The sequence below is a fragment of the Ranitomeya variabilis genome, chromosome 7 (assembly GCF_051348905.1).
Source record: "Ranitomeya variabilis isolate aRanVar5 chromosome 7, aRanVar5.hap1, whole genome shotgun sequence".
NCBI lineage: Eukaryota > Metazoa > Chordata > Amphibia > Anura > Dendrobatidae > Ranitomeya > Ranitomeya variabilis.
This window is the reverse complement of record NC_135238.1, coordinates 63478779-63720390: the sequence shown is the minus strand read 5'-3', so window position 1 is coordinate 63720390 and position 241612 is coordinate 63478779. Positions and strand designations below refer to the sequence as shown.

Genomic DNA, 241612 nt, shown 5'->3' with positions numbered 1-241612 from the left:
CTGCCAATTTTCACTACTTAATTGATTTATATTGCCTAAGTCTAGTAGTGTGTTTTCATTTTAGATACGTGTATAAATCATCACGTGGAGTTGATGATTTCTTTACCCCAGGCGGTGACAAGTAAATAAATCCAATCAATCTACAGTATTGTCTCTTCTTCATCCAGTTGTTCTGCCTGACGCTCCCAGTAGCTGGCATTGATAAAAGTGTGCTCAGTACACCACTGAGTGCAAGAATAAAACTGGTTGAAGATATTTCTATAAACCAATCTGTCTGTCTCTCTATGTCTATCTATCTATCTATACAGAAAAAATCTGATCAGCATCTCCTAAGTGTGAACATGTGCAAGCTGCGAGACTGCATTATATAGAAAAAGATAACACAGCAGCACTATGTATAAGTTTAGGCCATGAGAAAAACATTGAAAAACATTGAATCCAGATTTTACTACTCAAATAATGTACTTACAAAAATGAATAAAAATGAAGGTTCTTAGCGAATAAATTGGCCAATTCATGTGTGCCCATCCACCACAGCAATGTGACCTCCCTCTGATGGGTCCCTGTTCTACTGTATATGCCACTCTCGGGCTATCAACCTACAGTTAAATGAACACTCATGTCTCTCCAGGGTTTAGCCTACAATTTATGGGCATCTATCTATCTGTCTGTCTATCTATCTATCTATCTATCTATCTATCTATCTATCAATCTAGTAGTGCTGCTACTGTGGGGGCAAAGGAGATGGTTGCCCCAGGCCATGAGCTCAGAGGGACCCACCTGGAGCTACAGCTACCCTTAACTGTAACGGCATGCGAGTTAAGCTGTGCCATAGAGTGGAGAGATGTGATGGAGCGACCCCAGTAGGGCAGTGGGGTACTCGGTAAAGGGTCCTTCGGTTCTCAGGGGGGATGTCACTGTGGCTGACCCGGTCCGTGGCCCTAGGGACATCCGTGTAAATGGGGAAAGGTCTTTAAAGGGAAAGTGTTCGTGACGCCACCTGTGGTATTCGGTCAGGGTGACCGACGCTGCTTTAAGGGGTCCGCTGGGGTGATGTTATGGCAGCTAGATGGTATACCTTCCCACAGGTGAAGTGTATCCCCAGGGCTTCCCAGTGTGTAGATGGTGGATGGTGAAAGGCGCAGTGAAGAACGAGGACACAAAGTTGCAGCCTCTTTACCTTTTTACTGAAGGCTTCAGCGTCCACAGTCCAGAGCACCAGATCACAGGGCAGGCAGAGTCCGGCCGGTTTGGAGGCAAATCCAGAGTCCCCTTATCCAGGTGGAAATCAGTAGCCTTCCTCTAGCGCCTTGGTGTTGTAGTACCTTATTGCTGAGCCTCTCATAAGGTCCTCACAGATGTTGTAGATTCTCTAGATGTTATGTCTCTCTCTCTGTCCCCCAGATGGATAGGACAACCCGTATGACCAGTGGCTTGAGGCTTTTTACAGGGACTCTATCATGCCCCGGCCTCTCGTGGGTGCCACCTTGCCTCCTGGGTATAGGGCGGATAAGTAACGTGAAATTAGCTGTCCTGCCGGTCTCTGGAGCAAGGCATAAAGAACTGTTGCTCCCTCGGTGTTCCGGCTACCGGATCCTGCGCCTGAGAAGGAGGCAGCCTGTGCAGGGCATAACTCCTTCTGGTATCCACTCCTTTTGCTATGACTTCTTTTCTCACCCTCTCCACAATACAGTTTGCTTTCGTGTCCTTTCTTAGGAACTGCCGCACGTTGGGCAGGCGCAGCTCCGTGACCTTCCGTCTGGGCCACTGACAGGCTCCCACCCCTGTCAGGGACCAACTACCTAAGCAAAGCTCAGAAAGCATCTGCCAGGCCACCAGTCCTACCTAAGTGTGAAGAGTGCCCTAATAAATAGGAGCATAGCTCCCCCTGGTGGACTGGAGTATGAAATGTGTTGTATGTTTGTGATACCTGGTAAAGAGATCTCCTTTATTGCCTTCAAACATAACATCACTCCCCCCTAGAGGAGAATGATATTACTGCAATGACCAGGATCCTGGGGCGCTGTACTCCCACCGTTAAATCCAGCACTCCGGGACTGGGAAAAGAAAACAACAAGTTACAGGTTAGCAAAAAGACATACAAATTTTGAAAGGCTATAGAACAAGTTAATTTAACTGATGCTTCCCTTTATGGGAGGTGAGGACTCTTGAACGTTGCAAACAAAAACATATTTACATTGTAGGAACAATTTAGTAAAACAGTACTTTAGCTAACTATGAAAGGCAATTACCCCTAAAGGTATACTAGCTATTAAGTGCAAAGGCAAACATTTTATTATTGTCATTCTTCTCTAAGTGCAAACTGTTAACCAACCCCCACGGGTCTACTTTATTTAACTGCAGAACAGTCTATCAATCCCCCACGGGCTTACTGCATTTTTCCTTAATTTTATTTAGTTTATTCAAAGTACATTAACTCTCTAGCTGCTTATATAGAATGACAGTTTTAACTAAATTCAAATTTCTTAACCTTATCTGCTATATTAACTCTGTAATATATTAACTCTCTGGCAAAAGTGCAGCAATTCAACATTCCCTTTAAGGGGTAACTCAAACCTCTTTTGAGGTAGTACAAAGTATCAATCACATCAACTCTCAAGTCAGTTTAGCAGCAAAAGTGACGTGATACGAGGGACCCATTACGAACCCCCAACGTTGGTTTGGGCGGGCTACAAGACGTGTATCCTGACCCGGAATTCTGCCACACCAACGGGTTTTTCTTCAGGTCTGAAAAACAAAGCAATTCTTACAACAAGATTAATAGCAGTCTCTGTTGGAGGCAGTCGCTGTAAAAGCCTCCATTGTAAAACCAGTAGAAAGCACTTTTAACCCCTTCAAGTCGCGGCCCTTTTTCGTTTTTGTGTTTTCGTTTTTCGCTCCCCTCCTTCCCAGAGCCATAACTTTTTTATTTTTCTGTCAATATGGCCATGTGAGGGCTTATTTTTTGCGGGACGAGTTGTACTTTTGAACGACATCATTGGTTTTAGCATGTCGTGTACTAGAAAACGGGAAAAAAATTCCAAGTGCGGTGAAATTGCAAAAAAAGTGCAATCCCACACTGGTTTTTTGCTTGGCTATTTTGCTAGGTTCACTAAATGCTAAAACTGACCTGCCATTATGATTCTCTAGGTCATTACGAGTTCATAGACACCTAACATGACCAGGTTATTTTTTATCCAAGTGGTGAAAAAAAATTCCAAACTTTGCTTAAAAAAAAAAAAAAAAAAAAGTGCCATTTTCCAATACCCGTAACGTCTCCATTTTTCGTGATCTGGGGTCGGGTGAGGGCTTATTTTTTGCGTGCTGAGCTGGCGTTTTTAATGATACCATTTTGGCGCAGATATGTTCTTTTGATCGCCCGTTATTGCATTTTAACGCAATGTCGCGGCGACCAAAAAAACGTAATTCTGGCGTTTCGGATTTTTTTCTCGCTACGCTGTTTAGCGATCAGGTTAATGCTTTTTTTTAATTGATAGATCGGGCGATTCTGAACGCGGCTATACCAAATATGTGTAGGTTTTGTTTTTTTTTTATTGTTTTATTTAGGATGGGGCGAAAGGGGGGTGATTTAAACTTTTATATTTTTAATATTTTTTTCACATTTTTAAAAACTTTTTTTTCCCACTTTTGCCATGCTTCTATAGCCTCCATGGGAGGCTAGAAGCAGGCACAGCCCGATCGGCTCTGCTACATAACAGCGATCATCAGATCGCTGTTATGTAGCTCAAATGCAGGTGTGCTGTGAGCGCCGACCACAGGGGGGCGCTCACAGCCACCGGCGATCAGTAACCATAGAGGTCTCAAGGACCTCTATGGTTACCTTCCTGACTCATCGCCGACCCCCGATCATGTGACGGGGGTCGGCGATGACGTCATATCCGGCCGCCCGGCCGGATGCGGTAGTTAAATGCCGCTGTCTGAGTTTGACAGCGGCATTTAACAGGTTAATAGCGGCGGGTGAATAGCGATTTCACCCGCCGCTATTGCGCGCACATGTCAGCTGTTCAAAACAGCTGACATGTCGCGACTTTGATGTGCGCTCACCGCCGGAGCGCACATCAAAGCAGGGGATGCGACATGCGCAGTACATGTACGGCGCATGTCGCGAAGGGGTTAAGAAGGTGCAAACTATTTACAAACAAGTCTTTGATCATGCGCAGTTCATGATTCTGCAGTTCTTTAAGGCAACAATGAACTTGTGCAAATTGAGGATCCCTTTAACATGGGACCCCTTTAAAAAAATAACCCTGGATGGGTTTAAAGCAAAAGAAAGTTTAAGAACTATTTGCAATCAGTGTTCCTGTTTGCGGTAGGTTCAATTGCAGTTCTGGAGGTAGCACTGGTGGAGGTAGTCCTTTTGGGTACCGGCAGCTACCAGGTGCTACATATGGGGCTCCTTCGCTCCAGACAAGGGTCTGAGTGCCCACTGAGTTTTGCTCCACTACAATGGCTTTGGTGCATATGGCTGTTGGTTCTTTAGCCACAACAGTTTCTGTGGTAGTAACAGTGCATACGTTGGTCCTTGTAAGGGTGCAGGTAGGGGTCACTGTATGCGTAGTAAGAGTGGCCACAGTTTTGGCACAAGGTGGCGCTGTTGTGACAGGAGAAGGCATAGGTGGTGCTTTAGAGCTGGATGTCATGGGATCTCTGCGCTTGTGAACATTTAGAGCAAACCATCCCTTTTCTCACCAAAGTGCCTAGTGTAGGTGACACAGTCTCCTGGATACAGGTCCCTTTCCGGGTGTCCTTCCCAGAGATGAGATTCCACATCCCTCCTGTTAACAAAGATCTCCGCATAGAGTCCCGGTTCTTTTAAAAAGCCCCAGCCTCCTTGTAGCTTGAAGGTGACCACTGTGCCCTGCTTACGCGGGGCCTGGTTGACGGTGCGGTCCTTGCGGGCCTGCACTTTAACCTGTAGATCCCGCTTGTCAAAGGCTTGGCGCTGGGCCTGGTGTTTGTCCTCCTTCTCTTCCCACTTGCGGGCAAGCTGGGCCTGGTAGTCCTCCCAACTTAGAACTTCTGCAGTCTCTCCTTTCTGTTTAGTGGTCCCAGGGAACCCCATAAAGTCTGGTCCGGGATTCACCCAGTGGTAAACAACTTTCTCCGCATGGATCTCGCTGGGCAGGCTGGCTGGCTGGATAGGGGCCTTTAGAAACTGCTCCATCCCCGTGGCCTGGTCCCAGGGCGTGAAGTGTTGAAGCCGGCTGGATCCGCGGGGGGGTGGGGCTGCTACCGGGCCTATCACTAGCTCTTCAGTCACCGGGGCAGGGTTGACGTCCTTACCTGCCGCAGCGGCGTCTTCAGTGCTGGTAGGTTCCACTGGCGGTGGCGTCTGCAGCAGTGTTGGCAGCGGCTCTGGAAGTGAAGCAGGGAGCGGTGCTGGAGGCAATGTTGGTGGATCCTCCGCGGGCGTCGTCCGGCATGTGGCCTTGGTGCTCAGTCGCATCTGCAGGAGCTGGTCTATTAACAACTCCACGCCGGCCTGCAGGAAGTCAGGGCCAACAGGTGATGCTTGGCAACGGCGTCCCTCCAGGTGGCTGGGGGAGTCCTCGGCCTCTACCCCACGGTCTGGATCCGGACGGCTGGCCATGGCGTCTTCCACGTGGCTTGCTCCTTCCTCATCCTTTTCCCGCTCTCTCCTCCGGGGGCGGTTTCTTTTTCTTTGTCCCCTCCCTCCATTGAGGATCAGGAGGCGGATCTCTGCTGCTGATGGACACGTCCTCAAGGTACAGAGGTATTTGGACTGGGCGGTCATTATTTTTCGCGCTCTCAGGTAGTTCACGCCCACGATCGCACGCCCTTCTTCTCCAGCGCTCCTCGTGGCGCTGTAATGGCGGCGGTTTTGGTGGGAATTTTGGTGGCAAATGGCAATACACAGTCTTTCAGCAAATCACAGTTCAAGCACAATTCTGGCACAGTTCTTAGGCGCACATGACCCAATTTTTCAGGCTTAATTAGATCCTGTTCGTGATGCCAAAAGATGGAGCGCCCCCAGTAGGGCAGTGGGGTACTCGGTAAAGGGTCCTTTGGTTCTCAGGGGGATGTCACGGTGGCTGACCCGGTCCATGGCCCTAGGGATATCCGTGTAAATGGGGGAAAGGTCCTTAAAGGGAAAGTGTTCGTGATGCCACCTGTGGTATTCGGTCAGGGTGACCGATGCTGCTTTAAGGAGTCCGCTGGGGTGATGTTATGGCAGCTAGATGGTATACCTTCCCACAGGTGAAGTGTATCCCCAGGGCTTCCCAGTGTGTAGATGGTGGATGGTGAAAGGCGCAGTGAAGAACGAGGACACAAAGTTGCAGTCTCTTTACCTTTTTTACTGAAGGCTTCAGCGTCCACAGTCCAGAGCACCAGATCACAGGGCAGGCAGAGTCCGGCCGGTTTGGAGGCAAATCCAGAGTCCCCTTTTCCAGGTGGAAATCAGTAGCCTTCCTCTAGCGCCTTGGTGTTGTAGTACCTTATTGCTGAGCCTCTCATAAGGTCCTCACAGATGTTGTAGATGCTCTAGATGTTATGTCTCTCTCTTTGTCCCCCAGATGGATAGGACAACCCGTATGACCAGTGGCTTGAGGCTTTTTACAGGGACTCTATCATGCCCCGGCCTCTTGTTGGTGCCACTTTGCCTCCTGGGTGTGTGGCGGATCAGTAACGTGAAATTAGCTGTCCTGCCGGTCTCTGGAGCAAGGCATAAAGGACTGTTGCTCCCTCGGTGTTCCGGCTACCGGATCCTGCGCCTGAGAAGGAGGCAGCCTGTGCAGGGCAGAACTCCTTCTGGTATCCACTCCTTTTGCTATGACTTCTTTTCTCACCCTCTCTACAATACAGTTTGCTTTCGTGTCGTTTCTTAGGAACTGCCGCACGTAGGGGAGGCGCAGTTCTGTGACCTTCCATCTGGACCACTGACAGGCTTCCACCCCTGTCAGGGACCAACTACCTAAGCAAAGCTCAGACAGCGTCTGCTTAGCTTCCTCTCCAGGACACCAGTCTTACCTAAGTGTGAAGAGTGCCCTAATAAATAGGAGCATAGCTCCCCCTGGTGGACTGGAGTATGAAATGTGTTGTATGTTTGTGATACCTGGTAAAGAGATCTCCTTTATTGCCTTCAAATGTAACATCACTCCCCCTAGAGGAGAATGATATTACTGCAACTACCAGGACCCTGGGGCGCTGCAGTGATCTCGCTGTACTTCCGCTCTCCGTTCTGTAGATCTTTGATCTACAAAATGGCAGGGTGATGCAGTGGCCGAGGTGCCGATGCAGGCAGAGATCATCAGAGTCCCAGTGGGGACGTAATCACGACGTGTTGAGACTCTGACGTCTTGTGCGTGCATCAGCGCTTTGTAGGTGGATGAGTCAGGATCCTGGATTAGGTACTATGGAAGAGAGAAAAGCGCCATAGGGTCTTATCCAATTAAAATGGTGATTGCTACTTGTAACACATTAATTTATAACACTACTGCAAATAATATATTGAATTCCCACGAGAAAAAATTTCTATCAGTAAAAATCCCAACACCCCCTTTTTTCTACTATCTACCTAAGATACACAAAAGCCTGATAGATCCACCCGGGAGACCTATAATTCCCGGTATAGCATCTCTCATATAATCTCTCAGCATATACAGTATAGATATATGATTATGCCGTTTCACGTTCCCAACCTCACAAGTTATCTTAGGAATTCCACCCATTTAATTTGTCTGCAGGAAACCTTCTTGTATTTTTGTAACCCTCGATGTGGCCTCTTTATATTCAAATATCATGCATGACATTGGTCTCCTATGCTTCGTAAAATATTTTGAGAATGACACTAGACTCCCTTCAGATCGAAAATGGTTCATATATGATGGTCTTTCTTTTATTCTTAGTAACAATTTCTTCACATTCCAAGGTTTAACATACCATCAAGTATGGGGTACTGTGATGAGGTCTAAAGTTGCATCCACATACTCAAATCGCTTAATGGGCTATCTTGAGGAATTATATATATAAACTAGATGGTAGCCCGATTCTAACGCAACAGGTATTCTAGAATATGTATGTAGTTTATTTATGAAGATTTTAGAATAATACATTGAATACACAGGATTCGGCCGACTGGGAGCGACCAATTAGCAAAGCGTGGTTCAAATCCCGCGCCAATTCGCGGCCGGCCTGCGCCTGTTGCTGATTGTTCATGGCCGGCCACGTAGTATATAGCACAGCCACATAGTATATTGCACAGCCCACTGGGTATATAGCTCAGCCACGTAGTATATAGCACAGCCCACGGAGTGTACAACAGCCCACATAGCATATAACACAGCCACGTAGTTTATAACAGCCCACGTAGCATATAACACAACTCACGTAGTATATAACAGCCCACACACGCAGTATATAACACAGCCCACGTAGTGTATAACACAGCCCACGTAGTGTATAAAACAGCCCACATAGTATATAGCACAGCCACATAGTATATTGCACAGCCACGTAGTATATAACACAGCCCACATAGTATATAACACAGCCACGTAGTATATTGCACAGCCACGTAGTATATTGCACAGCCACATAGTGTATTGCACAGCCACATAGTGTATTGCACAGCCCACGTAGTATATTGCACAGCCCACGTAGTATATTGCACAGCCCACGTAGTACATTACACAGCCACGTAGTATATTGCACAGCCCACGTAGTATATTGCACAGCCACGTAGTTTGTTGCACAGCCACGTAGTATATTGCACAGTCCACGTAGTATATAGCACAGCCACGCAGTATATAGCACAGCCCACGTAGTATATAGCAATTTGGGGATCATATCCCTGTTAAAAAAAAGAATTAAAATAAGAAATAGTTATATACTCACCCTCCGTCTGCCCCTCAGATCCAGGCGAGGCGTTTACCGATGCTCCTCGCGATGCTCCGGTCCCAAGAGTGCATTGCGGTCTCGTGAGATGATGACTTAGCGGTCTCGCGAGACCGCTACGTCATCATCTTGCGAGATTGCAATGCATGGAGCGGTCACCGGAGCGTCGCGAGGAGCGGGAAAGGCCTGTTCTGGATCCGGGGGGCCGACGGACGGTGAGTATATAACTATTTTTTTATTATTATTATTATTTTTAACATTAGATCTTTTTACTATTGATTCTCCATAGGCAGCATCAATAGTAAAAAGTTGGTCACACAGAGTTAATAGCAGCGTTAATGGACTGCATTACACCGTGGCATAACGCGGTAAGTTAACGCTGCCATTAACCCTGTGTGAGCGCTGACTGGAGGGGAGTATGGAGCGGGCACTGACGGCTGGGGAGTAGGGAGGGACTAATTCTGGGCCGGACTGTGCCGTCGCTGATTGGTCGCGGCCGCCAGGCCAATCAGCGATGCGGGATTTCCGGGACAGACAGATAGACGGAAGTGACCCTTAGACAATTATATAGTAGAAATAAAAGCAACCTTAAGGACAATATCATCATGTACAAAAGATATCTTGATGAGCTCTTCATTATTTGGGATGTTTCTAAAACAGGCATCCATTTTTTTCTCCATGAAATTAATAGCAACAATTGAGGTCTCTCGTTTTCTCCCACCATCAACGCACAATGTATAGATTTCTTGGACATTACACTCTTTATATCAATTGACTGCATTCAAACCAAAACCTTCTTCAAAAAGTCCATTCTAAAAGTCACATCCATTACAATAGTGGTCACTATTAGTGTTGAGCGATACCGTCCGATACTGGAAAGTATCGGTATCGGATAGTATCGGCCGATACCCGAAAAGTATCGGATATCGCCGATACCGATACCCGATACCAATACAAGTCAATGGGACACCAAGTATCGGAAGGTATCCTGATGGTTCCCAGGGTCTGAAGGCCTCCTTCAGGCCCTGGGATCCATATTAATGTGTAAAATAAAGAATTAAAATAAAAAATATTGATATACTCACCTCTCCGGAGGCCCCTGCACCTTACCGCTGTTAACCGGCAGCCTTCTTTGCTTAAAATGAGCGCGTTTAGGGCCTTCCATGACGTCACGGCTTCTGATTGGTCACGTGCCGCTCATGTGACCGCCACGCGACCAATCACAAGCCGTAACGTCATTCTCAGGTCCTAAATTCCTAGAATTAGGAATTTAGGACCTGAGAATGACGTCACGGCTTGTGATTGGTCGCGTGGCGGTCACATGAGCGGCACGCGACCAATCAGAAGCCGTGACGTCATGGAAGGCCCTAAACGGGCTCATTTTAAGCAAAGAAGGCTGCCGGTTAACAGCGGTAAGGTGCAGGGGCCTCCGGAGAGGTGAGTATATCAATATTTTTATTTTAATTCTTTATTTTACACATTAATATGGATCCGATACCGATTCCCGATACCACAAAAGTATCGGAACTCGGTATCGGAATTCCGATACCGCAAGTATCGGCCGATACCCGATACTTGCGGTATCGGAATGCTCAACACTAGTCACTATAATAAATGGCTGGACAATATTCCACAAATTCAGTTTAGAAGGATTAGAAAGAATTGTTCACTAAATTTTGACTTTAATGTAGAAGCCCTGATTTTAAAAGAAAGATTTGAGCAATAAAAATATCATAATAAACTAATTTAACAGGCTTTCCTCAACAGCAAGAAATATGATCAAAAACTCTAATTGAAGCTCGTAAGAATGATTCTTAGCAGAATAATTATTATGAACTCAATTTCTTCACAACCTATAGAACGCACCACAAATAAATAAGGAAGATTTTGAGTGACCATTGGCACATTTTGCTGAATGACCCAGGAGCGCCCCCACTGCCGCAGGGCAGAGGGGCACCCGGTACCGGGCCTCTGCGTCTCAGTTCTGGGGTTGTCACGGTGGCTAGGCCTGGTCCGTGACCCTGCTGAGGGGCATCCAGTGAAAGTTGAGAATGTGATGATGTTGTGGTGCGGTGTAGGTCGCGGTGAATAAAGAGGACACCAGGTTGCAGTCTCTTTACCTCTTTACTGAAGGCTTCAGGATCCTCAGTCCGGAATACGGTTAACCGGGCTACCTGAGTCCGGCCGGTCCAATGGCACCTCCAGAGTTCCCTTTGCAGGTGGAAAGCTGTGCCTACCTTCTAGCGCTTGTGTGTTGTAGTCCTTCCCTGCTGTACTTACGGGATAGTCCTCACAACTGTTGTGTCTGTTTCTGAAGTTCCCTCACAACTCGATTATGATGTTCTTCTTCGTCCCCCCAGATGATATGGCTAGGACGCACCCGTATGACGGGTGGGCTTGGAGTTCTTCCGGGACCCTAGAGTCGCCCCTCTCCCGATGTTGCCCCCTGTGTCTGCTTAGGTGATTTGGGGTGAGACAGCCCGCCTAGAACTGACTGTCCTGCCGTAGGTTTGAAGTAAGGCCTGGAGCTCAATACTTCCTCGGCGTTTCCGGCCACCGGCTACGCGCCTCAGTAGGATGTTGCCTCGTCTTACAGCACGACTCCTACTGGTGTTTCTCCTTGTTGCGTTGATCTCGTTTCTCACTCAGCACAATAAACCTCGCTTCTTGTCCTTTCTTGGGGTCCCGCCGCGATGAAGTGCAGGCGCGGTCCTGTAACGTTCTTTCTGTTCGCTAGGCCTCTGTCAGGTTCCCACCCCTGACAGGGACCCCCCTGAATCTTCCCCTGCAACACCCTCTGCCACAGGATGTTGCCTGGTTCCAACCCAGTCAGCTTCTCCCTAACTTCCTATCTAACCCCCAGTTTTACCAGATTGTGAGGAGTGGCCTAATACATAGCACCCTTAGCTCCCCCTGGAGGCCAGACTGTGAAGTGTATTGGTGTCTGTGATACCTGGTCAGGTGAACTCCTTCAGTGCCATCAGACGTACCATAGCCCCCTTAGCGGCGGAGCATCAGTACTGCAACGACCAGGACTCTGGGGCGCTGCACTCCCCCCCGGTTAAATCCAGTACTCCTGGACTGGGAAGAAAACAACAATACATGTCAGCAAAAAGACATACAATTTTTGAAATGCAATAACAAGTAAATTTGAACAGAGCTTCCCTTTATGGGAGGTGAGGACACTTGAACGTTACAAACATGGTTAAATATTTTAAATAACATACTATAAATAACTTCTCTTACCCAACCGGGTATTCTACTTAGTGCAATTTCTGAACAATAATTTAACATTGCCTTTAAGGATGTATGAGCTGAATCCACTAAAGACCTTCTTATAAAACACTATAAGGGTAATCAACTTTTTTTCATTTTCCACCTTTACATCTGCAGGACCGCCTGTCTATCTGCCCCAGGCCTACTGCCTCTCGCTCTGTTGCAGGACCGCCCCATTCCTCATCCGGGCCTACTGCCTTTCTGCTACTATACACAGTATAGAACTTATCAACCTTCTCTCAGTTTAGGATCACGGAGCCATCTCTGTACGGCTCCTAGGAGGACTCACCGACTAACCCCGTACGGGTTCACTTCCTGTCCTCATTCTCTAACACATTATTAAACATTTCTTACAATTAACTAGCTAACTACATATAACTTCGACATGTAAGCATTATTCGACTTTAAGTGCTATTGGTGAACGTCCCCTTTAAGAGGGGACCAAGTCTCTCGGAGGTAGTGCAACTTCTCAAGCTGCAAGTTCGTATACAGCAAGGACTCCGGTGCTGTTTCCAAGAACAGTTTCTTCGCAAAGAGTCCTTTTCTTTGTAAAACCAGTAGAGGGCACCTTTAAGAAGGTGCGAACTATTTACAATAAGTTTGTAATCATGCAGTGTTCATGATCCAGCAGTTCTTTTCAACAATGATGAACAAGAAACAAAAACAAAAGCAAAAGTAGGGATCCCGGGTAAACTAAGGAATCCCTTTAAGAGTTAACCCTAGTCAGGTTGTAGCAGCAGAACAAAAAGATAAACAATCAACTATATACATTTCCGTGGTATCGAGGTTTATCCCTCTAAGCCTGGGGGTGGCTTCCGTGGGTACTGCCCACCACCGGCTACCACATAGAGTGCATCCGCACCCTTAACGAGGGTCTGTGTACTCACGGTTCTCCTCGGGGTGATGGTCTGCAGGCATTTGGCACACAAGGAGATTGGAGCAATGACCGCCGGTCCCAGGGAATCATAGGAAGGTGGCACAGTCACTTCTGGCTTGTACTTGCGCACGTGCAAAGCATGCCACCCTTTGTCTCCCCAGTGGCGGGTGTACCGAACGAGGTCCCCCGGGTAAAGATCCCGGCCTGGGTGTCCCTCGATGAGGTGCGCCTCCACATCCCGCCGGTTCACGAATACCTCCAAGGCGAGACCGGGCTCTTTGATGAAGCCCCATCCTCCCTGCATCCGGAAAGTGCTGATGACTCCATAGCGCTGCGGGCCCCAGGCCTCCTCAGCCGCCCGCCTAACCTGGATTTTGGCCTGGAGGTCCTTTTCCCGCTCGGCCCGTCGGCGGAGTTCCTTCTTACGGGCCCACTCTTCCTCCTGTCGGCATAGCTGCTGGCGATATTCCCGTTGGTGGATAACCTCGATGCTCTCCCCTCGGGCTGAGCCTCTCCAGGGAACCCGATCAAGTTGGTGGTAGCGCGGGTCCACTTGAAGGTCATCCACTCACCCTGGAGGTTCACGGGCTGTGCAGTGGGCCGTAAGGGGACATCGGCGGTCTTTAGCGTCTCCCACAGCCGCTCGCATTCAAGGCGGCTACACACCCGTCCGTGTGGTCTGGGTGGGGGGGAGTCTATGTCCACAAGCAGGGGCTCTTCGGCCGCCCGGGCCGGGTTAATGGCGCCATCCGCCTCCGCGGTATCCCCGACGTCAGCCCTCTTCTCCTCAGCTTGCGGTGCCAGCGCTTGGGGGTGGCGCGGCTCCTCACTGGTAGCGGCTTTTCGCCGACACAGACTCCGAAGCTGACGGCATAGCTCCTCCACTTCCGCCCCGAGAATTTCCCGGTCCTCGCAGCCTGGTGAAAGTTTGCTCAGCTCCCATTGGCTGGGACTGGTGCGGGCCTTCTCCCCCTCTTCTGGGCTACCTTCGCTCGTCATCTTGCCAATCTGGCTCTGCGCCACGTCGTCCAGGGCTTCCGGCCTTCCCTCATCTGGAGGGCGATTCCTCTTCCCACCGCCGTCCCAGACTAGGAGGCGGACCTCCCTCGTTGAAGGGCATATCTCCCGAACATAGTAGTACTTGTGGGGGGCTGGCTCAACTTTCGCGCCATTCTTCCAAGCTACTCCCACGACGACACGCCCCGCTCTTCCAGCACACCACATGGTGCCGCAATGGCGGCGGTTTTGGCGGGAACTTTTGGCGGCAAGTGGCAATGCGCAGTCTTTGCAATAAGTCACAGTCCAAGCACAAAAAATCACAGTTCCAAGGCACACATGACCTGATTGTTCAGGCTTACGTAGATCCTGTTCGTGACGCCAAGTTGGAGCGCCCCCACTGCCGCAGGGCTGAGGGCCACCCGGTACCGGGCCTCTGCGTCTCAGTTCTGGGGTTGTCACGGTGGCTAGGCCCGGTCCGTGACCCTGCTGAGGGGCGTCCAGTGAAAGTTGAGAATGTGATGATGTTGTGGTGCGGTGTAGGTCGCGGTGAATAACGAGGACACCAGGTTGCAGTCTCTTTACCTCTTTACTGAAGGCTTCAGGATCCTCAGTCCAGAATACGGTTAACCGGGCTACCTGAGTCCGGCCGGTCCGATGGCACCTCCAGAGTTCCCTTTGCAGGTGGAAATCTGTGCCTACCTTCTAGCGCTTGTGTGTTGTAGTCCTTCCCTGCTGTGCTTACGGGATAGTCCTCACATCTGTTGTGTCTGTTTCTGAAGTTCCCTCACAACTCGATTATGATGTTCTTCTTCGTCCCCCCAGATGATATGGCTAGGACGCACCCGTATGACGGGTGGGCATGGAGTTCTTCCGGGACCCTAGAGTCGCCCCTCTCCCGATGTTGCCCCCTGTGTCTGCTTAGGTGATTTTGGGTGAGACAGCCCACCTAGAACTGACTGTCCTGCCGTAGGTTTGAAGTAAGGCCTGGAGCTCAATACTTCCTCGGCGTTTCCGGCCACCGACTACGCGCCTCAGTAGGATGTTGCCTCGTCTTACAGCACGACTCCTACTGGTGTTTCTCCTTGTTGCGTTGATCTCGTTTCTCACTCAGCACAATAAACCTCGCTTCTTGTCCTTTCTTGGGGTACCGCCGCGATGAAGTGCAGGCGCGGTCCCGTAACGTTCTTTCTGTTCGCTAGGCCTCTGTCAGGATCCCACCCCTGACAGGGACCCCCCTGAATCTTCCCCTGCAACACCCTCTGCCACAGGATGTTGCCTGGTTCCAACCCAGTCAGCTTCTCCCTAACTTCCTATCTAACCCCCAGTTTTACCAGATTGTGAGGAGTGGCCTAATACATAGCACCCTTAGCTCCCCCTAGAGGCCAGACTGTGAAGTGTATTGGTGTCTGTGATACCTGGTCAGGTGAACTCCTTCAGTGCCATCAGACGTACCATAGCCCCCTTAGTGGCGGAGCATCAGTACTGCAACGACCAGGACTCTGGGGCGCTGCAACCCCATTCTTAGTGAATAAATATAAAAAAAATCTAGCTCTCATGTTTAGAAGTCCCAAGACCCAAGTAGGTTACAATCTTTCACCAGCAATACTTTGGATCCTAATTCCTTAACATGTGGGATTTTCAAGTGCAGCACTAAAAACTGTCTGTACTGCTCATCTATCTGCCATGGATCTTCATTGATTACTTCCAATAGTCTGAGCTAGAGTTGAGCGACTTTTACTTTTTTCGGATCGAGTCGGGTTTCGCGAAACCCGACTTTGTCAAAAGTCGGGTCGGGTCAAATCGGCCGATTATCGCGAAAAGTCGGGGGCCGACTGAAACACGAAACCCAATGCAAGTCAATGGGGAATCAAAGTTGGCAGTGAGTGGAGGACAGGAAAACACCTACAGTGCCCATTTTAATGCCAAAAACATCAATTATTATTACTTAAGCTTGTCAATCTTAATTTACTTTATAATAATAGTTAGGCATTGAAAACTGGGGGTCATTTGGCTAAAGTTGTGGGGGGGTAGGGCTGGCTCAAGATTTTCGTGGGCCCAGGAAACGCGGAATACGTCACGGCGGTGGAGCAGGGAGAGGTAAGTATTTCAACTTTGCAAGTGCTGTGATCCTGAGCAAGCGGGGGGCCCACTCGTTGGCACTGGCACAGGGCCCCTCATAGTACGGCGGTGTGTTTGATGGCGGGTGGCGCCTCCCACTGGCAGAGACACTTTTGCGTACTATGAGGGGCCCTGTGCCAGTGATGTCACCAATGAGTATGCCCCCCCACCTGATGAAGGAACCTGCACTTTCATCTGCATCTTCCTCTTTGTCCCCGTGTAAGATGGTATAGTATGCGGGAAGGGGAACCTGACTTTCAGCAGGGTCAGATTCTGGCTGTGTAGAGTGCAAGGGGAATGTAGTGGTCTGGGTCAATGTACCAGCAGACTCATCTAGCAGTGGGCTGGGCAATGGGCAGGATGAGGAGGAAACACAGATATAGGCCCAAATAATAAAGTAGGCTAAATGCAGTTCAAAATTGGTAACAGGACTAAACAGGTGGCATTGCTTTGTTCAGTGGAGGAAAACTGTAATGAGTGGCAGACACAGTTAGCAGGCCCAAATAATAAAGTAGGCTAAATGCAGTTCAAATGTGGTAACAGGACTAAACAGGCGGCATTGCTTTGTTCAGTGGAGGAAAACTGTAATGAGTGGTAGACACAGTTAGTAGGCCCAAATAATAAAGTAGGCTAAATGCAGTTCAAAATTGGTAACAGGACTAAACAGGCGGCATTGCTTTGTTCAGTGGAGGAAAACTATAATGAGTGGTAAACACAGTTAGTAGGCCCAAATAATATAGTAGGCTAAATGCAGTTCAAAATTGGTAACAGGACTAAACAGGCAGCATTGCTTTGTTCAGTGGAGGAAAACTGTAATGAGCGGCAGACACAGTTAGTAGGCCCAAAAAATAAAGTAGGCTAAATGCAGTTCAAATGTGGTAACAGGACTAAACAGGCGGCATTGCTTTGTTCAGTGGAGGAAAACTGTAATGAGCGGCAGACACAGTTAGTAGGCCTAAATAATAAAGTGGGCTAAATGTCTGCCAAAAAATTGTTCATAAATAAAGAGGTGGCATAGCTAGGTACAGGGGTGGGCTCCTCTGCTGAGTAGCAGACAGTGGCAGTAGGCGCAAAGTATTAACTGGTCTAAATGGAGGCCAGGGCCCCTGTATATTTTAACTATCATCTATCATTTCAACAAATTTGTATTGGCAGTGCCATTGAAGGATTTAACAGCACAGATATCCCCCCTTTTTCAAATTTAACTCTTTATTTAGTCTTAATAAAATTAATATCTAATTCAACTTAGGGCAGTTTTCATCACAGCCTTTGTTAGTATTTTCAGAGTATTCGTTTAGGCAACAAGCTAAAGAGAACTGTTCCAGCTGCCTTTACAAAAGTTAGATCTATAATACTGCACACACACCCCTCCTCTTTCTCACCTACCTATTCACCATCTTCCTCACTCCCTGCCACTATAGGGCCCGGCAGGGTGAGCAGGGAGAGCCATCGAGGAGCGGGGGCGCCACTGCGCAGGTTTAGGGTGCCAACCTCCGCTGACAGGTAGGTCGAGATAGGCCAGTTTAGGGTAAGGCACCCCCCTGGTTGTTTTCTTCTTGTGATGTTGGTATGATGTCAATTATTTATCAAGGTTTTTATTAAGACTAAATAAAGAGTTAAATTTTTTTTAAAAAGGGGGGATATCTGTGAGTTAAGTACGAGTAATCCCTCTGATATATTTACGTATAAGCTGTGAAAAAATTTAACAGCACAGACTACACAGTGGTGGAGCAGGGAGAGGTAAGTATTGCAAGTGGTAGAGCACTGTTCGAGCTGGGGGGGAACACTCTCTCGTGAGCAGTGGTACTGGCACAGGACCCCTCATATTACGATGGTGTGTCTGACGTTGGTTGTGCATCACCACCGTCAGAGACACTTCATTGTACTATGAGGGACCCTGTGCCAGTGCCCAAGAGTGGGGGCCCACCCACCTGTCCAGGCAAACGGCACTCGCACAGGTGCTTGCGCCAGGTGGTGACCACGGCCCTGTGGGGGGAGTCAGCCCATTTAGGGAGGTATAAAAATGGCCTATGGTGGACATTCAGCAGCTGCAAATGGACGAATTGGAGAAGTCAGTAAGAGGAGGCCAAAAGCAAGACATTTTTCAGGCAAGCTACGTGTTAGCAGGGGAAGGTGGGGCAAAATAATTTGAAATCTGTCTCAACACCTCCAGCCTTAGGTGCTATTGTGCTTTTGCCACTACTACCAGATGCACCACCACCACCATCAGTACCAGCTGGCAACCACCGCCCACGGGCTCTTCCACCAGACTTCCTCATTTTTTGGAAAATCTAACCAAAATAATAACCGTTATATGGTACTGTAAAACAAGGTAGAAGGTGTATATAAACTTGTTGAGAATTTAAATCTCCCTTTTTTTGGGGAGACTGAACCAAAACTCAGGCCCAGTGTATAAAACAACACAATGTACGTGGCAGAAAGTGGCTGGCTGATATACGACAAACTAACAGGACTGAAGTATATCCACTTTGTGAGAATTTGAATCTCCCTTTTTTTTTGGAGACTGAACCAAAACTCAGGCCCAGTGTATAAAACAACACAATGTACGTGGCAGAAAGTGGCTGGCTGATATACGACAAACTAACAGGACTGAAGTATATCCACTTTGTGAGAATTTGAATCTCCCTTTTTTTTTTGGAGACTGAACCAAAACTCAGGCCCAGTGTATAAAACAACACAATGTAAGTGGCAGAAAGTGGCTGGAAGATATATGACACACTAACAGGACTGAAGTATATCCATTTTGTTGTAATTTAAATCTCCCTTTTTTTGGGAGACTAAACCAAAACTCAGGCCCAGTGTATAAAACAACACAATGTACGTGGCAGAAAGTGGCTGGCTGATATACAACAAACTAACAGGACTGAAGTATATCCACTTTGTGAGAATTTGAATCTCCCTTTTTTTGGGGGGAGACTGAACCAAAACTCAGGCCCAGTGTATAAAACAACACAATGTACGTGGCAGAAAGTGGCTGGCTGATATATGACAAACTAACAGGACTGAAGTATATCCACTTTGTGAGAATTTGAATCTCTTTTTTGGGGGGAGACTGAACCAAAACTCAGGCCCAGTGTATAAAACAACACAATGTACGTGGCAGAAAGTGGCTGGCTGATATATGACAAACTAACAGGACTGAAGTATATCCACTTTGTGAGAATTTGAATCTCACTTTTTTTGGGGGGAGACTGAACCAAAACTCAGGCCCAGTGTATAAAACAACACAATGTACGTGGCAGAAAGTGGCTGGCTGATATATGACAAACTAACAGGACTGAAGTATATCCACTTTGTGAGAATTTGAATCTCACTTTTTTGGGGGGGAGACTGAACCAAAACTCAGGCCCAGTGTATAAAACAACACAATGTACGTGGCAGAAAGTGGCTGGCTGATATATGACAAACTAACAGGACTGAAGTATATCCACTTTGTGAGAATTTGAATCTCTTTTTTGGGGGGAGACTGAACCAAAACTCAGGCCCAGTGTATAAAACAACACAATGTACGTGGCAGAAAGTGGCTGGCTGATATATGACAAACTAACAGGACTGAAGTATATCCACTTTGTGAGAATTTGAATCTCACTATTTTTGGGGGGAGACTGAACCAAAACTCAGGCCCAGTGTATAAAACAACACAATGTACGTGGCAGAAAGTGGCTGGCTGATATATGACAAACTAACAGGACTGAAGTATATCCACTTTGTGAAAATTTGAATCTCACTTTTTTTGGGGGGAGACTGAACCAAAACTCAGGCCCAGTGTATAAAACAACACAATGTACGTGGCAGAAAGTGGCTGGCTGATATATGACAAACTAACAGGACTGAAGTATATCCACTTTGTGAGAATTTGAATCTCACTTTTTTTTTGGAGACTGAACCAAAACTCAGGCCCAGTGTATAAAACAACACAATGTACGTGGCAGAAAGTGGCTGGAAGATATACGAAAAAATACAAGGACTGTAGTACAATTTCAATATCCCTACAGTGATCTCAGGACAAGTATGGCATCAATAAAAAGGACTGCTGCACACAAAAGTGTGGACAAATAAACAAGATAACTGTGCAGAAAGGAGCAACATGATTTTTGCTTTTAAAAAAGCAGTTGGTTTGCACAGCAGCGGTGCAAACAGCAATGCAGCTATCAGGGAGCCTTATAAGGCAGCCTAATAAGCTACAGAGCTGATGCACAAAGATATAGCCTCCACTGTCCCTGCAAAAAAAAGGTGGTGTTGGACAGTGGAAATCGCTACAGCACAAGCAGTTTGGGGGTTAATCTTCCCTCCCTAACTATATCCCTTCTTCTGATAAAGCTGCAGCAACCTCTCCCTATGCTAAGATCGGCAGAAGTAAGATGACGGTCGGCATGCACACCTCTTTATAGCCCCTGTGACGCCGCAGAAAGCAAGCCAATCACTGTCATGCCCTTCTCTAAGATGGTGGGGACCGAGACCTATGTCATCACGCTGCCCACACTCTGCGTCCTCCTTCATTGGCTGAAAAATGGTGCTGAAAGCGTCATACGAAATGCAACTTTTGCGCGCAGATCGCCGACCTCATGGCCGATCCCACACTAGGATTGGGTCTGGTTTCATGAAACCCGACTTTGCCGAAAGTCGGCGATTTTTTAATTTGTCCGATCCGTTTCGCTCAACCCTAGTCTGAACTCTACCTTCCTGATCAAATAACATCTGACCTGTCTAACTAATTTTGTCATCTATATAATTGAATGTCCATGTGGCCGCCCTGCTTGTGATTCCCAGCCCCGCAGTGACTTATGATTTATTCACATTGCGGGGCTGGGATTCACAGGCAGGGCAGTCAGCTGGGCTGCATATGAGGAAAGACGGCCAGCGTTCACTGCGCCTGCACCAGGCAGGGGATAAGAGCGCAGGCGCCGGCTACTCTTGAAAACAGCGGTGAGGAGGAGGCGGCGCCCGGCGCCGAGAAGATTTGAGTGACGGCTGTGTGCTGTATGAAGCAGGGGGGAAACGCCGGCCCACTTGACTGAGGAGCAGGTTTTTCGGACAAATAATAAAACTGATTATTTCGGTAGTTACAGCTCCCAGAACTAAAAGTGCCACCTTGTCAGAATGCAGCATTACTGCTGCACAAGGTGGCTCTTTTAGTTTGAAACGACTGGGGGGGGGTGACAGGTTCCCTTTAAGGCTGTGTGCACACGTAGCAGATTTTTTGCGTTTTTTTCGCGGTTTTTCGCTATAAAAACGCTATAAAACCGCGAAAAAAACGCTAACATTAAACATCCTATGTAACAGAATGCAATCCGCATTTTTTGTGCACATGCTGCATTTTTTTCCTGAGCGGAATCGCAATCCAGAAAAAAACGCAGCATGTTCATTAAAATTGCGGAATCGCGGCGATTCTGCACACATAGGAGTGCATTGATCTGCTTACTTCCCGCACGGGGCTGTGCCCACCATGCGGGAAGTAAGCAGATCAAGTGCGGTTGGTACCCAGGGTGGAGGAGAGGAGACTCTCCTCCACGGACTGGGCACCATATAAGTGGTAAAAAAAAAAGAATTAAAATAAAAAATAGCAATATACTCACCCTCAGGCGGCCCGACCTTCTCAGCGGCTTCCGAGGTGTGTGTGAAGGACCTGCGATGACGTCACGGTCACATGACCGCGGGTCACGTGACCGCTACGTCAATGGAAGGTCCTGAACACACAGCTATAGGAACGGACGCCGCTGAGGTCTGCAGGTGAGTATAACCATGTTTTTTATTTTTTTTATTATTTTTAAACATTCTACCTTTTACTATAGATAGGCTGCATCTATAGTAAAAAGTTGGTCACACTTGTCAAACACTATGTTTGACAAGTGTCACCAACCTGTCAGTCAGTTTTCCAAGCGATGCTACAGATCGCTTGGGAAACGCTAGCATTCTGCAAGCTAATTATGCTTGCAAAACGCTAGTTTTCTGCGGGTATATGCATGCAAATTCTGCATGCGATATACCCGCGGCAGGAGGCGCAGAATTGCCGCGGAAATTTCCGCGGCAATTCTGCTACGTGTGCACTTAGCCTAAAACAAACATTTTGGGCTTCTCAACTTTTGTCATTCAACATCTGAACAGAAAATAAATCTTCTGGATCTACAAGCTAAACACTCTAAAACCCAATGGCCATTGAGACCACCTTTTGATTAGCAGGTTATTACCTATCACTTGGATAGGTGATAACATTTAAACTTTGTACAAACCCTTTGAAGCTTTGGGTTTATTTTCTTAGAGAAGGTAACACAGCTACAGTACTTCTCCATGTCTTGAGTTTGCAGGACCCACTATTTTATCACCATAGTTTAAGCAATTAACCTCTCTTCACACTTGCATCATGGTTTCTATAATGGTTCATGCAAAGTAAACCATAATACATATTTATCACACAATGGAATGAAATAGACCCTTGTTGACTAACAATGGAATTATTGTGGTTTCCATAGTTTTAACAGGGAGAATAATTAACTGTCAAACCTGATGGAAACTGCAGTGGAGACTGATTACTAGGGTTGAGCGAAACGGGTCGGCCATTTTCAGAAGTCGCCGACTTTTGGCAAAGTCGGGTTTCATGAAACCCGACCCGACCCCTGTGTGGGGTCGGCCATGAGGTCGGCGATCTTCTGAATCTGGTATCGGAATTCCGATACCGAGTTCCGATATGTTTGCGATATCGGAAATCGGTATCGGAATCCACATTTAAGTGTAAAATAAAGAATTAAAATAAAAAATATTGATATACTCACCTCTCCGACGCAGCCTGGACATCGCCGCTGGTAACCGGCATCTTCCGTTCCTAAGAATGGCACTTGAAAGACCTTTCGATGACGTCACGGCTTGTGATTGGTCGTGGCGGCCCACGTGACCGCTCAGCGACCAATCACAAGCCGTGACGTAATTCTCAGGTCCTTAAATTCCTCATTCTAGGAATTTAGGACATGAGAATTACGTCACGGCTTGTGATTGGTCGCTGAGTGGTCACGTGGGCCGCCGCGACCAATCACAAGCCGTGACATCATCGAAAGGTCTTTCAAGCGCCATTCTTAGGAACGGAAGATGCCAATTACTACCAGGGCGCGTCAGAGGCTGAGTATATCAATATTTTTTATTTTAATTCTTTATTTTACACTTAAATATGGATCACAGGGCCAGAAGGAGAGTTTCCTCTCCTTCAGACCCTGGGAACCATAGCATCCCATTGCACTGCATTGGGTTTCGTGTTTCGGCCGACCCCGACCCCGACTTTTTTATAGGATCGGCCGATTTCACTCGACCCGACTTTTGAGAAAGTCGGGTTTCGTGAAACCCGACCCGATCCTATAAAAATAAAAGTCGCTCAACCCTACTGATTACATCTTCTGACAGATGTGTACAGAGCCTAAGCCTAAATATTTTTCACAATGGTAGTAACAAAGTTTCTTACCTTGAGTGCAATAAATGTCCTTCATGTCCTATATCACTAAATATCAATGTCATAGAGTGCGTATAGTATCTGTACTAGTGTACTGGTTCTGTCTCCAAGGTATTTTATGATGCCTAAATCACTGAAAGATCATTTTACACTGGTTTCCTTTGTAAATCTGGGAAAAATAACTTGATACATGAAATATGGAGACAAACTGTCAATGTGTTGAAGTGATATAACTTCAATGTCAAAATAAGCTTTGTCCATGGCTACATGCACAACTGCTTCCATTGTAAGTGTTGCATTATTGATGTAAATGTTTGCTGACTCCAAACAATAAGGAATGAATAGAAGAAGAAATAGAGACGCCCCCAAGTACAGTATGGATTGAGTGTTTGGCTATAGCTGGACTGGCCGTCAACTAACAGAATAGAAGGGGAAGGTACAGTATGGACGATACCTGATAATGGTACAAATGATGTATGAGATTATGCTGGTGATACAGCAAAGGAGATTAACAGTATATTGTATATTTATTAAATATGAATTACAAATTTGACAGATCTATGTATTGTGGCAACATGTTGGCTCAGTGGTCAGCACTGTTGCTTTGCAGCACTGGGGTCCTGGGTTCAAATCCCAAAAAAGGACAACATCTGCAAGGAGTTTGTATGTTCTCCCCGTGTTTGCGTGGGTTTCCTCCTACACTCCAAAGACATATTGATAGGGAATTTAAATTGTGAGCCCCAATGGGGACAGTAATGATAATGTATGTAAAGAGCTATGGGATTAATGGAAAAGTAAAAAACTTAAAATAGTAGTATTTAGCAATACCGTATCATGCTATGATACACTCAACATTGAAATTGCAACACCAGGAAGGAAAAGTTGTGGAGGTAAGGAAATCACAGTATCGACAGACATGTTACTCATATGAAAATTCCTAAAAATTTATATACCTAAAAAATGTAATCAAGCCAAAAAGTTATTTGGTGATGACACGTTTTCTTTATCATTTCCTTAAAGGATTTGTTCCCTTTCAGAAAAATGTTCCCTATACATACAGTTTGTTGCTAAAAAAAACAAACTGTGTATTAGAATCATAGAATCATAGAATAATAGAGTTGGAAGGGACCTCCTGGGTCATCTGGTCCAGCCCCCTGCTCAAAGCAGGATTCACTAAATTATCGCAGACAGATGTCTGTCCAGCCTCTGTTTGAAAACTTCCATGGAAGGAGAACTCACCACCCCTCGTGGCAGCCTGCTCCACTCATTGATCACCCTCACTGTCAAAAAGTTTTTTCTAATATCTAATCTATGTCTCTTCCCATTCAGTTTCATCCCATTGCTTCTAGTCTTTCCTTGTGCAAATGAGAATAAAGATGATCCTTCTACAGTGTGACAGCCTTTGAGATATTTGTAGACAGCTATTAAGTCTCCTCTCAGTCTTCTTTTCTGCAAGCTAAACATTTCCAAATCCTGCAACCATTCCTCATAGGACATGGTTTGCAGACATGTCACCATTCTGGTCGCTCTTCTGTGAACTTGCTCCAGTTTGTTGATGTCTTTTTTAAAATGTGGTGCCCAAAACTGGACACAGTATTCCAGGTGAGGTCTGACCCAAGAGGAGTAGAGGGCAATAATGACTTCGCGTGATCTAGACTGTATGCTACTGTTAATACATCCCAAAATTGCATTTGCCTTTCTTGCTGCTGCATCACACTGTTGACTCATGTTCAGTTTATGATCTATTAATGTACCCAAGTCTTTTTCACATGTGCTGTTGCTTAGCCCTATGCCTCCCAGTCTGTAAATGCTTTTTTCATTTTTATTGCCCAGATGTAGTACTTAGCATTTTTCCTTGTTAAAAACCATTCTGTTAGTTGCTGCCCACTGCTCCAGTTTATTTATATCTTTTTGAATCCTCGCTCTCTTCTGTAGTATTAGCTATCCCTCCTAGCTTTGTGTCATCAGCAAATTTAAATAGTGTACCCTCAATTTCTTCATCTAAATCATTGATAAAGATGTTGAACAATACAGGGCCCAGGACAGAAGCCTGTGGTAGCCCACTTGAGACATTCTTCCAACTGGATGTGCAGCCATTTACGACCACTCTTTGGGTCCGATCACTAAGCCAGTTATGAATCCACCTAACAGTTGCCTTGTCCATTCCATACTTAGTCATTTTTTCAATAAGGATGGTATGAGATACTTTGTCAACTGCTTTGCTGAAGTCAAGATATACTATATCTACAGTATTTCCCTGATCCAACCAGTCAGTGATTCTGTCATAGAAGGAAATTAAGTTAGTCTGACATGACTTATTAGTTACAAACCCATGCTGACTCTGGTTAATCACTTCATTCTTATCCAGGTACTTACGTATATGTTGTTTAATAATTTGTTCAAAGATCTTTCCTGGTATGGAAGTCAGACTCAGCGGCCTATAGTTCCCTGGGTCCACCTTCTTCCCTTTTTTGAACATAGGAATGACATTTGCTCTTCTCCAGTCTTCTGGGACTTCTCCTGTTCTCCAAGAATTTTCAAAGATTATGGAGAGTGGTTCAAAAATTTCTTCTGCTATATCCTTCAGTATTCTGGGGTGTAATTCATCTGGACCTGGAGACTTGAATTCATTTATGTTAGCTAAATGTTTCCTCTCTATAGTTCTGTTTATAGATATCCTGGATTCTTCTACTCCTTTAATAAGACAGTGGAGATCAGTTGATGCTACATTTCCTTTCTGAGAGAAAACAGATGCAAAATAGGAATTTAAAAGTTCGGCCTTCTCAACATCCTTTGTTACCATTTCATCATTTTCATCCTGTAAAAATCCTGTAGCATCTTTGACTTTTCTTTTACTTTTGACATATACCCCAAATCCTTTTTTACTGCTTTTGACGTCTCTTGCAAGCCTTAATTCATTGTCAGCTATAGTAATCTGATTCATGCCCTGCAGGTTCTGCAGACAGCATTATATTCTTCTTTAGATATGCCTCCCTCTTTCTATTTAATAAACATTTTTTTCTTCCTTTTTAGCATGTGTTTAAGTTCTGTGTTCATCAATCCTGGCTTCCTTAAATGCTTTGCATTCTTCCCTCTTTTTGAAATTGTTAACGATTGTACTTTGAGAATCTCATTTTTCAAGATTTCCCAACCTTCCTGGACATTTTTGTCCTTAAGGATATCCAGCCATTGGATCCCTCCAATTCTCTTTCTGAGTCCCTTAAAATTTGCCTTTCTGAAATCTAACCTTTAAAGGGAACCTGTCACCCCGTTTTTTCAAGATGAGATAAAAATAGCGTTAAATAGGGGCAGAGCTGTGCTTTACATTAGTGTATTTTTTGTACCTTTATTCCCCACCTATGCTGCCGAAATACCTTTGTAAAGTTGCCATTTTGGGCTGTCACTCACGCTGGTCTGGTCATATGGGCGTGGTGACATCGCTGTTTCTCCCCCAGATCTTGCTCAGCTTTCTGTTGCTGGCGTAGTGGTGTGCGCATGCCCAACAGGCGAATCCACTGCGCAGCTGAAGGAAAAGAGCGCGATCTGCGCTATTCAGCGGTTTATCAGTGGGCGCGGCCATCTTCCTGAGGCTGCGCGTGCGCAGATGGTAGTGCTCGGCTTCCCGGGGCTTCAGGAAAATGGCCGCGGGATGCCGCACGTGCGCAGATGGAGATCGCGGCGGCCATTTTTCTGAAGCCCCGGGAAGCCGAGCACTACCATCTGCGCACGCGCGGCCTCAGGAAGATGGCCGCGCCCACCAATAAACCGCTGAATAGCGCAGATCGCGCTCTTTTCCTTCAGCTGCGCAGTGGATTCGCCTGTTGGGCATGCGCACACCACTACGCCACCAACGGAAAGCTGAGCAAGATCTGGGGGAGAAACAGCGATGTCACCACGCCCATATGACCAGACCAGCGTGAGTGACAGCCCAAAATGGCGACTTTACAAAGGTATTTTGGCAGCATAGGTGGGGAATAAAGGCACAAAAAATACACTAATGTAAAGCACAGCTCTGCCCCTGTTTAACGCTATTTTTATCTCATCTTGAAAAAACGGGGTGACAGGTTCCCTTTAAGTCTGAGTCTTCACAGGTCTTCCTCCTCTAGTTATCCAAAATTCTAAAATAGCATGGTCACTACCCCCTAGGGTCCCAGCAACTCTTACCTCCTCAACCATTTCCTCCCTGTTTATAAGGATTAGATCCAAGGTAGCAGATCCCCTTGTTTTTTGTTTTCTCCTCTACCTTTTGGAAGATAAAGTTGTCAGCAAGAGAGGATAAGAATTTGCTTGACCTGTTAGTTTTACCTGAGAGAGATTCCCAACAAATGCCTGGATAATTGAAATCTCCCATGACCACTATATCATATTTTTTGGAGAACTTGGCCATTTGATGCATAACGAGTTCATCCATATCTTCAGCTTGCACAGGCGGCCTGTAGTAAATGCCTACAATGGTGTCCTTTCCGTTGTTCTCTCATTGTATTCTTACCCAAACAGTTTCCACAGAACTCCCAGTCTCTTAAGCTTCAATCTCTGTACAGATATACGCTTTTCTAACATAGAATGCGACACCTCCTCCTCGTTTATCAAGTCTGTTTCTTGCAAATAAGTTGTATCCTCCTAGTCTTGTATTCCAATCATGTGTATCGTCCCACCAAGTTTCAGTGATTCCAATGACATCATATTTCTTCTCCTGTGTTAGTAGTTCCAATTCTCCTTGTTTGTTGCCCATGCTTTGTGCATTTGCATAGAAACATTTTAGTTTGTTATTGGTTTCTCTTCCTCCAATATTTTTATTATTTAGTTTTTTTTGTCTTTGTTCTTCCTTTCCACTTCTAATAGCAGAGTTCTCAATAGTATTTGTCAGGTGTATGGCTTTTTCTGGCCTTTTGCTTCCCTTCCCACATTGTTCTAGTTTAAAGCCCTCCTGATGAGTGTAGCAAGGTGACTTCCAAATACGTTTTCCAGTCTTCGTAAGGTGCACCCCATCTCTAGCAAGCAGTCCATCGTATAGGTAATTCACTCAGTGATCTAGAAATCCAAATCCTTGCTGATGGCACCATCGACGTAGCCAGTTGTTCACCTGCAGAATCTTATTCCACCTCCTTGCTCCATGGCCATCCACTGGGAGGATGGAAGAGAAGACCACCTGCGCTCCCAGTTCTTTCACTTTCTTACCTAAGTTTTCAAAGTCACTGCAGATGGTTTCCAGGACCTTTCTTGTGGTGTAATTTGTCCCCATATGCATTAGCAGGAATGGCTGGTCGTCCTGATATCCTGTCAGACACATCTTTAATTTTTGCACCTGGGAGACAGCACATTTCTCTTGAGGTTATATCCGGTCTGCAGATAGCGGCCTCTGTTCCTCTCAACAGGGAATCCCCCATGGCAACAACTCTCCGTTTCTTCTTCACAACATTTTTCTTTCTCTATCCAGGAGGCCTCTGAGGGCGTACAAGGTTGTTCTTTGTGGGTAAAGTCTTATCTTGATGTATATCTTCATTGTTCTCCTGCGTGAGAGCCTGGTACTGGTTCCTGAGCAGTATGGGTGCTGACTGCCTCCCGATCCTCCTTCTCTGGGTCACACGCTTCCATTTCTCTGTTTCTTCAGGTGCACTTCGAATTTCTTCTCTTTCTGTAACATGAAGAGATAATTCTGCTCTGTCTGAGAACGCTTCACCTTCCTTAATGGTTTTCAATATACTAATCTCTCTTCTAGATTTTGCAACTTTTTCTCCAAGAGGGACACAAGCTTGCATTTCTGTCATGTGAAGTTTGGCTTTTCCACTGGTACGTCTGTGAACATGTAGCAAGAATTGCAGCTCACCAAATGGCTCCTGGCCTCTTCCATCTTCTTACTGTTAAAGAGATATTAAAGCGGTGAAAAACGTTTCAAAATTACCGATGTCCTCCTTTCAACTGCAATGGCCAAAATCCAGTGTTCTTTGAGTTCGCGGAGACTATTCACTTATCCCAGAATGGACTGGGAATATGCAAATTCTCTCCTCAGGACTCCTCCCCTGAAGTCTACTAAGGGTCCAGTGCTGTGTCGCCGTTAGAGACCCGTTTCCATTATTTGGCTGTAGCAGTGATGTCATTTTGACATTGCATTAAACTCAGCGGTTATATGCTTGAAGACAACATGAGCCGCTGAGCACAGTGACTGGTTACAGCGCTGTTGACATGATGTTCCAACTGAAGCCAAAAGATGGAAACCAAGGCAGCAGTAGAAACACAATGTCGGACCCTGGAAGAGTAAGTAAAGCAGTTTGTTATTTTACAATAAATTGCTTGTAAAGAAAAGTTTTCTTAAAGGGGAAAGCCCATTTAACACTTTGCATAAAAGTATTTTGTTCTCAAGCAACATATAGTCTAGTAACAGCAGTTGTACACATGGCTGCTCATCCTTTCTTCAGTTAAGTTATGTTTTAGTTTGATTTAATACACAGGGGGGAATAATATGTAACGTCTCACATCTTCTCATCAAAGTATGCTTGACAGTAGGGTCAGCAATACAACATGTGGGAAAGAGGTAACAGGCTGGATGACTTACATTGCTACATGGCGTTACACTTGTGTTTTGATTTATCTGCAGTAATAAAATTATATTGTGCAACATTGTGTATTGCAGAGAACTTTTTGAGCTCGCTCTATGAAATCTCTGCTTCCAATTTGCAAGTCGAATAATACATTTACATGGTTAGTCCCTTTCTCTGTTACTGAGAAATCAGTGTTTGAACTTATATACAAGTGAGGCTGTAGATGTAAAGCATCTGTCATTCCAGCTCTTTTCCTCAAGCAGCATCACCTCCTATTGCTTAACTGGTGGCTCCTTTGCCTAAAATCACACAGCATAGAGGCTCTCAGTCAAGCAGGAGGAGGCGGCGCTATTCAGGGACTAGAGCTGAAGTGAAAGAGGCTTCAGATCTACCATAGCTATTCAGCCTCATTTGCATATCGATTAAAACACTCATTTCTCAGCAATGGAGGATGGCCATGTTAAGGTATTGCTTTTATTGGAGTTGCTATTTACATATAGCAAATAATTAGCTTGAGGGGTGAAATCCTGCTGAAAATCCATTTAATGGGTGTCAGGTTAAGAAAACCTATTTTTAAATAACATTTAATGAAATCTAAATGAATAAAAATGTGTTTCATTTACAAGAATTTAAAAGGGTTACCCAGACTTTTGCTGTAACACAGGATCCACCATCATCTAAATATAAAAGTAAAATTAATACTCACCTACAGATCTGCTGCTGCTCCTCTGTAGCACTGCTTGGGATCCCCCAGGTCACGCTTCCTTTTGTAGCAAGAAAAAGCAGTTAACTTACTGAAACTGATTAGCTATTGTACAAAGGTATACTCAGTTGCATTGTTGATGAAAAGATGAGCTTCTATTTTTATTCCAATCACCATCCCAGCAATGGCATTGCCAGGGTTGATGATTTTAAAACACAGCCATGACCCAAAGAAAGATCGCAAGGTTGCACCTTGACAGTCCCCATTTGGTGTTGTGATATATGTGATGCAGTAACCCCTGTAACAGATAGGGGGCGCTGCATGGTCTCCCCGGGATCTGCACGGAGTTGTATTGAGGCCGTGAGAATTGACCTGCAGTGATGTCAGGATCACGTGACCAGTCCATGTGATCCATTACTGTGGGTGTGGTTACAGGTACATAACGTGACCAGAGTGTGGGTCACATGTTCCTGTGTGGTTCCAGTGTTTGGACCTGAAGGGTCCAAGTGCAAAATCCCTGAGGGAGTTCCTGAGGGCTCGGTGTGTTCCTGTGTTGGAAGCCTGGGAGGAGGCTTCCTGGAAAGCACCTGCTGGCGTGGGAGGTCCTAGGAGGAGGACCGGATCCCGGAGCAGTGCACAGTGGAACTGGGGAAGCTACAATCCTTCGGTGAGGTCTGGACTGACTACTGTATGCCGGACAGGCAAGTCGGGGATCCCTGTTAGGCAGCTTACCCAGAAGAGTGTTAACGGAGTCTGGGGAAGCTGGAGTCCTTCGGTGAGGTCTGGACTGACTAGTGCGTGCCGGCCAGGCAAGTTGGTGATCCCTGTAAGGCAGCTTACCCGGAGGTGGACTGGCGAGGAGTCAGCAGGTGGCGCCGGAGCTCCCGTCAGGTATCGTACAGGCCGGTAGTGCTTGTGAAGTTCTATGAACTGTGTGGTCTCCCTTGGGAACTGGTTAAGGGAGGACCAGCGTGTTAGTGTCCGTGAGGCAAAGCCGTACACTGAAGTGTTTGAAGCTGCAAGTAAATATCACCAGTTGGTGCCTGTTGTGTTTCATGTTATGAACTGTGCATAACCCGGTTTATGAGGCTTAATAAACCGCATGGACTGCTTTGTTTTATAAACCCGTGCCCGTGTGCTTGAATATCGCGGTCAAGTGAGTGTCCCCCAACACTCTCAGTAAGAGAAACCTTACAGTGTGCCAATTGTTGCCAAAAAGTGGTTTGTGGGCTAGCTCTACTAAGAGTTCATGCAATAAAAATATTTTTGTGCTATCCATGTGTGCAACAGACAGCACACTGACTCTATTGTGAAGTCTGACAAATTAAGGATTACTATATATACATTACTAAGGATCAGAACCACCATCAGTACATGAATACATCACGTGAATGACGATCATAAAAAGAATATAACCTCAGAATCATCATCAGTACATGCAAAAAGCATGAGAACCACAATCAGTACAGGAAGACAGCACCAGAACCATCATCAGTACATAGATACAGCATCGGAATCACCATCAGTACAGGAATAAATCACCAAACTTGGTATCTGCCCCTAATTTGAGCTGTTTTGGCAAATTTTGCCCCCCCCTCACACACCCTGAAGGTGTTGTCTATGCGTTTTGGTTTTGTCTCCCATTGAACTGAATGATGTTTGGCCATGTTTGTGAACTATCCAGCAAACATGTTTGGGAACACCGTGAAGTTTGGCAAACATAGCTAAATCGAACCTTGAAAAGTTCACTCTACTCTAATTATAAATTCTACTTTGATCTAAATAGTTTTGCGCAAGCCCAGCCCAAGTATTGTACAATTGTACCTCAGTATGTAAATGTTTCAGAGCTGATTCTCCTGATACATAAAACGTTCTCTCTTTCCTTGCTCATATATCCTTACACTATGGTAAAAGTTCTTCACAAATGACAAAGTAACTTCAGACAAGGAATTCCTTCCTTTGTGTTATTTCAGTCTGTTTGCTCATAAAGCCACATCCACACAATCCTGTCTGCATGCAATATAATTTGTTCCTTGGCTTGCACTCAATACAGATGCCAGATGACATTTGCATAGATAAAGGAGCAGTATTCCTTATTTGTTTTTATGTGGTCTATGTACGACACCTTATGCCTCAATTTTAAGGTCAGGAAAATAAACATATCTGATCTACCTAAGGATATAAAAATGATAATTGTGGTCTTGAAAACCGAGTCAGAGTTGAAGTACAGTTGAGTCTATAGGATTAAATGTAAATCCTTGCTTCCTATAGGTAAAATTAACTAGCCATATAGTTTCTTCATTGTTGGTCATGTTTACCAGTACTGGGACAAGGGGTAGGCAGGGTAGTCACATGCCTAGGGCGCTACCGTATGCCTACCTATGGGGGGAACACTTTTGGAAAAAAATTGCTGAATGTTCATGGTTGCCGGATATCTTTGTGACGGCTAGGCCACAGGCATGGAAAAGAGCGACATTAGTCACTGACACCGCTCAAACCTCTTTCTACCTGCATCCTGGCCATCGTTCCCTCCCTGCTTTCAATTGCATTCGCATCTACTAGATGCAAATGACATGGATACAATTGCTGTGTGCGTCGCCCAGGACAGAAGCATAGGAGCAGTCATCTCTGCTGTGTTAACGCTATAGCATACATGCCATCGAGTTATGCTATACCACTAGCGCAGATGATTCATCTGTGCTAGCGGTGACGGAGCCTCAGATGCTTCAGCCCGCGTCCGAGGCTCCGTCACTGAATGACAGCACATCGCTAACGCATGCCGATTATGGCATGCATTGGCGATGCGCCCAATAATAGGGGTTAATGGCAGCATTAAAGGACTGCGTTACACCGTGTTATGCCACAGTGTAACGCAGTTTGTCTAACGGACTGCATTAACGCAATGTGAACCCAGCCTAACGCTGCTGTGCTGTAATACCATAATTTCCTTTGGGATCAATAAAGTGGATCGGCATGGGATCGGCCACGTGGTCGGCGATCTTGGCGCCAAAGTCGCGTTTTGTATGACGCCTTCCCCGCCATTTTTTCAGCCAATTAAGGAGTGTGGGCAGCGTGATGACATAGGTTCCGGTCTGGTTTCTGCGGCGTCATAGAGCCATATTACCGTTTGGGCTGCAGTGATTTCCGCAGTCAAACACAACATATGCTTTGCACGGAGGGGAGAGGGAGAGAGAGAGCGAGAGAGAGAGAGAGAGAGAGAGAGAAAAAAATATAATCCACATTGACTTGCATTGGGTTTCGTGTTCCGGTCCGGAACCCGACTTTACAGTAGAATCGGCCGATTTCACGCGATCCGACTTTCGAGAAGGTCGGGTTTCACAAAACCCAACTCGATCCTAAAAAAGCAAAAGTCGCTCAACCCTAGTGACCATCATACTGTGTAGGAGGACAGTGTGCGGAGTGGTTACAGTTTGAAGAGGTCAGCGTGGTGGGCAGTATGAGGGCATAGTGTGAAAAGGGGCATGGATTGGATATGGAGAGGGTACATCAAGAAATGGAGGCACTATGGAGAAAGGTTACATGGCAGGGGGACAGTGTGGAGATATAGAAAGAGTAATGGATAATTAGAGATGTGACACCTATGGTGTAGGTCGTGGTTCATAAGGGCGGATAGTGTGGTGGTTATAGGTGATAATGGTAGAGAGTCTGGAGGTCATGTACAATTATAGGCTTATTTAGTGGCATAATATGGACAGATATGTTTATGCAGAGGGCATTTTAATAACACTCTTATTTTTAAGGGCTCTGTGTGGGGATGTGCTGCAAAAGACCGGAGAAGAGGGAGTTTTGCAGAAAGCAGCTGTGGATGTGAAAAGTCATCATGGCATCTAGACAAGATTGAGATAAAAAGAAAGAGATGACTCCAAAGATGATGTAATATATAAGGTACCTGGATATAAATACTTATTTGTAGTACTGACTAATTCTCATAATTGATTACTAACAGTCATCATTGATTGATGTACTAAGCTTGGTTCTTTTATTCAAGCATTGTTGGTTCTGGTCATGAATTCTTGTACCTATTGTTGTTCAGGTGATGTATTTGTGGCACCCCAGGAGTTCAGGTACCACAGTGGTATTGCCTTCCTCTCGGGGAGGGTAATGCCATGCTTGGAAACGAGGATGATCCCTTTGACAGGTAATTTTACTTGCAACACTTTCTGACTTTCTGGCCAGAAGGGGGAGCTCTGAACCTGGTTTCTGGGGAGCTTCCCTATATACATTCTGGTCTGGAGGAGGAGTTAGTTAGTCTGGTGCAGACAAAGAACAGAGGAGCACAGGAGAAGTCAAGAGCTAGAGGAGAGCTGCGAGAGGGCTCCCTCTAAGCTAGAGCGCAGAAACCGGGCATCGGGAGCCCGAGGCTGTGTAGAACTACAAGTCCCAAGGCAGAACAGGATGTCAGGAAATTGGAAGTGACTTGTCCACATTGCACCTGAGGTACAGCAACATCCAGAGCCCGGAGTCACTGTGGAAAGAGACCCCAAGGAAACTGCCCGAGTTGCCATGCATGTACTATCCCAGGACAGGAGAGAAAGAGGACCTTGTCGGGAAGCCGCAGGCAACAAGGGACATAGTGGAAGGCTCCCAATCAGACCTGACAAAGGGGGTTCAATTAGTTTCCAGGCTGCCTGGACTGTCATGAATCCCAATGGCTAGGGATAGCACAGGACAAGCAAAGTACAAATATATTACGGACGAGCTCTAGGGTGATGGAACCTGGGCTGACCGCTGCCCTACGCCTGACAAACGCAACTAGAGATAGCCAGGGAGCGTGCCTACGTTGGTTCTAGACGCCACGCACCAGCCTAAGAGCTAACTAGCACTGCAGAGAAAATAAAGACCTCACTTGCCTCCAGCGGAATGAACCCCAAAAGATATAGTTGCCCCCTACATGTATTGACGGTGAAATGAGAGGAAGGCACACACATAGAGATGATATATATAGTTTTAGCAAATTGAGGCCCACTGTAAACTAGAAAGCAGAACGATACAAAAGGGGACTGAGCGGTCAGCAAAAAACCCTAATCAAAAAAACCATCCTGAGATTACAAGAACCCATGTGCCAACTCATGGCACATGGGGAGAACCTCAGTCCACTAGAGCTACCAGCTAGCATAGAGACATAATAAGCAAGCTGGACAAAAAACCAAACAACTGAAAATCAGCACTTAGCTTATCCTGAAAGATCTGGGAGCAGGTAGGCAGGAACCAAACAGAGCACATCTGAATACATTGATAGCCGGCAAGGGAAATGACAGAAAGGCCAGGTAAAATAGGAAACACCCAGCCACTGATGGACAGGTGGAAACCAAAGGCCGCAACCCACCAAAGTCACCCAGTACCAGCAGTAACCACCAGAGGGAGCCCACAAACAGAATCCACAACAGTACCCCCCCCTTGAGGAGGGGTCACCGAACCCTCACGAGAACCCCCAGGGCGATCAGGGTGAGCTCTATGGAAGGCGCGGACCAAATCAGTCGCATGAACATCGGAGGCGACCACGCAGGAATTATCCTCCTGACCATAACCCTTCCACTTAACCAAATACTGGAGTTTGCGTCTGGAAACACGAGAATCCAAGATCTTCTCAACAACATACTCCAATTCTCCCTCCACCAGCACCGGAGCAGGAGGCTCAACCGAAGGAACAACGGGCACCTCATACCTCCGCAACAACGACCGATGGAACACATTATGAATAGCAAACGATGCTGGGAGATCCAAACGAAAAGATACAGGGTTAAGAATCTCCGAGATCCTATAAGGACCGATGAACCGAGGCTTGAAATTAGGAGAAGAGACCTTCATAGGGACAAAACGAGAAGACAACCACACCAAATCCCCAACAAGAAGTCGGGGACCCACGCGGCGATTAGCAAACTGCTGAGTCTTCTCCTGAGATAACTTCAAATTGTCCACCACCTGATTCCAAATCTGATGTAGCCTGTCCACCACCACGTCCACTCCAGGACAATCCGAAGGCTCCACCTGACCAGAGGAAAAACGAGGATGAAACCCCGAATTACAAAAAAAAGGAGAGACCAACGTGGCCGAACTAGCCCGATTATTAAGAGCAAATTCGGCCAGTGGCAAAAAAGCAACCCAGTCATCTTGATCAGCAGAAACAAAACACCTCAAATAAGTTTCCAAGGTCTGATTAGTTCGCTCCGTCTGGCCATTCGTCTGAGGATGGAATGCAGACGAGAAAGACAAATCAATGCCCATCTTGGCACAAAACGTCCGCCAAAATCTAGACACAAACTGGGATCCCCTGTCAGAAACGATATTCTCCGGAATCCCATGCAAACGAACCACGTTCTGAAAAAATAAAGGGACCAACTCAGAGGAGGAAGGCAACTTAGGCAAGGGCACCAAATGAACCATCTTAGAAAAGCGGTCACACACAACCCAGATAACGGACATTTTCTGTGAAACCGGGAGATCAGAAATAAAATCCATGGAAATGTGCGTCCAAGGCCTCTTCGGGATGGGCAAGGATAACAACAACCCACTGGCCCGAGAACAGCAAGGCTTAGCTCGAGCACACACTTCACAAGACTGCACAAAGGTACGCACATCCCTAGACAAGGAAGGCCACCAAAAAGACCTGGCCACCAAGTCTCTAGTACCAAATATTCCAGGATGACCAGCCAACACAGAAGAATGGACCTCGGAGATGACTCTACTGGTCCAATCATCCGGAACAAACAGTCTTTCTGGTGGACAACGATCCGGTTTATCCACCTGAAACTCCTGCAATGCACGTCGCAAGTCTGGGGATACGGCGGACAATATTACCCCATCCCTAAGGATACCAGTAGGCCCAGAGTCTCCAGGAGAGTCAGGCACAAAACTCCTGGAAAGAGCATCTGCCTTCACATTCTTTGAACCTGGCAGGTATGAAACCACGAAATTGAAACGAGAAAAAAATAACGACCAACGAGCCTGTCTAGGATTCAAACGCCTGGCAGACTCAAGGTAAATGAGATTCTTGTGATCAGTCAAGACCACCACACGATGTTTAGCACCCTCAAGCCAATGACGCCACTCCTCAAATGCCCACTTCATGGCCAAAAGCTCCCGATTACCCACATCATAATTGCGCTCGGCGGGCGAGAATTTTCTAGAGAAGAATGCACATGGCTTCATCACCAAGCCATTAGAACTTCTCTGTGACAAAACCGCCCCCGCTCCAATCTCGGAAGCATCAACCTCAACCTGAAAAGGAAGTGAAACATCTGGTTGACACAACACAGGAGCAGAAGAAAACCGGCGCTTAAGTTCCTGAAAGGCCTCCACGGCCGCAGGAGACCAATCAGCAACATCAGCACCCTTTTTAGTCAAATCAGTCAAAGGTTTGACAATACTGGAAAAATTAGCAATGAACCGACGATAAAAATTAGCAAACCCCAAGAACTTCTGAAGGCTCTTAACAGATGTAGGTTGTGTCCAGTCACAAATCGCCTGAACCTTGACGGGATCCATCTCAATAGTAGAAGGAGAAAAAATGTACCCCAAAAAGAAATCTTCTGGACTCCGAAGAGACACTTTGAGCCCTTCACAAACAGAGAATTGGCCCGCAGAACCTGAAACACCTTCCTGACCTGTAGAACATGAGACTCCCAGTCATCAGAAAACACCAAAATATCATCCAAATACACAATCATAAACTTATCCAGATATTCACGGAAAATATTGTGCATAAAGGACTGAAAGACTGACGGAGCATTGGAGAGTCCAAAAGGCATTACCAAATACTCAAAATGGCCCTCAGGCGTATTAAATGCGGTTTTCCACTCATCACCCTGTTTTATCCACACCAGATTATACGCACCGCGAAGATCTATCTTAGTGAACCACCTAGCCCCCTTAATGCGAGCAAACAAATCAGTCAATAATGGCAATGGATACTGATACTTGACTGTAATCTTATTCAGAAGGCGATAATCTATACAAGGCCTCAGGGAACCATCTTTTTTTGCAACAAAAAAAAACCCTGCTCCCAGAGGGGACGAAGATGGACGAATATGTCCCTTTTCCAAGGACTCCTTAATATAATTCCGCATAGCAGTATGCTCTGGCAGTGACAGATTAAATAAACGACCCTTAGGGAACTTACTGCCAGGAATCAATTCTATAGCACAGTCACAATCTCTATGCGGAGGGAGCGAATTGAGCTTAGGCTCCTCAAAAACATCCCTATAGTCAGACAAAAACGCAGGGATCTCAGAAGGAGTAGATGAAGCGATTGAAATCGGAGGTGCATCATCATGAACCCCCTGACATCCCCAGCTTAACACAGACATTGTTTTCCAGTCCAGGACAGGATTATGAGTTTGTAACCATGGCAGACCAAGCACTAGTACATCATGTAAATTATAAAGTACAAGGAAGCGAATCACCTCCTGATGAACGGGAGTCATGCGCATGGTCACTTGTGTCCAATACTGCGGTTTATTCATAGCCAATGGTGTAGAGTCAATTCCCTTCAGAGGAATAGGAACTTCCAGAGGTTCCAGACTAAAACCGCAGCGTTTAGCAAATGACCAATCCATAAGACTCAGGGCAGCGCCCGAATCCACATAGGCATCGACGGAAATGGAAGACAGTGAAAAAATCAGAGTCACAGACAAAATGAACTTAGGCTGCAGAGTACCAATGGCAAAAGATTTATCAACCCTTTTTGTGCGTTTAGAGCATGCTGATATAACATGAGCTGAATCACCACAATAGAAACACAATCCATTTTTCCGCCTATAATTTTGCCGTTCACTTCTGGACTGAATTCTATCACATTGCATAGTCTCAGGTGCCTGTTCAGAAGACACCGTCAACTGGTGCACGGGTTTGCGCTCCCGTAAACGCCGATCAATCTGAATGGCCATAGCCATAGACTCATTCAGACCTGTAGGCGTAGGGAACCCCACCATAACATCCTTAATGGCCTCAGAAAGACCATTTCTGAAGTTTGCAGCCAGGGCGCACTCATTCCACTGAGTAAGCACCGACCATTTCCGAAACTTCTGACAATATATCTCCGCTTCATCATGCCCCTGAGAGAGGGCTAATAAAGCCTTTTCAGCCTGAATCTCCAGGTTAGGTTCCTCATAGAGCAATCCCAATGCCAGAAAAAACGCATCCACACTGAGCAATGCAGGATCCCCTGGTGCCAATGCAAATGCCCTATTCTGAGGGTCGCCCCGCAGGAAAGATATTACAATCTTGACCTGTTGAGCAGGGTCTCCAGAGGAGCGAGATTTCAAAGAAAGAAACAATTTACAATTGTTCCTGAAATTCAGGAAGGTAGATCTATCTCCAGAAAAGAACTCTGGAATAGGAATTCTAGGTTCAGACATGGGAGTGTGAACAACAAAATCCTGTATGTTTTGAACTTTTGCCGCGAGATTACTCAGGCTGGAAGCCAAACTCTGGACATCCATGTTAAACAGCTAAGATCAGAGCCATTCAAGGGTTAAGAGGAGGTAAGAAGCAGCTAGACAGCAATTAAGGGCTAGGCAGCAAAACTCTGAAGGGAAAAAAAAAAAAAAAAAAATTTCCCTTAAACACTTCTCTTTCTCCTGCTTCAGCCCAAACAATTAACACTTTGTGGGCCGGCTATACTGTCATGAATCCCAATGGCTAGGGATAGCACAGGACAAGCAAAGTACAAATACAGGTCCTTCTCAAAAAATTAGCATATAGTGTTAAATTTCATTATTTACCATAATGTAATGATTACAATTAAACTTTCATATATTATAGATTCATTATCCACCAACTGAAATTTATCAGGTCTTTTATTGTTTTAATACTGATGATTTTGGCATACAACTCCTGATAACCAAAAAAACCTGTCTCAATAAATTAGCATATCAAGAAAAGGTTCTCTAAACGACCTATGACCCTAATCTTCTGAATCAACTAATTAACTCTAAACACATGCAAAAGATACCTGAGGCTTTTAAAAACTCCCTGCCTGGTTCATTACTCAAAACCCCCATCATGGGTAAGACTAGCGACCTGACAGATGTCAAGAAGGCCATCATTGACACCCTCAAACAAGAGGGTAAGACCCAGAAAGAAATTTCTCAACAAATAGGCTGTTCCCAGAGTGCTGTATCAAGGCACCTCAATGGTAAGTCTGTTGGAAGGAAACAATGTGGCAGAAAACGCTGTACAACGAGAAGAGGTGACTGGACCCTGAGGAAGATTGTGGAGAAGGACCGATTCCAGACCTTGGGGAACCTGAGGAAGCAGTGGACTGAGTCTGGTGTGGAAACATCCAGAGCCACCGTGCACAGGCGTGTGCAGGAAATGGGCTACAGGTGCCGCATTCCCCAGGTAAAGCCACTTTTGAACCATAAACAGCGGCAGAAGCGCCTGACCTGGGCTACAGAGAAGCAGCACTGGACTGTTGCTAAGTGGTCCCAAGTACTTTTTTCTGATGAAAGCAAATTTTGCATGTCATTCGGAAATCAAGGTGCCAGAGTCTGGAGGAAGACTGGGGAGAAGGAAATGCCAAAATGCCTGAAGTCCAGTGTCAAGTACCCAGTCAGTGATGGTGTGGGGTGCCATGTCAGCTGCTGGTGTTGGTCCACTGTGTTTCATCAAGGGCAGGGTCAATGCAGCTAGCTATCAGGAGATTTTGGAGCACTTCATGCTTCCTGGCACCTGCTCACAGTGCCGAAACCACTGGTAAATGGTTTACTGACCATGGTATTACTGTGCTCAATTGGCCTGCCAACTCTCCTGACCTGAACCCCATAGAGAATCTGTGGGATATTGTGAAGAGAAAGTTGAGAGACGCAAGACCCAACACTCTGGATGAGCTTAAGGCCGCTATTGAAGCATCCTGGGCCTCCATAACATCTCAGCAGTGTCACAGGCTGATTGCCTCCATGCCACGCCGCATTGAAGCAGTCATTTCTGCCAAAGGATTCCCGACCAAGTATTGAGTACATAACTGAACATTATTATTTGATGTTTTTTTTGTTTGTTATTAAAAAACACTTTTATTTGATTGGACGGTTGAAATATGCTAATTTATTGAGACAGGTTTTTTGGGTTATCAGGAGTTGTAGGCCAAAATCATCAGTATTAAAACAATAAAAGACCTGACAAATTTCAGTTGGTGGATAATGAATCTATAATATATGAAAGTTTAATTGTAATCATTACATTATGGTAAATAATGAAATTTAACACTATATGCTAATTTTTTGAGAAGGACCTGTATATTACGGACGAGCTCTAGGGTGATGGAACCTGGGCTGACCGCTGCCCTACGCCTGACAAACGCAACTAGAGATAGCCAGGGAGCGTGCCTACGTTGGTTCTAGACGCCACGCACCAGCCTAAGAGCTAACTAGCACTGCAGAGAAAATAAAGACCTCACTTGCCTCCAGCGGAATGAACCCCAAAAGATATAGTTGCCCCCCACATGTATTGACGGTGAAATGAGAGGAAGGCACACACATAGAGATGATATATATAGTTTTAGCAAATTGAGGCCCGCTGTAAACTAGAAAGCAGAACGATACAAAAGGGGACTGAGCGGTCAGCAAAAAACCCTAATCAAAAAAACCATCCTGAGATTACAAGAACCCATGTGCCAACTCATGGCACATGGGGAGAACCTCAGTCCACTAGAGCTACCAGCTAGCATAGAGACATAATAAGCAAGCTGGACAAAAAACCAAACAACTGAAAATCAGCACTTAGCTTATCCTGAAAGATCTGGGAGCAGGTAGGCAGGAACCAAACAGAGCACATCTGAATACATTGATAGCCGGCAAGGGAAATGACAGAAAGGCCAGGTAAAATAGGAAACACCCAGCCACTGATGGACAGGTGGAAACCAAAGGCCGCAACCCACCAAAGTCACCCAGTACCAGCAGTAACCACCAGAGGGAGCCCACAAACAGAATCCACAACACTGGACTCCACCGTCACCTGTTGCCGTTACCCTGGACTGAGACTGCCTACCAACAGCAAACAAGATAAAGAGACCCTGTGCAGCCCTGTGTCCTCCATTTATTTCAGGCACCACACCATCTTTGCCCAAACACACCAGGAGCCCTGGGGACCCAGCTTCACCTGTGGGAATTTATACCATCTTTGCTGCAGTACTATCACCCCCAGAGGACCCCTTTAAGCAGCGTCGGTCACTCCTGACCGAGTACCACAGATGGCGTCACAAACATTTCCTATTTCTTTATTCAAATCCCTTTAAGACCGTCCCTTTCACTTGGGTGCCCAGGGCCACGGACCGGGTCACCGCCACCATGACACATCCACATGACACATGCCGAGTCCCCCACGGCCCTGGCAGGCGTTCCATATTTATGTACTGATGGATGTTCTGGTGACGTACTTTACTGATGATGTTTCTTGTAACATAGTCAAGTACTGATGGTGGCCTGTTGATGTAAATGTGGCACCCCAGGAGTTCAGGTACCACAGTGGTATTGCCTTCCTCTCGGGGAGGGTAATGCCATGCCTAGAGACAGGAGGGATCCCTTTGGCAGGTAACCTTACATGCAACACATTCTGACTCCAGGCCAGAAGGGGAGCTCTATACCCGACTTGAGGGGAGCTGCTCTCTCTGGTCGGGAGGATGAGTCAGTTGCTAGGCAGTTGCTAGGCAGGCAAACAGACAGTTGACAGTTGGTAGCAGACAATGAAGGAGCACAGAGGTACTTAGGAGCTAGAGAAAAACTGCTACTGGGCCTCTCTAAGCTGAGCGCAGAAACCGGGTACCGAGAGCCCGAGGCTGAAGGGGACTGCAAGCCCCACGGCAGAACCGGAGGGCAGGAAACTAAAAGGGTCTTGCCCACATAATACCTGAGGTACAGCAGCAATCAGAGTCCAGAGTCACCATGAACAGAGACCCAAAAGAGACTGCTCAAGATGCCTACCTTGCAGGTACTGTCCCTGGACAGGGAAGAAAGAGGGCCTTGTTAGAGAGCTACAGGCAGCAAGGGACCACAAACCAGCGCATAGTTGAAGGCTCCCAAACTGACCTGTCAAGGGGATTTCCATCTGTCTTCAGGCTGCCTGGACTCCAGCTACACCTGTTACCGGTACCCTGGACTGAGGCTGAATACCATCTCAGTAAACCAGTGTAATAATTATAGGGGATAATTCAGGAGACTCTTTGCGTGGAACAAGACAACTACAGGACACAGTTTTATAAGTGGTAAAGTCTATATTATCACACAGTGATTCAAACAGGTGCAGAGAGAAACTCAAGTCCACAACACTTGGTGTAAATGTTAAACGCAGCTTAGCAGTCTATAGGAAACTTCAGAGGAAAATGCAATCAAGGAGAAAGTCTATGAAGCACAGTTATTCTTGAGGAGACTTGACAAGAATAAATCCTTGTCTTAGTCCAAACACAGATAGATAAGCTTATAAGGCAGTTCAAATCATATCTTAGCTCAACCAGGGAGGCCTGGTTAATAATCTCAGGTTTTTGCAGAGCAGAAACAGCTTACATGTCCAGCAAATGCAGATGGAAGTAAACACGAGCAGCAGATGAAGGAGGATTACTGGAAACTGGTGTATGCAGCAGGAACTCAAAGCAGAGTAGCAGGATCACCACACAGGTTCACAGGAGCAGGTATATAGCCAGGGAGTAATCAGAGGTCAGGAGCTGGATGCAAGGCAGAATACTGTAGCACAGACTGAAGGCTGGGGTGGAGTTTTATAGCAGGAAGACACAGTGCACAAGAGACCAAAGACGCCATCTTGGAAAAGGGCAGTAATGCACAAAAGGTAAAAAATGTTCAGAGTCCTGACAACCAGGTAAAGACTGCAACCCTGTGTCCTCCAATTATTTGCGGCATTCACCATCCCTGCCAAATACATCTTGAGCCCTGAGGACCTACTTCACCTGTGGGAAGTTATACCATCCGGCTGCATAACATCACCCCAGAGTGTTGTGAATTCTGCTCTTGGGCCCCCTCCGGTGGTTGTTGGTGGTAGTGCAGTTGTCTTGGGGTTGTAATCCGGGCAGGTGTTTCTGCTGATTGCAGCTCTATTAGGTATTTAGGTGTGCAGGATCCATGAGTCCATGCCAGTTGTCCATTGTACTTGGAGGGATTGCTTCTCTCTCTGGCTCCTTATGCCCTGCTCCCAATTCAGCTAAGATAAGTGTCTGGTTTTTTGTCTCTGTGCACACATGCAGTGTGCTTTGCAATTCAGTGCAATTCATTGTGTTTTTGTCCAGCTTAGAATTTGTTTGGATTTTTCAGTCATGCTGGATTCTCAGGAGATGCAGATATACTTTCTATGTCTTTAGTTAGATGTAGTATATTTGTATTATCTGCTGTGGATATTTTTAGGATTTTAATACTGACCGCTTAGAATTCTGTCCTATCCTTTTCTATTTAGCTAGAAGTGCCTCTTTTGCTAAATCCTGTTTTTCTGCCTGCGTGTGTCTTTCCTCTTATACTCACAGTCAATATTTGTGGGGAGCAGCCTATCCTTTGGGGTTCTGCTCTGAGGCAAGATAGAATTCCAATTTCCATCTGTAGGGGTATTTAGTCTTCCGGCTGTGTCGAGATGTCTAGGACGTGTTAGGTACATCCCACGGCTACTTCTAGTTGCGGTGTTAGTTTAGGGTTTGCGGTCAGTACAGGTACCACCTACTCCTGAGAAAGTCTCTCATGCGGCTCCAAGGTTACCAGATCATAACAGTACAACTGGCCAACAATGAGTTAAATGCATCTCAGAAGAAGGGAAGAAAGAGCCTTTTTTTTCTGTAGTCTGCTTTGTCTTTTCTTCCCTCTTTTCCTCTGGGTGACTGAGGAGTCTTGTGCTAGCATGGATGTTCAGGGATTAGTTTTTCGTGTAGACCAGCTTGCTGCTAGGGTACAGGGTATTTCTGATTATATTGCTCAGACTCCGCTTTTAGAGCCTAGGATTCCTACTCCTGATTTGTTTTTTGGGGACAGGTCCAAATTTTTGAGTTTTAAAAACAACTGTAAACTGTTTTTTGCTCTGAAGCCTCCTCTGGTGATCCCATTCAGCAGATTAAAATTGTCATCTCCCTGCTGCGTGGCGACCCTTAGGATTGGGCATTTTCCCTGGAATCTGGGAATCCGGCCTTGCTTAATGTAGATGCCTTTTTTCAGGCTCTAGGATTATTATATGATGAACCAAATTCTGTGGATCAAGCGGAGAAGACCTTGTTGGCCCTGTCTCAGGGTCAAGAAGCGGCAGAATTGTATTGTCAGAAATTTAGAAAATGGTCTGTGCTGACTAAATGGAATGAGGATGCTTTGGCGGCAATTTTCAGAAAGGGTCTTTCTGAATCTGTTAAAGATGTTATGGTGGGGTTTCCCACGCCTGTTGGTCTGAGTGATTCTATGTCTCTGGCCATTCAGATCGATCGGCGCTTGCGGGAGCGCAGAACTGTGCGCCCTGTGGCGTTGTCCTCAGAGCAGATGCCTGAGCCTATGCAGTGTGATAGGATTCTGTCTAGAACGGAACAACAAGGATTCAGACGTCAGAATAGGTTGTGTTTTTATTGTGGTGATGCTTCTCATGTCATTTCAGTCTGACCAAAGCGTACAAAGAGAATCGCTAGTTCAGTTACCATCGGAACTGTACAACCTAAATTTCTGTTATCTGTGACCTTGATCTGCTCATTGTTGTCATTTTCTGTCATGGCGTTTGTGGATTCAGGCGCCGCTTTGAACTTAATGGACTTTGAATTTGCCAGGCGTTGTGGTTTCCCCTTGCAGTCTTTGCAGAACCCTATTCCTTTAAGGGGCATTGATGCTACACCTTTGGCTAAAAATAAACCCCAGTTTTGGACACAGGTGACCATGTGCATGGCGCCAGCCCATCAGGAAGATTGTCGTTTTCTGGTGTTGCATAATTTGCATGATGCTATTGTGCTGGGTTTTCCATGGTTGCAGATACATAATCCTGTGTTGGATTGGAAGTCTATGTCTGTGACTAGTTGGGGTTGTCAGGGGGTTCATAATGACGTTCCTGTGATGTCAATCTCCTCTTCCTCCTCTTCTGAAGTTCCAGAGTTTTTGTCTGATTTTCAGGATGTATTCGATGAGCCCAAGTCCAGTTCCCTTCCACCGCATAGGGACTGTGATTGTGCTATTGACTTGATTCCAGGCTGTAAGTTTTCTAAGGGCCGACTTTTTAACCTGTCTGTGCCGGAACATACCGCCATGCGGAGTTATGTTAAGGAGTCTTTGGAGAAAGGGCATATTCGGCCATCTTCTTCACCATTGGGAGCGGGATTTTTTTTTGTTGCTAAGAAGGATGGCTCCTTGAGACCCTGTATTGATTATGGCCTCTTGAATAAGATCACGGTCAAGTTTCAATACCCTTTACCTTTGCTTTCCGATTTGTTTGCCAGGATTAAGGGGGCTAGTTGGTTTACTAAAATTGACCTTCGGAGGGCATATAATCTTGTTCGTATTAAGCAGGGTGACGAATGGAAAACTGTGTTTAATACGCCCGAAGGCCATTTTGAATACCTTGTGATGCCATTCGGGCTCTCTAATGCTCCATCTGTTTTTCAGTCCTTCATGCATGATATCTTCCGGAATTATCTTGATAAATTCATGATTGTATATTTGGATGACATCTTAATTTTTTCCGATGATTGGGAGTCTCATGTGAAACAGGTCAGGATGGTATTTCAGATCCTTCGTGATAATGCTTTGTTTGTGAAGGGGTCTAAGAGTCTCTTTGGAGTGCAGAAGGTTTCTTTTTTGGGCTTCATTTTTTCTCCCTCATCTATAGAGATGGATCCGGTTAAGGTTCAGGCCATTCATGATTGGATTCAGCCCACATTCATGAAGAGCCTTCAGAAATTTTTGGGCTTTGCTAATTTTTATCGCCGTTTCATTGCTAACTTCTCCAGTGTGGTTAAACCCCTGACCGATTTGACAAAGAAAGGCGCTGATGTAACGAACTGGTCCTCTGTGGCTGTCTCTGCCTTTCAGGAGCTTAAACGCCGATTTACTTCTGCCCCGGTGTTGCGTCAGCCAGATGTTTCTCTTCCGTTTCAGGTTGAGGTTGACACTTCTGAGATTGGGGCAGGGGCCGTTTTGTCTCAGAGGAATTCTGATGGTTCCTTGATGAAACCGTGTGCCTTCTTTTCCCGTAAGTTTTCGCCTGCTGAACGCAATTATGATGTCGGCAATCGGGAGTTGTTGGCTATGAAGTGGGCGTTTGAGGAATGGTGACATTGGCTTGAGGGAGCCAAGCACCGTATTGTGGTCTTGACCGATCATAAAAATCTGATTTACCTCGAATCTGCCAAACGGCTGAATCCTAGACAGGCTCGATGGTCCCTGTTTTTCTCCTGTTTTGATTTCGTGGTTTCGTATCTTCCGGGTTCTAAGAATATTAAGGCTGATGCCCTCTCTAGGAGTTTTTTGCCTGATTCTCCTGAGGTACTTGAACCGGTCGGTATTCTGAAGGAAGGGGTGGTCCTTTCTGCCATTTCCCCTGATTTGCGACGGGTTCTGCAGGAATTTCAGGCTGACAAACCTGCCCGCTGTCGAGTGGGGAAACTGTTTGTTCCTGATAGATGGACTAGTAGAGTGATTTCTGAGGTTCATTGTTCTGTGTTGGCTGGCCATCCTGGTATTTTTGGTACCAGAGATTTGGTTGGTAGGTCCTTTTGGTGGCCTTCTTTGTCGCGTGATGTGCGTTCTTTTGTGCAGTCCTGTGGGACTTGTGCATGGGCCAAGCCTTGTTGTTCCCGTGCTAGTGGGTTGCTTTTGCCTTTGCCGGTCCCTGAGAGGCCCTGGACGCATATTTCTATGGATTTTATTTCAGATCTTCCGGTTTCCCAGAGGATGTTGGTTATCTGGGTGGTTTGTGACCGGTTTTCTAAGATGGTTCATTTGGTGCCTTTGCCTAAATTGCCTTCCTCTTCTGATTTGGTTCCGTTGTTTTTTCAGCATGTGGTTCGTTTGCATGGTATTCCGGAGAATATTGTGTCTGACAGAGGTTCCCAGTTTGTTTCTAGGTTTTGGCGGGCCTTTTGTGCTAGGCTGGGCATTGATTTGTCTTTTTCTTCCGCATTTCATCCTCAGACAAATGGCCAGACCGAGCGACCTAATCAGACTTTGGAAACTTATTTGAGATGCTTTGTGTCTGCTGATCAGGATGATTGGGTGGCTTTCTTGCCATTGGCTGAGTTTGCCCTTAATAATCGGGCTAGTTCGGCTACCTTGGTTTCGCCCTTTTTTGTAATTTTGGTTTTCATCCTCGTTTTTCTTCAGGGCAAGTTGAACCTTCTGATTGTCCTGGTGTGGATTCTGTGGTTCACAGGTTGCAGCAGATTTGGGCTCATGTGGTGGACAATTTGGTGTTGTCTCAGGAGGAGGCTCAGCGTTTTGCTAACCGTCGTCGGTGTGTTGGTTCCCGGCTTCGGGTTGGGGATTTGGTCTGGTTGTCTTCCCGTCATGTTCCTATGAAGGTTTCTTCCCCTAAGTTTAAGCCTCGGTTTATTGGTCCTTATAGGATTTCTGGAATTATCAATCCGGTGTCTTTTCGTTTGGCCCTTCCGGCCTCTTTTGCCATCCATAATGTTTTCCATAGATCTTTATTGCAGAAATATGTGGTGCCCGTTGTTCCCTCTGTTGATCCTCCTGCTCCTGTGTTGGTTGATGGGGAGTTGGAGTATGTGGTTGAGAAGATTTTGGATTCTCGCTTTTCGAGGCGGAGGCTTCAGTACCTTGTCAAATGGAAGGGTTATGGCCAGGAGGATAATTCTTGGGTTTTTGCCTCTGATGTCCATGCTGCTGATTTGGTTCATGCCTTTCATCTGGCTCGTCCTGATCGGCCTGGGGGCTCTGGTGAGGGTTCGGTGACCCCTCTTCAAGGGGGGTACTGTTGTGAATTCTGCTCTTGGGCTCCCTCCGGTGGTTGTTGGTGGTAGTGCAGTTATCTTGGGGTTGTAATCCGGGCAGGTGTTTCTGCTGATTGCAGCTCTATTAGGTATTTAGGTGTGCAGGATCCATGAGTCCGTGCCAGTTGTCCATTGTACTTGGAGGGATTGCTTCTCTCTCTGGCTCCTCATGCCCTGCTCCCAATTCAGCTAAGATAAGTGTCTGTTTTTTTGTCTCTGTGCACACATGCAGTGTGCTTTGCAATTCAGTGCAATTTATTGTGTTTTTGTCCAGCTTAGACTTTGTTTGGATTTTTCAGTCATGCTGGATTCTCAGGAGATGCAGATATACTTTCTATGTCTTTAGTTAGATGTGAATATTTGTATTATCTGCTGTGGATATTTTTAGGATTTTAATACTGACCGCTTAGAATTCTGTCCTATCCTTTTGTATTTAGCTAGAAGTGCCTCTTTTGCTAAATCCTGTTTTTCTGCCTGCGTGTGTCTTTCCTCTTATACTCACAGTCAATATTTGTGGGGGGCTGCCTATCCTTTGGGGTTCTGCTCTGAGGCAAGATAGAATTCCCATTTCCATCTGTAGGGGTATGTAGTCCATCCGGCTGTGTCGAGATGTCTAGGACGTGTTAGGTACATCCCACGGCTACTTCTAGTTGCGGTGTTAGTTTAGGGTTTGCGGTCAGTACAGGTACCACCTACTCCTGAGAAAGTCTCTCATGCGGCTCCAAGGTTACCAGATCATAACACCAGAGGACCCCTTTAAGCAGCATCGGTCACCACTGACCGAATACCACAGGTGGTGTCACGAACTTTCCTAATTTCAAAAACCCCTTTAAAGACTATCCCTTTAACATGGGCGCCCAAAGCCACGGACCGGGTTGCCGCCACCGTGACACGTCCCTTTATGTACCGGACCCGGTACCGAGTATCCCACGGCCCTGGCGGGCGACCCATTTTGGCATCACGAACAGGATGGACTGACCCTTTGATGTGGGTCTTGTGCACCTAAGCGACTGTACTTAAAAGAGAGACTTTAATAAGTTGTATGCCAGAGACTTTAATGGGTTTCTAAAACATCCCCATCATAACTGCCGCCATCACTGTGTCACACGGTGAGCGCACTTTGTTTTAAAAATAGCCGCCAACAACTACCAGAAGGAGCGCCATGAGGAGTGCAGGAAAAGAGGGGTGTGCCATTGAGGGCGGAGCCGGAAGTGAAGACGCCGTACAGCGAAGCCAGAAGTGAGGGCGCCGCAAAGTGCTGGACGGAGCACCGGAGGAACCACTGCAGACTCCGGAGAGGAGACCCCGACTGTTACTAGGTTAGCAAGGGGGAAGAGCCATGTCTGACCCGGGAGGAGAATTGGCAGCGGTCGCAGCCGCAGGTCCCATAATGCCACCGGACCCCACTGCAGTAACTGCTCCCATAATGCCGCTATCCATACCGAGTATCCCACGGCCCTGGCAGGCGACCCATATTCATGTACTGATGGTGGATCTAGTGATGTAGTCATGTACTAATGGTGGCTCTGATGACATATTCATGTACTATGGTAGTTTTCGTGACATTCATATGCTAATGGTTCTATTGATGTATTTATTGATGCTCTGGTGCTCTAATTATATACTGATGATGATTTTGACTTCATATTCATGTACTGATGATGGTTCTGGTGATGAATATATCACCAGAATCATCATCACTACATGAATACAGCAACACCAGAACAACCATCACTACATCAATATGTCGCCAGAACAGGAATACATCACCAGAACCACAATCAGTTTTGTGCAAGGTGTGTTTGTCGCATGATGGACGCAAAACCATCAGATGCATCCCTTTATTTATAATGGGGGTCTACCTTATTTATTTTCCATTAGGGTATTTGCCAAATTCTGGGCACCTTAATTGAAACCAAACAGCCCTGATTACAGTTACAGTGGGTAAGGAAAGTATTCAGACCCCTTTTTTTTCATTCTTTGTTTCATTGCAGCCATTTGATAAATTCTAAAAAGTTCATTTTTTTTCACATTAATGTATACTCTGCACCCCATCTTCACTGGTAAAAAAGCAGAAATGTAGACTTTTTTTGCTAATTTCATAAAAAAGAAAAACTGAAATATCACATGGTCATAAGTATTCAGACCCTTTGCTCAGAGACTCAAATATAAGTCTCATGCTGTTCATTTCCTTGTGTTCCTCCTTGAGATGATTCTACTCCGTCATTGGAGTCCAGCTGTTTTTAATTAAACTGATAGGACTTGGTTGGGAAAGGCACACACATGTCTATATAAGAACTCACAGCTCACAGTGCATGTAAGACCAGATGAGAATCATGAGGTCAAAGGAACTGGCCAAGGAGCTCAGAGACAGAATTGTAGCAAGGCACTGATCTGGCCAAAGATACAGCAGAATTTCTGCAATACTCAAGGTTCTGAACTTTTTTGAATTTGCTAAATGGCTGCAATGAAACAAAGAGTGACAAATTTAAAGGGGTCTGCATACTTTCCGTACCCACAGTACACTGGGTACCTTGGGTTCTACATTTAAAGTATAGGACGTGAGGGATTAATATTTTTCCCCCTGTATTGTGTAAATGGTCTGCAAAAAATTATTGATTCCGCATCTAACTTTGAAATTGCATTCCCTGCTAAGTCACATTCCTAAAATACACAACTTTTTTAGTTTTTTGTTAACTTATTTGTTAAAAAAGGTAACAATTCTAGTTGAAGTGGTCATCAGAGTTGGCTTCCTAACCCATCGGAAGGGGAGAGCGCATGTGCATTAGGGGTCTTGTTACTTTAGTCTCTGAGCCATGGCTTTGCTTTGGGATTGCTATTGCTGGGCACGGGCACGGGCACAGGATTCCGGGGCCACCACTACACGTCACAGGGCACTGTGATGCTGATGGTACGCTAGTGAAGACCGGAGGCAGAGTTTTCTTCCAGACACAGCATGCCCCAGAGCCGGGAAGAACTTATTACCATGACAAAATAAAAGAGGATTTCTTCACAAGAATGCTGCTGATATGAGGCATACAGTTATAACTGTTTTTTACCATTGTATCACCTGTATGCCCAGATTAATAGGTAATAAACATCCCAGGGGGTGACAGACTCCCTTTAACTGGAACAACTTCTCCAGGGAGGTCAGCATAGAAAACATATAACTTGTAGGAGAGAGCTAGGAGTGAATTTAAATAATAGAAGGGAGTGGCAGCAAGATGCAGGAGCTGAGATTAAAGCCATATGTAATCTCAGCAGGATCAAAAAGGAACTCTTAACCCCTTCACCACTAAGTGAAAATTAATCCACTCCACTCAAGTTAATCGCTGAGCAGATTCCAAGGAAGACCAATGATCTGCCAATTGCGGTGAGCGTAGTGCAAATAGAATGGATGCACAGCCATTATATCATAGTACGGTGCCCCATTATGTATCAGCATTAGATACCAAACAAAAACAGCAATACTCTAGTAATGTGCACACCTGAATAATACAAAATAATTTTAATTCAGCAAAGACTGTAAGTGATATAAAAATACCGTAAAAGTAATACGACAGACTCTATCCACACTAAATAAAGTGCACAATGGGCAATTCTCAGTTATACAGTACAGGTGATCAAATAGTATAATGCACAAAACCCGATAATACATGAAACCATAAATGAATACGAATCTGATGATCATACTCCATATGAAAATGCAATAGGCCCAGCTGGGCTAATAATTATCTATGAGATCTAATAAAGACATATAACAAATATCAGTGCTAGAATAGTCAAGTAGCAACCATAATAGATGCAGTTATTCAGAATGCCTAGTATATGGCACTGCAACATCTAATAGTATGTTACAATATGCCCCTTGGTCATGATAAACCCCTGTGTATGCTGATGGATCAGGTCACCCCTCACAGATAAGTAAAAAACGGTATTAGTGAGTCCCTCAGCATAACTAAGTTGAAGAAATCAAATGCAGTCATAGAAGAGCCCTAAATAGCAGACTTGGGGGAGGGGGGGATGAAGGGGTTAAAACAAAATAGTATATTATTCTCACTTTTTATGCTCTATACTATCAGTTAGTCTCTCATTGCTTTTGCTTTCTAGCTGCAGGGAAAGCAGTCAATGTCACAAGCCAGTCAGCTGAAAAATCAATGCATTATCCTTGTGGTGAATTTCTTTAGCCAAAGAAAGCAGAAATGAGAATATTTGTTGACTATATACATAAAAAGGAGCCTGAACAAAATACATAATATCCTGACCTTCATCCTTTATAGAGCCATGCCCTAGGACGGTTAGTCAGTAATTTGTTCAGATATTCATGATTTTTTTTGTATATTAGCTCCACTCTGTTATTTCTTCTTTTGGTCTTATCATCAGGGAGAACATTTGTGCTGTCAATCAGTTGGTTAAGCAACACCTTGGCCTTCTCCAGCTAAAATATGGGATATAAACGATTCATAAAATACGGTTATAGACAAAGTTGTTGTTAACCTTCTGATAAAGTAAGAACACCCCACGATAGTCACTTAAATAACTTGAAACTGACAAAAATAATTTTCAATTTAAATTTACTGAATATCAACTAATGAAAATCAGACATTGCTTTTGAATATTGGTTCAACAGAAAAATTAAAATAAAATAATAAACTAATGGAAATGGCCTGGATAAAAATGACAGTACCCTTATCTTAACACTTCCCGACCGCCCACTGTAGATAAATGTCGGCGCTTTCTGGGCTCTGTGCAGCGCCGACATTTCTCTATGGTCGGCGGTCTTGCAGGGCTCAGGACTCCCAGGGTCCAGCAAGAGCGGTAGCTCTGACAGGTTATATCACTGGGACCTGATTGGATCAGGTCCTAATGATGTTAACCCTTTGCTATCTTCTAGGTGACCCGATCGCGGAATTTAGAAGATAGTGGGAGGGAGAGCGTTGCTTCACTCACCTCTCTGACCCGCTTCCATGATGAGATATGATCACATCATGGGGACAGTAACCTAATTTGGACAGTTAAAGCAATTTGAAGTCAAGCTATGAGGTATGGTATGGGACAAAAAAGGTGTGGGGGGGGGGTCATGCACAATTTGAAAACAAAAATCATACAGGAAAAGAAGTCCAGATAAGACCATATGTAAGAAAATACAAACATTTATTTAACAATAATAATGACAGAGTGATTAAAAATAAAAGTTAATCAGCTGAACCAATGTGGTGGTGCACAACAGAGTCATAATGCTTAGGGTACAGTACAGAATATATATACCTCTTTACCAGGGGTCGGGAATCTTTTTTCTGCCAAGGGCCATTTGGATTTTTATACCATCCTTCGGGGCAGTACAAACTCCACCCACAAAGTACTGTACATCCTGACTCTGGCACTGGTTTCATGATGTAATCTTTCATTGCATGCCCTTCAGTGTTCAGTAGTGAACACTGTGTGTGTGAGCTATCAGAGCAAGAAGAAATTAATGAGCCTGTGGCACTCAAAATACACCTCCCTGCCAAAGAATGTAGTCCCTGAAAATCTGTTTGGGGGCCTGATAAAAGGTCATCGAGGGCCGTAAATGGCCCTGGGGCCTGAGGTTCCCCACCCCTGCTCTATACTATGATGCAGCGCGGATGGCAAAATAACAGGAATAGGGTACAAGTATGGGAAAGTATCACAATGAATGTATACGAGTACAATAAAATAGCTAGTCTAAATGAGAAACCTAAATGTAAGGTGTAATTACTAAGCCACAAATGTGCTAAATAAGTACATATAGTAAGGTGCAAGTGCAAATAGAGGTAGGTATAGATTGTAGAGTGGTAATTACCTAAGCATAGTTGTGCAACCGAGTCCCCTACGCGTGCTTCAGCACTTGCCTTCTTCTGAAACGCACCTAGGGGACCTGCTTGCACACCTATGCTTAGGTAATTACCACTTACCAAAATGGGGTCATTTGTGGGGGGTTTCCAATGGTTAGACACATCAGGTGCTCTGCAAACACGACATGATATACGCTGTCCATTCCAGACACTTTTTCACTTCAACAGTCAATTGACATTCCTTCCCTGCAGAGCCCTGCTGTGTGCCCAAACAGTAGTTTTCCTCCACATATGTGGTATCGGCGTACTCATGAGAAATTGGCCAACATAAACATATTTTGGGGTCCATTTTTTCTTGCTACCCTTGTGAAAAAAAAATTGGGGGCTAAAATAACATTTTTGTGGGAAAAATGTGTCTTTTAATTTTCACAGCTCAACATTATAAAATTATGTGATGCCACTCAGTGTTCAAGATGCTCACCACACATCTATATAAATTCCTTGAGGGGTGTAGTTTTCAAAATGGCATCATTTGTGGGGGGTTTCCACTGTTTAGGCACCTCAGGGGCTTGCCAAATGTGACATGGCGTCCACTATCGATTCCAGACAATTTTTATTCCAAAAGTCAAATGGCGCTCCTTCCCTTCCGAGCCTTGCCGTGCACCCAGACAGTAGTTTTTCTCCACAAATGTGTTCTCAGGAGAAATTGCCCAACAAATTTTTTCTTGATACACTTGTGAAAATTTAAAAAATTGGGTCTAAAATTACATTTATGTGGTAAAAATTTAAATATTCATTTTTTCCTTCCACATTACATTAATTTCTGTGAAGCACCTGAAGGGTTAAAAAACTTATTGAATGTGGTTTTGCGCACCTTGAGTGATGCAGTTTTTAGAATGCTTTCACGTTTGGTTATTTTCAGTCATGTAGGCCCTTTAAAGTCATTTCAAGTGTAAAAAAAATTGTTTTATAAATTTTATGGAAAAATTAGAAATTGCTGATCAATTTTTAAGCCTTCTAACTTCCTAACAAAAAAAATTATGCTTCAAAAATTGTGCTGATGTAAAGTAAACATGTGAGAAATGGTATTTATGAACTATTTTGTGACATACCTCTGGTTTAAGGGCTTAAAAATTAAAAGTTTGACAATTGCAAAATTTCTAAATTTTTGCCACATTTCTGATATTTTTAGAAATAATTGCCAGTTATATTGAACGAGTTTTACCACTATCATAAAGTAGAAGATGTCATGCAAAAACACTCTCAGAATCAGTTGGATCTGTTGAAGCGTTCCAGAGTTATTACTTCATAAAGTGACACTGGACAGAATTGAAAAAATTGGCCTTATCATGAAGGTGAAAACAGGCTCTGGCGCGAAAGGGTTAAAGGGGGTACCCTGGACTTTTTGGGAGTATAAAAACTTACATTGCTAATTACCTGCCTGGCACTGATTTTGACTCAGAGTGGTCACAACTTCCAGTGGCATCACTGTTAACAGGTACGCGGATGCAACAGCGGAATGAGGAAACAGTGGTACTTAAACCAACAACTATTTATTCGATGAACAAAATTAAAGAGTGGCTTTGGTATAATATCAGGAAATAATGCAAATGGTAAAAAATGAAACACGCTCAGTTCCACGATGCCCCTCTTGGTTTATCTCTTTGGAAACTCTGTGGCCTTCTGGCACTCCTCCAGTGGGTTCAGCTTCTGACCTATTCTCTGGATCAACCTGGAATGGTAGTGTCACTTCCCCTTACACTGCAGGTACTACCCACCATTCATCCTTATTATCCGGAGACCTCCTTGATGCAGTATTCCTCTGTTCTTTCGGGGGGGTTCAGCCACTCTCTCCCCTTCAGACAGAGACAGATCATGTTGCAGTGCAGCACTCATCCTGGTCCCTCATCTTCTCCCTCGGGTCTTACTTAGTGTTCAGCGAGCATATTCGGCATTGCGCGATACTCAGTCGGGCATTTTGGTGCTTGAATGAGTACCGTACCAAGCAGTGCTGAGCATCGTGTAGTGCTTGAGTGCTCAGGTCCCTGTAATAAGTTGATTTAAATCTGAGCTGCACAGTACTGAAGCTGGGAATTGCCTTGCTGGGAATACAGGGACTCCTATGTCAGCTGGACTCTTTGGGAGCTTGCTTTCCCTTTTATCTCACTCTGTACCATCTACATCAACCAATCATATGTACACAGCCCCCTCCAGAGACCCTGTCACATCAGCACAGAGGATGTCAGGAGAGCCTGCCACAGCAGCACAGAGGATGTCAGGAGAGGCATTTTCAGAGCATAAGGGATTAGGCCTTAATTGGACCCATAAAAAGCAAATCTTTCCTTACGGGTAACTGCTACCTAAGCCGCGGAGGTTATTACCTATGCCTCCAATCCAAAACATATGCAAAAAATTAGTGCAACTAATGGTATACCCCATGTGTAGGGTCAACAAAAGGGTATGGTATAGTGTGTGATTAAATAATCTGGATCATCATACTATAAACAGCAGAACCTTCTTGGAAGTCAGGAAAAACTCCTATATATTAACATAGAAAACATAGAACAAACGTCCTATAGATAAATCAAGTCCACATGTCTAAATAACAATCCTTGTTCCTTCAACAAATTCACAAAGCATGAGTCAAAAGTAACTTAGCTGTCCACATGGTGTGCCTCAATGGGTTTCCCTTTTATGGTATTAGGTTTATCAGGAGGCCATTCACTCTTTTTTTCGTGTCATTTTGCATGTATTGGTGGCATTGGTTATAATTCTAAGCTTAGGGCTCATAGGGGTCAGTCGTTGAAGAGAGGGGGCGCCACTGACATGATCTGAGGGTGTCAACCTCCACCGCTAAGGTAAGACTTGCCCTTAGGGAAAGCTTTGTTTGATTTTATAGCGCCTTATATATATTTTTGTTTTATTCAGGTATTTGTAATATTTGTACAATAAAATGTGTTTTAAATGGAATCGTTTTTTGACTTTCTCTCCTTTCATATTGTAATTGTAAAAACTCTGTAGCTGCCCCGCGATCTCTCACATTTCCTGCTGTCACTCACGGGCCCAGTCTGGTTTGATAGTAGGCGTCCCCAAAACAGTCACTTCATGGCTTTGAGCCATACCCATCCACAGTCAGTGCCTCGCCTCTTGTTCTTGGACTCTAGTGAGTCGCCCGCCAGGGCCTGAGGATAATCGGTCCGGTCGCAATTAAAGGGGTGGTCACAGTGGCAGCGACCTGGTCCGTGGCCCTGGGCACCCAAGTAAAAGGGGAAAGGTCTTTTAAGGGATTTGTAATAAAGTTTGTGTTTGTGACGCCACCTGTGGTTCTCAGTCAGAGGGGGCCGACGCTGCGTAAAGGGGTCCTCTGGGGTGATGTTACTGCAGCAAAGATGGTGACGCTTCCAACAGGTGAAGCTGGGTCCCCAGGGCTCCCACTGTGCTGGGCAGGGATGGTGTATGCCGGCAAATAAGTGGAGGACACAGGTTTGTAACGTTTTTACCTGGTTTACTGGTTGAATCTGGCCACAGTCCAGGGTACCAGCAACAGGTGGTGATGTGGTCCGGCCGGCCTGGAGGCAACGGTTGATCCCTCTCCCAGGTGAGGTCCGTAAACCTTCCTGCTCGCACTCGTATGCGAGGTCCTTGCTGCCTGTGGCTTCCTCTCTCCTGTCCTGGGACAGTTACCCATATGGTAGGCAGTGCGAGCCTTTTTATAGGGTCTCTATTACGACCCGGGCTCTTCATGTACTGCTTCACCTTCAGGTGTGGGTGCGTGCAAACTACATAAAGTCCTTTGCCCTCCGGTTCTGCTGTGCGACCTGGAGTTCAACACAACCTCGAGCTCCCGATGCCCGGTTCCTGCGCTTCAGCTGAGAGGGTGCCCGGTCACAGTTCCCCTCTAAGCCCTTTCCTTCTCCTTTGCTCCTTCCCTCAGATGCTCACTAACACTCCAACCCTTCAGGTTATCTTCCATTCCTGGAGCTGCAGCTCACACATGGCTGCATGGCCCCACTCTCTGCTCTCAGTCCTCCCACATAAAACTGGGGAAGCTCCCCTGAATCCGGGTTCAGAGCTCCCCCTTCTGGCCTGGATTCAGAATGTGTTGCATGTAGGTGCTTTACCTGGTAAAGGGAATCCTCCTTGCCTCCAAGCATGATATCACCCTCCCCGAAAGGAAGGCAACATCACTGTAACAACTGGTTACCTCGGGTGTTGCTCTAGCTTCTGCTCCGAAATCGAGGAAGCTCATGTTTGGATTGCAGCATAGATATTCTTTCAAGGCCTGCCTCAGGTAGGTGTCTCTTATGCCCGCAACTAGCTAGTCCCTTAATACTTCATCCAGGGTATCCTAGTCCCCTATAATGACCTTTGTTTTTTATAGTGATGTGAGTCGTTAATTCTTTCAGAGCATTCATGTAATGGGCAACCATTTTTTCTTCTTTCTGAGCCCGAGTTTCTATCTTAGGTTTTGTCTATTTAATGGCCAGTGTAAACATGCTCATACAAGTCGCATGTATTTTTTAATAACCCAACCCTGCTTTACTCTCTTCCGAAAATGTATCCCTGACCTGTCCGTTTTGTTCCTTGGTTTTCATGAGGTTAGTTGATCTCTAATGTTCTCAAACAAACCTCTGAAGCATTCACAGAACAGATGTAGTTATACTGAGAATAAATTACACACAGGTTGTTCTTTTATTCTAAAAAATTCTGACAACATGTCTCCAAATTTCCAAGCAATAATTTTTTTTTGTTTTTTTCTGAAGGAGAAATGGTCAAAATAAAAACAAAACAAAACAGTGCTTTCAGACCTCAAATTTTGCAAAGAAAACAAGTTCATAATCATTTAAAAACAACAATAATAATGTTTTAACTCAGGAAGAGTTCAGAAATCAATATTTTGTGGAATAACCATGATTTTTAATCACAGCTTTCATGCATCTTGGCATGCTTTCCTCTAGTCTTTCACACTGTTTCTGGCGCAAAAATTTAAGCATTTAAGCAAAAATTCTATCAATTTAATTTTTACTAGTAGGAATTGTATTGCGTTTTTTAGGTAACCTGAAGAAGGATATATACTGTATCTAAAACGCGTTGTATCTTCAAATATCAATTAATAAAAAAGAAAAAAATCAAAATATCATCTTTGGATGTGAGTCCTGGGAAGCGCTGCCGTTCATGGGCTGGATGTGTTCGTTTTGATTTACTTGTCCTGTATGAGCCTATGTTTGGCTCTTTCACTTGGATCCACCCGATGCAAGCTGCAAGTCCTGTCCATTGAAAAGTATCCCAGAGGAATTTTTTGAGGATATACGATCTAAAGCCATATCAGTCTTCCACCAAGTAAGTGCATGAAGTTGTTCACCCATCAAAGACTATTATATATTGTACTAGCTGAAGAGCCCAGCGTTGCCTGGGCATAGTAAATATCTGTGGTTAGTTATAGGACCTCACTTCTCTTATTTTCCCATCACGCCTCTCATTCCCCCTAACCTGTTGTGAATTTGCTTTTTGCTCCCTCTAGTGGTTACTAGTTTTTTGACTCTGGTTTTTCTGTCATTCCTTTTATCCGCACCTGGGTCGTTAGTTAGGGGTGTTGCTATATAAGCTCCCTGGACCTTCAGTTCAATGCCTGGCAACGTAGTTATCAGAGCTAGTCTGCTGTGCTCTTGTCTACTGATCCTGGTTCCAGTTATATCAGCTAAGTCTGCCTTTTGCTTTTTGCTATTTGTTTTGGTTTTGTATTTTTGTCCAGCTTGTTCCAAATCTATATCCTGACCTTTGCTGGAAGCTCTAGGGGGCTGGTGTTCTCCCCCCGGACCGTTAGACGGTTCGGGGGTTCTTGAATTTCCAGTGTGGATTTTGATAGGGTTTTTGTTGACCATATAAGTTACCTTTCTTTATTCTGCTATCAGTAAGCGGGCCTCTCTGTGCTAAACCTGGTTCATTTCTGTGTTTGTCATTTCCTCTTACCTCACCGTCATTATTTGTGGGGGGCTTCTATCCAGCTTTGGGGTCCCCTTCTCTGGAGGCAAGAAAGGTCTTTGTTTTCCTCTACTAGGGGTAGCTAGATTCTCCGGCTGGCGCGTGTCATCTAGAATCAACGTAGGAATGATTCCCGGCTACTTCTAGTGTTGGCGTTAGGAGTAGATATATGGTCAACCCAGTTACCACTGCCCTATGAGCTGGATTTTTGTATTCTGCAGACTTCCACGTTCCTCTGAGACCCTCGCCATTGGGGTCATAACAGTTTGCCAGGCCAGTATTAAATGTTTAATGCATTGCAGAAGAGGGATTATAAGAAAGAAGATTCTGAGTTTTTTTTTTCTCCTTCCCCTTTACCTCAGAGTGGCTATGCTTGCTGCAGACATGAATGTCCAGACCTTGATTACAAGTGTGGACCAGCTGGCTACTCGTGTGCAGGGCATACAAGACTATGTTATCAGAAATCCTAGGTCAGAACCTAAAATACCGATTCCTGAACTGTTTTCCGGAGACAGGTTTAAGTTTAGGAATTTCGTGAATAATTGTAAATTGTTTTTGTCCCTGAGACCCTGTTCATCAGGAGATTCTGCTCAGCAAGTAAAAATTGTTATTTCGTTCTTACGGGGCGACCCTCAGGATTGGGCTTTTTCGCTGGCGCCAGGAGATCCGGCATTGGCTGATCTTGATGCGTTTTTTCTGGCGCTCGGTTTACTTTATGAGGAACCCAATCTTGAGATTCAGGCAGAAAAGGCCTTGCTGTCTATGTCTCAGGGGCAGGACGAGGCTGAAGTGTATTGCCAAAAATTTCGGAAATGGTCCGTGCTGACACATTGGAACGAGTGTGCACTGGCCGCTAATTTTAGAAATGGCCTTTCTGAAGCCATTAAGAATGTTATGGTGGGTTTTCCCATTCCCACAGGTCTGAATGATACTATGGCACTGGCTATTCAAATTGACCGGCGGTTGCGGGAGCGCAAAACCGCAAATTCCCTCATGGTGTTGTCTGAACAGACACCTAATTCGGTGCAATGTGATAGAAAAACCGCAAATTCCCTCATGGTGTTGTCTGAACAGACACCTGATTTAATGCAATGTGATAGAATCCTGACTAGAAATGAGCGGAAAATTCATAGACGCCGGAATGGCTTGTGCTACTACTGTGGTGATTCTACACATGTTATCTCAGCATGCTCTAAACGTATAGCTAAGGTTGTTAGTCCTGTCACCGTTGGTAATTTGCAACCTAAATTTATTCTGTCTGTAACTTTGATTTGCTCACTGTCATCTTATCCTGTCATGGCGTTTGTAGATTCAGGTGCTGCCCTGAGTCTCATGGATCTCTCATTTGCTAAGCGCTGTGGATTTACTCTTGAACCATTAGAAAATCCTATTCCTCTTAGGGGTATTGATGCTACGCCATTGGCAGCAAATAAACCGCAGTATTGGACACAGGTTATCATGTGCATGACTTCTGAACACCGCGAGGTGATACGTTTCCTGGTTTTACATAAAATGCATGATTTGGTTGTTTTAGGGCTGCCATGGTTACAGACCCATAATCCAGTCCTGGACTGGAAGGCTATGTCAGTCTCAAGTTGGGGCTGTCATGGTATTCATGGGGATTCCCTGCCTGTGTCTATTGCTTCTTCTACGCCTTCGGAAGTTCCGGAGTATTTGTCTGATTATCAGGATGTCTTCAGTGAGTCTGAGTCCAGTGCACTGCCTCCTCATAGGGACTGTGACTGTGCTATAGATTTGATCCCAGGCAGTAAGTTTCCTAAGGGAAGACTGTTTAATCTGTCGGTACCTGAACATACCGCTATGCGTTCATATATCAAGGAGTCTCTGGAGAAAGGACATATTCGTCCGTCTTCTTCCCCCCTTGGTGCGGGATTCTTTTTTGTGGCAAAAAAGGACGGATCTTTGAGACCTTGTATTGATTATCGGCTTTTAAATAAGATCACTGTCAAATTTCAGTATCCTTTACCGCTGTTGTCTGACTTGTTTGCCCGGATTAAAGGTGCCAAGTGGTTCACCAAGATAGACCTTCGTGGTGCGTACAACCTTGTGCGCATTAAGCAAGGTGATGAATGGAAAACCGCATTCAATACGCCCGAAGGTCATTTTGAGTACTTGGTGATGCCTTTTGGGCTCTCCAATGCGCCTTCAGTTTTTCAGTCCTTTATGCATGACATTTTCCGGAAGTATCTGGATAAATTTTTGATTGTTTATCTGGATGATATTTTGGTTTTTTCTGATGATTGGGATTCGCATGTGGAGCAGGTCAGGTTGGTCTTTAAAATTTTGCGTGAAAATTCTTTGTTTGTCAAGGGCTCAAAGTGTCTCTTTGGTGTACAGAAGGTTCCCTTTTTGGGGTTCATTTTTTCCCCTTCTGCTGTGGAGATGGACCCAGTCAAGGTCCGAGCTATTCTTGATTGGACTCAGCCCTCGTCGGTTAAGAGTCTTCAGAAGTTCTTGGGTTTCGCTAACTTCTACCGTCGTTTTATCGCTAATTTTTCTAGCATTGTGAAACCGTTGACGGATATGACCAAGAAGGGCTCCGATGTAGCTAACTGGGCTCCTGCTGCCGTGGAGGCTTTCCAGGAGTTGAAGCGCCGGTTTACTTCGGCGCCTGTTTTGTGCCAGCCCGATGTCTCACTTCCCTTTCAGGTTGAGGTGGATGCTTCAGAGATTGGAGCAGGGGCCGTTTTGTCGCAGAGAGGCCCTGGTTGCTCTGTTATGAAACCTTGTGCCTTTTTCTCCAGGAAGTTTTCGCCTGCCGAGCGAAATTATGATGTGGGCAATCGGGAGTTGTTGGCCATGAAATGGGCATTTGAGGAGTGGCGTCATTGGCTCGAGGGTGCTAAGCATCGTGTGGTGGTCTTGACTGATCACAAAAATCTGATGTATCTCGAGTCTGCTAAACGCCTTAATCCGAGACAGGCCCGCTGGTCATTGTTTTTCTCCCGCTTTGATTTTGTTGTCTCGTATTTACCAGGTTCAAAGAATGTGAAGGCCGATGCTCTTTCTAGGAGCTTTGTGCCTGATGCTCCTGGAGTCGCTGATCCTGTTGGTATTCTTAAAGATGGAGTTATCTTGTCAGCTATTTCTCCGGATCTGCGACGTGTGTTGCAGAGATTTCAGGCTGATAGGCCTGAGTCTTGTCCACCTGACAGACTGTTTGTCCCGGATAAATGGACCAGCAGAGTCATTTCCGAGGTTCATTCCTCGGTGTTGGCAGGTCACCCGGGAATTTTTGGCACCAGAGATCTGGTGGCCAGGTCCTTTTGGTGGCCTTCCTTGTCAAGAGATGTGCGGTCATTTGTGCAGTCCTGTGGGACTTGTGCTCGAGCTAAGCCTTGCTGTTCTCGTGCCAGCGGTTTGCTCTTGCCCTTGCCTGTCTCGAAGAGACCTTGGACACATATCTCCATGGATTTCTTTTCTGATCTTCCGCTATCTCAGGGCATGTCCGTTATCTGGGTGATATGTGATCGCTTCTCCAAGATGGTCCATTTGGTTCCTTTGCCTAAGCTGCCTTCCTCTTCCGATCTGGTTCCTGTGTTTTTCCAGAACGTGGTTCGTTTGCACGGCATCCCTGAGAATATTGTGTCAGACAGAGGATCCCAGTTCGTTTCTAGGTTCTGGCGATCCTTTTGTAGTAGGATGGGCATTGATTTGTCGTTTTCGTCTGCTTTCCATCCTCAGACTAATGGACAGACGGAGCGAACCAATCAGACTTTGGAGGCTTATTTGAGGTGTTTTGTCTCTGCTGATCAGGACGATTGGGTGACATTCTTGCCGTTGGCTGAGTTTGCCCTTAATAATCGGGCTAGTTCCGCCACCTTGGTTTCGCCTTTTTTCTGCAACTCTGGTTTCCATCCTCGCTTTTCTTCGGGTCATGTGGAGCCTTCTGACTGTCCTGGGGTGGATTCTGTGGTAGATAGGTTGCAGCGGATCTGGAATCATGTGGTGGACAACTTGAAGTTGTCACAGGAGAGGGCTCAGCGCTTTGCCAACCGCCGCCGCGGTGTGGGTCCCCGACTACGCGTTGGGGATTTGGTATGGCTTTCTTCCCGCTTTGTTCCTATGAAGGTCTCCTCTCCCAAATTTAAACCTCGTTTTATTGGGCCTTACAAGATATTGGAAATCCTTAATCCTGTATCTTTTCGTCTGGATCTTCCTGTGTCGTTTGCTATTCACAATGTATTTCATAGGTCCTTGTTGCGGCGGTACATTGTGCCTGTAGTTCCTTCTGCTGAGCCTCCTGCTCCGGTGTTGGTTGAGGGCGAGTTGGAGTACGTGGTGGAGAAGATCTTGGATTCTCGCCTCTCCAGGCGGAGGCTTCAGTACCTGGTCAAGTGGAAGGGCTATGGTCAGGAGGATAATTCCTGGGTGGTCGCCTCTGATGTTCATGCGGCCGATTTAGTTCGTGCCTTTCATGCCGCTCATCCTGATCGCCCTGGTGGTCGTGGTGAGGGTTCGGTGACCCCTCACTAAGGGGGGGGTACTGTTGTGAATTTGCTTTTTGCTCCCTCTAGTGGTTACTAGTTTTTTGACTCTGGTTTTTCTGTCATTCCTTTTATCCGCACCTGGGTCGTTAGTTAGGGGTGTTGCTATATAAGCTCCCTAGACCTTCAGTTCAATGCCTGGCAACGTTGTTATCAGAGCTAGTCTGCTGTGCTCTTGTCTACTGATCCTGGTTCCAGTTATATCAGCTAAGTCTGCCTTTTGCTTTTTGCTATTTGTTTTGGTTTTGTATTTTTGTCCAGCTTGTTCCAAATCTATATCCTGACCTTTGCTGGAAGCTCTAGGGGGCTGGTGTTCTCCCCCCGGACCGTTAGACGGTTCGGGGGTTCTTGAATTTCCAGTGTGGATTTTGATAGGGTTTTTGTTGACCATATAAGTTACCTTTCTTTATTCTGCTATCAGTAAGCGGGCCTCTCTGTGCTAAACCTGGTTCATTTCTGTGTTTGTCATTTCCTCTTACCTCACCGTTATTATTTGTGGGGGGCTTCTATCCAGCTTTGGGGTCCCCTTCTCTGGAGGCAAGAAAGGTCTTTTGTTTTCCTCTACTAGGGGTAGCTAGATTCTCCGGCTGGAGCGTGTCATCTAGAATCAACGTAGGAATGATCCCCGGCTACTTCTAGTGTTGGCGTTAGGAGTAGATATATGGTCAACCCAGTTACCACTGCCCTATGAGCTGGATTTTTGTATTCTGCAGACTTCCACGTACCTCTGAGACCCTCGCCATTGGGGTCATAATATTGTTCCAAATCTATATCCTGACCTTTGCTGGAAGCTCTAGGGGGCTGGTGTTCTCCCCCCGGACCGTTAGACGGTTCGGGGGTTCTTGAATTTCCAGTGTGGATTTTGATAGGGTTTTTGTTGACCATATAAGTTACCTTTCTTTATTCTGCTATCAGTAAGCGGGCCTCTCTGTGCTAAACCTGGTTCATTTCTGTGTTTGTCATTTCCTCTTACCTCACCGTCATTATTTGTGGGGGGCTTCTATCCAGCTTTGGGGTCCCCTTCTCTGGAGGCAAGAAAGGTCTTTGTTTTCCTCTACTAGGGGTAGCTAGATTCTCCGGCTGGCGCGTGTCATCTAGAATCAACGTAGGAATGATCCCCGGCTACTTCTAGTGTTGGCGTTAGGAGTAGATATATGGTCAACCCAGTTACCACTGCCCTATGAGCTGGATTTTTGTATTCTGCAGACTTCCACGTTCCTCTGAGACCCTCGCCATTGGGGTCATAACACTAACCCTTGTCATTTCGACCTCACATCTGTCATTTTCCGATCACTCCACTATTTTCCCTCACTCCTCTCATTTTGCACTCACACCTTTTCATTTTCACCTCACACCCCTCATTTTCACCTCACACCTCTCATTTTCCCCTCAGTATATACATGTTTGTCATCTCCCTTATATATAGTATACACCTGTATGTCATCTCCTGTATATAGTATATACCTGTATGTCATCTCCCCTGTAAATAGTATATACCTGCTGTATGTCATCTCCTCCTGTATATTGTATATACCTATGTGTCATCTCCTCCTGTATATAGTATATACCTGCTGCATGTCATCTCCTCCTGTATATTGTATATACCTATGTGTTATCTCCTCCTGTATATAGTATATACCTGTATGTCATCTCTTCTGTATATACTATATACCTGTACGTCATCTCCTCCTATATATATAGTATACACCTGTATGTCAACTCCTGTATATAGTATATACCTGTATGTCATCTCCCCTGTATATAGTATATACCTGCTGTATGTCATCTCCTCCTCTATATACCTCTATAGTATATACCTGTGTGTCATCTGCTCCTGTATATAGTATATATATGTGTGTCATCTCATCCTGTATATAGTATATATGTGTGTCATCTCCCCTTTATATAGTATATACCTGTGTGTCATCTCCTCCTGTATATAGTATATATCTGTGTGCCATCTCCTCCTGTATATAGTATGTACCTGTATGTCATCTCCTCCTGTATATAGTATATACCTGTGTGTCATCTCCTCCTGTATATAGTATATACCTGCGTGTCATCTCCCCTGTATATTGTGTATACCTTTGTGTCATCTCCCCTGTATTTAGTATATACCTGTGTGTCATCTCCCCTGTATATAGTATGTACCTGTATGTCATCTCCCTTGTATATAGTATATACCAGTGTGTCATCTACTCCTGTATATAGTATATACCTGTATGTCATCTCCCCTGTATATAGTATATACCTGTGTGTCATCTCTCCTGTATATAGTATATATCTGTGTGTCATCTCCCCTGTATATAGTATATATCTGTATGTCATCTCCTCCTGTATTAGACCTCGTTCACACGTTATTTGCTCAGTATTTTTACCTCAGTATTTGTAAGCTTAATTGGCAGCCTGATAAATCCCCAGCCAACAGGAAGCCCTCCCCTCAGGCAGTATATATTAGCTCACACATACACATAATAGACTTTTTGGAAGTGCATCTGAACAGCAAGGTGGATTGCTGTTGAGGGGAGATAGAGAGAAAAAAAAATCTATAAATCTTCAGCTCAGCGAGGGTGAGCGAGCTGAGTGTGACCTGAGCGTAAGTGTGAACGGCGGTAAGTGTGTGACTTGTGATTCAGTGACTTTGGAATCAGGGAGTTTCCAAGGGAGGAATTGCTTCTGTTTTTTTTTTTTTTTTTAATTAATACTTTGTATTTATTTTTAATTAACGTTTCTGTGTGGTGCAATCCCCATTAAGAAATGTGCTCCACAATTGTTAATGCCATCCAGTGCACATCTTGCCACATGTATGCAGTCCTTGACCAGCTGGTCGAGGGTGCATACTGCTGTGCGAGATGTGAGCACATTGTGCATTTGGAAACCCAGATACTGGATCTAAATGTGCAGCTGGCAACACTGAGATCCATTGACAATATGGAGAGGAGTCTTCTGCTCACAGAGCAGACGCTCAATGGGATAGATGAGGAGGGGGATGGTAGGATGGAGCTGCAGGACAGTGTGGCAGTTAGCTGGGTGACAGATAGAAGGCGGGGTAGAGAGAAGAGTGCCAGGGAGGCTAGTCCTGATCTGGCACACCCCAATAAGTTTGCTAAGTTGGCAGATGAGGGGGGTGCCAGTACAGGGGTAGCACTGCTGCAGCCAGGCATGTCCTCTGAAAGCCGGAGTAGTGACTGCTCCAGTAAGGAGGGAAATAGGAGAGCAGGGCAGGCCAGACAGGTGCTGGTAGTGGGGGACTCAATTATTAGGGGAACAGATAGGGCAATCTGTCACAAAGACAGGGATCGTCGGACGGTGTGCTGCCTACCTGGCGCTCGAGTCCGACACATCGCTGATCGGGTGGACAAATTACTGGGAGGGGCTGGTGAGGACCCAGCGGTCATGGTGCACATTGGCACAAATGACAAAGTTAGAGGTAGGTGGAAGGTCCTTAAAGATGATTTCAGGGAATTAGGCTGCAAGCTGAAAGCAAGGACCTCCAACGTGGTATTTTCCGAAATACTGCCTGTACCACGTGCCACGCCAGAGAGGCAACGGGAGATTAGGGAGGTTAATAAGTGGCTCAAGAATTGGTGTAGGAAGGAGGGGTTTGGGTTCCTGAAGAACTGGGCCGACTTCTCAGTTGGCTACAGGCTCTACGCTAGGGACGGGCTGCACCTCAATGGGGAAGGGGCAGCTGTGCTGGGGGAGAAAATGGTTAGAAGGTTGGAGGAGTGTTTAAACTAGGGATTGGGGGGGAGGGTATTCATTTTATAGGAGGGGAAGATAGTGCAGATAGAGACCTGGGCACAAATAAGGAAGTTGGGGGTGGCGGTGGCATGGGGGTTGGGGTTAGAACAGTTAGTAATTTAAGAAAGAATAGAGGTACAGAGAGTAACATCAAGTGCATGTATACTAATGCCAGAAGCCTCGCCAACAAAATGGATGAATTAGAACTAATGTTGTTGGAGCATAATTATGACATGGTGGGGATATCTGAGACGTGGCTGGATGAGAGCCATGACTGGGCTGTTAACTTGCAGGGCTATAGCCTGTTCAGAAATGACCGTACAGATAAGCGAGGGGGAGGGGTGTGTCTATATGTAAAATCTTCCTTAAAACCCATCCTGCGTGATAATATAGGTGAATTTAATGAAAATGTAGAGTCCCTGTGGGTGGAGATAAGGGGAGGGGGAAAAAATAATAAATTACTGATAGGGATTTGTTATAAATCTCCAAAAATAATGGAAGCAATGGAGAATATCCTCGTAAAGCAAATAGATGAAGCTGCGACTCAAGGAGAAGTCATTACTATGGGGGACTTCAACTACCCTGAAATAGATTGGGGAACAGAAACCTGCAGTTCCAGCAAAGGTAATCGGTTTTTGACAACTATGAGAGACAATTACCTTTCACAACTGGTTCAGGACCCAACAAGGAGGGGGGCACTGCTAGACCTAATATTAACCAACAGGCCAGACCGCATATCAAATATAAGGGTTGGGGGTCACTTGGGGAATAGTGATCACAAAATAATAAGTTTTCATGTAACCTTTAATAAGATGGGTAGTAGGGGGGTGACAAGGACACTAAACTTCAGGAGGGCAAATTTCCAACGGATGAGAGAGGATCTTGGTGCAATTAACTGGGACGATATCCTGAGACACAAAAATACACAAAGAAAATGGGAGACGTTTATTAGCATCCTGGATAGGACCTGTGCACAGTATATACCGTATGGGAATAAACATACTAGAAACAGGAGGAAACCAATATGGCTAAATAGAGCTGTAAGGGGCGCAATAAGGGACAAAAAGAAAGCATTTAGAGAATTAAAGGAAGTAGGTAGTGAGGAGGCATTAAATAAATACAGAAAATTAAATAAATTCTGTAAAAAGCAAATCAAGGCAGCAAAGATTGAGACAGAGAGACTCATTGCCAGAGAGAGCAAAAATAATCCCCAAATATTCTTTAACTACATAAATAGTAAGAAACTAAAAAATGATAGTGTTGGCCCCCTTAAAAATAATCTGGGGGAAATGGTGGATGAGGATGAGGAAAAAGCCAATATGCTAAATAACTTTTTTTCATCAGTATTTACAAAAGAAAATCCCATGGCAGACAAAATGACTAGTGATAAAAATTCCCCATTAAATGTCACCTGCTTAACCCATCAGGAAGTACAGCGGCGTCTAAAAATAACTAAAATTGACAAATCTCCGGGCCCGGATGGGATACACCCCCGAGTACTGATGGAATTAAGTACAGTCATTGATAGACCATTATTTTTAATCTTTAAAGAGTCCATAATAACAGGGTCTGTACCACAGGACTGGCGTATAGCAAATGTGGTGCCAATATTCAAAAAAGGGGCAAAAACTGAACTCGGTAATTATAGGCCAGTAAGCTTAACCTCTTCTGTGGGTAAAATCCTGGAGGGCATTCTAAGGGATGCTATACTGGAGTATCTGAAGAGGAATAACCTCATGACCCAGTATCAGCACGGGTTTACTAGGGACCGTTCATGTCAGACTAATTTGATCAGCTTCTATGAAGAGGTAAGTTCCGGACTGGACCAAGGGAACCCAGTGGACGTAGTATATATGGACTTTTCCAAAGCTTTTGATACGGTGCCACACAAAAGGTTGTTACATAAAATGAGAGTAATGGGGATAGGGGAAAATATGTGTAAGTGGGTTGAGAGCTGGCTCAGGGATAGGAAACAAAGGGTGGTTATTAATGGAGCACACTCGGACTGGGTTGCGGTTAGCAGTGGAGTACCACAGGGGTCAGTATTGGGCCCTCTTCTTTTCAACATATTTATTAATGACCTTGTAGGGGGCATTCAGAGTAGAATTTCAATATTTGCAGATGACACTAAACTCTGCAGGGTAATCAATACAGGGGAGGACAATTTTATATTACAGGATGATTTATGTAAACTAGAAGCTTGGGCTGATAAATGGCAAATGAGCTTTAATGGGGATAAATGTAAGGTCATGCACTTGGGTAGAAGTAATAAGATGTATAACTATGTGCTTAATTCTAAAACTCTGGGCAAAACCGACAATGAAAAAGACCTGGGTATATGGGTGGATGACAAACTCATATTCAGTGGCCAGTGTCAGGCAGCTGCTACAAAGGCAAATAAAATAATGGGATGTATTAAAAGAGGCATAGATGCTCATGAGGAGAACATAATTTTACCTCTATACAAGTCACTAGTTCGACCACACTTAGAATACTGTGCACAGTTCTGGTCTCCGGTGTATAAGAAAGACATAGCTGAACTGGAGCGGGTGCAGAGAAGAGCGACCAAGGTTATTAGAGGACTGGGGGGTCTGCAATACCAAGATAGGTTATTACACTTGGGGCTATTTAGTTTGGAAAAACGAAGACTAAGGGGTGATCTTATGTTAATGTATAAATATATGAGGGGACAGTACCTTTCTGATGATCTTTTTAATCATAGACCTGAGACAGGGACAAGGGGGCATCCTCTACGTCTGGAGGAAAGAAGGTTTAAGCATAATAACAGACGCGGATTCTTTACTGTAAGAGCAGTGAGACTATGGAACTCTCTGCCGTATGATGTTGTAATGAGTGATTCATTAATTAAATTTAAGATGGGACTGGATACCTTTCTGGAAAAGTATAATGTTACAGGGTATATACACTAGATTCCTTGATAAGGCGTTGATCCAGGGAACTAGTCTGATTGCCGTATGTGGAGTCGGGAAGGAATTTTTTTCCCCATGGTGGAGTTACTCTTTGCCACATGGGTTTTTTTTGCCTTCCTCTGGATCAACATGTTAGGGCATGTTAGGTTAGGCTATGGGTTGAACTAGATGGACTTACAGTCTTCCTTCAACCTTAATAACTATGTAACTATGTAACTATGTAAGGTCATGTGACTGACAGCTGCCGTATTTCCTATATGGTTCATTTGTTGCTCTTGTAGTTTGTCTGCTTATTAATCAGATTTTTATTTTTGAAGGATAATACCAGACTTGTGTGTGTTTTAGGGCGAGTTTCATGTGTCAAGTTGTGTGTTGAGTTTTGTGTGGCGACATGCGTGTAGCAACTTTTTGTGTGTCGAGTTGCATGTGACAGGTTAGTGTAGCAAGTTGTGTGCAGCAAGTTTTGCGCATGGTGAGTTTTGCGCGTGGCGAGTTTTATGTGTGGTGCGTTTTGAGTATGTGCAAGTTTTGTGTGAGGCAACTTTTGCATGTGTTGCAACTTTTGTGCATGTGGCAATTTTTCCGCGTGTGCAAGTTTTGCGTGTGGCGAGTTTTCCATGAGGCGAGTTTTGCACATGTGGCGAGTTTTGCGTGAGCCTAGTTTTGCATGTGGTGAGTTTTGCATGTGGCGAATTTTGCACGTGGCGAGTTTTGAGCGGCGACTTTTGTGTTTCAAATTTTATGTGGCGAGGTTGGTGTATGTGTGGTGAGGGTCGTATATGTGTTCAAGCACGTGGTAGTGTGTGGCGCATTTTGTGTTTGTGTTCATATCCCCTTGTATGGTGAGTATCCCATGTCGGGGCCCCACCTTAGCAGCTGTACGGTATATACTCTTTGGCGCCATCGCTCTCATTCTTTAAGTCCCCCTTGTTCACATCTGGCAGCTGTCAATTTACCTCCAACACTTTTCCTTTCACTTTTTCCCCATTATGTAGATAGGGGCAAAATTGTTTGGTGAATTGGAACGCGCAGGGTTAAAATTTCGCCTCACAACATAGCCTATGACGCTCTCGGGGTCCAGACGTGTGACTGTGCAAAATTTTGTAGCTGTAGCTGCGACGGTGCAGATGCCAATCCCGGACATACACACACATTCAGCTTTATATATTAGATTTACGCACTTAGGGAGCCGCGTTTTGTCTGTTCTTCTCTCCCACACAGGTTTTTTTTTTGTTTATTCCTATGTCCACATTTGACTGCGGCGCTGACATCGACCGCATGGCTGTCAATCAGTGAACTCAGCGTCTCTGAGAGGGACATTTGGTCTACAGCTCACTGGTTGGAGGCTGCACTGTGGACGAAACACATCTTAAGGTTGGCTTGATAGCAACTTTCTGTGTACATTGTAAATTGACTTTAAGCTGCTAATCAGTGCTGGGGGTGTGGTTGGACCAGGAAGCACAGGAGCAGCTAGTCCAGCAGTGATAATCTCCTGCTGATAAAACACTGAAAGTATTGAAACAACAGTACACCGCCTAATAAGTGATACATCGCTGAAATCAGTGTCTTAGCCCCTAACATTATGATATTGTCAGATTACATGGCATATACCTGCTGACAGATTCCCTTTAATGCTTACAAAAAAAAACTAGACTAGAACGAGTAGAAACTAAGCTAAATCTGTCAGTGTAGTGCAAGCTGTTTGTTAGACAAGCTTCTTTTCCCTATGCCAGCTCTTACCTGGCATGCTTTACACTAATATTCTGCACCACTCAGAAATTTGTTGAAACTTTAACTGTCTGGTAGGATTTTAAGCCATATAAGATAATAATAATAATAATAATAATAATAATAATAATAATAATAATAAAAAATGTCATTATATTACACACAAATGAAAGCATTACATCATGCTTCTAGAAACTTTTGTGTATACTGTATGTAGGATATGCTGTCAGCAATTTCCGGCAAGCTTCCATTAGTGAAACACTCACATATTCAGGAAAAGAGCGTACATGTATCCAAGTGAGAAACTCCGGTATTGTTCTTCCATAAAGGAAATAGTTGGTTCCGGGCTGTAAAAAGTCTTTTTTTTTTTTTTTAAAAATTACTATGAAGGCATCATGGAAGTATATCTAAAATGTGACCTTCTTTAGAACTGGCTGAGAATAAAAGCAAGATCATAATTTAAAGGGAACCTGTTAGCTTAGAAATCCAGTTCTATCCAGGCCCAAACTGGTGATTTGCCCATCCATTCAGATTCCCAGTTGGCTGGTCAGTGAGTGGATCTGCACTGATAATGCCAGTCCAGTTTCCTCGGCTAGAAGTGGAGAAGGATCTATATTGACATTCCACTTGGGTGTTGTTACTTAAGAACTCTTCCGTTCATCCCCTATATCCGCATCCCTCTGTGCTAGTCTGCCTCGGATTAGTGTGGTAACTTGGCATACTCCTCTGATGTCTTGATTCAAGTTCTTTTAAAAGGTATCTGTCACCAGGGTTTTGCTTCCCAAATTGAGGCCACCATTCGAGCAATGTTGTTGGGTTGTTTTTTTGATAAAATCATGTTTTATCTTATGTAGATCTACCAGTACCAGTTCTCTGAATGATGAGCTCTGTATACAGTAACTCCATGCCATAGATTGGTGGCTTCCTGCTTATGCACAGTGTACACAGAAAGATGTCAATCATGAATCATGAGGACTACATGGAAGGTTTACTATTGCTCTAACGAAAACATACCCTCACATGTAATGGAGACTGAACTTATTCTTGCTTCTATATCTCCATCTGCTAATTCGCTGTCACAAATTCTTTAGTGATTTGTGGCAGCTGTGGGTCTGCTAGAATTTAAATGTTGTTTTCTTTCCTTTGGTCCAGCAAGAGTTAATGACGTCTCTTGCTGGGAGTTTCTTCTAGGCTGGTCAGCTGATGTTTGTTGGTAACCACTCCAACCTCAATTTAACTAGTTACATCACACATCAGCTGATCGTCAGTTAAAGAGTTTTCTTCTATGCAGACCAGCTAGGTGTGAAGAGTAGAGTTGAGCGACTTTCATTTTTTTAAGATCGAGTCGGGTTTTGTGAAACCCGATTTTGCCCAGAGTCGAGTCGAGTGCAGTCGGCCGATTATCGCTAAAAGTCGGGGATCGACCGAAACACGAAACCCAATGCAAGTCAATGGGGAAGCATAGTCGGCAGTGAGTGAAGGCCAGGAAAACACCTACAGTGCCCATTTTAATGCCAAAAACATCCATTCTTGTTTCTGAAGCTTGTCAATCTTAATTAACTTTATAATAATAGTTGGGCATAGGGAATTGGGGGTCATTTGGCAAAAGTTGTGGGGGGAGTAGGGCTGGCTCAAGTTTTTCGTGGGCCCAGGAAATGCGGACTACGTCACGGCGGTGTTGCAGGGAAAGGTAAGTATTTCAACGTTGCAAGTGCTGTGATCCTGAGCAAGCAGGGGGGGCCCACTCGTTCGCATTGGCACTGGCACAGGGCCCCTCAAAGTACGGCGGTGTGTTTGCATGGCGGGGGCGCCTCCCACCAGCAGCGACACTTTTGCGTACTCTGAGGGGCCCTGTGCCAGTGACGTCGCCAACGAGTATGCCCGCCCACCTGATGAAGGAACCTGCACTTTCATCTGCACCTTCCTCTCTGTCCCTGTGTAAGGTGGTATAACATGCGGGAAGGGGAACCTTACTTTCAGCAGGGTCAGATTCTAGCTGTGTAGAGTATAAGGGGAATGTAGTGGTCTAGGTCAATGTACCAGCAGACTCATCTAGCAGTGGCTGGGCAATGGGCAGGATGAGGAGGAAACAGATATAGGGCCAAAGAATAAAGTAGGCTAAATGCAGTTCAAAATTGGTAACAGGACTAAACATTGCTTTGTTCAGTGGAGTAGCAAACCCAAGAGCAGCAGACACTGTTTCAAGGGCCTAACCACACTAGTAGGCCAAATGCAGTTTAATATCTGATAGTATAGGGCGAAAGCCAGAATGTGGAAGCTCAGCTTTGTTCAGTTGAGGACAACACCAGGCAGGGGCAGACAGACACCTTTAGTAGGCCGGAACAGCCAATTTTTTTAAAAAACAGCAGTTAATAAGAGGCAGAAGGTAGAAGCTCAGCTTTATTCAGTTGAGGACAACACCAGGCAGGGGCAGACAGACACCTTTAGTAGGCCGGAACAGCCAATTGCATTTTTAAAAATGGTAATTTGGAACAGAAGGTTGAAGCACAGCTTTATTCAGTTGCAGCTTCTTGGCAATAATATAAAGAAGACGAGACAGGACAACACTCGTTGGATGCCATATCTGTGTTTTCACTGGAAAAAAAACTGTCAGTTAACTACTTGTAGGAGAAAGTTTTTGTAGCTGGAGGCCACTTTTTGTATTGTACCAGTTTTTTGTTGTATGTTTGGAACTGAAGGTTGAAGCACAGCTTTATTCAGTTGAGGACAACACCAGGCAGGGGCAGACAGACACCTTTAGTAGGCCAGAACAGCCAATTGCATTTTTAAAAATGGTAATTTGGAACTGAAGGTTGAAGCTCAGCTTTATTCAGTTGAGGACAACACCAGGCAGGGGCAGACAGACACCTTTATTAGGCCGGAACAGCCAATTGCATTTTTAAAAATGGTAATTTGGAACAGAAGGTTGAAGCACAGCTTTATTCAGTTGCAGCTTCTTGGCAATAATATAAAGAAGACGAGACAGGACAACACTCGTTGGATGCCATATCTGTGTTTTCACTGGAAAAAAAACTGTCAGTTAACTACTTGTAGGAGAAAGTTTTTGTAGCTGGAGGCCACTTTTTGTATTGTACCAGTTTTTTGTTGTATGTTTGGAACTGAAGGTTGAAGCTCAGCTTTATTCAGTTGAGGACAACACCAGGCAGGGGCAGACCCCTTTAGTAGGCCGGAACAGCCAATTGCATTTTTAAAAATGGTAATTTGGAACAGAAGGTTGAAGCACAGCTTTATTCAGTTGAGGACAACTCCAGGCAGGGGCAGACAGACACCTTTAGTAGGCCGGAACAGCCAATTGCATTTTTAAAAATGGTAATTTGGAACTGAAGGTTGAAGCTCAGCTTTATTCAGTTGAGGACAACACCAGTCAGGGGCAGACAGACACCTTTAGTAGGCCGGAACAGCCAATTGCATTTTTAAAAATGGTAATTTGGAACAGAAGGTTGAAGCACAGCTTTATTCAGTTGCAGCTTCTTGGCAATAATATAAAGAAGACGAGACAGGACAACACTCGTTGGATGCCATATCTGTGTTTTCACTGGAAAAAAAACTGTCAGTTAACTACTTGTAGGAGAAAGTTTTTGTAGCTGGAGGCCACTTTTTGTATTGTACCAGTTTTTTGTTGTATGTTTGGAACTGAAGGTTGAAGCACAGCTTTATTCAGTTGAGGACAACACCAGGCAGGGGCAGACAGACACCTTTAGTAGGCCGGAACAGCCAATTGCATTTTTAAAAATGGTAATTTGGAACTGAAGGTTGAAGCTCAGCTTTATTCAGTTGAGGACAACACCAGGCAGGGGCAGACAGACACCTTTAGTAGGCCGGAACAGCCAATTGCATTTTTAAAAATGGTAATTTGGAACAGAAGGTTGAAGCACAGCTTTATTCAGTTGCAGCTTCTTGGCAATAATATAAAGAAGACGAGACAGGACAACACTCGTTGGATGCCATATCTGTGTTTTCACTGGAAAAAAAACTGTCAGTTAACTACTTGTAGGAGAAAGTTTTTGTAGCTGGAGGCCACTTTTTGTATTGTACCAGTTTTTTGTTGTATGTTTGGAACTGAAGGTTGAAGCTCAGCTTTATTCAGTTGAGGACAACACCAGGCAGGGGCAGACAGACATCTTTAGTAGGCCGGAACAGCCAATTGCATTTTTAAAAATGGTAATTTGGAACAGAAGGTTGAAGCACAGCTTTATTCAGTTGCAGCTTCTTGGCAATAATATAAAGAAGACAAGACAGGACAACACTCGTTGGATGCCATATCTGTGTTTTCACTGGAAAAAAAACTGTCAGTTAACTACTTGTAGGAGAAAGTTTTTGTAGCTGGAGGCCACTTTTTGTATTGTACCAGTTTTTTGTTGTATGTTTGGAACTGAAGGTTGAAGCTCAGCTTTATTCAGTTGAGGACAACACCAGGCAGGGGCAGACAGACATCTTTAGTAGGCCGGAACAGCCAATTGCATTTTTAAAAATGGTAATTTGGAACAGAAGGTTGAAGCACAGCTTTATTCAGTTGCAGCTTCTTGGCAATAATATAAAGAAGACGAGACAGGACAACACTCGTTGGATGCCATATCTGTGTTTTCACTGGAAAAAAAACTGTCAGTTAACTACTTGTAGGAGAAAGTTTTTGTAGCTGGAGGCCACTTTTTGTATTGTACCAGTTTTTTGTTGTATGTTTGGAACTGAAGGTTGAAGCTCAGCTTTATTCAGTTGAGGACAACACCAGGCAGGGGCAGACACCTTTAGAAGGACGGAAAAGCCAATTTTTTTAAAAACAGCAGTTAATCAGAGCCAGAAGGTAGAAGCTCAGCTTTATTCAGTTGAGGCCAACTTGAATTAGGGACTGCAGACAGACTTTGCAGGCTGTCCCCTGTGTGGACCATGCATCCAATACATTAACCCATTGAGCCACAAAGGACACGTAACCTTTCGTGGCCAGGCCTACAGGTCCATGTGTCTGTTGTCAGGTATACCTTTGGACTGACAAATTGACAGAATGCAAGGACAATGCGGTCTTTAACATGCAGGTGGAGGGGTGGGATGGCTTTTCTCGCAAAAGAATTGTCAACTGGGTAGCTCATAGCGTGGTATATCGTAGTTCATCCTGGCTTTATTAATATTAAATTAAATTAAAAAATAGGCTCTATGCACTTTGTAATTGGTTCCAGGGGTACACGGGCAGCAGTGGTCTGGTCAGTGGAGGCCTAGTGGAAGGAGGGAGCGCAGAAAGGCTTCGAAGGCCTAACATAATTAAATTGGGCTGGCTGTAGGCACTTTATTATTAGTTACAGGGGTACACGGGCAGCAGTGGTCTGGTCAGTGGAGGCCTAGTGGAAGGAGGGAGCGCAGAAAGGCTTCGAAGGCCTAACATAATTAAATTGGGCTGGCTGTAGGCACTTTATTATTAGTTACAGGGGTACACGGGCAGCAGTGGTCTGGTCAGTGGAGGCCTAGTTGAAGGAGGGACCGCGGACAGGCTTCGAAGGCCTAATATAATTAAATTGGGCTGGCTGTAGGCACTTTATTATTAGTTACAGGGGTACACGGGCAGCAGTGGTCTGGTCAGTGGAGGCCTAGTGGAAGGAGGGACCGCAGACAGGCTTCGAAGGCCTAACATAATTAAATTGGGCTGGCTGTAGGCACTTTATTATTAGTTACAGGGGTACACGGGCAGCAGTGGTCTGGTCAGTGGAGGCCTAGTGGAAGGAGGGACCGCAGACAGGCTTCGAAGGCCTAACATAATTAAATTGGGCTGGCTGTAGGCACTTTATTATTAGTTACAGGGGTACACGGGCAGCAGTGGTCTGGTCAGTGGAGGCCTAGTGGAAGGAGGGAGCGCAGAAAGGCTTCGAAGGCCTAACATAATTAAATTGGGCTGGCTGTAGGCACTTTATTATTAGTTACAGGGGTACACGGGCAGCAGTGGTCTGGTCAGTGGAGGCCTAGTGGAAGGAGGGACCGCAGACAGGCTTCGAAGGCCTAATATAATTAAATTGGGCTGGCTGTAGGCACTTTATTATTAGTTACAGGGGTACACGGGCAGCAGTGGTCTGGTCAGTGGAGGCCTAGTGGAAGGAGGGACCGCAGACAGGCTTCGAAGGCCTAACATAATTAAATTGGGCTGGCTGTAGGCACTTTATTATTAGTTACAGGGGTACACGGGCAGCAGTGGTCTGGTCAGTGGAGGCCTAGTGGAAGGAGGGACCGCAGACAGGCTTCGAAGGCCTAATATAATTAAATTGGGCTGGCTGTAGGCACTTTATTATTAGTTACAGGGGTACACGGGCAGCAGTGGTCTGGTCAGTGGAGGCCTAGTGGAAGGAGGGACCGCAGACAGGCTTCGAAGGCCTAACATAATTAAATTGGGCTGGCTGTAGGCACTTTATTATTAGTTACAGGGGTACACGGGCAGCAGTGGTCTGGTCAGTGGAGGCCTAGTGGAAGGAGGGACCGCAGACAGGCTTCGAAGGCCTAACATAATTAAATTGGGCTGGCTGTAGGCACTTTATTATTAGTTACAGGGGTACACGGGCAGCAGTGGTCTGGTCAGTGGAGGCCTAGTGGAAGGAGGGAGCGCAGAAAGGCTTCGAAGGCCTAACATAATTAAATTGGGCTGGCTGTAGGCACTTTATTATTAGTTACAGGGGTACACGGGCAGCAGTGGTCTGGTCAGTGGAGGCCTAGTGGAAGGAGGGACCGCAGACAGGCTTCGAAGGCCTAATATAATTAAATTGGGCTGGCTGTAGGCACTTTATTATTAGTTACAGGGGTACACGGGCAGCAGTGGTCTGGTCAGTGGAGGCCTAGTGCAAGGAGGGACCGCAGACAGGCTTCGAAGGCCTAACATAATTAAATTGGGCTGGCTGTAGGCACTTTATTATTAGTTACAGGGGTACACGGGCAGCAGTGGTCTGGTCAGTGGAGGCCTAGTGGAAGGAGGGACCGCAGACAGGCTTCGAAGGCCTAATATAATTAAATTGGGCTGGCTGTAGGCACTTTATTATTAGTTACAGGGGCACACGGGCAGCAGTGGTCTGGTCAGTGGAGGCCTAGTGGAAGGAGGGACCGCAGACAGGCTTCGAAGGCCTAACATAATTAAATTGGGCTGGCTGTAGGCACTTTATTATTAGTTACAGGGGTACACGGGCAGCAGTGGTCTGGTCAGTGGAGGCCTAGTGGAAGGAGGGACCGCAGACAGGCTTCGAAGGCCTAACATAATTAAATTGGGCTGGCTGTAGGCACTTTATTATTAGTTACAGGGGTACACGGGCAGCAGTGGTCTGGTCAGTGGAGGCCTAGTGGAAGGAGGGACCGCAGACAGGCTTCGAAGGCCTAATATAATTAAATTGGGCTGGCTGTAGGCACTTTATTATTAGTTACAGGGGTACACGGGCAGCAGTGGTCTGGTCAGTGGAGGCCTAGTGGAAGGAGGGAGCGCAGAAAGGCTTCGAAGGCCTAACATAATTAAATTGGGCTGGCTGTAGGCACTTTATTATTAGCTACAGGGGTACACGGGCAGCAGTGGTCTGGTCAGTGGAGGCCTAGTGGAAGGAGGGAGCGCAGAAAGGCTTCGAAGGCCTAATATAATTAAATTGGGCTGGCTGTAGGCACTTTATTATTAGTTACAGGGGTACACGGGCAGCAGTGGTCTGGTCAACGGAGGCCGATTGTAATGAGTGTCTGCCAGTTAGTAGTCCAAAACAACAACTAAATGTGAATGTCTTGCATTAAAACAAAACAAAAACACTAAAGGGTGCAATCATTAGGTTCAGGGGTGGGATCCTCTGCGTTGTTTCAGACCTACTAATTTTGCGCAAAGTATTTACTGTGGTAAATAGAGGACACTGCCCCTGACTATGTTAAGTACCATCATACATGTCAACACAATGGTATTGTCAGTGGCAGGTATGGAAGGATGTCAGCGCATAGACTTAACATTGGTGGAAGTGTGAGAGATAACTGTGGAAGTGGTAGAGCAATGTTTGACCTGGGGGTGGGTGAACTCTCTTGTGGCCGGCGTTACAGGCCCAAGGCCCCTCATGTTACAACAGTGTGTCTGACGTTGGGTGCGCACCACCACCGCCAGAGACACTTTATTGTACTATGAGGAACCCAGTAGCAATGCCGTCGACCAAAAGCGAGTACACCCACCTCTTCAGACAAACAGCAGTCTCACGGGTGCTTGCGCCAAGTCGCGATACCACGGCCCCGTGTGGGGAGTTTGGCCATTTAGGGAGGTGTAAACATGTCGTATGCTGGACAATCAGCTGCAGCAAATTAGACATTAGAAAAGTAATTCACAGTAGTCCACAGGCAAGAGCTTTTCATAGGAAAGCTAGGTGTCGGCCGGGCAAGGTGGGGCAAAAGATTTCGAAATCCAGTTGTGGTTCATTTTAATGAATGTTAGATCGTCAACATTTTGGGTAGCCAGACGAGTCCTTTTTTCGGTTAATATTGAACCTGCAGCACTGAATACTCTTTCTGATAGGACACTTGCTGCCGGGCAAGCAAGCTCCTGCAATGCATATTCTGCCAATTCTGGCCAGGTGTCTAATTTTGATGCCCAGTAATCAAATGGGAATGACGGTTGAGGGAGAACATCGATAAGGGATGAAAAATAGTTAGTAACCATACTGGACAAATGTTGTCTCCTGTCACTTTCAATTGATGCAGCAGTACCTGTCCTGTCTGCGGTCATAGCAAAATCACTCCACAACCTGGTCAGAAAACCCCTCTGTCCAACGCCACTTCTGATGTGTGCACCCCTAACACTCCTAGTCTGTTGCCCCCTTGAGCTCGTGTGAGAACGATCACGTGCGCTGTGTGCTGGGAATGCCTGAAGCAAACGGTCAACAAGAGTTGATTGTTTGGTTGCTAATATTAGTTCCAAGTTCTCATGTGGCATAATATTTTGCAATTTGCCTTTATAGCGTGGATCAAGGAGGCAGGCCAACCAGTAATCGTCATCGTTCATCATTTTCGTAATGCGTGTGTCCCTTTTTAGGATACGTAAGGCATAATCCGCCATGTGGGCCAAAGTTCCAGTTGTCAAATCTCCGGTTGTGATTGGGTGAGGGGCAGTTGCAGGCAAATCTACGTCACTTGTGTCCCTCAAAAAAACAGAACCCGGCCTTGACACGCAACCAATTTCCAGTGCCCCCGGGAAAGGTTCCGCATTAAAAATATACTCATCCCCATCATCCTCCTCGTCCTCCACCTCCTCTTCGCCCGCTACCTCGTCCTGTACACTGCCCTGACCAGACAATGGCTGACTGTCATCAAGGCTTTCCTCTTCCTCTGGTGCAGACGCCTGCTCCTTTATGTGCGTCAAACTTTGCATCAGCAGACGCATTAGGGGGATGCTCATGCTTATTACGGCGTTGTCTGCACTAACCAGCCGTGTGCATTCCTCAAAACACTGAAGGACTTGACACATGTCTTGTATCTTCGACCACTGCACACCTGACAACTCCATGTCTGCCATCCTACTGCCTGCCCGTGTATGTGTATCCTCCCACAAAAACATAACAGCCCCCCTCTGTTGGCACAGTCTCTGAAGCATGTGCAGTGTTGAGTTCCACCTTGTTGCAACGTCTATGATTAGGCGATGCTGGGGAAGGTTCAAAGACCGCTGATAGGTCTGCATACGGCTGGCGTGTACAGGCGAACGTCGGATATGTGAGCAAAGTCCACGCACTTTGAGGAGCAGGTCAGAGAACCCAGGATAAGTTTTCAATAAGCACTGCACCACCAGGTTTAAGGTGTGAGCCAGGCAAGGAATGTGTTTCAGTTGGGAAAGGGAGATGGCAGCCATGAAATTCCTTCCGTTATCACTAACTACCTTGCCTGCCTCAAGATCTACTGTGCCCAGCCACGACTGCGTTTCTTGTTGCAAGAACTCGGACAGAACTTCCGCGGTGTGTCTGTTGTCGCCCAAACACTTCATAGCCAATACAGCCTGCTGACGCTTGCCAGTAGCTGGCCCATAATGGGACAACTGGTGTGCAACAGTGTCATCTGCCGATGGAGTGGTTGGCCGACTGCGGTCTGTGGAAGAGCTGTAGCTTCTGCAGGAGGACGAGGAGGAGGAGGGGGTGCGAACGCCTACAGCCAACTGTTTCCTAGACCGTGGGCTAGGCACAACTGTCCCTAAATTGATGTCCCCTGTGGACCCTGCATCCACCACATTCACCCAGTGTGCCGTGATGGACACATAACGTCCCTGGCCATGCCTACTGGTCCATGCATCTGTAGTCAGGTGCACCTTTGTACTCACAGATTGCCTGAGTGCATGGACGATGCGCTGTTTAACATGCTGGTGCAGGGCTGGGATGGCTTTTCTGGAAAAAAAGTGTCGACTGGGTAGCTCGTATCGTGGTTCAGCGTACTCCATCAGGGCTTTGAAAGCTTTGCTTTCAACTAACCGGTAGGGCATCATCTCTAACGAGATTAGTCTAGCTATGTGGGCGTTAAAACCCTGTGTACGCGGATGCGAGGATAAGTACTTCCTTTTTCTAACCAGAGTCTCATGTAGTGTGAGCTGAACTGGAGAGATGGAGATCGTGGAACTTGCGGGTGTGCCGGTGGACATGGCAGACTGAGAGACGGTTGGAGACGGTATTGTTTCCGCCGGTGCCCTAGATGCAATATTTCCGCCTACAAAACTGGTGATTCCCTGACCCTGACTGCTTTTGGCTGGCAAAAAAACCTGCACAGATACTGCCGGTGGTGCGGAAAATGGTGGCCTTACAGTGACGGAAGGGATGTTGCGTTGATGACTAGCTTCATTGGCCGAGGGTGCTACAACCTTAAGGGACGTTTGGTAGTTAGTCCAGGCTTGAAAATGCATGGTGGTTAAGTGTCTATGCATGCAACTAGTATTGAGACTTTTCGGATTCTGACCTCTGCTTAAGCTAGTAGAACATTTTTGACTGATGACTTTGCGCTGATCAATTGGATGTTGTTTAAAAAAATGCCAGACTGCACTCTTCCTAGCATCGGATCCCTTTTCAGGGATTGCAGACTGAGCTTTAACCGGATGGCAACGCTGTGCTCCAACAGGTTTTGGCTTTGACACGCGTTTTGGGCCAGATAGGGGCCCGGCAGATGGAACCTGTTGCGATGTTGATGCCTGCTGCGGCCCCTCCTCCACCTCCGCTTCTGAACTACTGCTGCCTGCACCCTGTTCCCCCAATGGCTGCCAATCGGGGTCAACAACCGGGTCATCTATTACCTCCTCTTCGAGCTCGTGTGCAACTTCGTCTGTGTCACTGTGTCGGTCTGTGGTACAGCGTTCGTGGCGGGGCAACATAGTCTCATCAGGGTCTGATTGTGGATCTGTACCCTGAGAGGGCAATGTGGTGGTCTGAGTCAAAGGAGCAGCATAGTACTCTGGCTGTGGCTGTGCATCAGTGCACTCCATGTCAGAATCTACTTGTAATGGGCATGGCCTGTTAAGTGTTTCACTTTCTAAGCCAGGGACGGTATGTGTAAAGAGCTCCATGGAGTGACCCGTTGTGTCGCCTGCTGCATCCTTCTCTCTTGTTGTAGTTTTTGCTGAGGAGGACAAGGAAGCGACTTGTCCCTGACCGTGAACATCCACAAGCGACGCGCTGCTTTTACATTTACCAGTTTCAGAAGAGGAGGCAAAAGAGCTGGAGGCTGAGTCTGCAATGTAAGCCAAAACTTGCTGTTGCTGCTCCTGCTTTAAAAGCGTTTTTCCTACTCCCAGAAAAGAGAGCGTTCGAGGCCTTGTGTAGCCAGACGACGAAACTGGCACCACAGCTCCAGACTTAGGTGGAATATTTTTATCCCCACGACCACCTGATGCTCCACTACAACTACCATCATTACCAGCTGACAATGAACGCCCACGGCCACGACCTCTTGCACCAGACTTCCTCATTGTTTTAAAAAATTAACCAAAGTAACTTTATTTGTTGCTGTCAAACAACTTACACGGTGAGCTATAACTTCAGTATGATTTCTATATCCCTTAACAGGTTGGTGAGACCACAAGGAAAATCAGGCACAATGTTACACACTCTGTTTTCTGTGGCACAAAATCACAGAGATGACACACACGCAGGACTGTCACTCAAGCACTAATGTCAATATTATTCTCCCACCTAATTTTTTTTTTTTTTTTCTCAGGGAGACTTTAGAAACCAAATAAGATAAAATGTTTTTTTCAGGGACAATTTAGAAAAAAAATACTAATAAAAAAAAAAATAAAAAAAATAAAAATAGCCTTTCTATGGCCCACAATTAGAGAGAGAGAGGTGGCACACCCAGGAGTCAAGACTGGCACAAAAGCTGAAAGGGCAATATTACTCTCCCACTGTTTTTTTATGTTTTTTTTTTTTTTCACGGAGACTTTAGAAACCCAATAATATTAAAAAAAACAAAAAAATAAATAGGCTTTCTATGGCCCACAATTAGAGAGAGAGAGGTGGCACACCCAGGAGTCAAGACTGGCACACAAGCTGAAAGGGCAATATTACTCTCCCACTGTTTTTTTATGTATTTTTTTTTTTCAGGGAGACTTTAGAAACCCAATAATATTAAAAAAAACAAAAAAATAAATAGGCTTTGTATAGCCCACTGAATGAGAGATGGCACACACAGGAGTGGCACACAAGCCCTGACTGAGGCCAATATTTTTCTCCCACTGATTGATGTAGTGTTTTTGTGTTGAGGTAGATTTTAGAACACAAATCTAGGAAAAAAATAAATAGGCTTTCTATGGCCCACAATTAGAGAGAGAGAGGTGGCACACCCAGGAGTCAAGACTGGCACACAAGCTGAAAGGGCAATATTACTCTCCCACTGTTTTTTTATGTTTTTTTTTTTTTTCAGGGAGACTTTAGAAACCAAATAATATTAAAAAAAACAAAAAAATAAATAGGCTTTGTATGGCCCACTGAATGAGAGATGGCACACACAGGAGTGGCACACAAGCCCTGACTGAGGCCAATATTTTTCTCCCACTGATTGATGTAGTGTTTTTGTGTTGAGGTAGATTTTAGAACACAAATCTAGGAAAAAAATAAATAGGCTTTCTATGGCCCACAATTAGAGAGAGAGAGGTGGCACACCCAGGAGTCAAGACTGGCACACAAGCTGAAAGGGCAATATTACTCTCCCACTGTTTTTTTATGTATTTTTTTTTTTTCAGGGAGACTTTAGAAACCCAATAATATTAAAAAAAGCAAAAAAATAAATAGGCTTTCTATGGCCCACAATTAGAGAGAGAGAGGTGGCACACCCAGGAGTCAAGACTGGCACACAAGCTGAAAGGGCAATATTACTCTCCCACTGTTTTTTTATGTTTTTTTTTTTTTTTTTCACGGAGACTTTAGAAACCCAATAATATTAAAAAAAACAAAAAAATAAATAGGCTTTCTATGGCCCACAATTAGAGAGAGAGAGGTGGCACACCCAGGAGTCAAGACTGGCACACAAGCTGAAAGGGCAATATTACTCTCCCACTGTTTTTTTATGTATTTTTTTTTTTCAGGGAGACTTTAGAAACCCAATAATATTAAAAAAACAAAAAAATAAATGGGCTTTGTATGGGCCACTGAATGAGAGATGGCACACACAGGAGTGGCACACAAGCCCTGACTGAGGCCAATATTTTTCTCCCACTGATTGATGTAGTGTTTTTGTGTTGAGGTAGATTTTAGAACACAAATCTAGGAAAAAAATAAATAGGCTTTCTATGGCCCACAATTAGAGAGAGAGAGGTGGCACACCCAGGAGTCAAGACTGGCACACAAGCTGAAAGGGCAATATTACTCTCCCACTGTTTTTTTATGTATTTTTTTTTTCAGGGAGACTTTAGAAACCAAATAATATTAAAAAAAGCAAAAAAATAAATAGGCTTTCTATGGCCCACAATTAGAGAGAGAGAGGTGGCACACCCAGGAGTCAAGACTGGCACACAAGCTGAAAGGGCAATATTACTCTCCCACTGTTTTTTTATGTATTTTTTTTTTTTCAGGGAGACTTTAGAAACCCAATAATATTAAAAAAAACAAAAAAATAAATAGGCTTTGTATGGCCCACTGAATGAGAGATGGCACACACAGGAGTGGCACACAAGCCCTGACTGAGACCAATATTTTTCTCCCACTGATTGATGTAGTGTTTTTGTGTTGAGGTAGATTTTAGAACACAAATCTAGGAAAAAAATAAATAGGCTTTCTATGGCCCACAATTAGAGAGAGAGATGGCACACCCAGGAGTCAAGACTGGCACACAAGCTGAAAGGGCAATATTACTCTCCCACTGTTTTTTTATGTTTTGGTTTTTTTTTCAGGGAGACTTTAGAAACCATATAATATTAAAAAAAGCAAAAAAATAAATAGGCTTTCTATGGCCCACAATTAGAGAGAGAGAGGTGGCACACCCAGGAGTCAAGACTGGCACACAAGCTGAAAGGGCAATATTACTCTCCCACTGTTTTTTTATGTATTTTTTTTTTTCACAGAGACTTTAGAAACCCAATAATATTAAAAAAAACAAAAAAATAAATAGGCTTTCTATGGCCCACAATTAGAGAGAGAGAGGTGGCACACCCAGGAGTCAAGACTGGCACACAAGCTGAAAGGGCAATATTACTCTCCCACTGTTTTTTATGTTTTTTTTGTTTTTTTCAGGGAGACTTTAGAAACCCAATAATATTAAAAAAACAAAAAAATAAATAGGCTTTGTATGGCCCACTGAATGAGAGATGGCACACACAGGAGTGGCACACAAGCCCTGACTGAGGCCAATATTTTTCTCCCACTGATTGATGTAGTGTTTTTGTGTTGAGGTAGATTTTAGAACACAAATCTAGGAAAAAAATAAATAGGCTTTCTATGGCCCACAATTAGAGAGAGAGAGGTGGCACACCCAGGAGTCAAGACTGGCACACAAGCTGAAAGGGCAATATTACTCTCCCACTATTTTTTTATGTATTTTTTTTTTTCAGGGAGACTTTAGAAACCAAATAATATTAAAAAAAGCAAAAAAATAAATAGGCTTTCTATGGCCCACAATTAGAGAGAGAGAGGTGGCACACCCAGGAGTCAAGACTGGCACACAAGCTGAAAGGGCAATATTACTCTCCCACTGTTTTTTTATGTATTTTTTTTTTTTTCACGGAGACTTTAGAAACCCAATAATATTAAAAAAAACAAAAAAATAAATAGGCTTTCTATGGCCCACAATTAGAGAGAGAGAGGTGGCACACCCAGGAGTCAAGACTGGCACACAAGCTGAAAGGCAATATTACTCTCCCACTGTTTTTTATGTTTTTTTTTTTTTTCAGGGAGACTTTAGAAACCCAATAATATTAAAAAAAAGCAAAAAAATAAATAGGCTTTCTATGGCCCACAATTAGAGAGAAAGAGGTGGCACACCCAGGAGTCAAGACTGGCACACAAGCTGAAAGGGCAATATTACTCTCCCACTGTTTTTTTATGTATTTTTTTTTTTTTCAGGGAGACTTTAAAAACCCAATAATATTAAAAAAACAAAAAAATAAATAGGCTTTGTATGGGCCACTGAATGAGAGATGGCACACACAGGAGTGGCACACAAGCCCTGACTGAGGCCAATATTTTTCTCCCACTGATTGATGTAGTGTTTTTGTGTTGAGGTAGATTTTAGAACACAAATCTAGGAAAAAATTAAATAGGCTTTCTATGGCCCACAATTAGAGAGAGAGAGGTGGCACACCCAGGAGTCAAGACTGGCACACAAGCTGAAAGGGCAATATTACTCTCCCACTGTTTTTTTATGTATTTTTTTTTTTTCAGGGAGACTTTAGAAACCAAATAATATTAAAAAAAGCAAAAAAATAAATAGGCTTTCTATGGCCCACAATTAGAGAGAGAGAGGTGGCACACCCAGGAGTCAAGACTGGCACACAAGCTGAATGGGCAATATTACTCTCCCACTGTTTTTTTATGTATTTTTTTTTTTTCAGGGAGACTTTAGAAACCCAATAATATTAAAAAAAACAAAAAAATAAATAGGCTTTGTATGGCCCACTGAATGAGAGATGGCACACACAGGAGTGGCACACAAGCCCTGACTGAGACCAATATTTTTCTCCCACTGATTGATGTAGTGTTTTTGTGTTGAGGTAGATTTTAGAACACAAATCTAGGAAAAAATAAATAGGCTTTCTATGGCCCACAATTAGGCCGGCGTCACACTCGGCGTAAGACAATACGGTCCGTTTTTTACGTCCGTACTACGGCCGTAATACGGAGAAATGTTCCCAAAATATTGATCCGTAGGCAGGGTGTGTCAGCGTATTTTGCGCATGGCATCCTCCGTATGTAATCCGTATGGCATCCGTACTGCGAGATTTTCACGCAGGCTTGCAAAACCGACATCTAATGGATTTATGTGCTCAAATGTTCGGGAAAACATATATACAGTATATATATATATATGTCATTGAGACACATATATATATATTCTGTATTTAGATTTCATTCAGCGCGATATCTGTGAACAGCCGGTAATTCAATTACCGGCTTTTCATTTCTCCTGCACAAACCCGACAGGATATGAGACATGGTTTTCATACAGTAAACCATCTCATATCCCCTTTTTTTTGCATATTCCACACTACTAATGTTAGTAGTGTGTATGTGCAAAATTTCAGCGCTGTAGCTGCTGAAATAAAGGGTTAAATGGCGGAAAAAATTGGCGTGGGCTCCCGCGCAATTTTCTCCGCCAGAATGGTAAAGCCAGTGACTGAGGGCAGATATTAATAGCCAGGAGAGGGTCCATGGTTATTGGCCCCCCCGTGGCTAAAAACATCTGCCCCCAGCCACCCCAGAAAAGGCACATCTGGAAGATGCGCCTATTCTGGCACTTGGCCACTCTCTTCCCACTCCCTGTAGCGGTGGGATATGGGGTAATGAAGGGTTAATGCCACCTTGCTATTGGAAGGTGACATTAAGCCAGATTAATAATGGAGAGGCGTCAATTATGACACCTATCCATTATTAATCCAATTGTTGGGAAGGGTTAAAAAAGACACACACACATGATTTAAAAGTATTTTAATAAAATAAACACAGCGGTTGTTGTAATAATTTATTGTTCTCTCAATCCATCAGGAACACCCTCGCTTGGAAAAATAATAAACGCACAAGATACATACCTTCTGGTGAACCGTCTCGTCCCACGAAGTAATCCATCTGAAGGGGTTAACTAATATTACAGGCAGGAGCCCTGCTAAATGCAGCTGTGCTCCGTGCCTGTAATCCCCGGGTGCTGAAAGGAAAGCAGTGATCTGTACTTACATTGAGTCGCGGTGATGCGCCCCTGCTGGATGTTCTCATGAACTGCAGCCTGGGAACTTTTTCCCACGCTCCAGGTCATATGAGGACATCCACCAGGGGGCGCATCACCGCGACTGAAGGAAATGTAGGTCAATGACCTACATTTCATTCATTCGCCGGGGATTACAGGCATGAGCACCGCTGCATTTAGCAGGGCTCCTGCCTGTAATATTAGTTAACCCCTTCAGATGGATTACATCGTGGGACGAGACGGTTCACCAGAAGGTATGTATCTTGTGCGTTTATTATTTTTCCAAGCGAGGGTGTTCCTGATGGATTGAGAGAGCAATAAATTATTACAACAACCGCTGTGTTTATTTCATTAAAATACTTTTAAATCATGTGTGTGTGTGTTTTTTAACCCCTTCCAACAATTGGATTAATAATGGATAGGTGTCATAATTGACACCTCTCCATTATTAATCTGGCTTAATGTCACCTTCCAATAGCAAGGTGGCATTAACCCTTCATTACCCCATATCCCACCGCTACAGGGAGTGGGAAGAGAGTGGCCAAGTGCCAGAATAGGCGCATCTTCCAGATGTGCCTTTTCTGGGGTGGCTGGGGGCAGATGTTTTTAGCCACGGGGGGGCCAATAACCATGGACCCTCTCCTGGCTATTAATATCTGCCCTCAGTCACTGGCTTTACCATTCTGGCGGAGAAAATTGCGCGGGAGCCGACGCCAATTTTTTCCGCCATTTAACCCTTTATTTCAGCAGCTACAGCGCTGAAATTTTGCACATACACACTATTAACATTAGTAGTGTGGAATATGCAAAAAAAAAGGGGATATGAGATGGTTTACTGTATGTAAACCATGTCTCATATCCTGTCGGGTTTGTGCAGGAGAAATGAAAAGCCTGCAATTGAATTACCGACTTTTCACTAACACCGCTGCGTATTTCTCGCAAGTCACACTGCAGGTCCATGTGGAATCCGTATTTTTCTCGCCCCCATAGACTTTCATTAGCGATTTTTTTGCGCAATACGCTGACAAACGCAGCATGCTGCGATTTTGTACGGCCGTAGAAAGCCGTATAATACTGAACCGTAATATACGGCTAATAGGAGCAGCCCCATTGAGAATAATTGTGCCGTATGTAATGCGAGTTTTACGGACGTAGTTTCTGCGCTCTTACGTCCGTAAAACTCGCCAGTGTGACGCCGGCCTTAGAGAGAGAGAGGTGGCACACCCAGGAGTCAAGACTGGCACACAAGCTGAAAGGGCAATATTACTCTCCCACTGTTTTTTTATGTTTTTTTTTTTTTTTCAGGGAGACTTTAGAAACCAAATAATATTAAAAAAAGCAAAAAAATAAATAGGCTTTCTATGGCCCACAATTAGAGAGAGAGAGGTGGCACACCCAGGAGTCAAGACTGGCACACAAGCTGAAAGGGCAATATTACTCTCCCACTGTTTTTTATGTATTTTTTTTTTCAGGGAGACTTTAGAAACCCAATAATATTAAAAAAAACAAAAAAAAAAATAGGCTTTGTATGGCCCACTGAATGAGAGATGGCACACACAGGAGTGGCACACAAGCCCTGACTGAGGCCAATATTTTTCTCCCACTGATTGATGTAGTGTTTTTGTGTTGAGGTAGATTTTAGAACACAAATCTAGGAAAAAAATAAATAGGCTTTCTATGGCCCACAATTAGAGAGAGAGAGGTGGCACACCCAGGAGTCAAGACTGGCACACAAGCTGAAAGGGCAATATTACTCTCCCACTGTTTTTTTATGTATTTTTTTTTTTTCACGGAGACTTTAGAAACCAAATAATATTAAAAAAAGCAAAAAAATAAATAGGCTTTCTATGGCCCACAATTAGAGAGAGAGAGGTGGCACACCCAGGAGTCAAGACTGGCACACAAGCTGAAAGGGCAATATTACTCTCCCACTGTTTTTTTATGTATTTTTTTTTTTTCAGGGAGACTTTAGAAACCCAATAATATTAAAAAAAACAAAAAAATAAATAGGCTTTGTATGGCCCACTGAATGAGAGATGGCACACACAGGAGTGGCACACAAGCCCTGACTGAGGCCAATATTTTTCTCCCACTGATTGATGTAGTGTTTTTGTGTTGAGGTAGATTTTAGAACACAAATCTAGGAAAAAAATAAATAGGCTTTCTATGGCCCACAATTAGAGAGAGAGAGGTGGCACACCCAGGAGTCAAGACTGGCACACAAGCTGAAAGGGCAATATTACTCTCCCACTGTTTTTTTATGTATTTTTTTTTTTTCAGGGAGACTTTAGAAACCAAATAATATTAAAAAAAGCAAAAAAATAAATAGGCTTTCTATGGCCCACAATTAGAGAGAGAGAGGTGGCACACCCAGGAGTCAAGACTGGCACACAAGCTGAAAGGGCAATATTACTCTCCCACTGTTTTTTTATGTTTTTTTTTTTTTCAGGGAGACTTTAGAAACCCAATAATATTAAAAAAAACAAAAAAATAAATAGGCTTTGTATAGCCCACTGAATGAGAGATGGCACACACAGGAGTGGCACACAAGCCCTGACTGAGGCCAATATTTTTCTCCCACTGATTGATGTAGTGTTTTTGTGTTGAGGTAGATTTTAGAACACAAATCTAGGAAAAAAATAAATAGGCTTTCTATGGCCCACAATTAGAGAGAGAGAGGTGGCACACCCAGGAGTCAAGACTGGCACACAAGCTGAAAGGGCAATATTACTCTCCCACTGTTTTTTTATGTTTTTTTTTTTTTCAGGGAGACTTTAGAAACCAAATAATATTAAAAAAAACAAAAAAATAAATAGGCTTTGTATGGCCCACTGAATGAGAGATGGCACACACAGGAGTGGCACACAAGCCCTGACTGAGGCCAATATTTTTCTCCCACTGATTGATGTAGTGTTTTTGTGTTGAGGTAGATTTTAGAACACAAATCTAGGAAAAAAATAAATAGGCTTTCTATGGCCCACAATTAGAGAGAGAGAGGTGGCACACCCAGGAGTCAAGACTGGCACACAAGCTGAAAGGGCAATATTACTCTCCCACTGTTTTTTTATGTATTTTTTTTTTTTCAGGGAGACTTTAGAAACCCAATAATATTAAAAAAAGCAAAAAAATAAATAGGCTTTCTATGGCCCACAATTAGAGAGAGAGAGGTGGCACACCCAGGAGTCAAGACTGGCACACAAGCTGAAAGGGCAATATTACTCTCCCACTGTTTTTTTATGTTTTTTTTTTTTTTTTTCACGGAGACTTTAGAAACCCAATAATATTAAAAAAAACAAAAAAATAAATAGGCTTTCTATGGCCCACAATTAGAGAGAGAGAGGTGGCACACCCAGGAGTCAAGACTGGCACACAAGCTGAAAGGGCAATATTACTCTCCCACTGTTTTTTTATGTATTTTTTTTTTTCAGGGAGACTTTAGAAACCCAATAATATTAAAAAAACAAAAAAATAAATGGGCTTTGTATGGGCCACTGAATGAGAGATGGCACACACAGGAGTGGCACACAAGCCCTGACTGAGGCCAATATTTTTCTCCCACTGATTGATGTAGTGTTTTTGTGTTGAGGTAGATTTTAGAACACAAATCTAGGAAAAAAATAAATAGGCTTTCTATGGCCCACAATTAGAGAGAGAGAGAGGTGGCACACCCAGGAGTCAAGACTGGCACACAAGCTGAAAGGGCAATATTACTCTCCCACTGTTTTTTTATGTATTTTTTTTTTTCAGGGAGACTTTAGAAACCCAATAATATTAAAAAAAACAAAAAAATAAATAGGCTTTGTATAGCCCACTGAATGAGAGATGGCACACACAGGAGTGGCACACAAGCCCTGACTGAGGCCAATATTTTTCTCCCACTGATTGATGTAGTGTTTTTGTGTTGAGGTAGATTTTAGAACACAAATCTAGGAAAAAAATAAATAGGCTTTCTATGGCCCACAATTAGAGAGAGAGAGGTGGCACACCCAGGAGTCAAGACTGGCACACAAGCTGAAAGGGCAATATTACTCTCCCACTGTTTTTTTATGTTTTTTTTTTTTTCAGGGAGACTTTAGAAACCAAATAATATTAAAAAAAACAAAAAAATAAATAGGCTTTGTATGGCCCACTGAATGAGAGATGGCACACACAGGAGTGGCACACAAGCCCTGACTGAGGCCAATATTTTTCTCCCACTGATTGATGTAGTGTTTTTGTGTTGAGGTAGATTTTAGAACACAAATCTAGGAAAAAAATAAATAGGCTTTCTATGGCCCACAATTAGAGAGAGAGAGGTGGCACACCCAGGAGTCAAGACTGGCACACAAGCTGAAAGGGCAATATTACTCTCCCACTGTTTTTTTATGTATTTTTTTTTTTTCAGGGAGACTTTAGAAACCCAATAATATTAAAAAAAGCAAAAAAATAAATAGGCTTTCTATGGCCCACAATTAGAGAGAGAGAGGTGGCACACCCAGGAGTCAAGACTGGCACACAAGCTGAAAGGGCAATATTACTCTCCCACTGTTTTTTTATGTTTTTTTTTTTTTTTTTCACGGAGACTTTAGAAACCCAATAATATTAAAAAAAACAAAAAAATAAATAGGCTTTCTATGGCCCACAATTAGAGAGAGAGAGGTGGCACACCCAGGAGTCAAGACTGGCACACAAGCTGAAAGGGCAATATTACTCTCCCACTGTTTTTTTATGTATTTTTTTTTTTCAGGGAGACTTTAGAAACCCAATAATATTAAAAAAACAAAAAAATAAATGGGCTTTGTATGGGCCACTGAATGAGAGATGGCACACACAGGAGTGGCACACAAGCCCTGACTGAGGCCAATATTTTTCTCCCACTGATTGATGTAGTGTTTTTGTGTTGAGGTAGATTTTAGAACACAAATCTAGGAAAAAATTAAATAGGCTTTCTATGGCCCACAATTAGAGAGAGAGAGGTGGCACACCCAGGAGTCAAGACTGGCACACAAGCTGAAAGGGCAATATTACTCTCCCACTGTTTTTTTATGTATTTTTTTTTTCAGGGAGACTTTAGAAACCAAATAATATTAAAAAAAGCAAAAAAATAAATAGGCTTTCTATGGCCCACAATTAGAGAGAGAGAGGTGGCACACCCAGGAGTCAAGACTGGCACACAAGCTGAAAGGGCAATATTACTCTCCCACTGTTTTTTTATGTATTTTTTTTTTTTCAGGGAGACTTTAGAAACCCAATAATATTAAAAAAAACAAAAAAATAAATAGGCTTTGTATGGCCCACTGAATGAGAGATGGCACACACAGGAGTGGCACACAAGCCCTGACTGAGACCAATATTTTTCTCCCACTGATTGATGTAGTGTTTTTGTGTTGAGGTAGATTTTAGAACACAAATCTAGGAAAAAAATAAATAGGCTTTCTATGGCCCACAATTAGAGAGAGAGATGGCACACCCAGGAGTCAAGACTGGCACACAAGCTGAAAGGGCAATATTACTCTCCCACTGTTTTTTTATGTTTTGGTTTTTTTTTCAGGGAGACTTTAGAAACCATATAATATTAAAAAAAGCAAAAAAATAAATAGGCTTTCTATGGCCCACAATTAGAGAGAGAGAGGTGGCACACCCAGGAGTCAAGACTGGCACACAAGCTGAAAGGGCAATATTACTCTCCCACTGTTTTTTTATGTATTTTTTTTTTTCACAGAGACTTTAGAAACCCAATAATATTAAAAAAAACAAAAAAATAAATAGGCTTTCTATGGCCCACAATTAGAGAGAGAGAGGTGGCACACCCAGGAGTCAAGACTGGCACACAAGCTGAAAGGGCAATATTACTCTCCCACTGTTTTTTATGTTTTTTTTGTTTTTTTCAGGGAGACTTTAGAAACCCAATAATATTAAAAAAACAAAAAAATAAATAGGCTTTGTATGGCCCACTGAATGAGAGATGGCACACACAGGAGTGGCACACAAGCCCTGACTGAGGCCAATATTTTTCTCCCACTGATTGATGTAGTGTTTTTGTGTTGAGGTAGATTTTAGAACACAAATCTAGGAAAAAAATAAATAGGCTTTCTATGGCCCACAATTAGAGAGAGAGAGGTGGCACACCCAGGAGTCAAGACTGGCACACAAGCTGAAAGGGCAATATTACTCTCCCACTATTTTTTTATGTATTTTTTTTTTTCAGGGAGACTTTAGAAACCAAATAATATTAAAAAAAGCAAAAAAATAAATAGACTTTCTATGGCCCACAATTAGAGAGAGAGAGGTGGCACACCCAGGAGTCAAGACTGGCACACAAGCTGAAAGGGCAATATTACTCTCCCACTGTTTTTTTATGTATTTTTTTTTTTTTCACGGAGACTTTAGAAACCCAATAATATTAAAAAAAACAAAAAAATAAATAGGCTTTCTATGGCCCACAATTAGAGAGAGAGAGGTGGCACACCCAGGAGTCAAGACTGGCACACAAGCTGAAAGGCAATATTACTCTCCCACTGTTTTTTATGTTTTGTTTTTTTTTCAGGGAGACTTTAGAAACCCAATAATATTAAAAAAAGCAAAAAAATAAATAGGCTTTCTATGGCCCACAATTAGAGAGAAAGAGGTGGCACACCCAGGAGTCAAGACTGGCACACAAGCTGAAAGGGCAATATTACTCTCCCACTGTTTTTTTATGTATTTTTTTTTTTTCAGGGAGACTTTAAAAACCCAATAATATTAAAAAAACAAAAAAATAAATAGGCTTTGTATGGGCCACTGAATGAGAGATGGCACACACAGGAGTGGCACACAAGCCCTGACTGAGGCCAATATTTTTCTCCCACTGATTGATGTAGTGTTTTTGTGTTGAGGTAGATTTTAGAACACAAATCTAGGAAAAAATTAAATAGGCTTTCTATGGCCCACAATTAGAGAGAGAGAGGTGGCACACCCAGGAGTCAAGACTGGCACACAAGCTGAAAGGGCAATATTACTCTCCCACTGTTTTTTTATGTATTTTTTTTTTTTCAGGGAGACTTTAGAAACCAAATAATATTAAAAAAAGCAAAAAAATAAATAGGCTTTCTATGGCCCACAATTAGAGAGAGAGAGGTGGCACACCCAGGAGTCAAGACTGGCACACAAGCTGAATGGGCAATATTACTCTCCCACTGTTTTTTTATGTATTTTTTTTTTTTCAGGGAGACTTTAGAAACCCAATAATATTAAAAAAAACAAAAAAATAAATAGGCTTTGTATGGCCCACTGAATGAGAGATGGCACACACAGGAGTGGCACACAAGCCCTGACTGAGACCAATATTTTTCTCCCACTGATTGATGTAGTGTTTTTGTGTTGAGGTAGATTTTAGAACACAAATCTAGGAAAAAATAAATAGGCTTTCTATGGCCCACAATTAGGCCGGCGTCACACTCGGCGTAAGACAATACGGTCCGTTTTTTACGTCCGTACTACGGCCGTAATACGGAGAAATGTTCCCAAAATATTGATCCGTAGGCAGGGTGTGTCAGCGTATTTTGCGCATGGCATCCTCCGTATGTAATCCGTATGGCATCCGTACTGCGAGATTTTCACGCAGGCTTGCAAAACCGACATCTAATGGATTTATGTGCTCAAATGTTCGGGAAAACATATATACAGTATATATATATATATGTCATTGAGACACATATATATATATTCTGTATTTAGATTTCATTCAGCGCGATATCTGTGAACAGCCGGTAATTCAATTACCGGCTTTTCATTTCTCCTGCACAAACCCGACAGGATATGAGACATGGTTTTCATACAGTAAACCATCTCATATCCCCTTTTTTTTGCATATTCCACACTACTAATGTTAGTAGTGTGTATGTGCAAAATTTCAGCGCTGTAGCTGCTGAAATAAAGGGTTAAATGGCGGAAAAAATTGGCGTGGGCTCCCGCGCAATTTTCTCCGCCAGAATGGTAAAGCCAGTGACTGAGGGCAGATATTAATAGCCAGGAGAGGGTCCATGGTTATTGGCCCCCCCGTGGCTAAAAACATCTGCCCCCAGCCACCCCAGAAAAGGCACATCTGGAAGATGCGCCTATTCTGGCACTTGGCCACTCTCTTCCCACTCCCTGTAGCGGTGGGATATGGGGTAATGAAGGGTTAATGCCACCTTGCTATTGGAAGGTGACATTAAGCCAGATTAATAATGGAGAGGCGTCAATTATGACACCTATCCATTATTAATCCAATTGTTGGGAAGGGTTAAAAAAGACACACACACATGATTTAAAAGTATTTTAATAAAATAAACACAGCGGTTGTTGTAATAATTTATTGTTCTCTCAATCCATCAGGAACACCCTCGCTTGGAAAAATAATAAACGCACAAGATACATACCTTCTGGTGAACCGTCTCGTCCCACGAAGTAATCCATCTGAAGGGGTTAACTAATATTACAGGCAGGAGCCCTGCTAAATGCAGCTGTGCTCCGTGCCTGTAATCCCCGGGTGCTGAAAGGAAAGCAGTGATCTGTACTTACATTGAGTCGCGGTGATGCGCCCCTGCTGGATGTTCTCATGAACTGCAGCCTGGGAACTTTTTCCCACGCTCCAGGTCATATGAGGACATCCACCAGGGGGCGCATCACCGCGACTGAAGGAAATGTAGGTCAATGACCTACATTTCATTCATTCGCCGGGGATTACAGGCATGAGCACCGCTGCATTTAGCAGGGCTCCTGCCTGTAATATTAGTTAACCCCTTCAGATGGATTACATCGTGGGACGAGACGGTTCACCAGAAGGTATGTATCTTGTGCGTTTATTATTTTTCCAAGCGAGGGTGTTCCTGATGGATTGAGAGAGCAATAAATTATTACAACAACCGCTGTGTTTATTTCATTAAAATACTTTTAAATCATGTGTGTGTGTGTTTTTTAACCCCTTCCAACAATTGGATTAATAATGGATAGGTGTCATAATTGACACCTCTCCATTATTAATCTGGCTTAATGTCACCTTCCAATAGCAAGGTGGCATTAACCCTTCATTACCCCATATCCCACCGCTACAGGGAGTGGGAAGAGAGTGGCCAAGTGCCAGAATAGGCGCATCTTCCAGATGTGCCTTTTCTGGGGTGGCTGGGGGCAGATGTTTTTAGCCACGGGGGGGCCAATAACCATGGACCCTCTCCTGGCTATTAATATCTGCCCTCAGTCACTGGCTTTACCATTCTGGCGGAGAAAATTGCGCGGGAGCCGACGCCAATTTTTTCCGCCATTTAACCCTTTATTTCAGCAGCTACAGCGCTGAAATTTTGCACATACACACTATTAACATTAGTAGTGTGGAATATGCAAAAAAAAAGGGGATATGAGATGGTTTACTGTATGTAAACCATGTCTCATATCCTGTCGGGTTTGTGCAGGAGAAATGAAAAGCCTGCAATTGAATTACCGACTTTTCACTAACACCGCTGCGTATTTCTCGCAAGTCACACTGCAGGTCCATGTGGAATCCGTATTTTTCTCGCCCCCATAGACTTTCATTAGCGATTTTTTTGCGCAATACGCTGACAAACGCAGCATGCTGCGATTTTGTACGGCCGTAGAAAGCCGTATAATACTGAACCGTAATATACGGCTAATAGGAGCAGCCCCATTGAGAATAATTGTGCCGTATGTAATGCGAGTTTTACGGACGTAGTTTCTGCGCTCTTACGTCCGTAAAACTCGCCAGTGTGACGCCGGCCTTAGAGAGAGAGAGGTGGCACACCCAGGAGTCAAGACTGGCACACAAGCTGAAAGGGCAATATTACTCTCCCACTGTTTTTTTATGTTTTTTTTTTTTTTTCAGGGAGACTTTAGAAACCAAATAATATTAAAAAAAGCAAAAAAATAAATAGGCTTTCTATGGCCCACAATTAGAGAGAGAGAGGTGGCACACCCAGGAGTCAAGACTGGCACACAAGCTGAAAGGGCAATATTACTCTCCCACTGTTTTTTATGTATTTTTTTTTTCAGGGAGACTTTAGAAACCCAATAATATTAAAAAAAACAAAAAAAAAAATAGGCTTTGTATGGCCCACTGAATGAGAGATGGCACACACAGGAGTGGCACACAAGCCCTGACTGAGGCCAATATTTTTCTCCCACTGATTGATGTAGTGTTTTTGTGTTGAGGTAGATTTTAGAACACAAACCTAGGAAAAAAATAAATAGGCTTTCTATGGCCCACAATTAGAGAGAGAGAGGTGGCACACCCAGGAGTCAAGACTGGCACACAAGCTGAAAGGGCAATATTACTCTCCCACTGTTTTTTTATGTATTTTTTTTTTTTTCACGGAGACTTTAGAAACCAAATAATATTAAAAAAAGCAAAAAAATAAATAGGCTTTCTATGGCCCACAATTAGAGAGAGAGAGGTGGCACACCCAGGAGTCAAGACTGGCACACAAGCTGAAAGGGCAATATTACTCTCCCACTGTTTTTTTATGTATTTTTTTTTTTTTCAGGGAGACTTTAGAAACCCAATAATATTAAAAAAAACAAAAAAATAAATAGGCTTTGTATGGCCCACTGAATGAGAGATGGCACACACAGGAGTGGCACACAAGCCCTGACTGAGGCCAATATTTTTCTCCCACTGATTGATGTAGTGTTTTTGTGTTGAGGTAGATTTTAGAACACAAATCTAGGAAAAAAATAAATAGGCTTTCTATGGCCCACAATTAGAGAGAGAGAGGTGGCACACCCAGGAGTCAAGATTGGCACACAAGCTGAAAGGGCAATATTACTCTCCCACTGTTTTTTTATGTATTTTTTTTTTTTCAGGGAGACTTTAGAAACCAAATAATATTAAAAAAAGCAAAAAAATAAATAGGCTTTCTATGGCCCACAATTAGAGAGAGAGAGGTGGCACACCCAGGAGTCAAGACTGGCACACAAGCTGAAAGGGCAATATTACTCTCCCACTGTTTTTTTATGTATTTTTTTTTTTTTTCACGGAGACTTTAGAAACCCAATAATATTTAAAAAAAACAAAAAAATAAATAGGCTTTGTATGGCCCACTGAATGAGAGATGGCACACACAGGAGTGGCACACAAGCCCTGACTGAGGCCAATATTTTTCTCCCACTGATTGATGTAGTGTTTTTGTGTTGAGGTAGTGGAGCGCCCCCACACCACCGCAGGGCCGAGGGGATACCCGGAGCCGGGCCTCTAGTTCTCAGTCTCGGGGTTGTCACGGTGGCTAGACCCGGTCCGTGGCCCTGTCCGTCAGTGGGGGACGTCCGGTGTAATAAGTGGTAGTAATGGTAGCGTTGGAGCGGTACGGTTGTGGGGTGTAAGTCGCGGTAAATAACGAGGACACCAGGTTGCAGTCTCTTTACCTCTTTACTGGAGATCTCTGAGTCCTCAGTCCAGAATACGGTTCACCAGGCTACGCAAGTCCGGCCGGTCCAATGGCACCTCCAGAGTTCTCCTCTCAGGTGGAAATCTGTGCCTTCCTTCTAGCGCTATGTGTTGTAGTCCTTCCCTGCTGTGCTCACGGAAAGTAACCCCACAACGGTTGTGTCTGTTTCTTAAGTTCCCTCACAACTCGATTTGATGTTCCTCTATAATCCACCCCTTCCCAGTATTCAGGTTGGAATGGCACCCGTTTGTCAGGTAGGCCTGGAGTTCTTCCGGGACCCTAGAGTCGCCCCTCTCCCGCAATTGCCCCCCAAGACTTCATAGGTGATATGTGGTAGACAGCCCGCCTGAGACCGACTGTCCTGCCGCTGTTTGGAGTATGGCTTGAAGCTGTATTCTAATCCACTCCCTCGGCGTTCCGGCCACCGGTATTGCGCCTCAGCAGGGTGCTGCCTCTTTCAGCACAACCCCTGCTGGTATTCTCCTTCTGCTTGATCTCGTTTCTCACTCAGCACAATCTATCTCGCTTCTAGTCCTTTCTTGAGTCCCGCCGCTTCCAGGAGCCTGCGCGGACCCGTTACGTTCTTTCAATGCCAAGCCTCTGCCAGGATCCCACCCCTGGCAGAGACCCTACAGTCTCTCCCTTCACAACACCCCCTGCCACAGGGTGTTGCTCCGTTCAATCCCGTCAGCGTTCTCTTCTAACTTCCTGCCTGACCCCCAGTTTACCCACTATGGTGGGGAGTGGCCTAATGAATAGCACCCTTAGCTCCCCCCGGAGGCCCAGCTGTGAAACATATTGGTGTCTGTGATACCTGATTGGAGGAACTCCTTCAGTGCCATCGAACGTACCATGGCTCCCCTTAGCGGCGAAGCCACAGTACTGCAACGACCAGAACTCTGGGGCGCTGCACTCCCCCCTGGTTAAACACAGTACTCCGGGACTGGGAAGAAAAACAACAATACAGATTAGTAAACAGACATACAATTTTGTTGAGTGCAAAACAATAAGTATACTTGAACAGGCTTCCCTTTATGGGAGGTGAGGACACTTTTAACGTTACAAACATGGTCAACATTATAAATTACAGGCTATGCATAACTCCTGTTACCCAACCGGGTATTCTACTTAGTGCAAATTCTGGAACAATAAATTAACATTGCCTTTAAGAAACATACACTCTTAGTTTATCAAAGGCCTTCCTATAATCACATTACAGGGCAAGGTAACTTCACATTCTCCTACTTTGAACCTGCAGGACCGCCTGTCCCTATGGCACCAGACCTACTGCCTCTCCTTTCTTTTACAGGACCGCCCCGTTCAGCCAGGGCCTACTGCCTTTCGCTACTATACATAGTATAGACATAACATTCCTTTCATTTAAAGAACTCTGAGCCCGCTCTACTCGGCTCCTTTAAGGACTCACTCTCTAACCCCTACGGGTTCGCCTTCTGTCCTTAGTAACAAAGTAACTTTCTTATGGGGACGCAGGGTTGACCTTCTATCCTCACCTTCATCATTACTTCCTTACTTTCAGCTATGCAGATCTCTATCTCTACCCCTACGGGCTCTCTGCATCTTTTCTTTCTGCACAACATTATTTAGGTTTCACATTTTAACAAATTCAACACATATAACTTAGCACGTAAAACAGTTACATTTCTTTTTCAAGCTTCATTATCACATTACTGTTCTGCAACAGTATCTTTCTCAAGTTCAATTTCACACATCCCCTTTAAGAGGGGACCAAGTCTTTCTGAGGTAGCTCGTCTTCTCAGCCTACCAGCCCACGCAAAGGTTCCGGTATGGTATCTTCGCAAAGTGTCTTTAACTAGAACCGGTAGGAAAGGTATCTTCACAAAGTGTCTTTGGCTCAAACCAGTAGGGCAAATATCTTCGCAAAGTGTCTTTGGCTAAAACCAGTAGGGAGCACCTTTAAGAAGGTGCAAACTATTTACAAAAGAAAGTTCGAATCATGCACAGTCCATGATTTCTGCAGTTCTTTAAACTTGTGCAAAATTTTAGAAAAACTCAGAACAAACACAGGGATCCCGGGTCAACAAAGGGATCCATTAACCCTGGACAGGTTTAGCAGCAACTTAAAAGAACAAACAGTAACTATTTACATTTTCACAGAGCGAAATCTTACTCTTCTTTCAGAAGTTTCCATGAGGCGCCACCTGGCGGGCGGACCCCTGCAATTCAGGTTTCAGGTCCACTCCCGCTGCCAGATACACCCCATGGGTTCGGGTCTGTTGCACGACCAGGTCGTGCGCGGCGATCAAGGTCTGTGTCCCCACTTCTCTCTGTGCTGGTACATCCGGAACATCGGTCACCCGAAGAGGTACCTCCTTAGGCACGACGGTGGTGGCGGCGATCGGGTGGCAGATCGCAAGTTCTGTGGTCAGGCAGGTGGGGCCGACCAGGGTGGTTACAGATCGGTCACACGGCGGCACTTTGGCCACAGGGGCTGGTTTCTCTTTCTTGTAGACGTTCAGAGCGAACCACCCCTTTTCCCCAAGATGCCGGGTGTAGGTAACACTGTCTCCCGGATAGAGGTCTCGATCGGGGTGACCCTCTCTAAGGTGTGACTCGACATCCCGTCGGTTAACAAAGACCTCCGCGTATAGCCCCGGTTCTTTAATGAAGCCCCAGCCCCCTTGGAGTTTAAAGACGGTGATGATGCCCTGCCTGCGCGGGGCCTGGTGAGTGGTGGGGTCCTTACGGGCCCGGTCCTTGACCGCCAAATCTTTTTGATGGTAGGCCTCCCGTTTAGCCTGATGTGTTTCCTCTTCCTCTCGCCACCGCTGTTCTAGCTGGATCTGGTATTCTTCCCAGCTTAGGGCCTGTACCATTTCTCCCTTCTGGGTCTCCACCTCGGGGAACCCCATGAGATTGGATCCAGGGTTCACCCAGCGGCACACCGTGCGCTCCGCGCTGACCTCACACGGCAAGGGAGTAGGGGTGATTGGGGCTCGCATACGGTGTTCCATGCCCGTGGCTTCCTCCCATGGTAACAGGTGCTGAAGTCTATGGGTCCCCGGGAGAGGTGGTGCTGCTACGGGACCCACTAACACACCCTCTGCTGGTGGGGCAGGATCGGCGGACTCACCCACTGGTACGATTCCACTTTCCGCAACAGGTCCCGCTGGTTCTTCCGATGTCCGGGAATCCACTGCCGGTCCCACCTGATGCGGGGCCTGGACGCTTACGTGCAGTTGGAGGAGCTGGTTATATAAATCCTCCATCTCGGCTCTCAGGAATTTGGTGTTATCCACGGAGGACAGGCTGCTGGGCTCAGCCGGGTAGTCAGGGGAGACTTCCACTTCAACCCCGCTGTCGGGTTCGGAGCTGCTGGCCATAGCGTCCTCCACGTGGGTCACTTCCTGGTCTTTTTCCCGCTCTCTCCTGCGTGAGCAGTTTCGTTTTCTCTGCCTCCGCCCCCCATTAAGGATTAGGAGGCGGATCTCTGCTGCTGACGGACACGTCCTCACTGCACAGAAATATTTAGACTGGGCGGCCATTATTCTTCGCGCTCTCCAGCTCGTCTACGCCCACTCCACGCCCCTCTTCTCTTCCTGCGCTTTCCTCAGCGCTGCAATGGCGGCGGATTTTGGCGGCAACTGGCGCAGCACAGTCTTTGTAATAAAGTACAGTCCAAGCACAACAAATCACAGTCTCTAGGCACACATGACCTGATTCTTCAGGCTTAAGTAGATCCTGTTCGTGACGCCAAGTTGGAGCGCCCCCACACCACCGCAGGGCCGAGGGGATACCCGGAGCCGGGCCTCTAGTTCTCAGTCTCGGGGTTGTCACGGTGGCTAGACCCGGTCCGTGGCCCTGTCCGTCAGTGGGGGACGTCCGGTGTAATAAGTGGTAGTAATGGTAGCGTTGGAGCGGTACGGTTGTGGGGTGTAAGTCGCGGTAAATAACGAGGACACCAGGTTGCAGTCTCTTTACCTCTTTACTGGAGATCTCTGAGTCCTCAGTCCAGAATACGGTTCACCAGGCTACGCAAGTCCGGCCGGTCCAATGGCACCTCCAGAGTTCTCCTCTCAGGTGGAAATCTGTGCCTTCCTTCTAGCGCTATGTGTTGTAGTCCTTCCCTGCTGTGCTCACGGAAAGTAACCCCACAACGGTTGTGTCTGTTTCTTAAGTTCCCTCACAACTCGATTTGATGTTCCTCTATAATCCACCCCTTCCCTGTATTCAGGTTGGAATGGCACCCGTTTGTCAGGTAGGCCTGGAGTTCTTCCGGGACCCTAGAGTCGCCCCTCTCCCGCAATTGCCCCCCAAGACTTCATAGGTGATATGTGGTAGACAGCCCGCCTGAGACCGACTGTCCTGCCGCTGTTTGGAGTATGGCTTGAAGCTGTATTCTAATCCACTCCCTCGGCGTTCCGGCCACCGGTATTGCGCCTCAGCAGGGTGCTGCCTCTTTCAGCACAACCCCTGCTGGTATTCTCCTTCTGCTTGATCTCGTTTCTCACTCAGCACAATCTATCTCGCTTCTAGTCCTTTCTTGAGTCCCGCCGCTTCCAGGAGCCTGCGCGGACCCGTTACGTTCTTTCAATGCCAAGCCTCTGCCAGGATCCCACCCCTGGCAGAGACCCTACAGTCTCTCCCTTCACAACACCCCCTGCCACAGGGTGTTGCTCCGTTCAATCCCGTCAGCGTTCTCTTCTAACTTCCTGCCTGACCCCCAGTTTACCCACTATGGTGGGGAGTGGCCTAATGAATAGCACCCTTAGCTCCCCCCGGAGGCCCAGCTGTGAAACATATTGGTGTCTGTGATACCTGATTGGAGGAACTCCTTCAGTGCCATCGAACGTACCATGGCTCCCCTTAGCGGCGAAGCCACAGTACTGCAACGACCAGAACTCTGGGGCGCTGCAGTAGATTTTAGAACAGAAATCAAGGAAAAAAATAAATAGGCTTTCTATGGCCCACTCAGTGAGAGATGGCACACACAGGGATGGCACTGTAGCAGAAATGCCAATCTTAATCTTCCACAAAAAAAAAAAAAACAGGGACTGTCCTACAATTACTATCTCCCTGCAGTAATGTAAGCCAGGTATGGCAGGCAGCAATAGGAGTGGACTGATGCACAAATTAAATAAAAAGTGTGGACAAACAAAAAAGATAGCTGTGCAGAAAGGAAGGAACAAGAGGATATGTGCTTTGAAAAAAGCAGTTGGTTTCCACAGTGGCGTACACACAGCAATACAGCTATCACGGAGCCTTCTAGGGCAGCCCAATGAGCTACAGCGCTGAGGGAAAAAAAAAAAAAAAATAGCTTCCACTGTCCCTGCACACCGAAGGTGGTGTTGGACAGTGGAAATCGCTACAGCACAAGCGGTTTGGTGGTTAGTGGACCCTGCCTAACGCTATCCCTGCTTCTGACGAAGCGGCAGCAACCTCTCCCTAAGCTCAGATCAGCAGCAGTAAGATGGCGGTCGGCGGGAACGCCCCTTTATAGCCCCTGTGACGCCGCAGACAGCAAGCCAATCACTGCAATGCCCTTCTCTAAGATGGTGGGGACCAGGACCTATGTCATCACGCTGCCCACACTCTGCGTTCACCTTCATTGGCTGAGAAATGGCGCTTTTCGCGTCATTGAAACGCGACTTTGGCGCGAAAGTCGCGTACCGCATGGCCGACAAGCACAGGGGTCGGATCGGGTTTCATGAGACGCCGACTTAGCCAAAAGTCGGCGACTTTTGAAAATGAACGACCCGTTTCGCTCAACCCTAGTGAAGAGTAGAGTTGAGCGACTTTCATTTTTTTAAGATCGAGTCGGGTTTTGTGAAACCCGATTTTGTCCAGAGTCGAGTCGAGTGCAGTCGGCCGATTATCGATAAAAGTCGGGGATCGACCGAAACACGAAACCCAATGCAAGTCAATGGGGAAGCATAGTCGGCAGTGAGTGGAGGCCAGGAAAACACCTACAGTGCCCATTTTAATTGCCAAAAACATCCATTCTTGTTTCTGAAGCTTGTCAATCTTAATTAACTTTAAAATAATAGTTGGGCATAGGGAATTGGGGGTCATTTGGAAAAAGTTGTGGGGGGAGTAGGGCTGGCTCAAGTTTTTCGTGGGCCCAGGAAATGCGGACTACGTCACGGCGGTGTTGCAGGGAAAGGTAAGTATTTCAACGTTGCAAGTGCTGTGATCCTGAGCAAGCAGGGGGGGCCCACTCGTTCGCATTGGCACTGGCACAGGGCCCCTCAAAGTACGGCGGTGTGTTTGCATGGTGGGGGCGCCTCCCACCAGCAGCGACACTTTTGCGTACTCTGAGGGGCCCTGTGCCAGTGACGTCGCCAATGAGTATGCCCCCCCACCTGATGAAGGAACCTGCACTTTCATCTGCACCTTCCTCTCTGTCCCTGTGTAAGGTGGTATAACATGCGGGAAGGGGAACCTTACTTTCAGCAGGGTCAGATTCTGGCTGTGTAGAGTATAAGGGGAATGTAGTGGTCTAGGTCAATGTACCAGCAGACTCATCTAGCAGTGGCTGGGCAATGGGCAGGATGAGGAGGAAACAGATATAGGGCCAAAGAATAAAGTAGGCTAAATGCAGTTCAAAATTGGTAACAGGACTAAACAGGCGGCATTGCTTTGTTCAGTGGAGTAGCAAACCCAAGAGCAGCAGACACTGTTTCAAGGGCCTAACCACACTAGTAGGCCAAATGCAGTTTAATGTCTGATAGTATAGGGCGAAAGCCAGAATGTGGAAGCTCAGCTTTGTTCAGTTGAGGACAACACCAGGCAGGGGCAGACAGACACCTTTAGTAGGCCGGAACAGCCAATTTTTTAAAAAAACAGCAGTTAATAAGAGGCAGAAGGTAGAAGCTCAGCTTTATTCAGTTGAGGACAACACCAGGCAGGGGCAGACCCCTTTAGTAGGCCGGAACAGCCAATTGCATTTTTAAAAATGGTAATTTGGAACTGAAGGTTGAAGCTCAGCTTTATTCAGTTGAGGACAACACCAGGCAGGGGCAGACAGACACCTTTAGTAGGCCGGAACAGCCAATTGCATTTTTAAAAATGGTAATTTGGAACTGAAGGTTGAAGCTCAGCTTTATTCAGTTGAGGACAACACCAGGCAGGGGCAGACAGACACCTTTAGTAGGCCGGAACAGCCAATTGCATTTTTAAAAATGGTAATTTGGAACTGAAGGTTGAAGCTCAGCTTTATTCAGTTGAGGACAACACCAGGCAGGGGCAGACAGACACCTTTAGTAGGCCGGAACAGCCAATTGCATTTTTAAAAATGGTAATTTGGAACAGAAGGTTGAAGCACAGCTTTATTCAGTTGCAGCTTCTTGGCAATAATATAAAGAAGACGAGACAGGACAACACTCGTTGGATGCCATATCTGTGTTTTCACTGGAAAAAAAACTGTCAGTTAACTACTTGTAGGAGAAAGTTTTTGTAGCTGGAGGCCACTTTTTGTATTGTACCAGTTTTTTGTTGTATGTTTGGAACTGAAGGTTGAAGCACAGCTTTATTCAGTTGAGGACAACACCAGGCAGGGGCAGACAGACACCTTTAGTAGGCCGGAACAGCCAATTGCATTTTTAAAAATGGTAATTTGGAACTGAAGGTTGAAGCTCAGCTTTATTCAGTTGAGGACAACACCAGGCAGGGGCAGACAGACACCTTTAGTAGGCCGGAACAGCCAATTGCATTTTTAAAAATGGTAATTTGGAACAGAAGGTTGAAGCACAGCTTTATTCAGTTGCAGCTTCTTGGCAATAATATAAAGAAGACGAGACAGGACAACACTCGTTGGATGCCATATCTGTGTTTTCACTGGAAAAAAAACTGTCAGTTAACTACTTGTAGGAGAAAGCTTTTGTAGCTGGAGGCCACTTTTTGTATTGTACCAGTTTTTTGTTGTATGTTTGGAACTGAAGGTTGAAGCTCAGCTTTATTCAGTTGAGGACAACACCAGGCAGGGGCAGACAGACATCTTTAGTAGGCCGGAACAGCCAATTGCATTTTTAAAAATGGTCATTTGGAACAGAAGGTTGAAGCACAGCTTTATTCAGTTGCAGCTTCTTGGCAATAATATAAAGAAGACGAGACAGGACAACACTCGTTGGATGCCATATCTGTGTTTTCACTGGAAAAAAAACTGTCAGTTAACTACTTGTAGGAGAAAGTTTTTGTAGCTGGAGGACACGTTTTGTATTGTACCAGTTTTTTGTTGTATGTTTGGAACTGAAGGTTGAAGCTCAGCTTTATTCAGTTGAGGACAACACCAGGCAGGGGCAGACAGACATCTTTAGTAGGCCGGAACAGCCAATTGCATTTTTAAAAATGGTAATTTGGAACAGAAGGTTGAAGCACAGCTTTATTCAGTTGCAGCTTCTTGGCAATAATATAAAGAAGACGAGACAGGACAACACTCGTTGGATGCCATATCTGTGTTTTCACTGGAAAAAAAACTGTCAGTTAACTACTTGTAGGAGAAAGTTTTTGTAGCTGGAGGCCACTTTTTGTATTGTACCAGTTTTTTGTTGTATGTTTGGAACTGAAGGTTGAAGCTCAGCTTTATTCAGTTGAGGACAACACCAGGCAGGGGCAGACACCTTTAGAAGGACGGAAAAGCCAATTTTTTTAAAAACAGCAGTTAATCAGAGCCAGAAGGTAGAAGCTCAGCTTTATTCAGTTGAGGCCAACTTGAATTAGGGACTGCAGACAGACTTTGCAGGCTGTCCCCTGTGTGGACCATGCATCCAATACATTAACCCATTGAGCCACAAAGGACACGTAACCTTCCGTGGCCAGGCCTACAGGTCCATGTGTCTGTTGTCAGGTATACCTTTGGACTGACAAATTGACAGAATGCAAGGACAATGCGGTCTTTAACATGCAGGTGGAGGGGTGGGATGGCTTTTCTCGCAAAAGAATTGTCAACTGGGTAGCTCATAGCGTGGTATATCGTAGTTCATCCTGGCTTTATTAATATTAAATTAAATTAAAAAATAGGCTCTATGCACTTTATAATTGGTTCCAGGGGTACACGGGCAGCAGTGGTCTGGTCAGTGGAGGCCTAGTGGAAGGAGGGAGCGCAGAAAGGCTTCGAAGGCCTAACATAATTAAATTGGGCTGGCTGTAGGCACTTTATTATTAGTTACAGGGGTACACGGGCAGCAGTGGTCTGGTCAGTGGAGGCCTAGTGGAAGGAGGGAGCGCAGAAAGGCTTCGAAGGCCTAACATAATTAAATTGGGCTGGCTGTAGGCACTTTATTATTAGTTACAGGGGTACACGGGCAGCAGTGGTCTGGTCAGTGGAGGCCTAGTGGAAGGAGGGACCGCAGACAGGCTTCGAAGGCCTAACATAATTAAATTGGGCTGGCTGTAGGCACTTTATTATTAGTTACAGGGGTACACGGGCAGCAGTGGTCTGGTCAGTGGAGGCCTAGTGGAAGGAGGGAGCGCAGAAAGGCTTCGAAGGCCTAACATAATTAAATTGGGCTGGCTGTAGGCACTTTATTATTAGTTACAGGGGTACACGGGCAGCAGTGGTCTGGTCAGTGGAGGCCTAGTGGAAGGAGGGACCGCAGACAGGCTTCGAAGGCCTAATATAATTAAATTGGGCTGGCTGTAGGCACTTTATTATTAGTTACAGGGGTACACGGGCAGCAGTGGTCTGGTCAGTGGAGGCCTAGTGGAAGGAGGGACCGCAGACAGGCTTCGAAGGCCTAACATAATTAAATTGGGCTGGCTGTAGGCACTTTATTATTAGTTACAGGGGTACACGGGCAGCAGTGGTCTGGTCAGTGGAGGCCTAGTGGAAGGAGGGACCGCAGACAGGCTTCGAAGGCCTAATATAATTAAATTGGGCTGGCTGTAGGCACTTTATTATTAGTTACAGGGGTACAAGGGCAGCAGTGGTCTGGTCAGTGGAGGCCTAGTGGAAGGAGGGACCGCAGACAGGCTTCGAAGGCCTAACATAATTAAATTGGGCTGGCTGTAGGCACTTTATTATTAGTTACAGGGGTACACGGGCAGCAGTGGTCTGGTTAGTGGAGGCCTAGTGGAAGGAGGGGCCGCAGACAGGCTTCAAAGGCCTAACATAATTAAATTGGGCTGGCTGTAGGCACTTTATTATTAGTTACAGGGGTACACGGGCAGCAGTGGTCTGGTCAGTGGAGGCCTAGTGGAAGGAGGGAGCGCAGAAAGGCTTCGAAGGCCTAACATAATTAAATTGGGCTGGCTGTAGGCACTTTATTATTAGCTACAGGGGTACACGGGCAGCAGTGGTCTGGTCAGTGGAGGCCTAGTGGAAGGAGGGACCGCAGACAGGCTTCGAAGGCCTAATATAATTAAATTGGGCTGGCTGTAGGCACTTTATTATTAGTTACAGGGGTACACGGGCAGCAGTGGTCTGGTCAACGGAGGCCGATTGTAATGAGTGTCTGCCAGTTAGTAGTCCAAAACAACAACTAAATGTGAATGTCTCGCATTAAAACAAAACAAAAACACTAAAGGGTGCAATCATTAGGTTCAGGGGTGGGATCCTCTGCGTTGTTTCAGACCTACTAATTTGGCGCAAAGTATTTACTGTGGTAAATAGAGGACACTGCCCCTGACTATGTTAAGTACCATCATACATGTCAACACAATGGTATTGTCAGTGGCAGGTATGGAAGGATGTCAGCGCATAGACTTAACATTGGTGGAAGTGTGAGAGATAACTGTGGAAGTGGTAGAGCAATGTTTGACCTGGGGGTGGGTGAACTCTCTTGTGGCCGGCGTTACAGGCCCAAGGCCCCTCATGTTACAACAGTGTGTCTGACGTTGGGTGCGCACCACCACCGCCAGAGACACTTTATTGTACTATGAGGAACCCAGTAGCAATGCCGTCGACCAAAAGCGAGTACACCCACCTCTTCAGACAAACAGCAGTCTCACGGGTGCTTGCGCCAAGTCGCGATACCACGGCCCCGTGTGGGGAGTTTGGCCATTTAGGGAGGTGTAAACATGTCGTATGCTGGACAATCAGCTGCAGCAAATTAGACATTAGAAAAGTAATTCACAGTAGTCCACAGGCAAGAGCTTTTCATAGGAAAGCTAGGTGTCGGCCGGGCAAGGTGGGGCAAAAGATTTCGAAATCCAGTTGTGGTTCATTTTAATGAATGTTAGATCGTCAACATTTTGGGTAGCCAGACGAGTCCTTTTTTCGGTTAATATTGAACCTGCAGCACTGAATACTCTTTCTGATAGGACACTTGCTGCCGGGCAAGCAAGCTCCTGCAATGCATATTCTGCCAATTCTGGCCAGGTGTCTAATTTTGATGCCCAGTAATCAATTGGGAATGACGGTTGAGGGAGAACATCGATAAGGGATGAAAAATAGTTAGTAACCATACTGGACAAATGTTGTCTCCTGTCACTTTCAATTGATGCAGCAGTACCTGTCCTGTCTGCGGTCATAGCAAAATCACTCCACAACCTGGTCAGAAAACCCCTCTGTCCAACGCCACTTCTGATGTGTGCACCCCTAACACTCCTAGTCTGTTGCCCCCTTGAGCTCGTGTGAGAACGACCACGTGCGCTGTGTGCTGGGAATGCCTGAAGCAAACGGTCAACAAGAGTTGATTGTTTGGTTGCTAATATTAGTTCCAAGTTCTCATGTGGCATAATATTTTGCAATTTGCCTTTATAGCGTGGATCAAGGAGGCAGGCCAACCAGTAATCGTCATCGTTCATCATTTTCGTAATGCGTGTGTCCCTTTTTAGGATACGTAATGCATAATCCGCCATGTGGGCCAAAGTTCCAGTTGTCACATCTCCGGTTGTGATTGGGTGAGGGGCAGTTGCAGGCAAATCTACGTCACTTGTGTCCCTCAAAAAAACAGAACCCGGCCTTGACACGCAACCAATTTCCAGTGCCCCCGGGAAAGGTTCCGCATTAAAAATATACTCATCCCCATCATCCTCCTCGTCCTCCACCTCCTCTTCGCCCGCTACCTCGTCCTGTACACTGCCCTGACCAGACAATGGCTGACTGTCATCAAGGCTTTCCTCTTCCTCTGGTGCAGACGCCTGCTCCTTTATGTGCGTCAAACTTTGCATCAGCAGACGCATTAGGGGGATGCTCATGCTTATTACGGCGTTGTCTGCACTAACCAGCCGTGTGCATTCCTCAAAACACTGAAGGACTTGACACATGTCTTGTATCTTCGACCACTGCACACCTGACAACTCCATGTCTGCCATCCTACTGCCTGCCCGTGTATGTGTATCCTCCCACAAAAACATAACAGCCCGCCTCTGTTGGCACAGTCTCTGAAGCATGTGCAGTGTTGAGTTCCACCTTGTTGCAACGTCTATGATTAGGCGATGCTGGGGAAGGTTCAAAGACCGCTGATAGGTCTGCATACGGCTGGCGTGTACAGGCGAACGTCGGATATGTGAGCAAAGTCCACGCACTTTGAGGAGCAGGTCGGAGAACCCAGGATAAGTTTTCAATAAGCACTGCACCACCAGGTTTAAGGTGTGAGCCAGGCAAGGAATGTGTTTCAGTTGGGAAAGGGAGATGGCAGCCATGAAATTCCTTCCGTTATCACTAACTACCTTGCCTGCCTCAAGATCTACTGTGCCCAGCCACGACTGCGTTTCTTGTTGCAAGAACTCGGACAGAACTTCCGCGGTGTGTCTGTTGTCGCCCAAACACTTCATAGCCAATACAGCCTGCTGACGCTTGCCAGTAGCTGGCCCATAATGGGACAACTGGTGTGCAACAGTGTCATCTGCCGATGGAGTGGTTGGCCGACTGCGGTCTGTGGAAGAGCTGTAGCTTCTGCAGGAGGACGAGGAGGAGGAGGAGGAGGGGGTGCGAACGCCTACAGCCAACTGTTTCCTAGACCGTGGGCTAGGCACAACTGTCCCTAAATTGATGTCCCCTGTGGACCCTGCATCCACCACATTCACCCAGTGTGCCGTGATGGACACATAACGTCCCTGGCCATGCCTACTGGTCCATGCATCTGTAGTCAGGTGCACCTTTGTACTCACAGATTGCCTGAGTGCATGGACGATGCGCTGTTTAACATGCTGGTGCAGGGCTGGGATGGCTTTTCTGGAAAAAAAGTGTCGACTGGGTAGCTCGTATCGTGGTTCAGCGTACTCCATCAGGGCTTTGAAAGCTTCGCTTTCAACTAACCGGTAGGGCATCATCTCTAACGAGATTAGTCTAACTATGTGGGCGTTAAAACCCTGTGTACGCGGATGCGAGGATAAGTACTTCCTTTTTCTAACCAGAGTCTCATGTAGTGTGAGCTGAACTGGAGAGATGGAGATCGTGGAACTTGCGGGTGTGCCGGTGGACATGGCAGACTGAGAGACGGTTGGAGACGGTATTGTTTCCGCCGGTGCCCTAGATGCAATATTTCCGCCTACAAAACTGGTGATTCCCTGACCCTGACTGCTTTTGGCTGGCAAAAAAACCTGCACAGATACTGCCGGTGGTGCGGAAAATGGTGGCCTTACAGTGACGGAAGGGATGTTGCGTTGATGACTAGCTTCATTGGCCGAGGGTGCTACAACCTTAAGGGACGTTTGGTAGTTAGTCCAGGCTTGAAAATGCATGGTGGTTAAGTGTCTATGCATGCAACTAGTATTGAGACTTTTCAGATTCTGACCTCTGCTTAAGCTAGTAGAACATTTTTGACAGATGACTTTGCGCTGATCAATTGGATGTTGTTTAAAAAAATGCCAGACTGCACTCTTCCTAGCATCGGATCCCTTTTCAGGGATTGCAGACTGAGCTTTAGCCGGATGGCAACGCTGTGCTCCAACAGGTTTTGGCTTTGACACGCGTTTTGGGCCAGATAGGGGCCCGGCAGATGGAACCTGTTGCGATGTTGATGCCTGCTGCGGCCCCTCCTCCACCTCTGCTTCTGAACTACTGCTGCCTGCACCCTGTTCCCCCAATGGCTGCCAATCGGGGTCAACAACCGGGTCATCTATTACCTCCTCTTCGAGCTCGTGTGCAACTTCGTCTGTGTCACTGTGTCGGTCTGTGGTATAGCGTTCGTGGCGGGGCAACATAGTCTCATCAGGGTCTGATTGTGGATCTGTACCCTGAGAGGGCAATGTGGTGGTCTGAGTCAAAGGAGCAGCATAGTACTCTGGCTGTGGCTGTGCATCAGTGCACTGCATGTCAGAATCTACTTGTAATGGGCATGGCCTGTTAAGTGTTTCACTTTCTAAGCCAGGGACGGTATGTGTAAAGAGCTCCATGGAGTGACCCATTGTGTCGCCTGCTGCATCCTTCTCTCTTGTTGTAGTTTTTGCTGAGGAGGACAAGGAAGCGACTTGTCCCTGACCGTGAACATCCACAAGCGACGCGCTGCTTTTACATTTACCAGTTTCAGAAGAGGAGGCAGAAGAGCTAGAGGCTGAGTCTGCAATGTAAGCCAAAACTTGCTGTTGCTGCTCCGGCTTTAAAAGCGTTTTTCCTACTCCCAGAAAAGAGAGCGTTCGAGGCCTTGTGTAGCCAGACGACGAAACTGGCTCCACAGCTCCAGACTTAGGTGGAATATTTTTATCCCCACGACCAGCTGATGCTCCACTACCACTACCATCATTACCAGCTGACAATGAACGCCCACGGCCACGACCTCTTGCACCAGACTTCCTCATTGTTTTAAAAAATTAACCAAAGTAACTTTATTTGTTGCTGTCAAACAACTTACACGGTGAGCTATAACTTCAGTATGATTTCTATATCCCTTAACAGGTTGGTGAGACCACAAGGAAAATCAGGCACAATGTTACACACTCTGTTTTCTGTGGCACAAAATCACAGAGATGACACACACGCAGGACTGTCACTCAAGCACTAATGTCAATATTATTCTCCCACCTAATTTTTTTTTTTTTTTTTCTCAGGGAGACTTTAGAAACCAAATAAGATAAAATGTTTTTTTCAGGGACAATTTAGAAACCAAATACTAATAAAAAAAAAAAAAAAAAATAGCCTTTCTATGGCCCACAATTAGAGAGAGAGAGGTGGCACACCCAGGAGTCAAGACTGGCACACAAGCTGAAAGGGCAATATTACTCTCCCACTGTTTTTTTATGTATTTTTTTTTTTTTTTCACAGAGACTTTAGAAACCCAATAATATTAAAAAAAACAAAAAAATAAATAGGCTTTCTATGGCCCACAATTAGAGAGAGAGAGGTGGCACACCCAGGAGTCAAGACTGGCACACAAGCTGAAAGGGCAATATTACTCTCCCACTGTTTTTTTATGTTTTTTTTTTTTTTTCACGGAGACTTTAGAAACCCAATAATATTAAAAAAAACAAAAAAATAAATAGGCTTTGTATGGCCCATTGAATGAGAGATGGCACACACAGGAGTGGCACACAAGCCCTGACTGAGGCCAATATTTTTCTCCCACTGATTGATGTAGTGTTTTTGTGTTGAGGTAGATTTTAGAACACAAATCTAGGAAAAAAATAAATAGGCTTTCTATGGCCCACAATTAGAGAGAGAGAGGTGGCACACCCAGGAGTCAAGACTGGCACACAAGCTGAAAGGGCAATATTACTCTCCCACTGTTTTTTTATGTTTTTTTTTTTTCAGGGAGACTTTAGAAACCCAATAATATTAAAAAAAACAAAAAAATAAATAGGCTTTGTATGGCCCACTGAATGAGAGATGGCACACACAGGAGTGGCACACAAGCCCTGACTGAGGCCAATATTTTTCTCCCACTGATTGATGTAGTGTTTTTGTGTTGAGGTAGATTTTAGAACACAAATCTAGGAAAAAAATAAATAGGCTTTCTATGGCCCACAATTAGAGAGAGAGAGGTGGCACACCCAGGAGTCAAGACTGGCACACAAGCTGAAAGGGCAATATTACTCTCCCACTGTTTTTTTTATGTATTTTTTTTTTTCAGGGAGACTTTAGAAACCAAATAATATTAAAAAAAGCAAAAAAAATAAATAGGCTTTCTATGGCCCACAATTAGAGAGAGAGAGGTGGCACACCCAGGAGTCAAGACTGGCACACAAGCTGAAAGGGCAATATTACTCTCCCACTGTTTTTTTATGTTTTTTTTTTTTTCACGGAGACTTTAGAAACCCAATAATATTAAAAAAAACAAAAAAATAAATAGGCTTTCTATGGCCCACAATTAGAGAGAGAGAGGTGGCACACCCAGGAGTCAAGACTGGCACACAAGCTGAAAGGGCAATATTACTCTCCCACTGTTTTTTTATGTTTTTTTTTTTTGTTCACGGAGACTTTAGATACCCAATAATATTAAAAAAAGCAAAAAATAAATAGGCTTTCTATGGCCCACAATTAGAGAGAGAGAGGTGGCACACCCAGGAGTCAAGACTGGCACACAAGCTGAAAGGGCAATATTACTCTCCCACTGTTTTTTTATGTATTTTTTTTTTCACGGAGACTTTAGAAACCCAATAATATTTAAAAAAACAAAAAAATAAATAGGCTTTCTATGGCCCACAATTAGAGAGAGAGAGGTGGCACACCCAGGAGTCAAGACTGGCACACAAGCTGAAAGGGCAATATTACTCTCCCACTGTTTTTTTATGTATTTTTTTTTTCAGGGAGACTTTAGAAACCCAATAATATTAAAAAAAGCAAAAAAATAAATAGGCTTTCTATGGCCCACAATTAGAGAGAGAGAGGTGGCACACCCAGGAGTCAAGACTGGCACACAAGCTGAAAGGGCAATATTACTCTCCCACTGTTTTTTTATGTTTTTTTTTTTTTTCAGGGAGACTTTAGAAACCCAATAATATTAAAAAAAACAAAAAAATAAATAGGCTTTGTATGGCCCACTGAATGAGAGATGGCACACACAGGAGTGGCACACAAGCCCTGACTGAGGCCAATATTTTTCTCCCACTGATTGATGTAGTGTTTTTGTGTTGAGGTAGATTTTAGAACACAAATCTAGGAAAAAAATAAATAGGCTTTCTATGGCCCACAATTAGAGAGAGAGAGGTGGCACACCCAGGAGTCAAGACTGGCACACAAGCTGAAAGGGCAATATTACTCTCCCACTGTTTTTTTATGTATTTTTTTTTTTCAGGGAGACTTTAGAAACCAAATAATATTAAAAAAAGCAAAAAAATAAATAGGCTTTCTATGGCCCACAATTAGAGAGAGAGAGGTGGCACACCCAGGAGTCAAGACTGGCACACAAGCTGAAAGGGCAATATTACTCTCCCACTGTTTTTTTATGTATTTTTTTTTTTCAGGGAGACTTTAGAAACCCAATAATATTAAAAAAAACAAAAAAATAAATAGGCTTTGTATGGCCCACTGAATGAGAGATGGCACACACAGGAGTGGCACACAAGCCCTGACTGAGGCCAATATTTTTCTCCCACTGATTGATGTAGTGTTTTTGTGTTGAGGTAGATTTTAGAACACAAATCAAGGAAAAAAATAAATAGGCTTTCTATGGCCCACTCAGTGAGAGATGGCACACACAGGGATGGCACTGTAGCAGAAATGCCAATCTTAATCTTCCACAAAAAAAAAAAAAAAAAAAACAGGGACTGTCCTACAATTACTATCTCCCTGCAGTAATGTAAGCCAGGTATGGCAGGCAGCAATAGGAGTGGACTGATGCACAAATTAAATAAAAAGTGTGGACAAACAAAAAAGATAGCTGTGCAGAAAGGAAGGAACAAGAGGATATGTGCTTTGAAAAAAGCAGTTGGTTTCCACAGTGGCGTACACACAGCAATACAGCTATCACGGAGCCTTCTAGGGCAGCCCAATGAGCTACAGCGCTGAGGGGAAAAAAAAAAAAAATAGCTTCCACTGTCCCTGCACACCGAAGGTGGTGTTGGACAGTGGAAATCGCTACAGCACAAGCGGTTTGGTGGTTAGTGGACCCTGCCTAACGCTATCCCTGCTTCTGACGAAGCGGCAGCAACCTCTCCCTAAGCTCAGATCAGCAGCAGTAAGATGGCGGTCGGCGGGAACGCCCCTTTATAGCCCTTGTGACGCCGCAGACAGCAAGCCAATCACTGCAATGCCCTTCTCTAAGATGGTGGGGACCAGGACCTATGTCATCACGCTGCCCACACTCTGCGTTCACCTTCATTGGCAGAGAAATGGCGCTTTTCGCATCATTGAAACGCGACTTTGGCGCGAAAGTCGCGTACCGCATGGCCGACAAGCACAGGGGTCGGATCAGGTTTCATGAGACGCCGACTTAGCCAAAAGTCGGCGACTTTTGAAAATGAACGACCCGTTTCGCTCAACCCTAGTGAAGAGCTCTCCTGTGTTGGTGACATTGCTGCTGTTGGAGTTCTAAATATCCTGGTGCGGTTTACTCTGCTGCTGTGGAGCTTAGCAGCAGATTCTGAGCTGAGTAGTATCCTTTTTGTCTGTTCCTTGTTTGTCTCTCCCCCTGTGTTATAACATCTGCAGTGGTGAGGCTAGCATCTTTACCAGCCAGTGCACTAGCCAGGGTTAGTAGAGGTGACAGTCAGGGACTAGGCACATGATGGAGGCGGGGGGAAGGACCCTCATAGGGCATTAGGAATGCTTATGTACAACAGGCACAGGTTGGTGTCAGGAGGTGTCCCATCCCCGCTTCCGACCGATAGGGCCTTCCTCTCCTTTTATCCATCCCATTGTACTTATATGCTGTGTTGTCCGCCGGACATACCCATGTTTGAGCGTGACTTTCGCTACCTAAAGGACATGCCTTTGCAGCGCCCCAGAGTCATTGTCGTTGCAGTACTGTTGCTCCGCCACTAAGGGGGGCTATGGTACGTCTGATGGCACTGAAGGAGTTCATCTGACCAGGTATCACAGACACCAATACATTTCACAGTCTGGCCTCCAGGGGGAGCTAAGGGCACTATGCATTAGGCCACTCCTCACAGTCTGGTAAAACTGGGGGTTGGATAGGAAGTTAGATCAGAAAGCTGACTGGGTTGGAACCAGGCAACACCTTGTGGCAGAGGGTGTTGTAGGGGAAGATTCGGAGGGGTCCCTGTCAGGGGTGGGATCCTGACAGAGGCCTAGCAACCAGAGAGAACGCTATGGGACCGCGCCTGCATGATAAAGCGGCGGTACCCCAAGAAAGGACAAGAAGCGAGGTTTATTGTGCTGAGTGAGAAACGAGATCAACGCAACAAGGAGAATACCAGTAGGAGTCGTGCTGTAAGACGAGGCAACATCCTACTGAGGTGCGTAACCGGTGGCCGGAACGCCGAGGAAGTATAGAGCTCCAGGCCAAACTTCAAACCTACGGCAGGACAGTCAGTTATAGGCGGGCTGTCTCACCCAATTGACCTAGGAAGACACGGGGGGTAACAACAGGAGTGGGGTGACGCTAGAGTCCCGGAAGAGCTCCGAGCCTCCCCGTCATACGGGTGCGTCCTAACCATAAGATCTGGGGGACGTGGAAGAACATCAGAATCGAGTTGTGAGGGAACACGAGAAACAGACACAACAGTTGTGGGGACTATCCCGTAAGCACAGCAGGGGAGGACCACAACACACAAGCGCTAGAAGGTAGGCACAGATTTCCACCTGCAAAGGGAGCTCTGGATGTGCCATCGGACCGGCTAGGCTTGCGCGGCCCGGTTAACCGTATTCCGGATTGAGGATCCTGAAGCCTTCAGTAAAGAGGTAAAGAGACTGCAACCTGGTGTCCTCGTTATTTACCGCGACCGGCACTTCACCGCACCATAACGACATCCCATACCTCCACCTTCATTGTACGCCCCTCAGCAGGGTCACGGACCGGGTCTAGCCACCGTGACAACCCCAGAGCAGACACTCAGAGGCACGGTACCGGGTACCCCTCGGCCCTGCGGCAGTGGGGGCGCTACAACTTGGCCTCACGAACAGGATCTACTTAAGCCTGAAGAATCAGGTCATGTGTGCCTTGGAACTGTGATTTATTATACTTGGACTGTGACTTATTGCAAAGACTGTGTATTGCCATTTGCCGCCAAAACCAGCCGCCATTACAGCGCTAGGGAGAGCGCGGGAGAGGAAGAAGGGCGTGGAGTAGGCATGGACCAGCTGAAGAGCGCGAAAGACAATGGCCGCCCAGTCTAAATATTTCTGCACTGTGAGGACGTGTCCGTCAGCAGCCGAGATCCGCCTCCTGATTCTTAATGGTGGGCGGAGACAGAGAAAACGAAACCGCCCACAAAGGAGAGAGCGGGAAAAAGACCAGGAAGCGACCCATGCGGAGGACGCCATGACGAGTCGCTCAGACCAGGAATGCAGGGTTGAAGCCGAAGACTTCCCCAGCCACCCGGACGTGCACAGAGCACAGTGGCCAGCTCTCCGTGATCGGGACCGGTCTCCTGCAAATGGAGATGGAGGGCCTGATTGAACAACTCCTCCAGCTACGGACGGAGACGCCAGAGGAGGACCTTCTAACGCCAGACCCTACGTTGCTGCCGGAACCCCAGCCGACGCTTCCATTGACCATACCACCAGCGGAGCTGACCGAGGAGGAAGGGCACACACCAACTGGTGAGTCCGCCGACCCTGTCCCGCTGGCTGAGGGTCTGTTGATAGGCCCCGTCGCGGCACCCCCTCTCCCTGGGACCCATAGACTCCAGCGCTTGTTGCCTTAGGAGGAGGCAACGGGTATGGAACACCTCTTGAAAGCCCCGATTCCACCAATTACCCCGCTGAGTGAGGTCCATGCGGAGCGCACAGTATGCCGCTTGGTGAACCTAGGACCCAACCTCATGGGGTTCCCCGGGGTGAAGACACAGGAAGGGGAGATGGTACAGGCCCTGAGCTGGGAGGAGTACCAGGTCCAGCTGGAACAGCAGTGGGAGGAGAGAGAAAGGGCGTACCAGGTTGGGCTAGAGGCATACCACAAAACGGACTTGGCGGTCAAGGACCGGGCCGCAAGGACCCCATCGCTCACCAGGCCCTGCGCAGGCAGGGCACCGTTGTTGCCTTCAAGCTCCGCGGAGGCTGGGGCTTTATCAAGGAGCCGGGCCTGTATGCCGAAGTCTTTGTTAACCGACGGGATGTGGAGTCTCATCTCAGAGAGGGCCACACAGACCGGGATCTCTACCCGGGGGACGAAGTTATTTACACCAGGCACTTTGGGGAAAAGGGGTGGTTCGCCCTGAATGTTCACAAGAAGCAGAGCCCCGTGACACCCCCGACTAAGGTGCCAGTGAAGCTGACCCCCATAGCAAAGGTGCCCCCTCGTGGTCAGCCCATGATCGTCACCAAGACCACCGAGGTCACTCCGACGTACACCGTCATTAAAACCACGACCCGCAACATTGTCACCTCAACCACTGTCGTGGCCAAGGGGGCGTCCTCCCAGGTGGTCGGTGCTCCAGCTGCCCCAGAACGGAAGACAGTGGGTACGCAGACCCCCAGATGGGACAGTACTCCCGCTTACGCAGTACCAGGCGGCGGGCAATATCCAAAGGGGTTGCCTCCGCCGGTGCTGCCCCCTGACTGGTTCAAGTAAATGTCCTGATCTTCTGAACATGTATATAGTTAACTGTTTGTCCTTCTGATGTTTTGCTGCTACAACCCGATCAGGGTTAACTCTTAAAGGGATCCCTTTGTTTACCCGGGATCCCTTCTTCTGCTTTTTGTTTTGTTTCCTGTTTATTCATCATTGAAAGAACTGCTGAATCATGAACAATGCATGATTACAAACTTTTTGTACATAGTTTGCACCTTCTTAAAGGTGCTCTCTACTGGTTTTACACAAGGAAAGGACTCTTTGCGAAGACACTGGTCTTGGAACCAGCACCGGAGTCCTTACTGCAAACAGACTTGCAGCTTGAGAAGTTGCACTACCTCATAGAGACTTGGTCCCCTCTTAAAGGGGATGTTCACATATTGCACTTATGAACAGTGTTGCCTTAAGATGGTTAAATGGCAATAATGTCTTGAAAGAAGAAGTTAAATGTAGCTAACTAGTTGATTGTGAGAAATGTTTAATGATGTTGATAGAAGAATGAGGACAGAAAGTGAACCCGTACGGGGTTAGTCAGTGAGTCCTCCTAGGAGCCATACAGAGATGGCTCAGTAATCCTGAACTGAAAGATGGATGATAAGTTCTATACCGTGTATAGTAGTAGAAAGGCAGTAGGCCCAGGCAGAAAGGGGCGGTCCTGTAACAGAAAGGAGAGGCAGTAGGCCTGGAGCAGATAGGACAGGCGGTCCTGCAGATGTAAAGAAGGAGAATGCAGAAAAGTCGATTAGCCTTATAATGTTTTGTAAGAAGGTCTTTAGTGGATTCAGCGAGTACGTCCTTAAAGGCAAAGTTAAATTATTGTTCAAAAATTTGCACTTAGTAGAATACCCGGTTGGGTAAAAGAAGTTATTTATAGTATGTTACTTAAATACTTAACCATGTTTGTAACGTTCAAGTGTCCTCACCTCCCATAAAGGGAAGCTCTGTTAAAGTTTATTTGTTATTGCATTTCAAAAATTGTATGTCTTTTTGCTGACATGTATTGTTGGTTTCTTCCCAGTCCAGGAGTACTGGATTTAACCGGGGGGAGTGCAGCGCCCCAGAGTCCTGGTCGTTGCAGTACTGTTGCTCCGCCACTAAGGGGGGCTATGGTACGTCTGATGGCACTGAAGGAGTTCATCTGACCAGGTATCACAGACACCAATACATTTCACAGTCTGGCCTCCAGGGGGAGCTAAGGGCACTATGCATTAGGCCACTCCTCACAGTCTGGTAAAACTGGGGGTTGGATAGGAAGTTAGATCAGAAAGCTGACTGGGTTGGAACCAGGCAACACCTTGTGGCAGAGGGTGTTGTAGGGGAAGATTCGGAGGGGTCCCTGTCAGGGGTGGGATCCTGACAGAGGCCTAGCAACCAGAGAGAACGCTATGGGACCGCGCCTGCACGATAAAGCGGCGGTACCCCAAGAAAGGACAAGAAGCGAGGTTTATTGTGCTGAGTGAGAAACGAGATCAACGCAACAAGGAGAATACCAGTAGGAGTCGTGCTGTAAGACGAGGCAACATCCTACTGAGGCGCGTAACCGGTGGCCGGAACGCCGAGGAAGTATAGAGCTCCAGGCCAAACTTCAAACCTACGGCAGGACAGTCAGTTATAGGCGGGCTGTCTCACCCAATTGACCTAGGAAGACACGGGGGGTAACAACAGGAGTGGGGTGATGCTAGAGTCCCGGAAGAGCTCCGAGCCTCCCCGTCATACGGGTGCGTCCTAACCATAAGATCTGGGGGACGTGGAAGAACATCAGAATCGAGTTGTGAGGGAACACGAGAAACAGACACAACAGTTGTGGGGACTATCCCGTAAGCACAGCAGGGGAGGACCACAACACACAAGCGCTAGAAGGTAGGCACAGATTTCCACCTGCAAAGGGAGCTCTGGATGTGCCATCGGACCGGCCAGGCTTGCGCGGCCCGGTTAACCGTATTCCGGATTGAGGATCCTGAAGCCTTCAGTAAAGAGGTAAAGAGACTGCAACCTGGTGTCCTCGTTATTTACCGCGACCGGCACTTCACCGCACCATAACGACATCCCATACCTCCACCTTCATTGTACGCCCCTCAGCAGGGTAACGGACCGGGTCTAGCCACCGTGACAACCCCAGAGCAGAGACTCAGAGGCACGGTACCGGGTACCCCTCGGCCCTGCGGTAGTGGGGGCGCTACACCTTCATCTGTATAGGTCTTCACAGGTAGATCTTAACTTTAGCTTATTCTTTTCTACTCTCCAGCCATCCTGGAAAAAAACAGCCTGCTGAACTCCTTTCCAATTTCTATTAATGTCCTAAATTCAAACAAGAGATCGAATAGTTTGTGACATCTTGTCCTCTGTGGCTCTGTTCAAATCTTCACATCAAACACCCCTTGATTCTCTTCAGCCTCTAACTATTCCACAAAAACTGGTCTAAGATTCCTATGGACTTTGTTACAGATCTTCCTAAGGCACAATGCTTTTTTACAATCTGGGTGGAGGTGGATCGTTTTTTAAAAATGTCTTGTTTCTTCCATTATATGACTTCCATCTGCTCCACAACTGGAGCAAGAAATGTTCTGGTTCCACAGTCTTCCAGCTCATAGTTTCAGAACCTGGAGAGTAATTTGTTTCCACGTTCCTGAAAGACACTCTGCAAAAATCTAAAACTTTTCTTACATATCTCCTCTATCACCTGAAAATTAGTGGGAAAATTAGTGGGCTGAGAGGATTAATCAGTCTATGTAGGTATCAACCACTGAGGACTCTCAATTCTAAATATTTTTCAGTCTATGTATATAATCCATTATGTTTGGATTTTCTCTCATTCCCATTGAGATAAATGTCTATATTTGTTTCCTTGGACTGTATTCGCTCAGAACTATTCAGTTTCATTGTCTTCTACAAAAATATCCCTTTGCGGCACTCTGTGGTCATGAACATTATCTTCATCTGATAATTTCATCAGAGTGTGCTCCCTGATCTGAAAAGTGTCTCTCAGGGCATTTGTGATATTTAGACTAAGGTACAATCCAATTTAGCAGCAGCCTTGGCAAGAGCAGAGAAGTGTAGATAGACACTGTCGGCCTGTTTCAATCATCGCTTCTGGTAATAAGGTTTGGCTTTCCACCAAAAACATCCAATTAAACACTTGTTGCAAGAAACTGGCTTCTAAATTCATCCGTCCATTTCAAATCATTGAGAAAATTTGTTTTGTCACTTTCTGTTTAAAAGTTCCTTCCACTTTAAAGATCCCCATTGCTTTTCATAGCTCTTTATTTGGTCCTTTGGTCCTCAACAAAATTTATATTTCTGTCAAGGCAGCTCCTGTTTCTGCCACTGATATTGACATGGAGTGTGAGGTTAACCAAATTCTGTAAAGAAAGTTCATGTTAATATTTTTTTACTTGATAGACTTGAAAGGATTTGATCCCGAAGACAGATGTGAAAAGGATATGAATACTCTAGCTTTCCTCAAAACATTTCATGCCAAGCATCCTCTTTATTCCTTGATGAACTTTACTCTTCTGAAAAGGCCATAAAATAGGGTGATTGTTACTCACCTGTACCAGCTCTAGCCCTTGGCTCTGTTTCTTTCCTGACCTACAACTGACTCAGTCTGTGCTAGTCCATGCCAGTGGAGCGCCAGCTAGGACTCAGTACCAGGTCAGCACAACTCTTAAAGGAGTGGTCATGGCGACAGTGGCCCTGGGCGTCCAATGAAAGAGAATAAAGTGTAGTGGCAAATAAAGTCTAATGTAGTAATGTTCGTGACGCCACCTGTGGTACTCAGCCATTGATGGCCAACGCTGCTTAAAGGGATCTGATGGGGCCAATGGTAATGCAGCTTAGATGGTTTTGCTCCCCACAGGTGGAGTGGAGGCCCCAGGGCTACCAGGACAGTCTATGAGTCTATGAGTCTGTTGGGGTGCAGGAAATAATTGGAGGACACAGGATTTGCAGTCTCTTTACCTTTTCCTAATGAACTTGCAGTCCAGAGCACAGATTACAAGTGATCTTTGAAATCCGGGCAGCCTGGAAACAGTTTGGAATCCCCCTACTAACTGTTCTTTTTCCCCACTAACTGTTCTTTTTCCAGGGTAGGTCCTCAGGCATGCATCCTCCTGGACTGGAGGCCAGCTGGATCTTCTCCTCTGGAGACACTTGCATGGACTGCACGGTTTTGGCTAGTACAGCCATACTTTTGATCAGTTCCTGGAGCTGGAGACGCAGTCCTGCAGCAGGGTCATTAACCAGGGTCTGCGCGTTGGCCTCAATAGGGGCCAGAGGAAAAGATGCCACCTCCTGGTGGTATGTAATTGCCGGGTGCCTAGGGGGCGCTGTGCGGTTGGAATTTGGCTCATGCAGCATCTGGATAGCCCTATCTTTAAAGTGTGCAAAGTCCATTTCAGGATTTTGTAGGATTATAATGCGTAGCTGTTTCATTTCGGTGTTAGACAGGAGTCCCTCTATAAAACTGTTCCGTTAGCAACTTATCTTCATTTTGCACGCTGTCAGGGTCAACCTGCTGTACAGCCCGTAGTGCCTCCTGGAGGTTAAGAGCATAGTCCCGTATACTGTCCTGCACACTTTGTTTGCACCCAAAGAATCTCATTTTTATTTCTGCTGCAGTGCGGGTATCAAAGGTGTCCTTTAGCCTGGCCAAGATTTGTTTGACAGTCCCTTTATCAGTGTCTGGCCAGAACTTGACTTCCCTCTGAGCCGCACATGGATCGCCCCCCAAGGGCCGTGGGGTACACGGTCCTGAGTCCTTCGGTTCACAGGGGGATGTCGCGGTGGCTGATCCGGTCCGTGGCTCGGGGACGTCCGTATAAAAGGGGAAGGTCTTTAAAGGGATAAAGTTTATGTTCATGACGCCACCTGTGGTATTCGGTCAGTGTGACCAATACTGTTTTAAGGGGTCCGCTGGGGTGATGTTATGGCAGCTAGATGGTGTACCTTCCCACAGGTGAAGTATGTCCCCAGGGCTTCCCGGTGTGTAGATGGTGGTATGGTGAATGGCGCAGTGAAGAACGAGGACACAAGGTTGCAGTCTCTTTACCTTTACTGAAGACTTCAGCATTCACAGTCCAGAGCACCAGACCACAGGGTAGGCAGAGTCCAGCCGGTTTGGAGGCAAGTCCAGAGTTCCCTTGTCCAGGCGGAAATCAGTAGCCTTCCCTTGTGCTGCAGTGGTGTAGTCCCTTACTGCCTATGGCTTCACATAAGGGTCTCACAGATGCGATGTTTCGCTCTCTCTGTCCCCCGTATAGGATAGGACAATACCCGTATGACTGGTGACTTGAGCCTGTTTATGGGGTCTCTTAGATAACCCGGCTCTGTGGGTGTCACCGTGCCTCCTGGGTGTAGGTGCGGACAGGTAACCTGCAATTAGCTGTCCTGATGGTCTCTGAAATAAGGCGTAGAGGTTCTTACTCCCTCGGTGTTCCGGCTACCGGGATTTTGCGCCTCAGAAGGAGGCAGCCTGAGCGGGTCCCATTCTGGTATCCTCTCCTTTGCTTCGACTTCCTTCATGCGCGCTGCAATACAATTTTGCCTTTCATTGTCTCTTTCTGGGAGCTGCAGCTCTGAAGGCATGCACAGCTCCATTAACCTTCTGTCCTCCTCAGACTCTGGTCTGGAACTCACTTCTACAGAACTCCTGTCTGGAGCTCTGTCAGGAACCAACTCCTGTCTGGAACTGACTAACTTTCCCTACAGACTACCAGTTATATATATATATATATATATATATATATATATGTATATATATATATATATATATATAGGGAGTGTCCTAAAAAATAGGAGCAGAAGCTCCCCCTGGTGGCATGGAGTATGAAATGCGTTGCATGTTTGTGATACCTGGATGCAGTTATCCTTCTTTGACTTCAAATGTAGCATCACTCTCCCCGAGAGGAAAGCAATACCACTGCGACGACCAGGACCCTGGGGCGCCGCACACCGGTTAACTGACCAGTGAGGATGTTGATTTTTTGCTCCTCAGACAGGGGGTACACTTCAAACAAACTGCAGAGTCTCTCCTTAAAATCGCTCAGGGTATGTGACTCCCCTGAGTACTGCGGTAACCAGGCTTCTCCTGGTATGTACGGCATCGATAGCGGCATTATGGAGGCTGTAACTGCGGCTGCCGCTGGATCTGGCTGCATCATGGGGGCTGCGGCTGTGGCCACTACTGGGTCTGGCGGGATTATGGGGGCTACGGCTGCCGCTTGGTCTGGCTGTATCATGAGGGTGCGGCTGTGGCTGCGTCCGCTGCTAGATCTCCACCTGAGCTGGACATGTCCTTTACCCCCCTAATTAACCTCAGCCAGGCTCTGGGTAGCGTTACCATAGTCAGCAGCTGCTCCTCCGGCGGGATATATTGCACTCCTTTCAGTTTCCGGTTGGGGCCTCTGGCTCTTTCACCCGCTGATGACAGAGCACGGAGCGCAGCTTCTTTCATGCTCTTTCTCTGGCTCCGCCCATGAAGACACACCTCCTCTGCTCCTTGCATGCCATATGGTGCAACGATGGCAGCAATCAAACAGTTCAACACAGTCTATGGCGCCCAGGACCCAGTTTGCTGGGTTGGTCCGTCCTGTTCATGACGCCAAAATGGAGCGCCTGCTAGGACCATGGGATACTCAGTACTGGGTCAGTATAGTTCTTAAAGGGGTGGTCACGGCGGCAGTGACCCGGTCTGTGGCCCTGGGCGTCCAATTTAAGAGGACAAACTGTAGTGGCAAATAAAGTCTAAGGTAGTAATGTTCATGACACCACCTGCGGTACTCGGCCAGGGATGGCCAACACTGCTTATTAAAGGGATCCGCTGGGCTGATGGTAATGCAGCTTAGATGGTTTTGCCCCCCACAGGTGGCACAGAAACACAAGGGCTACCAGGAGAGTTTATGAGGGGTTGCAGATGTTGGGGTGCAGGAAATAATTGAATGACACAGGATTTGCAGTCTCTTTCCTTTTACTGGTGAAATTGCACTCCAGGGCATAGATTACAGGTGATCTTTGAAATCTGGGCAGCCTGGAAGTGGTTCAGAATCCCCCTAGCCAGGTGGGGTTGGAAGCCTTCTTTTCTGTGTTGAATTCTGGGTTCTTGATGCATTAACTTTCTTCAAGTCCCTCTCTCAACCTGTCCCTCAGGTGGAACCCTACCCGCATAGCAGGCAGCTCGAGCCTTTTTACAGGTGTCCTTCTCTCGTGGTGACTCCGGGCTCTAATCTGCTGCTGTGCCTTCGGGTGTCTGCTGTGGCCAGGAGACCTGCAATCTCCTGCCCTTCGGTTTCTGCTGTGGAGCATACAGTTCCCACACAACTTTGGACACCGGTGTCCGGATCCCTGCTCTTAATCCTGGGAGTGAGCTCAATCGCAGCTCCACTCCCAGTTTCTCTCTCCTCACATGCTTCCTCTCCCTTCACTGTCACACAGACTGACCGAAACTCCTCCTCCAGACCATAACTTATAGGGAAGCTACCCTGAAACCGGGTCTAGAGCTCCCCCTTCTGGCCTGGAGTTAGGAAAGTGTTGTATGCTAGTGTTACCTGCTAAGGGGACTCCTTCTCGCTTCCAGGCATGGCATCACCCTCCTCGGGAGGCAGACAATACCACTGTGACAACCGGATTCCTGGGGTGTCACAGCAGGTCACTGTGGTAACTTGGCATACTCCTCTGATGTCATCATCCAAGGTGTTTTAAGGCCGGCTGAAGCCGGTGCCTCCTGATGGAGAGTTGAGGTAGTAAGTATTCTGCTATCAAATCTTTTACTGGAGTTTAGCTTCATCTTCTAATGTATGTGGCTTAGTTTCAGTCAGGTGTCTCTTCTCAGCTACTCCTGACTTATATCCAGTCACCAGAATTTATTACTACTGAGCCCAGTAGAGGTTCTGTGGGTGTCATCTACACCTACAACACTGCTGAATCAAGATTCCAGATATGCAACTGCTCTCAACTATTCTTAAGGTACCGTTACACTAAACGATTTACCAACGATCACGACCAGCGATACGACCTGGCCGTGATCGTTGGTAAGTCACTGTGTGGTCGCTGGAGAGCTGTCACACAGACAGCTCTCCAGCGACCAACAATGCCGAAGTCCCCGGGTAACCAGGGTAAACATCGGGTTACTAAGCGCAGGGCCGCGCTTAGTAACCCGATGTTTACCCTGGTTACCATTGTAAATGTAAAAAAAAAAAAACACTACATACTTACATTCCGATGTCTGTCACGTCCCTCGCCGTCAGCTTCCCGCACTGACTGTGTCAGTGCCGGCCGTAAAGCACAGCACAGTGGTGACGTCACCGCTGTGCTCTGCTTTTACTTTACGGCCGGCGCTCACAGTCAGTGCGGGAAGCTGACGGCGAGGGACGTAACAGACACCGGAATGTAAGTATGTACTGTTTTTATTTTTTACATTTACAATGGTAACCAGGGTAAACATCGGGTTACTAAGCGCGGCCCTGCGCTTAGTAACCCGATGTTTACCCTGGTTACAAGCGAACACATCGCTGGATCGGTGTCACACACACCGATCCAGCGATGACAGCGGGTGATCCAGCGACAAAATAAAGTTCTGGACTTCTAGCTCCGACCAACGATATCACAGCGGGATCCTGATTGCTGCTGCATGTCAAACACAACGAGATCGCTATCCAGGACGCTGCAACGTCACGGATCGCTGTCGTTCTCGTTGGAAAGTTGATCAGTGTGACGGTACCTTTAGTGTTGTTAACACCTTTGTTACAGCTATTAAAGTACCTGATAATTAACTAATTTCAGCTATGAAGATACCAGATAACTGACTACTATCAACTATAGATATTGTTCACACCTTTGTCTCTGCTATCAAGGTACCTCATTATTAGTGATTTTCTGCTGTTTTGATGCTATCTGCATTTCAACTCACCTGTCTCAAGTTTCCTAATAATGAGCTAATTCCAACTATGCTGGTGCAGCCCACACTTAGAACTCTGCTTTTCCAGTTAGCAAATACATTCCTACTGCAAGATACCAGACTGCCAATACATCTCTCCTGTTGTTGTATAATCTGCATTATTGGCTTGGCTACGTTTTTGTATAATCTGCACTATTGGCTTGGCTATGTTTTTGTATAATCTGCACTATTGGCTTGGCTACGTCTAGAGCATCCAGCTGAGCCAGGTGTTTTGTGCTGCACTAGAAAGCAACTTTATGCTGCACTATTTTTTGTGTAGGGTGTTACCACGTAAAAAAAACTTGTTTTGGTGTGCATTGCACACCTGTATTTTTTGAAAAATAGTGCCTAGAGGTGTGGTTGCTGATATTGTATGTTGGATGGCAAGGTTAATTTTTCAGGGCTGTTTTTTAATCTGAGTGGCTGACAATGGGTTGCTATGCCCTTAGCAATGGTCTCTGAATCTGCTATATATCAAATACTATTAAATCTGCAAGATGAAGAGTCTAATATCTCCTTTTTGCAGTATAACACTGCTAGTATATGTTGGCAAATTTTTGAAAAACTTTTTTATGGGGGTTGTGAAGAAACTAATACAAGGAGACTTCTCCAGATGGAAGTCTATTGAATAACAGTTTAGAACAACCTGCCCCCCAAAGGATGAATGAAACTTGTAATTTTAATGTATACATGTAAATTAATATGGTTTTAAAGGGAATCTGTCACCCCAAAATTCGCCTATAAGCTGAGGCCACCGGCATCAGGGACTTATCTACAGCATTCTGTAATACTGTAGATAAGCCCCCGATGTAACCTGAAAGATAAGAAAAACAAGTTAGAATATACTCACCCAGGGGCGGTCCCGCTGCGGTACGGTCCGATGGGCGTCGCAGGTCCGGGTCCGGCGCCTCCTATCTTTATACGATGACGTCCTCTTCTTTGCTTCCTGCTGCGGCTCCTGCGCAGGCGTACTTTATCTGCCCTGTTGAGGGCAGAGCAAAGTACTGCAGTGCAACAACCAAAACTCTAGTGTAAAAAAATGAAAGAAAATGGACATCTATGGTCAGATATAAAATGAATTGAATGTATGAAACTGATAGGTGATCTACAGTGGCTTGCAAAAGTACTCACGCCCTGGCATATTTTGTGCTTTGCTACCTCACAACCTGGAATTTCACTATTTTTTTTTTTAGGATTTTCATCTGTTCATGTAAAGAACATGCCTACAACTATGAACATTTGGTTTTATTTTCATTTTGAAGCAAACAAATAGAACAAAATAGCTGAAAACTTCAGCATGTATAACGACGGTGGGAGCTCACTGATTGCTCCCAGACACCCAAGGGTTAAATTTGTTTTCTGTACTTGTATGTGGTACAGATAAAACACCCCCTGGGGCTGCAGTTAGCTGGAAAAGGGTTAAATGGAGTGGCCAGCCCAGATTGGAGGAGGAACTGAGTGTTATTAAGAAGAGGCAGGAAGTGACAGTAAATGGGAGGGCAGCAGTGAGTTTGCAGCAGGACTTTTGGCTACATGTGATTCCGTCTAATGGCCAAGGGAACCTTGAGAGGGATGCAGGGGGCCAGGGGCACACTCAGCTTGTGAAGCTACAGGAAAAGATGGACTCAGACTACATGGAGCCAAAAGTATTGCAATCCAGATATACTGCTAGAGGTGAGGAATATCCCCAAGGGCTAGGAAAGCCAGAGATATGTCACCTATCCCGAGAACTAGGGCTAAAGTTGTATCCAGTACCTGTGCGAAAGATGACAACCTGTTGGGCCTTATCCTTTGTACCTGCTTGTAAATACTGTGCAGACTGCCATTCTCAAAGTAAAAGTTTGATTTTTATTAACCACATGTCTCCTGGATTATTTGCTGCCCTGGTTCCAGAAGAAGGATTCTTGGAGTCAGAAGAGGCCTGCAGGCCAGAAGTAACTGGGAAGCACGACATATACAGCAGCATACCAGGACTGAGACACACTTTGTCTGTAGAATGCCAGAGTGAGTGGGGACTAAAGCTTGCCCACAACTACCTCGCTTGGGCATCTTACATATGCATAACTTTTCATCTCCCCTAAAGTCAGTACTTTATAGAGCCTCCTTTTGCAGCCACTACAGCTGCAAGTTGCTTTAGTTAAGTCTCTATGAGCTATCCACTGGGATTTTTGCACATTTCTCAAGGCAAAACTGCTCCAGCTCCTTCAAGTAAGATGGTTTTCTCTGGTGAACTGCAATCTTCAAGTCTGACCATAGATTCTCAGATGGATTAAGGTCTGGGCTTTGACAGGTCACTCCAAAACATTTTTTCAAGATTCCCCTTAAACTACTCGAGTGTTGCTTTAGCAGTATCCTTTGAGTTATTGTCTTGATGGACAGTGATCCTCCATCCCAGTTTCAAATCACTGACAGACTGAAACAGGTTTTGCTCAAGAATATCCCAGTATTTAGCACCATCCATCTTTCCCTCGACTCAGACCATTTTCCCTTTCCTTGCTGCTGAAAAACATCCCCACAGCATGATGCTGCCACCAACATATTTTACTGTGGAGATGGTGTTCTTGGGGTGATGAGCTGTGTTGGTTTGGCGTCAGACATAGTGTTTATCTTGGTGGCCAAACACTTAAATTTTGGTCTCATCTGACCACAGCACCTTCATCCATACTATTGGGGAGTCTCCCAATTGTCTTTTGGCAAACTCAAAGTGAGCATTAGGGTTGAGCGACTTTCATTTTTTTAAGATCGAGTAGGGTTTTGGGAAACCCGATTTTGTCCAGAGTCGAGTCGAGTGCAGTCGGCCGATTATCGCTAAAAGTCGGGGATCGACCGAAACACGAAACCCAATGCAAGTCAATGGGGAAGCATAGTCGGCAGTGAGTGGAGGCCAGGAAAACACCTACAGTGCCCATTTTAATGCCAAAAACATCCATTCTTGTTTCTGAAGCTTGCCAATCTTAATTAACTGTATAATAATAGTTGGGCATAGGGAATTGGGGGAAAGTTGTGGGGGGAGTAGGGCTGGCTCAAGTTTTTCGTGGGCCCAGGAAATGCGGACTACGTCACGGCGGTGTTGCAGGGAAAGGTAAGTATTTAAACGTTGCAAGTGCTGTGATCCTGAGCAAGCAGGGGGGGGCCCACTCGTTCGCATTGGCACTGGCACAGGGCCCCTCAAAGTACGGCGGTGTGTTTGCATGGCGGGGGCGCCTCCCACCAGCAGCGACACTTTTGCGTACTCTGAGGGGCCCTGTGCCAGTGACGTCGCCAACGAGTATGCCCCCCCACCTGATGAAGGAACCTGCACTTTCATCTGCACCTTCCTCTTTGTCCCTGTGTAAGGTGGTATAACATGCGGGAAGGGGAACCTTACTTTCAGCAGGGTCAGATTCTGGCTGTGTAGAGTACAAGGGGAATGTAGTGGTCTAGGTCAATGTACCAGCAGACTCATTTAGCAGTGGCTGGGCAATGGGCAGGATGAGGAGGAAACAGATATAGGGCCAAAGAATAAAGTAGGCTAAATGCAGTTCAAAATTGGTAACAGGACTAAACAGGCGGCATTGCTTTGTTCAGTGGAGTAGCAAACCCAAGAGCAGCAGACACTGTTTCAAGGGCCTAACCACACTAGTAGGCCAAATGCAGTTTAATATCTGATAGTATAGGGCGAAAGCCAGAATGTGGAAGCTCAGCTTTGTTCAGTTGAGGACAACACCAGGGAGGGGCAGACACCTTTAGTAGGCCGGAAAAGCCTATTGCATTTTTTAAAATGGTAATTTGGAGCAGAAGGTTGAAGCTCAGCTTTATATAGTTGAGGACAACACCAGGCAGGGGCACACAGACAGACACCTTTAGTAGGCCGGAAAAGCCTATTGCATTTTTTAAAATGGTAATTTGGAGCAGAAGGTTGAAGCTCAGCTTTATTTAGTTGAGGACAACACCAGGCAGGGGCACACAGACAGACACCTTTAGTAGGCCGGAAAAGCCTATTGCATTTTTTAAAATGGTAATTTGGAGCAGAAGGTTGCAGCTCAGCTTTATTTAGTTGAGGGCAACACCAGGGAGGGGCAGAAGCCGTTAGTAGGCCCTAACCACCATTTTGTTTTTTAAAAACCACTTAATGAGAGCCGGAAGGTTGAAGCTCAGCTTTATTCAGTTGAGGACAACACCAGGCAGGGGAACACAGACAGACACCTTTAGTAGGCCGGAAAAGCCTATTGCATTTTTTAAAATGGTAATTTGGAGCAGAAGGTTGAAGCTCAGCTTTATTTAGTTGAGGACAACACCAGGCAGGGGCACACAGACAGACACCTTTAGTAGGCCGGAAAAGCCTATTGCATTTTTTAAAATGGTAATTTGGAGCAGAAGGTTGAAGCTCAGCTTTATTTAGTTGAGGGCAACACCAGGGAGGGGCAGAAGCCGTTAGTAGGCCCTAACCACCATTTTGTTTTTTAAAAACCACTTAATGAGAGCCGGAAGGTTGAAGCTCAGCTTTATTCAGTTGAGGACAACACCAGGCAGGGGCACACAGACAGACACCTTTAGTAGGCCGGAAAAGCCTATTGCATTTTTTAAAATGGTAATTTGGAGCAGAAGGTTGCAGCTCAGCTTTATTTAGTTGAGGGCAACACCAGGGAGGGGCAGAAGCCGTTAGTAGGCCCTAACCACCATTTTGTTTTTTAAAAACCACTTAATGAGAGCCGGAAGGTTGAAGCTCAGCTTTATTCAGTTGAGGACAACACCAGGCAGGGGCACACAGACAGACACCTTTAGTAGGCCGGAAAAGCCTATTGCATTTTTTAAAATGGTAATTTGGAGCAGAAGGTTGAAGCTCAGCTTTATTTAGTTGAGGACAACACCAGGCAGGGGCACACAGACACCTTTAGTAGGCCGGAAAAGCCTATTGCATTTTTTAAAATGGTAATTTGGAGCAGAAGGTTGCAGCTCAGCTTTATTTAGTTGAGGGCAACACCAGGCAGGGGCACACAGACAGACACCTTTAGTAGGCCGGAAAAGCCTATTGCATTTTTTAAAATGGTAATTTGGAGCAGAAGGTTGAAGCTCAGCTTTATTTAGTTGAGGACAACACCAGGCAGGGGCACACAGACAGACACCTTTAGTAGGCCGGAAAAGCCTATTGCATTTTTTAAAATGGTAATTTGGAGCAGAAGGTTGAAGCTCAGCTTTATTTAGTTGAGGGCAACACCAGGGAGGGGCAGAAGCCGTTAGTAGGCCCTAACCAAAGTTGAAGGCCAAATGCAGTTTAATTTCTGATACTATAGGCCGAAAGCCAGAAGGTGGAAGCTCCGATTTAGACAGTGGAGGACAATTTGAATTAGGGACTGCAGACAGACTTAGTAGGCTGTCCCCTGTGGACCATGCATCCAACACATTAACCCATTGCGCCGTAATGGACACGTAATCTTCCGTGGCCATGCCTACAGGTCCATGCGTCTGTTGTCAGGTGCACCTTTGTACTCACAGATTGCCAGAGTGCATGGACAATGCGGTCTTCTACATGCTGGTGGAGGGTTGGGATGGCTTTTCTCGCAAAAGAAGTGTCGACTGGTTAGCTTGTAGCGTGGTACAGCGTAGTCCATCATGGCCTTATTAATAGTAAATAAAATATATAACTAGGCTCTATGAACTTTTAAATAGGTTCCAGGGGTACACGGGCAGCATTGGTGTGGTCAGTGGAGGAGTATTGCAAGTAGGGGCTGCAGACAGGCTATCAAAGGCCTAAAATACCAAACAGTAGGCACTCATGGCAGTTTTACATCGGTTACATGGATACACAGGCAGGCACTCCAGGCAGCATTGTGGTCAGTGGAGGAGTATTGCAAGTAGGGGCCGCAGACAGGCTATCAAAGGCCTAAAATAACAAACAGTAGGCAGTCATGGCAGTTTTACATCGGTTACATGGATACACAGGCAGGCAATCCAGGCAGCATTGTGGTCAGTGGAGGAGTATTGCAAGTAGGGGCCGCAGACAGGCTATCAAAGGCCTAAAATAACAAACAGTAGGCAGTCATGGCAGTTTTACATCGGTTACATGGATACACAGGCAGGCACTCCAGGCAGCATTGTGGTCAGTGGAGGAGTATTGCAAGTAGGGGCCGCAGACAGGCTATCAAAGGCCTAAAATAACAAACAGTAGGCAGTCATGGCAGTTTTACATCGGTTACATGGATACACAGGCAGGCAATCCAGGCAGCATTGTGGTCAGTGGAGGAGTATTGCAAGTAGGGGCCGCAGACAGGCTATCAAAGGCCTAAAATAACAAACAGTAGGCAGTCATGGCAGTTTTACATCGGTTACATGGATACACAGGCAGGCACTCCAGGCAGCATTGTGGTCAGTGGAGGAGTATTGCAAGTAGGGGCCGCAGACAGGCTATCAAAGGCCTAAAATAACAAACAGTAGGCAGTCATGGCAGTTTTACATCGGTTACATGGATACACAGGCAGGCAATCCAGGCAGCATTGTGGTCAGTGGAGGAGTATTGCAAGTAGGGGCCGCAGACAGGCTATCAAAGGCCTAAAATAACAAACAGTAGGCAGTCATGGCAGTTTTACATCGGTTACATGGATACACAGGCAGGCACTCCAGGCAGCATTGTGGTCAGTGGAGGAGTATTGCAAGTAGGGGCCGCAGACAGGCTATCAAAGGCCTAAAATAACAAACAATAGGCTCATTGCAGTTTTACAGCGGTTACATGGATAGACGGGCAGGCAGCTTGGTGGTGAGTGGAGGAGTATTTAAAGTAGGGACCGCAGACAGGCTTCAAAGGCCTAACATAAGAAAATGGGCTGGCTGTAGGCACTTTATAATTGGTTCCAGGGGTACACGGGCAGCAGTGGTCTGGCCAGTGGAGGACTAGTGGAAGGAGGGACCGCAGACAGGCTTCAAAGGCCTAACATAAAAAAATGGGCTGGCTGTAGGCACTTTATAATTGGTTCCAGGGGTACACGGGCAGCAGTGGTCTGGCCAGTGGAGGACTAGTGGAAGGAGGGACCGCAGACAGGCTTCAAAGGCCTAACATAAAAAAATGGGCTGGCTGTAGGCACTTTATAATTGGTTCCAGGGGTACACGGGCAGCAGTGGTCTGGCCAGTGGAGGACTAGTGGAAGGAGGGACCGCAGACAGGCTTCAAAGGCCTAACATAAAAAAATGGGCTGGCTGTAGGCACTTTATAATTGGTTCCAGGGGTACACGGGCAGCAGTGGTCTGGTCAGTGGAGGACTAGTGGAAGGAGGGACCGCAGACAGGCTTCAAAGGCCTAACATAAAAAAATGGGCTGGCTGTAGGCACTTTATAATTGGTTCCAGGGGTACACGGGCAGCAGTGGTCTGGCCAGTGGAGGACTAGTGGAAGGAGGGACCGCAGACAGGCTTCAAAGGCCTAACATAAAAAAATGGGCTGGCTGTAGGCACTTTATAATTGGTTCCAGGGGTACACGGGCAGCAGTGGTCTGGCCAGTGGAGGACTAGTGGAAGGAGGGACCGCAGACAGGCTTCAAAGGCCTAACATAAAAAAATGGGCTGGCTGTAGGCACTTTATAATTGGTTCCAGGGGTACACGGGCAGCAGTGGTCTGGCCAGTGGAGGACTAGTGGAAGGAGGGACCGCAGACAGGCTTCAAAGGCCTAACATAAAAAAATGGGCTGGCTGTAGGCACTTTATAATTGGTTCCAGGGGTACACGGGCAGCAGTGGTCTGGTCAGTGGAGGACTAGTGGAAGGAGGGACCGCAGACAGGCTTCAAAGGCCTAACATAAAAAAATGGGCTGGCTGTAGGCACTTTATAATTGGTTCCAGGGGTACACGGGCAGCAGTGGTCTGGTCAGTGGAGGACTAGTGGAAGGAGGGACCGCAGACAGGCTTCAAAGGCCTAACATAAAAAAATGGGCTGGCTGTAGGCACTTTATAATTGGTTCCAGGGGTACACGGGCAGCAGTGGTCTGGCCAGTGGAGGACTAGTGGAAGGAGGGACCGCAGACAGGCTTCAAAGGCCTAACATAAAAAAATGGGCTGGCTGTAGGCACTTTATAATTGGTTCCAGGGGTACACGGGCAGCAGTGGTCTGGTCAGTGGAGGACTAGTGGAAGGAGGGACCGCAGACAGGCTTCAAAGGCCTAACATAAAAAAATGGGCTGGCTGTAGGCACTTTATAATTGGTTCCAGGGGTACACGGGCAGCAGTGGTCTGGTCAGTGGAGGACTAGTGGAAGGAGGGACCGCAGACAGGCTTCAAAGGCCTAAAATAACAAACAATAGGCTCATGGCAGTTTTACAGCGGTTACATGGATACACGGGCAGCTTGGTGGTGAGTGGAGGAGTAGTGCAAGGAGTGTCTGTCCCAGTACTCCCAAAATATAAATAGATGTTAATGTCTCGCAAAACAACCAAAACAAAAAAAAAGGTGGCATACTTAGGTACAGGGGTGGGCTCATCTGCTGAGTTTCTGACATAGTAATTTGGCAGTAACTATTTAATGGTGCCAATATAGGACACAGACACAGACTACTTTAAGTTGCATCATAGATGTCTACAAATGTGTATTGTCAGTGCCAGACATTGAATGATGTCAGCGAATAGACTAAAGATTGGTGGAGCTGTGCGACATAATTTTGCATGTGGTAGAGCACATTTTGAGCTGGGGTAGGGGGGAACTCTCTAGAGGCCGGCGGGACCGCCCCAGGGCCCCTCATGTTACAACGGTGTGTCTGACGTTGGGTGCGCACCACCACCGCCAGAGACACTACATTGTACTATGAGGGACCCAGTAGCAATGCCGTCAACCAAAAGCGAGCACACCCACCTCTTCAGACAAACAGCAGTCTCACGGGTGCTTGCGCCAAGTCGCGATACCACGGCCCCGTGTGGGGAGTTTGGCCATTTAGGGAGGTGTAAACATGTCGTATGCTGTACAATCAGCTGCAGCAAATTAGACATTAGAAAAGTAATTCACAGGCAAGAGCCTTTCATAGGAAAGCTAGGTGTCGGCCGGGCAAGGTGGGGCAAAAGATTTCGAAATCCAGTTGTGGTTCATTTTAATGAATGTTAGATCGTCAACATTTTGGGTAGCCAGACGAGTCCTTTTTTCGGTTAATATTGAACCTGCAGCACTGAATACTCTTTCTGATAGGACACTTGCTGCCGGGCAAGCAAGCTCCTGCAATGCATATTCTGCCAATTCTGGCCAGGTGTCTAATTTGGAGGCCCAGTAATCAAATGGGAATGACGGTTGAGGGAGAACATCGATAAGGGATGAAAAATAGTTAGTAACCATACTGGACAAATGTTGTCTCCTGTCACTTTCAATTGATGCAGCAGTACCTGTCCTGTCTGCGGTCATAGCAAAATCACTCCACAACCTGGTCAGAAAACCCCTCTGTCCAACGCCACTTCTGATGTGTGCACCCCTAACACTCCTAGTCTGCTGCCCCCTGGAGCTCGTGTGAGAACGATCACGTGCGCTGTGTGCTGGGAATGCCTGAAGCAAACGGTCAACAAGAGTTGATTGTTTGGTTGCTAATATTAGTTCCAAGTTCTCATGTGGCATAATATTTTGCAATTTGCCTTTATAGCGTGGATCAAGGAGGCAGGCCAACCAGTAATCGTCATCGTTCATCATTTTCGTAATGCGTGTGTCCCTTTTTAGGATACGTAAGGCATAATCCGCCATGTGGGCCAAAGTTCCAGTTGTCAAATCTCCGGTTGTGATTGGTTGAGGGGCAGTTGCAGGCAAATCTACGTCACTTGTGTCCCTCAAAAAACCAGAACCCGGCCGTGACACGCAACCAATTTCCTGTGCCCCCGGGAAAGGTTCGGCATTAAAAATATACTCATCCCCATCATCCTCCTCGTCCTCCACCTCCTCTTCGCCCGCTACCTCGTCCTGTACACTGCCCTGACCAGACAATGGCTGACTGTCATCAAGGCTTTCCTCTTCCTCTGGTGCAGACGCCTGCTCCTTTATGTGCGTCAAACTTTGCATCAGCAGACGCATTAGGGGGATGCTCATGCTTATTACGGCGTTGTCTGCACTAACCAGCCGTGTGCATTCCTCAAAACACTGAAGGACTTGACACATGTCTTGTATCTTAGACCACTGCACACCTGACAACTCCATGTCTGCCATCCTACTGCCTGCCCGTGTATCCTCCCACAAATAAATAACAGCACGCCTCTGTTCGCACAGTCTCTGAAGCATGTGCAGTGTTGAGTTCCACCTTGTTGCAACGTCTATGATTAGGCGATGCTGGGGAAGGTTCAAAGACCGCTGATAGGTCTGCATACGGCTGGCGTGTACAGGCGAACGTCGGATATGTGAGCAAAGTGCACGCACTTTGAGGAGCAGGTCGGAGAACCCAGGATAAGTTTTCAATAAGCACTGCACCACCAGGTTTAAGGTGTGAGCCAGGCAAGGAATGTGTTTCAGTTGGGAAAGGGAGATGGCAGCCATGAAATTCCTTCCGTTATCACTCACTACTTTGCCTGCCTCAAGATCTACTGTGCCCAGCCACGACTGCGTTTCTTGTTGCAAGAACTCGGACAGAACTTCCGCGGTGTGTCTGTTGTCGCCCAAGCACTTCATAGCCAATACAGCCTGCTGACGCTTGGCAGTAGCTGGCCCATAATGGGACAACTGGTGTGCAACAGTGTCATCTGCCGATGGAGTGGTTGGCAGACTGCGTTCTGTGGAAGAGCTGTAGCTTCTGCAGGAGGACGAGGAGGAGGAGGAGGAGGGGGTGCGAACGCCTACAGCCAACTGTTTCCTAGACCGTGGGCTAGGCACAACTGTCCCTAAATTGATGTCGCCTGTGGACCCTGCATCCACCACATTCACCCAGTGTGCCGTGATGGACACATAACGTCCCTGGCCATGCCTACTGGTCCATGCATCTGTAGTCAGGTGCACCTTTGTACTCACAGATTGCCTGAGTGCATGGACGATGCGCTGTTTAACATGCTGGTGCAGGGCTGGGATGGCTTTTCTGGAAAAAAAGTGTCGACTGGGTAGCTCGTATCGTGGTTCAGCGTACTCCATCAGGGCTTTGAAAGCTTCGCTTTCAACTAACCGGTAGGGCATCATCTCTAACGAGATTAGTCTAGCTATGTGGGCGTTAAAACCCTGTGTACGCGGATGCGAGGATAAGTACTTCCTTTTTCTAACCAGAGTCTCATGTAGGGTGAGCTGGACTGGAGAGCTGGAGATCGTGGAACTTTCGGGTGTGCCGGTGTACATGGCAGACTGAGAGACGGTTGGAGACGGTATTGTTTCCGCCGGTGCCCTAGATGCAATATTTCCTCCTACAAAACTGGTGGTTCCCTGACCCTGACTGCTTTTGGCTGGCAAAGAAACCTGCACAGATACTGCCGGTGGTGCAGAAAATGGTGGCCTTACAGTGACGGAAGGGATGTTGCGTTGCTGACTAGCTTCATTGGCCGAGGGTGCTACAACCTTGAGGGACGTTTGGTAGTTAGTCCAGGCTTGAAAATGCATGGTGGTTAAGTGTCTATGCATGCAACTAGTATTTAGACTTTTCAGATTCTGACCTCTGCTTAAGCTAGTTGAACATTTTTGACAAATGACTTTGCGCTGATCTGTTGGATGTTGTTTAAAAAAATGCCAGACTGCACTCTTCCTAGACTCGGATCCCTTTTCAGGGATTGCAGACTGAGCTTTAACCGGATGGCAACGCTGTGCTCCAACAGGTTTTGGCTTTGACACGCGTTTTGGGCCAGATACGGGCCCGGCAGATGGAACCTGTTGCGATGTTGATGCCTGCTGCGGCCCCTCCTCCACCTCCGCTTCTGAACTACTGCCGCCTGCACCCTGTTCCCCCAATGGCTGCCAATCGGGGTCAATAACTGGGTCATCTATTACCTCCTCTTCGAGCTCGTGTGCAACTTCGTCTGTGTCACTGTGTCGGTCGGTGGTATAGCGTTCGTGGCGGGGCAACATAGTCTCATCAGGGTCTGATTGTGGATCTGTACCCTGAGAGGGCAATGTGGTGGTCTGAGTCAAAGGAGCAGCATAGTACTCTGGCTGTGGCTGTGCATCAGTGCACTCCATGTCAGAATATACTTGTAATGGGCATGGCCTGTTAAATGTTTCACTTTCTAAGCCAGGGACGGTATGTGTAAAGAGCTCCATGGAGTGACCCGTTGTGTCGCCTGCTGCATCCTTCTCTCTTGTTGTAGTTTTTGCTGAGGAGGACAAGGAAGCGACTTGTCCCTGACCGTGAACATCCACAAGCGACACGCTGCTTTTACATTTACCAGTTTCGGAAGAGGAGGCAAAAGAGCTAGAGGCTGAGTCTGCAATGTAAGCCAAAACTTGCTGTTGCTGCTCCGCCTTTAAAAGCGGTTTTCCTACTCCCAGAAAAGAGAGCGTTCGAGGCCTTGTGTAGCCTGACGACGAAACTGGCTCCACAGCTCCAGACTTAGGTGGAATATTTTTATCCCCACGACCACCTGATGCTCCACTACCACTACCATCATTACCAGCTGACAATGAACGCCCACGACGACCTCTTGCACCAGACTTCCTCATTGTTTTAAAATCTTAACCAAAGTAACTTTATTTGTTGCTGTCAAACAACTTACACGGTGAGCTATAACTTCAGTATGATTTCAATATCCCTTAACAGGTTGGTGAGACCACAAGGAAAATCAGGCACAATGTTACACACTCTGTTTTCTGTGGCACAAAATCACAGAGATGACACACACGCAGGACTGTCACTCAAGCACTAATGTCAATATTAATCTCCCACCTAATTTTTTTTTTTTTTTTTCTCAGGGAGACTTTAGAAACCAAATAATATTAAAAAAAAAAAAAAAAAAAAAGGCTTTCTATGGCCCACAATTAGAGAGAGAGAGGTGGCACACCCAGGAGTCAAGACTGGCGCACAAGCTGAAAGGGCAATATTACTCTCCCACTGTTTTTTTATGTTTTTTTTGTTTTTTTCAGGGAGACTTTAGAAACCAAATAATATTAAAAAAACCAAAAAAAAAAATAGCCTTTCTATGGCCCACTGAATGAGAGAGAGAGGTGGCACACCCAGGAGTCAAGACTGGCACACAAGCTGAAAGGGCAATATTACTCTCCCACTGTTTTTTTATGTTTTTTTTTTTTTTTTCAGGGAGACTTTAGAAACCAAATAATATTAAAAAAACCAAAAAAAAAAATAGCCTTTCTATGGCCCACTGAATGAGAGAGAGAGGTGGCACACCCAGGAGTCAAGACTGGCACACAAGCTGAAAGGGTAATATTACTCTCCCACTGTTTTTTTATGTATTTTTTTTTTTTAAGGGAGACTTTAGAAACCCAATAATATTTAAAAAAAAAAATAAATAGGCTTTCTATGGCCCACTGAATGAGAGGGAGAGAGGTGGCACACCCAGGAGTCAAGACTGGCACACAAGCTGAAAGGGCAATATTACTCTCCCACTGTTTTTTTATGTATTTTTTGTTTTTTAAGGGAGACTTTAGAAACCCAATAATATTTTTTTAAAAAAATAAATAGGCTTTCTATGGCCCACTGAATGAGAGGGAGAGAGGTGGCACACCCAGGAGTCAAGACTGGCACACAAGCTGAAAGGGCAATATTACTCTCCCACTGTTTTTTTATGTATTTTTTGTTTTTTAAGGGAGACTTTAGAAACCCAATAATATTTTTTTAAAAAAATAAATAGGCTTTCTATGGCCCACTGAATGAGAGGGAGAGAGGTGGCACACCCAGGAGTCAAGACTGGCACACAAGCTGAAAGGGCAATATTACTCTCCCACTGTTTTTTTATGTTTTTTTTTTTTTTTTCAGGGAGACTTTAGAAACCAAATAATATTAAAAAAACCAAAAAAAAAAATAGCCTCTCTATGGCCCACTGAATGAGAGAGAGAGGTGGCACACCCAGGAGTCAAGACTGGCACACAAGCTGAAAGGGCAATATTACTCTCCCACTGTTTTTTTATGTATTTTTTGTTTTTTAAGGGAGACTTTAGAAACCCAATAATATTTTTAAAAAAAAATAAATAGGCTTTCTATGGCCCACTGAATGAGAGGGAGAGAGGTGGCACACCCAGGAGTCAAGACTGGCACACAAGCTGAAAGGGCAATATTACTCTCCCACTGTTTTTTTATGTATTTTTTGTTTTTTAAGGGAGACTTTAGAAACCCAATAATATTTAAAAAAATAAATAAATAGGCTTTCTATGGCCCACTGAATGAGAGGGAGAGAGGTGGCACACCCAGGAGTCAAGACTGGCACACAAGCTGAAAGGGCAATATTACTCTCCCACTGTTTTTTTATGTTTTTTTTTTTTTTTCAGGGAGACTTTAGAAACCAAATAATATTAAAAAAAACAAAAAAAAAAATAGCCTTTCTATGGCCCACTGAATGAGAGAGAGAGGTGGCACACCCAGGAGTCAAGACTGGCACACAAGCTGAAAGGGCAATATTACTCTCCCACTGTTTTTTTATGTATTTTTTGTTTTTTAAGGGAGACTTTAGAAACCCAATAATATTTTTAAAAAAAAATAAATAGGCTTTCTATGGCCCACTGAATGAGAGGGAGAGAGGTGGCACACCCAGGAGTCAAGACTGGCACACAAGCTGAAAGGGCAATATTACTCTCCCACTGTTTTTTTATGTATTTTTTGTTTTTTAAGGGAGACTTTAGAAACCCAATAATATTTTTTTTAAAAAATAAATAGGCTTTCTATGGCCCACTGAATGAGAGGGAGACAGGTGGCACACCCAGGAGTCAAGACTGGCACACAAGCTGAAAGGGCAATATTACTCTCCCACTGTTTTTTTATGTTTTTTTTTTTTTTTTCAGGGAGACTTTAGAAACCAAATAATATTAAAAAAACCAAAAAAAAAAATAGCCTTTCTATGGCCCACTGAATGAGAGAGAGAGGTGGCACACCCAGGAGTCAAGACTGGCACACAAGCTGAAAGGGCAATATTACTCTCCCACTGTTTTTTTAGGTATTTTTTTTTTTTCAGGGAGACTTTAGAAACCAAATAATATTAAAAAAAAAAATAAAATAAATAGGCTTGCTATAGCCCACTGAATGAGAGATAGCACACACAGCAGTGACACACAAGCCCTGACTGAGGCCAATATTTTTCTCCCACTGATTGATGTAGTGTTTTTGTGTTGAGGTAGAATTTAGAACACAAATCACGGAAAAAATAAATAGGCTTTCTATGGCCCACTCAGTGAGAGATGGCACACACAGGGATGGCACTGTAGCAGAAATGCCAATCTTAATCTCCCACAAAAAAAACAAAAAAAAAACAGGGACTGTCCTACAATTACTATCTCCCTGCAGTAATCTAAGCCAGGTATGGCAGGCAGCAATAGGAGTGGACTGATGCACAAATTAAATAAAAAGTGTGGACAAACAAAAAAGATAGCTGTGCAGAAAGGAAGGAACAAGAGGATATGTGCTTTGAAAAAAGCAGTTGGTTTGCACAGTGGCGTACACACAGCAATACAGCTATCACGGAGCCTTCTAGGGCAGCCCAATGAGCTACAGCGCTGAGGGGAAAAAAAAAAAAAATAGCTTCCACAGTCCCTGCACACCGAAGGTGGTGTTGGACAGTGCAAATCGCTGCAGCACAAGCGGTTTGGTGGTTAGTGGACCCTGCCTAACGCTCTCCCTGCTTCTGACGAAGCGGCAGCAACCTGTCCCTAAGCTCAGATCAGCAGCAGTAAGATGGCGGTCGGCGGGAACGCCCCTTTATAGCCCCTGTGACGCCGCAGACAGCAAGCCAATCACTGCAATGCCCTTCTCTAAGATGGTGGGGACCAGGATCTATGTCATCACGCTGCCCACACTCTGCGTTCACCTTCATTGGCTGAGAAATGGCGCTTTTCGCGTCATTGAAACGCGACTTTGGCGCGAAAGTCGCGTACCGCATGGCCGACAAGCACAGGGGTCGGATCGGGTTTCATGAGACGCCGACTTAGCCAAAAGTCGGCGACTTTTGAAAATGATCGACCCGTTTCGCTCAACCCTAGTGAGCATTACAATTTTTGTGTGAAGTAAATGCTTTTTTTCTGCCCACTGTTACATAAAGGCCACCTGTATGGAGTGAACATATTATTGTGATCATATGGATAGATACTCCAGTCTGTACTTGGGAACTCTACAGCTTCTTCAAGATTACCTTTGGTCTCTGTGCTACCTCTCTCATTAAAGCCTGGAATGAGAGTTTTGGTGGGTGGCCCTCTGTTGGCAGGTTTGTTGTCGTACCATGTTCTTTTCATTAGAAGATAATGGATTTAATGGTGCTCCGGGGGATCATAAGAGATTTGGATATATTTTATAACCCAACCCGGACTTGTACTTCTCAGCAATTTTGTCCCTGACTTGTTTGGAGATCTCCTTAGTCTTCATGGTGTTGTTTGGTTAGTGGTGCCTCTTGCTTATTGGTGTTGCAGCTTCTGTGGGCTTTCATAAAAGGTGTGTATATACTGACAGACCATGTGACACTTAAATTGCGCACAGGTGGACTTCCTTTCACTAAGCATGTGACTTATGAAGGGAATTGCTTGCACCAGAAATTTTAGGGGCTTCATAGCAAAAGGGGTGAATACATATGCATGTGCCAATTTTTAGTTATTTGACCCCATAAATTTAATTTTTGCCTATACTTTTCCCACTTCACCTCACCAACTTAGACTATTTAATGCTGATGCATCACACACAAATCAGATTACAAAAATATTTATTGAAATTGCCAGCATCACTTATAAAAGTAAGTTATTTCTTCCAGAAATCTATATATATAATTGCTAAGGCTAGGTTCACATTGCGTTATGGCTGTACGTTAAACGGACTACGTTACACCGTGGCATAACGTGGTGTAACATAGTCCATTAACGCCGCCATTGAAAACAATGTCGGGCGCATCGCTAGCGCATGCCCACAATGGGCGTGCGCTAGGCGATGTGCCGTCATTGAGTGACGGACCCAAGACGCGGGCTGCAGCGTTTCCGGGTCCTTCACTGCTAGCGCAGATGGAGCTAGCAGATGCTCCATCTGCGCTAGCGCTGTGCCAAAGTCGGCACTTGCGATAGCGCAGTCCGTTAGCGTATGCGTATGCAGCATCAATAGTAAAAAAATATAATGTTAAAAATAATAAAAAAAATAAAAAATTGTGCTATTCTCACCTTCCGCCATCCACCGATGTGCGCGATGCTGCTGCCAGCTTCCGTTCCCAATGATGCATTGCGAAATTACCCAGATGACTTAGCGGTCTCGCGAGACTGCTAAGTCATCTGGGAAATTTCGCAATGCATCACTGTGAACGGAAGCTGGTGGCAGCATCGCGCACATCGGCACAGCTTCGCTGGGCGCCGGAGGGTGAGTATATAACTATTTTTTATATTATTTTTTTTTAACAGGGATATGATGCCCACACTGCTATATACTACGTGGGCTGTGTTATATACTGTTGGCTGTGTTATATACTGCACGGGCTGTGTTATATACTGCGTGGGCTGTGTTATATACTGCGTGGGCTGTTATCTACTGCGTGGGCTGTGTTATATACTGTGTGGGCTGTGTTATATACTGCGTGGGCTGTGCTATATACTGTGTGGGCTGTGTTATATACTGTGTGGGCTGTGTTATATACTGAGTAGGCTGTGTTATATACTGCATGGGCTGTGTTATATACTACGTGGCCTGTGTTATATACTGCGTGGGCTGTGCTAAATATATTACGTGGGTTCTGCTATACATTATGTGGGCTGTTATATACTACGTGGCTGATATATACTACATGGGCTGTGTTATAGCTGTGTTATATACTGCATGGGCTGTGCTATATATTACGTGGGCTGTGTTATATATCATGTGGCCTGTGTTATATACTACGTGGCTGCTATATACCACATGGCTGCTATATACTACGTGGCTGTGCTATATACTATGGCTGTGCTATATACTACATGGCTGTCTGTGTTACGTGGGCTGTGCTATATACTATGTGGACTGTGTTATATACTGCGTGGGCAGTGTTATATACTGCGTGGGCTGTTATATACTACGTGTGCTGTGTTATATACTGTGTGGGCAGTGTTATATTCTATGTGGCATGTGTTATACACTGCATGGGCTGTGCTATATATTACGTGGGCTGTGTTATATATTTTGTGGGCTGTGTTATATACTGCATGGTCTGTGTTATATACTGCATGAGCTGTGTTATATACTGCATGAGCTGTGTTATATACTGCATGGGCTGTGTTATATACTGCATGGGCTGTGCTATGTACTGCATGGGCTGTGCTATATACTGTGTGGGCTGTGTTATACACTACGTGGGCTGTGTTATATACTACAAGACTGTGTTATATACTATGTGGCCTGTGTTATATACTGCGTGGGCTGTGTTATATACTGCATGGGCTGTGTTATATACTGCGTGGGCTGTGTTATATACTGCATGGGCTGTGTTATATACTACATGGGCTGTGTTATATACTACGTGGGCTGTGTTATATATCATGTGGCCTGTGTTATATACTACGTGGCTGCTATATACCACATGGCTGCTATGTACTACGTGGCTGTGCTATATACTATGTGGCTGTGCTATATACTACATGGCTGTCTGTGTTACGTGGGCTGTGCTATATACTACGTGGACTGTGCTATATATTTCGTGGGCTGTGTTATATACTGCGTGGCCTGTGTTATATACTGCGTGGGCTGTGTTATATACTGCGTGGGCTGTGTTATATACTGCATGGGCTGTGTTATATACTACATGGGCTGTGTTATACACTACGTGGGCTGTGTTATATACTACGTGGGCTGTGTTATATACTACGTGGGCTGTGTTATATACTATGTGGCCTGTGTTATATACTGCGTGGGCTGTGTTATATACTGTGTGGGCTGTGTTATATACTGCATGGGCTGTGTTATATACTGCGTGGGCTGTTATATACTACGTGGGCTGTGTTATATATGACGTGGGCTGTTATATACTATGTGGCTGATATATACTACATGGGCTGTGTTATATACTGCTTGGGCTGTGCTATATATTTCATGGGCTGTGTTATATATTATGTGGCCTGTGTTATATACTACGTGGCTGCTATATACCACGTGGCTGCTATATACTACGTGGCTGTGCTATATACTACGTGGCTGTGCTATATACTACGTGGCTGTCTGTGTTACGTGGGCTGTGCTATATACTACATGCACTGTGTTATATACTGCATGGGCAGTGTAATATACTGCGTGGGCTGTGTTATATACTGCGTGGGCAGTGTTATATTCTACGTGGCCTGTGTTATATACTGCTTGGGCTGTGCTATATATTACGTGTGCTGCTCTATATATTATGTGGGCTGTGCTATATATTTTACGTGCCTGCTATATACTACGTGGCTGTCTGTGTTACGTGGGCTGTGCTATATACTATGTGGCTGCTATATACTACGTGGCTGTGCTATATACTACGTGGCTGTGCTATATACTACGTGGCTGTGCTAAGCGCGACGTACATACATATTCTAGAATACCCGATGCGTTAGACTCGGGCCACCATCTAGTATAATATAAAAACATAAATAGCAGAAGATCCATACAGAATTCTGGAGAACGAATTTCAAGCCAATCTTTTTATTTAGTGGAATCTCCAGTCAGCCAACAGGAGAAAAATTTGGTTAGAAACACCATAGCTGCTACATTTCATTGTAATCCTACCCCCTGATCATAATGAGATGGTTGCTGACTCTTGCCTAGTGTATATTGCTCAGATAAAGATTGAGACTTGATGTGTCAACATTTTTCCATGCAAATGAACTTATTTGTTTGTCAAAATGATCATCGGACATTACCAGTCTATTAATGCTACAATATTGCCTCACTGCATGCAGTACTTGGTGTCGTTACCAAGATTCTCGGTAAACAAAGCACCAATAGATGCTGGTCCTGTGGTGATACTAGGAGCGGGATTTAGATGTCCTCATATTGCCCGGTAGAATGCTGGGAAGTATGACCTTGGTGTATTCAAGGATATGACCCATAGATTGACATTTATTATTTATTATTATTTATCTACATGGCAAAAACTCATAAGATTTACTGTTTGCTTAGCTACAACACATAAAATACAAAAACAAAATAAGTAAAATTATTTCAATCATGGGATAAAGAGCTAAAAACAGCTTTAATTTTTATCAGATGGCTTCGATTACATTTTTTGGAAATGAGGCGCATGTTTGTCCATTTAGCCAAGGATTGTAGCAGTGAAGCAAATGTTAATCTATGACTTTAACAACAAATGCCAAAACTTTGTGATTTTGACCTGTACAATCTCATGCTGCCATTTCAGCAAGAAACAAATGTTTCATTCATTTCCCTATATTATATTGTCCAAATGTTAGATGCTGTAATTCACATTTTACTGATCCACAAGAAAACGCCCTCATGTCCACATGTCACATTCCTCCGCAGTGCACAGGAAAGTCATTTTCTTTTGTGAATGTTTATGGCTCCACTTTCCAATTTTTTTTCAGTAAAATACGTCCTTTAGTTTCAACAGTTTAAAGGGAGGATACAGATGGCAAGCAGCCTGTGTCTTGGAGCAAACACCAGACATCCAAGCTCTTGTGAATGTAGTTGGAAGGAATTCTGTGCCATGTGATTATGAATAAAGCATGGAAAACGCGATGATCTATTCAGCACTAAAGTTATTTTCAAGGGCAGGAGGAGGGTTATGGCTAACAGTGTTCCCTATTGATTAAGGAAACAAATATTACTGATCATTAGTAATGCTGCACTGCAGATCCAGGTCACATTGTTAAGTAGAACGAAAGTATGGCATGTGAAATATCATTACTTAGAAAAAGGGTTTATCCGTGATGACAAGGTTGCCTTAAAACTCCAGCTATTTATCCATAACAAAACACACAGTAGACTCATGTCATTGGATAAATTCTCTGTGAAGTACATCGAAATACATTACGGTTATATAATGTAAAATATTATGCAAAAAAGGGTGAATATAACACCACTGGCAAAAGATAACATAAAGGCAATCTCCATAGAAAAAGTAGTAGAATGGGTTCTAATAAGAGATGATCGAATCTTTTGAAATTCAAATTCACGAGGTTAGCCTAATTTTTCCCCAAAATTTGATTTTCAGGCAATCAATTTGCTGTGAATCACAATTGATTGCAAAGCCTATAATTGCCCTAAAAAGTTGGGTATAACACTCCAAGGTCTCCTAAAATTGTATACAACCATTCTAGTTATTGCTACAAGTAGCAATCCTAAAAGTCAATGTCGACTAAGTCATGTGACAAGGCTTGTTAACGGGTCAAGGTTGACTTTTAGGATTGCTACTTCCAATAGGTGGCCCTAGAGTTCTAGTCCTCTTCCTCTCTGAAGAGACAATTTGCATATTTCCCAGAGGAGCATTGCAGCTTTAAGTCTCCCCATCTCGGCATGCTTAACATGTCACTCTCCGCAAGGAGAAACGATACTTATTTGACACCTCTTGTTGTGTTATTTCTCTGTTGTGTGTCTGTTTTTTAATGTTGTTTTCGCATGTAAGATAATAAAGTACACTTTTACATTCTTTTATATCAATTTTGCCCTATACATTCTTGCTTTGTGTATGGCCCTTATGTTTTTATGCATATAAGATGTTTGTATTATTGTTATTTGTGATAATAATTTTTCTGTTTTGGTCTTCATTAAAGTCTGTTACATTACTGATCTGCTTGCTATGCCTCATTTAACTATACGTAATATACTAAAGATGTAAAAGCATCTATGAGTAAGCCGTGAAGCAGAGCAGAACTGCCTAGTGCTGAAGGTCATGGTGTGTAAAACTTCCAATGATCTGTTGTATCACTTAATACAAAGTATCAAGCCAGCTATGGAAGTGACATTATTGACATCTCAGGGTCAGGGTCTTCATGAAATAGGATTCCACGGCCGCTCATGGTCAAGCCTAAAGGCCCCGTCTCACACAGCGACGCTGCAGCGATACAGACAACGATGCTGATCGCTGCAGCGTCGCTGTGTGGTCGCTGTGTGGTCGCTGGGGAGCGGTCACACAGACAGCTCTCTCCAGCGACCAACGATCAGGGGAACGACTTCGGCATCGTTGAAACTGTCTTCAACGATGCCGAAGTCCCCCTGCAGCACCCGGGTAACCAGGGTAAACATCGGGTTACTAAGCGCAGGGCCGCGCTTAGTAACCCGATGTTTACCCTGGTTACCAGCGTAAATGTAAAAAAAAAAAAAAACGTACATACTCACCATCTGTTGCCCGTCAGGTCCCTTGGCGTCTGCTTCCTGCTCTGACTGAGCCGCCGTACAGTGAGAGCAGAGCGCAGCGGTGACGTCACTGCTGTGCTCTCACTTTACGGCGGCTCAGTCAGAGCAGGAAGCAGACGCCAAGGGACCTGACGGACATCAGAAGGCGAGTATGTACTGTTTGTTTTTTTTTACATTTACGCTGGTAACCAGGGTAAACATCGGGTTACTAAGCGCGGCCCTGCGCTTAGTAACCCGATGTTTACCCTGGTTACCAGTGAAGACATCGCTGGATCGGTGTCACACACACCGATTCAGTGATGTCAGCGGGACCTCAACGACCAAAAAAAGGTCCAGGCCATTCTGACACGACCAGCGATCTCGCAGCAGGGGCCTGATCACTGGTACGTGTCACACATAGCGAGATCGCTACTGAGGTCGCTGTTGCGTCACAAAACTTGTGACTCAGCAGCGATCTCGCTAGCGATCTCGCTATGTGAGACGGGGCCTTAAGATTGCCATGCACAATGCATTGTCAGCTGGAGTGGTGGGAAGAATCGTGCTACTATTACATTCTGGAGTGTTTGCACTACCTTCCATTCTGATGGTTGACTTTGTGTTAGCAGACTCCCAGTGAAAGCTACATATCAGAATGTGTGGTGTCTACTTTTTAATTTTATGGGGGTGAAGTATAATGGTGTGGCATTTTTTAGGCTTTGTACTACATAAAAGTCATCTGTTGCAACAGTTTGGGAAAAGCCCTCTCCAGTGACTGTGCTCCTCTACAAAGTGAGGTCCATATAGACTGGGTTTTAAAAGTTTAACCCTCCCAAGAAAAGAGGAGATGGATATTAGAATGGGAAGTCCATCATCATGTAGATCCCATGTCCACATACTTTTAGCAATATAGTGCATATTCAGTCAATTGTATTTAAAATGCAGCCAGGCATGTGTGTAGACCTCTTTTGCTTAGAGTCATAGTTTTAGATTGCTTTACCCAATGGAGATTTCTGGACCTCTTTTGCTTAGGGTCATAATTTTAGATGCCTTTACCCAATGGAGATTTTTTGGACTCTAAAAACTAAATTCTTTTTTTTTGACCCTGGGATGTTTTGACTCCTTCACGTGGGAGTTTCGATTAAGCAATACAATATTTCCTCCAATATGACAATCTTTAATTGAACAGTTACACTGGGTAAGATCCTCTCATCAGTTCTTAAAATACCCATCATCCCTTTCATAAATCCGTTGTTTATTTTTCAACATAGTTACCCTATACCACATGGAATGACTTAATGGGAATTTATAGAATTGCTGCTTGCCATATCTATATGGTCTGTTCAGATACTGGACCAAAAAGTATCATGCCAACAGTCCTACTGACACTTCAATTTGTATTTTTGCTCGGTAGAGAATTTTCTGGTGCTAGACTCACTATTTTAAGGGCCTGTATCTGAAGAGGGAGCTGGACTGCTTTTCATCTCTTTTCTTCACTTCTAGAGCCAACGCCTGGTTTAAAAGTGTGAATAAGACACTAGATATTGAGCAAGCTATATACGGTACAAAAGGATGATCTCAATTTTTGGCTGTCTCGCTTGTGCTTAGTGTGACACTTATTTTACTGGAGTATCTGAGGGAATGGAAAAAAGTAATATTCATGTTTTCCATTTATTTTCTTTTACTGTTCTCTTTTTATATCTCTGTTTTTTTGTTTTACTTTGCCGTTGTTTTTACATTATAGTCATCTCTATATTTTTGATAACTGAAATAATAAATTTGGAATTTAAAGTACAGAGATATTGATATAGCAGCTGCTATTCAGGAAAGCCACAGTTTTTTAACTTTTTATGCAAATATTACAAATTTCAAATTATTATCCTATAAAATTCATAAATAATCCCATACATCCCCCCAAAGTCTCTATCCAACCACCCCACCTCCAGCCTGACACTTTTAAATACTTTTGTAATACTACTAGGGAGAAAAAAAAGATGGGTGGGTTGAGTTTAGAAACCTAGCCCATTAACAAAATAGCAACTGGTCATCATCAGGTCCATTTACCCAGTATCCCGCCATACTTGTAGTTGATCCTTACCATAAAACTATATTAACTGATAATTTGATGTGTGACTTGTTACATTGTCCCATTTAATAACTGTAGGAGCATATTTTGCCCACCCTCTTCCGAGTCTACCATTGAACAAAAACCTTATAACTTGAATTGTCAGAATTGTCGTTTCCCCCAGAAACTTCTGATCAAGACTACAGTTTAATATTGCAGTAATGAAGTTATGTGGGAACCTTATCCCCTGCCCTCTGTCATATCCTTTGGAAGATCCTGTTCAATACTTCCTAGGACTGTTACATTCCCAAATTTGATTGATTATTTTGAGATTATGGGCATTTATCCTCTTCCTTTATCTCCATTTTGATCTCCTGGTCTAACCTGGTGTATGATTAGAAAATTCTAGGAGCAGAGCACCGTTGACTAACACATTTAAGATAAGGTCATGGCAATCAGTATAGGTGGAGAGACCGCACAGTACACCTCATCCTGAGCTCCTTCATGTAATAATGTCTCCTTCCTGTAATAATAGCCACCATCATGGACTCCTTACTGTAATAATATCCCCCATCATGAGTCCTTTCCTGTAATAATATCATCCAACCCTGGGCCCCTTCCATTAATAATGACTCCCATCCTGGCCCCGTACAGTAATAATGTCCACTATCTTGGGCCACTTCCAGTAATAATGTTCCTCTTCTTGGGTCCCTTTCAGTTATAATGTCCCCCATCCTGGCCCCTTCCAGTAATAATGTCACCCATCCAGGGACAATCCAGTAATAATGTCCCCCGTCCTGGCCCCTTCCAGTATTAGTATCCTCCGTTTGGCTGCTCTTCCCCAACACATTTCAAATATAAATCAATGATTATTTTTACCTTCCCCTCTCCCATGATATGAGGAGTCGTCTTCTAGAGCCAGCGCAGAAGCAGGGAGCTGACAGTGGCGTGACAGCCATGGGTGGCACATGAGATCACTGTCATGTGCTGCCTGTGAAGAACATGCCAACATTATCTGTTGACCAGGTGGACCTGTAGAACGCCAGAGGGGAACAAAACGGCCGTAGTCCTCAATTTCTCCTGCACCCTGCATTCTCCTGTGTACCCAATGGATGTCCCAATGAACTGACAAATAAAGGACTGTCCATTTCTAAAAGGATTGGTGAGTGCTGCTCTTTTAATGTTTAGGACTGCATATTATTAAGGAATGAAAAAGAGATTATGGACTATTGCACCCAAATGATTTCATTGTTAGAAAGTGAATTACAATCTGCTGATTACTATTTGTATCTGTAAAATATTACCAGTTGACATGTACGGAACTGTAGCATTTATTTTATTTGAAAAAGATAAAAAAATCAATTTTTAGTTTTAGTAAATGGGTGGGAACGGAAAGAATCCACGACCTGTTTTATAACCAAATGGAAGCATATTGGAGACATTAATGATTCTTGACAAATAACAGAACACTGCAAGAGCCAAAGTGATAATACATTGTGGGAAATATTTAAAAATGTCTAATATTAGATAATGTTCCATGCAAATGGTTATTCTAGACTCCCGAGATAGTAAAATATGCTTTTCACAAAGACACCTTTTTGAAAAAATGAAAAGTTTGAATTGGCATTGGGATTTAGCTTAATTTAAAGTGATAGAAACATTCTTCAGAAGACCTATTACATCACGTTCTACTTGTTGGAGGCACCGGTGGAGACGTACATGACCCAAGTATCCAAAGAGGGAATCTTTGTATCGTGCACTGCTCCATTGAACCCTGCATTACATCAGACTTACGGTTCATCTAAAGGTGAAATGATTTACAATATATTTTACAACTGCATTTTTTATGAAATGTCATGTTAACTTATAATATATTTGATATGCCGGAAAATGCATTAGTCTGGTTTCTTGACACAAAATACATACTTTCCTACACTGCTGTTTTACCTCTGAAGTAGCTCGGCTTCTGAAACCCGAAAAAGTCCTCCTCAATGTTATGTAGCAAGACAAGAGCAATTGTTATTGTGTTACTGTAAAAGTAAAAATTCATGTCAGGGTCTGAATTGTGATATAGATTTTAAGTGTCATTGCATGAGGCGACATATTCTACTCTTGCTTTTGGTGCAAGATGTCTGTGATATGGCATGCAGTGAGACACATCAAGATTTTTTCTTCATTCGGAATCATGCAATAACCTCAATGTACCTATAAAATTGGAGCCACATTGTATATTTGTAATGCAGGGATTTTTTTTTAAAGAGAACATGTTCATAGGATTTGGTAATGTAAAGTAAAGGCATGGCCATAATGACTCTGTTATAGTGATTAAATTGATACCTTTGGTGGAGAAATCCGCTCTGTAGTTATTGCTAAATCAGCATTTGAAGTTTTCTTCTAAGGAAATGTGTATGTAAAAGGGTGGGACTGTGGGTAGGGTCTTCTCCTTGTGTCCGGTCCTTCCACCTGCTTCTGGTGTTTCAATGACAGGAAAAATCAGTGACCTGCCTCCTATTTGAAATTTTCTGCCACTATCTGGGTGGGCAGAGCATGAATAGTTTGACTTCACGACTAGTCTTCTGGTCTTCAATAAAATGGTGCTGTAGGTGGTGCATCGCAGTTTGATTTCAAGGCTAGCCTTCAATAAAATGTCTCCAAAGGCAGCACATGCACAGATCGAGATCTCGGCTCAATTAGATCTTCATTGAGCCGAGATCTCAATCTGCACATGTGCTGCCTCATTTTACTTAAAACTTAGCTGCAGAACATTGCTTGCAGCTTGCTACAGATAGACAAGGCCCATACTTACACTACACATGGAGCTCAGATAGAGAGTGACAGATCTTGCACTGCACATGGAGCACAGTTAGAGAGTCACAGATATTTCACTACACATGGAATCTATGTGTCACGCTGTGACAGTCTTGGGTAAGGAAGGGGGCCTCAAACTGTCTTTGGAACTAGGACCCTAACACTGTCCTGAAGGTACTCTTAAAAGGTAGAGAGGCCTGAGTCTCTGACCTACTATGCTCCTGTTAATGTCCTAAGTTGTCCCTTTCCCCCTCCCCCAGGAAGCCTGGGACAGATATGTTAGTGTTTATACACGTAAGACAAACAGGGATAACAAAAAAGCAACTTACATACAAAAACCATCACCAAAGGTAGAGAGGAATATAGAGAAGGATAGGAAGGTACAAACCAAATGGGAATAGGATAATGAAGAAAGAATACACCCAAAAACAGCAGACAACAATTTCCAGTAGCAACTACGACCTCCAACTTCAGCACAGCAACTCCAGCAAGCCAGGAAGCAAAACTTTCACAGGCAGGAATGAGAAGGTCTGGCCTGGTTTTATAGAGAGAGAAAACGAGGAGGTCAGGAGCAGCTGTAAGAAGGAGCTGCATGTCTCTAATCAGCATACAAGTTGTTAACCTCTTCAGCGCCAAAGGACACAGAGTCCATTTAAAAATGAGAAACAAAATACACAGGCTAAATGAAAGACCTATGATTCACAGTACGTAAAGATCGCTTAACCCCAGATCTCCCAGGAGGACGTAACACACTAGTGACAATAGGTATGTAGAGATTGACATACACTGCACTACACATGGAAAACAGGTAGAAAGTGACAGACCTCACCCTACACATGGAGAGCAGGTAAGGAATGGAAGACCCCATGCTATACCTTACACATGAAGGTTAAGTAGAGAGAGACAAACCGCACACTACTCATGAAATATAAAACTAAACCAAAAAATGTATTTATTGAGTACCCTATTTATTTATATGTACTGTTGCTTTTAATTGTTTAATTACAGTAAGGTATTTGTTCATTTTTTCTGTCCTGGGTTTTGTCTATTTGATGGCCAGTGTGAACATGCTCTTTTGCTTGCATTCCATCTTGTACTCCAGTTCATTATAGTTTCTAGTGTTATTTCTATGCACTATTGTTTTTTTATTTCATTACAGCAGGGTATTTGTTAATTTTGGTTCTGTCTTGGGTTTTGTCTCATGTAGGATACGTAGAGTAACAGACTCACACTACACTTAGAGGGTAAGTAGCGAGTGACAGACCCCACACTACACAGAGAGACTAACTAGACAGTGACAGATTTTACATTACACATGAAGGGTAGGTAGAGAGTCACAGACCCCACACTATAAATGGAAGTAAGGTAGAGAGTGACGCAAATACTGGAGGCAAATTTGCACTCATCAGCCGGAAACTGTGCATGGGACGTACTTGGATGTTCCAACATGACAACGATCCAAAACACAAGGCCAAGTCGACCTATCATTGGCTACAGCAGAACAAAGTGAAGGTTCTGGAGTGGCCATCTCAGTCTCCTGACCTCAATATCATTTGAGCAACTCTGGGGAGATCTCAAGCACACAGTTCAGGCTAGACAGCCCAGGAATTTACAGGAACTGGAGGCTTTTTGCCAAGAAGATTGAGCCGCTTACCATCTGAGAAAATAAAGAACCTTATCCACAACTACCACAAAAGACTTCAAGCTGTCATTGATGTTAGAGGGGGCAATACACGGTATTAAGAAATGGGGTATGTGAACTTTTGATCAGGGTCATTTGGATGTTTTGGGTTGTCATTATGATTTAAAAAGAGAAAACACAGTAGTTTGACAATAAATGGCTTCACCCAACCACTAACCATGAGTGGAGAAAAAGTTTTGATGTTTTAGAATTCATATTCTCTGAAAAAAAGGCCAAGAAAACATAAATTCTGCCAGGGTATGTCAACTTTTGAGCACAACTGTATGTTGCTCACACTAATGAATAGGACTCTTTTCACGTTATGTTGCACTCTAACCGAAGAGAGTGGTAAAGTCACATGCCTTCTACCAGAGTGGCATTTGGAATGATTTTTTGCTCACAGATCTCCTGAGTTGAAATCTCTGTGATTAGGAGTTTATATAGTACAATATGTGGATATGAAAATCCTGTGATTTTTTGATGCTGGAGGTATATTTAATACATTAGCATTGTAATGCAAATATATAGATTTACAATATGAGTTTTTATCCGCCATGTCTGCTGGCAGCACACTCTAATATTGAGTTAGGTTAATTTGAGTTAGTATGAAGTCTTGTCATTGACCGTGTACATGAACCATATAACTGTCATCAGGACCACAACTTGGGAGGTTAATTAAACTGTAGCAGATGCTTTCCATGTTTGTGTGGTTAAGCCAGGCACAGTGTGATGTTGTATGCGTTAAAACTTTCAATTGTGTAAATTTTAAAATAAATTTAGTTTAGTTGTTAGAGTCGTTTCATGATGAAAACGGATGATGTACGACAGACATTTATAGAGGTGGCCCCTTTTCAGAAAACAGTGGATTATAAACTGCAGTAGTTAGAAAAAAGTCAAACTATTACAAACCCTCTCTGGGTCCAGCACTGGAGTTCCATCACTGAACCAGTCTATTTAGTTTTATTTTTTTGCAACTCCGACATCATATCGACACGACAACACTGCAGCCAATCAGTGAGCTCAATGACTCATGTGTAAGGGTGGCATCATACTACCTTAGAATACGGGCAATTGCTATGCGAGAAAACATCGCATAGCACTTGGACCAGTGTTATTCTAAGGGGCAGCTCACATCAGCGTTTATTTTCTCAGGCGTATTCGACGTGTGGGTAAAATCGCAGCATGCTGCGATTGTCATCAATAGAAAAGACAGCGTGAGCACAACTACGAAAAAAAAGGGAGGTGCTAGGGTTAGGTTCCCAAACCATATAGATACAAGATAGTAAACCCAGAACTCAACTTAAGTATATTTTGCAGCAAGGTTTATTGTAGTAGGAACAAAAAGACGTTTCGGTCTGCGGTGACCTTCATCATCTGAGACGAGCGGTGGACTCCGCATCAGGGAGCACATTTGCTCCAGGTACTACCATCATTCACTCTCTCCTATAGCGATCTGCAATGCACTAGAAGCCATAAACTTGCCTCATATATGCGGCACTACCTATTTTCGGTCAACTTCTGCTATTGAACATTATGTAACTGATGAAAGTCACCACAGACCTAAACGTCTTTTTGTTCATACTACAAGAAACCTTGCTGCAAAATATACTTAAGTTGAGTGCTGGATTTACTATCTTGTATCTATAGCGATTGTCACCGAGACTCGGCCTAAACTTGCCAATGCAAAGCCTATGGGTATAAGAAAAAAAATCGCACAGCACTCGGACCATGTTGCGAGTGCTGTCCGATATTTGCGCACTGGTGTCCTTTGAAAAGCCGGCAATTCATGTGCCACATACAATAAAATCACACTGACATGTTAGAATAGAATAGATAAAATAGATATATATACATAGAATACATAGATATATAGAAGTCAGTGACACATATATATACAGTGGGTACGGAAAGTATTCAGACCTCTCTAAATTTTTCACTCTTTGTTTCATTGCAGCCATTTGGTAAATTCAAAAAAGTTCATTTTTTTTCTCATTAATGTACACTCTGCACCCCATCTTGACTGAAAAAAAACTGAAACGTAGAATTTTTTGCAAATTTATTAAAAAAGAAAAACTGAAATATCACATGGTCATAAAGTATTCAGACCCTTTTCTCAGACACTGATATTTAAGTCACATGCTGTCCATTTCCTTGTGATCCTCCTTGAGATGGTTCTACTCCTTCATTGGAGTACAGCTGTGTTTAATTAAACTGATAGAACTTGATTTGGAAAGGCACACACCTGTCTATATAAGACCTCACAGCTCACAGTGCATGTCAGACCCAATGAGGAAAGGAACTGGCCAAGGAGCTCAGAGACATAATTGTGGCAAGGCACACATCTGGCCAAGACTACGAAATAATTTCTGCAATGCTCAAGGTTCCTAAGTACACAGTGGCCTCGGTAATCCTTAAGTGGAAGACATTTGGGACCACCAGAAGTCTTCCTAGACCTGACCACTCAGCCAAACTGAGCAATCATGGGAGAAGAGCCTTGGTGGGAGAAGTAAAGAAGAACCACAAGATCACTGTGGCTGAGTTCCAGAGATGCAGTAGGGAGATGGGAGAAAGTTCCACAAAGTCAACTATCACTACAGTCCTCCACCAATTGGGCCATTATGGCAGAGTGGCCCAACGGAAGCCTTTCCCCAGTGCCAGACATATGAAAGCCCGCATAGAGTTTGCTAAAAAAAAAACACGTGAAGGACTCTCAGACTATGAGAAATAAGATTTTCTGATCTGATGAGATGAAGATAGACCATTTTGGTGATAATTCTAAGTGGTATGTGTGGAGAAAACCAGGCACTGCTCATCACCTGCCCAATACAATCCCAACAGTGAAACATGGTGGTTGCAGCATCATGCTATGGGGGTGTTTTTCAGCTGCAGGAACAGGACGACTGGTTGCAATTGAAGGAGACATGAATGCGGCCAAGTACAGAGATGTCCTGGATGAAAACTTCTTCCGGAACGCTCTGGACCTCAGACTTGGGTGAAGGTTCACCTTCCAACAAGACAATGACCCTAAGCACACAGCTAAAATAACAAAGGAGTAGCTTCAGAACAACTCTGTGACCATTCTTGACTGGCCCAGCCAGAGCCCTGCCCTAAACCCAATTGAGCATCTGTGGAGAGACCTGAAAATGGATGTCCACCAACATTCACCATCCAACCTGATGGAACTGGAGAGGATCTGCAAGGAAGAATGGCAAAGGATCCCTGTTATGGTTCTGGTGGTTAGGAACACATGAACTGACCTGATAAGTAAACCAAAATAAGGACAAGCTCTGGGAATGTGGGAACTTTACTGACCGCAATCCTGATCCTATCAAACACACACTATAGGCAGCCGTGGAGCATACCTGACTCGTCCTAGACGCCTCTTCACAGCCTGAGAAACTAGCTACCCCTAGAGAGAAACAAAGCCTCACTTGCCTCAGAGAAATTTTCCCCAAAGAGTAGGCAGCCCCCACAAATAATAACGGTGAGTTAAGGGGAAAACACAAACATAGAAATGAAAATAGGTTTTAGCAAATGAGGCCCGCTAGTAACTAAATAGTCAGAAGATAGCAAGGAATCTGTGCGGTCAGTATAAAATACTACAAAAATTATCCACGCAGAGAATACAAAAAGACCCCCACACCGACTCACGATGTGAGGGGCGCAACTCCGCACCCCAGAGCTTCCAGCTAGCAATCAAATAGCATATAAGCAAGCTGGACTGAACTCATCATATACTGAGAAACATTTTCAAAAAGCAAAGAGCAAAAATGGTCTAGTATGAGCTTAGCTTCTCCACGAGGAGACAGGTCACAAGGGAAGTCCCAGAGAGATCTGAACCAGTACTGAATACAACGACAGCAGGCAACAAGTAAAGGTCCAGATGGAGTTAAATAGGCAGCAAGCCTAGCAGAAAACGAGGCAGCTGGGGTCCAGCTACAGACCAGCCGTAACACTCAAAGCCACCAGAGGGAGCCCATGAACAGAACTCACAAAGTACCACTCATGACCACAGGAGGGAGCCCGAGAACGGAATCCACAACAGTACCCCCCCCTTGAGGAGGGGTCACCGAACCCTCACCAGAGCCCCCAGGCCGATCAGGACGAGCCAAATGAAAGGCACGAACCAAATCGGCAGCATGGACATCAGAGGCAACCACCCAGGAATTATCCTCCTGACCATAGCCCTTCCATTTAACCAAATACTGAAGCTTCCGTCTTGAAACACGAGAATCCAAGATCTTCTCCACCACATACTCCAATTCTCCCTTGACCAACACCGGAGCAGGAGGATCAACAGAAGGAACCACAGGCACCACATACCTCCGCAACAATGACCTATGGAACACATTATGAATGGTAAAAGATGCTGGGAGGTCCAAACGAAATGACACAGGATTGAGGATTTCTGAAATCTTATAAGGACCAATGAAACGAGGTTTGAACTTAGGAGAGGAAACCTTCATAGGAACATAACGAGATGACAACCACACCAAATCCCCCACACGAAGTCGGGGACCCACACAGCGACGGCGATTAGCAAAGCGCTGAGCCTTCTCCTGTGACAACGTCAAATTGTCCACCACGTGGTTCCAAATCTGCTGCAACCTATCCACCACAGAATCCACCCCAGGACAGTCAGAAGGCTCAACCTGACCTGAGGAAAAACGAGGATGAAAACCAGAATTACAAAAAAAAGGTGAAACCAAAGTAGCAGAACTAGCCCGATTATTGAGGGCGAACTCAGCCAATGGCAAAAAATTCACCCAATCATCCTGATCAGCAGAAGCAAAACATCTCAGATAAGTTTCCAGGGTCTGATTAGTTCGTTCGGTTTGGCCATTCGTCTGAGGATGGAAGGCCGAAGAAAAAGACAAATCAATGCCCATCTTAGCACAAAAGGACCGCCAAAATCTGGACACAAACTGGGACCCTCTGTCAGACACAATGTTCTCTGGAATACTATGCAAACGAACCACATTCTGAAAAAACAGCGGAACCAAATCAGAGGAGGAGGGTAACTTAGGCAAGGGCACCAAATGGACCATTTTAGAAAAACGATCACAAACCACCCAGATGACAGACATCCTCTGAGAGACTGGAAGATCCGAAATAAAATCCATGGAAATATGTGTCCAAGGCCTCTTCGGGACAGGCAAAGGCAAAAGCAATCCACTGGCACGAGAACAGCAAGGCTTGGCCCAAGCACAAATCCCACAGGACTGCACAAAGGAACGCATATCCCGCGACAAAGAAGGCCACCAAAAGGACCTAGCCACCAAATCCCTGGTACCAAAAATCCCAGGATGACCCGCTAACACCGAAGAATGAACCTCGGAAATAACTCTACTGGTCCATCTATCCGGGACAAACAGTCTCTCCGGTGGACAACGGTCAGGTCTATCGGCCTGAAATTCCTGCAGCACCCACCGCAAATCAGGGGAGATGGCAGACAAGATCACCCCCTCTCTGAGGATACCAGCCGGTTCAGAAACTCCTGGAGAGTCAGGCACAAAACTCCAAGAAAGGGCATCAGCCTTCACATTCTTTGAGCCCGGAAGGTACGAAACCACGAAATCAAAACGGGAGAAAAACAGCGACCATCGAGCTTGTCTAGGATTTAACCGCTTGGCAGACTCGAGATAAATCAAATTCTTGTGATCCGTCAAGACCACCACGCGATGCTTGGCTCCCTCAAGCCAATGTCGCCACTCCTCAAATGCCCACTTCATTGCCAACAACTCCCGATTACCAACATCATAATTCCGCTCGGCAGGCGAAAACTTTCTAGAAATGAAAGCACATGGTCTCATCACCGAGCCATCAGAGCTTCTCTGTGACAAGACAGCCCCTGCTCCAATCTCAGAAGCATCAACCTCAACCTGAAAGGGAAGAGAGACATCAGGCTGACACAAGACAGGAGCCGAAGAAAACTGACGTTTCAGCTCCTGAAAGGCCTCAACGGCCGCAGAAGAGCAATTCGTCACATCAGCACCCTTTCTAGTCAAATCCGTCAAAGGCTTAACCACACTAGAAAAATTAGTGATGAAGCGACGGTAAAAATTAGCAAAGCCCAAGAACTTCTGAAGACTCTTCACTGATGTAGGTTGAGTCCAGTCATAAATGGCCTGGACTTTAACTGGATCCATCTCGATAGTAGAAGGGGAAAAAATAAAGCCCAAAAAGGAAACCTTCTGGACTCCAAAGAGACATTTAGAGCCCTTCACAAACAAGGCATTGGCACGCAGGACCTGAAACACCATCCTGACCTGCTTCACATGAGACTCCCAATCATCAGAAAAGACCAAAATATCATCCAGGTACACAATCATAAATCTATCCAGATACTCTCGGAAGATGTCGTGCATGAAGGACTGAAACACGGAAGGGGCATTAGAAAGCCCAAAAGGCATCACCAAGTACTCAAAATGACCTTCGGGCGTATTAAATGCTGTTTTCCATTCATCGCCCTGCTTTATACGCACAAGATTATAAGCTCCTCGAAGATCTATCTTGGTGAACCAACTAGCCACCCTAATCCGAGCAAACAGATCGGACAGCAGAGGCAAAGGGTACTGAAATTTGACCGTGATTTTATTTAGAAGGCGATAATCTATACAGGGTCTCAGAGAACCATCCTTCTTGGCCACAAAAAAGAACCCTGCACCCAAAGGTGACGAGGACGGACGAATATGCCCTTTCTCCAAAGACTCCTTTATATAAGTCCGCATAGCGGTATGTTCTGGTACAGATAAATTAAAAAGTCGACCCTTAGGGAACTTACTACCAGGAATCAAATTTATAGCACAATCACAATCCCTATGAGGAGGTAGGGCACTGGATTTGGGCTCATCAAATACATCCTGGTAATCCGACAAAAATTCATGGACTTCAGAAGGAGTAGAAGAAGCAATTGACACCAAAGGGACATCGCCATGTACCCCTTGACAACCCCAACTTGACACAGACATTGCTTTCCAATCCAGGACTGGATTATGAACCTGCAGCCATGGCAGACCCAACACGACAACATCATGCAAATTATGTAACACCAGAAAGCGAATAACCTCATGATGTGCAGGAGTCATGCACATAGTTACTTGAGTCCAGTACTGAGGCTTATTCTTGGCCAATGGCGTAGCATCAATTCCCTTTAATGGAATAGGGAATTGCAATGGCTCCAAGATAAAACCACAGCGCCTGGCAAATGACAAATCCATCAAATTCAGGGCAGTGCCTGAATCCACAAAAGCCATAACAGAGTAGGATGACAGAGAGCAAATCAAAGTAACAGACAAAATGAATTTAGGCTGTACAGTACCTATGGTGACAGACTTAGCGAACCTTTTTGTGCGCTTAGAACAGTCAGAGATAACATGAGCGGAGTCACCACAGTAAAAGCACAACCCATTCTGACGTCTGTGATTTTGCCGTTCAATTCTGGTCAGAATCCTGTCACATTGCATAGACTCAGGCTTCTGTTCAGAAAACACCGCCAGATGGTGCACAGGTTTGCGCTCCCGCAAACGCCGATCAATCTGAATGGCCAAAGACATTGACTCATTCAGACCCGCAGGCGTGGGGAACCCCACCATAACATCCTTAAGGGCTTCAGAAAGACCCTTTCTGAAAATCGCTGCCAGGGCACACTCATTCCATTGAGTGAGCACAGACCACTTCCTAAACTTCTGACAGTAAACCTCTGCTTCATCCTGACCCTGAGAGAGAGCCAGCAAAATCTTTTCTGCCTGGTCCACTAGATTAGGTTCCTCATAAAGCAATCCAAGTGCCAGAAAAAACGCATCCACATTTAGCAATGCAGGATCTCCTGGCGCCAGGGAGAATGCCCAATCCTGAGGGTCACCACGTAACAAAGAAATAATAATTTTGACTTGCTGAGCAGGGTCACCAGAGGAACGAGGTCTCAGAGAAAGAAACAATTTGCAATTATTTTTGAAATTCAAAAACCTAGATCTATCTCCAGAGAACAGCTCAGGAATTGGTATTTTAGGTTCAGACATAGGACTGTGAATTACATAATCCTGAATGCTTTGTATCCTTGTAGCGAGCTGATCCACACAAGAGGACAGACCTTGAATGTCCATATCTGCAGCTGAGTCCTGAACCACCCAGAGATTAAGGGGAGGAGAGAGGCTAAACACACTGCAGAGGAAAAAAAAACCTCAGAGCTTCTCTTATCCCTCTTTTGCGATGCATTAACACTTTACGGGCCTGCTGTACTGTTATGGTTCTGGTGGTTAGGAACACATGAACTGACCTGATAAGTAAACCAAAATAAGGACAAGCTCTGGGAATGTGGGAACTTTACTGACCGCAATCCTGATCCTATCAAACACACACTATAGGCAGCCGTGGAGCGTACTTGACTCGGCCTAGACGCCTCTTCACAGCCTGAGAAACTAGCTACCCCTAGAGAGAAACAAAGCCTCACTTGCCTCAGAGAAATTTTCCCCAAAGAGTAGGCAGCCCCCACAAATAATAACGGTGAGTTAAGGGGAAAACACAAACATAGAAATGAAAATAGGTTTTAGCAAATGAGGCCCGCTAGTAACTAAATAGTCAGAAGATAGCAAGGAATCTGTGCGGTCAGTATAAAATACTACAAAAATTATCCACGCAGAGAATACAAAAAGACCCCCACACCGACTCACGATGTGAGGGGCGCAACTCCGCACCCCAGAGCTTCCAGCTAGCAATCAAATAGCATATAAGCAAGCTGGACTGAACTCATCATATACTGAGAAACATTTTCAAAAAGCAAAGAGCAAAAATGGACTAGTATGAACTTAGCTTCTCCACGAGGAGACAGGTCACAAGGGAAGTCCCAGAGAGATCTGAACCAGTACTGAATACAACGACAGCAGGCAACAAGTAAAGGTCCAGATGGAGTTAAATAGGCAGCAAGCCTAGCAGAAAACGAGGCAGCTGGGGTCCAGCTACAGACCAGCCGTAACACTCAAAGCCACCAGAGGGAGCCCATGAAAAGAACTCACAAAGTACCACTTATGACCACAGGAGGGAGCCCGAGAACAGAATCCACAACAGATCCCCAAATGCAGGTGTGGAAAACTTGTTGCATCATTCCCAAGATGTCTCATGGCTCTACTAGCTCAAAAGGTTGCTTCTACTCAATACTGAGCAAAGGTTCTGAATACTTATGACCATGTGATATTTTAGTTTTTCTTTTTTTTAAAGTTTGCAAGAATATCTACATTTCTGTTATTTTCAGTCAAGATGGAATGCAGAGTGAACTGTTGTGAATTCTGTTTGTGGGCTCCCCCGGTGGTGTTTTATGGTAGTGCCACTTATTTGCCTTCTTCTATCCTTGATCACCTGTTGACACCCATTAGGGGAGTTTCCTATTTAAGGCTGCTTGGCTGCTGGTCCGATGCCGGCCAACAATGTATCAGTAGCATTCTGTTGCATTCTCCTGCCTCAAGATCCTGTTCAGCTAAGTTGAATTTTGTTTCTAGTTATTGCTATTTTTGTCCAGCTATTTGCAATGTGACTCTCTGTAGCTGGAAGCTCTCGTGGACTGAAATTGCCACTCCAGTGGCATGAGTTGTCACTGGAGTTTTAAAGTAATTTCAGGATGGTGTTTTTGAGTAGTGTTTTGAAGTTGACCGTGAAGTGACTCTTTCCTGTACTTCTGCTATCTAGTAAGCGGACCTCACTGTGCTAAATCTGCTGTTCATCCTACGTATGTCTTTTCCTCTTGACTCACCGTCAATATCTGTGGGGGGCTGCTATCTCCTTTTGGGGTTCATCTCTGGAGGTAAGGCAGGCCTGTATATTCCTCTGATAGGGGTAGTTAGATCTCCGGCTGGCGCGTGGTGTCTAGGGCATCGTAGGAAACACTCCCCGGCTACTTCCAGTGTCGTGTCAGGTTCAGGTCACGGTCACTTTAGTTCCCATCACCCGAGAGCTAGTCCGTTGTTATTTTGATTTCCCTGCCATTGGGAAAATCATAACAGTTTGGCCGGCCCAGCATGTGTTAAAACTATGCACTAAAGCAGGAAAGGATATGAAAAGGTTTTTTTTTCCTTCTGTGTTTGGAAAGTGCACCTTAGTGCTTATTTGTACTCCTTGCTTAAACTGCAGTCTTCAGCCTTTTTTTTTTCCTCTCCTCTTAATCTCTGAATGGCTTTGGTTACACCTGTTTGAATCATGGATCCACAGAGTTTGGTTGCAGGTCTGAATAACCTGGCTACAAAGGTCCAGAACTTACAAGATTTTGTTATACGTGCTCCAATGTCTGAACCTAAGATCCCTATGCCTGAATTTTTTACCGGAGACAGATCCCGTTTTTTGAATTTCAGAGAGAATTGTAAATTGTTTTTGTCTCTGAAATCTCACTCTGCTGGTGATCCTGCGCAACAGGTTAAAATTGTTATTTCTCTATTGCGGGGTGACCCACAAAGTTGGGCATTTGCATTGTCGCCAGGGGATCCTGCGTTATTAAATGTAGATGCGTTTTTTCTGGCTTTGGGGTTGCTTTATGAAGAACCTAATTTAGAGATTTTGGCTGAGAAAGCCTTGATAGCTCTTTCCCAAGGGCAAGATGAAGCTGAGATATACTGCCAAAAATTTCGTAAATGGTCGGTGCTTACTAAATGGAATGAGTGCGCTCTAGCAGCTAATTTCAGAGAAGGTCTCTCTGATGCCGTGAAGGATGTCATGGTGGGGTTCCCTGTGCCTACAGGTCTGAATGATGCCATGAAATTGGCTATCCAGATTGATCGGCGTTTACGGGAGCGCAAATCTGTGCACCATATGGCGGTATCTTTTGAGCAAAAACCTGTGCACCATATGGCGGTATCTTCTGAGCAAAAACCTGTGCACCATATGGCGGTATCTTCTGAGCAAAAACCTGTGCATCATTTGGCGGTGACCTCTGAAAAGGCACCAGAGCATATGCAATGCGATAGTGTATTGTCTAGAGGCGAACGACAGAATTACAGGCGCAAAAATGGGTTGTGCTTCTATTGTGGAGATCCAGCTCATGTTATATCAGCATGCTCTAAACGCATAAAGAAGGTTGATAAAAAGGTTGATAAATCTTTTTCTATGGGTACCTTGCAGTCTAAATTTCTTTTGTCCGTGACATTGATTTGTACTTTATCATCTGTTACTGTGGATGCTTATGTGGATTCTGGCGCCGCTCTGAGTCTCATGGATTGGTCCTTTGCCAAGCGTTGTGGGTTTGATTTAGAGCCTCTGGAGGTTTCTATTCCCTTAAAGGGTATTGATTCTACACCTTTGGCTAGCAATAAACCACAATATTGGACACAAGTGACTATGCATCTTTCCCCAGACCATCAGGAGATTATTCGTTTCCTTGTGTTATATAATCTACATGACGTATTAGTACTTGGATTACCATGGTTACAAATTCATAATCCAGTCTTGGACTGGAGATCAATGTCTGTGCTGAGCTGGGGATGTCGGGGGATTCATGGGGATGCACCTTTGGTTCCCATTTCTTCATCTACTCCCTCTGAGATCCCAGCATTTCTGTCAGATTTTTATGATGTCTTTCAGGAGCCTAAAACTGATTCTCTCCCCCCTCACAGAGAGTGTGACTGCGCTATTGAGTTGATTCCCGGTAGTAAATTTCCTAAGGGTCGCTTGTTTAATTTGTCTGTACCTGAACATACTGCTATGCGGGAGTATATCAGAGAATCTTTGGAAAAGGGTCATATTCGCCCCTCTTTGTCTCCACTGGGGGCAGGGTTTTTCTCTGTGGGTAAAAAGGATGGTTCATTGAGACCTTGTATCGACTATTGACTTCTGAATAAGATTACAGTTAAATACCAGTACCCGTTACCTTTACTGACTGATCTTTTTGCTCGCATAAAGGGGGCGAAGTGGTTCACTAAGATCGATCTACGTGGTGCGTATAATTTGGTGCGGATTAAGCAGGGGGATGAGTGGAAGACCGCATTTAATACGCCTGAAGGCCATTTTGAGTATTTGGTAATGCCTTTCGGTCTCGCGAATGCCCCTTCCGTTTTTCAGTCCTTTATGCACGATATTTTCCGTGAATATCTGGATAAATTTATGATTGTGTATTTGGATGATATTTTGATTTTTTCGGAGGACTGGGAATCTCATGTTCAACAGGTCAGGAGAGTTTTTCAGGTTTTACGAGCTAATTCTCTATTTGTGAAGGGCTCAAAGTGTATTTTTGGGGTTCAGAGAATTTCCTTTTTGGGATATATTTTTTCCCCTTCATCTATGGAGATGGACCCTGTTAAGGTTCAGGCTATTTGTGATTGGATACAACCTACTTCTCTAAAGAGTCTTCAGAAATTCTTGGGATTTGCTAATTTCTATCGCCGATTCATAGCGGGTTTTTCTGCCATTGCTAAACCTTTGACTGATTTGACCAAGAAGGGTGCTGATGTTGCTAATTGGTCCTCTGCGGCTGTGGAGGCCTTTCGGGAGCTTAAGCGCCGCTTTTCTTCTGCTCCTGTGTTGCGCCAGCCTGATGTTTCGCTCCCGTTCCAGGTTGAAGTAGATGCTTCCGAGATCGGAGCAGGTGCAGTTTTGTCGCAGAAAGGTCCTGACTGCTCAGTGATGAGACCATGTGCGTTTTTCTCTCGAAAGTTTTCGCCCGCTGAGCGAAATTATGATGTTGGAAATCGGGAGCTCTTGGCCATGAAGTGGGCATTTGAGGAGTGGCGTCATTGGCTTGAGGGTGCTAGACACCAGGTGGTGGTCTTGACTGACCACAAAAATCTAATTTATCTTGAGTCAGCCAGGCGTCTGAATCCTAGACAGGCGCGCTGGTCGTTGTTTTTCTCTCGATTTAACTTTGTGGTTTCATATCTGCCTGGGTCTAAGAATGTGAGGGCGGATGCCCTCTCTAGGAGTTTTGAGCCTGACTCGCCTGGTGATTCCGAACCTACTGGCATCCTGAAGGATGGGGTGATATTGTCAGCTGTCTCCCCAGACCTGCGGCGCTCTTTGCAGGAGTTTCAGGTGGATAGGCCTGATCGCTGTCCGCCTGGTAGACTGTTTGTCCCTGATGACTGGACCAGTAGAGTTATTTCGGAGGTTCACTCTTCCGCGTTGGCAGGTCATCCTGGAATTTTTGGCACCAGGGATCTGGTGTCTAGGTCCTTCTGGTGGCCTTCCTTGTCTCGAGATGTACGTATTTTTGTGCAGTCTTGTGATGTTTGTGCTCGGGCTAAGCCCTGCTGTTCCCGGGCCAGCGGGTTGTTGTTGCCCTTGCCTATTCCTAAGAGGCCTTGGACGCACATCTCTATGGACTTTATTTCTGACCTTCCTGTTTCTCGTAGGATGTCCGTCATCTGGGTGGTGTGTGACCGTTTTTCCAAGATGGTTCACTTGGTACCTTTGCCCAAATTGCCCTCCTCCTCTGAGCTGGTCCCTCTATTTTTTCAGAATGTTGTGCGTTTGCATGGTATTCCTGAGAATATAGTGTCTGACAGGGGTACTCAGTTTGTGTCTAGATTTTGGCGGGCGTTCTGTGCCAGGATGGGCATCGACTTGTCTTTTTCGTCTGCATTCCATCCTCAGACTAATGGCCAGACTGAGCGTACTAATCAGACCTTGGAGACTTACTTGAGGTGTTTTGTGTCCACTGATCAGGACGATTGGCTTGATTTTTTGCCATTGGCAGAGTTTGCCCTTAACAATCGGGCCAGTTCTGCCACTTTGGTTTCTCCATTTTTTTGTAATTCGGGGTTTCACCCTCGCTTTTCGTCCGGTCAATTGGAGTCTTCGGATTGTCCTGGAGTAGATGCTGTGGTTGATAGAATGCATCGGATTTGGGGACAGGTTGTGGACAATCTGAAGTTGTCCCAGGAGAAGACTCAACAGTTCACTAATCGTCATCGGCGTGTCGGTCCTCGTCTTTGTGTTGGGGACCTGGTTTGGTTGTCTTCTCGATTTGTTCCTATGAAGGTCTCGTCTCCTAAGTTTAAGCCTCGGTTTATCGGCCCTTATAGGATTCTGGAGGTTCTCAATCCTGTGTCCTTTCGTTTGGACCTCCCAGCATCTTTTACTATTCATAATGTTTTTCATCGGTCATTGTTGCGGAGGTATGAGGTGCCGGTTGTTCCGTCTGCTGATCCTCCTGCTCCTGTGCTGGTTGAGGGTGAGTTGGAGTATGTGGTGGAAAAGATCTTGGACTCCCGTGTTTCCAGACGGAAACTTCAGTATCTGGTTAAGTGGAAAGGCTATGGTCAGGAGGATAATTCTTGGGTGACAGCATCTGATGTTCATGCTCCTGATTTGGTTCGTGCATTTCATAGTGCTCATCCAGATCGCCCTGGTGGTTCTGGTGAGGGTTCGGTGCCCCCTCCTTAAGGGGGGGGTACTGTTGTGAATTCTGTTTGTGGGCTCCCCCGGTGGTGTTTTATGGTAGTGCCACTTATTTGCCTTCTTCTATCCTTGATCACCTGTTGACACCCATTAGGGGAGTTTCCTATTTAAGGCTGCTTGGCTGCTGGTCCGATGCCGGCCAACAATGTATCAGTAGCATTCTGTTGCATTCTCCTGCCTCAAGATCCTGTTCAGCTAAGTTGAATTTTGTTTCTAGTTATTGCTATTTTTGTCCAGCTATTTGCAATGTGACTCTCTGTAGCTGGAAGCTCTCGTGGACTGAAATTGCCACTCCAGTGGCATGAGTTGTCACTGGAGTTTTAAAGTAATTTCAGGATGGTGTTTTTGAGTAGTGTTTTGAAGTTGACCGTGAAGTGACTCTTTCCTGTACTTCTGCTATCTAGTAAGCGGACCTCACTGTGCTAAATCTGCTGTTCATCCTACGTATGTCTTTTCCTCTTGACTCACCGTCAATATCTGTGGGGGGCTGCTATCTCCTTTTGGGGTTCATCTCTGGAGGTAAGGCAGGCCTGTATATTCCTCTGATAGGGGTAGTTAGATCTCCGGCTGGCGCGTGGTGTCTAGGGCATCGTAGGAAACACTCCCCGGCTACTTCCAGTGTCGTGTCAGGTTCAGGTCACGGTCACTTTAGTTCCCATCACCCGAGAGCTAGTCCGTTGTTATTTTGATTTCCCTGCCATTGGGAAAATCATAACAGTGAACATTAATGAGAAAAAAATGAACTTTTTTGAATTTACCATATGGCTGCAGAGATTGACAGGGGCATTTAAGTAGTTGAACAGCAGCAATTAGAACTAGCTCTAATCTCTAATTGTTGCTGTTAGAGGCAGGTACTAGTTGTATAAGACATACGGCTCCTGCCTTGTGTGGTGCAGGCTCAGCTCCTGAGCATGCGCCAAACACCCACTATCATAATGAATGGGAAGCGGATAATATTAGGAGGTTGGTGTTTAAGTATATCTGGTGAAGCATGGAGCTCCTGGGTCCCAGTGTAAAATCTATAGCAGGGATTCCCACTGACTCTATACCATCTGGTATCTTCATATGTGAGCATTGCTCTGCTCAGACACCAAGGCCGCAGCGAGACAGCTGCACTCTTATACATACTCTGCTACTGTATATGCAGACTCAGCTAGTCTGTGCTTTTCATCAATCTATTTTCATGGTGAGCAGCTATGAGTTTTCCACATCCAAGTTTTACAAATTAAAGTTATGTAACGCCCTATAAAATCAGGACTCCAATGGCTTCAATATGTGTACATTCTCACATTCACTGCCGGCACGGAGCCTCCTCCTATATCCTGGATAGTGAAGGAGTTCTCTCTCACCCGTGGTTGACTAAAGGAATCACTTTGGTGTTAAAACTAAACAAATAAAAAGTTGCTACATCATAATAGCTGCATATAACACCATTATTTATTAACAGGGATGTGGGAGAAAAAAGTTTAACCAGTGATGGCATTGAAAATGAACACTAAAGAGAATCTGTCACCAGGTTTTTAGCGTGTGAACCAATGCCACCACATTTCTGAGCGCCTGTACTGCTTAAATGTGTCCATCATCCCCTAATTCCCCCTGCATTCCACCAAAATAACTTTTTATTTCCCCATGCTGTATGTAATGCCTTTGTTCTGTTTTCATCATCTGTGCCACCTCTTTGCCCTCAAGAACCGTCCTCCGGTTTTCATTGATGTCGATGAGGCGTCTAGCTTCATCCACATAACCGAAAGAGATCTTGCGCCTGTGCATTAGCTAGGAGCACTTTGCTCTGCCCTACTGTGGGAAGAGCACAAAATATAACTGCGCATGTGTCTGAGAAATATAATTGCAGCAAATTAATTTAGTTGACAGGTAGCCTGAATGACATTTCCCGGAAGCATGGGGACTTAGGGGATGATCGACACATTTAATTAATGCAGCTTAGGCATTCAGAAAGGTGGTGGTGTTGGTTCACACATTCAAAAAAATGGTGGGCACCTAGGTTCCCTTAAAAGTAGAAGTCCAGGGATTTTATTTAATTCATTGAGCAGCTAGTCATCTCTTATAATATAAATTGTTACTTTCTATAAAACTCACAATGCCCATCTAAGAATTATTTAGCTTTAAGTTTCTTGAAAAGGGGTCATCGTCTCAGTCACCAAAACTGCCTGCGTAATGAAATTGCATGGACCAAAGTTCTCCACAGCTGGTTACCGAAATGCATGTCACAGTTACTGATGTCAGCACTTGTCACGCAGTTATAATGAAAGATATCACAGCAGTTCAACCTCCAAAATTGTATACTTATAAGTAGGTAATAGCAAACCCTAAAAACACCTGGTGTCCAGTAACTAACCCCGAACACGGACTTTTTACTGGACGTCAAGTTTCCTGTTTGGGTTTCGCCAGTCTACTAAAGCTTGTGGAAAGGCTGCAGTTCATTAAAAAAATTCTATGAAACTGAAGTCTTGTCAACATTTTGGAAATTGTTCTTGTGTTGAGTGAGATATTAAAATATTTTTCAAAGGGGGAGTACTCATTTATGCTGAACACTATACAACGTAATCATCATAATATAAAATAAAAACTCTAAATATTGTTGTAATACATTTACATACCACAATGATCAAATGTTTATTTTCTCCCTGTTGATATACCAGAGTCTGCCAAGGGCCGAGAACTGTAGAGAACACAGACCGATAAATAAAAATGATGCCATGCATATACGAAAGTCAATATCGTACAAACTTTGTCAAATAAAAGTAAGGATTACAAAGTAGAACATTTGTATATAGTAAATGGAGATACACCCTTAAAGAGCACTTTCTGTGACATGCCTATATCTTTTGTCGTTAATCATTTTTATGAATCACTTTAGTTATTATAAAAACAGACCAATTAAAACTTGTGCTTGTCCTTTCCTTGACATAGCAATACAATGAATGGGATAGTTTACTAGTTTTGTATAAGTATTGTTGGGGATAATGTTTATAAAAGTGGAAGTTTATCTCTGGTGAAACTTTTTATTGTAAATTATATCTAATACCACCATTTATAGAAAAAAATATTTAGAATAATAAACATTGCTCTTGAAAGAAAAGTAATCTTTTTTCTCTTAATATATTGTAAACAACATCTTATTATATAACACTTTGTACTTACAATTGCTCATTTTGCCTTTCTACCCAGCTAATTCTTCTCCTTTCCATTAGGTCTATGATATCACGATAGCATGATATGTTGTGATTAATAACTGACCAATTGAATTCTTCTAACCTCTATGAAAAAACAGGAGGTCAATTTTCCCTGTATGAGGCATAAGTCACTGCAAAAGTTCCTGGCAGGGGGAGGAGGAGCAGCTGGGTCAGAAGTTGATGAGGAGAATGATTTATGCAGGGAAAAGAGACTTCCTGTTTCTACATGGAGCAGAGAAAAGAGAAGAATTAACTGGGTAGAAAGCCAAAATGAGCAATTGTAAGTACACAGTGCTATATAATATGATGACTGCAATATAGTAAGAGGATAAACATTTTAATAGGAGTGCTTCTTCAAGTGCATATATGCTATGTCCTTAGAGCATCTATGTTCTACATCTTTGGAGTTTCTATGTGCTATGGCATTAAAGCACCTGTGTGTTATTTTCTTAGAGTGCCTATGTCCTTTGTCATTAAAGTTCTTATGCGCTATGTCATGTACAGGTGTGCATCATCCTTAAGTGCGTATTTGCTATGTCCTTAGAAGTTAGAAGTCCTTAGTTTAGTTGATACTATAAAGAAAATCAAGGATTTCAGACTCAAAATAGCAAAAAAAAAAATTTGGATATTTGAAAGATTGTATCTAGTAGAATGGAATAAACTCTGCAAATACAGCCAAATCATAACATAAAAATGAAAAAATATATAATAATTTCTTTAAAAATAAAAAGGAACGTAATATTCAAGTATCACACAGAAAAAATATTAGCAATGCAGCAAATGGGGCTGTACATACAGGGAGCAGAAATAAATTAAATGTAAATAAGGTGCCAATTAAGCAAAGTGCCATATGTATAAATCAAGAATTTTTCATAGCAGAAACATAGTTCATAATGTAGGCAAAGGGCCATGTGCACAAAATGATGCATAGCTACGAGGGGCTTTCATTAAAGATTTCCCCTCACCCGCTTCCTGTGGACTGAGAGCAATGAAACTTGGCACAGTTATTAGTCCTTCTCTACATAGGTGCCACCTAGGGACACACACTTCACCCATCAAGTCGACAGGTTGCTCAAAAAGCCACATTGTGACTTTGGAAATCAGAGTCTCATCATCTGGAAAATGCTTGCCCTTCAATAATAACTTAATTGTTGGAAAGAGGTGGAAGTCCGATGGTGCAAGTTTGAGTGAATAAGGGGTATGCGGTAGAATATCAAATCCAGAGGAGCATGCTTACATTTGGGCAACATGTGAGTTGTGAATTGGCGCATTGTCTTGCAGTAGGCGGACACCTTTGGTGAGGGTGCCACGTCTCTCGGTTTTGATGGCCTCATGCAATTTCCGCAGCAGTGAAGCATAGTATGCCCCAGTGATCATGGTACCTTTGCTAGGAAATCAATCAATGCTACTCCATGCTGGTCCCAAAATACTGTGAACATGACCTTGCCTGTCTTGGGTTGGGCACATGCCTTCTTTGGAGGCGATGAGTCATGATGCTTCCATTGCATCAACTGGACTTTAGTCTCAGGATCATAGTGATGGACTCAGCTTTCATCTTGTGTGATCAGTTTGTTGAAACAGTCCTCCTGGTTTCCATGGCACATAGTCAATAGAGCCTGAGAGCATTCGACTTGTTCCTGCTTCTGGAAAGATGTGAGCAGCAAGTGGATACCTTATGCATGTGAAGATGGTCTTGGATGATTTTTTTCCACGGACCCCACACTAATCTTGACATTTTGGACTTTTTGCCGCTTTTGCAAAATGGCGACCTCCACTTGCTGGATGGTGTGTTCATCAATAGCAGAGTGGAGTAGCCTTGGAATTGGAGCTGTTTTGCACTGAAGTCGGACCACATTTGAATTGACGATGCCAGTTCTTGACTACATCATATGACGGGGAATCATCACCATAAACCTTTTTCATATCATCGAACATCTCCTTTGGTGAGCGGCCTTTCAAGTAAAGGAACTTGATGATTGCTCTGTATTCCACTGGGTCCATTATCAAACCTCACACAACTTCAGCACCTGTAAAATCAAGATTGTTATCAGTTCCCAGTTGCAAATTGGCTCGTAACCTATAGAGACTCATATCATTATACATGTGTTGTTTCAGCATCCTGTGATAAATAGAAGTGGGTCAGGAGAAATCTTTAATGAAACGCCCCTCGTATGAACACTAATGATTCCATGCTGCAAACTTATCACACATAAATCTATCCAAACCCTATAAAAATAGTAACACTAATACAATGGAATGATAAAACCCCAAGATAATTAAATGGATTGGTGGTATATAGGTAGGTATTTAATGCAAATGCATGATAGTCCAAACCTATCCACAAAGTCCTCCACTTGCTGCGGCATAATTCATTAAGATGCCTACGCCACTTAATCAATAAGGCACATTTTAAGGCTGAAGTATATTTCGACTGAAATCTATGCCAAAAAAGTTGCATAAAATTTGATTAATTAAATGGGCGGCTTAGCAATACCTTATCCCATCTGTACAATTTAGCAAACCTGGCTGGGACTGGTGTAAAAAACACCAAAAAGTGCACATTTTTGCACAACTTCAAGTTGCACAACATTTAGGTGACATTTGAAGGTGTTTCAAGCAAAAAACTGGGAAAACACTAAAAGGAATTATGCCCTATATATTTCTTATTTGTTTGTGGCGCTTTGGCTTTATTTTGTGGGTTTATTCTTGATCTATTTACCAGCATTTCTATATTCCATATGTTATTCTGATACCTTATATTTTGGCACAGGTCAAACATTCGTAGTTATCTTGGTGTGGATCATGCACTCTGTCAATTTATGAATTATGGTAGAGGAGAACTAGTCTCTGGTAAGGTTCTATCATTTTAACTATATCTTTCATTACACATTTATTTCATAATGTTCAATTTCTTAAAAGTCGTTAATTGAAATCTAACATAACATTAGTCTTATCATTCTCTGATTCTTTACTTAATTCTATTTGATCATGGGCAGCACGGTGTCTCAGTGGTTAGCACTGCAGCCTTGCAGAGCTGGGGTCCTGGGTTCACATCACACTAAGGACATCTGCAAGGGGTTTGTATGTTCTCCCCGTGTTTGTGTGGGTTTCATCCAGGTTCACTGTTTTCCTCTCGCACTCCAAAGACATACTGATAAGGAATTTGGATTGTGAGCCCCAATGAGGATACTGATTATGTCTGTAAAGTGCAAAACAAATAATAATACATATAATTCCTCTACTTGTACTTTTAATCTATTTGATAATTTTTTCTCCCACAATGTACTTAAACTCCACCATTTAATTTAGAAAACTGAGAACAATTGAGTAATATAAAACCAATAATGATTTAAACAAGAAATACAAATTGGTGGCCACTGGAAATTGATTAATTGCACTGATACAGCAGCTGGATTTACCTATATTTACAATGGTCAAAAAATAAATTGGTAAAACATCATCGTAGTCACATTAAGTTCCTCAATTTATAAATTTTCTTTCATATCATACAAGTAAAATCATACAAGGCATTCTTATATAAACACAAGATTTTGTTTCTTAACTACAGTTAAGTTCATATATATATTTGGACAGAGACAACATTTTTCTAATTTTGGTTATAGACATTACCACAATGAATTTTAAAAAAACAATTCAGATGCAGTTGAAGTTCAGACTTTCAGCTTTCATTTGAGGGTATCCACATTAAAATTGGTTGAAGGGTTTAGGAGTTTCAGCTCCTTAACATGTGCCACCCTGTTTTTAAAGGGACCAAAAGTAATTGGACAATTGACTCCAAGGCTATTTCATGGACAGGTGTGGGCAATCCCTTCGTTATGTCATTCTCAATTAAGCAGATAAAAGGCCTGGAGTTGATTTGAGGTGTGGTGCTTGCATTTGGAAGGTTTTGCTGTGAAGTAAACATGCGGTCAAAGGAGCTCTCCATGCATGTGAAACAAGCCATCCTTAAGCTGCGAAAAGAGAAAAAAAACATCCGAGAAATTGCTACAATATTAGGAGAGGCAAAATCTACAGTTTGGTACATCCTGAGAAAGAAAGAAAGCACTGGTGAACTCATTAGTGCAAAAAGACCTGGGCGCCCACGGAAGACAACATTGGTGGATGATCGCAGAATAATCTCCATGGTGAAGAGAAACCCCTTCACGACAGCCAACCAAGTGAACAACACTCTCCAGGAGGTCGGCGTATCAATATCCAAATCTACCATAAATTGAAGACTGCATGAAAGTAAATACAGAGGGTTCACTGTACGGTGCAAGCCACTCATAAGCATCAAGAATAAAAAGGCTGGACTGGACTTTGCTAAAAAAAAACATCTAAAAATGCCAGCACAGTTCTGGAAGAACATTCTTTGGACAGATGAAACCAAGATCAACCTCTACCAGAATGATGAAAAGAGAAAGGTATGGCGAAGGCGTGGTGCAGCTCATGATCCAAAGCATACCACATCATCTGTAAAACACGGCGGAGGCAGTGTGATGGCTTGGGCATGCATGGCTGCCAGTGGCACTGGGTCACTAGTGTTTATTGATGATGTGACACAGGACAGAAGCAGCCGAATGAATTCTGAGGTATTCAGAGACATACTGTGTGCTCAGATCCAGCCAAATGCAGCCAAACTGATTGGTCGTCATTTCATACTACAGATGGACAATGACCCAAAACATAAAGCCAAAGCAACCCAGGAGTTTATTAATGCAAAGAAGTGGAATATTCTGGAATGGCCAAGTCAGTCACCTGATCTCAACCCAATTGAGCATGCATTTCACTTGTTAAAGACTAAACTTCACACAGAAAGGCCACAAACAAACAGCAACTGAAAACCACCGCAGTGAAGGCCTGGCAGAGCATCAAAAAGGAGGAAACACAGCGTCTGGTGATGTCCATGAGTTCAAGACTTCAGGCAGTCATTGCCAACAAAGGGTTTTCAACCAAGTACTAGAAATGAACATTTTATTTAAAATTATTTAATCTGTCCAATTACTTTTGGTCCCTTTAAAAACAGGGTGGCACATGTTAAGGAGCTGAAACTCCTAAACCCTTCATCCAATTTTAATGTGGATACCCTCAAATGAAAGCTGAAAGTCTGAACTTCAACTGCATCTGAATTGTTTTGTTTTAAATTCATTGTGGAAATGTCTATAACCAAAATTAGAAAAATGTTGTCTCTGTCCAAATATATATGGACTTAACTGTATAAACGTTTAAAGTGGCTGCAAGTCTAACCTTTTACTACTTGGGACATCTTGTGTAGTAAAATGCTGTGTAACCAAAGGCTTACAAAGTATTTTTGCTAAGGCAATAAAACCCTGAGCCTTATTTCAAACAAGTCCCAGAGTCTACTTCCACCCCTTAATTTACACAAATTACAGTATACTAGAATGAAGCTGATGTTGCATCATATTCTGTACTGCTACAAATGCTATCTTCCTTTCCTAAAATAAACTATTTATTTTCACATAGTTTCTTCCATGTGCTTAACCTGTGGCTGGCAGTCAGCACCTGATAATTCTTTACCTTAGCTTCTTTCGTTTAACTGTTAAAACATCTCCACACAGGAAGGATTCAGGTTACACCCTTCGCAAACAAAAGCAAACAGTTTTGTGGTTTGATGGAAGACCGAGCTACGACCCTAGTAGAACAATTTACCATGTCATAACAAGGCACCCAGTGTTAAAACATGCCAGATGCTAAGAGGGATTCCATTAAAATGAGCTCCAGATGCTGGCAAAGAAGGAAATACTACACCCTGCAAAGATTACCATAGATGTATTATGCCAATGAATACCACTGCCATCAAGAGTTCATTCCATAGTACCCTCTTCTCAAGTTTCAAAGTTATCTTCCATCTTTTAAGAAGAGAAAATGTTACGTGCAACATTGTAATAATGTATATGATGCGTGTAAATAATATGAATTTAGGCAGTGTAAATTTCGGCAGATTATATCTGGTTGAGAAGTGTTGAGTGTTGAAATTCGAATTTGCCGAGTTAGACGAATGTTCCCAAATAATTCAATTTGCTGCGTGGGTTGCAAAACTATAAAGCCTCTTAATTGCCTGCAAAATATGTATATAACACTCTGAGTTCCCTTTGGAGTCTATTAAACCCATTTTGCAAACACCGCCTTTTTAATTTCCACGTGACATCAACCTATCTGGCTACAGAACAAAGAATGGTAACCGATGTTAACCCGCAGCCTAATTTACCCCACACATAAGTTTTAAGTTTTGTAGACTAGTTATATGATATAAATGTCTGCCTTGCTGATATTTATACACAAGTGGTGCAAATCGAAGAAGCTGTAGCATTTATACAGTTTGTTGGAAAAATTATACCTCTTCGGGAACAATCAAGAGCTTAGCAATTTGCTAAATGAAAAATGGATAGTTTTTCACAAACTGTCCAAAAATTATGCCTTTAACTAGGTAGAGAAAACCGTTTTACTGTTTTGAACATTAGGGATATATTGCTTTTCAACTAAGATTGAAAAGTTAACCGTTTTGGGGGCTCAGCAACTGGTTTGCTCATCACAAAATGAATAGTCAACACAGGCTTTTTATTACGATGTCCACGAAAAAAAAATTTCTGGAGACAAAACATAAGTACTGTTTTCAAAGTGAAGATGCTAGGGCTTGTTGTCATTAAACCTTTCCAAAAAAACAGCCCATTTTGAGAGCTGTTTCATGTTTTTGTACCCTCAAGAGAGTACATTTTCCAGAATCATTAGTACTGTCTAGCACTGTCAAGTACAGTCGGCAGCCAGGAAATGTGTAGATGACGTGTAGCGTTTGGGACAGGAGCAGCATGTTAGATAGATATTTACGCATTTTGTGATCCATCTCCACTGACGGTAATGTTGGTACATTGTCCATATAGGGGGGATCCAGCAGGGTGGCCACCCAGTAATCTGCACTGGTAACAATACGGGCAACTCGGTGGTCATTGCGCAGGCACTGCAGCATGTATTGGTTCATGTGTGCCTGGCTGCCCAGAGACAATAAGAATCTGTCATCGGTGTCAGGTATATCATCTGGGTGCTTTGTATCCCCCAAGCCATGCTCCAATGATGCCTGTGAGCTGATTTGAGTACCACCTTGCTGAGAACATAGTTGTTCCTCTTCCCCTGCCTCCTTCTCCTCATTCTCATCATCATCCTCATCCCCAAATTGACCCCTGGTTGTAAAGTTGGATACCTGGCCAATTTTAGGACATTAACCCACCCTCCAAGCTTTGTGTGGATGACAGGCTTGATAATGGTATGAACTGACTCTGCTCCTCCTCCTGCTCCACTTCCTCCTGTGGCACTACTTCATCCATCATGGTCTGAATTTTTTTTTCCAGCAGGCATATAAGTGGTATAGTAATGTAGATGATGGCGTCAGCAGCACTGGCCATATTGGTGGAATATTCGAAGCAACGCAACATGACACACACGTTTCACATGGAGACCCAGTAATTGGTGATGAAATGGTGTTGTTCTGTAGAGTGACTCAGCCATCCATGCTGCAGCTAAAAATCCATTATTGCAAGCTACTGCTCACACAGTCTCTCCAGCATATGCAATGTGGATTTCCACTTTGATGGTACGTCTCATATCAACAGGTGAGTGGGAAATCTGAAGTGATGCTGCAGCACAGACAGGCGAGCAGCAGGGTGAGAACGACAAATGTGCACACTCACTGCCCGCATTTTCAGTAGCAGCTCGGATATGTGTGGGTAGTTTTTCAGGAAGCTGTGCATCACCAAGTTTAGCACATCAGCCAGGCAACAGATGCTCATCAAACTGTCTAGGCCCAGAATTGCTACAAGATTTATCCCGTTATCGCACATTACCAGGAAGGGCTTGAGGTCCAGCAGCACCAACCACTCATCTGTCTGCTGCTTGATCCCAGTCCACAGCTTCTGCGTGTTGCGCATTGTGGGATTGGTCCCCCAAGCAGGAGAGATAAGGAACAGCCTGCTATTGTTTCCCCCGGTTGTGGTCAAGTTGGTGGTGCAAGTCTTCCTGTGACCCAATGAAGAGGTAGCGAAGGAAGCAAAGTAGGAGGAGGAGGCAATCTGGACAGGTAAGCATACAGCAATACTAGGTGGTGGTAGGACATAAGCTAGATCACATTCTGCCACTACATTTAGCCACTGGGTAGTTAGGGAGATGTAATGTCCCTGGCCATGCTTACTGGTCCACGTATCAGTGATTATGTGGATATTGCCACTGATGGCATTGCGCAGGGATGGCCCGACTGGAAAAGTAGTGGCATTTGGGAACAACATACTGCGGCACAGCCAACGCCATCATTGGGGTGGGGAGTCGCCACTTGTCTTATGTCCAGGTAGCTATTTGACTGTCATATATACTCTTTGACTGCAAGAATCTTTCCCACTTCACTGTTAAGGCTTTAATGCATATGTAGCAATAGGGGATTCTTTGGGCTAGGTAGTTTCATTTAGATGTATGTTATGTTTCTTGCTAACAGACTTATATACCTGGTCATTAATATTCATGTTAACTGACTCTTAGTGGCTTCTCTCATGATGAGACATTTTCTGCTTTTTTAGTTTGATTATTAATAAATATTGGATTTTTAAACATTCTCCTGATTACAATCATCAGAATGGTGTTTCTATTGTTGATTTGAAGTGCCAGTCCCATATGTATTCTGGACTTTGTTGTGCTAATTTACTGCTCATCACCTACCCAATACAATCCCAACAGTGAAACATGGTGGTGGCAGCATCATGCTATGGGGTGTTTTTCAGCTGCAGGAACAAGAAGACTGGTTGCAATTGACGGAAACATGAATGTGGCCAAGTACAGAGATATCCTGGATGAAAACCTCTTCCAGAATGCTCTGTAGCTCAGACTTGGCTGAAGGTTCACCTTCCAACAAGGCAATGACCCTAAGCACACAGCTAAAATAACAAAGGAGTGGCTTCAGAACTACTCTGTGACCATTCTTGACTGGCCCAGCCAGAGCCCTGACCTAAACCCAATTGAGCATCTCTGGAGAGACCTGAAAATGGATGTCCACCAACGTTCACCATCCAACCTGATGGAACTGGAGAGGATCTACAAGGAAGAATGGCAGAGGATCCCTAAATTTAGGTGTGAAAAACTTGTTGAATCATTCCCAAGAAGACTCGTGGCTGTACTAGCTCAAAAGGGTGCTTCTACTCAATACTGAGCAAAGGGTCTGAATTCTTATGACCATGTAATATTTCAGTTTTTCTTTTTTAATAAATTTGCAAAAATGTCTACTTTTTAGGGGTTTTTTTTTAGTCAAGATGAGGTGTAGAGTGTACATTAATGAGAAAAAAAATGAACTTTTTTGAATTTACCAAAGAGCTGCAATGAAAGAAAAGAGCGAATAATTTAAAAAGGGGTCTGAATACTTTCTGTACCCACTGTATACAAGCCCCTTGTAAACACCACCTCCTGTAGTACATCGCTTCTCAGTTTCCTGTATGTAGCCCCGACAAACCTATCCGTCCTACACTCCTTTCCAGCTGGTAGAAAAAGGCTTGTCTTCAAATGCATACAGCATGCTTCAGCATGTGAATGCCCAACAGATTTTGATGCGGCAGCAGCTAGAGTACCACTATAAGACTGGCCAGACAGTCTGTTAAACAATCTAGTAACCATTTCAGGCTGCCTCCCACTGGATTTCCCAGTGCCTCTGTATCTTGCTTTTAAATCAACTATGGCCACATCACAATCTGCAAAATGTGCCATGCCTGTCACAAATTTATGAAAATTATCATTTAAAGGTACAACGCCACTAAAGCACCGCTGGCCCTAATCTGTTACTGGTACCTGTCCCTCTGCCAGTCTGCCCCTGTGCGTTGGGAAGCAGCATTGCCAATCAAGGCATTGCGCGACTGTTTAGCTAGTTAAAAGGTCTCAGCCAGTGACTGCAATAAGACAGAGCTGTGACAACATCTTGGGTATTTAGTCTATGACTGTAGGAGATGACACCTAAAGCAAAGAGTTTTTCGAAACGGCCTTGGAGCTGCCAACAGACCTTGCAGTCTGATACCCTAGCAATGGGAGTAAGTGGAATTTCTATGTGAACTATGTTACCCAGGAATTGCCAGTGACTGCTACTCCTACTCCTGTGAAGTTAAAATTCTGTTGAAGTTATGTTTAAAAAGCTTCTGTGCTACACAACTATGAGATATGCGCATTCGGATCACTGCGCATAATTGATGCCTCAAAAAATGCAACATGTTCCGTTCGCCTGACCACACTGCGAAATGACGCGTGCGTACGCATCCGCATTCGAACTGATGCAAACGCATGACCCTGCATAAACCATGTTAAAGATAAGTACGCAAGACGCATGCGGATATATGCGGATCAAACAGATACACAAATGTGAAACCGGCCTTACAGGTATAGGTAAAAGTATGCCCTAATAATACTATATGTGACTTTGAATGGTATTGTGACACTGTGTAGTTGATTACTTGCAAAGAAATTTATATTTTAAATAATTTCAAGATGGCATATGTGCATGACGATTTTCATGCTTACACACCCTTTACTGAGTACATTTTTCCGTCTATATAGTAAGCATATTTCAAGTATTTTGCTGTAGCGCATGTAATTCAGAAAAAAACAATATATTTGAAGCAACTTACTAGAGATTTTATGAGGAAATTATAGACTTGGCATACTGCTAGAACCTGTTTGTCAAACTTTAAACAGGTCTTGCTGGTACAGTGACTGGAGCTCCCCAGGTGCTGGGTGTGTCAGAATATCATACATCTATAGCTATATCATTTGTTTGATCTCGATTCGATATTTGTGAAATTAGAATATAGTTCACAGTATGGAAGAAAGTTTATTATCAAGAGCATCCACTGTGTTAAAGAGGATCTGTCACCAGGTCAAAAGTGGACAGTTTTTGCTCTTATTTCATATCCGGTGCTCCCCAAGTATTAAAAGTATTCCATAACAAAATGGATTATACAGTTCTAGAGATATTTGCGCTTTTATTTAGTGCTGAATTTTAAGGCTTATAGCAAAGGGGTGTGGCTTACATGATTCCTTGGAGGCGTGTGTTTAGGCTGCTCTGCATAATTACCTTGAAAGCCACGCCCCCTTCATAAACATCATGTAAAATTGCACAAAATAAAAAAACATATCTCTGGAATTCTATAGTGGATTTTTTTGCTTTTAAAGTGAAGCAGCAGGAATAATGTAGCATAAAATACTAGCCAGGTCCTCTTTAAAAGATCAGTCCAAAAAGTACATTCATATGTAGTTGACATATAATATTGTTGCTGCTGTACCAGGATCAAAAATTAATACACTACAATAATTCCGTACATTGACCAATATTTCCAACAATATCACTATCTCTTCTATTAATATGTCATATACAGTGCCTTGTGAAAGTATTCAGCTCTCTGGAACTTTTCAACCTTTTCCCACATATCATGCTTCAAACATAGAGATACCAAATATACATTTTTGGTGAAGAATCAACAACAAGTGGAACACTTTTCAGTGTTCAATTTAAAATAACCAATAAATTTCGTTCAACTTCACAATTGTGTTCCACTTGTTGTTGATTCTTCACCAAAAATTTACATTTGGTATCTTTATGTTTGAAGCATGATATGTGGGAAAAGGTTGAAAAGTTCCAGGGAGCAGAATACTTTCGCAAGGCACTGTACTTAATAATGACAGAATAGTATTGCCATACTGTGACTATGTAAAATCTACTGTATAAAGACCAGCATTTTTCATATTACCACCATGCTGTGACTATATGATGGAAAATACCATTTCTACATAGGCAGTGATTTACAGTTAATATGTTCTCTAATTCACTTTTCCCGTCTTTTCCACCTCTACATGAAGATTTCTTTCTTTCTTGACTTCTGCACAGTTTCCTGTCAAGATATCTTTGACTCTTTATTTTTAGGCACCTTACATACCATTTCCCAATCTACACCATCTCCACATCCTGCTGTGTGGTGCAATGACCACAAGTACTGTACTGGATGTGTTATGTTGTCATTACAATAACTACCCCCAAAGAATGGAGCCTCACAGAAAGTCGTTTTAGTGTCCGCCATTACTACCTCTTCTGGTAGGACATTCCACAGTCTGTCTGCTCTAACTGTAAAGAACCCTTTCCTATTTAGCTGCCGGAATCTCCTTTCTTTCTCCCATATTGAGTGCCTTCTAGTCCTTAGTATGGTCTTTGAAAACAATAAGTCATATGCCAGTGCTTTGTACAGACCACACATATATCTATACATATAAATGTAATCTCCTTTGAGATGTCTTTTTTTCTAAACTAAACAAGCCCAACTTTTCCAACGTCTTTTCACATGGGATGTCTTCCATCTTTGTAATAATCTAGTTGTCTGCCTTTGAACTGACTCTAACTTCTGAATATTATTTTTAAAATGTGGAGCACAAAACTAGATCCCATATTCTAGATGTCGCCTTACAAGTGATCATTCAGGAGTATTAATTCGTTGAGAGAGCGGGATTTAATATTATTATTATTAATAAAAATGAAAAAGTATTCAAGTATCTCATTGATACATTTCCAAGTTTTAGTGAAGCAAAGATAAAGGAAAGAGTCTTTATTGGACCTCAGATTCGTAAGCTTCTTCAAGATGAGGAGTCTCTCTGCTTGTTGCAGGGCAAGAAAAAGGCTTCATGGATATCATTCGTGTTAGTGTTAACTAATTTTTGGGGAAACTCTAATTATGAAGAGTTGGTGGAAAATCTCCTCAAACTATACAAGGATCTTGGCTGTAACATGTTCTTCAAGATACATTTCTTACATTCACATCTAGACATTTTGTTCACCAAACTGAGGAGTAGTAAGCGGCAAGCATGGTGAGGCTTTTCACCAAGATATTGCAGCTATGCAAAAAAGATATCAAGGAAAATGGAATCCATCAATGTTTGTAGATTACTGTTGGACAATTGTAAAAGATATTCACAGTAAATCTAGATTTATTAGGAGTATAGATCAAACTAAGCTAAGTCACAGAAAAACCCCAATTTAAAAAATTGCCTTTTTATTAATCATTAATATAAAATCTGGTGCACACAAAACCATCACCAACAAAAAGAAAAAACATTACTAGAAAAATTGATAGAAAGGCCTTAGGAGGTACCTGACCCTATAATCTAATACTCACTGGCACCCTACCTAGCAGCGGAGGTTGTCACCCTACACCTATGCCGTGGCGCCCCCGCTCACCGTCGGCTGTCCCTTCTAATCTTGGTATCCCTATGGGACAGCGGGTAAGAAAAAGAAAGATATAGTATTATTACAAACAATTTAGTGGATAGGGATTGTTAAGGGCCAGGAAGAATAAGTGCTGACCCTATACTCCGACCCTACCTAACAGCGGGCGTTGGCACCCTAAATTAATCGCGACATATGGTGCCCCCACTCCTCGGTGGCTAGCCCTAGGGGTTACCCTGCAGAGGGATATAAAGTGCTACAGTGCAGGGAATCCAAGGCCTGAAAGGGCAATATATATTGGGCTTATAGCAATCGTTATTACAATTGTAACCATACAGTCCAGTATTCATAATAGTTCCAAGGGACCTGTTACATTGGTACTGATTAATAATTCAGATAAGGAGCCTTCCACCTCCAGATAAAAAATGAGACAAAGGTTTACCTAAAGGCAATGCTCCACATCCCTTATCAACCCCTCACTCAAAATGCCCAAACCCTCATAGATATTATGCCCCTCTATATGTGTAAAGATTGAAGCTCATAGACATATGTGTTTATGAAAATCTAAAACGTATAACTCGACGAGTTTCCCCTCTCAACATGAGGATTCATCAGGAGTATATACACATCTCATTGATGACTGCTACTTAGATCCATAACAGGCGATGTCCATAGCGATAGTCATCAGCACATGGGCCGGTCCCCTCCAGATAGTATGCCTTGTTGGTGATGGTTTTGTGCGCAGCAGATTTTATATTAATGATTAATAAAAAGGCAATTTTTTAAATTGGGGTTATACTACAATTGTAAAAGATGATCGGATCCAGGAGTACAAGAGACAATCAAAAAAGAGATGTCACTGAATGAGAACCACATTTTGTAGTGCAATTTCTGTAATTGTCTATAATTCACAATAGTGTTTAGACATGGTTTAGTTATTTGAATTTTTGGTACGTTTCCTCTAAATAAATATCAGAAATTTGGAAAAACAAAATATTCTGCATCTCTATATACAAAGTACTGAAAATTTTATGAATTAATTATGTGTAGCAGTAAAAGGAAAACTCTGATATCATTGAAGCAAGAGCCAACTAAAAATTCTCATTATCAAACTGGAATTCTGGAATCAGGAGGTCAAAATCATTAAGAAATGGCTCATTTCATAACAGAACATGACAACTTTTGAGAATATGTAGAACAGTGTTATTGAAGTGCTCACAACAGCTATTAAAATTTAATGAGGCATGTACAGTACAGACCAAATGTTTGGACACACCTTCTCATTTAAAGATTTTTCTGTATTTTCATGACTATGAAAATTGTACATTCACACTGAAGGCATCAAATCTATGAATTAACACATGTGGAATTAATTATTTACTTAAAAAGAGTGTGAAACAACTGAAAATATGTCTTATATTCTAGGTTCTTCAAAGTAGCCACCTTTTGCTTTGATGACTGCTTTGCACACTCTTGGCATTCTCTTGATGAGCTTCAAGAGGTAGTCACCGGGAATTGTCTTCACTTCACAGGTGTGCTCTGTCAGGTTTAATAAGTGGGATTTCTTGCCTTATAAATGGGGTTGGGACCATCAGTTGTATGTGCAGAAGTTTGGTGGATACACAGCTGATAGTCCTACTGAATAGACTGTTAGAATTTGTATTATGGCAGGAAAAAAGCAGCTAAGTAAAGAAAAACGAGTGGCCATCATTACTTTAAGAAATTAAGGTCAGTCAGTCTGAAAAATTGGGAAAACTTTGAAAGTGTCCCCAAGTGCAGTGGCAAAAACCATCAAGCGCTACAAAGAAACTGGCTCACATGAGGACCGTCCCAGGAAAGGAAGACCAAGAGTCACCTCTGCTTCTGAGGATAAGTTTATCCGAGTCACCAGCCTCAGAAATCGCAGATTAACAGCAGCTCAAATTAGAGACCAGGTCAATGCCACACAGAGTTCTAGTAGCAGACACATCTCTATAGCAACTGTTAAGAGGAGACAAATCCAAAAAATAGAACGGAAGCCAAAGTCATGGGTACAAATTACCAACAACTTTATTAAATGATTTTTCTAAAAAATAAACAAACACCTCTCTTTCTTATGTTCACAATGGAGACAACACATGCAGATTAACTGCCAGGTGCAGGTCAGATATCACAAATCATTTATATATTCACAAATTTCTAAAGTGCATAGGGGTAGAGAGACCTTTCATAGGAACAATGGTATAAAATGCCACTAATATTTAGGGTTTTAAAAATCCCATACTCAAGAGTATATAAGACTAATCATGTGGCGGAAGTAACAAAGTGCTATGTGCTATATATTTGCAAAGTGCAATAATCCACAACCACCACTAGATAGGTCCTTAAACAAGTAGAGAGTCACATAGACAAGTCCTATTATTGGCCACAATAAAGATTACTCATACTATGTCAGTGCATTGCCATCTCAAATAAGCCATGCCCCATATTGTATGCATAAATTCAAAGAAATGGATGTAATACATAACCTGCACGTGCAATCCTGAGCCCCAAAGCGCTTTTCGCGTTAGCTTAATCCGGCAATTTCATGAATATCGCATTTGCCAGGGAACATGGTATTGAAATTCAGCAAAGAGCCTCTCCAATTACCATGGAAACAGTAGATGGGTCACCTTTAATCTCTGGGCCTGTGGATCAGGAGACCGTACCCCTTGAAATTTTGTTGGAGCCTAATCATCAGGAGCAACTTTCTTTCTTGCTAATTTCTTCTCCTCATTTTCCTGTGATTTTAGGCATTCCTTGGTTGCGTTCTCAGAACCCAATTATCAACTGGGAGACCAAGGAGATTATCTTTCCAACAAGGAGCAACTCAGCGTTAACAGAAGCTGTCTCTGAGTCCACGGCTACGGAACCATATGTACAGGTATTTTCTTTACCTCCAGCATATAAAGAGTTCTCTGACATCTGTGACAAGAGGAATGCAGATCAGCTTCCTCCACACAGGCATTACGACTGTCCCATTGAGTTGCTTCCTGGGGCAGCTATTCCTTTTGGTAGCATATACCCTTTGGCGGCACCTGAGCTTCAAGCCTTAAAGGAGTATATTGATGAAAATCTGGCTAAAGGCTTCATACGTCCTTCTTTCTCACCAGCAGGGTCACCTATCTTTTTGTAAAGAAGAAGGATGGGACCCTGAGACCCTGTGTTGACTATCGGGAACTCAATAAGGTAACCGTACAAAACGGTTACCCTTTGCCTCTGATTCCCGAATTACTGGAAAGAGTCCACCATGCTAAGGTGTTCTCTAAACTGGATCTTCATGGGGCTTATAATTTGGTGCGTATTCGTCCAGGGGATGAGTGGAAGACAGCATTCAGATGCCGGTATGGACACTTTGAATCTCTTGAGATGCCCTTCGGGCTTTGTAACGCCCCTGCAACGTTTCAAAACCTTGCTAATGACATTTTCAGAGATTTGTTGGACCAGTTTGTAGTGATCTATTTGGACGATATACTAATCTTTTCTGACTCTATAGGAGCATGAAGAACATGTCAAAACTGTTTTAAGACGTCTGAAAGAGAACCATCTGTATATTAAGCCGGAGAAATGAGAGTTCCATCGTTCTGAGATACAGTTCTTAGGTTATATCATCTCTCCCCAGGATCTGAACATGGAATCTGGTAAGATTCAGGCTATCCTTGACTGGCCGGTACCCAAGAACGTTAAGGAGGTCCAACGTTTTATTGGTTTTGCAAATTTCTACAGACGCTTCATTCGAAATTTTTCTGATATTGTCTGTCCCATTACTTCCTTGACAAAGAAGGAAAAGCCCTTTAAGTGGTCATCACAGCTCAAGAAGCTTTTGATCGGCTTAAGATCTGTTTCACATCAGCACCGCTGTTGATACACCCAGATCCAACACTTTCTTTCATTGTGGAGGTGGACGCTTCTGATAGTGCTTTGGGGGCTATTCTCTCCTAAAGAACTGGAGAGAAGGGTCTGCTACATCCTTGTGCTTTCTTTTCCCGCAGACTAACCTCAGCAGAGAAGAATTACAACATGGGAGACAAGGAATTGCTGGCTATTATTGCGGCTTTCAAAGAATGGAGGCATCATCTGCAAGGAGCTGCACAACAGATCATAGTGCTAACTGACCATCGCAATTTAGAGTTCCTTAGATCCTCTAGATGTCTTTCTCCTCATCAGGCTCATTGGAACTTTTTTTTAAATCAATTTAACTTTGTTATCTCGTACTGTCCAGGTTCTCGTAATGGGAAGGCTGATGCTTTATCCTGAATCCATGCTGCGGATTCCGTACCTGGAGCCCCATCCAAGACCATTCTATCTGATGCCAATTTCATCGGAGTTATCCACGATCAGGACTTTTGGAAGGAGTGCAGGGAGGCCTATGATGGTGATGTATTTCTGGCCAACCCACCTGTGGATATTAATCTTGTCTTTAAGGGTGGCATGTGGTTCAGAGATCGACGTATCTACGTCCCTGAGGTCGTCCGTCTGCAGATCCTCAAGTTGGTACATGACTCCAAGTTGGCTGGTCACAGGGGGTACAGAAGACACAAGAGTTCCTGAGCCAATTCTTCTGGTGGCCAACTTGCCTGAAGGATACCAAGGACTATGTTCTCTCTTGCGAGGTATGTGCTCTGTTCCATCTCACCCTTGGGGGTCTATATCAATGGACTTTATTGTGGAGCTGCCTGTATCGGGGGGCATGAATACAATCATGGTGGTAGTTGATCGCCTGACTAAAGCTGCTCATTTTGTTCCGTGCACCAGCCTCCCCTAAGCTAAAGATACAGTGAACTTGGTTATACAGAATGTCTTTCGGTTGCATGGGGTTCCGGATGAGATCATCTCTGGCTGTGGAGTGCAGTTCACTTCAAGATTCTGGAAGGGGTTTTGCTCTGCACTCAATATTAATGTCTGTCTCTCTTCCGCTAACCATCCCCAGACAAATGGTCAGACTGAGCTTACAAACCAGACACTGGAACAATATCTAAGATGCTATGTCAGCCATCTCCAGGATGATTGGTTGGAGTTGCTGCCGTTAGCCGAATTTTCATAAAACAATTCTCAGAGCGCCTCCACCAAATATACACCTTTCTTTGCCAATCTGGGTTATCATCCATGTATCTTACCTAGGTCTCCAATTAATTCTCCGGTTCCGGCAGTTGAGGAAAGGCTGACTGCGATGAGGCAAAATCTGGAGGTTCTGAAGGAATCCCTGACCACAGCTCAAGAACGTTATAAGAGATCGGCTGATAGATTCCGTAAACCTGCACCCATGTTCAAGGTAGGAGATTCCGTGTGGTTAGCAACTAAGAATCTGAAGTTAAACGTTCCTTCACAAAAACTTGGACAGAAATTCATTGGCCCTTTCAAGATCAACAGTATTGTGAGCTCTGTGGCCTGCCGGCTGAAGCTGCCTAGGACTATGAAGGTACACCCAGTTTTTCATGTATCTTTACTAAAGCCTGTATCTCCTAATACCTTCCAGGGACGTGTTGTGCCACCTCCGCAGCCTGTGGCGATTGATGGGCAAGAACAATTTGTGGTGGAGGAAATTGTTGATTCCAGGATTCGCAGGAATCGGCTCCAATATCTGATAAGATGGCAGGGATATCCCCCTGAGGAAGACTTTTGGGAACCTGTGGAAAACATCAATGCCCAACAGAAGATTTCTCGTTTTCATCAGAGATTCCCTGAGAAACCAGGTCCAGGATCATCCTGAGGCCGCTTCTAAGGAGGGAGTAATGTCAGGACTCTGAACATTTTTTATTACCTTTTTGTGCATTACTTTGGTCTCTTGTGCACTGTGTCTTCCTGCTATAAAACTCCACCCCAGCCTTCAGTCTGTGCTAGAGTATTCTGCCTTGCATCCAGCTCCTGACTCCTAGTGACTCCCTGGCTATATACCTGCTCCTGTGAACCTGTGGGGTTATCCTGCTACTCTGCTCTGAGTTCCTGCTGCATACACCAGTTCCAGTAATCCTCCTTCATCTGCTGCTCGTGTTTACTTCCATCTGCATTTGCTGGACATGTAAGCTGTTTCTGCTCTGCAAGAACCTGAGTCTATTACCCAGACCTCCCTGGTTGAGCTAAGATATTATTTGAACTGCCTTATAAGCATATCTATCTGTGTTTTGGACTAAGCAAGGACTTATTCATGTCAAGTATCCTCAAGAATAATTGTGCTTCATAGACGTTCTGCATGATTGCATTTTCCTCTGAAGTTTCCTATAGACTGCTGAGCTGCATTTGATATTTGCACCAAGTGTTGTGGACTTGAGTTTCTCTCTGCACCTGTTTGAATCACCGTTTGATAATATAGACTTTACCACTTATAAAACTGTGTCCTGTAGTTGTCTTGTTCCACGCAAAGAGTCTCCTGAGTTATCCCCTATAATTATTACAGCAATCATACCACCATGTGTATAGGTACTTAATGTCCTGCTTTGAGGACAGCACCCTCTGTCTTACTGTATCTATTTATTTTATTCTATTTAAATAAAAAGTGTTTTATGGGTTAAGTATACTCTTTAGTTCTTTTTCATGTATTTATTAATTTGAGTTATTCAATCAATAGTGCTTCCTGATATTGTTGTCCACTTTGACCACATACTCACATGGCTGTTTGCATTGCTACATAGAACATGCAAAGATTTAATATTTCAGAACAAACAAACAACATCGAAAGGAATAATCTATCAACGATAAATCAACAGTCCTCTATGAACATAATACAATAGGTTTCTAGTAATAAATAGGAAATCAAGTTAAAAAATATAACTCTCAATTGATAACACATTAATGGACCTAACAGTTTATTAACTATTTTGGCACGCTGAAACATCTGATCCAATGTGACAACAAAGTGATGCAGCATTTCCTACACAGGGACTATGTACAGTAGCTAATTACTTTACATAAGTGAACAGAAGATTAGAATATTAGTTCATTTAGAATTTGTGCGAACTTCATGGCTGCAATAAATCACTTCAATGTTCCCACTAGAGCAGGGATGTCAAACTCAAATCACAGTGGGCCAAAATTAAAAGCTTGGGTAAAGTCATTGGCCAACCTTGATTTTCATTTTTAAAAAGTCTACAATTGATGAAGATTTTCCTTATCATCAAATATAAAGAAGAACAAAATACATTTTAATTAATAGATCTTAGCATATTGGAATAACATAATATGTTAGGTAAGAGCAGTTAAAAGCATATGGTCCAATGGCCTAATTTAAATAAGTAATTACAAAAGATAAAAACCTTGAATAATGCAGATGATAAGGTATAATGCCAACAAAAGTGCCCTCAAAAACAGTAATACACCCCACAGTGAATTCCTGCGCAGTACTCTCCACATGCATAGTATGATGACCCTACTGTACCCCCTCAACCTTTCCCCTAACCTGATCACAGTATGATTCCCCAACTCTAATCTCCAGACATTCTGCCATACAATATAATGGGCTCCAAATAGTCGCCCATACAATATATTGGCCCCATATAGTCCTCCATACAGCATAATGGGCCCCGCATTCCATACAATATACAGTGGTATGTAAATGTTTGGGCATCCCTGGTAAAAATTACTGTAATTGTGAGCAATATGACAACAAAACCCATAAACCAATAAATATGGGAGGGCAAGAAGAGATCCAAGAAATAAAAGATAAAATAGTTAATTTTATTAAACTACCGTATATACTCGAGTATAAGCCGAGATTTTCAGCCCATTTTGTTGGCTGAAAGTGCCCCTCTCGGCTTATACTCGAGTCATTGTCCCAGGGAGTAGGCGGGGGAGGGGGAGCGGCAGCTGTCTCATTATACTCACCTGCTCCTGGTACGTCTCTGTATGTCCCTGCTTCTCCGGTGCCCGCAGCTCTTCCTGTGTTCAGCGGTCACTGGTACCGCTCATTAAAATACTGAATATGGATGCAACTCCACTACCAGGGGCGTAACTACCGCGGTCGCAGGGGTCGCAATTGCGACGGGGCCCGCAGTGCTTAGGGGCCCACCCAGTCCAGCAGACTGGGCGGGCTCCTAAGAACTCTAAGCTACAAAATGGGCCGCCGGCCCTTTAAATAATTCTTCCTTACAGGCCCTGCTGCGCGTGCACTCGCGATCACGGGTGGGACTGCACTTGACCCGCAGCAGAGCCCCTCCACCGCAGAGAGCCGCACACCACTACTATAGCTGCCACTGCTCTGTGCGCACAGGACCTGTGATGAGGTCACAGGAGGGGAGGAGTTGGAGTCACATGATCAAGGGCTTCCGTGTAGTGCAGGACAGTAGTGCAGTGCTGTTTGTCATCATGCTGGAGGAGGGTAAGCTTTTGTGTGAGGTCAGGAGGGGTTTGGGTGGATGTAGCAGAGCAGTGTGTGTATGAGGTGTACGGAGCGGAGCCGGGTGTGTATGAGGTGTACGGAGCAGAGCTGGGTGTGCATGAGGTGTACGGAGCAGAGCCGGGTGTGTATGAGGTGTACGGAGCGGAGCCGGGTGTGTATGAGGTGTACGGAGCGGAGCCGGGTGTGCATGAGGTGTACGGAGCGGAGCCGGGTGTGCATGAGGTGTACGGAGCGGAGCCGGGTGTGTACGAGGTGTACGGAGCGGAGCCGGGTGTGTACGAGGTGTACGGAGCGGAGCCGGGTGTGTACGAGGTGTACGGAGCGGAGCCGGGTGTGTACGAGGTGTACGGAGCAGAGCTGGGTGTGCATGAGGTGTACGGAGCAGAGCTGGGTGTGCATGAGGTGTACGGAGCAGAGCTGGGTGTGTATGAGGTGTACGGAGCAGAGCTGGGTGTGCATGAGGTGTACGGAGCAGAGCTGGGTGTGCATGAGGTGTACGGAGCGGAGCCGGGTGTGTATGAGGTGTACGGAGCAGAGCTGGGTGTGCATGAGGTGTACGGAGCAGAGCCGGGTGTGTATGAGGTGTACGGAGCGGAGCCGGGTGTGTATGAGGTGTACGGAGCAGAGCCGGGTGTGTATGAGGTGTACGGAGCGGAGCCGGGTGTGTATGAGGTGTACGGAGCAGAGCCGGGTGTGTATGAGGTGTACGGAGCAGAGCCGGGTGTGTATGAGGTGTACGGAGCAGAGCTGGGTGTGCATGAGGTGTACGGAGCGGAGCCGGGTGTGTATGAGGTGTACGGAGCAGAGCTGGGTGTGCATGAGGTGTACGGAGCAGAGCCGGGTGTGTATGAGGTGTACGGAGCGGAGCCGGGTGTGTATGAGGTGTACGGAGCAGAGCCGGGTGTGTATGAGGTGTACGGAGCGGAGCTGGGTGTGTATGAGGTGTACGGAGCAGAGCCGGGTGTGTATGAGGTGTACGGAGCAGAGCCGGGTGTGTATGAGGTGTACGGAGCAGAGCTGGGTGTGCATGAGGTGTACGGAGCAGAGCTGGGTGTGTATGAGGTGTACGGAGCAGAGCCGGGTGTGTATGAGGTGTACGGAGCGGAGCTGGGTGTGTATGAGGTGTACGGAGCGGAGCTGGGTGTGTATGAGGTGTACGGAGCGGAGCCGGGTGTGTATGAGGTGTACGGAGCAGAGCTGGGTGTGCATGAGGTGTACGGAGCAGAGCCGGGTGTGTATGAGGTGTACGGAGCGGAGCCGGGTGTGTATGAGGTGTACGGAGCAGAGCCGGGTGTGTATGAGGTGTACGGAGCAGAGCCGGGTGTGCATGAGGTGTACAGAGCAGAGCCGGGTGTGCATGAGGTGTACGGAGCAGAGCCGGGTGTGTATGAGGTGTACGGAGCGGAGCCGGGTGTGTATGAGGTGTACGGAGCAGAGCCGGGTGTGTATGAGGTGTACGGAGCGGAGCCGGGTGTGTATGAGGTGTACGGAGCAGAGCCGGGTGTACGGAGCAGAGCCGGGTGTGCATGAGGTGTACGGAGCAGAGCCGGGTGTGCAGGAGGTGTACGGAGCAGAGCCGGGTGTGCACGAGGTGTACGGAGCGGAGCCGGGTGTGCACGAGGTGTACGGAGCGGAGCCGGGTGTGCACGAGGTGTACGGAGCGGAGCCGGGTGTGTACGAGGTGTACGGAGCGGAGCCGGGTGTGTACGAGGTGTACGGAGCGGAGCCGGGTGTGTACGAGGTGTACGGAGCGGAGCCGGGTGTGTACGAGGTGTACGGAGCGGAGCCGGGTGTGTACGAGGTGTACGGAGCGGAGCCGGGTGTGTACGAGGTGTACGGAGCGGAGCCGGGTGTGTACGAGGTGTACGGAGCGGAGCCGGGTGTGTACGAGGTGTACGGAGCGGAGCCGGGTGTGTACGAGGTGTACGGAGCGGAGCCGGGTGTGTACGAGGTGTACGGAGCGGAGCCGGGTGTGTACGAGGTGTACGGAGCGGAGCCGGGTGTGTACGAGGTGTACGGAGCGGAGCCGGGTGTGTACGAGGTGTACGGAGCGGAGCCGGGGGTGTACGGAGCGGAGTCGGGTGTGTACGAGGTGTCGCATCTCTGCTTCAGGAAAATGGCCGCCGCGATCTCCATCTGGGCACACGCGGCATCCTGCGGCCATTTTCCTGAAGCCACGGCCAGCAGAGCGCCGCTTCTGCGCACGCGCGGCCAAAGGAAGATGGCCGCCCCCACCGATCACCAATGAAATGTCGCACATCACGCTATTTTCACTCCCCTGTGCAGTGGATTCGGGACCTTGGGCATGCGCACACCACTACGCCACCAACGGAAAACTAAGCAAGATCTGGGGGAAGACACCACGCCCATCTGACCAGACCAGCCTGATTGACAGGCGAAAACGACTACTTTGGTAACGTATTTCTGCAGCATAGTTGGGGAATCGGGGTCCACAAAATACACTATTGCAATGCACAGCTCAGACCCTATTTAACAGTATTTTTATCTCATACGGAAAAAACGGGGTGACAGGTTCCCTTTAAGAGAAAGCCAAAATAACCCCAGGACAGAAGGCGAGAGCAGGGGGGAGGTGCGGGACAGAGCCGCTTTAGGCTAGTTTCACACTAGCGTTAACTGCAATACGTCGCAAATGCGTCGTTTTGCCGAAAATACGCATCCAGCAAAAGTTCTTGCTGGATACGTTTTTTCGTCATAGACTAACATTAGCGACGCATTTGCGACACATTGCCAAACGTCGCGTCCGTTTTGCGACGCTTGGGCGTGTGGTAGTGGACCGTTGGGAGAAAAAAACCTTACATGTAACGTTTTTTGCTCCCGACGGTCCACTTTTTCCGACCGCGCATGCGCGGCCGGAACTCCGCCCCCACCTCCCCGCACTTCCCCGCACCTCACAATGGGGCAGCGGATGCGTGGGAAAAATGCATCCGCTGCCCCCGTTGTGCGGCGGAGACCACACTAGCGTCGGGAACGTCGGCCCGACGCACAGCGACGGGTTGTTCCCGACGCTAGTGTGAAACTAGCCTTAGTCAGGAGAAGCTGAGGAGCTGCAGCCGGTTTACATCAGCCACCCCTGTACCAGAGAGGAGATTGTGAGTTGTGTATATGAGCTGGTATCTCTGGTGTGTGTGTGTGTGTGTGTGTGGTATCTGTAGTGTGTGTGTGATAACTGTAGTATGTGTGTGATATCTGTAGTATGATGTGTGTGTGTGTGATATCTGTAGTGTGTGTATGTGTGTGTGTGTGTGATATCTGTAGTGTGTGTGTGTGATATCTGTAGTGTGTGTGTGTGTGTTATCTGTAGTGTGTGTGTGTGTGTGTGTGATATCTGTAGTATGTCTGTGTGTGTGTGTGATATCTGTAGTGTGTGTGTGTGATAACTGTAGTATGTGTGTGATATCTGTAGTATGTGTGTGTGTGAGGCAGCGGCGTAACTACTACGGTCGCAGCTGCAAGCGGCTCTGGCAGGTCAGGGGGCCGTGAGTCCCCTTGAGCCTGTCTCCCTTATGCTTGTGTCCCCATGTGCCTGTCTCCCTTGTCCCCTTATGCTTGTGTCCCTTGTCCCCGTGTGCCAGTCTCCCTTGCCCATTAGTCCCTGTGTGTCCCCTTGAGCCTGTCTCCCTTATGCTTGTGTCCCCGTGTGCCAGTCTCCCTTGCCCATTAGTCCCTGTGTGTCCCCATGTGCCTGTCTCCTATGTCCCCTTGTGCTTGTGTCAGTCTCCTTTGTCCCCTTGTGCTTGTGTCAGTCTCCTTTGCCCACTAGTCCCTGTGTGTCAGTCTCCCTTTCCCACTTGTCCCTGTGTGTCCCCTTGTGCTTGTATCCCTTGTTCCCTTGTGTCAGTCTCTTGCTCACTAGTCCCTATGTGTCCCCTTGTGCCTGTCTCCCTTGTCCCCTTGTGCTTGTCCCTTGTCCCCGTGTGTCAGTCTCCATTGCCCACTAGTCCCCTTGTATCAGTCTCCCTTGCCCACTATTCCCCGTGTGTCAGTCTCCCTTGCCCACTAGTCCGTGTCCCCGTGTGCCAGTCTCTCTTGTCCACTAGTCCCCATGTGCCCTTTGTGTCAGTCTCCCTTGCCCACTTGTGTCAGTCTCCCTTGCCCACTAGACTCCTTGTATCCTTCTCCCCTGCCTCCTAGCCCCCATGTGTCCCCTAGTGCCTGTCTTCCTTGCCCCCTTGTTCCCTCTCCTCTGCCCCCTCGTCACCATTTGCTCGTGTCTTTGTCACTGCCCCTGTATGGAGGGGCTGCATTATACTATGAGGGGGGCTGCATTGTATTCTATGGGGCTTACATTGAATTTTATGGCGGGGGGGGCCCCATTTGGAAGTTCGCACCGGGGCCCATAACTTTGTAGTTACGCCACTGTCCACTACCATAGGGGTGGAGCGCATATTCATTACTTTAATGAGTGGTACCAGTGACCGTTGAACACAGGAACAAGCTGCCGGCACCATCACATCGGAGAAGCAGGGACCACGCCAGGAGGGTGAGTATGACGGGGAGGGTGAGCATTGCAATATTCACCTGTCCCCGTTCCAGTGCCGAGCGCCGCTGTGACTTCTGCGTCTTCTGGCTGTGACGTTCAAGTCAGAGGGCGCGATGACATGTTTAGTGTGCGGCGGTGGAATGGGGACAGGTGAATATCGCAAGTGCCGGTGTCCCCGCCTGCTCAGGACAAGAGGTGAGTATGTCATTTTTTTTTAATCGCAGCAGCAGCATATGGGGCAAATGTTTCTATGGAGCATCTTATGAGGCCATAATCAACCTTTGTGCAGCATTATATGGGGCCCATCATAAACTTTCTGGAGCATTATATGGAGCATATTTTATTATGGAGCATCTTATGGGGCCCATCATGAACTTTATGGAGCATTATATGGGGCTCCTGATTCAATATGGATATTCAAAAACACTTATCCTACTGATGTCTCAATTAATTTTACTTATATTGGTATCTATTTTTATTTTTGAAATTTACCAGTAGCTGCTGCATTTCCCACCCTATACTTATACTCGAGTCATTAAGTTTTCCCAGTTGTTTGTGGCAAAATTAGGGATCTCGGCTTATACTCGGGTCATCTTATTCTCAAGTATATAAGGTATATTATTAAAAACATAATCTAAAAAATAAAAGGCAGAAATGCAGCTTAGGAAACGCTGAGAAAAAGGTGAGAGCCAGTGGGGGAATATACATGAAGATAACAGTGGATAGCAGAAAGGGATAAATAGTAGTGCAGTGACTCCCCTTAGGTGAATAACAGGCCACAGCGTATAAATGAATCCACCCAAATGGCTGATTCAAAGATGAAAGATAATAATAGAATTAACTACTTTATCATCTGTTTTTTGGATCTCTTCTTGACCTTCCATATTTATTGGGGATTTGTTGTCATATTGTGAATGAAGTGCTTTCTCCTACATAGGACATTGTTTTGATTGTGTCATTGTGAGCCTAAAGGCCTAAAGTTAAGAATGACACATTTCCTTTTTATTTGAGGCAAAAAAATAAATGTCATTTTTTACATTTTAAAAATTACAAAAAAGGAAAATGGGCAGATGCAAATGTTTGATCGCCCTTGGAGATTTGCGTGTTCAGATAACTTTGACCAAAGTTTCAGACCTTACTTAGCCTGTTAGGGACTTGTTCACTATTTTCGTTAGCAAAGGCCAGATGTTGCAAACTTCCCAGCTTTATCAAAACCCAAACTAATCTACCCTTGTACCAAAAAACAACAGCCATGTGTTCTTCTAAGCAGCTGTCGGGCACTCTGAAAGTTAAAATAGTGGAGACACATAATGTAGGAGAAGGCTATAAGAACATAGCAAAGCGTTTTCAAGTTGCCCTTTCATCAGTTCGAAATGTAATAAAGAAATGACAGTTAACAGGAAAAGTGGAGGTCAAGATAAGGTCTAGAAGACCAAGCAGAATTTCAGTGACAGCTGCTCGTAGGATTGCTAGAGAGGCAAATCAGAACCCTGGCAAACAACCTTCAGAAAGAGTTAGCAAACTCTTGAGTTGTGGTACATTGTTCTACAGTTCAGAGACATCTACACAAATATGGCCTTCATGGAAGAGTCATCAGGAAAAAACTTCTGCATCCTCAACTTAAAGTTCAGCATCAGAAGTATGCAGGAGAACATATAAACAAGCCTGATGCATTGTGGAAACAAGTCCTGTGGCATTGTGGTCAAAGAGTTCTTTTTTAACCTCGACAATCCACAGGACTACCTCAAAAGACAAAAGCAGAAGGTTTTACAATGGCCCTCACAGTTCCTTGATCTGTTCATCATTGAAAGTCTTTGGCTAGACTTCAAAATAGCAATGCATGCAAGACGACCCAGAAATCTCACAGAACTGGAAGAATTTTCCAAGGAAGAATAGATGAAATCCCTCAAACAACAATTGAAAGACTCTTGTCTGGCTACAAAAAGCATTGACAAGCTGTGATGCTTTCAAAAGGGAGTGCTACTAAGTACTAACCATGCAAGGTGCCCAAACTTTTGCAATGGCTTATTTTTCTTTTTGTAGTTTTTAAAATGTAAAAGATGCAAAAATATATTTTTGTTGCCTAAAATACAAAGGAATTGTGTCATCTTTAACTTTATATAACAACAAATGGCGGTTTGTTGAAGGAGAGCTGGCGGCTGTCCCAATAAGGAGGAAATAAGTGCGCAGGTCCCCGCAGCTCCAGCCAGATACCCCACAACGGCGGAGAAAGACTTGCAACAGGAACAGAATAGCTGGTCTCAGGAGCGCAGAAGGAGAACACAGACACCAGTTAGGGTAAAACCACAACGTGTTTCAACGGCATGCGCCGTCTTCTTCAGGTGGATATTATCCATCTTTAAATTTAGGCCTTTTAGAGATGATTTATTCTTCAACTTGTTTAACTGTTTACAAAAACAGAATTTTTGACCAGGGGTGCCCAAACTTTTACATTCCCTTGCAATGTCCCACATGATCCTTCATAGAGTAAAATGGGTCCTGTTTTGCCTTTCATACAGTATAATGGCCCCGCACAGTGCTCCTTAGAGTATAATGGCCTCTCATAGTGCTCTGCACAATATAATAGCCCCAAATAGTGCTCCAAACCAAATAATGGGCCCTGCATTGCCTTCCTTACAGTATAATGGCCCCACATAATGGATCATAAAGTATAATGGCCCCACATAGTGCTCCATATAGTATAATGGCCCCACATAGCGCTCAATACAGTATAATACCCCGCCTTTATTGCTTCATACAGTATAATGGGCCCAACATATAAACAAATACTCATCTCTTCTCCTTCCCTTACTGCTCTTGTCTCTGCAGTTCATCTTCTGCTCCTCTGCACTGCTTGGCATAGCGGGCGCATTGTAATGACGTCATCGCACCCACTGCACTGAGATGTCAGATACGGAGGGAAAATGATGGCGGAGGGAGCGTGAGCTCACGTTTCCACCTCCATCATTGCTTTCAACTGTATCGGCAGCCAGGTTGAGCTCTAGAGCCTTGATTGAGCAAAGATTACATATTGTACAATCTGAGTAACTCTAACGGATACTTTCCAGAATTTAGCACATTGTGGTGCCACTACAGGAGATTAGAAGAGAAAATTAGACCCAAAATTATTATCATAGTGGGAAAAGCAATCTGGCTGTCAAGTATGATAATATCATTGGCACCACACCTGCATCTAATTTCCACTGTGTCTTAGGAGACTCTTTATTTCCATGACAGCCTACATAATGTTTGTTGTGTATATTGTATTGAATGGGTTGACACCCTTGGATGTCAACGTCTCAGCAGCCAAAATACATATAGAGTTCAATTCCCTTTGCTGATGCAATAAACCATAAAAGTTTAGATTTTAGCAAGTAAATATAGTATCCATTAAGGATATTTGGAAAGATAATGTAGTACATTAATAATGTGTTGTCTTTTTGTCAATTTAAGCAGCGATGGACAGAATTCTGTTGAATACATTTTTAAGAAACTTCTTATAAAGACGAGAAATCTTTAACTATTTTGCCTTTAGTTGTTCTACAAAATACAAAGCACCCTGATCACTGCAGTTCCTCAACTCAGCTTCCAAAACACGGTCTGAGATAATATGGGTAAATTATATTATCATCAGGATCTTACAGAGGAAGAATATAAGAATCACAGCTTATAAGCTGATATCAGTATTGGTTGGAGCCTACAGAGTTCTTAAATCCTCTTAGGAAAACTTAGGAAAAATAAACTTAGGAGATTTATTTGATTGATTAATAACTACTTACACAATTCTTCCAGTTCAATTATCTGCGGTATTGCAAGAACAAGTTTTGAGGCCACTTTTTTTGCCAGTGGAATTAACCCCTTAATGGCATATGACGTGCAAGCCAAGCCCACACTTTGACAGCAGATGATGGCTGATTAAATCAGCCATAATGTGCCCCTAACAGCTGCGGATGGAGAGGAGCATTGCCCACAGCTGTTAACCTGTCAAATGCCCCTGTCAATCTGTGAGAGCAGCATTGACACAAATGCGCCGGCAGGGGAGTGTGTAATTCTATGTGCCCATCAGCACGCCTGTGATGTGATAGCTGAGCACCAATAAGTTGATATAATGGCTAGTGGCCTGCAGAATACCCCTGTGCCCGTCATCATGGTTCTACTGTGAAATCAACCAGTGGCTAGCATTCATAGGAGACTGTGAGTTTTGCTGTACATGGTTCTATGAAGCACAAGCAATTAGACAATCGCAGGTTCAAGTCCCCCTAGGGGACTAACAAATGCAGTGAAATGTAAAAAAAAAATATATATATATATATATATATACTACATGTATGTACTGTATATGTATGGGTGTGGGGGTGGCCTCCCTCCCTTGAGCTAGAAATTACTGTACATTTAAAAGCTTCCCTAGGCTTGTGTCCTTTGTGTGCTCTTATTCACACACTGAGGTCAACTCTGACACATGGTAAGGTTTTTAGTATTAGAAAGTTTAGGACCATCCCTATCAGGGTCACCTTGTCGACGATAGGATGGCTTTTATGCTATTTTTGATCAAAAACAGAGTTACTAAGAACTCTGTGTTATTTAAATACACTTTTGCTTTTTTTTACTTATTTAGTTACAGCAGGGTTTATGTTTATTTTGCTTCTTAGAGGTTTTGTATGCCTTATGGCCAAAGTGAACATGCACCTCACACAGCTCTCTATTGTGAAAATTGAAAACATTACTGCTCTCGGAAAATGACACCCCAAGCTATTTTTAACAAATTTCTGGATTTCTTTTTGCCACTTAAATAAAATAAAAACTTTGCATGTTTGGTATCTCCATAATCATACTGATCTGAAGAATCATTGTTACTGTAAAATGAACGGTGTTGATACAAACTTCAAGAAGCAAATGCAGAATTGCACTTTTTTTGTTATTGGAATTTTTTTTCTGCTTTTCAGTATATCACATGATAAAATGGATAGTGTCATTCAAAATTACTACTTGTCTTGAAAAAAACAAGCCCTCTTACAGCTATGTTGACAGAAAAATAAAAAAGTTATGGCTCTTGGAATAAGGAGAGGAAAAAGCAAAAGCGATAAAACTAAAAATTGCCTGGTCCTTAAGGGGTTAATACACAAAATAGCATGAACTGTATATAGAAAGCATAAAGCAATAATAATGGATTATTACTATCATTAGAAGTGATTAATTCAGTCTTAAATGGGTTACATAAATTTGAAGACCGTATCCTTATGATAAATAAGGTTAAGGCTACTTTTACACATACCGTGTTTTTTGTGGCCCGTTATTGCGGGCCTTTTTTGCGGGCGGTATCGCCGCAATTTTCATGGTCCACCACAATAACGGATGACAAAAAACTTGTGGATTGCCGTTTTTCGGGTTCCCAATACTTTAGCAAAAGTATTAGGAAAAAAATGGCATTCTGCAAAAACGGAAGTCACGGTGCACCGCAAAAGCAACCTTCTGTTGTTTTTGTGGCCCCATTGATTTACAATGGGGGCTATGTCCGTAAGCCGTGAAAAACATCGAGCAAGCTCGATATTTTTTCACGGCCGTAAATATGGCCCTCACAGAATTATTGTGGCCCATTTTTGTGGCCCCATAGAAATCTATTTGAGCCTCAAAAACGGGCCGCAAAACATCGGCAAGTGTAAAAGCAGCATTACCGCTCCGATCACTATTTACATCTGGGCATAGTTAGAGCTGATAACAGTTGATCGGTGGGGATGCCTGCTGCTGGACTTCCGCCCATCTGATATTATTATTATTATTTATTGTTATAGCGCCATTTATTCCATGGCGCTTTACATGTGAGCAGGGGTATACATAATAAAAACAAGTACAATAATCTTAAACAATACAAGTCATAACTGGTACAGGAGGAGAGAGGACCCTGCCCACGAAGGCTCACAATCTACAAGGGATGGGTGAGAATACAGTAGGTGAGGATAGAGCTGGTCATGCAGCGGTTTGGTTGATCGGTGGTTACTGCAGGTTGTAGGCTTGTCGGAAGAGGTGATATTGATGACTAGGGTTGAGCGAAACGTATCGGACATTTTCAAAAGTCACCGACTTTCAGCAAAGTCGGGTTTCATGAAACCCGACCTGATCCCACTGTGGGATCGGCCATGCGGTCGGCGAACTTCGCGCCAAAGTCGCGTTTCATATGACGCTTTCCCCGCCATTTTTTCAGCCAATGAAGGAGTGTGGGCAGAGTGATGACATAGGTTCCGGCTTGCTTTGTGCGGCGTCACAGGGGGTAAAGCCGCCATCTTAACGTTTGGGATATAGCGTTTTGCACAGTGAAACACAAACTTTGCAGGGACGGAGGAGAGAGAGAGAGAGAGAGAGAGAGGAAAAAAAAATATATCACCATTGACCTGCATTGGGTTTCGTGTTTCGGTTGGCCCCCGACTTTTCACAATAATCGGCCGATTTCACACGATCCGACTTTTGAGACAGTCGGGTTTCACGAGACCCGACTCGATCCTAAAAAAGCAAAAGTTGCTCAACCCTATTGATGACCTATCCCTATCATATGCCCCAACATCATCCTTAAGACATTTTATTGTTACATTTTATCTAAAATTTCCCCAAATTTTAATTGTATGAACTATTATATTCAAAGACCTAGAATTGTGTTGTAGAGGAAACTCATTACCTTTTTTTACACCTTGCATGTCTTGTTTTTCCAGTTATTATTATTTCTGTAGTTACTGAAGTACAATTGCATTTAATAGCTTTTTAAACATATTGACAAACGCATCAAATTTATGCAAAGACTCAAAATTTACAATGTTGACCCTTGTTTTTCAAGACTTCTGAACTGCATCATGGCAACTGGATATCATCTTCTGGGTCAAATCCTGACTGATGGCATTGACAACACATTCTTGCCTACTCTTTTCTTGGAGTTTATCACTATTTCTGTGTTTTTTTTATCCACCCACTTTTTGAGGATTGACCACAGGTTCTCATTGGAATCAAGGAGTTTCCTAAAAATGAACACAAAATGTCAATGTTTTGTTCACTGAGCCACTTAGTTAAGACTTTTTCCTGGCTATATGGTGTTCACCATGCTTGAAAAAGTATTGTTCATCACCATATTGCTCTTAGATCGTTGGGATAAGTTGCTCTAAAAAGGATATTTTGATACCATTCCTGATTCATGGCAGTGTTCTTAGGCAAAATGCAAGTCCACTCCTTTGGATGGAAAGTAACCCCACACCCCACAAATGAATTGGGATGCTTTATTGTTAGCATGACACAGGAGTCATGGTAGCTCTTGCCTTTTCTTTTCCAGAGAATCATTGTTCCAGATGTCCAAAAGTAATCTGAAGGAGGCTTCACCAGATAAAATAACTTTATTCTGTTTCTCAGCAGTTTATTCCCTGTACTTCCTGCAGACTGGATGGATGTTCACTACCTGGCCACTGACTCTATACAGTTGAGGGATCTGTGGTGTGTTGCTCTACAACTGATCACATCTGGCCACCATTAGAACCGGGAACATCTGATCGGCAGGAGTGCCAGATGTCCCACCTCCAGAGATCTAATATTGATGACAGATCTTAAGTATAGGCCATCAATATAAAATTTCTGGACAATCTCTGGAAAAGGGAACTTGTCAGGATTATTTTATTTCTGAAACTGTGATATGGTTCTTTAAATTCTGATACAACTGTAAAAAATAAGTTTGCAATTTCATGCCTACATTGAGAAATCAAGCTTTGAAACTATATGAAAAGTACATCAGAGGTTTGTTGATGCACTTGGGCAATTTCAGGCTAATTTATACGTGACTTCCAGGCTTGCACTGAGAAAGGCCAAGCTAATTTGCTTGTAGCTACAAAGCTTGAATTCTTAGCACTGACACATAAGGTTAGCAGTAGCATATCTGATAGTAATTACTACAAAACAGGAACCATTATTACTGTTATTCTAGGACTTATGAAGATATACCGCTAGTTTTAGTAGTAAAATTGTCCTCAAAGGTTCCCTTTAAAATCACATTTTCCAACACTAATCTAAATTTTCCATTGGTTTTCATTTCTGTTAAAAAGCCACTCCATGAGACCCAATACCTTTCTTGCATGTTCATACTTTAATGTAGATGCCCCCTTAAGGCTACTTTCACACTAGCGTCGTACGACGCACGTCACAATGCGTCGTTTTGGAGAAAAAACGCATCCTGCAAAGTTGCCTGCAGGATGCGTTTTTTTCTCCATACACTTGCATTAGCGACGCATTGCGACGGATTGCCACATGTCGCATCCATCGTGCGACGGATGCGTCGTCTTTTGGTGGACTGTCGGCACAAAAAAAGTTACATGTAACTTTTTTGTGCATCACGTCTGCCATTTTCGACCGCGCTTGCGCGGCCGAAACTCCGCCCCGTCCTCCCCGGACATTACAATGGGGCAGCGGATGCGTTGAAAAACTGCATCCGCTGCCCCCGTTGTGCATTTATTTCACAACGTGCGTCGGTATGTCGGGCCGACGCATGGCGACAGCCCCGTACCGATGCTAGTGTGAAAGTAGCCTAACACCCATAAACTGTTTATGGTCCTATGTATTGCAACTACTAGCATGCAATGGCTTCTCAGCCATCATTAAATTGGATCAATAAAATAGCCAAATACTAGTGCAAAGATGGCTGAGGTCTCATTTCTTAGACCTCCACTGTTCTTTGAAGAATGAGGATAAAGTAGGGAGTAGGGCAGCTTCCCTGCCTAATATTTCCCTGCACAGTAGCTTTCTTACCACCAGATTGTGCATAAAATAGCACTGTAGTTTTGTGCTCTAATGCGTGGGACAGCACTGCAGCCCCTTAATTCTTAGGACCAGTTGGAGAGCTAGTCATAAAATAATATCCTTTACTAGCATAAATTTATAAACTGACCCTTTTTGTAATGGTTTGTGAACAGAGTTAAAAGCAGGCTTTAGTGTGGTGTCAATCCTTAATATTGATGGAGCACAGTTATCAGTTAGGCCAGGGCCACTCCTCTAACTCCTCGATCAGATAAGTCTGGTTTAAAAAGTCACCAGCACAAATGATACAGGGGTGTGGAAGTATTTGAACCACTGCCGATTTTGCAAGTTTTCCCACCTACAAATAATGGAGAGGTCTGTCATTTTTATCATAGGCACACTTCAACTGTGAAAGACAAGATCTTTAAAAAAACTCCATCCAGAAAATCACATTGTATGATTTTTACATAATTCATTTGCATTTTATAGTATGAAATAAGTATTTGATACAATAGAAAAACATAACTTAATATTTGGTACAAAAACCTTTGTTTGCAATTACAGAGGTCAGAAGTTTCCTGTAGTTCTTGACCAAGTTTGCACACACTACAGCAGGGATTTTCTCCAGATCATTCAATTTTGTGGGCTGTCACTGGGCAACATTGAGTTTTAGCTCTCTCCAAAGATTTTCTATTGGGTTCAGGTCTGGAGACTGGCTATGTCACTCCAGGACCTTGAAATGCTTTTTTCAGAGCCACTCCTTAGTAGCACTGGGTGTGTGTTTCGGGTAATTGTCATAATGAAAGACCCAGTCACAACCCATCTTCAATGCTCTTACTGAGGGAAGAAGGTTGTTGACCAGAATCTTGTGATACATGACCCCATCCATCCTCTCTTCAATACGGTGCAGTCATCCTGTCCCCTTTGCAGAAAAGCACCCCCAAAGTATGATGCTTCATGGTTGGGACAGTGTTCTTGGGATTGGACTCATCCTTCCTCTTCTTCCAAACGCGGCGAGTGCAGTTGATACCAAAAAGTTCTATTTTTGTCTCCTCTGACCACATGACCTTCTCCCATGCCTCCTCTGGATCATCCAGATGGTCATTGGAGAACTTGAAATTGGACTGCCATGAGCAGGGGGACCTTGCGTGCCCTGCAGGATATTAATCCATGACGGCTTAGTGTGTTACTAACGGTAATGTTTGAGACTGTGGTCACAACTATCTTCAGGTCATTGACCAGGTTCTGGTGTAGTTCTGCACTGAATCCTGACCTTTTTCAGAATCATCCTTACCCCACTAGGCAAGAGCTTGCATAGAGCCCCAGAATAAGAAAGATTGACAGTCATCTTGTGTTTCTTCCATTTTCTGATAATTGTGCCAAGAGTTGTTGCCTTCTCACGAAGCTGCTTGCCTATTCTCCAGTATACCATCTCACCCTGTGGAGGGCCCGGTCGAACCGAATGGAAACAGAGGATAGCACAGCTGGAGGAATAAGTGCGGCCAGATGGACTTAGCGCAATGTAGGTCCCAGCTGAAGCCTCACAGAAGGCCCAGGATCTAGAGCCTGTCCCCTAGGCAGTGGCAGCTGTGTCAGTGTGGCCAACACCCTGTGGCCGGGAAGAGCGGCTGAAAGCAATGGTGATGGCTTGGCCAGTGAGTATACTTCAGCCCCCAAAAAGGTATCGGCCTGGAAAACAGCCCCCACCCCGACCATTGATGTATGTAGAAGAAGCCTGAGCCCCGGACCCCACTAAGGCCAGATAGGTGTCGAAAGTCATCTATGGGAGTGAGAGAAGTGGGTCAAGACCCAACTGGTGCTCCCTGGAGGTGGAGAGGTCGGTGATTGAATGATGAGGAGTGGGTGCATCAGATACCTGTGAGGGATTACGACTTTGTTCAGAAGGATAAGACTGGCAGTCACTTGTATGTGAATGCTGGATCCCTACGGTGTGGACCCACTTTACAACAAGTGAACTGTATCCGCTTCATAAAAAAAGATGGGACATGTGAATGATGTGCTGTAGTGGTAACCATTATTAGGCCAATGGAGGAGGCCAGAAGAGGATAACCGCTAGGCAGCCGCTCAACCACTGCACAAGATACCCTCTGCCAGGGCTCCCACATACCACCAGCCCTATACTTCTGGACCCAGCAGAGCATACTCGCAAGAGTAGCTGGGAGACCATCTCCAGCAACACATCATCTGTGGCCAGTGCAAAGGCATCAGGCCTGAAAGAGGCACCGGGTGCTGCGGCTGCCGTATATGTGTCCCAGGTTCACTATTTGACCACCTATGTAGTGCAATCCGGTGCTAAGGAGACTTGGTGTGAAAGCAGCTGCAGAATCACAAAATGGCGGTCAAAAGTGAAAGGTCAGCCTTGACCAATTACAGCTGTGCTTGTTGCGCATGAATACATGAAGAGGAACTGTTCTGCTTTCCAGGGGCAGAAGACCCAACTGTGACCTGTATCTTGGGGGTTGGCCAGATTGGCCAAGGAGTTTGTGCCAACCCAGTTGTTTTTTGAGCATGTTTGCACATCATGAAGAAAATTAAGGGACTGTGAACATCCAAAGGGGTCTCAAATCCTTCTCTATCCCTAAGGACTGTGCACTTTGCTGTTATGACCTGGTGGCTAAGAGGCCACACTGATATGACCTGGTGGCTAAAACGCAACATGGGACGAGCTCTGAGGAGGTGGTATCTCTACTGACCGCAGTCCCTAATCCTAACAACAACACTAGTAATAGCCGTGGGATGTTCCTGACTCTCCCTAGACACCTCTTCACAGCCTAAGAATTAACTACCCCTAAAGAAGGAAATAGAAAGCTATCTTGCCTCAGAGAAAACCCCAAAAGGAAAGATAGCCCCCCACAAATATTGACTGTGAGTGGAGAGGGAAATGACATACACAGAAATGAAATCAGTTTTCAGCAAAGGCGGCCAATACTAAACTTGATAGACAGAGAGAAAAGGATACTGTGCGGTCAGTATTAAAAACTAAAAAAATCCACGCAGAGTTTACAAAAATGAACTCCACACCGACTCACGGTGTGGAGGGGCAAATCTGCTAACCCAGAGCTTCCAGCTAGCCTGAATATGACATAGTGACAAGCTGGACAAAAAGAGACATATTTGCAAAGCAATAGAGTCCAAAGCAAGTGGACAAACAAGAACTAGCAGAAACTTATCTTTTGCTGACAAGGACAGGCCATATGAGAATTCCAAGGAGCGAACCAAATCCAACCTAAGACATTGACAGCTGGCATTAACTAAAGCCCAGAGCAGGTTTAAATAACAAACCCAGGCAAGGCGATCAGTGAATGCAGCTGCTACAGCCACCTAAAGGAGCAGCAGTTCCACTCGAAACCACCAGAGGGCGCCCAAGGGCAGAACTCACAAAAATACCATTAGCAACCACAGGAGGGAGCTCCAGAACGGAATTCACAACAGTACCCCCCCCCTTGAGGAGGGGTCACCGAACCCTCACCAGAGCTCCCAGGCCGATCAGGACGAGCCAAATGGAAAGCATGAACCAAATCGGCAGCATGAACATCGGAGGCAACAACCCAAGAATTATCCTCCTGGCCATAACCCTTCCACTTGACCAGATACTGAAGCTTCCATCTCGAAAAACGAGAATCCAAAATCTTCTCCACCACATATTCCTATTCCCCCTCAACCAACACCGGAGCAGGAGGATCAACGGAGGGAACCATAGGTACCACATATCTCCGCAACAAGGATCTATGGAACACATTATGAATGGAAAAAGAAGCTGGAAGGGCCAAACGAAAAGACACCGGATTGATAATTTCAGAAATCTTATAAGGCCCATTAAAGCGAGGCTTGAACTTAGGGGAAGAAACCTTCATAGGAACATGACGAGAAGACAACCAGACCAAATCCCCAACACGAAGCCGGGGACCAACACACCGACGACGGTTAGCAAAACGTTGAGCCTTTTCCTGAGACAACGTCAAATTGTCCACCACATGAGTCCAAATTTGCTGCAACCTGTCCACCACAGAATCCACACCAGGACAGTCAGAAGGCTCAAGCTGCCCTGAAGAAAAACGAGGATGAAAACCAAAGTTACAAAAGAAAGGCGAAACCAAGGTGTCCGAACTAGCCCGATTATTAAGGGCAAACTTGGCCAACGGCAAAAAGGTCACCTAATCATCCTGATCAGCAGACACAAAGCATCTCAAATAGGTTTCCAAGGTCTGATTGGTTCGCTCCATTTGGCCATTTGTCTGAGGATGGAATGCTGAAGAAAAAGACAAATCAATGCCCATTCTAGCACAAAAGGACTGCCAAAACCTAGAAACGAACTGGGAACCTCTGTCAGACACAATGTTCTCCGGAATACCATGCAAACAAACCACATGCTGAAAAAATAATGGAACCAAATCAGAGGAGGAAGGCAACTTAGGCAACGGTACCAAATGGACCATCTTAGAAAAACGGTCACAAACCACCCAGATGACAGACATCTTCTGAGAAACAGGAAGATCAGAAATAAAATCCAGGGAAATATGCGTCAAGGGCCTCTCAGGAATAGGCAAAGGCAAAAGCAACCCACTGGCACGGGAACAGCAAGGCTTAGCCCGAGCACAGGTCCCACAGGACTGCACAAACGAACGCACATCCCACGACAAGGAAGGCCACCAAAAGGACCTAGCCACCAAATCTCTGGTACCAAAAATCCCAGGGTGACCAGCCAACACCGAACAATGAACCTCAGAAATTACCCTGCTAGTCCATCTATCAGGAACAAACAGTTTCCCCACTGGACAGCGGTCAGGTTTATCAGCCTGAAACTCCTGAAGTACCCACCGCAAATCAGGGGAGATGGCAGAAAGAATCACCCCCTCCTTGAGGATCCCAGCCGGCTCGAGAACTCCCAGAGAATCAGGCAAAAAACTCCTAGAAAGGGCATCAGCCTTCACATTCTTAGATCCCGGAATATACGAGACCACAAAATCAAAACGGGAGAAAAACAGAGACCACCGAGCCTGTCTAGGATTCAACCGCTTAGCAGACTCGAGGTAAATCAAATTTTTATGATCAGTCAAGACCACCACGCGATGCTTGGCTCCCTCAAGCCAATGTCGCTACTCCTCAAATGCCCACTTCATAGCGAACAACTCCCAATTGCCGACATCATAATTGCGCTCAGCAGGCGAAAACTTTCTGGAGAAGAAAGCACATGGTTTCATCAAAGAGCCATCAGAATTTCTCTGAGACAAAACGGCCCCTGCCCCAATCTCAGAAGCATCAACCTCAACCTGAAAAGGGAGAGAAACATCTGGCTGACGCAACACAGGGGCAGAAGTAAAACGACGTTTAAGCTCCTGAAAGGCCTCAACAGCCGCAGAGGACCAATTCATCACATCAGCGCCTTTCTTCGTCATATCGGTCAGAGGCTTCATCACACTAAAAAAAATTAGCAGTAAAGCGGCGATAAAAATTAGCAAAGCCCAAAAATTTTTGAAGGCTCTTTACAGATGTGGGTTGAGTCCAATCATGAATGGCCTGGACTTTAACAGGGTCCATTTCAATAGCCGAGGGAGAAAAAATGAAACCCAAAAAAGAAACTTTCTGAACTCCAAAGAGGCACTTAGACCCTTTCACAAACAACGCATTAGCACGAAGGACCTGAAATACCATCCTAACCTGCTTCACATGAGACTCCCAATCATCGGAAAAAAACAAAATATCATCCAAATACACAATCATGAATTTATCCAGATAATTCCGGAAGATATCATGCATAAAGGACTGAAATACCGATGGAGCATTAGAGAGCCTGAATGGCATCACAAGATATTCAAAATGGCCTTCGGGCGTATTAAATGCTGTTTTCCATTCATCACCTTGTTTAATACGCACGAGATTATACGCCCCTCGAAGGTCGATTTTAGTAAACCAACTGGCACCCTTAATCCGAGCAAACAAATCAGAAAGTACAGGTAAAGGGTACTGGAATTTGACCGTGATCTTATTAAGAAGGCGATAATCTATACAGGGTCTCAAGGAACCATCCTTCTTGGCAACAAAAAAAAATCCCGCTCCCAACGGTGACGAAGACGGGCGAATATGCCCCTTCTCCAAGGACTCCTTTACATAACTCCGCATAGCGGCATGCTCTGGCACAGACAGATTGAAAAGTCGGCCCTTAGGGAACTTACAGCCAGGAATCAAATTAATGGCACAATCGCAGTCCCTATGAGGAGGCAGGGAACTGGACTTGGGCTCATCAAATATATCCTGGAAATCCGACAAAAACTCAGGAACTTCAGAAGAAGGGGACGAGGAAATGGACATCAAAGGAATATCACTATGTATCCCCTGACAACCCCAACCAGTTACAGACATAGATCTCCAATCCAGCACTGGATTATGTACCTGTAACCATGGAAAACCCAGCACAACAACATCATGCAAATTATGCAACACCAAAAAGCGAATATTTTCCTGATGTGCTGGAGCCATGTACATGGTCAACTGTGTCCAGTACTGAGGTTTATTCTTGGCCAATGGCGTAGCATCAATCCCCCTTAAGGGAATAGGGCTCCGCAAAGGCTCCAAGGGAAAACCACAGCGCTTGGCAAATTCTAAGTCCATTACGTTCAGGGCAGCGCCTGAATCCACAAATGCCATAACAGAAAAGGACGACAATGAGCAAATCAGGGTAACAGACAAAAGAAATTTAGGCTGTATAGTACTAATGGTAACAGACCTAGGGACCCTCTTAGTACGCTTAGGGCAATCAGAAATAGCATGAGCAGAATCACCACAGTAAAAACACAGGCCATTCTGACGTCTGAATTTCTGCCTTTCTGCTCTAGTCAAAATCCTATCACATTGCATAGGCTCAGGACTCTGCTCAGAGGACACTGCCATATGGTGCACCACCTTGCGCTTGTGCAGACGCCAATCAATCTGAATGGCCAAAGACATTGACTCATTCAGACCAGCAGGCGTGGGAAACCCCACCATAACATCTTTAAGGGCTTCAGGAAGACCCTTTCTGAAAATCGCTGCCAGGGCATACTCATTCCATTTTGTGAGCACTGACCACTTTCTAAATTTCTGGCAGTATACTTCTGCTGCTTCCTGACCCTGACACAGAGCCAGCAAAGTTTTTTCTGCCTGATCCACAGAATTAGGCTCGTCATACAGCAATCCGAGTGCTTGAAAAAATGCGTCAATATTGAACAATGCAGGATTTCCTGGCTCAAGGGAGAATGCCCAGTCCTGTGGGTCACCACGCAGCAAATAAATAACAATCTTCACCTGCTGAATGGGGTCACCAGAGGAACGGGGTCTCAGAGCAAAAAACAATCTGCAATTATTTTTAAAGTTCAAAAATTTAGATCTATCCCCAGAAAATAAATCAGGAATAGGAATTCTAGGCTCTAATACCGGAGTCTGGACAACATAATCTTGGATACTCTGTACCCTTGCAGCGAGTTGATCCACGCACAACGACAGACCCTGAACCTCCATATCAGCACCAAAATCCTGAACCACCCAGAGATTAAGGGGAAAAAAAAGACAAAACAAGCTACAAAGGAAAAAAAAATGACTCAGAACTTTCTTTTCCCTCTTTTGAGATGCATTTAACACATTGTTGGCCAGCTGTACTGTTATGACCTGGTGGTTAAGAGGCCACACTGATATGACCTGGTGGCTAAAATGCAACATGGGACGAGCTCTGAGGAGGTGGTATCTCTACTGACCGCAGTCCCTAATCCTAACAACAACACTAGTAATAGCTGTGGGATGTTCCTGACTCTCCCTAGACACCTCTTCACAGCCTAAGAATTAACTACCCCTAAAGGAAATAGAAAGCTATCTTGCCTCAGAGAAAACCCCAAAAGGAAAGATAGCCCCCCACAAATATTGACTGTGAGTGGAGAGGGAAATGACATACACAGAAATGAAATCAGTTTTCAGCAAAGGCGGCCAATACTAAACTTGATAGACAGAGAGAAAAGGATACTGTGCGGTCAGTATTAAAAACTAAAAAAATCCACGCAGAGTTTACAAAAATGAACTCCACACCGACTCACGGTGTGGAGGGGCAAATCTGCTACCCCAGAGCTTCCAGCTAGCCTGAATATGACATAGTGACAAGCTGGACAAAAAGAGACATATTTGCAAAGCAATAGAGTCCAAAGCAAATGGACAAACAAGAACTAGCAGAAACTTATCTTTTGCTGACAAGGACAGGCCATATGAGAATTCCAAGGAGAGAACCAAATCCAACCTAAGACATTGACAGCTGGCATGAACTAAAGCCCAGAGCAGGTTTAAATAACAAACCCAGGCAAGGCGATCAGTGAATGCAGCTGCTACAGCAACCTAAAGGAGCAGCAGTTCCACTCGAAACCACCAGAGGGAGCCCAAGGGCAGAACTCACAAAAATACCATTAGCAACCACAGGAGGGAGCTCCAGAACGGAATTCACAACACTTTGCCCCATCGACTCTATCCCATCAGCCCCTGAACTCTGCTTCATGTTTTCCATGAATTTTGCCCCCAAGGGACTGTGAGCTTGACGCATGTGCGGAATTGTGCAGTTGAAGGGACTGTTGTTCACAAAAGGGGGATGGGAGGAAACAGACCAATGTTCCAGCCGGGTCAGGACTTTATGGACTCTGTCCTTACCAAAAGGATGAATCTTTGAGGAGGGGGATGAACGACCCGATGTCCCAAACCGGGTTGAAGATAATTGAGTGTGCTCAATTACAGATGAAACATTGCTGTGTGGGCCTAAAGGTCATTGTATTAAAAGGAACATGGACTTGGTTGGACATAAGTTTCAGGGTCTTTACCAAGAGGATCGGTTAATATTGAGTGGAAATAGATGTTTAGTAACCTAACTGTTGTGCAGTAGACTGCTTCGGGGTCTTTGGTGCTTAGTGGTCTTGACTGGTGAAAAACTGTAAAACTTAACTAATGCACAAGAGGAGGAGTTCGTAGGTGCCCATGGACTGTTTGGCAAATGTTATGTTGGCTCATGGGCCCAAAGAACTAAAACTATATATCCCAGTGTCAGTGCCAATCCGGTAATGGACACTATACATCTCTGAAGTCAGAGATCGTTACTTTTATTTGTTTTCTGTGTCTTATGAGAATTAGTGTCTTCCAGGTTCCAGAATGGATGAGAACAACAATGTTCAAAGAGGGGGGGAATGTAAGAGTAATGAACTGAACTATTGTGTTCCTATCCCTGAAAACAACAATAGTGATGTGCAGTATATTATAATGTGAAACAAATACTGAAAAAGATGAACTGGAATAAAAGTTGGTGTGCATGCAGCGTGTAGGCACATGTTCAGAAAGGCCACTAAACAAACAAAATAGGCAAATACCCTGCAGCAAATAAATAAATAGCAATATTGCTTTAAAAAATGGAGTGCTTAATTAACATAATTTTTATTAAATAAAAAAAACATAAAAACCATCCCACTACTTCAAGATGACCCTTTTTGGGATGGTCCCAACTTCTAGTATTAAAACCTTGCCATATGTCAAGTGACATAATGTGAATAAAGGCTGAAAAGGACTGAGAGCAGCTAATGGGCACCCAGCCATGAAAAACTATATGAATCTAATGTCCAGCTGAAGTAAAAGGAAGACCACACCGTTATTTGCACAGAGTGCAAAAAAAGCAAACAAAAACCTAAAGAGATGAACTGGAATATAGCGGATTCACAACACATAATCCCGGGCAGAATCTGTCTAGTGGGTGCAGCCTCGCTCAATACAAGTGTATTGAGTGAGGTCGTGCCCACTAGACGGGTTCTGCTCTGGAGTATGCATATCACATACCTGACCACCATTTTCAGGCCAGAGAACGGCAAATCTTCACAGCGCACAGAGAGTGCACTGGGAGCATTCACAAGACTGCAGTCACACAGAGTGACTGCAGATTTTTCATTTTAGACCGGACAACCCCTTTAAAGCAGAGGTTTGGGCCTATGGGCCTGAGCCAAAGGCAATATATCTCCTTGAGATGTTTATATACTTTGAAAGATGGCGAATGCCAGGATTTCATGCATTGTATGCTCTGCACCAAATATTTGTTTTAAATGTATGACTGCAAATTATTCTTGTAACCTTGTCATAAGTTGTCATTCTGACCCTAAAATATACAATCGCCAATATTTCCAATGAGAAAATATTCATATAAAGAGTCTGTGACATTAAACACTGACTTTCTAAACCACATGTGCACTTGTAAATGATACAATTATATGTGGGTCAGTACCTGGGGGTAGCACTGACCTATTATTTCATATCTTCTGAATTACCTGTTTGGCAGGTTTTTATGTCTGATTGCTGCTACATTGTACAGTTTTTCGCTATATTGTTTAGATCTCTGTGGCAGTCTGGAATAAACTATCTTATCTGAGGCTCATTCTACTGCACCTGTCGTCTTCCATGTTTTACACTGCAGCTTTTCTTTTTCACATAGTCTATTGTGTAGGTAAAATCTAATTTTGATTCCAGCAACAAAACCACTAGATGTAAAACGAAGATTAACATATGAATATAATTAAATGTACCGAATTGTGAGGATTTTGTTATGGCTATGTTGCAGTTTCTGAGCAGACATGTTATGGAGTTGTTGCAACTTTCACCCTATGCCATCACGTTTTGTAATAGCAAAAAAACATATGCTTTAAATAATAAAAATAATCAAAAAGATTTGTAAGACCCTGGTACAGCAGCCATGATGGTAGTCAATGGCTGCCAGAACAGAGCCCTGCAAACCTTCTACTGTCTGACAGCATTCCCAGCACCTCTTCTGATTAGTAGACTCCGCAATGTCATTGCGCTGTGGTGCAATGTTTGCCTGATGTCTTGCTGAGACCACCATAGAGAAGAGTCGCCAGGAAAGCTGGCAAGTAGTAGGAATTTTGCAGGGCTTTGGTCCAGCGGCCACAGACTAGCATTGTGGCTACTGGAAAGGTTCTTGCGAAAACTTTTTCCTCCTCTCCAACAAAAAATAATCATGTAATGGTGGTGGAAGCTCATGGAGTGCTTTCAGACCCTCAAGGGTTAAAAGTGTTTATGTACTTGTATGTGGAACAGATAGAACACCCCATGGGGCTGCAGTTAGCTGGGACAGGGTTAACTGTAGTGGTCAACCCAGATGGGAGGGGGGAACTGAATGTTAGAGGCAGAGGCTGGAAGTGACAGTTCAGTGAGAACAGGAGTGCATATGCAGCAGGAATGTTGGGCTGCTAGGGACAATGTGAGCCTAATAGATTCGGGGCAGCAGATTGCTGTAAATGCCCTTCATGTGATTCCGTCTAATGGCCAAGGGCAACCTCAAGATGGACATCGGGGGCCAGGGGCACACTCAGTTTGCGAAGCTATAGGAAAGGTTGGACTCAAACCACAAGGGGTGGAAGGTATTGCAATCCAGAAATGCTGCTGGAGGTGAGGAAGATCCCCATGGGCTAGGAAAGCCAGAGAGGGATATGCCACCTATTCCGAGAACCAGGGCTAAAGTTGTATCCAGTACCTGTGGGAAAGATGACAACTCGTTGAGCCTTATCCTTTGTACCTGCTTGTAAATACTGTACAGACTGCCATTTTCTAAGTAAACGTTTGTTTTTTATTAGCCACGTGTCTCCTGGATTGTTTGCTGCTCTGGTTCCAGAAGATGAATTCCTGGACTCAGAAGAGGCCTGCAGGCCAGAAGTAAGTGGGAAGCATGACATATACAGTAGCACACCAGGACTGAGACACACCTTGTCTGTAAGATGCCTGAGCGAGTGAGGACCGAAGCTCGCCCACGACTACCTCACTTGGGCATCTTACAATCACAAATCAGAAGTAAAAAATAAAAACGAATTGTTGGAAATAACAGAAGAAAAACATGTTAAATACTGATGACTTTAAGTAGCTGTAATGGAAGAAAATTAATGGGTGTTAGCTATTATTGAGCAGCGTAAATGGCTGCTACTAAGCGTTACAAGAGATTTTACTGTATGCTCAATTAATAAAGAAGCTCTCAAGTGAAAGTCCCTACATTTACAAGGTATTTTAGATTAATGATAATTAGGTTATGGGGCCCCACTCTGGACCAATATTTACCATGCAGTCTGCTTTCTTCTTTGGTATAATGAGGGTTGTCCCTACTTGGAAAAGTTATCACCTCTGAGAAGATGAGTGATAATGTTCTGATCACTGGGGTTTGACCGCTGGATCCCCCAGTAAGGATGGGGCTCTGAAAAGCCTTATAAGAATGGAATGGTGGCTGCCCATGCTAGAGATTGTTGGTGGCTAGTAGGCTTCTAATATCTCTGTATCAATCCAAGTAGATGCCATTGCACAGATTCACTAAGCCTCACTAATAGGGTGGCACTGTTTCTTGATCCTTACAGGACCTTGTGATTTGAATAAAGTACAATCATCCTTACGAACATAAACAGTCACCAGGAAGAGTTTTTTTCCTATTGAGGGCACATGGGCATCAAAGAAGTGACCCTCCATGACTCTTGTGGAAACCAGACTTTCTTATATTAAATGGACAGTTACTGTACTCATCTGAATGGCTGCCATGTAATTCTACATTTCCCCTGTTGTGGGCACTGCAGTTATAATGCCTGTAGGATATGGATTCTTCTAGTAATGTGCGGGTTTCTGGTAAGCCGAAGGTACAACAAAACCTACAATGATGAGTCTGACTACAGTAGTATACTGTTGTAAAAACATACTTTATAGGATCATACATGATTGCACAATAATATAAAAACATTTTAAAAATAGTGGTTCTGTCATCCTTGATAGATAACGTGAGATCTGTAGAATCAATTGTTTATCTGCAGCGAGAATACATAATTATTACAAATAAATACTAGAGTTGATTGAGCAGTGAAATGCTCATGTGCTCGGTACTCAAATCGAGCTCGTTGGATGCTCGGACGTTCTTGACTCAAACAGCGATCATAATGAAAGTGAATCACAGTGTTGGCAAGCTGAGATTCTGGTTTTGGCTTTTACCCTAAGTCATGTAACAAGGGTCATTTAAGGGTCGACATTGAATTTTAGGATTGCTACTTCCTATGGTTGGCACTAGAGTTCTGGCCCTCTGTCTTCTCTGAAGAGACAATTGGCAAAGTCAACCATTTTTCCAGAGGATGGAACATTTTTCTCCCTCTCTCTTCTCTCGCTATCTTCGCCCAGATCGGATAATTCACTTATGGGGATCAGAGCGCTTGAGCACCAAGCGATACTCAACACTACTCGTTACTTGATCAAGCACTCCTATGCTTGATCGAGTATCGAGCAGTGCTGAGCATGCTCGCTCATTACTAAAAATTACAAGTGTATTTTGCATATTATTAGGTAGTAAAATAGAGTCAAGAGAAACTGGTATATACAGTGTCAATGATGATGGATGGCACTCGCCCATTCATGTCTATGGATCCGTGTAACACATCCTACCGCACTCGAATGGCATCTGAGTGTAGTCTAATTTTCACTGAATGGAGAAGCTGTGGAATTGTATTAATTTTTGGTATCTAAGATAATTGGATCACACTGATCAGAGCATAATCAAACCAATTTTCCCAGATGAGAGAAATTCGATCTTGTGACCCTAGCCTTTGAGTATCTGAAAAATCCTTTTATTTTGATCATTTATTTATAGCATGTATTCTGACCTCATAGTCAAAACTTGATCTATGTTACTGCATGTAACAAAATGGCACCCAAGAGGAAAACTTTGGCCTAAAAGAACAGGCGTAGCCATTCGACTTTGCTACGTCAGTTGTCTGCTATTTTGCTTCTCAATTACCAAAAATAGTTTCATATGAAGTTATGAAATTTGCAGAGACAATTGTCTACAGATGACAGCGGACAGCCTGATGTGGAGAGCCAAAAAGGTATGTTTCCTTAATTACAGAAATCTTGATAAATTCACTCTAAAAATAACCCCATCCCAGCAATGTGCCAATGAGAAAAAGAATATGTGTAATGTCTTCAGAACAACTGTAAAATTTCTAGTTTCTGCTGCCTGTGTGTGAGTCGGCCAGAAATGGAATGTAATTTGGAAGTTTCAAACTTTCCACTGTATTTTTGGAAGGGAACAAATTTGTCCAACTTTTAAAGAAAAGTAAGCACAGAAAATGGACAAAATATGAAAAAACTCAGCAATTCCTCCCTGAATCTCACCATTTTTTTAATCTCATTTCATCTCATATTATAACTAAAAGTGAGAAAAATATGAAGAAATCTTCTCTATGTCTCAGGAGATAAGCAATGTCTTCATCCATCTCCTCCTTCTCACTGTCTTATGCCCGGCTGTAAGACAACTGGCTGCAGCAGATGCCTCCCGCTATGCCCTGTCTGCAGTACAAATGATTGGTAAGTCACCTTTTGATGAAGGGACGGAGCTTTAGTCAGCCATCAGCCTAAAAATGGAATTGATCAACATTAGATAAACCTTTATGCAGGATTTCAGACTGTTTCAAGATCATACAGAAAATAGTGAAGACTAATGAACAGTGAGGACAATTATATTTCTTGTTTTATTAATACATTCATTTTTAGGTTTAGAGTTCCTTCAACATTATTCTTTATTGTTTAATCATATAAATTAACTCTTTTTGCTTTTGAGCATCATTTAGTTAATCATGGCAATATCTATCCTAGTCTAAAACATTTGTTATACTTTGGGTTTAGTATTGTATCCTCATTAAATTCTATATGGTACAAAACCAACTTATATGATAATGTGGTTTTGCTGACCCAAACTTAGCTCACCAGTGTTCATAAAACTACCAGTTGTCCAGCCACATTATGTATTCTAAAATGCAGATGTGAATCCAGTCATAAAGAAGCACTCACATCAGAATCTTTATCCTCTTAATATATTGCAGTCATCATATTACACAGCAATGTGTATTTACAATTGCTCATTTTGCCTTTCTACCCAGTTAATTATTTTTTTCCATTAGGCCTATGACATCACGTGATTAAAAACTAACTAGCTGAACCCTTCTAAGCTCTATGTAGAAACAAGAAGTCAATTTTCCCTGTATGAGTCATCACTGCAAAAGTCAATGGTAGGGCGGAGGAGCAACTGGGTCAGGAGTTGAAGACGGGGATGATAAAGGAGAAGAGACTTCCTGTTTCTACATAGAGCAGATAAAAGAGAATAATTATCTTGGTAGAAAGGCAAAATGAGCAATTGTAAGTATACAGTGCTGTATAATATGATGATTTGCAATATACTAAGAGGATAAAAACATTGATGGGAGGAGGACTTCTTTAAAGGGAACATGCCAAGGGGATTTACCCCTATAATGTAACAGGATCACTTTATCAGGCTCCTAGTAACATTTTTACTCATGCTTTAATTACAGCTAAGTCATCATGTAAAGTGTAATCCTGGAATTATGTACTGAAGTAGTCCGGTAGCGCGATCACTCATGCCTACATTTTGCTTGTATCACACCCACAGTGGCAATGATTGACAAACTAGTGGGAGTAGATTTGCCAATCAGAACACTGTGGGCGTGATATAAGTGAAATACGGTGATGAACGATGGCGCTACAGGACAAGTCTAGGTGCACAAATGATTTAACTTTTTTTTAACACACTCTGCAATAATGCTTTGGTGTTATAAAGGAATGGTTAAAACTATTATTATGAGCCTGATAAAGTGGTCCTATGACATAACAGGGGCGAATCTCCTTGACAGGTTCCTCTTAGAAAGGTTGTTTGGGACTTTACAATTGACGGCCTATCCATGGGATAGGTCATCAATATGAGATTGGTGAATCTTACACAAGATATCCACATCAATCAACTCAAATCTGCTCTGACATAGGCTGGATATAACCAATGTATGAGGAGCAACATAGCAATGAATGGAAAATAAAGTGCATTATTCAGCAGTGGTCACTAAGTAATGAACAGGGCTTCCGTGTGTCTTCCATAAATCATTTATCATTTATTTTTTAGAGAGAAAAAAATACAGTACTTGGCAGTGGATTATAGCCTAATCTATGGGATGTCAGGTGTTAGGTCCCTCCGCTGATCCCATAGTGATGACCTATCCTACGAATAGGTCATCAATTTAATATCCAAGACAACCCCTTTAAGCTTCAAGACCTTTAACTAGGTCACACATTATTTCCAAGCTTAAGGGAGAATGCAAATTGGAAAAAAAAAACATGTTTTCTTTCCCATGTCTATGAGCAGTGGCAGAAGCCATGAAAACCAAGTGATGTGCCTCTCCTTCATGTCTAAGTTTACATCCTTTCTAGTTTTCTGAAAATGCATCTGTTACTAAAGCGAAAAAATATTTTTTGACTGGTCTCCTATCAGTCTTTACTTCCTTCTAATATCCTGCCATAGGGACATATGACCACTGCAGTCAAACACTGTCCATAAAGGATCACTGCTGCAGGCAGTGATTGGAGTGGTTACAGTGGTCACATGTCCCTGTTAAGCTATGTTCACACATTGCATTTGTGATGCGTTTTTTTCTGCAGACAAAACCTGCTCTCTTGACAGTGAGAAACTTGCTTCAAAAAAGCAAGTTTTTCTTAGTTTTTGTTGCGTTTTGGTTGCGTTTTTTTCCTTAGTTTTTATCATGCTACATTTGTCTCTTTAGCATGCTGATAAAGTTTAGTGTATAAAAAAATCTGATTTTACTTCATCGGGTTTTGGCACCAAAAATGCAGAAAAACCTGATATCTGCGTTTTTTCTGCCTTTTTGCACCACCTATTACTTTCAATGGGTGAAAGACGTTGAAAAAAGCTGAAAAAATGCTGAAAGAAGTGACAAGATAACCAAGGTATTTCGTAAAATACTGAGGTAAAAAAACCAAGCTGTGTGCATGAGATTTCTGAAATCTCATTGACTTTGCTGGTACTGTAAAACGCAGCGGAAAATTTGCATAAAAAGCATCAAAAACCGCTGAAAAAAAATGCAGCGTATGAACATAGCCTTATTGAATGTCATCGATGAAGCAGGCAGTAGAGACCAGCATGATACTGGGCAATGTTGAAATGGGTACAAAATGGACTGATAAGATGAGTTTAACTAATTTTGTTTATTTATTATTATTTTTTTACCAATTTGATCAATTTGTAAAAACATATTTTTCATCCTACCACATTCTGCAGACAGAGAATTCAGAAAAGACGTATGTGTCTCGAATGCAGTTAACCACCCAGGTTGAAAGAATATATCTACATGAGAGAGCAAGCCCATTCATTCTTTTCTACCAACTTATCGTGCTTATGATTAAACTATAATTAATGAAACCAAAATAAAACTGAAATTAAAGATGAGGCATCACTTTAATAATGCATCTGAAATTTAAAAAATCAGTTCTTAAGGCCTAAAGATTTAGTGTGGATGGCATAGATTGCTGAGATCCGGAGATTGGAATAGTCTGCCTCTGATCTACTGCTCCTCATTAACATGTAATATACATAAATCAGTGCGTATAGAGACACAACTCTAACAAGTTTGTTCCCACTGGAATAAGAGAAATGTCAGAAATAGTAATTGCGAACACAAAACAAGGATAACGTTTCCAAGTTTCGTACAGACTCACTGTGTAGGAAGAGAGGATAGAAATAGTTCTCAACAATGCCCTTTGTTAGAATATAACACTTCACAAGAGTCTTCTAGAATTCACAATATTGCACCTACCACGACACAAATCATATTATTATCCATCACTGTGACATTCGTTTTTTTTATCCAATTCTAATGGTTCCTGATATGTACTGACTCCCCTTGGAAATATACAGCTGGTACGGCATCTTTAGATAAATGTTTCCTGGCAAAAAGTATTTACCACCTCAACCATCTCATTCAGATGTGGATTGATTCTCGAAGCCAATGTTCCACAGCTCCGGTCCTCAAGAGCCACCAATGGATCATGTTTTTTTTAGGATTTCCTTAGTATTGCACAGATGAGAGAATTATCTTCTGGGCAATACTTAGGAAATCCGTCGGTGGCTCTTGAGGACTGAAGTTGGGGAACACTGTGTCTAAGCTATGCATTTGGTGCTGGTCAGATTGGGGTATGGAGTCTAATAGGTCTGCACATTTTCACCTTTTTTATCCTTAAGGCTGTGTGCCCACGTCGCATTTTGTATGCATTTCCGCTGCGTTTTTGCCGCAGCGGAAACGCTTAAATAACGCATTCCCTTGCAATCCTATGGGATTCCACAGTTGCTGTGCCCATGCTGCAGATTTTCCCGCTGCGGAATCGCATAGCGGTAAAATCCGCAACATGTTCATTATCTCTGCGGAATCACAGCAAATGTTCTGTGATGGGATTGCATTAAAACGCTCACTTTACGCATGTGGCTATGCCCACCATGCATAAAGTGAGCGCTACATGTGCGGATGGTACCCAGGGTTTGGAGGCTCTGCTCCAGGCCAGGTACCATATTCCTGTAAAAAAAAAGAATTAAAATAAAAAATAGGGATATACTTACCTTCTGATGGCCCTCGGAGTCCTCCCCTGGCTCTCAGCGATTCATGCGGTGGCTTCCGTTCCCAGTGATGCATTGCATGAATCACCTGAGATGACCTCGCGGTCACGCGACCATGATGTCACAAAGGTCCTTCGCGCAAAGCATCCCTGGGAACGGAACGTACCAGGAGCGCCGCTGTGGAGATCAGGGGTCGATGGAAGTTGAGAATAACCATATTTTTATTTTTTTATTATTTTTAACATTCTATCTTTTACTATTGATGCTGCATAGGCAGCATCAATAGTAAAAAATTGGTCACACTTGTCAAGCACTATGATAAGTGTGACCAACCTGTCAATCACTTTTCCAAGCGATGCTTCAAATCGCTTGGAAAAGCGTAAGCATTCTGCAAGCTAAAAACACTTGCAAAACGCTTGTGTTTTGCAGGAAAACGCATGCGAATTCCGCATGCGTTTTACCCATGGCAGGGAGTTGTGGAAATGCTGCGGACATTTCCGCAGCATTTCTGCAACGTGGGCACATAGCCTACAGGAAATATGAGCTTTACTGCAGAAGGATACCTTAATTGCTGTCTTCAAAATAGTCACAAATTTGTTGCAGTAACTCTAATGAAGTAGAAGCATAGTCAAGAACAATGACAAGGTTGAGAATCAGAAGTAGAACAGGTGCCAAAAGTTGATTCCAAGTGCAGGGCAGAGGCAAAATCTATAAACAATACTAATGTGTAGGATCAACTACGGATCAAAAACAGGAGAAAACAGATAAAAGTCTGGATATGGTATGATTCTCAAAATAGTCCACCAGGCCTGAGGCCATGCTTTAACGACCTGAAGCTGCTGTACATTCGTGACCAAAATTTGTATAAATCTCCAAACGTTTAGCTGTTACAAAGTTTGTTACTTCAGTGTTTTGAGATTTTTTTAGTCAGACGTTTCTACTGTATGGTCACTGAAGTACAATTTAAAGCATTGAATTAGTTTCTAAACCTTTATTGATAAATGCATCACGTTTATGGGAAGACTCAAAATTTATTCTGTTGACTGTCAATTTTCAAGACTTCAGCAATGCGCCCTGGCAGATATAATTCACCTCCTGCAACAAATTCTGACCGATGACAACACATTCTTGCATAATCAGTGCTTGGAGTTTATCACAATTTTGTATTTTTGTTTGTCCGCTAGCTTTTTGAGGGATTGAGATCTGAGGAGATTCCTGGCCATGGACCCAAAATTGCAATCTTTTATTCACTGAACCACTTAGTTATCACTTTTGCCTAGTAACATGGTCTCCTTGATAAAGCGATCAAATATCTAAGCGAAACGCGCGTCGGGGGTCTCTGCTTCCTGATTCCAGCCCGGTGTCCTTGATTAGCCCACTTTATCTGCGGTAAGCACCACCTTTCTGTCTACCATTAGTGACTATTTGTCACTCCATTGCATTTATTAGTTAGGTGGAGCTTTTTTGGCTTTACATACTACCAGTCTGTTTATGTTCACAGACTGGCTCACCTGTTGGGCTGTGCGCACCGGGGGGAATCTGTTTCCGTCTTCCATCCTTACGCACTTGGTATAAACCTTTGTATATCTCCTATTTATATGTGGCTTAATATGTGTATTTACACTTTGAATATTTAATAAACTTATATACCCACTATACTCCCTTTTTCTCTTTTGTCTTCATGGTCTCCATGATGCTGTAAAAATCATTGTTCATCACCCAATTGCATAAGTTATATATTTTTCATCCAAGTAAAGGCAGATAAAGGTTGGACCACTGGCACACGTTTGCAGAGGTTTTCATTGTACATTTCAGATGCATACACCATACATCTACAGATGTGCAAATGTGAACTTAACTTTGCAGTGTTCAATAGTTAATAATTAAAGCAATGATGACTATGTGGTTTCAGTAAGGAAGTGAGGGGTGAAAATAATTCATCAACATACTTTCACAAATATCAATATTTTTGGCCATTATATTTTTTTGCATCCTGCATTTTTCTCCAGTTTTCCATTCTGCAGGGTCTATCTCTAATTTTCAGTTGTCTTTTAGCTAGTGTGTAAAGAGCATATGCTACAATGAATCATCACACAGGGAACATAAACAAAGGGCTTCCTGCTTTCACTCTGGTTAGCACACAGAAGCAGCATGGAGGATATTACACAAACACTACTGAGCAGTGTAGATGTGAATCCAGCACTGAAGCAAGATAAATTGCTTGGTAGAAGATTCAGCATAATCTGATTATACTCTGAATATGCTGAGTGCTTTATCCGTCTCTTTTTCCTCCCATCTCTGTAGAATTTAAAAGTGTAACCTGATACTTTAGCGTGCAGGCAGTCTGTCTTGCTTTGATCAAGACAACTTTGGCTGTTTTTTTACAGTTAATGATTAGTTCAGGAGACAAGTGGAGAATATATTACATGTCTCATATTCACTTGTACAGTACTTTTGATTTATAGTGCTCAGCATAAATGAATACATCCCCTTTGAAAAGTTAGATTTTGATCAATATCTCACTAAGCACATAAACAATTTCTAAAATTTTGTCAAGACTGAGTTTCATGGAACACTCTTTTAATCCATAACATAAAAATAAGGTTAATAATATAACTTTCAGTGCAAAATCTTATTCTTTTATACAAATTAGTTGATGTAAAAATCTACTACAGTTAGTATTTTTTATGACTTCCATGATTTTTAATGTCATAACCAAGTCTTCTAGTCATGGAATGAGCAAGTTGGCGATATATTACAACATTTATCATTTTCCATTCTTCAATTATGGGCTCTTTTAGAGCATGGATGCTGAAAGGAGAGTGGTGCTAAACTTGTCTCTTCAAAATTCCCCATGGGTATTAAGTTGGGTTCAGATCAGGGGACATACAGTACTTGGCCACTGATTCACTTTCACCCTGTTTTTCTTCAGAAATGCAACCACGGACTTAGATGCGTGTTTTGTTTCATTGTCATGTTGGAAAAGTGCACATCTACCAAAGACATGGAGTGATGGTAGCATCTTCTATTTCAATATAGAGCAGTACATCTATGAATTGATGTATAATCAATGAAATGTAGCTCCCCAACACTGGAAGCACTCAGATATGGACACTGCCACCACTATGTTTCACTGTAGGCACCATGCATTTTTCTTTGAACTACTCACCTTTGCAATGCCATATAGATTTGAAGCAATCAGCTAAAAAAAATTGATCTTGATCTCATCACTCCAGCGTAGAGTCCCAGTAGTCTTTATATTTTTCAGCATAGCTCCTGACAAATTATAGGTAGGCTTCTTTGTGCATAGGCTTTAGGAGAGCCTTCCTACATGAATGAAACCCATGTCTGCAATTCCTCGGCAGTGTATGCCATATTGTGTCATGGGAAACACTTACCCCGGTTTTGCTTTCTACTTCTTTAGCTAACTTAGGTGAACTTGCATGTTGATTTAATTCAACCCTTCTCATCAGAAGTAATTTCTTTTTGGTGTTAACTTCTGTTGTCGACCTGGAGATCTCAGTGAGATATTACTTTTTTTTCTAAAGTAATCTGACTGAATTAAAGCTTTGCTGATCTTCATGTAGCCTTCACCTTTATTGTGTAAAGATTAGTGATGAGCGAGTGTATTCGTTGCTAGGGTGGTCTCCGAGTATTTGTAAGTGATCAGAGATTTAGTTTTGTTGAAGCAGCTGCATGATTTATGGCTTTTTAATTTTTGCATTCATGGTTTTAATTTATTTTTTTCTGTTTTTATCTTAGTAACACCTTTCATCAACGGGCCCTCCCTTTATCCCGGTTCCATATGGAGTAAACATTCCTCCCATATCCTGTTGTTCGAAAACATGGATTGGTGACAGCTCTGAGCCAGCCACCTTTTTCTTATTGGATACGCTATGGACTATGTGTATATATAGATATAAGGGTTGTATGTGCATACTTTTTTGTTGTATTATGTATACCTCTTCATATAATATTGGTTTACATGTGGTTGGGCGGGTGTCGTTCATGTTATCTTCATGCCATGTACTGCTGTTTTCCCTTCCCCCCCCCCTCCACCTATGTACTGCATCCTAGTGGATTATAATGTTGGGGGTTTATTAGGGGTTAAGGTATTTATTTGTAGGCAGTATGGCACTTTTTGTGCCATGATATGACACCGTAACACCCTCTTTACCACATGTCACTTTGTTACCACTCGTGCATCCTTTATACATGCACACTTCCTATTTAATTGGCGGCCACATTATTCTTTTCATTTGCTTACCCGTGCGGCTGTGCGCATTGTGCTGTGTACGGGCGGCTCTGGTTTGTGGGCGGGCGTCTAGGTGCCCTGTGCGCGATCCCCAGGTTTTCTGCCTGGCGCTTGCGCACTCGGCCTGACGCCCGGCCCCCATGCCTGACCCGTCCATCGCAGTGCGCATGCGCCGCTGGCGTCACTCAGATTGGCCAGAACCACACATGTGACCGGGGTCGGGGGGGTTATTACAAGGTCCTGCACTGCCGCACATTCAACCCCTTGAGAAAGCGGCGCTTTAGAGCCACGAAACGCGTGTCGGGGCGCTCTTCTGTTCCGGCAGGACCCCCCTCCTGTGCCCTCCATCGGTAAGCCTACCTGTGATACTTACAACGCTACTATGCATTACATGCCACCATTATTATAGCCTGTTTTTTGGCCATTGTACTGACTTAGACACATCTAGGTTTGCCTGCCACTTTACCTTCAATGTGGGTTTTTTTACTTTTTTCTGTTTCCCCTTTGTTATGGTTTATGTGTGTACATATGGGGGTAACGGGGGGAAGTCCCTTTCCTGTGCTTGACTGGTCAATGCCCATCACTGGAATGTATTACTATTTTAACACTTTTGTATTAATAAAGACACTTGTTTAAATATATCTATACTGTATGCTCCTTTTTCCTCCGGTTCACATATGTATTTCATGGAGCTTATTTGATTTGTCTGGGGGCACTTATCGTTTGTGTGCTCTGGTTCAGACTATCGTTATGATATTGGGATTTCTGTTAATAATGATTTACGGCTGCTAGACAGGCTGAATACATGTGAGGAATGCCTGGTTGCTAGGGAATCCCCACATGTAATCAAGCTGTCTAGTAGCTGTAAATCATTCTGCTGAGGTGACAAAAACTAAATCTCCGAGCAGTCATAAATAATCGGAGGTCACCCGAGCGTGCTCAGGAAATCCCGAGCAACGAGTACACTCACTCATCACTAGTAAAGATATAATTTTCTCTCTCAGGTCTTGTGACATTTCTCTTCTATGTAGTGCCATTACAGTGACAACATAAAATGGGGAGGGGTTTCCTTCCTATTATAGTCAACTGTCTACTGCCCACTTATTTAATGAATGATTAGACTTATCTGTGGTTGAATTCTTGTTAATTAGAATTTTGTAGTCTAAACTTTAGCTTTGCTCCAAAGTCTTTCATCGGGGTGTTCTCACATTTACAGCACGGTCATAAATGAATTTGTTAGGAAAATTATTTTTTTTAGGTGTACAAAATACATTTTTTTTTGCAATCAATGTCCCACATTTGTGGGAATATTTTCTATTATGGTATACCATGGAAAATGTTGCTTCTGAAAGGAAGCTAACATCATAACACCGTTATAGTAAACTTTTTAAGGTTACAAATATACAGTTAGGTCCAGAAATATTTGGACAGAGACAACATTTTTCTCATTTTGGTTATAGACATTACCACAATTTAATTTTAAACAAAACAATTCAGATGCAGTTGAAGTTCAGACTTTCAGCTTTCATTTGAGGGTATCCATATTAAAATTGGATGAAGAGTTTAGGAGTTTCAGCTCCTTAACCTGTGCCACCCTGTTTTTTCAAGGGACCAAAAGTAATTGGACAATTGACTCCAAGGCTATTTCATGGACAGGTGTGGGCAATCCCTTCATTATGTCATTCTCAACTAAGCAGATAAAAGGCCTGGAGTTGATTTGAGGTGTGGTGCTTGCATTTGGAAGGTTTTCCTATGAAGTAAACATGCGGTCAAAAGTGCTCTCCATGAAGGTGAAACAAGCCATTCTTAAGCTGTGAAAACAGAGAAAAAACCCATCCGAGAAATTGCTACAATATTCGGAGTGGCAAAATGTACAGTTTGGTACATCCTGAGAAGGAAAGAAAGCACTGGTGAACTCATGAATGCCAAAAGACCTGGGCGCCCACGGAAGACAACAGTGGTGGGTGATCGCAGAATAACCTCCATGGTGAAGAGAAACCCCTTCACAACAGCCAACCAAGTGAAGAACACTCTCCAGGAGGTAGGTGCATCAATATCCAAATCTACTATAAAGAGAAGACGGCATGAAAGTAAATACAGAGGGTTCACTGCACGGTGCAAGCCACTCATAAGTGTCAAGAATAAAAAGGCTAGACTGGACTTGGCTAAAAAACATCTAAAAAAGCCAGCACAGTTCAGGAGGAACATTCTTTGGACAGATGAAACCAAGATCAACCTCTACCAGAATGATGGAAAGAGAAAAGTATGGCGAAGGCTTGGTACAGCTCATGATCCAAAAGCATACCACATCATCTGTAAAACACGGTGGAGGCAGTGTGATGGCTTGGCCATGCATGGCTGCCAGTGGCACTGGGTCACTAGTGTTTATTGATGATGTGACACAGGACAGAAGCAGCCGAATGAATTCTGAGGTATTCAGAGCCATACTGTGTGCTCAGATCCAGCCAAATGCAGCAAAACTGATTGGTCGTCGTTTCATACTACAGATGGACAATGACCAAAACATGAAGCCAAAGCAACCCAGGAGTCTATTAAAGCAAAGAAGTGGAATATTCTTGAATGGCCAAGTCAGTCACCTGATCTCAACCCAATTGAGCATGCATTTCACTTGTTAAAGACTAAACTTCAGACAGAAAGGCCCACAAACAAACAGCAACTGAAAACCACCGCAGTGAAGGCCTGGCAGAGCATCAAAAAGGAGGAAACACAGCGTCTGGTGATGTCCATGAGTTCAAGACTTCAGGCAGTCATTGCCAACAAAGGGTTTTCAACCAAGTACTAGAAATGAACATTTTATTTAAAATTATTGAATCTGTCCAATTACTTTTGGTCCCTTAAAAAAACAGGGTGGCACATGTTAAGGAGCTGCAACTCCTAAACCCTTCATCCAATTTTAATGTGGATACCCTCAAATGAAAGCTGAAAGTCTGAACTTCAACTGCATCTGAATTGTTTTGTTTAAAATTAAATTGTGGTAATGTCTATAACCAAAATGAGAAAAATGTTGTCTCTGTCCAAATATTTCTGGACCTAACTGTACCTCCTCATTGGACCCTATAATTACCTATACATATTCAGTTCATATATTAGTATGCACATGACTTCGAATGTTTTTATGGTCGTCTAAAATAACCTTATTTAATTTTACCATACAATTTTTGCAATACGTTGATTATCTATTACAATAAATATAGTTTTTTTACATTGAATTTAGTGCTCCAATTTTTCTTTGGTTGGGAATTCTCAGGATTGGTAGAACACGAATCAGGACATATGTCTAAAACCTAATTCTGCTCATTGACATATTCATGATCGTGACCACACGCTTATTAAGTTTTATAATATTTTTATTCCAAAACTTTATAAAACTTTGACTCTCTTCTGTTTTAGCGTTATATATTTATAGGTAATTAAAAATCACTTAAAGGAATTGTAAATCTAGAATGAGTGTTAAAATTAGGCAATCAATATAGTTGCCCTCGTTGTTTGTTAGTCTCTAGAATCTTCTGAAAGATCCTCAGTCAGTCTTGTACAAATCCTGCAGAGAACACAGAATAATTGCCAACAGATCAGTTCCATCTTCAGCTTGTGTCTGTCTGAAAACGCACGCAAAACAGTGAAGAGGAGAAGGGGGGACATGATTCATCTCCTAAGAGCCATTGGAAAGATTTTGTTTTATATTTTCCAATTTTAATTGTAATTTGAGACAAAACAGAATATAAATAAAAGAAGTAGATTAAGGGAGTAACTTTCCTACTTTTATTTATTTCAATGTTTAGTGTTCCTATAAGCATTTATTATTTATTACTTTATTTTCTCCGTATTGGTGCTGATTAGTAAATGTAAGACAGCCTATAATACGTTATCATTGAATATATACTGTCTACTTCTGTCATTGCAGTCACTATCGTCTGGATAACAGAATTAACC

At 44.3% G+C, this 241612-nt stretch overlaps 1 long non-coding RNA gene across 2 annotated transcripts; it reads left to right on the top strand.

The window, feature by feature from the left end:
* Nucleotides 1-23991: 23991 nt before the first annotated feature.
* On the top strand, nt 23992-237494 carry LOC143786028 (uncharacterized). Of its 2 annotated transcripts, XR_013218210.1 has the most exons (6): nt 23992-24039; nt 34607-34751; nt 179523-179624; nt 182827-182906; nt 226556-226634; nt 237169-237494. It is a non-coding gene; the product is annotated as an uncharacterized LOC143786028 (long non-coding RNA). The 2 variants fall into 2 exon arrangements; XR_013218211.1 differs by lacking the exons at nt 23992-24039; nt 34607-34751; nt 226556-226634; nt 237169-237494 and adding exons at nt 159044-159162; nt 185636-185791.
* The last annotated feature ends 4118 nt before the right edge of the window (nt 237495-241612 follow it).